At 47.4% G+C, this 288,358-nt stretch overlaps 1 protein-coding gene across 2 annotated transcripts; it reads right to left on the bottom strand.

The window, feature by feature from the left end:
- Nucleotides 1-14,830: 14,830 nt before the first annotated feature.
- Nucleotides 14,831-215,498, bottom strand: LOC147097988 (secreted frizzled-related protein 1-like). 2 transcript variants are annotated; one of them, XM_085971184.1, is made up of 3 exons: nt 214,585-215,496; nt 181,981-182,058; nt 14,831-16,801 (listed from the first exon to the last, which is right to left on the bottom strand). In XM_085971184.1, exons 1-3 carry the CDS (start codon nt 215,111-215,113, stop codon nt 16,476-16,478), a joined length of 933 nt encoding a protein of 310 aa, XP_085827310.1. In that variant the 5' UTR covers nt 215,114-215,496; the 3' UTR covers nt 14,831-16,475. The 2 variants fall into 2 exon arrangements, with proteins under 2 accessions (XP_085827310.1, XP_085827311.1); XM_085971185.1 differs by lacking the exon at nt 181,981-182,058 and having other exon boundaries at nt 214,585-215,498.
- Between the last annotated feature and the right edge of the window lie 72,860 nt (nt 215,499-288,358).

Consider the following 288,358-nt stretch of genomic DNA (forward strand, 5'->3'; position numbering starts at 1 on the left):
ACACATTGTTCTGTACTAAAGTGAAATGCGATGCTCTTCAAAACACTCCAGAAATCTTTGAAATTTAAACCCGCAATTTTTGTGTGTTTATATATGTATATGTACATACTGTAATTTGTTGAATGCTTTGAAGTGTTTTTGTCTTATTTTCTTTGGAACAAATGTCCCTATTTGTTATACAGAAAATGGGTTCGGCGAAGTGAGCGGTAACCATCGGTTACAGCAGCACAGAGCCGCGGGCACTTGTCAGGTTGTGCCTGTGATGTAACTCCCTGAGGAAGGCTTGAGAGCACTGGTGTCTGTAAGATAGTTTCTTTATTGTAAGCTGACGCAATAAAACTCACTACGCACTTGGTTCGAGTATAAAGCAACGCTTTAATCGACTTGTTTCAAAACATGGAGGTCTAGTTATCTTTCACTAGTTCCTGTTTACAAAATGTCCTGGGCAAGCTGGGCCCACGCCCTAGTATTTATACTCCTTGCACGGCGCCACCAGCTGGCCGTCCAGTGTTATTTCATGAGTCTTTCTTCATGGATCATAAGATTCATGTGAGAAGTCGCACAACACCAGGTTATAGTCCAACAGTTTTATTTGAAATCACAAGCTTTCAGAGCGCTGCTCCTTTGTCAGGTGAAGTGAAGAGAAGCATATAGACACAGCATATATAGCCAGAGAGCACTGCCAGATGATTACAGGTAATCTTTCTAACTGCCCTTTATCACACCTTGGCAAAGAGATAATCACAGCCAATATTTTGTCTTATGTATGTTTTTCATACAGACCCCAGCATCTGCAACATTTGACCCCTTGTGACCCCACCTCATTGTTCTTTGATGTAATGTTTTCCTGACTGACCTGTTTGGACACCATCCACACCTTTGATTGCTGTGATTATCTCTCTGCTGAGGTGTGATAAAGGGCAGTTAGAAAGATTACCTGTAATCATCTGGCAGTGCTCTCTGACTATATATGCTGTGTCTATATGCTTCTCTTCACTTCACCTGATGAAGGAGCAGCACTCCGAAAGCTTGTGATTTCAAATAAAACTGTTGGACTATAACCTGGTGTTGTGCGACTTCTCACATTTGTCCACCACAGTCCAACACCGACATCTCCACATCATAAGATTCATAACATAAGCGACTTGCATTTCTCCTTCATCCTACTTTTGAGGTCTTCCTGTCCTGGGCATCTTTCACGGCTGAGAGCATGGCCACGTGACCCTAGCATGGCAGACCTATCTTCTGAAGCCAGTTATTAGAAAATGCACCAAAAGCAACCAAGAAGGACTCGACTGTTTATTTTTGCCCTTTGATGTGGAGAAACGTCTGGAAGCTTCCTCTGATGACATGGCCCATTTCAGGCACCCACTTTGCAGGCGACTGTGGGTGAAAGCTCATGCCCCACTGCTAAGTGGTGGTGTGTGTTGGAGCTCCATCATGGCATTTCAAAAATGCGACTAGAAGACTAAATAATTTTGAATTTGACTGAGCTGAGTGCAAGAGGCATATAGATACACACTCTTGTAGGAATTGCCTCTAATTCCTATTTAAGAATCGAGTTTGACTCCGGCGATCAAACAAACAAGTTTTACTGCAAAACTAACGAGTTTAACAGATTGTACAGGAAAACCACGAAAACAGGTCTTTGCTGGACGGAGACTCCACGAGGACTGCTAGGGCGGTCCCGTGGATGGCGTCATGACGTCATCACGTTTCTCCCGCGCTTGGGTGGTCACGTGATTAATGGCATGACATCATCGCGTTTACCCACGCTTTGCTGCGGTCTTAAAAGGACCGCGCCCCGTACATGCAAACAGTATGTACAAACACAGAAATCACTAACAGACTGGTACACGCTTAGGTTAGAGCAAAACATTGTTAAAGGGAATTATATACAGTTGCTCAGAGTCCCTTAGTGGCTCTGCCACACCCTCACTATTTGGCTGTGCTCTTGGTGTTTCTGGTGATTATTGGTATAATAGATATTATCGGGAAAGTGCCCTGAATTGGAAGATATACCACGCCAATATCTTGTCTTATTTTCTTTGCAACAACTGTACCCATTTGTTACACAGAAAATGGGCAATTAGGAAGGCAAATGGAATGTTGGCCTTTATTGCAAGGGAGATGGAGTATAAAAGTAGGGAAGTCTTGCTACAACTGTACAGGGCGTTGGCGAGACCACACCTGGAGTACTGCGTACAGTTTTGGTCTCCTTATTTAAGGAGGGATATATTTGCATTGGAGGCAGTTCAGAGAAGGTTCACTAGGTTGATTCCGGAGATGAAAGGGTTGTCTTATGAGGAAAGGTTGAACAGGTTGGGCCTATACTCATTGGAGTTTAGAAGAATGAGAGGTGATCTTATTGAAACACATAAGATTCGGAGGGGGATTGACAGGGTGGATGCTGAGAGGATGTTTCCCCTCGTGGATGAATCTAGAACGAGGGGGCACAGTTTCAGGATAAGGGGTCGCCCATTTAAGACGGAGATGAGAAAGAATTTCTTCTCTCAGAGGGTCGTGAATCTTTGGAATTCTCTACCCCAGAGAGCTGTGGAGGCGGAGTCAGTGAATATATTCAAGACGGAGATTGACATATATTTGAGCTACAGGGGAGTCAAGGGTTATCAGGAGCGGGCAGGAAAGTGGAGTTGCGGCCAAGATCAGATCAGCCAGAATCTTATTGAATGGCGGAGCAGGCTCGAGGGGCCGAATGGCCGACTCCTGCTCCTATTTCTTATGTTCTTATGTAATATCGAGCTTTCTATCAAAACAAAAGCCTTACAAAAATTGTTAGTCACTCCTGTGATTACTGGCTTGACTCCCCAATCAAGCAATCTTGGGCCAGTGTGGCACTTACAGGGATGGGAAATCATGGGCCTACATGATTAGTGTCAGTGAGTAGAACTCTTGACTCTGAGTCAAATGTTTATGGGTTTATGTCCCACTCCAGAGACTTGCGCATATAATCCAGGCTGACACTCCCAGTGCAGTGCTGAGGGAGTGCTGCCCTGTCAGAGGTGCCGTCTTTCAGATGTGACGTTAAACCGAGGCCCCGTCTGCTCTCTCAGTTGGGCGTAAACGATCCCATGGCACTATTTCGAAGAAGAGCAGGGGAGTTATCTCCGGTGTCCTGGCCAATATTCATCCCTCAACCAACGTCAGCAGAAACAGATTATCTAGTCATTATGACACTGCAAATTGCCTGCGTCTCCTACATTACAATAGCGACTACACTTCAAACATACGTAATTGGTTGTAAAGCACTTTGGGACATCCTGAGGTTGTGAAAAACGCTATATAAATGCAAATCCTTTCTTTTTGTATTCCTTATTTCCCATTCATTTTATTTAAGGGACAGAAGCTGGGGACCCTTGGTTTCCCAACCAGTTTTCCCTGTGACCAGCACTCTGCACCAGTAGCGCCCAGTGGGAAATCAGCCCTTATATATTTTCCCATATTTTATTACTTTTTTTAAACTGTAGCTACCGACATTTTTTGCCCTCATTGTTGTATTTTGTAAATGAGCAAACCACAGTTACCACAGGGCATAAATTGTAGAATAGAACGTTTTCCAATGAGTAATTCCAACTAAAATTACCATTTTTAACAGGCCTTTTATGCCTTATAATTACTAAAATGTGAATGATCTGCTATCCAGACCCTGCACAGAACAATCTGCGGCAAAAAAAAAAATGTTTTACACGCAGATATTTCATTAAAAACAGAAAAGTCTATTTTATTTTTTTCTGGACCCCCCTACCCCAAAATTGGCAGGGTCACCACATTGGAGTCAGACTCCAAGCATCTCGGCTCGCTTATGCTGCCTTTACGTGCTCACTGTCAGTTTGAGACTGGTACAGTACGCTGTTCACAAGGCCCGGCTGGGACTCTGATTCTTCTGTACCTGGAAAACTCTTCTTCCAAGTCCAAGGAGTATAAATACTCGGGCGTGGGCCCAGCTTTCCAGGGGCATTTTGTAAGACAGGAACTAGTGAAGTACAACTAGACCTCCATGTTCTGAAACAAGTGTGCACAGCATGGAGGGAATTTTAATATGGAGGAGCGCATGGGTTTGGGAGCGGGTGAGGGGGTTGAAGCCGGTAAAATTGACAGCATATCGGGAAGCTGGCTCCAACCCGGCGTCTTTCGGGTTTCACTCCCGCCTGTTAGTCTGCGTGCGTGCAAACCCGGGGTTGGCAATTAACGTGTGTTAATCTCCTCAATTAGAGTGACATTGGCACAGATTTTTGAGTTTATTGTGTGATCCACGGGTTTCCCGGGCTTCCTAAAACTCGCCAGTGAAAGCAAGGTGAGAAGACAGCAGCTATTGAGAGGTCCATCAATCTCAGGGAGATATGGCACTGCACACTCAGGACTCACAGCTGCTTCCTTACATGCTAGTGGGAAAGGGCGTTCACAGTAGGTTTGCTGAGAGTTGACTTTCTACACTTCAGAGTTTGATCTGTCAGATCAGGATGGGTGCCGCTAATGCTGTAGATTGGGCCTCAGATGAGGGCAAAGATGATCATCAACAGGACCAAGGGCCAGCTAAAGCACCAGCAGTAGCCTGCTGGTCACAGACCTGTAGCTGCACAGGAGAGAGGTGGGCAGCAGAGAGGTGCAGCTTGCAGGAGGCCATACCCGCTGTCATAAATCTCATCATCATCAAGAAACTTCTCATGAAATAATGCTGGACGGCCAGCTGGTGGCGCTGTCCAAGGAGTATAAATACTCGGGCGTGGGCCCCAGCTTGCCAGGGACATTTTGTAAGACAAGGAACTAGTGAAGTACAACTAGACCTCCATGTTCTGAAACAAGTTGATTGAAGCCTTGCTTTATGCTCAAACCAAGTGCGTAGTGAGTTTTATTACATCACCCGCCACACAGGGTTTACAGGCAGAGGATCAGCTTCCTCGACATGTCGGAGCAGCAGTGTCTCAGGCAGCTCAGGGTGTCGCGTCAGGTGGTGGCAGACACCTGCATCCTCTGAGAAGAAGAGCTGCTGCCAGCTGGACCTGGTTGCCAAAGTCACCACCACCCTCAACTTTTTTTGCCCCTGGATCCTTCCAGGGGCTCTGCTGGAGGCACTTGCAGGATCTCCCAGTCGACGGCCCGCAAATACATCAGACAGGCGACTGAAGGCTTATTTGCCAGGGCCGCCAATTATGTCAACTTTACCTGCGATGACGTCAGTCAGAAAATATTAGTGAGGAGGACTTTGTAGGGTCGATCCAGGGACCCGGGTTCAAATCCGGCCTCGGGTGACTGTGTGGAGTTTGCACATTCTCCCCGTGTTTGCGTGGGTTTCCTCCGGGTGCTCCGGTTTCCTCCCACAGTCCAAAGATGTGCGGGTTAGGTTGATTGGCCATGATAAAAATTGGCCCTTAGTGTTAGGGGGGATTAAATACGTGGGGTTACGGGGATAGGGCTTGGGTGGGATGGCTGTCGGTGTAGGAACCGGGTGCTAGGATTTGGATGATCAGCCATGATCTCGTTGAATGGCGGAGCAGGCTCGAAGGGCCGAATGGCCTACTCCTGCTCCTATCTTCTATGTTTCTATGTTTCTAATACGATGCCTAGGACGGAGCCGAGGGGTCCGTCCGGTGTTATTGTTCTTACTCTTTGTAACAATTTGATACAACTGAGGGGCATGCTGGGCCACTTCAGCGGGCAGTCAAAAGTCAGCCACGTTGATGTGGCACTGGAGTCAGATATAGGCCAGACCAGGTAAGGACGGCAGATTTCCTTCCCTAAAGGGCACGAAGTGAACCAATCCGACAGCTTCGTAGTCACGTTTACTGATACCAGCTCTTCACTCCGGGTTCCCTAGTTTAGGAATCTCACCACGACGCTACCGCACAGTGATGATGTCAGCTGTTTCTGTAAAAAAAAATGTCTAATTGTCCATTTCCCAACTAGTGTTTGTACTCCGTGGTTGCCTTCCGGCTGCATGTTTGCTGAAAGTAAGTGCCTAAGATGATTTGGATGACCTTTCACTGCAGTGTGTAAATAATACAAGTCATTAGTAAAATTATATATTCAGCTGTATAGTGTGCACATATAATGGACGAAAAACTCTGTTGTGTATATGATTGTTCCCTCATATTTCTTAAAACAATTACAAGCATATCAGAGTAGACGAGAGTATTGCTAACGGCCCAATGAAAGCAATTTTCTCAGGAAAGCAGCCTACAAAATTGGTATGCTACAGGGAACTTACCATTTTTTTTAATGCTTACTTTAAAGAGAAAATACAATTGTGTATGATATCACATTGCGCAGTTGGAAGAATTCTCCTGTGCGTTTTATCCCCTTCTGCTTAATGCAAACCTGCTGTGCTGTCTGACACATTGAATAACCGCACGATGCTTGCAGTCAGGATTTATCTTTGAAGTGTGTCTGTTGCAGTTTTAATTTTTTTTTAAAATCCCAAATAAAAGCTTCAGCAATACATCGCCTGCTATTAATTGCTGTGCCAGCAACAATTTATATTTTCATTGCCGTACAGTTGATCAACTTTAGGGGAAAAAAAAACCTGGTTGAATGGCAGCCAATGGTTTTACAAGTCCAATGTGTTCTCTCAGAGGGCAATAGGGGCAGATTTGTGTCCACAGCTCTATGGACGTGAGTTCTTGATCTCAGCCCTGTTGTGAAAACCAAGTGCTTCTCAACAAGAACTGGAGCAGGGGGGAGTGCGGAGTCCTTCATACAGCTTCCTTTGCTGATCCTAAACCTATAAATCGCGAGATTTGGGAGTAGATTCCCGGCCTGCTACCTCGGCGAAAATTGGAGATTGGCACATGGAGCCGAAGGATAGAAGAAGAATAAAGAGGGTAGATTTTCTGCTCAGATACACCAGTTGTTCAGGCACAGAACAGTCAGAGGAATTAGATAATTCAGCAGGCCAGGCAGCATCCGTGGAGTGAGAAACAGAGTTAACGTTTCAAGTCTGGGACCATTCACCAGAACTGGAAAAAGCTGGAGATGTAACGGATAGTAAGCAGGTACAGAGACGGGGGGGCGGGCGGTTAGGAGGGGAGGGAGGAATTGAAAGAACATACTGTGCTTATGTAAGAGGCAGGAAAGATAAAATGTTGCAAATGGGAATGGCAAAACCATACAGCATGAAAAATGGGGGCAGGGATTATTATCTGAAATTGTTGAACTCGCTGTTGAGTCCAGAAGGCTGTAAAGTGCCTAATCGAAAGATGAGGTGCTGTTCCTCGAGCTTACGTTGAGCTTCATTGGAGTTTCCGGTCGCCTGTCACTTTAATTCTCCGCTTCACTCCCACTCTGACCTCTCTGTCCTTGGCCTATTACATTGTTCCAATGAAGCTCAGTGTAAGCTCGAGGAACAGCACCTCATCTTTCGATTAGGCACTTTACAGCCTTCCGGACTCAACATAAAGTTCAACAATTTCAGACAATAACCCCTGCCCCCATTTTTCATGCTGTATGACTTTGCCACTCCCATTTGCAATATTTTATCTTTCCTGCCACTTACATAAGCACAGTATATTCTTCCAATTCCTCCCTCCCCTCCGAACCGCCCGCCCCCCCTGTCTCGGCACCTGCTTACTATCTGTTACATCTCCAGCTTTTTCCAGTTCTGATGAAGGGTCCCAGACCTGAAACGTTAACTCTGTTTCTCTCTCCACGGATGCTGCCTGGCCTGCTGAGTATTTCCAGCATTTTCTGTTGTTATTTCAGATTTCCAGCATCCGCAGTATTTTGCTATTGTATTAGACAATTCAGCAGGCAGGCTTTAGGCATGGTTTGCACACAATTCATTTGGCCCGCAATTTTCCTTCCTTGGTGTACTAGAGTGCTTGTGCACATTATGTGCCATAGCCTGATTAGGGCCCCAGATAGCATATTGGTGTTTTCACCTAACTCTGCCCCCTCCATGCTCTAAAATGCAAGGTTCTCCAGGGTGGCTTCTTCCAAGGGAGTCAAGGGCTTGTGATTTTGAACCTCTTTGTCAGTTTGCATCTGTTCCCTTCTATTTATGTTATTTTGTTATTCTTGAGGTATTTTAAGTTAAAGGAGCAGTTGCAGAGTGATAGAAATGTGCCCAATCTGCAACCTATTCAGTAAATGACTGTGCATCATGTAGAATATGTTATTTGATGTGTGAAGACCTTGAAAAGTGTTCGCGTCCAAAACCTTTCAATTGTAAGTTGCAGTTTGAATGTGTGCCCCACTGTTGTGCTGCTTGCTGATGCAAGACCTTTACACTACATTACAGTTCTTCCCTAGCATCTCCAGGTTTTACATCAGCAGGCAGGTTTGACAGGCAGGTTTTTGTCATGTGTATACTTGGGCCCTCTATCTGATGCATGGTGCTGTTGGGTAGTTCTACCTTGCAAGGTTTCTTAAAGTGTCCTGCACCTGTTGCCAGGTCCAACAGGTACGGTACAGGCTTTTAGCCTGTTCTCCCAGATGTGTACAGCTGCTTTGTGGAGCGTGTGTCCTGGCATGCCATACAGGGCAAGTTTCCTCGCAACCACCGCCCATCCACTTTGCCAGCCATCAAACATTGGGTTGGATGCCACTTGCACACAGACTCAGTTTTGCACCTCTGCGTTGGGGTTTGCCTACCCTTGCTTTTGCCAACCATTTCTTTCCCGATACATCTTCTGTTGGTACAGTTGACAAATGTTCAAAAAGGATTTTCAGCCTTTGAAGAGTGGGGAATGCAGAGTAAACTGGGATCGGAGGAGTTCATAGAAACATAGAAACATAGAAGATAGGAGCAGGAGTAGGCCATTCGGCCCCTCGAGCCTGCTCCGCCATTCAATGAGATCATGGCTGATCATCCAAATTCAGTACCCTGTCCCTGCCTTCTCCCCATATCCCTTGATCCCCTTAGCCTTAAGAAATATATCTAACTCCTTCTTGAATATATTTAATGAATTGGCCTCTACTGCCTTCTGTGGTAGAGAATTCCACAGGTTCACCACTCTCTGGGTGAAGAAATTCCTCCTCATCTCTGTCCTAAATGGCTTACCCCTTATCCTTAGACTTTGACCCCTGGTTCTGGACTCCCCGGCCATCGGGAACATCCTTCCTGCATCTAGTCTGTCTAGTCCTGTTAGAATTTTATAAGTTTCAATGAGATCCCCTCTCATTCTTCTAAACTCCAGCAAGTATAAGCCCAATCGACCCAATCTCTCCTCATACGTCATTCCTGCCATCCCAGGTATCAGTCTGGTGAATCTTCGCTGCACTCCCTCCATGGCAAGAACGTCCTTCCTCAGATAAGGTGACCAAAACTGCACACAATACTCAAGGTGTGGTCTCACCAAGGCCCTGTACAACTGCAGCAAGACATCCTTGTTCCTGTACTCGAATCCTCTCGCTACGAAGGCCAACAAACCATTTGCCTTCTTAACCGCCTGCTGCACCTGCATGCTTACCTTCAGCGACTGGTGCACAAGGACACCCAGGTCTCGTTGCACTTCCCCTTCTCCCAATCTATTGCCATTCAGATAATAATCTGTTCAGGATATGAGCAGGAACGTTTGGCTGGAGGAGATCCCTGAGGTGGACCACAAGCATGTGGGGAATTGAAAACAATGATGAAGATCTTTCAATCAATTTGCTGGAGTATGGGGAGCATAATTCTCTAATGGCTCAGTGAGTCAGTCTAAGAAGTAACCAAGCCATACTGATCAAGAAGGTAACAGGTTTGATTCCCCCAGTCTCCAGCCAGGTCAATGGTAGGATTGCTACAGTTGAACTTAGCGTGCCTGGGTTAGAGAGGGGAAAATCAGCCAGGCTTCCTGCCCTGGTCACGATCCAAAGACTGCACAATGGTGCACACAGGATTGAGCTTTGCTATGATGTGCTCATAGTCAAGTAACCTGTGAACATTCGCTATCGATGCTGACATTTGGCTGTGCTCCCAGGAGGCGATTGGAGCCTATGGAACCACACCTCAGTGAAGAGTCGACATCTTTATCGGAGGAGGGAAAAGCAGAGAAAAAAAGCAAAGATTGTGATCAGAGAATGATACAGCACAGGAGGCCATTCGGCCCATCGTGCCCGTGTCGGCTCTCTATTAGAGCTATCCAACTAGTCCCACTCCCCTGCTCTTTCCCCATAGCCCTGCAATTTTTTTCCCTTCAAGTATTTACCCAATTCCCTTTTGAAAGTTACTATTGAATCTGCTTCCACCACCTTATTGGGCAGCGCATTCTAGATCACAACAACTCGTTGCGTAAAAAAATGTTTCCTCATGTCGCCTCTGCTCCTTTTGCCAATCACCTTAAATCTGTGTCCTCTGGTTACCGACCCTTCTGCCACTGGAAACCGTTTCTCCTTATTTACTCTATCAAAACTGTTCATGATTTTTAACACCTATCGAATCTCTTCTTAACGGTCCCTGCTCTAATTCTGGACGGAGATGTCCACTTTGTAATCTAGCGATAGATTGTTGTAAGAGTGGTTTCTCTGTGCCACACACATCTGTAGTCCTGGCCTATTGCAGAGTAAGAGGCTGCACTGGTTCCATCAATGAATAAATATATAAATACAGAATATTCCTTTCCTCCTCTCTCGGAGCCATTGCCTGCGGCTGGGGTACAGTTCCAAGGGCACTAGCCATTTTTCATGTGTGACTACCTAAAGGTTATTCAATCATAGGGCATCACAGACCTCATCTGAAATCCACACACACACTTTCCAGCAGCGATCCCTGGAATGGAAACCCTTCCTGACTGTACGCTCCCCAGTGAAGGGGCACTGAGAACAATTGTGATATTTTCATTACCAGCCTGGCTGGCAACAGCAAACTCAGCACAGCCTGATACGTGAACCTGTGACTCTCTTGTCCGTATGGCTCTGCAACACGCTGCTTTTACCGACTATGTCAATGAGAGACCTTTTGTATAAAGAATTGTTCAACTGGTGGATGTCTGTTGGATGGATTTTGGGCGAGTTGGAACTGGGAAATTGGCCAACTAGACCTTCTGCCCAATCCCTGCTGAAAAATACACCTCTCTATTTCAATCTGGCTCAGATTTAAGCAGAATCCTAATTAAGCAGAACTCTAATTAAGGAGGGCCTAGTTTCTTCTGCTTTTAAGGCAACCCAATCACAGTATTTAATATTTCATATTTTAAGGGGTACAAGTTGAAAGGAATCATGACGAGCCAGTCAGCAGGCACCAGACCACGCCTACCACACTTATCTGCAAAATCATATTGTGAGGATAGCAAAATACTGCGGATGCTGGAAATCCAGAATAACAGAAAATGCTGAAAAAACTCAGCAGGCCAGGCAACATCCGTGGAGAGAGAAATAGAGTTAATGTTTCAGGTCGAAACCCTTCATCAAGACTGAAGAAGCACAGGAAATGAAACAGATTAAAAGGCCAGTTTGGGGGCTGGGAGAGAACAAAAGAGAAGTGAAGAGACATTAAGAGGCATTGAAAACCAGACGAGATGGTGGTAGGACTAGTGGAGACAAAAGACGGCTCTAGATTAGGTGTGAAATGCGCTGGCAGAATGGGAGACAGCTGCCATGTGGGAGAGAGAAAAAAAGGGGGGGAAAGGGCAAAACAAAGGTGTGGATAAAAGATATTGTGAGGAACCTGCACAAGCTGAGGGGTCAGCCGAGAGCCAGTTGCAGAGCTGTGCCATCTGCTGCAAAGACACGCAAAGCCACAGTTACCAATCTCCTCAACCTTTCTACCTTGGCGTCCCTCCAGGCCAGCACAAGAATCACTTGCCGCATCAGCCACGCTCATCAGACAGGTGACTAATGTACTGGTCCTGATAGGCAGCACCTTTATCTCTTTTTCTCCCCCTCCCACCAAACAGCAACAGCAGCTGTGCAATATCACCGCGTTTCGCAAAGCGTAGGCTAGGCAGCTTTCCTTCCCTTATGAGATGGCGCACAGTATTGCATTGGCGCAGTGTATGCGTTCACATTCCGCTGAAAATAAACTTGTCTTTCGGCACTGTCATTTTTTGGCGTGATGACTTTCCTTTCAATTTAAATATTTTCAATTTCAATTTTATTTGCCATATGTAACTAGTACAATGGAATGCTTACTCCCCAATCACTCCCACAATAAGCTGTGGGAGCTCACAGAGACACGTCGCTATTCTCCAGGGCCATGTTCAGAAAAAGTCAATTCAATGGCATCCAATGGCAGTGAGAACGCGATGTCCCTCAGCCGCTCCGTCACCGCGGCCTCCTCCTCACTGTTGCCAGCTCCACGATGTGGTGGCCTGCTTCTCCCGCTGGTGGAGCACCACGAGGCAGAGCAGCTACTTGACAGAAGCCAATGGCAGGTGTAAACCCACAGCCGATACTTTTTTCCAACTCCTTTTTAGCCTGTGGGAAAGCAGCGCCGGCTGAATTAGGATGTCACATCTGCGGAATAAATCCCATATTGCGTGTACATGCGGCAAGTATGACTTGGTGTTATTGCCCACCTATGTCGGGGAGGTAGCCAGAGCCAGTTTTACCTCCCACTTTAGCGCCGCGTACTTGTGTTTCCTCTTCAGCTGTGTTGAATTGAGTGGATTAAAAATGAATATCTCCTTTCCTTCAAATGTCAGACAGAGGATTAAACGACTCTTAGCATTTTTGTTCGGTACATATGCAATTAATTATTATAGAATTACCGGAAAAACCAGTTGCTCTGAAAAATGTGGATCCACTTAATATGGACATCATTTGATGCAGCAAGGGCTTCCATGTGCATAGAGACTGGCTTTCTGCGGTAAGGCTCCAGTTGTGAAATTACAAGATTTCATCTCTGCCTTTTGCTTAACTCTTTTTAGGATTGATAAAGCATTTCTCCAACCCCTTCTGCTCTCATGTGAACAAAAAGCTAAGTTATAATTTTGGGTTACAGTCTCACAAAGAAGTTATTTTATATACTTTCTCCCCCTTCCCTTATTCTTTCTTCAGTTTTCTCTAGATGCAGGAAGGCTGTTCCCAATGGCGGGGGAGTCCAGAACCAGGGGTCACAGTCTAAGGATAAGGGGTAAGCCATTTAGGACTGAGATGAGGAGGAATTTCTTCACCCAGAGAGTGGGGAACCTGTGGAATTCTCTACCACAGAAGACAGTTGAGGCCAATTCATTAAATATATTCAAGAAGGAGTTAGATATATTTCTTAAGGCTATGGGGATCAAGGGATATGGGGTGAAAGCAGGGACAGGGTACTGAATTTGGATGATCAGCCATGATCGCATTGAATGGCAGAGCAGGCTCGAGGGGCTGAATGGCCTACTCCTGCTCCTATCTTCTATGTTTCTCCTGTTCTGTTCGACTCATGCTGAGGTATGTCTCCACCTATCACCCCAAGTGGCCGTTCTTTTTTTAAAAATTTGTTTTTATGGGATGTGGGCCTGGCTGGCAAGGCCAGCATTTATTGCCCATCCCTAATTGCCCCTTGAGAAGGTGGTGGTGAGCCACCTTCTTGAACCGCTGCAGTCCGTGTGGTGAAGGTACTCCCACAGTGCTGTTAGGGAGGGAGTTCCAGGATTTTGACCCAGTGACGATGAAGGAGCGTCCGAGATTTGTTCCTAGGCTTGTGCTGACTTAATTTGTGAGAGGCTGTTTGGCTTTGGAGGGAATCTCTTCCGCTGAAGTATGCAACATTCGCATTTTCTAAGCTGGGTGGCAATCACGGGCGGGGCCACGGGTTAATTTCTTTTCTTTTTGCCCCGGACGAGCTCAGCTACCTCAGCACAGGTGAGAGGGGTTGCTCGACCCAACTGCCTGCCTCTCTTTCGCGGCTACGTTCGAGCCCGGGTGTCCCTGGAGATGGAGCACGCGGTGTCCACCGGCACGCTCGGTGGGCTGGAGTGCATCATCACCCCCGGGTATAGAATTTTAATTTAATTTGTCAAGTTTCCTTTTCATTTGTTTTTTAATTTACAGTTTTTATTGGTTGTGCACATGCTGAACTCTAAGTCGGCGATTGCCGGCATTAAGAGTCGGCACAGGCCGAGGAACAAATCTCGGACCTTCCCTCATCTGCATTGGGCAATGAATTCGCCACTGAGCCACAGGATCAGCAGGAGTTAAGTTCGCCTTCCCTTCCAATTGGTTTCTCTTCACCTCATTAACCATCAGTGGCCAAAAAGGCCAAGTGACCTCTTTTGACATCTCCTAGTGCTGCATTACAATGAATGTTTTATTTATTCGTTACTGGGATGTGGGCGTCGCTGGCAAGGCCAGCTTTTATTGTCTATCCCTAATCACCCTTGAGAAGGTGGTGGTGAGCCACCTTCTTGAACCACTGCAGTCCGTGTGGCAAGAGAGCCCCAGGTGGGCAGAGGAAACGCTTCAAGGACACCCTCAAAGCCACCTTGAAAAAGTGCAACATCCCCACCGACACCTGGGAATCCCTGGCCCAAGACCGCACAAAGTGGAGGAGAAGCATCCGGGCAGGCGCCAAACACCTCGAGTCTCTTCGCCGGGAGCAAGCGGAAGCCAAGCGCAGGCAGCGCACGTCAGCCCAAGCACCCCACCCATCCGCCCCTTCAACCACCGTCTGCCCCACCTGTGACAGAACTGTAGGTCCTGCATTGGACTCAGCAGTCACCTGAGAACTCATTTTTAATGTGGAAGCAAGTCATCCTCGGTTCCCAGGGACTGCCTAAGAAGAGAAGTATGGACTTGGATACTGTTGGGAGATACGCCCAAGGGCAACCCAAGGTGAATCTGTCTGAACTGAGATCACCTAGCTTAATGTGCGGGGGCGGCTTGCAAGGACAAACTCTTATTTTCCTGCATCGTGGTGCCCGCAAAAAAAAAGCAACCTTTGAAAGATCAGATTTTGAAAAATGAAGCAAAGTTCAATTTTTGAACCAATTTATTTTTAAAAAGCGGGTCTAATTACAAGGAACTACAAAGGAAGCAGCTCTTTAATCTGAACAATTATCCAAACTCTTTGAAAGAAGTAAAATAAAGCCAGTTGAAAGCAACAGTTCTCCAGACACTTTGCCATGGCAGAATGATATATTCACAGTGCACTTGGATCAAAAACGCAACACGTTTACATTGTTAAGCTGTGTCTCTACGGCCTTAATTTTCATAACGTTATTTGAGTAAATGAATTGATAACAAACTAAAACAAAGATGAAAATAAATCAGTGTGATACAGAAACACCATCGTACCATTGCGTTGCAGAGTAAGTGTAAATCTGTAAGAAAAGTCATAAATGATTATAAAAGCACAAAACACAAGAAATGAAGAAGCTGCTGATGTTTAATTGTAATTTACAAGACTATTTTTCTGGTATGTAAATCATCTCGTGGCCAACACCAACAGCAATGAAGCCCTATCTTTAAAAAGCATGTAGCTTACAACCTTCCTAACTCGTGTTCTCAAATCTACAAAAAACAAAACTTAGTTCTGACTGAAGCCTCGCCTAAGTTTCTGAATTTGCCCAGCACACAAGGCTTGTTTTCCAAATTACTCGTTCATGCTGGATGAACGTTCGAGAGGTTCAAAGCTGTCAGTCCACAGAAACATAGAAGATAGGAGCAGGAGTAGGCCATTCGGCCCCTCGAGCCTGCTCCGCCATTCAATGAGATCATGGCTGATCATCCAAACTCAGTACCCTGCCCCTGCTTTCTCCCCATATCCCTTGATCCCTTTAGCCTTAAGAAATAAGCTGCAGTGCCAGAAGGAGATGTGGGGGGGGGGGGGAGTCTTTGGAAATAGTCCAATTTCTACAGCACATGAGATTTGATGAATATTTCAAGGATTTTTTTTTCCAATTTTTTTTTTTGCAATTGTGTCGAGGGAGAAAGTGATGATTAGGTGTTAATTCTAAACTGCAAGAGTGAGCATTTTCAGTTCAGCGTGTTGGCCAGACGCCCGGTGGGTTTTCTGACTACTCTTGTGCCTACTCAGAGTCCCCAAGCAGACCAGACATTTCCAGGGGGGGGCAGAAACCAAGCACACTGTAATCTTGGCTGAGTCGTCACGGTCTGGACAGGAATGCATTGCTCAATAAAATTTTCACGCCTTTTGTGGTTCTCAGGGGATCGTTCAGGAATCAGGGGGGGCGGGGGGTGGTAAAGGTTATATCAGTTTTTGTAAATATTCCAAACATCACTGCTACCTCTAAATTCCATCTGCTCACACTTTTGAAGGATCTTAGTTATGACCTCCTTTTCTGATCGGTCTGAACATTTTTGGATGCCATCAAACTAGCATAAAAGCCACCGAATTCATCCCGATACCCTCCCTTTTGAATGCGTTTCTCTCTCTCTGGCTTAATAGTCTATACTATTGGATTTATTAACAGAAAGAAATAAACAAAGAATCGTTTCCATTACACACACACAGAGTCTAAATAAAAGGGAGAAAAATCATAGTTCAAAAAAAGAGGACATCCTAATTTATAGAAAAAAAATCAGTTTTAAATTTGTTTTGAAAAGCATGTACAAGTTCAGACGTTGTTGTTTGATTTAAAGGACAAGAGGGATAATCATTTGAAGACACCCTGGAATGTTGGACACACGTGAGTCTTCATTTTCTTCACAGCTTTTTTGACCTCCTTACTCTTTTTGTCCCACCTGTGAATAACCGTCAGGAGATTCTGTTTGTTCACCTTGCGGCCCATAATGAGGAAGTTACTGTTAAGATTGTCCAGCTGGTGGCATGGGCAGTCTGCACCATTCTTAATGTACAAGGTCAACTTCTTCAGGTCCTTTTTCTTGAGTGGTCCCAGTTTCAGAGGCTTCTTCTTCTTCTGTGGTATAATTTTCCTATCTCCATTCTCCTTCTTGACTTCCTTGATCTTCATTTTTAGAGCTGGAATGAAATAGTACAATTATTAATTGGAAAGAGTCAACAAATGAGACTTTTAATAGTAATGGACAATGTATTTTTGTTAATCTCCTTCCAATAGCTCAAAACTCTATGGAGTTTATGCTCGACAAGGTGCCTCATGGCTGGTATGAACCTTGTGTATTTACAATCTTGCTTAATTATTAGAAACTTTTGGGGATTTAACTACTCTTCCAGGAGCTTTGTATTGGTGAGGTTTGCGCTCAGCTACGAACTATAATAGAGCTTCTTTGGATTCCAGGAGAAATACTTTACGTAAGCAAGAGCTTTGTAATAATCCAGCTTTGGAGGATCCACTTTGGCTGGTTTTGGAGAATAATCAGAAGTACAATGCACGGTGGCATAGTGGTTAGCACTGTTGCCTCACAGCACCAGGGACCCAGGTTCGAATCCGGCCTCGGGTGACTGTCTGTGTGGAGTTTGCACATTCTCCCCGTGTTTGCGTGGGTTGTCTCCGGGTGCTCCGGTTTCCTCCCACAGTCCAAAGATGTGCGGGTTAGGTTGATTGGCTATGATAAATTGACCCTTAGTGTTAGGGGGATTAAATACGCGGGGTTACGGGGATAGGGTGGGATATGTGTTGGTGTAGGGGTTACGGGGATCGGGTGGGATATGTGTCGGTGCAGGCTCGATGGGCCAAAATGGCCTCTATCTGCACTGTGGGGTTTCTGTGATTCTGTGAAAGCATTTTGAATGGATGGAGGCAATGGCAGGATACAACCATATTTTAGAGGTACAGAATTACATAGAATATACAGCACAGAAAGAGGCCAACTGGTCTAGGCTGGTGTTTATGCTCCACACGAGCTTCATCCCACCCTACTTCATCTAACCCTGTCAGCATATCCTTCTATTCCTTTCTCCCTCATGTACTTAGTTAGTTTCCCCATAAATGCATCTATGCTATTCGCCTCAACCACTCCCTGTGGCAGCGAGTTCCACACTCTAACCACTCTCTGGGTATAGAAATTCCTCCTGCATTCCTTATTGGATGTATTAGTGACCAAAGTTCGCTCTAAGTTGCGGGGCCGCACGGCCGCTCACCGGCTTCTCTATGGCCACGCAGAACAAAACGCAGTTTACAGGGAACATTGTTAGTGACCATCTTATAGTTATGGCCCCTAGTTTCCTCCACAAGCGGAAACATCTTCTATACGTCTAATTAAAAGATGAAGGCAAGCCACTTGGCCTCACTTATACCTTGCAGTTTGAGCACACTTCGCTGTTCTTTTAAAAAAGAATACAAGAGTTTCTCCAACATGCTTACGGTAGATCTTCACTCATGAGTTATGTGCGATCTGGTGAACTAGATGCTTGTGACAATGCACATGTTGAACAGCTGTAATCCTGCGGGTGTGAATGTGGCATTGGTAGGAGAAACCCTAAGACATTAAATCATCTTCCTCACATGAGGTTTCCATATTTTCTAACTTTGCTTCATACATCTTGCAGAATGTAAATGTTGCCAAATGTTGTTCAATGTTATTCGCTTTCCCCATTAATCTCAACAGAGAGTGAAATACCACTACTCAACTGACTTTGATTTAAAAAAATATATGACTGCTCACCAAGGATAACTTTGCTTGGGTTTCGAACATATCTAAACTAAAATTTGTTCGTAAACTTCAAAACAGATGTCAGAACTGAGGTGTCCCAGGACAATTTAGTTCTGTTGTATGCCAAGGTGAGGAGTCAGATCAACAGCCAAAGCTACAAGACTAGAGCCACAGTGTCTTAAAAATCTGAACTTTTGTACTTCTTGTCATTGGTTTTGTTGAACGTGAAAAATCATTTGTATTTCTTTGTTTTAAAATAAAATAAAGTCTTACATTTATATAGCACCTTCCACGATCTCAGGACATCCCAAAGCGCTTTACAGCCAACTAAGTACTTTTGAAGTGTAGTCACTGTAGTAAAGTAGGAAATGTGGCAGCCAATTTACACACAGCAAGCTCCCACAAACAGCAGTGTGATAATGACCAGATTATCTATTTTTAGCGATGTTGGTTGAGGGATAAATAGTGGCCAGGACACCGGGGATAACTCCCCTGCTCTTCTTCAAAAAGTGACATAGCATCTTTTGCATCTACCGGAGAGAGCAGACAGCGCCTCAGTTTAACATCTCATCTGAAAGACAGCATCATTCAGACAGTGTAGCACTCCCTCAGCACTGCACTGGGAGCGTCAGCCTAGATTTTTGTGCTCAAGTCCTATGGAATGGGACTATGAACCCACAACCATCTGACTCAAGAGGCGAGAGTGCTACCCACTGAGCCACAGCCGACACTCAGAACCTTGTCACTCGATGACCTCATGCAGCTAATTTGGTTGTACTAATTAGCGGTCACCCTAGCATAGCCAGACACAAGCTTTTCATTGGGTATCATTCTCAAGCGGCAACTGTCATAGAAACAGAAAACACGCACTTACATTGTGCTTTACCACATCCCTAGGGCATTCCAAAGTGATTTACAACCAATGGATTATTTTGAAGTCCAGTCAAATGTGAGAGCCAAGTTGCGACGTGTAAAGTCCACCAACAGCAAATGAATAAATCAGAATTCTCTTTTTGGTGGTGCTGGTTGGGGGGGAAATGTTGGCCAGGATAAAGAAAAGAAAGATTTACATTTATATAGCGCCTTTCACGACCTCAGGACATCCCAAAGCGCTTTACAGCCAACTAAGTACTTTTGGAGTGTAGTCACCGTTGTAATGTGGGAAACGCAACAGCCAATGTGCGCACAGCAAGCTCCCGCAAACAGCAATGTGATAATGACCTGATTATCTGATTTTAGTGATGTTGGTTGAGGGATAAATATTGGCCAGGATACCGGGGAGAACTCCCCTACTCTTCTTCAAAAAGCGACATAGGATCTTTTGCATCCACCTGAGAGAGCAGACAGCACCTCAGTTTAACATCTCATCTGAAAGACAGCATCATTCTGACAGTGCAGCACTCCCTCAGCACTGCACTGGGAGTGTCAGCCTAGATTTTTGTGCCAATTTGCGCACAGCAAGCTCCCACAAACAGCAATGTGATAATGGCTGGATAATCTGTTTTTTGTTACGTGGATTGAGGGATATATATTGGCCAGGACACCGGGGTTAACTCCCCCCCTCCTGCCCTTCTTCGAAATAGTGCCGCAGGATCTTTTACGTCCACCTGAGAGAGCAGACGGGGACCTCGGTTTAACGTCTCATCCGAAAGACGGATACCCGGAGACCTCTCAGTCAGCAAGAGCCCTCAACACCGAACTAAAGCACCGAATCCCTGCGAGGAGGACAGAGTGTGGCAAATTAATCGGGGTAAACTTCAAAGTCCTTTTGGCGTTTTAAATATTACTTTTGGTGGATTTTTTTGTACAAGTGAAATGCTCAGCAGTTGTTAGATCAACGGGGGGGGGGGGGGGGGGATGGGAAAATGACTTGGAAGAGCAACTAAGCCCAGAACTCTGAAGGAGCTTAATTAACATTAGTGAAAATAGTAATTAACCTGAAGGACTTCAGAGGTGTAATGTTAGCAATGTTTATACCAGGGATCTGAATTCTCAGTAACAGCTTCTTGCAACAATTAATCAAAACATAAAACAGAAATGGATACAAAATCCCCAAAAGAATACTAAAATTTGATACTAATTATTTTTAACTGTTCACCTTTTCAAACAGCCCTTCAATATGACACTGCATTCCAGTTGCAGAGAAGTTTGACATCTGAAAACCCGTGTTCCAGTATTTATTGATTCACATTTCTTTCATGTGTTCTTCAGTTAAAAAATGCCATTTGATGTGAAACGTATATGAAGTGACTACAAATGAAGGCAGAGGTACAGACACACATAAAGCTATGATGTTATTTCTCTTACTCATTCTCGCGATGTGGGCGTCAATGGCAAGGCTCGCCATTTATTGGCCATCTCTCACTGCGGCTGAGGAGATCTCATTGAATGGTGGAGCAGGCTGTATGGGTGATATGACCTACTCCTCCTCCTCCTCCTATTTCTTATGTGACGGGCCTTCTTCCTGAGCCGCTGATAACGCTTTGATTCAACTGAGTGCCTTGCTTGGTCTCCTTAGAGGTGGTGTAGGACTGGAGTCACATATAGGCCAGACTGGGTAAGGACATAAGAACAGGAACAGGAGTCGACCATTCGGCCCTTCGAGCCTGCTCCGCCATTCAATGAGATCATGGCTGATCTTCTGCCTCAACTCCATTCACCAGCCCTATCGCCATATCCCTTGATGCCCTTACTCGTCAGAAATCTATCGACTTCTGTTTTGAATATACCCAATGACTGAGCCTCCACAGCCCTCTGGGGTAGAGAATTCCAAAGATTCACCACCCTCTGTGTGAAGAAATTTCTTCTCATCTCAGTCCTGAATGGCCTACCCTTTATCCTGAGGCTGTGGCCCCTGGTTCTAGACTCCCCAGCCAAGGGAAACATTCTCCCAGCATCCATCCTATCAAGCCCTGTAATCGTTTTGTATGCTTCAATGAGATCCCCTCTCATTCTCCTGAATTCTGGACAATACAGGCCTAGTTTACTCAATCTCTTCTCATACGACAGTCCCGCCATCCCAGGAATCAATCTCGTGAACCTTCGTTGCATTCCCTCTATGGCAAGTATATCCAGACAGCAGGTTTCCTTTCCTAAAGGACATGAGCGAACCAGTTGAGTTTTTACGATGATCGATAGCTTCATGGTCACGTTTACTGATACCAGCTTTTTATTTCCAATTTAAAAAAAAATTGAATTCAAATTCTCAAACTGCCATGGTGGGATTTGAACTCACGTTCGACTGGATTATTAGACCAGGCCTCCTGATTACGCGTAACATAACTGACGTAATAAAACTCACTACGCACTTGGTTTGAGTATAAAGCAAGGCTTTAATCAACTTGTTTCAGAACATGGAGGTCTAGTTATCTTTCACTAGTTCCTGTTTACAAAATGTCCTGGCCAAGCTGGGCACATGCCAGAGTATTTATACTCCTTGGACGGCGCCACCAGCTGGCCGTCCAGTGTTATTTCATGAGTCTTTCTTCATGGATCATAAGATTCATAACAATAACCACTACATTACTTCGATAGCATAGTTTGCACGCTTCATAAATGAAATAGAGCAAAGAAAGAATCTTGATTTATATAGCACCTTTCATGACCTCAGGATATCCCAAAGCCAGTGAAGTATTTCTGAAGTGGAGTCACTGTTGTAATGAAGGGAAATGTGACACAGCCAGCTCCCAAAATAGCAATGAGATAATGACCAGATACAGGAAACTTTCTGGTATCCGGCACTGACAGGACCGAGCTGGTGCCGGTCGATCAACACTGCCGGAGAAACCAGCGCTAATGTTAAAACATACGGAGCTTCTGAGCTCCGTATCTAGCAACAAACCCTGTTGCTTAGCAACAGCTTCAAAACAGTCGGCGCAGCTTGCAAGCGTCTCTGTAGCTAAGCAACAGCTTCAACTAGACGCTTGCGGAGCCAGGAATGGAGAAAAAAAGCAACGAAAAGTAAAAAAAAGTTATCTGAACCGACTCCTGAATTTTGCCGGTGGATAGAGCATTCCGGAGATTTAACCTCCGTTTAAACGAAAGTTTCCTGTAATCTGTATTTGTGGTGTTGATTGAGGGATAAATATTGGCCAAGACACACGGAGAACTCTTCTGCTCTTCTTCAAATAGTGCCCTGGGATTTTTGTGCCCAGCTGAGAGGGCAGCCAGGGGCTTCGGTTTAACGTCTCATCCGAAAGACAGCACCTCCGACAGTGCAGCACTCCCTCGGCCTACATTATGTGCTCAAGACTCTGGAGTGGAGTTTGAACCCATGACCTTCTGACTCAGAATGCGAGTACACTGCCCACTGAGCCAAGTCTGAAAGTGGTAGTGGTGGACCTGCTCCCCAAACAGGCATGGGAATTGTTGATCTCCGGGGAAGGGGTGCATCGCGCCAATTAACAGCAAACAACGATTGCTTAAACTCACTTATTTTGGGGGCTGTTACAACCATGATGGCAAGAGGGCCTCTGTCCCAGTTGAAACTGGATGTTTAAGCTAGAAGTGAAACGACAGTATTGCAATCCCCTGGAAGGAATTTATTAACTAGATGGGCAACCTGTATGCAGATACAACACTATAGAGGCAAAACCGATTTACATATGCGTTCAGAACCTTTAGCGTTGGTATTGCTCATGCTGCGAATGGTAAAACTTCTAAAATTGTTGTAAACTAATTCTCTGTAGCCAATTTTTTTTTCATTCATTCACGGGAGTTGGTGGCGAGGCCAGCATTTATTGCCCATTCCTAATTGCCCTTGTGAGATACTGGTGAGCCATCATTTCAGAGGGCACTTAAGAGCCAACCACATGGCTGTGGGTCTGTGGAGTCGTATAGAGGCTAGACCGGGTAAGGACGGCAGATTAATTTAAATTCCCCAGCTGCCGTGGTGGGATTTGAACTCATGTCTCCGGATCATTAGTCCAGGCCTTTGAATTACTAGTCCAGTAACACTACCACTATAACAACAGAAAATGCTGGAAAAACTCAGCAGGCCTTGCAACATCTGTGGAGCGAGAAATAGAGTCAACGTTTCGGGTCAAAACCCTTCTACAGAACTGAGAGAAAAGGCAGGAAATGAAACAAAAGGCAGTTTGGGGGCTGGGAAATGGGGGAGGGGATGAAAGAAGAGACATTAAGAGATATTCAAGGCGAGACGAGATAGTAATAGGACAGGTAAAGAAACAAACAATGGCTCTAGATGAAGTGTGAAATTCGCTGGCAGAGGGAAAGACCACTATGTTACTGTACCCCAATGCTGTACCTTAAGACAATTCCCATTAATCTTCGCTTCTGCTGGTGATTTTGGGAGAATAAAACATTGTCAGCAAGCAGTTCCTTTGAAAAGAATGGGGTAGTGAACCACGACCTTTCAGCGGCAGGGAGTGAGTAGCTCGGAGCAGGAACTTCCCAGCCACAGACTTTCCGAAGAGGAATCGACAGTAAATCAATGCGTGCATTGGATTGGGGGGTGCGTCCCAAGACTGGCATAGGGGAGGCGGGCTGCTCCAAATTCAGCAGTTAAGTCTGCTGGGGCACCCAGGAAATTTCCGATTTCCTGCTAGCCAGTCCACCTCTGGGCACCAAGCTGTGTGGCCAGCTCACCAGGAAGAGGTTGGTAACATGCAAGATGGTTTTGAACAAGTTTGGTTGATGGGGCCAAGGAATGATGGATCGGATATAATGCAGAGCAATATATGGTATTACATAGAAGATAGGAGCAGGAGTAGGCCATTTGGCCCCTCGAGCCTGTTCCGCCATTTAATGAGATCATGGCTGATCCTCCAAATTTAGTACCCTGTCCCTGCTTTCTCCCCATATCCCTTGATCCCTTTAGCCTTAAGAAATACATCTAACTCCTTCTTGAATATATTTAATAAGTTGGCCTCAACTGCCTTCTGTGGTAAAGAATTCCACAGGTTCACCACTCTTTGGGTGAAGAAATTCCTCCTCATCTCAGTCCTAAATGGCTTACCCCTTATCCTTAGACTGTGACCCCTGGTTCTGGACTCCCCCGCCATCGGGAACATCCTTCCTGCATCTAGTCTGTCTAGTCCTGTTAGAATTTTATAAGTTTCAATGAGATCCCCTCTCATTCTTCTAAACTCTGGCGAATATAAGCCTAATCGACTCAATCTCTCCTCATAAGTCATTCCTGCCATCCCAGGTATCAGTCTGGTGAATCTTCACTGCACTCCCTCCATGGCAAGAACATCCTTCCTCAGATAAGGTGACCAAAACTGCACACAATACTCAAGGTGGGGGCTGCACTAGAACTATTGTACATAACAGAGAGGTGTTTCACCGCAAAGATGGAAAGGATAACATTTTGACGTCAAAAGCGACCATCCGCTAAAGGTTTCCTGGCAATACAGGCCATTGTCAGCAACGTTAATCAAGTCCTCATTTGCATCTGAATGGCATTTAATTACATATTGCAGGCCACCATTTACAAATTATTACTAAGTTCCCTTAGGAATATTGGGCACAATATTCCACCTCTTCATTCGTCAGTCCACGATTTTTGACCTATTGCTGTTTGTAGGAACTTGCTGTGCACAAATTGGTTGCCACGTTTCCTACATTACAACAGCGACTACACTTCAAAAAAAAAAAGTACTTCATTGGCTGTAAACTGCTTTGGGACGTCCGGTGGACGTGAAAGGTGCTAGATAAATGCAAGTTTGTTTTCATTAAAATTAATGAGAGAAAATCACAGAAGTGAAAAGTTCCAGCTGTTGTTTGTAATTTTGAACATCTTATCAACAGAAGCCAGCAAACATTGGCAATATAGGCGATTTTGTTAACCAGTCATTGATTTTGCACTATTCTTTTAATGCAGGTGAGTCAGCATGGCCTCTCTCTGCCTTCGCTCCCTGTAAAGGCATGGATTTAAAACAATAGCATGAAATGAATAAGAGTTTTAACAATACTGCAGTGTGTACCGTCTACAAGATACACTGCAGCAACTCGCCAAGGCTTCTTCTGCAGCACCTCCCAAACCCGCGACCTCTTCCACCTAGAAGGACAAGGGCAGCAGGCGCATGGGAACACCACCACCTCCAAGTTCCCCTCCAAGTCACACACCATCCTGACTTAGAAGTATATCGGCCGTTCCTTCATCGTCGTTGGGTCAAAATCCTGGAACTCCCTCCCTAACAGCACTGTGGGAGTACCTTCACCACACAGACTGCAGCGGTTCAAGAAGGTGGCTCAACACCACCTTCTCAAGGGCAATTAGGGATGGGCAATAAATGCTGGCCTTGCCAGCAATGCCCACATCACATAAACGAATTTAAAAAAAGGGGTTTGCCTGATTTAACACAGGAGTCCAAACGATGGTATTTTATTTTTGCAAAAAAAAAACAAGGCACGTGAACAAAGATCGCATTCTTTTCATCAAAAATAGTGACAGCAGTTTGACTGCCAATTCAAGCTCCACTTAAAAATTGGTTGAGAAAGGCTTGTCGCTCCTTACTGGCATTTGTCTCCTGCTCCAGTTGCTGTAACAGCCCATTTTGAAAACTGCCAAGCTGCCATACTGCCTGTGGAAAACCTCCAAGAACAATAGTAGAATCAGCAATGAGAAAAGTCCAATGAGCCTTTTGAAGTGGCCTTTCAGACTATTTGGGGGAAAAATTCGGTTGCTTTGCGTCTCTCCTTAGCGCCCAAACTGCCTAAGAGGGCGTTAATGGGGCACGAAGCAACTAGCGCCCGGGCGTGGCAATGTTTACGCCGCTCGCGAAATTGACCAGACATTTTGCAGCGGCGCTAAACACTACCGCCACGATCTCCTGCGCCCACAGATCGTGACGTCAATCGAGTGTGCAACGCCCCGGTAGCACCCTGGACCAGATATTGAGTGGCGCCCCCGCCTTACCGCTTGCCGCTAGTAACGACAGGTTGAGGGGAGCGTTTTGCTGTCAGAAAGGGACTGGGGGAGCGCTATTTAAAGGCGACCGCTTCCTGCCTTTTTTTGTCGGCGACATTTTTGCACCACGCATTCTGAGAGAGAGAGAGAGAGACTTCTGGAGAGATTCAACAGTGTCTGAAGGAGTTTTGGGTACTGAGCAGCACTTTGCAGGTTCATTTTGCTTTGACCTTCCTTGCATCGATTTAGAAGAGACTATGGGGGCTGCACTCTGAGCTCTTTCCCCGGGCCTCTTCATTGTTCTTTCCAACAGATTTGATATACAGGTCTCTCCAGACTGAGATTCAAGGCTGCAATGAGCAGGGCGTGGATGGAGAGCAAGATCGACCCTCCCCTTTAAGAACTGGCCGGCGCCAGTGTGTCTGTGTTGCATTGCTGACTGACATCACATGAGCTTCGCCAGCACTCTGAGGTAGCGCCTCGCTCCTCGGCGTTAGCGCCTTAAGAGAGGTGTGTAGCACATGATTTAGCGCTCCAATCACCTCCAGGGGCGATAAAAGCCAAGTTTGCAGTCGGAGGCGATAATTAGCACCAGGCGCTAAACTTTGCGCCCGGCCGTTAATTGCGCCCCAAACGGGGCGATACCGAATTTCTCCCTCTATCCACACTACTAACGTCCCATCCCTCTGCTCCGCCGCGACAGGGGCCGAATATATCTATCTCCGGTAACAATGGATTAAATTGATAAAAGAAAGACTTGCATTTATATAGCGCCTTTCACGACCACCGGACATCGCAAAGCGCTTTACAGCCAATGAAGTATTTTTTGAAGTGTGGTCACTGTTGTAATGTGGGAAACACGGCAGCCAATATGCGCACAGCAAGCTCCCACAAACAGCAATGTGATAATGACCAGATAATCTGTTTTAGTGATGTTGATTGAGGGATAAATATTGGCCAGGACACCAGGGATAACTCCCCTGCTCTTCTTCGAAATAGTGCCATGGGATCTTTTACATCCACCCGAGAGAGCAGACGGGGCCTCGGTTTAACGTCTCATCCCAAAGACGGCACCTCTGACAGCGCAGCGCTCCCTCAGCACTGCATTGGTTGTATCAGCCTAGCTTTATATGCTCAAGTCCCTGGAGTGGGATTTGAACCCACAACCTTCTGACTCAGAGGCGAGTGTGCTACCAACTGAGCCACAGCGGACACTGATGCGAGTGTTTCGAGTAAGACAACAAACTCAAATTTAAAGGGGGAATAAAAAGTCAGTGTGTGTTTTCAGCTCGATGCTTTCTTGGATAAACAAAATCTCAGGATTCAGCAGCAGCTGCTTCTATCAGCAACATCTAGATAGAAGGGCGAGCTCGAAGAATCATTATTGTGTTTTGCTGCACACTGCTTACTGTGCTGACTTGGTGCCATTGTACTCACTTCTTGACAGTACTTCATAGAAGCATTCACTGATGTATGGGTTTCATTTAAAAAAGCAACAGACTGTGATGAGTGAAAAGATTATTGAAATCAGAGAAGGGAATGGTATTTTTTTTTTAAGTTTAGCTAACTTGCTCTGTATCCCCCTACGCATTAAATACAATTTGAAGAAACAGGATGCTGTATATCATTTGCAAACATAGGTTATTATGGCCATCTCAATCTTCTGAAAAATTGTTCTTCAATTGTAAACACAATGGGGGTCATTTTGACTTTGTCCAATTGTGTAAAACGGGCGCTAGCGAATCGGCAGCCCGGGTTACATTTCTCCCCATTGAAGTCAATGGAAATAAATATCGGGAGATTTTCACACTATCGGACAAAGTCAAAATTACCCCCCAAAAACTTTATTTATTTTTCAGCTGATGCAACAAAAATGTACTAATTTCAGTAAGTTGTTTTAAAAGTGTCTTTATTGCCTCCGGTTGGATGTAGATTTGGGCCTAGATTTTCAGTGTGCCGTGAGGCGGGCTGTTAGGCGTGCGGGGGGCAAAAATCCCGAATTCGGGGGTCCCGACACCATCCCGCCCAAAACCCACCTCCACGTAAGTTTCAAAGGAGGCGGGTACCCGCCCCGCACTGGGACCCGCCGACCCAAGGTGGGAAGGGATTAGTGCCAATTAACTGCCTGTTAACAGGCAGTTTTCAGCCTAATCCCTATTTTGAGGGGCGTCGTGTGGGATTCCCGACGGCTCCAAACCACGCCAGGTTAGAGCAGGCGGGCCGTCGGGTTGAAGGACTTGGAGGGGTCGAGATGTCGGTGTACAGGTGAGTGATGGGTGCATGAGTGCAAAGGTAAGTGTGTTTGGTATGTCTAAAGTGTGTAAAGAAGTTTAAATTACCTGTACTTACCTTAACAGCCTTTCTTCCTCCAGGTGTCGGGAGTCCGTCATTCAGCACTGAAAGCAGAATGGCTGTGATCTGTCAAAAGTGACAGCCTTCAGCTTTCAGTGCCGGTGAGAGTTCTAACTGAGTCTGCGTAGAAGGACTCAGGTTAGAAGTCAGACTGTCAATGTTTGACAGCTACAAACAGCTGTGAAACACTGATATTTCATCTGTCAGCACCTCTTGACAGATGAAATTTCAGTCTGTGACGTCACCTGTTGCCGGGTGGCCCTTAATTGGCCTGCTGAGCCCGCTGGGCGGGCTCAACAAGGTCAATCAAGGGAAAACCGCGTGGATTGGCCGGACGTCGATGGAGGCGGGACTAAAACCCGAAAGTTGTAGTCCCGCCTCCTTCCCGACTGCTGAATGAAAATCCAGCCCATGGTTTTTGAAGCAACTTGTTCCAAAATCTGCTCCTTTATTTCTGGCAGATCTATTCTACAATCAGTTGCTGTACAAAAATGTAAGCACATTTTCTTTATATTTTTTAATACTATTTATTAAAGTGAAACAAATTAACAACAAGCAGTAAAACAGCTGCATCCGTGGTCTACTTATCACTAATTACCGTCCTGTCGATTTAGAAATAAGTTAAGGTGTCCCCCAGATGCTATGTCTTTACAACCCTGCCCTTTTAGTTGTTCAAGAAAGTGCTGCTTTGTTTGAAGTCATTGCTGTTGTCTTCCTAGGTCAAATAGATACAGAGGACCTTGCTGCAGGAGTTCCTCAGGGCAGCGTCCTAGGTCCAATTATCCTCAGCTGCTTCATCAATGACCTTCCCCTTATCACAAGGGCAGAGGTGGCGCTATTTGCTGATGATTGCACAGTGTTCAGCTCCATTTGCAATTTCTCAGATAATGAAGCCGTCCGTGCCCGCGTGCAGCAAAATCTGGACAACATCTGGCTTTGTGCTGATGAGGGGCAAGTAATATTCGTGCCACACAAGTGCCAGGCAATGATCATCTCCAACAAGAGAGAGAGTCCAGCCACCTCCCCATGACATTTGATGGCATTACCATCGCCTTTACCTTCTCAAGGGCAACTAGGGAAAGGCAATAAATGCTGGCCTTGCCAGCGGCACCCAAATCCTGAGAATGATTAAAAAGACGTGTTGAATTCATACTGAATACCTTTGGTCAGGATATAGTCTGCAGCCTGCCACCCTTGTGTGTTTTATTTCAGCTGTTGCTTCTCTTAATTCTAAACCAATTTGTCTTGTTGCAAATTTTGCTGACATCTCCAGACTTGCCAAATTACTTTCTCTTTGAAGATGACTGCTATTTAAGGAATAAATTGTTTACTTGACTTTTTAAAAAATATAAAAATAAACACTTGACATATTTGTTGAGTGCCTGACCCTTTGTCGCTCTGAAAGGCCGACTCGTGGAAATGTTTAGATGTCTTGTCAGTGATGCATGTCACAGTTTAAGTTTGCCATGATTGATAGCTCAGGTGGTTTCGCAATGTTATTTTTTTTTTGCCTGACTGTGTTGGACGGACTAAGTTGTATTTCTTTAGTGTGCGTACCATATGAGGCCTCCACACATATGGTACTCCATTTCATGGTACGTGTAATATGTCTCAACGCCCTTCGAAAGTCAACTGATTGATTTGCTGATCAAAATGTGTCAAATAATCAGCAGAATATTTACACTACACTAACAACAGCTTTTACCCAGTGGCTTGTAAGGTAGATGTGCAGCGTGCTGTGGCACTGAGCCATACCGAACCAGGAAGACCCCTGGTCAGTGCTGAGTTGGGCGAGCTCAACGCAGCCAGGGAGGTGGTGGCAGTGCTGCAGGAGAGAGGGGGGGGGGGGGGAAGTTGGCCAGATTTGCCCAATTCAGATTTTTCCACTGGCAAGTGTGCTTATTGATGTTAAGTGATTGGAATCAGCTCCCAAAGTTGAATAGCCCATCGGTCTAAGCTCACGTGAAGAATCGGCCACGTGGATGAGGTACCACCACATCCTCCCCCCACCCCCAGAAAACCACATCCATGACTGAGTCACTAGGAGTAAGAAAACTGGGTAAAAGCTGTTTTTAGTGTAGTGTAAATATTCTGCTGATTATTTGACACATTTTGATCAGCAAATCAATCAGTTGACCTGCGAACGGTGTTGAGACATATTACACGTACCATGAAATGGAGTACCATATGTGTGGAGACCTCATATGGTACGCACACGAAAGAAATACATCATTTTTGGCAAGCCATGGCCAAGCACCAATGCCTGATACCGTGGAGTTCCATCAGTCCTTCCACCACGCTGAGTTGCTGCCTCCAACTGCATTTCTGGTGGGGAAACACCCACAAGAGACCAGGCGCCTCCCAAGGGAAAGAGGGGCAGGCGATAATTCGGAAGGAGCGTAATCTCGAAGCTGTTGAACACACCTTGTAGCAACTGGTTGCAGATGACGGAAAGCTAAGAGAATATTGCCTGCTGTCTATCAGATAGGGATGGTGTAGGGTTTGCGGGAGGCAGAAATTAAGGATAAGTGGCCCTTTGAATCAAGATTATAACAAAGCAATGGCCATAAGGTCATGGGACTGATAAACAAACAGAAGTTGGTTTCCATCAGATAAGTGTGATAAACAAACAAGATGCACAGAGATCTCCAGCATTGAGCATTCTTGTAATTGGTACTGGCTGTTGGACAGATATCATACAGGAAACTTTTTTTTATCCGGCACCGACGGGACCGACGTGGTGCTGGTTCATCAAAAATTCCGGATCACCGAGCGCTATAGTAAAAGATAGAGAGCTGAGAGCTCCGTATAAAGCAACAAACCCTGTTGCTTAGCAACAGGTTCAGAACAATGGCCACAAGTTACAAGCGTCTCTGTAGCTTAGCAACAGCTGCAGCCACACCCTTGCACAGCAACAAATGGAGGAAGGCAAGTAATATGAAGTGTGAACCTACTCCTGAATTTTGCCGGTTAACCAAGATTTCCGGTTATTTAGGTGCCGGTAAATCGAAAGGTTCCTGTATACGTCCTGACATATTTTCTGTTTGTAACAACAAAAACAACTTGCATTTATATAGCACCTTTAACATAGTAAACATCCCAAGGCGGTTCACAGGAGCGTTATGAAACAAAATTTGACACCGAGCCACATAAGGAGATATTAGCAAAGCAAAATACTGTGGATGCTGGAAAGCTGAAATAAAAACAGAAAATGCTGGAAATACTCAGCGGGTCAGGCAGCATCTGTAAAGAGAGAAACAGAGTTAACGTTTCAGGTCGATGACCCTTCATCTGATTGGAAAAAGTTGGAGATGTAACAGGTTTTTAAGCAAGTGTAGGGGCAGGGAGAGGGGGGAGGGGAGGAAAGAACAAAAGGGAAGGTCTGTGATAGGATGGAAGGCAGGAGAGATTAAGAGACAAAAGGGATGATGGTGCGAGGCAAAAGGAGATGGTAATGGGACAAGTTAAGAAACAAAAGATGACTCTAGATGAAGTGTAAATGGCAATGGCAGAATGATCGACAGCTGCCATGTGAGAGAAAAAAAATAAGGGCAGAGGTTATAGTCTGAAATTGTTGAACTCAATGTTGAGTCCAGAAGGCTGTAACGTGCCTATTCAAAAGATGAGGTGCTGTTCCCCGAGCTTATGTTGAGCTTCACTGGAACAGTGTAAGAGGCCGAGGACAGAGAGGTCAGAGTGGGAGTGGAGTGGAGAATTAAAGTGACAGGCGACTGGAAGCTTGGGATCACCCTTACGGACAGAACGGAGGTGTTCTGCAAAGCGGTCACCCAATTTGCGTTTTGCTCTCCCCAATGTAGAGGAGACCAGGAGCCAATGTAGGTCAGCGAGCACAGGTGTGATGGGTGAATGGGACTTGATGCGAGTTAGGATACGGGCAACAGAGTTTTGTAATAAAATTTGACGTGATTTGGGAACACTGAAGCATTGGTCAGCTGTCAAATTAAGGTTACTTGCAAATCAGCCATTAGTGATGTAATTATATCAAACAAAAACAACTTGCATTTATATTATTCTTCACAGGAGCGTTATCAAACAAATTTTGACACCGAGCCACATACGGAGATATTAGGACAGGTTTTAAGGAGCGTCTTAAAAGGAGGAGAGAGGGGTAGCGAGGCAGAAACGTTTAGGGAGGGAATTCCAGGGTTTAAGGCCTAGGCAGCTGAAGGCGCGGCCGCCAATGGTGGTACAATTAAAATAGGGGATGCGCAAGAGGCCAGACTTGGAGGAGCACAGAAACCTCGGAGGTGACAGAGATAGGGAGGGGCTAGGTGTAAGATTCGAAAATTTTCAGCAAAAATCACGCAAGAAAACTGGATAAAATAAGACTGTTTATTGACCAAAGTAAGCTTGCACAGAAAAACCTTTGATAAAAGGGCATACAAAATGGCCGCCAAGCCCCGTGATCAGTTTCTGAACCAGTTTATTTCTGTTACTGCAAGCTAGACAGGCTTGTGGATTGAAGACAGTAAACCCGCGAAAGCCAGTATCTGGGAACCGAAACTCAGAGCAACAGCATACATATTCAATGGATTATAAGTACAGGATGGGGCCCGTCAAGATATGGGCGGACAATGTAAAAACACTTATACCCATTTATTGTACAAAGGAAAAACCGTTTAGCAGCCATCAAGGAAAATGTCCGGACTGATCAATATGCGAACCGAGCCGCGGTGACAATGCAAAGGACATTAACAGACATTATCGGCCAGGAAGGCCAGTTCAAGTTATCACCGGCTCCGTTACAAGACAAAGCGCCCCTGCAGAGATCTCTGCCCGCCAAAATTAATACAAAGACAGGACTATGATTTGGCGGGAGATAAGACTGTCCCAAAAGAGTATAACTATGGATTGAAAGTCCATCTAAGTTACTTCTTCACTGCTACGGCTTCTTGTTGGGCGACTTCAGGCTTCCATTTCTTCAAGAACTTTCTTCTACGAGGAACGAACGAAGGGCGGACGGTGCCCGGATCGGCGCCTCTTCCACTTCGGCAGATCGATGAAAACGTTTTCGTCTTTTTAAAGACGGACGGTTTCGGAAAAAGGACAACGTGGCCGGTGTTCAGCCAAACAAGGCTCGGCCACGACGAGAAGACGACAAGGGTGGCCCGGGTACTGGGGTCGGGAGATCATCGACGACCCAGGCCGACGGAGAAGAAACCCTCTGGAGAACCGGCGATCGATGCCACAAGATTCTCCCATGTGCATAACCTGCATCTAGGTCTACTCCACGAACAAAAATCCACGACAGGCCTAGTGGATCTCAACCTTGACGAGCGCTCATCGAGGCTGGGTCTACCCCACCGCCTCGAGGGAGGAGAGAATATCGACTGCGCCAGAAGCTTCCAATCCACGTGACGACGGGAAGCGGTGTCAAAAAGGCTGTGAACCCCTTTTCGCGATTTCGAGAGTGGTGAGCATGATCCCAAGTTCCCCAGGTCGAAACTTAGTTTAGGTATAGGGGAGGGAGTTAAGGGAAATCGTAATGTGTTTCCCCTTTTACGATGTGCCGTGTGTTCCCCATTTCCATAGAGTCAAGTTCATAAATTTGTGCATGATTGTAGTTACTTTAATCTGTGCCTATGACATGTATTTTGTAATGCTTCAAACTGTTCAAAAATAAAAGCATCCATTTCGTGCTATTCAGCCTGGTCTATTGAGTCCTCTTCTCTGCACTACTGTTCTCTGCATCTAAGTCCAAGGTCTAGAACCGTAGGGGGGGTGGGTCGAACCACTCAAGGGTAATTCTTGCACGAAGCCTGGCAGGGGGCCAGAACGGGCAAGAGAGCAGGAAAAAAAACCCTACAGAAATGGCGACCGCGGCAGGACCTTGGCAGCAGGAAAGTAGTGTGTTAGGTCAAGATCTGAATAAACGAAATGTGATGGATGAAAGAATAGCAGATTATGTTTTCGGAAAAGTCAACCTCACAAAACAATGGATATCTGATCTACTAAGGGATAGGCGCCCGCTAGACGCAGCCATCAAGTGGACAGCGGGTAGAGAGCATAAGAAATCTGTAGAAAAGGCGGTCTGGCTGAGGAAGACCACGGAGGAAGTAGTACTAGATCAGCTCACGATCAGTTATAGAAACAACAAGGGCAAGAAAACGCCTGTTGTGAAAGGAAAGGTGCATGAGGTGAGACCCGCAGCCTCTGCTAAAAAGGAATGGCGTCAGGAGGGAAATCGCCATCCCCAAGCCAATAGCAGTTGTTACGGGTGTGGGAAGGAGGGTCATTGGCGCAAGGACTGTAGGAATCCTTGGAAGGATAAGAGGGAGAGAGCGTTCGCCGCAGCCCAAGATCAAGCCCAAGCCCGAGTCGCCAGCGGCCCGAGAGTTTACCCAACACCAGCACAACCACAAGTGCAGGCCGCTGCCCCAACACCAGTCCAGAACCCAACCGTAGCCTCTGCCCCGAATAAAGGGGGTGGTGCGGTTGTGGACCCCGCTGCGATCGAGTCAGTCTTGGAGACTATGCGGTCTCTGATGACCTGGCAGGGGAAGGTAGCGGTTGCTAACAGCCCTATCGCCCCCGAGACCCCAGCCGAAACACCTAAATGACTGATGCCCACGCAGCCCGTCTACTTGTGTCCGCTCCGCTATGACGCTTGGAGAAGACCTGTGGTGGAGATGGAGGTGGAGAAACAAAGGGGTAGTTACCTGTTGGATATGGGAGCTTCGTGTATCGTGATCCACACGGACAAACCTTTTGCCTCACCTCTGTCCGCCCAGGCTCCATATTTAGTAGCGGGTTTCACAGGTAGAGAACAGGCTGGCGCGTACTCCCTCCCGCTCTCCATTCAGTTGGGAGCGCTCCACACCACATGGACGTGCATCCTATTGAAGTGGAATGAGGGGGGGAGAAAGGCATCCTCGGGGCTGATTTCTTGGTGGAACACGGGATCCTCGTGGACCTGAGAAATCACTGTCTCTGGGGAGCCGAGGGCGGTTTAGGTAAGGTAGTCGTAATCCCGGGGAAGGAAGAAAAGGGGGCCCTGTGCACTATGAAGCCGTCAGGAGGTTACGATCTCGAGCTCATGGTAACAAACGTCCCAACGGACTTGCAGGCGCGTGTGTCAGAAAATCTGACCGCGTTCACCACCCACAAGCACGACTGCGGGAGAGTCACTGGGTTCGAAGTCAGCGTAGACGGGGACCCCATGATCCGACCCCAAAAGCAGTATAATTTCCCCAAGGAGGCAGAACCCGACATGGAGACAGCAGTATCTTCATTGGTACAGCAGGGCGTGTTGAGGACGATAGCCACCCACGTGAACTCCCCATTATGGCCGGTAAAGAAACCGGACAATTCGTGGAGAGCCACGGTGGACTACAGAGTCCTCAATAGTAATATCCCAGCCTGCGCGCCCACGGTAGCAGCAGTTGCAGACTTAATAGGGAGTATTCCAGCATCGGCGACCACATTCACGGTGCTGGACATCTCGAACGGTTTTTGGTCCATTCCGCTGCGGCGGGAGGACCAGTACAAGCTTGCCTTTACTTTCAAAGGGCAACAGTACACTTGGAACTGCTTACCACAGGGTTTTCACAACAGCCCCAGCATTTTCCATCAGTGCATGGCGGGGAGTTTGAAAGAGTTCAGCCAGCCCAACCAGATAGTGCAGTATGTGGACGACTTACTCCTGTTCACAGATACAAGGGAGCAGCACGGCCCACTGTTAGCCGAATTGTTGGAACTGTTAGAAAGGAAGGGTTTCAAAGTAAACCCAAAGAAAGCCCAGATCGGCCAGCAGGAAGTTAAATTCCTGGGTCTGGCCATCCGCGCTGGGGAAAGATCCATAGATAAGGCCAGACGGGAATCTATACAAGATCTGCCGATTCCCAACACAGTAACGGGTGTAAGGTCCTTTTTGGGATTGACCGGGTACTGCAGAGATTTCATCGAGGACTATGCTGCCACAGCGGCCCCGCTACTTCGACTCTTACACAAGGGAGTCGAGTGGTCTTGGGACGAGGGGTGCCAGGCAGCATTCGAGAAGTTGAAAAGAGATCTGCAGACCGCGCCAGCCCTAGGGGCCATAGATGGGGGAGAGGAGTTCTTTCTGGAGGTAGCCGCTAGTGGGGACAGCCTGAGCGCAGTGCTGCTCCAAGAGCGGCACGGCAAGCTAAGACCAGTAGTTTATTCCTCCAGGGTGCTCACGGATGTGGAGAGGAGTTTCTCCAATTGCGAACGGCATCTCCTGGCCACGCATTGGGCTGTGAACAGATCAGTGATCTTCACAGGGACCTCTCCCATTACGCTCCTCACCCATCACACCCCCACGAAGATGCTTCTGGACGGGAGGATTAAGGATGGGACCGTAAGCAGCGCTCGGATTGCGCGCTGGACCCTCCTCCTTTCCCAGATGGATCTCAAAGTTAAAGGCCTCTGCGCGCCAAGGCTCGCAGCCAATATGGCATATCCCGGGACAGCCCATCAATGTTCCGTAGAAGGGGTATGGGAAGTTAACATAGGTTTACGGGCCGGGATACATCCCACAGGCCGCGAGATCTACGTAGACGGTTCTAGCACTGTAGCTGACGGCAAGCGACTCACAGGGTGTGGAGTTTATGACCCTGCGGCAAACATTGCCCTGGCAATTAAGCTCCCCAGCACTATGAGCGCGCAGCAGGCTGAACTGTCCGCGGTGGCGTACGTGGTTACCCACCCCGAGATTTTCCCGACCCCATACACGATTTGCTCAGACAGCATGTTCATGTGCAATTCGTGTACAGAGTACCTCGCCATCTGTTCCCGACGCGGGTACACCTCCGCGGACGGGCGGCCTTTAACAGTTAAGCCCTAGCAGCTGTGGGGGAGAAAGGAGAGGTGTTCATCCATAAGGTGAAGGCTCACTCCACTACAGAACCCCGCAGTCAGGGCAACCAGCAGGCGGATGCGCTAGCCAGGGAGGGTGCCCGCAACGGCATTCTCTGGGACCCATACGAACCCGGACCCGTGGCGGCAATCCAAGGCAGGGAGGGAATTCCCGGGAACACAGGGGTGACACCGCCCCCAGACCTAAAGACCGTCCAAACCCTGGATCCCGCCCTAAAAGCAGTCCTAAAAGCCATCACAGAGGGCAAACAGGTAGAAGGTCCGTACAGTACGGCAGCCCTCACAGTCAAAGAAGGTATGCTGTTCCGAGAGGAGCAGTGGGTTGTGCCGCAGCAGCACCGAAGGGAATTCCTGCAATTGGCCCACGAGGGTCCAGGAGCGGGACACCCCGGACCTGAGGTCACCTGGCAACGGGTGGAGCAGGCGGGATGGTGGCCGGGACTTCGGGACGATGTCCGCGAGTTCTGCGCAAGCTGTCTTGTGTGTGCTGCTAACAACCCAGACCCCCACAAAAGGAAGGTGCCCATGGGGCACATCAGGAGGGTAGAGGGACCATGGCAGTCGATTCAGGTTGACTACATAGGGCCCCTGCCCGCCGCCCAGGGAGGCTATAAGTACTGCCTTGTCCTGGTAGATGTGCTCACCAAATGGGTAGAAGCCTTCCCGTGCAGAACAGCTACGGCACTGGGTACTGCTAAGATCTTGATTCGGGAAGTGTTCTCACGGTGGGGACTCCCCCGTTTTGTAGAGTCCGACCAAGGGAGTCAGTTCACCGGTCAAGTAATGCAGAACGCCCTCAAGTCTTGGGCATTGAGGGAAAGTGGCACGTAGCATACAATCCCCAGTCATCCGGGATTGTTGAGCATATGAATCGGACCCTCAAGGAAAAGCTGAGGAAAGAGACAATGGGCTCGCCCCAGAAATGGGCGGAGGTCCTGCCTTTAGTCCTCATGGGGATCCGAGCCAGCCAGTCCAAAAGCACGGGGTATTCCCCGCACGAGTTAATGACTGGAAGGATCATGCGAACACCCACCCATGTGCTAGCCCCGGTGCTCACTGAGGGCCAGCTCCGAGAGGTGAAACGGGACAAATTCGCCCAAACCCTCTCGGAGCGCCTGAGACAGATTTATGGACAGGCGGCTGGGAACATGGGAAGACAGCACCAGGGAAATAAACTGTTGTTGGAACCTCGGAAACAACAAGAGTGGGTAGTCGGAGACCAGGTCATGGTCCGAAACTACGCCAGGGTAGGGAGTTTTGAACCACTGTACATGGGGCCATACAGCATTGTAGACAAGGCCAGCCCCATGGTTTATGCAGTGAAGACGCCCCGACGTACCAAATGGTTTCACATCAACCAGTGTAAACTGTTTAAACCGGGTACACAAGGGCCACCAAAGGGGACCAGGTCTGAGAACAAAGATCCTCAGCCTGTAACAGAGTCACAGACCACACAGGCTGGAGCAGTAGCCTGCGTGAAGGGAGAGGCCATCCCATTGGAGTGGGAGGTCTCATCTTTTGAATGGGATTTAGGCAGGGGAGAGCCCGAACAGCTCAACCTCGCTTTAGACCCAATCACGGAGGAGGAAGAGTCAGAGGGTGGCAGTCCCGCCCTCGACTCAAGCTTGGGGGAGGTAGGGAGTGGGGGCGGAGACTCGTTACCTGTAGGGACAGGTGAGGTGGAGTCAGAAGCCACAGATCCCGACCCCGGGGGGGCGGAGCCTGAGGGAGGGGAGCTGGAGCCGGCAGCTGTGGAGGAACCACAGGCTGTAACGGTAACAGTCCCAACCCCCGGTCCATCGGCCCCGGGAGCCCAACCCAAAGCAGCCCCTCGTAGGTCGGCTCGAGCGCCCCAGCCCAGAAAATTTTGGCCAGATTCTCCCCATCCTTCCCAACCACGGTTTAAAGCAGCCCCAGGAAGACATGATCCCCGTTCAGCAGCGACAGGCTGCGGGGATCAAAGCCAAAGATCAATGCAGCCCCACCGCAGGGTGTGGCACACGACAGACCTCACAGGGATTCGGAAAGCCGCCCCACGGAGGGCGGCGCTGTACATAAGTTAAGTTAGGTAATTATGGTCATAGTTTAAGGAATGTAAAGTATATGGTGTTAAGAGTACAATTTTGAGGTCTGCCCGGTATGTGTGTTTGTTAGGGAGCGGGGTCCAGGAACCCGCGCGTCCAATTAATTTAGGCCAGCACCTATCGGGAGCCCGGCTACATCATTTTGTTGGTTACAGAAACCTGGGATACGATGGAAAGGATTGTCGTCGCGTTCATGGCGATCGGGTGCGGGTGGGCCTACCGAGGCCGCACCAAGGACGTCATCATTTTCGGGTGCTCCGGGGACACGGCCCCCATCGCAACGGATGGGACGGGGGAGCGAGAGGTAGAGGAAACCGCCACCTACTTCCACCAAGGGAGATGGCCAGGTTGGCTGGGAACGAATTCTACGGAATATTCCAGCAATTTCGGTTTTGCCTACCAAGAGACTTCATTAACGTGCCCTCGAGTGAGGATCCTAGCGCCCAGAGTCAGCGTTACCGTGGGAAAGAGGATTTGTCTGGTGTGCAATGGGAACGTACCACCAAGGCGATGGTGGTGGCTACGAAAGCTGGGAAAGGACATGAGAAACTCTACGGTCGAGTAGGAGCGACTGGGTAATAATACCCATCGGACTATTACGGGAACTCACGGACAATTACGTGTGTGTTGGGACAAATGGTGGGAACCAGATGAGGGAATATATGTCTGTATGTGGGGTTCGAGACACGTCTGCCCCAAGGGCGTGTCCATCTTCTTCCAGAGGCAGTGGCAGGATGAAGGGAAGGGGATGAGATGGGATGTTAGCACTCGAGCGTGCGGAGCCCCATACTCCCCTATTCCGGTGAACGCCACTGAACTCATCACCCGCCCACGCAAGCCCCTGCCCACGCTTCCGGTAGCACTAGCCCAGAAAGGAGGGTGCCCAACCACCACCAAGGGACCCGGGAACGGTTTAGTATTGGTACCCACCGGTCAGGTGCTGTACCAAGGGGTACACTACGCGGTGGCCTCAGTGATTTTAAATCTCACTGAGGTAAGATTGCCGGAGTGGTGTCCCAAAGAAACGGAACAATTATACCAGGTCCTGTTAACCCGTATGTTTAGACAATTTTACGAATTTGACTTTGCCGACATCGACAGAGACAAATTATACACCACACCGCCAGAAGTTTTGGATCGAGTCGGGAGGCAAAGAAGGGGTACTGTAAATGACATATTCACTGCTTTTAATACCGGGACATCTGTTGTCAACGCTCTAGATAACGTGGAGCTGCAGACACAGATCAACGGTTTAAAAGCCCAGTTAAGGAACATATTGACAGACGAAAACAAGGTAGTGGGTTCTGAGTTGCATGAGGACCAGGCCATGACACTACACTTTAAGGACATAATTGCTGAGCTGGAGAAACACGCGAGAACGGTAAATGCACTCATTGAGGATCGGAATGCGTCCGATCAAGCTGCGCAAAACGAGGCCTGTGTGCTGTACGGGGCGTGGTTATTGGGCGAGGACCGCAGTAATCTTGAGGATTTAAAACAGGGTTTGGTCCCGTCCTGGGTCAGCAACAAGCACTTGCAAGCGCTCCACCCTTTTGAGAATGCATTAAGCCCGTGCCAGCTCAGGCTAGCCGCAGAAGCATACCCAGTTCCAGTGGACTGCGGACATTCGAATCACACTATTATGGGAATAGTAGTAAGAATGCCGGTGTTGGGTCCCGCAGCAAAGCCCGCCCCGGTATACAGAGTAGAGAACATTGGAGTCATTCAGGGGGGCACACACATTCGTTACGCAGTGGTCCCGCCTTACGTCATCAGATGGGAGCGTACGATGACAGGCACCGACCTCTCGGGATGTCGGAGCCGGGGAGCACACATCATCCTGTGTCCCCAGCACTTGAATGCCTTTTTGAAACCACAGTGCGGGTTCAGAACCGCTAGCGCGAAGCCGGTGAATTGCACCATGGAGGCAATGGCAGAGGACCATGTGCCCCCACAGGTAGCATATATCGGGGGTGGGACATACTGCGTCACCACTGCAGCGCCTCAGTACCGATATGGACAACACGAGTGGTGTTCGGTCGGTGATAGCAGTTTCTGTTTCAAACCCAGGGCCGAGGTTCAAGTGGCACAACAACGAATTGTTCCCATTCCTGTGCCCTCCACCGTACACATCACTATCAAAGAGAATTTCACAGACTTACAACGATTTGTCGCGCATTTTGGTTATGTCATTCCCCCTCTTCCCGAACACCTCACCAAGATTTTAAAAGCCTTTATAATTTCGCAGAAACATTTCTACACACTGGAGCAGAAGACTTTAGAGATAGGAAAAGACATATTGGACATAACCATCCCACCATGGTGGGACTTGTTCACCAACATAGAAATCCCAGCCTGGATTAGAATAGCATCCCATATCCTAGTAGGATGTCAGGTTTTAATTGTGATATTTTTGCTCTTCGTGCATTGTAAGAGAGGCAAACGCCTCCAGAGGCACGAGAACGCGGGCGAATGGAAAGAACGCTATGTGCGAATGGGGGAAGAAGACACCCCACTTTAAGCTGCTAGTAGAAGATTAAGAGTCCATCCATTTTAAGATTTTTTTTTGGTTTTTGTTTCTCTTTTGAACATCCGTGTTTTCTTTTGCGTTTGGTTTGGGTTATAAGGAATTAAGTATTGTTATGTTATTAGTCGTTATTAAGTTTTGATTAATAAAAGGTGTATGCAGATGGCGCAAAAGGGTATCAACCCCTGCCCATCTGACAGGTGAAGGTGTTATAGTTTAAGATTTGCTGTCTATGATTCCAAATGTGCATGAGGTAATTTTCATTTTCTCCGGAAATGGGAACTGCATGTGTCGTGAGGGGCATAGATAGTTAAGTGCCAGGAATGTTTGGATGTGGGGAATCAGGGAAAATTTGCTCATCAAGGATTGATACTTTAAGCAAGCTATCAGTATCACAGGGGGGCCTGTAAGATTTGAAAATTTTCAGCAAAAATCACACAAGAAAACTGGATAAAATAAGACTGTTTATTGACCAAAGTAAACTTGCACAGAAAAACCTTTGATAAAAGGGCATACAAAATGGCCGCCAGGCCCCGTGATCAGTTTCTGAACCAGTTTATTTCTGTTACTGCAAGCTAGACAGGCTTGTGGATTGAAGACAGTAAACCCGCGAAAGCCAGTATCTGGGAACCGAAACTCAGAGCAACAGCATACATATTCAATGGATTATAAGTACAGGATGGGGCCCGTCAAGATATGGGCGGACAATGTAAAAACACTTATACCCATTTATTGTACAAAGGAAAAACCATCAAGGAAAATGTCCGGACCGATCAATATGCGAACCGAGCCGCGGTGACAATGCAAAGGACATTAACAGACATTATCGGCCAGGAAGGCCAGTTAAGTTATCACCGGCTCCGTTACAAGACAAAGCGCCCCTGCAGAGATCTCTGCCCGCCAAAATTAATACAAAGACAGGACTATGACTTGGCGGGAGATAAGACTGTCCCAAAAGAGTATAACTATGGATTGAAAGTCCATCTAAGTTACTTCTTCACTGCTACGGCTTCTTGTTGGGCGACTTCAGGCTTCCATTTCTTCAAGAACTTTCTTCTACGAGGAACGAACGAAGGGCGGACGGTGCCCGGATCGGCGCCTCTTCCACTTCGGCAGATCGATGAAAACGTTTTCGTCTTTTTAAAGACGGACGGTTTCGGAAAAAGGACAACGTGGCCGGTGTTCAGCCAAACAAGGCTCGGCCACGACGAGAAGACGACAAGGGTGGCCCGGGTACTGGGGTCGGGAGATCATCGACGACCCAGGCCGACGGAGAAGAAACCCTCTGGAGAACCGGCGATCGATGCCACAAGATTCTCCCATGTGCATAACCTGCATCTAGGTCTACTCCACGAACAAAAATCCACGACAGGCCTAGTGGATCTCAACCTTGACGAGCGCTCATCGAGGCTGGGTCTACCCCACCGCCTCGAGGGAGGAGAGAATATCGACTGCGCCAGAAGCTTCCAATCCACGTGACGACGGGAAGCGGTGTCAAAAAGGCTGCGAACCCCTTTTCGCGATTTCGAGAGTGGTGAGCATGATCCCAAGTTCCCCAGGTCGAAACTTAGTTTAGGTATAGGGGAGGGAGTTAAGGGAAATCGTAATGTGTTTCCCCTTTTACGATGTGCCGTGTGTTCCCCATTTCCATAGAGTCAAGTTCATAAATTTGTGCATGATTGTAGTTACTTTAATCTGTGCCTATGACATGTATTTTGTAATGCTTCAAACTGTTCAAAAATAAAAGCATCCATTTCGTGCTATTCAGCCTGGTCTATTGAGTCCTCTTCTCTGCACTACTGTTCTCTGCATCTAAGTCCAAGGTCTAGAACCGTAGGGGGGGGGTGGGTCGAACCACTCAAGGGTAATTCTTGCACGAAGCCTGGCAGGGGGCCAGAACGGGCAAGAGAGCAGGAAAAAACCCCCTACATAGGCCATGGAGGGATTTGAAAGCAAGAATGAAAATGTTTTAATTGAGGTGCTGCTGGACCGGGAGCCAATGTAGGTCAGCGAGCACAGGGGTGACAGGTGAACGAAACTTGGTGCGAGTTAGGAAATGGGCAGCAGAGTTTTGAATGAGCTCAAGTTTATGGAGGGTGCAAGGTGGGAGGTCGGTCACGAAAGCATTGGAATAGTCAAGTCTAGGAGGTAACAAAGGCATGGATGAGGGTTTCAGCAACAGATGAGCTGAGGCAAGCGACAGTAGACAGCAGCGAGTTAAACATGCAAAATGATGTAAACATTCTCTCTAATCTTCATTCTATGTCAATACTTATATTTCTAGAGAGATGAGAACTACCAGTTTGTTTTTATTGGCAGAACATATTTTGTCTGCAGGCAAAGCAGATGCCATATTGGCCAATATTTCTATTCATTGCCACATGTGCCTAAAAAGACAATAGAGAGTGCCATGGGACAATGTTACTCTGATACAAACATCAAATTAATACACTGTTACACTTGAATCTTAAACGAATTTAAAATCTCTTTAGGAGTAAGAGCCATGTAACACAGTTACACTTTCCAACACTCCAAGGTTCAAGTCCCCACCCCAGAGACTCGAGCACAAAATCTCGGCTGACACTCCAGAGCAGTACAGAGGGAGTGCTGCACTGTCAGAGGTGCCGTCTTTCGGATGAGGTGTTAAAGCGATTCCCCATCTGCCCTCTCAGGAGCACGTTAAAGATCCCACGGCACTATTCGAAGAAGAGCAGGTGGTGTTCTCCCCAGTGTCCTGGGCCAGTATTTATCTCTCAATCAACATCACTAAAACAGATTATCTGGTCATTATCTCATTGCTGTTTGAGGGAGCTTGCTTTCTTTCAGTGCAAATAACCTAATCACACCTTTTGTTTGTGTCTTTGCTTCTCTCCCACATGGCAGCTGTCTTTCATTCTGCCAGCGCAATTTACACTTCATTTAGAGCCATCCTTTGTTTCTTAACCTGTCCCATTACAGGAAACTTTTTTTAAATCCGGCACGGACGGGACCGGCGTGGTGCCGGTTCATCAAAAATTCCGGATAACCAAAAGCTATAGTAAAAGATACGGAGCCGAAAGCTCCGTATAAAGCAACAAACCCTGTTGCTTAGCAACAGCTTCAGAACAATGGCCACAAGTTGCAAGCGTCTCTGTAGTTTAGCAACAGCTGCAGCCACAGCCTTGCACAGCAACAAATGGAGGAAGGCAAGTAATAAAAGTACACCTACCCTTGAATTTTGCCGGTTAACCGAGATTTCCGGTTATTTAGGTACCGGTAAATCGAAAGTTTCCTGTATCATCATCTTTTGCCTTGAATATCTCTGAATGTCTTTTAACCTCTCCTGCCTGCTATCCTATCACAGACCTTCCCTTTTGTTCTTTCATTCCCCTCCCCCCTTTCCCAGCCCCTACACTTGCTTAAAATCTGTTCCATTTCCTGCTTTTTTCCAGTTCTGACGAAAGGTCATCGACCGGAAACGTTAACTCTGTTTCCCTCTTCACAGATGCTGCCTGACCTGCTGAGTATCTCCAGCGTTTTCTGTCTTTATTAACCTAATCACCGTCCTGTGAGTTGAGCACTGGTAGACGGCTCCACCGGTGACTTTGCAATGCCAATAATGCAGCTCTGCATAATGAGAGCTTGCTTAAAAAGTCAGGACTTCCACTTGTATACTGCGTGCACACAGTCACGCTTCTCACTGCTAAGCACGCTCACAGTTTGAAGACTAAATATTGGACTTCCTTCACAGAGAGAGAATTTTTTTAAAAAACCAGCAGATTGAATTTTTGGCTCTGTGGAAACATTTTGCTGGTGAAATAAATTCAAAACTCTGCTCTAGTTAATGGGAGAGGCCTGCTCTCCCCTTTTGGGAAGAAGTGAACACAGGGGCAGGTTTTTAAGATGGGTTGCAGCACTGCTGATGAACGTTTTGTGCACATTGGTTCCATATTATTAACGGGCTATTTTCCTGCCTTCTCATTACATTTGCAGGTAATTTCTTGGACCAATAATTTTATATTACCACAGCACTTTAGAGACTGGGGGGTGGCGGGGATGGAGGGGGGAAATTTAACTCTCACCTGCCCAGCAAAAGCTTGGCAGGCGGAGCGGGGGGAGGGGGGTGGTGGTGTGTTATTTAAAATGGAGCGTTTAAATTACCCGCTCCATTCCCGATCTGTTGCGGTTTTAAAATGGCTGATTTTTTTTTTCTGGCGTCTGAGTCAGCCATAGGGCATCATTAGGGTCCTACCTCCATGCTTAAAGCAGGGCCCCGCTACCTCCCACCAGGTGTCCCGCTCCCCAGCCCAAAAGACCAGGCAGGAAGGCAGATTATTATCTGAACGGCAATAGATTGGGAGAAGGGGAAGTGCAACGAGACCTGGGTGTCCTTGTGCACCAGTCGCTGAAGGTAAGCATGCAGGTGCAGCAGGCGGTTAAGAAGGCAAATGGTATGTTGGCCTTCATAGCAAGAGGATTCGAGTACAGGAACAAGGATGTCTTGCTGCAGTTGTACAGGGCCTTGGTGAGGCCTTGAGTATTGTGTGCAGTTTTGGTCGCCTTATCTGAGGAAGGATGTTCTTGCCATGGAGGGAGTTCAGCGAAGATTCACCAGATTGATACCTGGGATGGCAGGAATGACGTATGAGGAGAGATTGGGTCGATTGCGCTTATACTCACTGGGGTTTAGAAGAATGAGAGGGGATCTGATTTAAAGTTATAAAATTCTAACAGGACTAGACAGACTAGATGCAGGAAGGATGTTCCCGATGGCGGGGGAGTCCAGAACCAGGGGTCACAGTCTAAGGATAAAGGGTAAGCCATTTAGGACAGAGATGAGGAGGAATTTCTTCACCCAGAGAGTGGTGAACCTGTGGAATTCTCTACCACAGAAGGCAGTTGAGGCCAGTTCATTAAATATATTCAAGAAGGAGTTAGATATATTTCTTAAGGCTAAAGGGATCAAGGGATATGGGGAGAAGGCAGGGACAGGGTACTAAGATTGGATGATCAGCCATGATCGCATTGAATGGTGGAGCAGGCTCAAGGGGCCGAATGGCCTACTCCTGCTCCTATCTTCTATGTTTCTAGGTTAGTATTGCAACCCATGGGAAGACGGCAGGGTTCACAGAGGGTCAGTTGCCGTGGTTTCCACAAGGCCGGCAGGGTTAAAATCGATCCCAAACTGAGCTCCCGTCTCCCTATTTAGATGGTCATATAAAAAAAAAAATCCCAAAGCACTTTTTCTCAGAAGAGCTGGGAGTTCTCCCGGTATCCTGACAACATTCCTCTTTCAACTAACACCATCAAAAAACAGATTAATGAGTTATTGATCTCTTTTACTGTCCATGGGACGTGGTTGTGTTTGTGGGCAATCCGACTCCATTTGCTCACAAAAGTCACTGCGCTTCAAAGTAATTAATAGGCTGTGATACTCTTTGGGTTATTCTGAGCACATGAAAGGTGCCATATAAATGCAAGTTAGCTCTTTCTTAATTGATACTGTCGTTTTTTGTTCCATTCAGTGTCTTTTTCTCCCCTGACAGCAGTTTCAGCGCAGACATTGCATGGCAGTGGTCTTCATGCTATCAATTACCAGTGCACACTAATTAAGTGGTGCCATTACCAAAGCTAATTTTGCAAAATCCTGCTCCCAGGAGGGAGCCTTGCTCACTGGGAGTCCATATCTGGAATAACTTTAATGGACAGAATATCACAGAGAGTGCACCCAGTGCATGCTTTCCCAACATACACTTTTGCTGGGCAATGGAGACTCTCTGCTGGGAGCACAATTCTTCAAAACCAGCCTTTAGGTCTTCCAAGCATATAAAAATTAGCAGCTGATTACTAGAAGATTTTACAGCCAGTATGCCTCAAAATAACTTTATGTGGGAACAACTGGGTTATTTACTTCCCAGCAATGCTGCCTTTGGAAGCACTGAAATCAGCTTAAAATCGGTAGTTTTCAATCATGCCTCCAAAGCAGCTTGTTAGACCTCCAGCTGGAGTATTGTGTCCAAATTCTGGGCACCACACTTTAGGAAGGATGTCAAGGCATTGGAGAGGGTGCAGAGGAGATTTATTAGACTGGTACCAGGGTTGCGGGACTTCAGTTACGCGGACAGACTAGAGAAGCTGGGATTGTCCTCCTTAGAGCAGAGAAGGTTAAGGGGAGATTTAGTAGAGGCGTTTAAAGTCATGAAGGGTTTTGATCGAGTAAATAAGGAGAAACTGTTTCCAGCGGCAGGAGGATCGGTAACCAAAGGACACAGATTTAAAAGATGGCAAAAGAACCAGAGAGGAGATGAGGAGAATTTTTTTTATGCAGCAAGTTGATGTGATCTGGAATGCCCTGCTTGAAAGGCTGGTGGAAGCAGGTTCAATAGTAACTTTCAAAATGGAATTGGATAAACACTTGAAGGGGAAAATATTGTAGGGCTATGGAGGAACAGCAAGGGAGTAGGACCAATTGGACAGTGCTTTCCAAGGGTCGGCACAGGCACGATGGGCCAAATGGCCTCCTTCTGTACTGTATAATTCTATGATTCTATAACCAGAGTAATATAAATGGTGTCACTAAAGGCTGGAGTCAGCATCTTTTCTGGCCATTCACTATAGCCCACCTGCACAAGATGGCAAAGCATTTTCTCATCGCTGGCCTACCCAACTTTTCATTGGCGAAATGATGTGGAGATGCCGGTGTTGGACTGGGGTGGACAAATGTAGGAAGTCACACAACATCAGGTTATAGTCCAACAGCTTTATTTGAAATCACAAGCTTTCGGAGCGCTGCTCCTTCGTCAGGTGAAGTGAAGAGAAGCATACAGGCACAGCATATATAGTCAGAGAACTGCCAGATGATTACAGGTAATCTTTCTAACAGCCCTTTATCAAACGTCGGCAGAGAGATAATCACAGCAATCAAAGGTGTGAATGCTGTCCAAACAGGTCAGTCAGGAAAACATTACATCAAAGAACAATGAGGTGGGGTCACAAGGGGTCAAATGTTGCAGATGCTGGGGTCTGTATGAAAAACAGAAAAAAACCAAAAAACTTTGCTGGAAATCACAGCAGGTCCAGCCGCATCTGTGCAGAGAGAACAAGCCAATGACGACTCGAGTCTGGATGACTCTACGTCAGGTGGGGTTACATGTAACATGACATGAACCCAAGATCCCGGTTGAGGCCGTCCTCATGAGTGCGGAACTTGGCTATCAGTTTCTGCTCGACGATTTTGTGTTGTTGTGTGTCTCGAAACGACAACGCAAAATTGTCGAGCAGAAACTGATAGCTAAGTTCCGCACTCATGAGGACGGCCTCAACTGGGATCTTGGGTTCGTGTCACGCTGCATGTAACCCCACCTGACAGAGTCATCCAGACTCGAGTCGTCATTGGCTTGTTCTCTCTGCACAGATGCGACCGGACCTGCTGTGATTTCCAGCAAAGTTTTTTGGGTTTTTTCTGTTTTTCATACAGACCCCAGCATCTGCAACATTTGACCCCTTGTAACCCCACCTCATTGTTCTTTGATGTAATGTTTTCCTGACTGACCTGTTTGGACACCATTCACACCTTTGATTGCTGTGATTATCTCTCTGCCGAGGTGTGATAAAGGGCAGTTAGAAAGATTACCTGTAATCATCTGGCAGTTTTCTCTGACTATATATGCTGTGCCTATATGCTTCTCTTCACTTCACCTGACGAAGGAGCAGCGCTCCGAAAGCTTGTGATTTCAAATAAAGTCATTGGAGAAAGGAAGAGTGACAAAATCAAGCAATCGCCATTATTTTTATGGCATGGAATCTGTCCTGCAATATAAACAGGGTGGATTCTATGGTACTGGGCGTCTAGGCTAGCACTGCACAACTGCTATTGCCATATATATAGGCAAGTGTAAATTTCAGCCGTGGCTCAGTGGGCAACGCTCTCGCCTCGGAGTTAGAAGGTTGCAGTTTCAAATCCCACTTCAAAGACGTGAACATATAATCCAGACTGACACTTTAGTACAGTACTGAGTGAATGCTGCACTGTCGGAGGTGCTGTTTTTCGGATGATCAGATTATCTGGTAATTTAATTAATTGCTGTTTGTGGGTGCTTGGCAAATTGGCTGCTATGTTTCCTACATAAAAACAATAACTGTACTTTATTGGCTGTGAAGCACTTTGGGATGTCCTGAGGTCATGAAAGGTGCTATAAATGCAAGTCTCTCTTTCTTTCTTCTACTGTGCACAGTTTTGGTCTCCTTATCCGAGGAAGGATATACTTGCCTTAGAGGCGGTGCAATGAAGGTTCATTAGGTTGACTCCTGGGATGAGAGGACTGTCCTATGAGGAGAGATTGTGTAGATTGGGCCTATACTCCCTGGAGTTTCGAAGAATGAGAGGTGATCTCATTGAAACATATAAGATTCTGAGGGGGATTGACAGGGTAGATGCTGAGAGATTGTTTACATAGAAACATAGAAGATAGGAGCAGGAGTAGGCCATTCGGCCCCTCGAGCCTGCTCCGCCATTCAATGAGATCATGGCTGATCATCCAAATTCAGTACCCTGTCCCTGCTTTCTCCCCATATCCCTTGATCCCTTTAGCCTTAAGAAATATATCTAACTCCTTCTTGAATATATTTAATGAATTGGCCTCAACTGCCTTCTGTGGTAGAGAATTCCACAGGTTCACCACTCTTTGGGTGAAGAAATTCCTCCTCATTTCTGTCCTAAATGGCTTACCCCTTATCCTTAGGCTGTGACCCCTGGTTCTGGACTCCCCGGCCATCGGGAACATCCTTCCTGCATCAAGTCTGTCTAGTCCTGTTAGAATTTTATAAGTTTCCATGAGATCCCCTCTCATTCTTCTAAACTCCAGTGAGTATAAGTGCAATCGACCCAATCTCTCCTCATACGTCATTCCTGCCATCCCAGGTATCAGTCTGGAGATTCTAGAACTAGGGGGCATAGTCTGGGGATAAGGGGTCAGCCATTTAAGACTGAGATGAGGAGGAACTACTTCACTCAGACGGTTGTGACTCTTTGGAATTCTCTGCCTCAAAGGGCTGTGGATGCTGAGTCATTGGATATAATCAAGCCTGAGAGCGATAGAGTTTTGGACTCTAGGGGAATCAAGGGATATAGGGATCGGGCGGGAAAGTGGAGTTGAGGTCGAAGGTCAGCCATGATCTTACTGAATGGCGGAACAGGCTCGAGGGGCCGAATGGCCAACTCCTGCTCCTAATTCTTATGCTCTTTCTTTTCCTTTCTAATTAAACACATCCTGTGCAGATTTGACTGATGATACATTCTAACTGCAACCTATTTAGGCAAAAGTGTTTGTTAATGACTAACTCTTAAAATGCAAGTCATTTCTGTGGTTAGACCACTTCTACAGACAATCATATAGTTCGTTCTTGTGCAACACATTTACTAGACTGCATGCAGAAGAATATAAACGCAATTATATTTGGCAGAGACTGCGAAGCTACAATTAATTCTCATTCATATTAAATGATTTTTTTCCCTGCCTACTTCTGCGGATTTTAATTGCAGCGCAGTCAGTACTTGTGGTGTCTTTGGAGACAACTGACTTGAGGGAGTTACAGAGCCCAGTAGCTCAAGGGACTGAATTAATCTCAGCAGAGCTGCAATCATTGACCAGGCTTTGTTTCAGCTTCACTGTGGCAGAGCTGGTTGCCTTGCAATGTAGACTCCTCTAGGCCAACATAGATGGCACCATCAAGCATTTGCAATTTAAGAGCAAAAGTTTTCTTTGAAAATTGACAGAACGAGAGGCTGTAAAAACAAAACACAGGCTCCCGAGAAAAAACATCAATTTAAGGGGGAAAAATTCAGTTGTTTGCGCCTCCTGTTAGCGCCTTAAGAGGGCGCCAATTGGGGCGCAAAGCAACTAGCGCCCGGGCGCGGCGATGTTTGTGCCGCTCGCGAAATTAACTAGACATTTTGCGGCGGCACTAAGCACTACCGCCACGATCTCCTGCACCGGCAGATCGTGATGTCAGTCGAGTGCGCAACGCCCCGTTAGCGCCCCGGAAATTGAGTGGCGCCCCCTGCCTTACCACCTGCCGCTAGCAACGACAGGTTGAGGGGAGCGTTATGCTGTCAGAAAGGGACTAGGGGAGCGCTATTTAAAGGTGACCGCTTCCTGCCTTTTTTTGTCGGTGACATTTTTGCACCACGCATTCTGAGAGAGAGAGAGAGAGAGACGTCTGGAGAGATTCAATGCTGTGTGAAGGAGTTTTGAGTACTGAGCAGCACTTTGTCGGTTCATTTTGATTTGCCCTTCCATGCTTCGCCAGCGCTCTGAGGTAGCGCCTCGCTCCTCAGCCTTTGCGCCTTAAGACAGGTATGAAGTGCCTGATTTAGCGCTCCAATCACCTCCAGGGGCGATAAAAGCCAAGTTTGCTGTCGGAGGCGATAATTAGCGCCAGGCGCTAAACTCTGCGCACGGCCAATAATGGCGCTCCAAATGGGGCGATACTGAATTTTTCCCCCTAACTTTTTTCTTCATGGAGTTCATAGCATGCAGAACTGTCATCACCACTCACAAATTTGTTTTCTATAAGAATATCATCAGCGCTTCATTAGCAAATCTTCTATGTTGCAGGAGTGTTTTTTGTTTATAAGCGCACATGCACAGAGAAGAGCACTGTGCTTTCTGGAGCATCATAGTGTTGCGCTGTCAGATGTTTGTACATGGACTGATATTCAACAACTCAAGAACTGTTCATGTTGATTTATCAGTTTTGTTTTTTTTTTTTAGCAGCGGTCTTCAATGCTGCAAATAATGGCCCAGAAATTCAGGTCCCAACGCGCGAGTACGCACGGGGTACTCACGCGTAGGCCCAACGAAAGTGCCGGTTTCGTGCATGCACTGCGCATGCGTGGGAAACCGGCACTTCCGTTCCCCTGAAAGAAGGGGTTCAGAGGTGGAACGCGTGCGCCGGAGAGGCAGCGCGTGCGCATCGAACTTACGTTTTTTTTGCAGGTTTCTCCGGGAGGGTAAGTCTCCAGCAGTTACACTTTTAAAAAGCAGGCGCAAGGCCTGCTTTTAACAAGGTAAGTGGTAAATTAATTTAAATTTAAACATTTTTTCCACAGCTTTATTATTTTTAAATACTTTAAAGAAAGGTAAGTTTATTTTTAGCCCTGTTAGAAATGTAATTAATTTTTTCAAAAATTTAAATTATTGTTTAAAATAGTTATTTCATGTAATTTATAGTTATTTTAAAAATGTGATGATTTTTAAAAAATTTATTTGAAGTTTCAGTGATGTTTTGGGGCTTATAGTATTTATAGGTTTGACAGCTCTTCCTGTCAAACTTATGAAGGAAGCATTTCCTGCTACCATTGGCTCTCCATGGCCCACATGATCCCAGGGGACGCATCGAACTAACTGCGCCCCTGGGATATGCAAGCACTGCGCGCTGGCAGTTGGAGGAGGCCCAGGATCGGAATCCCACGTGGGCCCACAGCTCAACAGCCGGCGCGCAAGGTAAGTGCAGGTCGGGGGCTTACACCCGCGGGAAGCCTCCAACCCGAATTTCTGGGCCAATGATATATATATATAAAACAATCAGTGTCCTCTATATCATTGATTGATAGAATCATACAGTCAACAATCCTACAACTCTTGTAACTGTAAGAATATTTAATTGTGGAGTTGTACTTCTGCAGAGATTGGGATTGGGGAGTGCTTGTTGCTGGTTGGTCCATGCTAACCATGTGATATTGTTGTGTGGTCAGCCCAGGCCAACCACCTCTGGAAAAGGTCAAGACACAGTGCAGTCAAATTGCTGTCTGCCAGTCTGCCCATTCTGCGGTCTGCCTATGCTCTACCTACTCATCGGCTCACCTGTACTTGACCCCCGCACACTCCGCCACCCAATGCTCACTCACTTGGCCTCCTGCTCTCTGCTCTTGCCTCGCTCTCCACCCTGACTCAAACCAGAGCTCCTGCTCATTCCCAGGTCTCTGATCTTGGGAAATATACTGGTATCCATTATAATCACTGTTTTAAGTATACGTTTTTCTAACCACTTGGATGGGTGAATTAACAGTGGGGCACTCTTGAGACGGCAGAAGATAAACACAATCCAAAGGCTAATTGTGTTAGTAGACTCAGGTGTTTGCACAAACAATTTTAGCTTCAGGACCTTAATTCTACAAAAACCTGAAGTTTGTTTTTTTACTTACATGTACAATGTCTAAAAAAATTATTGATTACAACTAATACAAGAATCATCGAAATTTATGGCACAGGAGGCCATTCGGCCCATCGTGTCTGCGCTGGTCGAAAGAGCTATCCAGCCTAATCCCACTTTCCAGCTCTTGGTCCGTAGCCCTGTAGGTTACGGCACTTCAAGTGCATATCCAAGTACTTTTTAAATGCGATGAGGGTTTCTGCCTCTACCATCCTTTCAGGCAGTGAGTTCCAGACCCCCACCACCCTCTGGGTGAAAAAAGTTCTCCTCAACTCCTCTCTAATCCTTCTACCAATTACTTTAAATCTATGCCCCCTGGTTATTGACCTCTCTGCTTAAAAAAAAATTGATTACAGCTAATACATCCATTTTTGACTGTAGTTCAAAAGCACATTTCAATCTAACTGACAACATCACACTCGTGGTACAAGATTGCAAGTCTATCATCCCATAATATCATTGCCTATTGGCATGTTGGAATCCTTCATTGGTTTTCAAAGATACAAAGCTTTTGCTCCTGGAACATTTTCATAAAGGGTTGTTCCACCTATATTTTTAAATACAAGATATTATAAACTTGAATTGAAAATTCAGGAGGCGGGACTACAACTTTTGGGGTTGTAGTCCCGCCTCCATCGAGTTCTAGCCAACCCACGCGATTTAGACTTGATTGACCTTGTTGAGCCCACCCAGCGGGCTCAGCAGGCCAATTAAGGGCCACCCGGCAACAGGTGACGTCACAGATTGAAATTTCATCTGTCAAGACCTTTTGACAGATGAAATATCAGTCTTTGACAGCTGTTTGAAGCTGTCAAACACTGACAATCTGTACTCCAGGTTAATTCCTTCCTCTCAGGATGATTTAGAGATCTCCCCAGGACAGAAAGCAGAGGCTGCAAATTTTGACAGCTCGCGGCCATTCTGCTTTCTGTGCCGGTGAGATGAGGGGCTCCCAGGACCTGAAGGAAGGAAGGCTGTAAAGGTAAGTAAAGGTTAGTAGAGCTTCGACCCCTCCAAGCCCTTCATCCAGACGGCCCGCCTCGCTAACTTGGCGTGGTTTGGAGCCGTCGGGAATCCCACATTTCAACAATGAAAATAGGGATTAGGCTAAAAACTGCCTGTTAACAGGCAGTTAATTGGCACTAATCCCCTTCCCGCCTCGGGGAGGTGGGTCCAAGCACGGGGCGGGCACCTGCCTCCTTTGAAACTGGCATGGAGGCGGGTTGGGGTCGGGACCTCCGATTTCAGGATTTTAACCCCCCCCACACGCCTCTAATCCCGACTCCACGGCCCAATGAAAATCCAGCCCATGGAGTCTGGACTGTAAGATATTTTTCGAGCATCATACATTCTGAATCTTCAGTTTAACCTCATTCTGTTTTGTTGGTGGGGAGGTGCACATCGATGAGGTTTTTGCAATTGTGGAAAGAAACTAAACAAAACAATATTAGAGAACGCAACTGGATGGGAATGAATTACTGGACCACAACACACTCAAGTTGATGCCAGAGTTGGGATTGGAGCTCAAGCAGTCACTTGAACCCCAATAACTACAATGTGAAACCAAAAATATGGATGCCAACCCCTTGACCCAAAGCTACATGCAATGATCTAAATAATTTTTCGAACACTCCCGATTGTGTCTGTTTCTACAAGCTATGCGATCCCTGCGCTGACATCATTGGTATTTAGTTAATTATCGACAGAAGAGGATGTCGAACCCTGTACCACTTCTGACATCCAACTTAATAAAAGAAGTTCCCTGCAGCTTACTGTGTTAATCACGTGTGTCAGTAAAATACCCAGATACAGGAAACTTTCGATTTACCGGCACCTAAATGACCGGAAATCTCGGTTAACCGGCAAAACTCAGGAGTAGGTTCAGATAGCTTTTATTACTTGCCTTCCTCCATTTGTTGCTGTGCAAGGGTGTGGCTGCAGCTGTTGCTAAGCTACAGAGACGCTTGCAACTTATGGCCATTGTTCTGAAGCCACAGGGTTTGCTGCTTTATATGGAGCTCTCAGCTCCGTATCTTTTACTGTAGCTTTTGGTTATCCGGAATTTTTGATGAACCGGCCACACGTCGGTCCCATCCGTGCCGGATGAAATTTTTTTTCCTGTAGTTTCTTTTCAATGCGGGCCTTCGACCAGGCAGATAATTTGCCAAAGGGATACTGCCATTTGTAATGTTACTTTTGGACTAGAAAATAATCAACAACAACAACAGCAACAACTTGAATTTACTGAGCGCCTTTAACATAGTAAAATGTCCCGAGGCAATTCACAGGAGCATAACTGGACTAAAATTGACCACAAGCCAAAGGAGGAGATATTCGGACAGGTGACCAAAAGCTTGGTCAAAGGGGGTGGGTTTAATGGAGGGTCTTAATGGGGGAGAGAGGCGGAGAGGTTTAGGCATTGGGGTGCACTGTATTTATTGCCACACTGAAGCCTCAAAGGCTGTTTGAATGCACACTTTATATCACTTCTGCTCATGTAAACATTTAGATTTTTGTGCAAATATTTGCTAGGCAGGAAGAAAAGAACTCTTGGCCCGCTGTCTGCAACCACTTAGGATGTCTCTTGTGCTCTGGCGTCTACATTTGATAATATAACACAGCTGTGCACCTCAACGCAACCTTCCAGTTGTCCAAGTTGCTTGAAAGATATCATCTGCGGAGGAAGAGTCTGTGTTTATATTGCAGGACTGCTGAATTGATGGGGGGGGGGCGCGGGGGGAACAAAGAAAGATTCTGAAGCGGCGCACCTTTGTGAAAAATATTTGGCAACGTTTTTGTTTGCAAGCAGGCCAGCTCGCCATACTGTGCGACTTGCGTGCGAGCTTGTGGTATTCACATTGACGCTTAACCCTGCCACAACTGCAAAGGAAAAGTAGCTTGCCGAATCGTTTTAAATGAATATATATTGCCGTTCACGATTTTGTAGTGATCTCTTATGTCCAAGTATTTCTTTCTGGAATCAGGAATTCATTACTGATATTAAACTCTTTCTGTTGCTGTTCGCAATTTTTTTGCACGAGAAATATATTACCTCTGGAGGAATGTGAACAAAGTAAAAGCAGAAGTGAGGAAGAATAATAACGTCCATCCCAATGATCCATTGAATCTCGGTGTGACAGTTCAGTAAGTTTACTGTCTCACGTTTCCTTCGTGCTCTGCCAAAACAAACCAATTCCTCGGCCTTGGGACTTGCTGTCCAACTTTCCCCATGCTTCAAAATCGGTACGTAATAGAAACAGAAAAATAGGAGCAGGAGAAGGCCATTCGGCCCTTCGAGCCTGCTCCACCATTCAATATGATTATGGCTGATCCTCTATCTCAATACCATATTCCCCTTCTCTCCCCATACCCCTTGATGCCTCTAGAAATCTGTCTATCTCCTTAAATATACAGGAAACTCTTTGGTATCCGGCACCGACGGGACCGGGATGGTGCCGGTTGATTAAAAATTCCGGATAATGGAGAGGATTATCTACCGAGGCTATTTTTAACAAACAAAAATTAAAAAATCAAGAAATTTGCAGTATACAGTAATAGGACTTCTGACAGCGCCAAGAAGCTGAGTAGTGGCAGTTTGGAGAACTACCCCCACTGACTAACTCGGCCACCGCGGGAGACTCGGACTCGGCAACATTTCCGGTTATTGAGGTGTTGTTTTCAGAGTGAGAATTTTGCTGGTTAATAGAGAATTCCGGATATTTAGGTGCCGTTTAAACGAGAGTTTCCTGTATTAGGCAGGTAGATTTTTGGATTCTAGGAGAATCAAGGGATATGGAGATCAAGGGATATGGAGATAGAAAGTGGAGTTGAGGTTGACGATCAGCCATAATCTTATTGAATGGCGGAGCAGGCTCGAGGGTCCGTACAGCCGACTCCTGCTCCTAATTCTTATGTTCTTACTTTTGATGCCAAAGCATTCAAGGAAAAAGTTGTTTAAAAAAATGCGTTGGGCAGCCCGGATGGTAGATTGGGTTTGATTAAACCCAATTCCCTGTCTGTGCTGAGTTAGCTGACCTCGGGCAGGGCGGTGGCAGGGGCCACCATAGTCCTCATTGCTCCTGGGTCGGCTAAAGGAAATCGCCTATGGTTCCTACTCCTGTCACTATCCAGCAATCCCAGCTCAAAAGGTGTGGCTATGTGAACACTGGATGAGTATCAAATTGGGCTTGACTGTGATACCTTCCCCTCCATCAGTGGAATAGACTCACACATTGGCCACTTGGACAAAGAAGCAAAAAAATACGTACAGAAAGGATTCCGTGCCTTGTGGAGAAGGGCAGAGGAAGAGGCAAAAACTGGCAGAAAAGGGAGGGACTGCAGCTTGTGCGTATTTATTCACATGCACGTTTGACAAGAGTGGGACAAGATAAAGAGACAAAACGACTGCAAATTATGGAAAACTGAACAGAAAACAGAAAATGGCAGGAACACACAGCCCAGCCCGCCAGCATCTACAAAGAGAAAAGGGAACTTAATGTTTCAGGTGGTACGATGAAGTGACGATTAAATGTTCGCTGCTATCGGGCCTGATGTATTTTCAACATTTTTCAGTTTTCAAGTTGACGAGAATGTCAGCACGGAAAGAGACTGTAGCAGTTTACAACAGGAAGGGGGCTGAATTTCTGCTGCCTCTTTCAAGCCAGCATCATGCCAAGATCTCAAGCACAGTGATGCCACAAGTCCAGTAAAATTGGTCAGTGCGGGCCAGTGTTGACACATATGACGCCACCTCTAAGAGGTGCTCCTGCTGTACTCAAGGTGCAACTTCGCCCCACCATTGGTGGCAGTGCCTTCAGCTATTCAGGACCTAAGTTCTGGAATTCCCTCCCCAAACCTCTCCGCCTCTCCTCCCTTAAGACTCTGCTTAAAACCTACCTCTCTGGCAAAGCTTTTGGTCACTTGTCCTTATGGGGCGCACTCTTGCCAGCCCTGGGGAGGTGGGTCTGCCGGGAAAATGGCAGAATCTGGGGGCGGGTGCCCATCCTGCCCCTAACCCGCCTCCGTGCTATCTTCCCAGGAGGCAGGTAGCCGACCCGCGCCGGGTCCCGTTTCCTGGAGGCGGGAAGGGGATTACAGCCACTTAACAGGCAGTTAAGAGGATTATCCCCATTTTTCCAACAGAGGCGCGGGCTTCCCGATGTCGGGAAACCCCGCCAGGGTCACCGAGGCAAGCAGTGGGTCTGCGGGGTTCGGAGGGGTGCAAAAGTGCGCTGTGAAGGTAAGTGATGGGTGCAAGTGTGGAGAGGTGAGTATGTGAGGTGAGTGTAAAGTGATAGAAAAAATTGACTTACCTTTGTTTCTTCCTGCAGGCTTCAACAGTTGGGGATGCGGAGAGTCTCGCAACTCACCGGCAGAGATGACAGATGGCTGCTGCATTCTCCGATGCAACAACCATCTAATTTCTGCTAAAGAAAGAGGTTTGATGAGCCTTGAATACAAGGACTCATCAAACAAGAGAGAATGTCAGTGATTGACAGCTTCATGTTCTCTGTATCTAGCTTCCCCTTGATTGGCCTGCTAAGCCCACTGGGCAGGCTTAACAAGGTCAATCAAGGGAAAATAGCGTGGGTTGGCCACAAGTCGATAGAGGCGGGACAATGACCTGACAAGCAGCAGTCCCGCCTCCAACGTGCCCCCATTGGCAAAATCTCCCCCAATAATGTCTCCTAGGTATCTTGGTGTTAATTTTTGCCCGATTACAGTCCTGTGAAGCACCTTGGGACATTCTACTACCTTAAAGGCGCTGTGTAAATGCCAGTTGTTATTATTTTGATAACTTTTTTTTAAAATTCTCGCAATGCAGCAAGCCGCCTTATAATTTCCACCAGTTCAGAGCTGACGAGTGTTGTTGGTTCCACTCAATTGCTGCAATCAAACCTCAGTCAGAGCCTGGGAAGTGAAACTTTGTCATGTATCCGAGTCCGACTCTGCAAAGTGCCACCGCCCTCCGTGGAGGTGTAAGTGAGAAGAGTTACCATGACTCCTCAATCACATTCGTCTGCAAGCCTTTAGTGCTGCAACAAACAGTGCAGTGGGAAAATAGCAGATCATTTTTAACATCATCAGAATGTGGTGGGAATGGGTGCAGGGTATCAAAATAATATGAATATCCCAAGTTTTATATCTTTAGCCCACCTCCCCCCCCACCCCCAATCTTTCTTCCCTTCAAGCACAGGCTCTTGCTGGGGTAAGGTTCCACATAGACTGGAAGCCCAGCAGTAACTTGCTCAAGTGACCTTTCTATTACATGGGGACAGAGACAATGAGTGTTGGCAAGCTATTCAACTCTGGGGCCAGATGAGCCTGAGCTCGTCCTCAGCCAATGTCCACACACAAGCAATTTCCAATTGGGGTCACTGGATAGCAATGAGGAGCGGGAAGAAACCCTAGCTGATATTGCCTCTTCCTAACCCAAGAGCACTGATATCAATTGTAGAGCCCCAGTTGTTGCCCTTAAATAGATCAACTAACTAAGTACAGGCAGGGAATCAAAGAGGGGTCCTTCCTTTTTTTTATTCATTCGCAGGATGTGGGTGTCGCTGGCAAGGCCAGCATGTAAAGGAAACTCTATTATCCAGCACCAACGGGACCGGCGTGGTGCCAGTTTATCAACAAGTCTGGATTACAGAGAGGTATAGTTTAAAAGGTACGAGAGCTCCGTACACAGCAACAAACCCAGGCTTCCCTGTTGCTTAGCAACATGTGCAGGAACTCCGGCCACAGACCAAGCGTCCCTGTTGCTTAGCAACAAGTGCATGAACCCCAGTTACACAGCCACAGATCCAGGAACTGCCACTAATATGAAATAAAACTTACCTGAACCTACTCCTGAATTTTGCCGGTTAACAGAGATTTAGGTGCCGGTTAAAAGAGAGCTTCCTGTATTGCCCATCCCTAATTGCCCTTGAGAAGTTGGTGGTGAGCCACCTTCTTGAATACAACTGAATGGCAGAGGGCAGTGACGAGACAACCACATTGCTGTGGGTCTGGAGTTACATATAGACCAGGCCGGGTAGAGGCAGAAGATTTCCTTCCTTAAAAGAACATTAGTGAACCAGGTGGGTTCCTGGTCCATATGGCTCAGGTCTGCACTGTGGCCAAGGCCTTTATGTGCTATGCCATGGAATGGGGGGCTTGGTGCGGGAGAGCGGTGGTCGAGGTTAGCATCAGAGCTGTAAGCTAATTTTACTTACAAGAATCTTATCCTCAAGTTCTGAGCTTGCAAATCCCTGTGACTAATTGACGAACAGTTGACACAAAAAACTTTGCGATGAAAATTCCAAATGATTGATCCAAAAAGACTCAAAAAGTTACATTCCAGAAATATTCTCATTCCGAGCAAGCAAGAAAAAAGTAAAATAGTTGACAAGAAACAAGAGTGCAAAAATGCTCCAGCTAGATCAGTAAATTGGCAGCTTTGCTTTATGTGCGACAGTTGAGCTGCTAGAGTAAAACAAATTGAGCTCAGTGTACATCTGGTCCTGTGTGAATATAAAATAGAACTTCACTTCTTCCCCTTATGCAGCATGTAGCCAAATAGAAATACTTGGTAGTATTAATGGAAACACAAGATGAAACTTAATTCTGTGGCAACACTTCAATTGGAAAGCTTAAAAACGACATCGAATTTACAGCACGGAAACAGGCCGCTCAGTCCAAGTTGATGTTTAGGCCCAACACAAGCCTCCTCCCACTATTACTTCATCTCCCCCCCAGCAACATACCCTTCTTTTCCTTTCTTCCTTATCCAGCTTCCCTTTAATTGCAGCTATGCTGTTCGCTTCAACCATTCCATGTGGTAGCGAGTTCCCTATCCTCACCACTCTTGAGTAAAGACGTTAATATTAAATACAACTAGCTTGTACATGTCTTAAATCATAATGAGAGCTGGGAACTCTTGAAATTCAGGCGACTGTTGAATGTTTTGCTTTTACAGTGTACAAGATTATCTGAACTCAACAGTATATTAAAGCTCCAGAAATCTCTTGTTACTCAACAGGATTTGGTTTGTATATACAATAAGCCTTTTCTTACAAATCTTGATGATAGTATATTTTCTTTCCTCTTCTGGTGTGAGTTCAAGCTCTATTATAGTCCAAGCCAGGAGGTTATATCGCATTCAGATAAACTCCCTGACGTCTTGGGTATCTCCTAAATAAATTTTGGGGTATTAAGCTCCTTGCCCACTAATTCGTCAGCGGTGGCTCAGTGGGCAGCACTTTCACCTCTGAGTCAGACTGATAACCTGGGATGGCAGGAATGATATATGAGGAGAGATTGGGTCAATTGGGCTTATACTCGCTGGAGTTTAGAAGAATGAGAGGGGATCTCATTGAAACATAAAATTCTAACAGGACTGGACAGACTAGATGCAGGAAGGATGTTCCCGATGGTCGGGGAGTCCAGAACCAGGGGTCACAGTCTAAGGATAAGGGGTAAGCCATTTAGGACTGAGATGCGGAGGAATTTCTTCACCCAGGGAGTGGTGAACCTGTGGAATTCTCTACCACAGAAGGCAGTTGAGGCCAATTCATTAAATATATTCAAGAAGGAGTTAGATATATTTCTTAGGGCTAAAGGGATCAAGGGATATGGGAAGACAGCAGGGACAGGGTACTGAACTTGGATGATCAGCCACGATCTCATTGAATGGCGGAGCAGGCTCGAGGGGCCGAATGGCCTACTCCTGCTCCTATCTTCTATGTTTCTATGAAGGTTGTGGGTTCAAGTCCCACTCCAGGGACTGGAGCACAATTTTCTAGGCTGACACTCCAGTGCAGTGCTGAGGGAGCGCTGCAACGTCGGAGGTGCCGTCTTTCGGATGAGACGTTAAACCGAGGCCCCGTCTGCTCTCAGGTGGATGTAAAAGATCCCATGGCACTATTTTGAAGAAGAGCAGGGGAGTTATCCCCAATGTCCTGGGCCAATATTTATCCCTCATTCAACATCACTAAAAACAGATTATCTGGTCATTATCACATTGCTGTTTGTGGGAGCTTGCTGTGCGCAAATTGGCTGCCACGTTTCCTACATTACAACAGTGACTACACTTCCAAAGTACTTCATTGGCTGTAAAGCACTCTGGGATGTCCTGAGGTCGTGAAAGGCGCTATATAAATGCAAGTCTTTCTTTCTTTCTTATATTAATTGAGGGAGTGCTGCACAGTCGGAGGTGCCGTCTATTGGATGAATCGAGGCCCTGTCTGCTCTCTCAGGTGGATGTAAAAGATCCCATGGAGTTCAGGTAACCTTGTATACTCTTCTTAAAGTATGACAGTTGCTTGGACATTGATTGTTTGAATGCTGTTGTTGAATTTTATTTTAACAATACTTGTGTGGGTGGGTGGCCCAGGAAGGATTGCCAAACAGAGTGTTTCATGAGTGGGGTTTTATTACATGGAACACACAGAACATGTTTAGATTTTTTTATGTGAAGAGCAGAACATGAATACTGTGCAATGCAATTAATGGGCTGGAACGCTCTTTTGCACTTTCTGTACTTAATATTCCGAGGAATTTTGTTGGATTCAAATGTTAACTTGAGCATTAATGGAAAAACGCAAATGAAGATTAGCCAAAACATTTGTTCACCAGTTCAGCTAAGTGCTAACGCTCTCACCTCTAAGTCAAAAGGTCATGGGCACGAGCCCCATGCCAGAATAGTTCAGTGCTATGCTAAGGGAGCGCTGCATCGATTCTCCCGGACATAATGTTAAACCAAGACCCCGCCTGCCTGTACAGGTGGACCTGAAAGATCCACGGCACTATTTGAAGCAGATAGTTCCTTTGGTGTCCTGATCAATTTCCTTCCACCAACCAACACCACCACAAACTGGCCGCTCACATCACTTGCTGTTTGTGGGACCGTGCTGTGAGCAAATTGATTGCCGCTTTCACCTACACAATGGGCTGGATTTTGCCAGCCCTGGGGAGGCGGGTCTGCCAGGAAAATGGCAGGCACCCGCCCCCCAACCCGCCTCCGTGCCATCTTGCCAGGAGGCGGGTAGCCGACCCGCGCCGGGTCCCGTCTCCTCGGAGGCGGGAAGGGATTACAACCACTTCCCATTAACAGGTAGTTAACAGGCAGATAAGAAGATTATCCCCATTTTGCCCACACAAGTGCGGGCTTCCCGAAGGCTGCGAACCCTGCCAGGGTCACCGAGGCGAGGCGGGGGTCGGAGGGGTGCAAAAGTGCGTTGTGAAGGTAAGTGATGGGTGCAAGTGTGGAGCGGTGAGTATGTGAGGTAAGTGGAAAGTGTTAGAAAAAGTGTACTTACCTTTGTTTCTTCCTGCAGGCTTCAATCGGTGGGGATGCGGAGAGTCTCGCACCTCCGCGGCAGACATGACAGATGGCCGTTGCATTCTCCAGCGCAACAACCATCTAATTTCAGCAAAAGAAAGAGGTTTGATGAGGTCTTGAATTCAAGAACTCATCAAAGAATGTCACTGTTTGACAACTTCACAGAGCTGTCAAACGATGACAATTCATTTGTCAAAGATTTTTGACAGATGAAATGTCATACGCTGACGTTCTCTGTAACCAGCTTTCCCTTAATTGGCCTGCTAAGCCCGTTGGGCGGGCTTAACAAGGTCAATCAAGGGAAAATAGCGCGGGTTGGCCAGAAGTCGATGGAGGCGGGACTGAAACCCGACAAGTGGGAGTCCCGCCTCCAAAAGCTCCCCATTGACAAAATCCAGCCCTTGGTGTCCTCATCAATTTCCTTCCACCAACCAACACCACCACAAACTGGTCACTCACATCACTTGCTGCTTGTGGGACCTTGCTGTGAGCAAATTGATTGCCGCCTTCACCTACACAATAACACTGACTAAACTTCCCAAAGTGCTTTGGGATAGCCCGAGGATGTGGAAAGTGCCATATAAATGCAAGTTCTTTCATGTTATTTTATTCCCTGTTTTACTACCCTATTGATTATTCCATAAAAGCCCAAAGCCAGGTGCGAGAACACTCAATGGCCTGCTGAACACTGACAAATGCTCACCTTCTTACTCAGTATTTCCATCAGGACCCACACTCATAATTAAGTAACTGCTTTCAGCAAAAAAAAAGTTCAAAATGTTCTGAAACTTCAATTATAAAAGAGTAAAATCGAGATTGAACATCAAATGATATAAATCTGCTCCAGCAACAAATGGATATATGCATGGGCTGTTTTCTAAGCTTAGTGCACAGACTATTAGTTTCACTAGACCACAGTACTGGGGCTGGGTTCAATGACTGGTGTCAATGACTGAATTAGTGGGGCATGGGCAAGCACTCACACACTGACCCAACCTTTGACATCTCCTCCTCTATTGAAAAGTGATTGGCCGCTCATCATCATCTCGCTCTTCCCTTGGAGAACAGTGTGAAGCAGTGGAAGGATTTACAGGCTGATTAACCGTCTGACAGGCTGCGACGTCAACGCTCCTTCCAGGGCCATAACCAGCCGATAGGGTGGTCAGTCCTATGTGGCGGGAGGGTTTCATGGGCTCCCACAACCCATACGATGAGGCGGGACCCACCCTCACCCACTGGACGCGAGGATCCCTGCTGGATGTCAACACAGAATTCGGAGCTGAAGCTGGAGCTGGAGCTCCGACTCCACTCGCCGGGACTGTCTGGAGTGGGGCTCGAACGCTGCACCTTCTGGCTTGGAGACGGGAATGCTACCACTGAGCCCAAGGCTCGCTCCTGATTGTCCGCTACCAGTCATCGCTTCCTTGGTGGCATGATGACATCAGGAACTCATGTAGCGATTCAGACACAAATACATCTCACCACACTATGATACATTTATTTGGACACAAACACTGCACCCTGGTCCCACACCCCGTGCCCCCTCCACCCCTAACCCCACTTTTTAAGGAATATATACACCCCTCTATTCTTTGAGTTGATTTTCTCTCAAAGAGCAGCTGCTTGAGATGGGCAAGTGGTCTCCTCCCAGGCCTTAACCTGAGCTGGCAGGTGTTGCACAAGAGCAGTCCAGAGAACGCTGGCCTAATGAACCTTCTTTCTGTTGAGGAAAGGCCTGCTTCCCCACTCTGCTTCCCTCAGCAATGATGCAAAGATTAGGAGCTCAGCAATGTGGCAGATTATGGAGAGGAACCCTTACCCTAAACACTCTGGCAGCACCACCATCATGTTACTTCATCTTAATCCACGACGAGGCCTTGGACAACGTGGACCACTTTCCATACCTTGGGAGCCTACTGTCAACAAGGGCAGACGTCGATGACGAAGTCCAACACTGCCTTCAGTGTGCCAGTGCAGCCTTCGGTCGCCTGAGGAAGAGAGTGTTTGAAGACCAGGACCTCAAACCCAGCACCAAGCTCATGGTCTGCAGAGCAGTAGTGATACCCGCCCTCCTGTTTGCTTCAGAGACATGGATCATGTACAGCAGGCACCTCAAAGCGCTGGAGAGGTACCACCAACACTGCCTCCGCAAGATCCTGCAAATCCATTGGCAGGATAGGCACACCAACATCAGTGTTCTTGCTCAGGCCAACATCCCCAGCACCGAAGCTTTGACCACGCTCGATCAGCTCCGATGGACGGGCCACATCGTCCACATGCCCGATATGAGACTCCCAAAACAAGCGCTCTACTCCGACATGGCAGAGCGCCCCAGGTGGGCAGAGGAAATGCTACAAGGATGCCCTCAAAGCCTCCTTGAAAAAGTGTAACATCCCCACCAACAACTGGGAATCCCTGGCACAAGACCGTACAAAGTGGAGGAGAAGCATCCGGGAAGGCGCCGAACACCTCGAGTCTCTTCGCCGGGGAGCAAGCGGAAGCCAAGCGCAAGCAGCGCACGTCAAACCAAGAACACCACCCACCCGCCCCTTCAACCACCGTCTGCCCCACCTGTGACAGACTGCAGGTCCTGCATTGGACTCATCAGTCACCTGAGAACTCATTTTTAATGTGGAAGCAAGTCATCCTCGGTTCCGAGGGACTGCCTAAGAAGGACTTAATCTTAACTTCTAGTTATATGAAATACAGAAGACGAGTAAGCAACAGTTACTTGAAGATATCTTATTGCAACATAAGTTCTACTTTGAAAGTTAAAGTTAAGATGAAGAAAAAAGTGTTGTGACATTTTGAGAAGAACATTACCAAATGGCAGAATTATGCAACTTTCAAAGTCCTGGTGTTTCCTGTGATGATGCCCAAAGAGTCATGTCATGTTTTTGTACATTCTCTTGAATTATGATTTCACAGCGCAGAGAAGGAAAAGTGTGCAAGAGGAATGAGGCAATCTTTGCTCAATGTTGCAATAGCTTTGGAGCCTTGACAAATTCTCAGGCAGCAGACAAACAGCAGTATTCATTTTGTATTTCTTAATAAATAAAATGGGATGGAAAATAATCTGCAGCAAGTTGCTCTATATCCACACCAGGGATAATATTTTTTTTTTAATAGAAAGCATGTCGTCAAACATTTAAGATGCTGAGGGGGATTGACAGGGTAGATGCGGAGAGGTTGTTTCCCCTGGCTGAAGAGTCTAGAACTAGGGGGCATAGTCTCAAGATAAGGGGAGGTATTGCTTCAGTTGTACAAGGTATTGGTGAGACCGCACCTGGAATACTGCATACAGTTTTGGTGTCCATACTTAAGAAAAGACATACTTGCTCTCGAGTCAGTACAAAGAAGGTTCACTCGGTTAATCCCGGGGATGAGGGGGTGGTCATATGAGGAGAGGTTGAGTAGATTGGGACTCTACTCATTGGAGTTCAGAAGAATGAGAGGCGATCTTATTGAAACATAAGATTGTGAAGAGGCTTGATCAGGTGGATGTGGTGAGGATGTTCCCAATGATGGGTGAAACTAGAACTAGGGGGCATAATCTTAGAATAAGGGGCTGCTCTTTCAAAACTGAGATGAGGAGAAACTTCTTCACTCAGAGGGTAGTAGGTCTGTGGAATTTGCTGCCCCAGAAAGCTGTGGAAGCTACATCATTAAATAAATTTAAAACAGAAATAGACAGTTTCTTAGAAGTAAAGGGAATTAGGGGTTACGGGGAGCGGGCAGGAAATTGGACATGAGTCTATGTTCGGAACGGTCATGGCCCTGTGGGTAACGGAGCGGGCCCAGGGGCCATGTAGCCTGGTTCTGCTCCTACTTCTTGTGTTCTAATTATGTGTTAGATTTCAGGAGATGGTTTTATTCCTGTTCCTGGCTGGGGTGGAGATCACCTTTTACAGAAGTACTGTAGAAAATATAGGGACAGTGATCTCCTGGACGAGTTTCGATCGCCTAGATGGGTCGGAGAGGAATTTCCCAGTTTTTTTTCTCCCAAATTGGCCATTGGGTTTTTTATCTGGTTTTTCGCCTCTCCCAGGAGATCACATGGGTTCGGGAGGGATGTAGAGTGATAGTAGATTTGAGGTTAGGATCAGATCAGCCATGATCTTATTGAATGGTGGAGCAGGCTCGAGGGGCCGATTGGCCTACTCCTGCTCCTATTTCTTATGTTCTTATGAGGAGGAATTTCTTCACTCAGAGGGTGGTGAATCTTTGGCATTCTCTACCCCAGAGGGCTGAGAATGCTGAGTTGTGGAGTATATTGAAGGCTGAGACAGATAGCTTTTTGGACTCTAGGGGAATCAAGGGATATGGGGATCGGGCGGGGAAGTGGAACTGAGGTCGGAGGTCAGCAATGATCTTACTGATTGGCGGAGCAGGCTCGAGGGGCCGTATGGTCTACTCCAGCCCCTAATTCTTATGTTCTTCAGAATCCTGAATGATTCCCATAAAAGGGATGGATTTAACAAGGTGACAGATGATTAGAGTTTTGTGTGTTGTAAACTGGTTTTAAATTACATTTTGTTTTTCCATCTGCGTAGTGCACTGTTGTCCTTAGTTAGCTTTAAAATGGTTTTAAAGATGTAAAACAGATTTCGGAATGCCGAAAACAAAGCACAGGCTTATAAATGTACAAACAAACACAGCTGTACAATTAACAAGTCTGGTGCCTGTAGTTAGAAAATAAAGTTTTGATTCTGCTTCATATCAATCGGAATTGTGCATTGTGGTGTCACATACATTTATTCTCAGAAACAGCCATCTGAGTTGTGCGTGTGTCTGCTTTTCATCTCGTGTCAGCGCTCAACTCCAACACGTCAGGTAAGGCTCACTTGGAAATGCGTAGAGGGCTTAATCTGCATTACATTTGAATTTAAATGAGCTAAATGCAAGCATATGGATGCCTTTTATTTGATTTGAATCTTCGTCAGTGTTGGAGGCAAAGATATTGAAATGGAATGTCAATTTATTTTTACTAATTGGCTCGATGTCATTGCACAAGCACCGTTGCCAACGCGCCATACTCTCCACTTGCCTGGATGAGTGCAGCTCCAACAGCAGTCAAGAATCTCGACACCATCCAGCACAAAGCATCCCGCTTGACTGTCACCCCATTCACCACCTTAAACATTCACTCCCTCCACCACCGGCGTACCGTGGCTGCAGTGTGTACCATCTGCAAGATGCACTCCAGCAACTCGCCAAGGCTTCTTCGGCAGCACCTCTCAAACCCGCGACCTCTTCCACCTAGAAGGACAAGGGCAGCAGGCGCATGGGAACACCACCACCTCCAAGTTCCCCTCCAAGTCACACACTATCCTGACTTGGAAATTTTGTTGCTGGGTCAAAATCCTGGAACTCTCTCCCCAACAGCACTGTGGGAGCACCTTCACCACAAGGACTGCAGCGGTTCAAGAGGGCGGCTCACCACCACCTTCTCGAGGGCAATTAGGGATGGGCAATAAATGCTGGGCTTGGCAGCGATGCCCACATCCCAGGAACAAATTTTTAAAATTGCTGCAGAAACAATCCAGTGGTATTTAGTAACATATCAAATTAGTGCCTTAGTTAATACCATCCTGAATATAATTACACCGATGCAGGAATTTTGCACCCAGGGGAGAGGAAGGATGTAAGCAGGGTCTGTGTCAGTTGGTAGCACCCGAGACCCGGAGTCAAAGTTGTGGGTTCCTACTCCCACTCCAGAGAATTGAGCACAAAATCTACAGGGCAGTACTGAGGGAGCTCTCCGCTGCACTGTCGGCGGTCTTTTGGATGAGACGTTAAACCAAATGTTTGCCCACTCAGGTAGACGTAAAAGATTCCATGCCGCTTTTTCGCAGAAGCGCCGGGGATGTTCTCCCTGTTGTCCTGGCCAATATTTATCCCTCAACCAGCACAACTAAACCAGATTAGCTGGTCATCCTTGCTGTGCGCAAATTTGCTGCCGCATTTCGTACAACGGTGACTGCACTTCAACATGCTTAATTGGCTGTGTAGCGCTCTGGGATGCCCTGAGGTCGTGGAAGGTGCTGTAAAAATGTTTTTTTTCCTTTATGGTGGACAACCCAGACACAGCTTTGAAGTAAAAGAGTAACAGTTAATCCCACGGCATGCTAACCCCTTCACTCCATGCATAAACTTATGAGTTTTGGATGACAAGGTGTGAGTCTGTGTTTGATGTTGGAGCATGAATAAAGGGTGTTGTGAGACAGCCCAAGTCATAACATCCCCATTAAAGTAGCGGACAAGGAATTTCCTCCAAGCGAGTGAGGCATTTATGGGCTAATACTCCCAGTGTAATTTCAAGGCTGAAGTGTTGCTTACAGCCACTTAAAAAAAAATTGTGCATGACAGTGTAAGCTTTAACTAATCACTGCTTTGAGGCAGAAGAGCTATGATAATACAGTGTCTCTCTTCTGAGAGTAAAATTGAGATGAGAAACTTGCCATGTGGAAAATTGCAGCCATGGAGCCACATCCTAGCACCATCCGTGGTATGAATCACTGAAGTCACCGCGCTCCGCTGAGATGCATTTTTAACAAAAAAAAATTGAATTCTAAAATTACTTCTGAAGTAATCCTAACTTGAAAGGAAAAATAAATCATTTTCCATCTCTCTTTAATTACCAAGATAGAGCAATGTAGCAAAGCTTTTTGTTTGCCTTTGGCGCTGTCAGTCAGCATAGAGAGGAGCTTGGCTGGGACAGCGCGCTGATGCTGGGACAGAACTTGTGATCTTATGCATAGCTAACCGACAGCTTCAAAGCTAATCAGATGCAAATGTTGCATTACTGTAATCTCAGTATTTAAAGAGAATTGGAGGATTAGCTTTGTGTTTTAAAAAACAATCAAGTTAAGGTAATTTTCAGGAAGTACTTTACAATTAATGGGATATCAACCCTGCTCCTAGTGTAAATTAAACGGATGTTATTGTCTCAGTGGGGGAAACGTGAGTCAGCTCCATTTCTGGGACAACATGCACTGAGGGCTTCATCTCTACACCACCACGTTGGTCATGACCGCCAGACCAACCTGTCGTAGATACTCTTTCCTGAACAACTTCTTTATCTCTATTATACAATATCCTGACTGGTGCGAACAGCCGACATTGCTCCTTGCTGTAGTCACTGAGGTACAAAAAAAAAGCATATTCCAATGTTATCTCTAGCCAGCCATCTGGAATAGCAACATGAGACAACTAAAAGAAATCTTTTTCGGTGAATATCTCTCCACTTATAACATTGAGCGTGAATATAGTTTCTTGTTCAGAAAGGATTTTGCCTATTTTCCATTTGGTATCGAATCAGAAATCTGCTTAGATTTCCACCGACTGATTTTCTTCCTGTTCAATAATTCCTTTTCTTCATTCGGAGAGCGATGTTGCCCACTTTTTTATAGCGACAGAATTCTAACTCCACTGATCATCTAATGAGCAAGGGCGCAGCCCGGACACTGAAGCACCTCAGCCAGAAGGCCCCAGGCTGAACTCTCAGTCTGTGCTACATTAGTTGATCTCAGTGGGGCGGCAGTGGAGCCTTCGTGCCTCTGATGAATAGACTCGGCTCATCTGTACGGAACACACACACACAACAACGCCGTTGGTGCTTGTGACGGAGAGAAAGAGATCATCAATATTGCACTTTTCTGGCCAATATTTATCCCTCAAACAACATAACAAAAACAGATTATCTTGGTCATTATCACGTTGCTGTTTGTGGGAGCTTGCTGTGCGCAAATTGGCTGCCGCATTTCTCACATTACAACAGTGACTGCACTTCAAAATGACTTCATTGGCTGTAAAGTGCTTTGAGACGTCCGGTGGTCGGAGAGGCGCTATATCAACGCAAGACTTGCTTTCTTTCTTTTTATCTGCCCCGGAATTTGCGGTGAGTAATAACAGCGAACGAACTACTTCAGGATGTAGCGCACGCGTGTCCCATCGCGGGAATTCCGAAGTTGCGGTCAGTTATTCACTGCTCCGACACTGACTGCGCTGTGGACCCCCCTCCCCCTCCTCCCCCCTTGCCCCTAACCCTAACCCTACAGATCCTGCAATCAGTGTAATCGGGGAAATCAGTGAGACTGATGATAACTTGAGCTTTCCTGCAGTAATATCGCTGTTAAACACCCCATTAAAAGTTGGACCTTGTTGGATTAGGTGTAACTGGGATTTTAACAGCTGATTGACTGCTAAACAACTGTTCTGGCCCTGAAAAACTAATTTTAATTTTGTGGAGTGTCAAATTTCTCCATAATGATAAAAATTGCAAATTTTAAGAATCTTTAAATAAAAATGTTTATATTTTCTAAAAGTTTGTTCATCTTTATTTCGGGTCTGCCCTTTTCCCCCATGTGAGAGCCCCAATCTTTGTTTTGCTCGCGAACATTTTTTTAAAAGTCAGAATAAAAGGAGCTTCTTCATCTCCTGGTTCCCTGCCTGCGAGAATTCTGCATTGCGATTGGCTGCTTCGACAGCTTGCCGACGTCACAGCAGCTGGCACGATGGAATTCCCACTAAACTCTGATCTCAATTGCACGTCGATAAAGACAAACTTCTCACCACAGAGATCGCGGGATCTTTGTGGGCGGCTTTCCTCGGGGCCGGTGGCGAATGCCTTTGCCTCGCCACTGACAGCAAATTACGGACCATTATGTTTACAAGATAAGACACTTGGATCATTTCTATATTGTTCAATTCGAATGTTCAATGTCCATCGGACACTGGAATATACGGATAGGTTGAGCATTGATTCCAGCAGACACACAAAGAATAGGTTCCTCCTTCTGAACTTGACTGGGGTCCAGAATGCACATCTCTGTCTTGGTCGTTGTTGTTGACGTAAATGAAATGGGTGTAAAATATTTCTATGAATTATTTCTCATTAACTGCTAACTAGGGGGTCACAGTCTCAGAATAAGGAGTCGGTCATTTAGGACTGAGATGAGGAGAAATTTCTTCACTCAGAGGGTGGTGAATCTTTGGAATTCTCTACCCCAGAGGGCTGTGGAGGCTCAGTCGTTGAGTATATTCAAGACAGAGATCGATAGATTTTTGAGCACTAAGGGAATCAAGGGATATGGGGATAGTGCAGGAAAGTGGAGTTGGGATAGAAGATCAGTCATGAACCTATTGATTGGAGCAGGCTCGAAGGGCTGAATGACCTACTTCTGCTCTTATTTCTTGGCCTAGAAATTCAGTCGCGCCACTTCTGGGGCGCTAAAGTCGGGCGGGCGCTAAAGTTAGCGCCCGCCGGAAAGTGTAGGCCACTTCGCCGAAATTCAGTAGATTTGGCCAAGGAGTTTGGGCGAGCACTGAAACTGGCGTTGCACTCCTATCTTTAGGCGCTAAGCCGGCGGTGTGGACTGATAACACCGAGGCCGGGCGCAGCGCAGGTGCGGTCATGTTTTGATTGACAGCAGACACCCTGACGCCGGCCAGCTCTTAAAGGGGGAAGGGTCGACTTTGTCTGCTGCCACGCCCTGGACAGTGGAGCCCTGCAGCTAGGCCTGAACACTGCTGGTGGACCCAAATAGCGCCTGAAGCCATGCAGAAGGCCCGTGAACGAGCGCAGCGCTTCTCAGAGCATGCTTTGAGGGTGCTGCTTAAGGCTTTTGAAAAGAGAAGAGAGATATCTTGTGCCCGGACAGTGGCAAGAAGGCTCCCAGGAGGCAGTACAGGAGAGCCTGGAGGGAAATCGCCCACAGGGTGTCATCCACCAGCGATGTCCCCAGGAGTGCGGACCAATGCCGTAAGAAGTACAACGACCTCACTCGGATGGTCAGGGTGAGTACCCTTTCCAGTGTCCTCCTCATCCTTGCATGTGCACCTCACATTATGGGCAAAGGGACCTCAAAGGCCTAATGGCCAGCCCTCCTCCCGCAGCTATGGCACTGGCATGATCATCAATAGCACTTTCTGCACTTTACACACTGGCCAAGCTATTCGACCATGGGAGGCAGTGCACACAACAACAGGGCACCACACTGGCCATGCTAATCGACCATGGGAGGCAGTGCAGACAACAACAGGGCACCACACTGGCCATGCTATTCGACCATGGGAGGCAGTGCACACAACAACAGGGCACCACACTGGCCATGCTAATCGACCATGGGAGGCAGTGCAGTCAACAACAGGGCAACACACTGTACTTAGAGGCCGTCCTTTCTCTTGCTGGCCAAGCTGGCCAAGAATATGAAGAGCCGGAATGTCACCGGGGGAGGCCGTGGCCAGTTCCAGGAGCTCAGTGACCTGGAGGAGCGCGTGGCTCGACTCATGCGTGGCCAGGTGGTTGGCCCCGTTGCTATTGGAGATGCCGACCCTGTGCTGGGCCCCAATGGTAAGGACATGACCGTTTGGACCTCTCTCGTTCCCCTTGCGCTTCAGATCTACATCCTTTGCCACTGTCCGACCAATGCGCATAATGCCACCACTCATGCCTCCCTCGCTGATGCCCTGTCCTCACTCTAAAGCTACTCTTGTGCCTTCCTGCTTTCAGCTGGTGAGGAGGAGGTCCATGAAGCTGAGAGTGCCAGTCCCTCGGAAGAGGAGGACGACGAGGACCAAGAGGAAGGCGGCACATCGGGGGAACCCTCGTCCGCGCCAGGGGATGGCAATGGAGGGGACACGTCTTGCCTGGAGGAGAGCCAGGGGGAAGTGTTGCAGGGGGGTGCAGCTCCTGGGCCCAGTGGCGTCCAGGCAGGCGGGAAGGGTCGGGCAGCACGGCTGCCTTCTCCCCAGATGGAGAGTCCGCCCTCCAGTCCGGAGACGGTCCTCGCCCAGGAGGTGCGCCTCCTTGATGAAATGTCCGCGGCCTCCGAGCGGCGCCACAACGAGTTCATGGGGGTTGTGGGACAGTTGCCTCAGGCCATTGAGTCCCTGGCTCATAGTGTGGCCGCTTTCGGGGACTCACAGGCCAGGGGTGTCGAGCAACTCGCGGCAGCACAGGCCAGGGGTGTCGACCAACTCGCGGCAGCACAGGACGCGAGTCGCGAGTTCATGAGTGGTGCCGTGCAGACACTGGCTGATCTGATGCGGGCACAGAACAGGGCAGTTCGGGCACTCACTTCTGCCACACTCGGTGTCACGGAAGCATCGACAGGGCACCCGCCGCCCTGCTGCAGCACAGCGGTCTGGCCTCCACCAGATTGCTGCGCTTGCTGCAGTGCCAGCCCGGCCGAGTGCCAATGTCTCTGGCGACCAGCGAGTGCCTGGCATCAGCCAGCTTGCCCCCATTGCTGCAGCCGCCACTGCCACTCCCCCAGCCAAGGTGCGACGAGCTGCTGCAGAGACTGATGCTGCCCAGCCACAGCTGCAGCAGTCAGCAGCCGGACCCTCCAGGGCCGGACCTCGTCTAGGCCGACCCCCAAGGGCATCTGCCGTTACGCATTGCGGCCCTCAGGAGCCTTTCCCCAGCCTTCCAGCACCCACAGGGCCCAGGTTGAGGCGGAGCAACAGGTCGGGCAGGGGCCGTAGAAGCCTGCACAAGGACTCGCCCTCTCGGCACACCAAGTAGAGGGTGTCGGCAACTGTTTTTTTTATATGGGGGTGTTTGTGTTCTGGAGGGGGGGGGCTTATTTTGGAAAGGCCGAAGATGAAGGCCAATTGGATTGACAAGTTTTGTTATTCCTCCCCAGGTTGTGGGAGTGAGATATGTTTTTCACTGTTTTTTTGGGGGTCTTGTCTGTTTTTCTGTTTCATGTGGGAAGGGCCCTGAGTTTGTTAAATAAAGCTTTTTATTTATTCAGCTTGTCCAGGTGTCATGTTTCAAGTGGTTGTTGCGTTAACCGGCTGAGGGCTTGCGGAGCGGCTGCATTCAGGTGCGTTCATTGCCACAAGCCATTCCCTGACAGGGGGCCTAGAAGTGTCGTTCAATAAGCCGCCGGCGGACGGCCCTTGGACCTTGTGGCTCCCTTCTGGGCTGGTACTCCTCCTCCTCCTCCTCCTCATGGTCCTCCTGCTCGTCCTCCTGAGGTGGTGGCCCAACGTGAGGTGGCAGTGCCTGGGTCCTGCGGATAGCCAGGTGGTGCAGCATGCAGCAAACGACGACGAACTGGGAGACTCTATCCGGCGAATACTGTAGAGATCCGCTGGATCGATCCAGGCAGCGGAACCGTTGCTTCAGGACGCCAATCGTTTGCTCTATGATGTTCCTTGTGGCTTGATGGCTTTCGTTGTATGCCTCCTCCGCAGGGGTCCTGGGCGCGCGGAGCGGGGTCATGAGCCATGTGCACAAAGGGTAGCCCTTGTCCCCAATAAGCCATCCCCTTGGTGGAGGCTGTGCCTCGAACATGTCAGCCACAGTAGTCTGGCGCAGGATAAATGCATCGTGGCTGCTTCCTGGAAAGCGGGCATTGACAGCTAGGATGCACTGCCTGTGGTCACACACCAGCTGTACATTGAGGGAATGGTAGCCCTTCCGGTTGCGGTAATCCTCGGCATTGTCGATAGGTGCCCGCATAGCCACATGCGTGCAGTCAATGGCGCCCTGCACCATGGGGAAGTCGGCGATCCTGGCAAATCCGACTGCACGCTGCTCCTGCCTCTCTAGGGTCATGGGGAAGGAGATGAATTGGTGTCTCCTTGCGAAAAGGGCATCGGTGACCTGCCGGATGCAGCGATGCACGGCGAACTGGGAGATGTTCGCTATGTCCCCAGCAGCGGCTTGGAAGGAGCCGCTTGCATAAAAGTTCAGAGCCACCATGACCTTCACTTCCACCGACAGAGACGTCCTGCACATCAGCTGTGGACGCAGATCTCTGTGAAGCAGCTGGCAGATCTCTGCAACCACCTCCCTTCTGAAGCGCAGCCTCTTAACACAATGCGCGGCAGTCATGGTGAGATAGGACACCTGCTGCCGGTATTCCCTGAGTGGGTAAGGTCTACGTTGCCGACGCCTGATGGCCCCTCTGCGTCTAGGCATGGCTGCCCCTCTCACACAGCGTCTGCGAGCCCTTCGCACATAATGCTGGAACTGAGGGTTGGAACCCCATGCAGCCCCCATAATAAACTTGCAAACAGTGAAATCACAGAGTCAAATTTCCAAGCTCTGGCCAGAAGCCAAAAATACCTCTCCTATGTTGTCCCAAATCAATAAGGTCTGTTCCTTGGTCTCTGTCCAGAAATCCAAAGCACTAAAGTCATTGCAGCAAAATGGCTGGCCTTTATAGTTCAGTGTAAGTGCCTTTTAATTAGCGCTCCCCGAGGCCCGCAGGGCCTCTGCTGCGTTCCACTTCACAGTTCTTAACAGCGCCATGCCCACATTGGGCGGGCGCCACTGAATTTCCGGTTTGGGGCGCACAAACAGCGTTGCACGACGAAATGACGTCATAAGCTGCGCGCGCAGCTGAGCGGGCGCAAACACTTTGCGCCGACGCTAAATGTCAACTGAAGTTGGGCGTTGGCGCAGACCGGCCTGCGCCCGGGCGCTAAGTACCCCTCTTATGGCGTTAACGGCTGGCGAACGCAACTGAATTTCTAGGCCCGTATGTTTATATATTCTTATTTCTATTTCTAAAGATATTCAAATAACATCAAGGAGTTCAGCCATGATCTTATTGAATGGTGGAGCAGGCTCGAAGGCCCAAATGGCCTATTCCTGCTCTTATTTCTTATGTTCTTATGTTCTTCAATAGATTTGGCTCTCCAGATAGGGCAGCTGCTTAAGGCAGTGAGTAACAGCCATACAGACTAAAAGGATCCAAGGTTTGATCACAAGTCCAAGCTGGATTAGCTGAGCTTGGCTTGCGTAGGGTGAAGAGCTCCAACTGGCTTCAAGCGCAGGGAGGGTAAAATCGCCCAGGGTTCCTGCTGCTAATCACCATCCAGCAATCCTCATGTGTGGGTGCTGCACCAGGCCAGGACCAGGCTTGTTTGTGATGGCACTGCCCCCCCATGGTCAAACAGCTCCCTGACACTAGCCACCTCATGTGAAGAATGCCACTTGGGCAAAGTATTGGAAGGCCGTGGGGCTTGTGGAATCAGACACCAACAAGGAGTCAGAGTCATGAAGTGAACGGAATAAAATTCAGTCCTCAACAGCAATGATGCCAACAAAGTAATCAGTGTGATTCAGATATTTAAATATTATTCTCTAGTTTTCTTTGTCAGCTCTCATCTGTTCATTGCAGTAGAGATAACATTTCAACACAGGAAAAGGAACAATTTAGCCAGTCAGACCAGACTGCAGTTACCTTTCAGCCATCACACTGACTCACGTCCCATCCAGCACAGGCCCCCTTCCAAACAGCCAGCTCAATGTCCCACATGCTGCTGTGTTCTTTAGCTTGGTGATCCCTTCAACCGTGGCTGACTCCAGAAGGTCGTGGGTTCAAGTCCCACTCCAGAGACTGGAGCGCAATAAACTAGGCTGACACTCCCAGTGCAGTGCTGAGGGAGTGCTGCACTGTCAGCAGTGCCATCTTTCGGATGAGATGTTAAACCGAGGCCCCGTCTGCTCTCTCAGGTGAATGTAAAAGATCCCGCGGCACTATCTTGAAGAAGAGCAGGGGAGTTATCCCTGGTGTCCTGGTCATTATCACATTGTGGTTTGTGGGAGCTTGCTGTGTGCAAATTGGCTGCTGCGTTTCCTACATTACAACAGTGACTACACTTCAAAAAGTACTTCATTGGCTGTAAAGCGCATTGGGACGTCCAGTGTTCATGAAATACACTGTAGAAATGCAAGTCTTTCTTTCTTTCTTGCAACCCCCTAGCAGCCCAACTCCCTAATTAGGAGGTGAAAATTGTGATTTTTGAAAATATGAACCAAAGTACAGGTATTACCAAAAGGAAAAAAAAAACAGGCACTCCATTAATATTTTTCAGCAGATTTTTGCCCTAGGTATTTGCCTTTTAATCCATTGTCTCACCTTCCTTGCTGTCCGTGATATAGGTGTTGGAAGGCCGCGAGAAAGATTAGGAGGGGCAATGAAGCTCCCTCCCAACAAAACGGTGAGATTATTTAAGTTGATTTTGATTCAGCTTTGTTCTTTTTCCTCACCAGTTCTGTTACTTGTTATTTTTAAAAACACTCAATTCTTTTACTCAAAGGCCATTTCAAATTGGCGTCCATATATGCTCAGAGTGAGATGCCTGAGTAATTGGGTGGGCAGAGTTGACTTATTGTACGGTCATGCCAAAAGAAAACAGGCGTCACCTTGTGGGATCATTTAAAGAACGATAATAAACTATTTCATTTTGTGCAAATGCCATTGATGGAATTAACCAAAATTTATCCCCAGCCCCAAGTCCGAACCATTACTTTCCTCACTTTTGACGGGCCCAGACTATTCAGATAAATGGGTTCGCTCCAGGCAAAGTTTTTATCAATTCCACTTTTTAGAACCACAGTCAAACTGTGCATGTTTCAACCAGTCAAGCACTGATTCTCATATGAAGAATAATCTCTCACCGCACAGTTAAAATAAAAGTAGCGTGACACATTGTCAAAACACTCTGGCCTTTGTACTCTGGGAAACAGCTAGGGCGAAAATCAGCTTTCTTACCAATGAGATATTGTTACAGCCAGAACCGATTGGTCTGTTGTAAATCAAAACAGGCCTCCAACAAAGCCCGGCTTATTTTCATTGTATTAATTAATCAGTTGCACATTGACAGCGCTGAATGAGTTGCGGTATTGTATGGTATGAGTTACAGCGTGCCTTATCTTATTTGCAAAACAAACCTGGTGCGCTAAAGCAAGACAGCGTGCAACTGTTCAGATAGCTATCCTGCCTTGACAACCAAGTTCAATGCTGAGGAATATAACTCCATGGCCCGGATTTTGCGAGGCCGATGATGACCTTTCCCACTGTCCAGGGCCCCAAGCACTCGTTCCAGGTGAAAGAGTGATTTACTTGTACTTCTTGCAATTTAGTATACTGTATTCGCTGCTCATGATGCGGTCTCCTCTACCTTGGGGGGACCAAACGCAGATTGGGCGACCGCTTTGTGGGACACCTTCGTTCAGTCCGTAAGCGTGACCCTGAGCTTCCATTCGCTTGTCACTTTAATTCTTCGTTCCACTCCCATAATGCTACCGCTCTGACTCTCCCAACGCATGCTCACAACGGGCGAGGCTCCTCTTCAGGAGCGCTCCTCACTGAATTTGCCCCAGCCATCGCCCCAAGGAAAACAGTACTGTCATTACAGAAAATAGGTTAAGGCTACACCACAGAAACAATGTGCTCGAAAGTCAGTAAATGCAGAAAAAGTGGCTGCAGGGATTCCTTTGGATCTCCATTTACAAATCTTATGATCTTAAGTGACACTGGCGAAACATACAAAAATGCAATGATGACGAGGCAGAATACACTTTGTAGTATAAGCATATCAAACTTTTCAAAGTTCATAATGCTTGAATAGAAGTCACGGTCATCATCAAGGTTCGGTTCGACAGATTGTCCGCAGGCACCCCAAAAACCACTTTCGCTGGCGCAGAACTACTGCCCAGCGAATGCCCACGAAGCCCTTGCGCCTGGTGAGAGCAGGCATAAGGCCTGCTTTTACCAGGGTTAAAATAAATGTTCACTTAAAATTTTTTAAATGATTAAAACACCCAAAAAACTTTTAAAATTAGTTCATGTAAATTTTGGGCCGGAATAAAATGTTTTCATTATTTGTTTAAAAAATTAAATTTTGATTTTAAATTGAAGGGACTTTTAATTAATTTTGTTTGTGGGAATATTTATTTTTATTAGCATTGTGTTAATTATTTATTTATTTGGGGATTTCTCATAAGCTTATGGGGTTTCCCCCTTTCTAATTGGGTGGCCTGGCCCACGTGAGCTCAGGGACGCTTCCGATCTGCCTGTGTCCCTGGGATCCGTGGGTCTTTAAGCAGGCGTACGCCCGCAGGCCTAGGACCCGAAGACTCCGAAACTCCAGAGACACCAGGGGGGAAATATTCGGTCGACCATTTTGGGGCGCGAACATTGCCTGGTGCAGATTCAAGGGGCATGGCAAAATTTTGCAGGCGGGGCGAAAACGGGGCACTGCGCACGGTGACGATGCCGTCATTGCCTGCAGAGCAGAGCGGGGTGCTACCGTTTACCGCCGGCGTCATTAGCAGCGCCGCACCTGGGTGAAAGGTCGTTTGCGCCCGGTTAGCGCCCCCCGGAGGCGCTAACGGGAGGCACTAAGGCACTAAGGATTTTTTGGGGGGGGTCGGAGGCCTACTCCGGAGGTACACCCCCGACCACAAATTGAGGGCCCACGTCATGGTATATGCTGCAGTGAGGCACTGTGCACACTGTGTCACTGCAGTGGAGGGCGTAAAGGGTTCACGAGCATAAGAGCTCTTTGAACCTTAATGAAATTTAATCAGAGGGAGCAACACCAAAATATATATGGCTTTTGGGGCACCCAGGCCTCTGAATCCCAGGCTACGATGCCCCCCAAGCTCCTTTGATCCAGAAAAGATTTTAGTGCAGCAAATGAATCAAAAAGCGAATTTAAAAAAGATTTAAGTGCAAAAGAGATCATTTATTTTTCGGAGTGATATTCCTTGGAACATGACACAGTGTGACGTAATAAAACTCACTACGCACTTGGTTCGAGTATAAAGCAAGGTTTTAATCAACTTGTTTCAGAACATGGAGGTCTAGTTGTACTTCACTAGTTCCTTGTCTTACAAAATGTCCCTGGGCCAGCTGGGCCGACGCCCGAGTATTTATACTCCTTAGACGGCGCCACCAGCTGGCCGTCCAGCGTTATTTCATAAGTAGTTTCTTGGAGATTTATAACAGTGCATGGCCGTTGCAGAGTGCCATCACTTAGTGTTTTGATTGGCACAATTCCTGGAACAGTCTCCCCCAAATATTCTGCTCCATCTTGTTGTATTGGATCCCAGGGTAAGTTTGGGCAGATGTAACTCAAATCTTGTATAAATGTGCACATTTGTAACAATAAAATTTTGCTCTTCATTCAGCCGCAGCTGTGGCTCAGTGGGGCAGCACTCCTCGCCTTTGACTCAGAAGGTTGTGGGTTCAAATCCCACTCCAGGAACTTGAGCCTAAAAATCCAGGCTGACACTCCAGTGCAGTGCTGAGGGAGTGCTGCATTGTCGGAGGTGCCGTCTTCCGGATGAGATGTTAAACCGAGGTCCCGTCTGCTCTTAGATGGACGTAAAAGATCCCATGGCACTATTTTGAAGAGGAGCAGGGGGAGTTCTCCCCGGTGTCCTGAGGCCAATATTTATCCCTCAATCAATCACTAAAACAGTTTATCTGGTCATTGTCACATTGCTGTTTGTGGGAGCTTGCTTTGTGCAAATTGGCTGCCGTGTTTCCCACATTACAACAGTGACTACACTTCATTGGCTGTAAAGGGCTTTGGGACATCCGCTGGTTGTGAAAGGCGCAATATAAATGCAAGTCTTTCTTTTCTTTTATATCGATGTTAAAATGTATTTTTGCTGTCACTGTGCTCTCCTCCACTTTTAGATTTCAGCGGTTCTTCCTTTTAATGAGCACGGAGTTTTAATACGGCTTTCGTTTATAATTGGAAGGAAGAATCATCCGACATCCTTCCAAATGGACAAAATATTGACTTGGCAGCAGTTTTTTTTTAAGAAGTGGAATATGAACCCTGGTTCCTGAAAACCGCCCCACTTTACTATGCTGATATTTATTTTTCTTTAAAATACTCTGATGCCATCGGATAATACCGAGAAGGATTAAACTTTTGATCAGTGGCAGCTTTTTTCGTTCACGGGATGTGGGCGTCGTGGGCAAGGCCGGCATTTATTGCCCATCCCTAATTGCCCCTCGAGAAGGTGGTGGTGAGCCGCCTTCTTGAACCGCTGCAGTCCTGTGGTGAAGGTCCTCCCACAGTGCTGGCTTTGTCGTAGCGGTTTGGTACAATGGAATGGCTCGCTGGGCCAGTTAAGAGTCAAACACATTGCCGTGGGTCTGGAGTCACATATAGGCCAGACCGGGTAAGGACGGCAGATTTCCTTCCCTAAAGGACATTAGTCAACCAGATGGGTTTTTGTGACAATCCGGTAGTTTCACCATTACTGATACTAGCTTTTAAAAAAAAAATTCCAGATGCTGTGGTGGGATTATGAGCTTCATGTCTCCGGATTATTAGCCCAGGCCTGCTGGATTACTAGTCCAGTAATATAATCGCTATGCTACCATACCCCTAAAGCTTGAAATGGTTGAAAGAAGCTCAACGCCAATTTGTTCGAATCTGTACATTTTTATGGCAAAATGAAGCCGGACAGCAGAGAGGATGAAAACCACGATTCTCTAAGGCTCGCTTTCCACTGCTCAATCAGTTGTGAAAGCAGCACTAATACTCTTGGGCAGGGAGGCGGGTGCATGTTCAAAGTCAAGTAATGTCATGGACACTGTAAAAAATAAAAATTGTTTCTTCTCCTACAAATTCTCATCTTCTGCAGCAGCCCTGCAGGAGGCTCAACGTGACAGGGCTCCTGGTTTGGAGAAGACTTGCAATGGAGGCAGTTCAGAGACGATTCACTAGCTTAATTCCAGAGATGAGGGGGTTGACTTATGAGGAAAGGTTGAGCAGGCTGGCCCAATACTCATTGGAATTTAGAAGAATGAGAGGTGATCTTATTGCAACATATAAGATACTGAGGGGGCTCGACAAGGTAGATGCAGAGAGGATGCTTCCCCTCGTGGGGAAATCTAGAACTCGGGGGCACAGTTTCAGAATAAAGGGTCGCCCTTTTAGAACTGAGATGAGGAGGAATTTTTTTCTCTCAGAGGATCGTAAATCTGTGGAATTCTCTGCCCCAGAGAGCCGTGGAGGCTGGGTCATTAAATACGTTTAAGGTGGAGATAGACAGATTTTTACAAGATAAGTGAGTGAAGGGTTATGGGGAGCGGGCAGGGAAGTGGCTTTGAGCCCAAGATCAGCCATGATCGTATTGAATGGCGGAGCAGGCTCGAGGGGCCAAGTGGCCTATTCCTGCTCCTATTGCTTATGTTCTTATAAGAAATCTGTAAGTTCATCATCAGGCAGTTGTTATGTTGACTGGGAAAAGAGTTTCCTTCCCAGTCTGGATGCTGATCACAGTCCTGTTAAGCAATTCAGTACCAGCTAGTACTCAAGTCCGAAAGCCCTTTTCTTTTCTTGTTAAACTTAAATTTTGGATTACAACTTCTTCATGACTCCTGAATTGGATTATTGTCTTAACTCTCTGCCAACCACCCATTATCCTATTCACACTCAATTGTTGGAACTGTTCTGCATGCAGGAAAAAGAATATAATCTCTCTTTGTGTTGCCATCTCTTCCCTATGTTTAAGTAATACAATTTCACATCTGTTTGTTATTTTACGAATAAAGCTCAGACCTAATTCCTAAGATAAAACAAAAATAGTCGAGCAAAGACCACATTCGAGCAATGCTTCACAATACCACAAAACCTTTTCCATGCAGCGCGTGTGTCAGCTCAGTGGGCAGCACTCTCTCGCCTCTGAGTCAGAAGGATTGTGGGTTCAAGTCCCACTCCAGAGACTTGAGCAGAAAAATCTAGGCTGACACTCCCAGTGCAGTGCTGAGGGAGTCTTTCGGATGAGACGATAAACTGAGGCCCCGTCTACTCTCTCAGGTGGATGTAAAAGATCCCATGGCCACTATTTCGAAGAAGAGCAGGAGAGTTATCCCCGGTGTCCTGGCCAATATTTATCCCTCAATCAACATAACAGAAACAGATGACCTGGTCATTATCACATTGCCGTTTGTGGGAGCTTGCTGTGTGCAAATTGGCTGCTGCATTTCCTACATTACTACACTGTACTTGGCTGTAAAGCGCTTTGAGACGTCTGGTGGTCGTGAAAGGCGCTATAGAAATGCAAGTCTTTCTTTAATATGACTACCGCCTGAGCTTCTTCCGTAACTAAGATTAGTCATCAGTTGGTTACTACGAGGGTTCATTAATGGCCCAGAAATTCCGTTCCCAGGCCTCCTGCGGGCGGAGGGCTGCGATCTGGAAAAATCTGCGCCTGGACCGGAGGGCTCCCGGGAGGTGCAGAGTTCCGTTGCTGGGCCTCTTCAAACTGCCGGTGCGCAGGGCCCACGTATCCTAGAGGCGCAGGCGGTTCGCAGCATCCCTGGGATCACATGGGCCATGGGGAGCCGATCAGAGAAGGGAATCTCCCTTCATACATTTGACAGGAAGACCTGTCAAATATATGAATAGAGATCACCCCCAAAACATAGTAAAACTTAAATATTTTTTTTTTAAAACATCACATTTTTAAAATGACTTTAAATTACAATAAATTAAGTATTTTAAGCAAAAACTATAGTTTTTGGAAAAAATTAAAGATTTTAATGGGGCTAAAAATAAACTTACCTTTCTTTAAAGTATTTTTAAATGATAAATCAGTGGAAATTTAAAAAAAAACTTTTTCAACTCTTATCCTGGTAAAAGCAAGCCTTACAGTTCTTGCGCCTGGCAAAAGCAGGCGTAAGTGTTTTCTGCGGGCGGAGGGTCTCCAAAAAGCGGAACTATCTGCCCGCAGAGGCCCTTCTCCTGGGCAGCTGGAGGATCGGTCAATCTTGACAGATCGGAAATGCCAGTTTCCAGTGCATGCGCAGTGCATACCAGAACCGGCATGGCCGTTGGCCCTACGGGTGAGTACAGAGCGCATACACACCCGTAGGGATCGGAATTTCTGCCCCAATGTTTCTAAGTGGCCACAGGTCATCAGGAGATGAATTGTAAGACATTGCTTTGAACTGATTGGCCAATTGGACGTTAACATAATGAAAAGGTATAAATTCATCTGGGCTGGGGCATCAAACAATGTGCATCCGTAACTTGCATAGTGACTTGGTTCAACTCCTGTGCTTAATGGAACCCCTTCCTACACTAAAAATCGATGGGCATGCTCCTCAACCTTGCTAACGAGAAGAGAACTTTACACATTTATCTGATCCTTTTGTACACACATTGGATCAGCAAAGGAAAGACAGCTTTCCTCCACAGCCTTTCTTTGCTTTTGTAGCTGGTACGATGTCTTGCTGTGATGATTAATCCATTAAATGTCAAGAACTGGCTCCAGTTCTGAACGGAGTAAATCATGGCAAGATTCCTTCTGTCTCAAAGTTGTTCAACCTTTCCTGTCTCCACGGATTACAAAGCAAGCCACATGGTAACACGAGCCCCGAGCTGGAGACATACTGTGCTCGCCATTATTTATGCACAAATTAGACAGCAACTTCTGACGCCCGCAAATGCACAGTTAAACACGAAAATCTGGAAGTCACTGTCCGAGCTGTGACGTTCCTCAAGCTTCCCGAAAATGGCATCTCGCCGTCTGGCTCCCCACTCCAATGTACTGAACACTGTTAAGTTCCTGTACTGGCGTCGTAGATGTGGACAAAACTCGCCACAAAAAGTGTTTTCAATGCTCTGGAGTCCTGAAATTGATTAAATTTGACTACATTTTTTGCATTTAACAGGCAACTGGAGGGTTTCATCACTTTGTGGGTTAGACATGGTTGGAATGAGTTTAATATACCATCCAACACAAACAAAATTCTTTGGAAAAGAAACACTTGGTAAAAGGCTGTGTGAGACACTTTAACAAGTTAGTGAGGTAACAATGAGTCTTTAACATGACAGCTGTCGATCATTCTGCCAGTGCCATTTACACTTCATCTAGAGCCATATTTTGTTTCTTAACTTGTCCCATTACCATCTCCTTTTGCCTTGCACCATCATCCTTTTTGTCTCTTAATCTCTCCTGCCTCCCATCCTATCATAGACCTTCCTTTTTGTTCTTTCCTCCCCCCCTCCTTTCCCTGCCCCTGCACTTGCTTAAAAACCTGTTCGATCGCCAGCTTTTTCCAGTTCTGACGAAGGGTCATCGACCTGAAACGTTAACTCGGTTTCTCTCGCCACAGATGCTGCCTGACCTGCTGAGTATTTCCAGCATTTTCTGTTTTTATTTCAGATTTCCAGCATCCGCCGTATTTTGCTTTTGTATTAGCCTTTAACATATGCCACTTTTATGGGTGATCATATTTTAAATTGGTTCTCATTGCCCCTGTCAAGTGGTACTATAGTATGAAGTGAACAAATGGTGAACCTTATATTGGTTGGACTTCACATGCTTTGGGCAGGATTTTCATTGGGCCGTGGAGGCGGGATTGGAGGCGTGTGGGGGGTTAAAATCCTAAAATCAGGGGTCCCATCCCACCCCCAACCCACCTCCGTGCCAGTTTCAAAGGAGGCGGGTACCCGCCCCGCACTGGGACCCGCCTCCCCGAGGCGGGAAGGGGATTAGTGCCAATTAACTGCCTGTTAACAGGTAGTTAACAGGCAGCTTTTAGCCTAATCCCTATTTTAAATGTTGAAGTGTGGGATTCCCGACGGCTCCAAACCACACCAAGTTAGAGGAGGCGGACCGTCGGGATGAACGGCTTGGAGGGGGTCGAGAAGTCCGGTGTTCAGGGAGTGATGGGTGCATGAGTGCAGAGGTAAGTGTGTTTGGTGTGTGCTGGGCGGGCTCAACAAGGTCAATCAAGTCTAAATCGCGTGGGTTGGCGAGAACTCGATGGAGGCGGGACTACAACCCCGAAAGTTGTAGTCCTGCCTCCTACCTGACTCTTCAAAGAAAATCCAGCCCTTTATTGCTGTTGTTGGACCCTATACGATTTCAACCTTATCTTCAGTCTATTGTATAGATGTTTAATGTGTCAGCCTTAGCTCATGGTTGCACTCTTGAATCTTGAGTCAGAGGGTTGGGGCTTAAGGCCCAATCCAGAGACTTGAGCGTATCATCTAGCTTGACACTTCAGTGCAGACCTGACAGAGTGCTGCACTGTCAGGGATGCCTTTTCCCTTGGGACGTTTACCACATCAAAGGCGTTACAAAAATGCAAGTTGTTGTTTAGGATGAGATATTAAACCGAGGTCCTGTATGTCCTCTCAGGGGAACATCAAAGATCCCATGGCAATATTGGACAAAAAGCAAACAAGTTCTCCTAGTATCCTGGCCAACATTTATCCCTCAACCTACCTCAATATAAAGAGATTAACTGGTCACTTATCTCGTTGCTGTTTGTGGGCAGAAATTCGTTGTTGTGTTTCCTTTTGTGGCAACAGTGACCCCACGTCAGCAGCACTTTGTTGACTGTGAATATAGGCCTCAAAGGAGTGGTGTTGAAAATTGCAGATGATACCAAAATAGGAGGTTTAAAGCACCAGAGGCAGCTGCAGAGGGATATTGGTAAGACGGGGGAATGGACTAAAAAGTGGCATGTGGAATTCTAAGTGTGAGGTAATGCATGCTGGTAAAAGAAAACGCAATAATTATACTGTGAATGGAAGTAGGCTCGGTGCTGCGGATGAGCAGAGGGATTTGAGGTACAGGTTGACAGGACATTAAAGGCAGCATCTTGGGTTGATAAGGGTGTAAAAAAAAATCCTGATGAAATTCTAGGTTTTATCTTAAGAGCTAAAAGCCACGGTAGTATTGAGTTTATATAAAACATTAATAAGACCTCAGTTAGAGTACTGTGCGCAGTATCAGGTTCTACACTATAGGAAGGACACAGGCATTGAAGAGGGTATAATGCACTAGGATGCTGCCTGTTACGAGGAGATACGAATACAAAGACTTGAAAAAAAAATTGTTAGAACAATGCAGGTTACTGGGCGATATGATAAAAATGTTTAAAATGATGAAAGAATGGGACAGGGTAGATAGAAGCAGACTGTTTCCTGTACTTGTAGGGTCAACCATCTACAAGGCACAAGTCAGGAGTGTGATGGAATACTCTCCACTTGCCTGGATGAGTGCAGCTCCAACAACACTCAAGAAGCTCGACACCATCCAGGACAAAGCAGCCCGCTTGATCAGCATCCCACCCCCCACCACCGGCGTACCGTGGCTGCAGTGTGTACCATCTACAAGATGCACTGCAGCAACTCACCAAGGATTCTTCGGCAGCACCTCCCAAACCCACGACCTCTACCACCTAGAAGGGCAAGGGCAGCAGGCGCATGGGAACACCGCCACCTCCAAGTTCCCCCCCCCCCAAGTCACACACCATCCTGACTTGGAAGCATACCGGCCGTTCCTTCATCGTCGCTGGGTCAAAATCCTGGAACTCCCTCCCTAATAGCTCCTTCACCACACGGACTGCAGCGGTTCAAGAAGGCGGCTCACCACCACCTTCTCAAGGGCGAATAGGGATGGGCAATAAATGCTGGCCTTGCCGACGAAGGCCACATTCCAGGAACGAATAGAAAAAAAGGACTAATGGCTATAGATACAAGTTTAAATGTAAGAGAGGGCAGGAGAAGCTTCTTTACACAGAGTTGTGAGGCAGTGGAGTTATTTTCCAGGGTTAGTGGTTGAGGCGGAAACTATGTCAACATTCAAGATTAGATGGGAGAGGGTGGATGGGATAAAAGGAGTTGAAGATATGGGGACAGGGTGGGCAAATATGATTAGAACAGAGATAAACACCAACGCGGAGTGGTCAGTTTCCATGTTGTAACTTGCATTTCTATTCGACTTGCTGAGATGGTAAAAGGCGACATATAAATGCAACCTCTTCCTTTTTTCAATCAATTCCATTTCTTGTTTACTCATGGTCACATAGCCTCCAGCTCTGGGAAACATCAGGAAACTGTTCCTAAAAGCATTCTGCTGTCATCTGAACGAGCGCTGCATTGTGTTTAAGGAATTCTTTAATAGATGGTGCAAAATTGTTGCTGTAATGTGGAACAGGTTGTGAATCTCAAGCAGACTGTGCCTTAACCGAGTGGACCCCCTGCTAAAATGCAATGGCAGACCCTGCACTACAGTAGATTATCACATAGGTTTGGAATGACCGTTCAGTTTCAGATGGATTTTTAAACTTACCCTATACAACTACAGCACAGAGATACGTATATTTATATCTTGAATAAATACAAAGGATAACAACCAGAATGAAAATGCTTAACTTTTTGCCTCTGTTGTTTTTAAAATGGTAAGAGAGAGGGAAACAAGTCAGCAAGCAAATGAAAAAACCAAAGGGAAAATATCGACACCTTTGTCATATTTTTGTGAGAATAAGGTTAACTCCCTGAGTCTGGCTCTGATTGTGGTCATAGGAATCACAGGAACATAGGAACAGGAGGAGCCTGTATTCACTAGAGTTTAGAAGAATGAGAGGGGATCTCATTGAAATATATAAAATTCTGACAGGACTAGACAGACTGGATGCAGGGAGGATGTTTCCCCTGGCTGGGGGGTCTAGAACGAGGGGTCAAAGTCTCAGGATACGGGGTAGGACATTTAGGACTGAGATGAGGAGAAATGTCTTCACTCAGAGGGTGGTGAATCTGTGGAATTCTCTACCACAGAAGGCAGTGGAGGCCAAGTTACTGAATATATTTAAGAAGGAGTGTCATGAATCAGTCATTCATGAAAGAAAGACTTATGAAATAATACTGAGCAGCCTACGGGTGGCGCTGTCCAGGGAGAGTATAAATACTCAGGCACGGGCCCAGCTTGTGCAGGACATTCTTAACAGGAACTAGTGAAGGACACAACTAGACCTCCATGTTGTAAAACAGTTGATTAAAGCTTTGTTTAACGCTTAGACCAAGTGCCTAGTAGTTTTCTTACGTCAGAGATAGATAGATTTCTAGATACAAAAGGCATCAAGGGGTATGGGGAGAGAGCGGGAATATGGTATTGAGATAGAGGATGAGCCATTATCATATTGAATGGTGGAGCAGGCTCGAAGGGCCGAAGGGCCTACTCCTGTTCTTATTTTTCTATGTTTCCCTCAGGCCTGCTCCGCCATTCAATGAGATCATGGCTGATCTGCGATCTAACTCCATATATGGCCATGGGTGTTCATGAAGGGAACGTTTGTACTCTGAATAAAAGTAGCTTGCTTTTTTTTCCCCAAAAAACTCATCAGTCATGGATTCAAATATGTGGTAAAATATAGATAATTATTTCACTCCAAATAAAAACAGAAAGGAAAGTACCAGGTATACGCACCTCAGGAAGGATTTATTGGCCTTGGAGGGGGTGCAGCGCAGATTCACCAGAATGATACCAGGGCTAAAAGGGTTAAATTATGAGGACAGGTTACACAGACTGGGTTTGTATTCCCCTGAGTATAGAAGATGAAGGGATGATCTGATCGAGGTGTTTATGATGATTAAAGGGGTTGATAGGGCAGATGGAACAAAACTATTTCCTCTTGTGGGGGGGAGTCCAGAACAAGGGGGCATAACCTTAAAATTAGAACCAGGCCAGTCAAGGGCGATGTCAGAAACCACTTCTTCACACAAAGGAAAGTGGAAATCTGGAACTCTCTCCCTTAAAAAGCTGTTGAGGCTGGCAGGGGGAGGGGTGGGGGGGGGTCAATTGAAAATTTCAAAACTGAGATTGATAATAACTTTTCCTAACAAAAATCTAAGGGTTACAGAACCAGGGCGGGTAGAAGGCGATAAGATACAGATCAGGCACGATCTAATTGAATGAGGTGCTGGAGGGGCTGAACGGACTGCTCCTGTTCCTATGAACAGCAGTAAAAAAAAAAAATATCCTGGAGCAGTTATAAGACTGGAACCAGTCATCTTAGAGTTCAGACGATGGTTAGAAGTTGCTTGTGTTTCGGTCCTGGAGTGTTTGATGCCTCCAATTAAAACACTGTCTGGCAATCGTTCTGTTATCCTTGAATTGGTTTTAAAAAAGAACTTTGAAGGAACCATCAACTTTCTGGAATAAAAATCATTTTTCCTATCCAGTGGCCACTGTGGCATACATACACGATGATGTTTTCAGACAACTGATGCATTTTGGCGTCACTAAGTTATCATTTAGGCTGATGGAGGGCTATATCAAGGATTTTTTTTTGGAGCGGGTAGAGACTGAGGGGGTAATTTTAACCCCCAAAGCGGGTGTGTTGGGGTTGGGAGAGATGTAAAAATGTTTTAAATCATAAACCCGACCCCAACCCACCCATGGAACAGGGGGTGGGCAGTCAGCCCGCTCACAGGAGGCGGGTTGGCCATTTATTTAAATATTATAATGAGGCTGGGAGCCTCACATTTAAGCTGTTTTACAGGTTTAACAGCAGCTCCGTCAGAATCTAGATGGAGGAAGGATGGGTTAATGCTTTGGTGTACACCATTCATTGGAGCTCCAAGAGAGCGTCCACAATCAACATCTCAATCCTTCTTCGTTACAGGTGCTGACAGATCAGCTGGAAATGTTGAGGTACCATCGTAGAAAGGTCCTTGCGTCTGTATTTAGACAAAGTGGCCCAGGATTGCAATGTCACCCTTTAAAATGAACAGGTAACTCTTAACATTATGGCTCCGATATTGACTCCAGGAGGGTTTTGGGCAGACGAGGCGAGTTGAAAACTGCTCCAGAAATGAGGCCCAGATCATTTTAACTCCCCTACTTAGAAAGTGACTCAAATGCCATAATCCATGCCCAGTGTTGGATGCAGTGATATTATGAGTGTAAAACAAGGAGGTTCGACAGACATGAAGCAGCGAAAAACATGCTGTAGCTTGGAAAAAAACCCAACCTGCTTTAGAAAGAAAGGACTTGCATTTCTATAGCGCCTTTCACGACCTCAGGACATCCCAAAGCGCTTTACAGCCAATGAAGTACTTTTTGAACTGTGGTCACTGTTGTAATGTAGGTGGCACGGCAGCCAATTTGTGCACAGCAAACTCCCACAAACAGCAATGCGATAATGACCGGATAATCTGTTTTTTTTGTGATGCTGATTTTTAGGGATAAATATTGGCCAGGACACCGGGGATAACTCCCCTGCTCTTCTTTGAAATAGTGCCACGGGATCTTTTACGTCCACCTGTGAGGGCAGACGGGGCCTCGGTTTAACGTCTCATCCGAAAGACGGCACCTCCGACAGTGCAGCGCTCCACTGGGTGTGTCAGACTAGATTTTTGTGCTCAAGTCCCTGGAGTGGGGCTCGAACCCACAACGTTCTGACTCAGAGGCGCTTTGGTTTCTCTGGTTTCCTTGCCCTCGTTGGACAGGGCACCAAAATACTAGAGAGAGGAATGTTTCAACTCCTCACTCTTTATACAAGATACTTAATTTACCCTTGTGAAATACTGAATATTCTTTGCAGTCTTTGGGCTAGAAATTCAGTTGGTTGCGCCAGCCATTAGCGCCTTAGGAGGAGTAGATGTCGAGCGCTGGGCGCTTAGCGCCCGGGCGCAGCGCGATCTGCGCCTCTCCCCAACTTCAGTAGACATTTAGCGCCGGCGCAAAGTCTTTGTGCGCTCAGCTGCGTGCGCAGATCATGACGTCATTTCCTCGTGCAACGCCCTTTGTGCGCCCCAAACCGGATCTTCAGTCGCACCGGCCCATTGTGTGCCGGGCGGCCCTAATGACTGTTGAGTGGAACGTTGCTCAGCCGATGCGGGCCACGGGGAGCGCAAATTAAAGGGCACTTCCCCTGCAACCGTGTTGCAACACTCCTTTTTGCGAGAGACGGATCTTCTGGTTTGCCTCAACAGAGGATGATGATGATGATGATGATGAGGAGGAGGGGGGGGAGGAGGGGGAGGGGAGGGGGAGGGGGAGGGGGAGGACAGCCCGTACCACATAACACACTAATGTCGGCCTTGCAAAAACACAAACACAAATGCACCCTCCCCCTTTAAGAGCTCACCAGCGCCAGAGTGTCTGCCGTCAATCAGCAGCTCGCCGCACCTGCCCTGCGCCCGACTTCCGGGGTTTCGCCCCGGCCCGCCGGCTTAGCGCCTAATGATAGTCGTGCATCGCCTGTTTTAGCACAGCAGCAACCTCTTAGGGCGATGCGACTGAATATCGGCGAAGGGGGCTCGACTTTGCGCCGGGCGCAAACTTTAGCGGCCACCCGACTTTACTGCCCCAAAAGTGGCTATACTGAATTTCTAGCCCTTTAACTTTAGATAGAATGTACAGCACAGAAGCAAGCCGTTTGGCCTAACTGGTCTATGCTGTGGAGTGTTTATATGCCACACCAGCCTCCTCCCAGTCTAATTACTTCTTTCCACCCTGCCCCCGGAAGTTCCGCCCTGGAAGGAGCCAATTGCGCCAGCACGATATTCAGTTTCAGCGCCCCAAACGGAAGCGGGGCGCTGCTCGAGGCGCCCCGCGTCCCTCTTGGGGTGCTGAAACTGAATAGCGCAGCGCAACGTGCCGCAGCGCGCTGCGGTACTGCAGGCCTTCCTCCCCTTCTTAAAGGGGAGGGGCCTGCACCAGCGCGATCAGAGATCGCGAGTGCCAGCAAAAGAGCCCGGCACCGAGGAGAGGTGCCGGGCGCTTGGGACACAGCCAGCAATGCCCGGCGGGGGGCTCAGGTGGCCGGGGACGGTGGTGCGAGGAGGTGCTAGCGGGCGGCCAGCAAAAAAAATGGCCGCCCCGCACCTCCCCTTTAATTAGCGCCACTACGGCCGCAGGTTGGCCCCCCTGAACCGGTCGCAGATTGCAACCGGCGTTACAGTGGGGGGCGCGACCCAATATCGCGATCGGGTTGTAGCGGGGCGCTGCGCACACCGATGACGTCATCATGGCGGCGCAGCGCTACAGGCTAACGCCGCCATTAGCGCCCCACTAAATTTCGTTGGGGGCATGGCCAGTGGCGCCAAAGCCACTAAGTGCCCTCTTTGGGCGCTAACTGGTGGCGCAGCCCACCGAATTTCTAGGCCTATTTTCTATAACATGTCAGCAAAACAGTGTTACAGTAAAAAAACTAGCAAACAGCAACATAAATATAGGACAAGAACAAACCGACTGCGATATAAATATAGTACATTAAAGTGCTCGAATCTGCCAGAGTTACCATGGAGCTACAGCCCTTAGAGCTATGGCTATGTCACTGTAATGAGCAACCACATAATGTTACAAGGAACATGTTTTACAGCTTCTCAAGTTTTTTTTTTACAGAAATGCACAATTTTGTACTTTTTTTTTTAGTGCTTGGCTATATTTTGTTTTGCAAGTTTGGACTTTTACTGTACCTTTTGTTCTATGCAATGACATTGTTTTAAATTGCCCTTCAAGGTGATATTGAAGCCTCGGAGTTTGGCTGTTTAGCAGTTAACAGCACCCTTCACATCCCAAGATACCTGCAGCTCTGAGGTATAATCACAGTGACGTGCGCTGCTCCTGCCAACTGGCGCACCAACCACATAATGCACGTGCCAACGAGTTGCAAGAGATGAAACTAGATCGCCGAAATTCCTTGTAATGGCTGAGGGTGCTAGAGGTGGGAAACATGTAATTCTAATGGTAAAACTGGAGCTGGGACTGCTCGACACTGAGGGGGGGGGCGGGGGGGGGGGGGATGGTAATGGTGATAGTACAAATGGTAAATAAAGAAGCAAATATCTACAAAAGACAGAAAGAGAGGAAGGAAGGAGGAAAGGCTGGAGGGAAGGAAGGAAGAAAGGAAGGAAAGCAGGAAGGCAGACAGGAAGGAAGGAAGGAAGGCAGGAATTTATTTTTGAAATGTATAATTTGCGTGGGGTATATAACGGGCAGACAATCTGCTACTGCCCGTTTTGCACTGTGCTGAGGTCGGATTTTACCACCCTGAAATGCATTTTTTTTATCGTTACACATTATATTGGATATAATTTTCATCACCAAATGGGAAAGCATGCTGCATTTTCATACAAGAAACGCTTTTCCGAAGCATTTCTCTGTTTTCTACTAAAATCTCCTTCTCCCAAGCAACAGGCTCTTCCTTCTTTCTGCGACTTTCTCAAACGGAATGGTCTCCCGTCATAGAAACACAATCCGCTTCATCTACTCCTCCCAAGTTCGAACAAAGGATTTCCTCCTTTTTGGGGGGGGGGGGGGGGCGGTGAGGCAGCGCAATAAAAAGAGTCAGCGATTTTAAAAAAAAACAATCTGACAACATGATAAATAACTGGCTATGCGATCAATAAAAATCAATGATGAAGATTGAACTGTGAGTGGATGAAAAACTCGGTTCCCTCGGTGACAGAATGCTTTGAACATGAGAAGACAAAGGACTGAAGCATTCAGGAAGCTAAAGTACAAAAGGGGAGTCAAAGTAGCAAAATACAACAACAAGTATTTATATAGCGCCTTTAACGTAGTAAAACGTCCCAAGGTGCTTCACAGGAGCGTTATAAGACAAAAAATTGACAGAGCCACATAAGAAATTTCGGCAGATGACCAAAACCTTGGTCAAAGAGGTAGGTTTTAAGGAGCGTCTTAAAGGAGGAAGGAGAGGTGGCGAGGCGGAGAGGTTTAGGGAGGGAATTCCAGAGCTTAGGGCCGAGGCAACAGAAGGCACAGCCACCAATGGTGGAGTGATTATAATCAGAGATGCTCAAGAGGACAGAATTGGACGAGCGCAGATATCTCGTGGGGGTTCTGGGGCTGGAGGAGATTACAGAGATAGGGAGGGGGCGAGGCCATAGAGGGATTTGAAAACATGGATGAGAATTTTGAAATCAAGGCTTTGCTTAACCGGGAGCCAATGTAGGTCAGCGAGCACAGGGGTGATGGGTGAACAGGACTTGGTGCGAGTTAGGACACGGGTAGCTAAGTTTTGGATGACCTCAAGTTTATGTAGGATAGAATGTGGGAGGCCAGCCAGGAGTGCGTTGGAATAGTCAAGTCTAGAGGTAACAAAGGCATGGATGAGGGTTTCAGATTATATATGGGTAAGGCACTCATTGGATAAGCTTACTGAGCCGACCCAAAGCAGCTTATTTTATGGGCTGTAAAGGACTGTTTAAAATTGTCGAGCAAAACTATTTGGAGTCATGGCATCTGTAGTGAGGAGATAGGAGTGGTGGTGAATTGGAGAATCAAGGGATATGGGGATAGTTCAGGAAAGTGGAGATGAGGTAGAAGATCAGCCATGATCTTATAGAATGGCGGAGCAGGCTCGAGGGGCCGAATGGCTCTGCTCCTCTTATGTTATGAATTGGAGCACTAACACCCAGAAAAAGAGATTGGTGAGTGAGTAAGACTAACCAAACCTTATTTTATCTTGAATAATCCTGATGATTAAGAACATAAGAACTAGGAGCAGGAGTCGGCCATTCGGCCCCTCGAGCCTGCTCCGCCATTCAATGAGATCATGGCTGATCTTCTGCCTCGACTCCATTCACCAGCCCTATCGCCATATCCCTTGATGCCCTTGCTAGTCAGAAATCTATCGACTTCTGTTTTGAATATACCCAATGACTGAGCCTCCACAGCCCGCTGGGGTAGAGAATTCCAAGGATTCGCCACTCTCTGTGTGAAGAAATTTCTTCTCATCAGTCCTGAATGGCCTACCCTTTATCCTGAGGCTGTGGCCCCTGGTTCTAGACTCCCCAGCCAAGGGAAACATTCTCCCAGCATCCATCCTATCAAGCCCTGTAATAATTTTGTATGCTTCAATGAGATCCCCTCTCATTCTTCTGAATTCAAGAGAATACAGGCCTAGTTTACTCAATCTCTTCTCATACGATAGTCCCGCCATCCCAGGAATCAATCTCGTGAACCTTTGTTGCACTTCCTCTATGGCAAGTATATCCTTCCGTGGGAAGGAGACCAAAATTGTACACAGTACTCCAGGTGTGGTCTCACCAAGGCCCTATATAATTGGAGTAAGACTTCTTTACTCCTGTACTCAAATCCTCTTGTAATGAAGGCCAGCATACCATTTGCCTTCCTAATGGCTTGCTGCTCCTGCACATTCACTTTCAGTGACTCATGTACAAGGACACCCAGGACCCTTTGAGCATCTGCATTCCCTTATCTTTCACCATTTAGGAAATACTCTGCCTTTCTGTTTTTTCTATCAAAGTGGATAACCTCACATTTATCCACATTATATTCCATCTGCCATGTTCTCGCCCACTCACTGAGCCTGTCGAGATCCCCTTGAAGCCTCTTCACATCCTCTTCATAACTGACACTGCCACCTAGCTTTGTATCATCAGCAAATTTGGAAATGTTACATTTAGTCCCCTCATCCAAATCATTGATATAGATTGTGAATAGCTGGGGCCCAAGCACCGATCCTTGCGGTACCCCACTAGTCACAGCCTGCCATCCTGAAAAAGACCCGATTAGCCCTACTCTTTGTTTTCTGTCTGTTAACCAATTCTCAATCCATGCTAGTATATTACCCCCAATTCCATGTACCCTAATTTTGTTCACCAACCTCTTGTGTGGGACCTTATCGAAGGCCTTCTGAAAATCCAGATACATCACATCTACCGGTTCCACTTTGTCTACTCCACTAGTTACATCCTCAAAGAACTCCAATAGGTTTGTCAAACAGGATTTCCCTTTCATAAATCCATGTTGACTCTGCCCAATCTTACTATTAGTTTCTAAGTGCCCAGTTATTGCATTCTTTATAATAGATTCCAGCATTTTCCCAACTACTGATGTGAGGCTAACAGGTCTGTAGTTCCCCGTTTTCTCTCTCCCTCCTTTCTTAAATAGTGGGGTTACATTTGCTATCCTCCAATCTGCAGGAACCATTCCAGAATCTATAGAATTTTGGAAGATGACAACCAATGCGTCCACTATTCCAATGGCTACCTCTTTCAAAGCCCTAGGATGTAGGTCATCTGGTCCTTGGGATTTATCGACTTAGTCCCATTAATTTTGCTAGTGCTGTGTTTTTACTAATAATAATTTCTTTAAGTTCCTCATTCTCGTCATCCCCTTGGTTTTCTCGTATTTCTGGGAGGTTTTTTGTGTCTTCCTCCGTGAAGGCAGAAACAAAGTATTTATTTAATTTCTCTGCCATTTCCTCATTCCCCATTATAAATTCTCCCATCTCTGACTGTAAAGGACCTATATTTACCTTCGTCAGTCTTTTCCTTTTCACATATCTATACAAGCTTTTACAATCCATTTTTATATTTTTCACTAGTTTGTGCTCATATTCCATTTTCCCTTTATCAATTTCTTGGTCCCCCTTTGCTGATTTCTAAAAAGATCCCAATCCTCAGGCTGACCGCTTTTTCTGGCAACATTATAAGCTTCCTCTTTTGACTTAATACTAGCTTTAATTTCTAAATATAGGTCCTGGGGCCCTGCACAGTGTTTTATTGCCTGGTTTCAGATTTTTTTAACCAATTTTTTAGGTCAAATCATCTATTTGAAAATGATTTAAAAAATGACAGAAAATTTACTTAAAACAATCACTTTCTTTGCCGCCTGCCTCCTGCTTTATTAAATTGTTAGCAATTCAGTCCCAGGAGTTTTTCTGTCACCCTCCCTGCTGTTCAATGAATACGAGCAGTCAATCCCGGAGTTAAGGGTTTCTTCTCAACTTCAGTGAGCTGAGGAGCACAAGCAATTTGCCAGCTTACAAGAAACATCAGTCTAGCTCTCTCTCTCTCTCTATCCCCAAACAATTTTGAGCACAAAATTCTAGGCTGACATTCCCAGGGCAGTGCTGAGGGAGAGCTGCACTGTCGGAGGTGCTGTCTTTCGGACGCGAGGTTAAACCGAGGCCCCGTCTGCTCTCTCAGGTGGACGTAAAAGGTCCAATGCTAATTTTTTGAAGAAGAACAGGGGAGTTATCCCTGGTGTTCTGGACAACATTTATCCCTCAGTCAACACCACTAAAAAACAGATTATCTGGTCATTATCAGATTGCTGTTTGTGGGAGCTTGCTGTGCGCAACTTGGCTGCCGCGTTTCCTACATTACAACAGTGACTACACTTCAAAAAAAGTACTTCATTGGCTGTAAAGCACTTTGGGACGTCCTGAGGTCGTGAAATGCAAGTCTTTCTACTTTCTTCTTTCTTTCCAATCTTTCACTATTCCTTTCTTCCTTTTCTGTGTTTGACCCTTTCTGTAGCTTTTCTCAACCCCTGTGTATTTTGCTTCTTTATTTTAGGAGTATTTGGCCCTCACTAAGGTTTAAATACCTGGGAGCAGAGTTTATGCATTGGGCGCAAGCGAGAAATTGCGCCCAAAATGCACTTGAAATTGCACTGGTTAGGTTACAGTTCAAGTCATTTGCACAATCACAAAGGTAAAATCTTCAGTGTTTCAACGCAATTGGGCAGCGTAATAGAACATAATCGTTTCTTTTTTTTGCTTTCCGTTAAAAAGTATTCCTTGATGTAGTTAAGAGTGGTAACCTGGTGCAGTTTAAATAAATGGGGCTATCACCAAATATAACCATTTTTAATAAGAGTGTCCAGTTCTCTGCCTGTGAGTAAGCCGATTTAAAATCACTGAAAATGACTTAAAAGAACTATACTGAATCATTTAATAGTTTCATTGATGTACACCAGGCAGTTTTTTAGTAAATTAAATATTTTTGATGAAAAATCTTTTAAAACATGCATGCTAATGCCTGAGTACTTAAGAAAATCAACACAATTTGAAGAGCCTTCCCGAACCAGCACAATTGGTGGAATCTCTTCATCGTCGCTGGGTCGAAATCCTGGAACTCCCTCCCTACCAGCACTGTGGGAGCACCTTCACCACACGGACTGCAGCGGTTCAAGAAGGCGGCTCACCACCACCTTCCAGGGCAATTAGGGTTGGGCAATAAATGCTGGCCTTGTCAGCGATGCCCACATCCCAGGAACGAATTTAAAAAAACCTCGCCATGTCAACCTGGGGGCGTGGCCAGTTTTTGTGGATGGGTTCCTTATCCAGGCAAATTGAATCTTGAACCAGCACAGAGAGATTGCGATAAACACAAACGTGGGGTGCAACTCACATACATTTAAAATTCCCCGATCTTTCGTGCTGTTTTGTCCGATTTCGCCCACATCGCGCCATTGTTACCAACGGTAGCGAGCAGAAACTCGACCCCCTCCTTTAGAACTTAAAAAAAGTCAGTTTAATTGTGACCACAGAGCCCTGAGGGGGAAGGGGCCTCTTTCACCGTAAGGCTGATGTCAACTTCGAGAAGCATCCTGGTGCGGCTCCACTGCAAACAGGGAGGTGGGCTTTCAACTTCAAACCCGCTCCGGAGCCAGGAAAGAGCAGGAAAGGCAGGGCAAGGGGGCGATTCAGACTGTCCAGCCTGCGGTGTCGAGTGGCTCTGAGGATGGTCTGTATTTGTACTCCTTGCTGTTTGCAACAGAGCTGCTCTGGGACATTCCCGATAATTGACAAACCTGGAGCGGCCAAGCATGGCAGGAGTGTGTGGATGTTGGCAATAAAACTGACATTGTTTTAAAAAAAGTCAAAAGAAATCTCAAGGAGACCTTAATACAAAAGCAAAATACTGCAGATGCTGGAAACCTGAAATAAAAACAGAAAATGCTGGAAGTACTCAGCAGGTCAGGCAGCATCTGTGCAGAAAGGAACAGAGTTAATGTTCCAGGTCGATGACCCAGGTTCTGACGAAGGGTCATCGACCCGAAACGTGAACTCTGTTTCTCTCTCTACAGATGCTGCCTGACCTGCTGAGTATTTCCAGCATTTTCTGGTTTTATTTCCGGGAGACCTTGATTTTCTTTGATATAAAAAGACAGAGTCCTTGGAACCAAAGGTTCTTCCACTGGACTTCCCTTTACTTTTAAATGTGTTCGAAATACCCTACCGGGGTGGGGCGGGGGGAGGGGGGTAGGGGACAGTCTATTTGGGGATGGGGTCTGATGGGGAGCAGCTTGGGGGGGCTGGGGGGGCATCACTCCTGCTCCTCTTGACCCACAAGCAGTGCTGTAAAGGCACTTGCCTTCTCCCCAAAGCTGGCCTCACCTCCCTTCAGCTGCCGGGTTTCCCGCAGCCTGGGAAACCCAGTTGACCACTGCGGAGCAGGTTAAATCAGAGGCTGCCAGCCTCCTTAAAACATTTAACCCTCCTCCTGGGAACGGGTTGGCTGCCCACCCCTTGTTCCGCCTCCATTTAAACCTGGAGCTGGGCAGGTTGGAGGCGGGTTGGGGTTGAGTTTCAGATTTTTTAAATTTTAACATCTGACCCGACCCCAACCCACATGTTTTTGGGTGTTAAAATTCCCCCCTCCTCCCCCTTTAAGTCTGCTGACTTATTGATTAATGGCTGAAACGCACAGGGAATTCCCTTTGGGCATTTACACAACAAGATTAGATACGATGGGCTGAATGGCCTCCTTCTATGCTGTACATTTCTATGATTCTAAGCCTGATGTGAATCCTCTGCATCAAAATGAGTGGACAGTGTCGGACGAGCGATTTCTGCTGCAAGAAAAGAGCTTTTCTTACAGTCATGGGAATATTTATACACAGGGCTCTGACTTGAAGTGACTGCAAATTTGCTTCATAATAGAATTTGCAACCTTAGCAACAAAATGGAGAGAGGTATCGAATGTAAGGAGCTAATCAAAGATAGAATCTTGGCATCGGGACTTTCTAAAAAAATAATCAAACACTTATGCCAAGAATTCTGAATAACTATAACATCTTTTTCTAATTTCCCAAACCCTGGTTTCTTTCTTCCTGACCCACAAGCCGTGACTCATGCCGGACTCTAATTCTACAGGTGTCATTCGCTCTCCAGTGCCTGGCAGCTATTCTTAACATTGAACAATGAGTCGATGTGCTATTCAGCAACTGGGGCTTCACGGCCAGGCGCGGTCATCAAGGTTCCCTTTAATTTTTGGGGGCGGGGGGGGGGGGGGGTGCGTAGCCCATTCAAGATACCGCGCGTGCACGTTTTTTCCTACTTAAAGGCCGGTGAGCCGGCTGCGCGGGAGCCGCACAGCGCGGCCGCACAGCTTAAAGGGAACATTGGCGGTCATGTCCTCAGTTGGGGTCCCGCATTTTCCAGCAAGGAGGCACTGGATAGCGATCGGGAGAAAGAGCTGATTCTTCTGCCCCCTCTCCAACCCTCTCCCCCTCTCCACCCTGGACACTGAGGCCAATTGTGACACCTCTGTTGCCACCTCAGTAGATTCAGTTATCAAACCTGGGGTAGGCATGGTCTGCAGTGCCCAGTACAACACCACATGGTGCTAACTTTAACATATTTTTTGGGGCGGGGTGGGAGGGATAAGGAGCCTATCCATGTTTAAACAGTTAGGCCTAGAAATTCACTATAGCCCCGTTTGGGGCGCCAGCCTCGCCAGGGCGCTAAAAGTAGCGCCCCGGAAGCATTCGCGGCCACCCGCCGGAAATTCAGTTGGAGCGCCCCAGAGGGAAGCGCGGCGTTACTGGAGGCGCCCCGCATCCCTCTTGGGGCGCTGCAACTGAATATCGTAGCGCAACGTGCCGCAGCGCCACACGCTGCGGCACGTCGCGCTGCGGTACTGCAGGCCTTCCTCCCCTACTTAAAGGGGAGGGGCCTTGTTCTGCGTGATCTGGGGCCCAGCTGGGCCCCCGAGGATCGCGAGTGCCGGCAAAAGAGCCCGACACCGAGGAGAAGTGCCGGGCTCTTGGAACACAGCCGGCACTCCGCGGGGGGGGTGGGGGCGGGTGTGGGATCAGGAGGCCAGGGACGGCAGCGCGGAGAGGTGCTGGCAGGCGGCCAGCAACAAAAATGGCCGCCCCGCACCTCTCCTTTAATTTGCGCCTCTACCGCCGCAGGAAGGCCCCCCTGAACCGGTCGCACATAGCGTCCGGCGGCAAATCAGGGGGCGCTTCCTAATATCGTGGCCGGGGCGTCAGCAGGGCGCTGCGCACACCGATGACGTCATCGGTAGCGGCGCAGCGCTGACGGCTAGCGCCACCATTAGCGCCCTGCTGAATTTAGCGGGAGGCGTGGCCAGTGGCTTCCGACCCACTTAGCGCCCTCTTAAGGCGCTAGCGGGCGGCACAGCCCACTGAGTTTCTAGGCCTTAGAGTTAATGATGTACTAGAGGGTGGTACGGACTTGAAAGCATTACCAAGGCTAACTGTTAGGGAGTTGAATTATCATTTGTAAAGATACAATCATCAACAAACATTAAAGTCAGCAACAGCCTACAGTAAATCAATCCCCTCACACAGTCACGCACTAAGTAATCCCTCCCACGCCCACTGCCCCAAAGACGCAACTCTTCAAGTCATTATTTTAAAGGGCAATTTTCTTCACAGCTAGCTGATTGGTTTACTTACACCAGAGAACAACTCGGCTATTTCAAAGCACTATTTTTAGTAATGAATGTACTCGTGTCAAATTGCTGTGCGTGACTTTAGCAAAGTAGTTACAACAACACACACAGGAATTTTGACCCAAATGCAACAAGCAGCAGGGAGAGGAGTTGCAGCCACACTTTGCCACTGATGCACGGGGTTGAAATCTTGCTGGCCGTGTTGTTCTGAAATTCCTCTACCCTCCATTTGATCAAAGATATTAACCCCATTTAAAATAAACCAGTGTGGCGGAGACCACATAGGGACAATAACACAATGTATAGCCAATGCTGTTATATGTACCTAAACACAATTCACTTTGTATAGCAATGTTGTGGTATGTACATGCTGGGTTGGGTTATTGGTGCAGGGTCCCTTTAAGAGCGTCGGGAACATGATGACGTCATGACGTCGGTTGTGTGATGACGTCATAGCCCCTGCACAGGGCTGAGCCTTCGGACCTCGTGGAGATTGATTAAAGTAAGACACGTTTTGTTTTTGCTTAAAGAAAAGTCTCAGCCTGTTGATTTCTGTCGACTCCAACACCAGTTAATATCTTGGTTCAGATAGCAGTTATAGGAATTTCACATACGCACACGTGTTGCCAATAACGCACAGCCCATTTTCAACCCAATTAAGTTTAATGTGACGTACAGCTCTTGCGTCTCAGAGCAAAACAGGCAGCTTGCCAAACACATTTTCAGTGTGTCCCTTTAAAACGTGACTCAAAGGCATATGTGTCAGCCAATGGCTCAGTGGGTAGCACTCTTGTCTCCGAGTCAGAAGGTTGTGGGTTCAAGTCCTCCTCCCTGAGACTTTGAGCACAAAGCTAGGCTGACACTGCAGTGCTGAGGGAGCGCTGCACTGTCAGAGGTGCCGTCTTCTGGATGAGACATTAAACCGAGACCCCGTCTGCTCCCTCAGGTGGACGTAAAAGATCCGATGGCACTATTTCGAAGAAGAGCAGGGGAGTTATTCCTGGTGTCCTGGCCAATATTTATCCTTCAATCAACATCACTAAAAAAACAGATTATGGGATTGTTATCGTTTTGCGGGACCTTGCTGTGCGCAGATTGGCTGCTGCGTTTCCTACATTACAACAGTGACTACACTTGGCTGTAAAGCGCTTTGGGATGTGCGGTGTTCACAAAAGGTGCTTTAGAAATGCAAGTCTTTCTTTTCTTTCTCTGTAAAGAACAAATAAAAAGGATGTCAAAGTTAATCATAACGCCTTGCAATAGCTTTTTTTTTTTCAGCGGGGCCGTGACAGCGAGATGTCCTACTTAAGGCACTTTTAGACTTTTTCCATCTCAGGTGGAATCTGGAATCCCCTTTCCAGCCCCTCAGAAATAAATTCTGCCCTGTAATCCGCATCACTTCAAAGCCCGCAATATAATTGTGGGACTTCCATCAGAGGTTTTGACTTTCGTTTCAGTAAAATTGGGCCACCGCTTTGCAGACTGTAGCCAACTGCTTCCCTGTGCTGCTTCATCACCAATGCATGATTGCTATCTCTCACGGTGCCTCTCCTTTTGAATCAGCAAACTGTAACACTCCAGCATGCTAGGAAAGGTCAATGAGCGGCTTCGTTCTCAGTGAGGGGCAACAGTCAGATCCACATGCAACCAGCAATCATTGACGGCATTGTTTTTTTTTTTTTTAAATTGACTTTCCAACCCTCAGAATCATCCATTTGACATCTGGCCATTATTTCCAGAAGCTTGCCACTACAGGCACTACTCGTAATCCCACCGGAGCGTCTCAGACCCTTTTCCTTTCATTGTTCCTTCGCCTTTCCAACAACTTCAGTTTAAGTGAAGCCAAGAGCTCAGATTCCGGTTGGAAAGTTTCTCCAGCAACTTAATTTCTAGATTTGGCAAACAAAAAAAATAGAACCCCCACTCCCCATGACTGACACATATTTGTCCTCAGTCCAACGCTTTTTATTTTCTTTTTCCAACTATTTCCTTCTGGCTTAATCCCTTCTTCCCTTGCCTGGTTTCTTCCTCCCCGGAAGGTGCCTCCCCTTCGCTGTGTTCTGGCTCAATGGCTTCCCTCTGCTGCCTCACCAGAGTGGTCATCGACTGCAAGGGGTATCACGGCGGTGGTCGACCCTGCCATTGCCCACTCGTCACTCACACACTCACTTTCAACAGAGGTTGCTGATTAATGATCAAGAGTGGGAACCCACCCCCATGATTTCCCCTCCCTGACCCAGGGCCCTGAAGCTAATTTAACATCCTTACATTGCCCTTTTGAGGTTAACCAGCTCATCACAGACAAACTTGGGATCTTCCAGGTCAATGCACAAAGACACTGAACCATCGCTTCTCCATCTCTGCCCCCAAATCCCCTTATTTCTCCTGATTCATTCCAGCGAGCAACCCCAAGCTCCTCTTCTCCAAAACAGACAGGCTCCTTTGACGTCTGTCCCCCTCCCTGTCCAGTTCCACCCACAATGCCAGGTGCTTAGAGCACCTCGTCTCAAAATAGCAAACCATTTGCTTTGCTCTCTGCTCAGCCGCCTCCACTGACCAAAGTCCTTCAAAGTCTACTACCCTTCCTCAACCCCTACCAAGAATATTCTGAAGCTTCCCACTGAAGTTACCCTACCAGCTTGCATTAGCTGGAGCTTCTCCACGAGACCCACTCTATTTACTCCCGCGACCCTCTCCCAACCCATCCTTTGATCACTCAACTGCGTTTCCTAGGTCCACTACTCACCGACATCTGCTCTCTTTCCTCCTCTGAAACATCTTCCCCACCTGACAACTCTCAGCTCGTGCAACAAGGGTTATTTAAAAAAAAAAAATTTTAAACAATTTGGGTGCGGAGCATAAAATAAAATTTAAATCTGCATATAATTTTTCAGTTGATTTGGAAGAGGAAAATTGTCAAAAGCAAAAAAGCAAGTGCGATATGATTCATTCCCACTAACAAAAGCAAAACGTACTCTGCCTGCGTCACATGTACAGCGTGGATCTGAAAGGATTGTAAAGCGGAATGTTTCCACAGCATAGTCGTATTGTACTATTCAGGCATTGATAAGAGCCACCATGAAAACTGGGATCTCGCACTATACAGCCAATGAATAACAGGGTGCCATTGTGAAAATACATTTACATTCAAAAACTGGCCTTTGATATACTTAGTGAAAGCCCACTGGTCTGAAAATAAAATCTATTTTGTAGTGTTGTATTTGAATTTTTTTGAGCATACTACTTAGAAACTTCCAACAGATGCCTTTGTAAATTATATTTGCCCAACTGATGTTAGGGAATTGAAAATACTCATATTTGGATCAGCACGATGAGAATGCACATTGAATTACCAATACACAATGCCATATAGCAGTTTATAGCATCTCATGAATATTTTATTATTTTTAAAAACCTTAACGCTTACATCACATCCCATACACATCTATCTTCTCTAAACTGGGAATAGCTGACTTATCAACTACAGGAAACTCTTTTTTATCCGGCACCGACAGGCCCGGCATGGTGCCGGTTGATCAATATGTCCGGATTACAGAGAGGTATACTTACCAAGGTATGAGAGCCCCGTACACGGCCACAGGTGCAGGAGCCCCGGTTACACGGCCACAGATCCAGGAGTCCCTGTTACACGGCCACAGATCCAGGAGTCCCTGTTACACGGCCACAGATCCAGGAGTCCCTGTTACACGGCCACAGATCCAGGAGTCCCTGTTACACGGCCACAGATCCAGGAGTCCCTGTTACACGGCCACAGATCCAGGAGTCCCTGTTACACGGCCACAGATCCAGGAGTCCCTGTTACACGGCCACAGATCCAGGAGTCCCTGTTACACGGCCACAGATCCAGGAGTCCCTGTTACATGGCCACAGGTCCAGGAGTCCCTGTTACACGGCCACAGATCCAGGAGTCCCTGTTACACGGCCACAGATCCAGGTGTCCCTGTTACACGGCCACAGATCCAGGAGTCCCTGTTACATGGCCACAGATCCAGGAGTCCCTGTTACATGGCCACAGGTGCAGGAACCCCAGTTACACGGCCACAGATCCAGGAACCCCGGTTACACGGCCACTAATATATAGTAAAACTTACCTGAACCTACTCCAGAATTTTGCCAGTTAAGAGAGATTTCCGGATTAGGTGCCGGTTAAAAGGGAGTTTCCTGTATTAGTTTCTTCACTTGAATGCATGAGTATTTTATTCATTTCATTCACAAAGGCATTCCCACATATGTTTATCGCTCCCACATGTAGAGTGGCTGACTTGTCAGTCATAAGTTTGTGCGTGAGCTGCCAGTGGGAGTTGGGTCAGAGCAGGTAAAGGTCGACCAATGGAAGACGGGTCATGCCGGGGCCTGCCCCCCATGCGTCATTTTATGTCAGGTCGAGACAGGCTGTCACCGGGAGTTTCGAGTGTCACCTGTTTCCATGTAACAAGACTTGTTTTGTAAAATGGACCTTGCAAAATCTTTGTTGGACCGAGTTGTTGAAGCTTTCCACGTTCCCCAGCTGGGTGAACTAAATATTTGCCCTTTTTCCTGGTCTCGTGCCAGTTGCTGAGGCTGACAAGCTGAAGGAGCTGAATTAACATGCACAGTTGATATAAAATACTGCTGATGCACCCCCACCAGGTTAATGGACTGTATCTTTGCTGTTCAGTCACCTCCCACATGCATAGTTAACATCAGTTTGATTCTCCTTCAAGCTTGTTTTCCCCTGAATTGGTCATCATCCCTCACTGATTCAAATAAAACATTCAAAATGTAAATGCTACTGATAATTTGTAAAAGAAAATGATCGCTGATCACGACAATTGCTGATGCATACATGCTGAAGTCTAACTCAGCGGGAACATATGAAACGGAAATTGTTACAAAGAAAGAAAAACTTGCATTTCTATAGCGCCTTTCACAACCACCGGATGTCTCAAAGTGCTTTACAGCCAATGAAGTACTTTTTGAAGTGTAGTCACTGTTGTAATGTGGGAAACACAGCAGCCAATTGGCACACAGCAAGCTCCCACAAACAGCAATGTGATAATGACCAGATCATCTGTTTTTTGTTAGGTTGATTGAGGGATAAATATTGGCCCCGGGTATAACTCCCCTGCTCTTCTTCAAAATAGTGCCGCAGGATATTTTCCACCCCTGGAGTAGGACTTGATCCCACATCCTTCTGACCTCGGAGGCAAGTGTGCTACCCACTGAGCCACAGCTGATACTAACACAAATCAAACATCCCTGAATGTAAGGCTCCGTCTGTGATGCACTAATCAGATTTGTGATGCTATGATTTTTTTAGTATATATATTAGCACACTCAGCTCCCTCCTCTTCCTTTCCCTCTCCAATGAGACCCTGATAATGATAGTGTAGTGCACACAGATTATCGTCTCTTTACCTGCCCTGTATATCGGACAACACATTTTTCTCGCAATCCTGGATAGGATACAAGAAGCAACTTATCTTCCGATAGACAATCCTTCTCTCACCTTAAGCTGCCAACCCCTTCTTGTCTGTAACTTTTATTGAATCTTCTCTATGTCATCAATTTGTTTTTCCAGAAGGTATTCGATAAGGTGCTACATAAAAGGTTACTGCATAAGATAAGAGTTCACGGAATTGGGGGTAATATATTAGCATGGATAGAGAATTGGCTAACTAACAGAAAGCAGCGAGTTGGGATAAATGGGTAATTTTCCGGTTGGCAAATGGTAACTAGTGGGGTACCACAGGGAGCGGTGCTGGGGCCTCAACTATTTACAATCTACATTAATGACTTGGATGAAGGGACTGAGTGTAATGTAGCCAAGTTTGCAGATGATACAAAGATGGGTGGGAAAGCAAGTTGTGCAGAGGACTCAAAGAATCTGCAAAGGGATATAGACAGGATAAGTGAGTGGGCAAACATTTGGCAGATGGAGTATAATGTGGGAAAGTGCGAGGTTATCCACTTTGGCAGGAAAAATAAAAAAGCAAATTATTTAAATGGAGAGAGATTACAAAATGCTACAGTTCAGAGGGACCTGGGGGTCCTTGTGCATGAAACACAAAAACAGTTAGCATGCAGGTACAGCAAGTAATCAAAAAGGCAAATGGAATGTTGGCCTTTATTTCAAAGGGGTTGGAGTATTAAAGCAGGGAAGTCCTGCTACAACTGTACAGGGTATTGGTGAGACCACACCTGGAGTACTGCGTACAGTTTTGGTCTCCTTATTTAAAGAAGGATATACTTGCATTGGAGGCAGTTCAGAGACGATTCACTAGGTTAATTCCAGAGATGAGGGGGTTGACTTATGAGGAAAGGTTGAGCAGGCTGGGCCTATACTCATTGGAATTTAGAAGAATGAGAGGTGATCTTCTTGAAACATAAAAGATACTGAGGGGGCTTGACAAGGTAGATGCAGAGAGGATGTTTCCCCTCATGGGGAAATCTAGAACTCGGGGGCACAGTTTTAGAATAAAGGGTCGCTCTTTTAGAACTGAGATGAGGAGGAATTTCTTCTCTCAGGAGAGGGTTGTAAATCTGTGGAATTCTCTGCCTCAGAGAGCTGTGGAGGCTGGGTCATTAAATACATTTAAGGTGGAGATAGACAGATTTTTGCAAGATAAGGGAGTGAAGGGTTATGGGGAGCGGACAGGGAAGTGGCTTTGAGCCCAAGATCAGCCATGATCTTATTGAATGGCAGAGCAGGCTCGAGGGGCCGAGTGGCCTATTCCTGCTCCTATTTCTTATGTTATGATCTTTGTTCTCCTCCTCCTAAGCTCTAACTGTGCGGTCTTACCTGCATCCTCACTGTGTTGAAAATTAAGACAATTTGCACCATCTCGTACTCCAACTAATTCTTTCCCAGGATCTCGGAACTGTAGAGCTTCTTACTTTCCTCTCTTCCATGCTTCCAATAACCTTCAAGCTTTTGCAAAACCCAAGCTTGATGTCACTCAGCCACCACCTCTTGATTTACCTCATCTTCCTTCCTGCTTTATTCAAACTTGGTAGTGTCCTACAGCATGACCCTCCACCATGCTTTCTCACTAAAACACGCAGAGCATTTTCCACCGTGATCTGTTTTGAGACTAAAATGAGCTTGTTCCATTTGGTGCAGATGAACAGACTGTTGCATTGTCCTCAACTGTGCCAAAGGTGAAGAGCCTAACTGACAGAAAGGAGGAGTTCTACTTTGCTTCCGTCTCAATGTGTGTCCCCCACCTCACTGCTCCCACCAGCTGTGGCAGAAGTTTGCAATCATCCAATTGTATACTCATCCAAGTTCAGGGAACATGGGTCTTGGAGATCCAAAGAGCAGAGAAGGCAGCAGAAGGGATAAGAGAAGACCCAATCAGTATATTGCCACCTTCTAACATCCCTCTTCGACCTCTGCCCCCAATACCACTCTGTTTTAAATGCTACGGATTGCAGTTTACTGTTTCAAAGGTTCCAGTTGCCTTGTAACATTTTATCTCATTTGGAGGGCTCTGCAGTGAAACCCTTCATTTCAGCACTCAAACTTGCACAGGGGTGATCTAACACTTTGAGCCAGCCTATGTACTAAAATTGGCATCAGTGAGGTAAGGCCTCTTTCAAAACCAGCAGCTAGGAATCTTTCATTAGACCTCAAGAAAAATGTGGAGGAGTAAAGCTACAGAAAACTCTTTTTTAATCCGGCACCGACGGGACCGGCGTGGTGCCGGTTGATCAGAAAGTCCAGATTACAGAGAGGTATACTTACCAAGGTACGAGAGCCCCGTACACGGCCACAGGTGCAGGAGTCCCAGTTACACGGCCACAGATCCAGGAACCCCGGTTACACGGCCACTAATATAGAGTAAAACTTACTTGAACCTGCTCCTGAATTTTGCCGGTTAAGAGAGATTTCTGGATATTTAGGTGCCGGTTAAAAAGAGAGTTTCCTGTATTTGGTCTATATTAGCTCATCTATTTAATAAACGCTACAGTCCCCCCATTATTGCAGTCAACTGTTTCTTAAATGATAACATGGTGTTTGCATTCACTATCCTATCCGGAAGTCCATTCGAAATGTTGATCACTCTTTGCAGGAGGAGAAACATCCCAACATTTTTCTTAAATTTCATTTCACTGTTTCGAAACAAAAGCTACATTGAAGCCATACCCTGAAATAGGTCTCTAGATTTCCCTTTTCATGCTATTTAGTATCATTTACCCTTCCTTTCTCAACCCACGCTGATTTTTTAATACATTTTAGGTAAAGAAAATCAACAAGAAAAAATAAATGTGAAAGACAGCCAATGATCGCTCTGACAACAGTTTGATCGTAGCCTCTCGCCTCTGAATCAGAAGGTTGTGGGCTCAATCCCCGCTTCAGAGACTTGAACACATAATCTAAGATGACACTCCAGTGCAGTACTGGCACTGTTTCGAAGAAGAGCAAGGGAGTTGTCCCCGGTGTTCTGGCCAACATTTCTTCTTTTTACTTCTTAGGCAGTCCCTCGGAACAGAGGATGACTTGCTTCCACATTAAAAATGAGTTCACAGGTGACTGATGAGTCCAATGCGGGACCTACAGTCTCTGTCACAGGTGGGGCAGGTGGGTGGGGTGCTTGGGTTGACGTGCGCTCCTTGCGTTGCCTGCGCTTGGCTTCCGCTTGCTCCCGGCAAAGAGAATCGAGGTGTTCGGCGCCTTCCCGGATGCTTCTCCTCTGTTTTGTGTGGTCTTGGGTCAGGGATTCCCAGGGATGTTACACTTTTTCAAGGAGGCTTTGAGGGTGTCCTTGAAGCGTTTCCTCTGCCCACCTGGGGCTCATTTGCCGTGCCGGAGCTCCGAGTAGAGCGCTTGTTTTGGGAGTATCGTATCGGGCATGCAGACGATGTGACCCATCCACCGGAGCTGATCGAGCGTGGTCAAAGCTTCGATGCTGGGGATGTTGGCCTGAGCAAGAACACCGACGTTGGTGCACCTACCCTGCCAATGGATTTGCAGGATCTTGCGGAGGCAGCATTGGTGGTACCTCTCCAGTGCTTTGAGGTGCCTGCTGTACATGGCCAACATTTATCCCTCAAACAACATCACTGAAAAAACCCCCCAGATTATCTGGATATTGAAGTTAGTAGGACCTGAACAAATTGGCTGACATGTTTCCCATATTACAACAGTGGTTACATTCCAGTGCAGTACCGAGGGGATGCTGCACTGTCGGAGGTGCCGTCTTTTGGATAAGACGTTAAACCGAGGCCCCGTCTGCTCTCAGGTGGACGTAAAAGATCCCATGGCCACTATTTCTAAAAAGAGCAGGGGAGTTATCCCCAGTGTCCTGGTCAATATTTATCCCTCAATCAACATAACAAAAATATCTGGAAATCATCGCATTGCTGTTTGTGGGAGCTTGCTGTGCGCAAATTGGCTGCCGCGTTTCCTACATTGCAACAGTGACTACACTCCAAAAAGTACTTAATTGGCTGTAAATCACTTTGGGACATCCTGAGGTCATGAAAGGCGCGATAGAAATGTAAACGGTTCTTTCTTTCTGATTCCACTGTGTGAAACAAAGTTGATATGAGGCACCATCCTTCCTCCCTCATTGAGTCAAGACTTATTTTCACTGGACTCAGTCACTTGCTTATGAAAATTCTCAAGCAGCAAAAATGAAATGTTGTTTATTTTCCATGAGAGGTAAACAGGAACACTCTGTCGGCTGATTCAGTGCATTGCATCAGGGAGTTGATTTTTCCAATGATACACTGAACTCCAAACTTATCTGCGCTACAAATCATTTCATAGGAAGTGGAGACTAATGTTGGTAGCAACATTAACAGTGAGCTACTGTGCCCATACGTTTCAATGTTCAATTAATATTAATGAATACTTTAAGACTTTAGTGTGTAAAAAAACTCACTTGCTTTGCAAGACTTCTTCATTTGATGGTTCAGTGTCCTTCTGCAGTCTAACATCTTAACCTGTGCGGTTCCTTACTGTGTCATAATTTAGTACATCAGAGTAATTGCTCCCAATAGGCTATTCTGAAGCCATGCAACAACGGTCAGGCTATTTTACTGTCTGTTCCTGCTCCGAGAGAATTTCACTCCTCATTGCTGTAAATTGATGGGCTGATATCAGGACTGCGAGCGTTCATTAAAAAGCAATATTAGGCTGACATTTTTACTGCTCTCACTATCTCCTGCTTTCTGTCTCGTTGGGCAGGGGGTGGGGGTGGGGGAGGAGGTGCGCGCCAAGAACATTTTTGCATTAGCATAAGAACTATTGTGCTTGTTCAGAGAACAGTGAAATAGAAAAACGAGGTGTTTCTCTGAGGTCTGCATTTTGCTTAAATATTGTGCTTCGGTTCTCAGTGCTGAAGAACATCAATGCGGAGACTTGTGCTGCTCAGTCAGAAGTCAGTTTTTTTTTTGCTGAAGATTGTTTGGGATGAGGGGAGGAGATTGTAATTTGGCTGTTTTCCTCTGGGGTGGTGAGCGACCCGACAGAAACTTGTTTCGCCTTAATTGGAGAGGAGGGGGAGTCATAGGGTTAGAAACACATCTCCTGTTGGGCGCTGCGTATAACCGGCAGCCCATCCGATACCGCCACCGCCCCAGACAAATTTCTAGGCCTTAATTTCCAAAGTCCTCTTCCTCCCCAATAATTTTTTAATATACTTCTGTTAGTTTAGTTACCCTTGATGTACTTCAAAACTCACACACAAAATGATTGAGGGATTTGGTTGTTTCATCTCGTGACCACTTGGAGGAGGGGTGGGGGTGGGGGTGGGGGTGAAGAAGAGAGAAGGTTCATGAAAATATGCTGCAAGGTTAGGTTTTGTTCCCAATTGCTTGCTTCTGGTGACAATTATGGTTCTTGGAGGAACCCACAAAGAAGCATAGTTGTGGTTTCGAACAAAACGATTTAAAATAGGAGGAGGATGTTTGTGGCATTTAAAGTGCAATCGTAGCACATTTTCCGTGAGCCTCTCACCTAACGACTAGGGTTCGATCATGACAAGAAATATTTGCACTAGGATTTGAAGCGGGAGGGGACAGTCCAAAACATCGCTCTCTCTGCCCCATCTGCTCTCTCAGGTGGACATATAAGATCCCATGGCGCTATTTCGAAGAAGAGCAGGGGAGTTATCCCCGGTGTCCTGGACAATATTTATCCCTCAACCAACATCACTAAAACAGATTATCCGGTCATTATCACATTGCTGTTTATGGGAGCTTGCTGTGCGCAGATTGGCTGCTGCGTTTCCCACATTACAACAGCGACTCCACTTCAAAAATACTTCATTGACTGTAAAGCGCTTTGAGACGTCCGGTGGTCGTGAAAGGCGCTATAGAAATGCAAGTCTTTCTTTTCTTTCGTTCCTTTCTAACTTGATGCTTATAGTGCTAGATTTTCATTCTCTTGTGAGATTTCCAAACCTATTTGTCCGCTAGATCTTGCATGAGGTTTAAGAAGATTTTTTTTCACCTCTGTCTACAGACTTACTACCTCATCACACGTCACTAGTGCAGGTAAATTCATCTTTCAGTGCCATCACTCTCTCTTGCCTTACTGCCTTCATGGTGGCCTGGTCCTTTGAATGAAATAATCCTGGATTAGGGCTGGGGAACATGATCTGTTTTGAGGCAGCGGTTTGGGCTGAGGGCCAGGCTTTGGTCTGTGAGTTACGGTTGAGTTTTGTCTTAAGATTGTGCTGTGGTTTATTTATTTTGGCTTAAGGAGAGTGTTTGGCCCGATATTGGGAGGGGCGGGTTTCGTAAGCGGGTGGGGGGGGTGGTGGGGGAAGAGTTTCGGTCGGAGTTTTGACTGCCCGCCCGGAAGTCAGCCTGATCGACGGGCTTGGCTCCCAGTCGGACGGGGAGCACTCCAGAGGAGGCCCGCAGGAGCAGGTAGGGACGCTGCATCGGCTAGTGGGAGCATGGAGGTGGTGGGTGGGATGGCTCCGATCCCAGGGTGGAGGGCGGTCCCAAACCCCGGGGGGGTGGGACTCCGATCCCAGGGCGGGGGGGCAATCCCAAACCCCAGGGGGTGGGGGCTCTGATCCCAGGGCGGGGGCAATCCCAAACCCCGGGGGGGGGTTGGGGTGGGGGTCCGATGCCAGGGCGGAGGGCAGTCCCAAACCCCAGGGGGCGGGGGCTCCGATCCCAGGGCAGGGGGCAATCCCAAACTCTGGGGTGGGGCTCCGATCCCAGGACGGAGGGCAGTCCCAAATCCCAGGGGGCGAGGGCTCCGATCCCAGGGCGGAGGGCAGTCCCAAACCCCAGGGGGCGGGGGCTCCGATCCCAGGGCGGAGGGCAGTCCCAAATCCCAGGGGGCGAGGGCTCCGATCCCAGGGCGGAGGGCAGTCCCAAACCCCAGGGGGCGGGGGCTCCGATCCCAGGGCGGGGGGCAGTCCCAAACCCCAGGGGGCGGGGGGGCAATCCCAAACCCCAGTGGGGGGGGTCTCCGATCCTGGGGGAGGGGGTCTGATCCCAGCATGGGTCTGATCCTGGTCCCGGACAGAGAGGTTCCATTCCCAGGGCGGGTGTCTGATCCCCGACCCCCGAAAGGGTCCGATTCCGGTGGGCTGGGGGTGGTCCGATCCCTGACCGGGGGTCTGATCGCTAACCCCGGAGAAGATCCGATCCCCAACCCTGCGGCGGACGGTCTATTGATGGTGAGGGTCTGATGGCAGGGGGGGTGGGGTGGGAGGGGCGTCCGATCCCCAACCCTGTGACAGACGGTCTATTGATGGTGAGGGTCCGATGGCGGGGGAGTCCGATCCCCAATCCTGCGGGGGGGCGGTCTATGGATGGTGAGGGTCCGATGGCGGGGGAGGTCCGATCCCCAATCCTATGGGGGGCGGTCTATGGATGGTGAGGGTCCGATGGCGGAGGTGGTGGTCCGATGGCAGAGAAGCGGGTAGCTTGGGGGGCCGGGGGGGGGGGGGGCATTCCCACAAGCAGTGCTGTAAGGGCACTTACCTTCTCCCTGAAGCTGTGTTCACCGCCTTTGAGCGTCCCAGCTGCCTGGGACACCTGGCCAGCCAAGGTTAAACCTGTGAGACAGGTTAAATATGAGGCTCCGAGCCTCGTTATAATAGTTAAATCGCTAGCCCGCCTCTGGAGAGCGGGTTGGTTGCCTGCCCCCTGTTAAACCTGGAAGAGGGCAGGTTGGAGTCGGGTTTGAAATTTAAAATTTTTTTACATCTCACCCGACCCAAACATTTTTGGGGATTAAAATTACCCCCTTTATTTCTGTATTTGAAGCATTCTCTGGATTGAGGGGAGGTCTGTTAGGATGGAGGGGGGCAGGTGGGGGGGCGATATATCTCACGAAACCAGCTTTGTAACTGATACTCTGCCTTTTATTGGGCACGCTCCATGAGGTCAAAGATTACACGACAGGGCTGAGCCGACAAAGGTTCACTAGCAGCAGAAGTGCAGGACGAGTACCCTTTCTTGACAAATTCCACTTTAACTACTGCTCGCATTCATATACTGCCACAAGGGTATTAAGGGTCATGAAGGCAGGTATATAGAGTTAAGATACAGTTCAGCCATGATCAAACTGAATGGCAGAACAGGCTCGAGGGGCTGAATGACCTACTCTTGTTCTTATGTTCCTATGGTACCACCAAAATATCGGAAAAGCACTTTACATAATTAATGAAAGAGCAGTGACTGGCGTTAAGTAGGCAAACATGTCCGCCATTCTGCACAAGTGACATCCCACGAACAGCCATGAGAAGTGTGACTGGTTGTTTAATTTTTTGGTGATGTTGACTGGGCAACGTGGACCACTTTCCATACCTCGGGAGCCTACTGTCAACAAGGGCAGACTTCGATGACGAAGTCCAACACTGCCTTCAGTGTGCCAGTGCAGCCTTCGGTCACCTGAGGAAGAGAGTGTTTCAAGGCCAGGACCTCAAACCCGGCACTAAGCTCATTGTCTACAGAGCAGTAGTGATACCTGTAGTGTATGTGCTTTAAGTCAGAACTACTTTTTACAGCTCCTGTGTACTGTAGTACCGGCAGTAACCACACCGGTATATAAGCTGTGCGCATGCCTCTGTACCCCAGTCTAGATATTACCCTCCTCCAGTAAAGACCTGTTATTTGTTTATGTACAGCATTCGTGTAATTATTTATCCACTGAACCACGGATCTCACAGTAGCGACGAGTGTTGATGCGAATCTACCTGCAACATTAAAAAAAAGTCGAGTCCAGGAACACGGGCGTCGACCACGAGCAACTGCCCAGCAGTCAGGCAGAGATCCAACTTCGCTGGGGAGGCTGTGGAGAGCCGAGCTTAGTTCCCCAGCCACAACGAGCAGTAAGAGACTGACGACAGGTCCAGAACAGACCCTTCCCGAGCAGCGGCAGCTAGAGCCGACCGACGGCAGAGAGAGAGAGCCGGGCAGAGTCGACAGGGTAAGAAAGAGGGTGAAGAGAGCAGGGCGCAGCCGGGGGTTGATCACCGAGCGGCATTGAGGAAAAATACTGCAAACCGGAGAGAGGGTAAGAAATAGCCGGGTTCTAGACTGAGCGGCGTCGACAAATATCAAAAGAACGCGCAGAGCACAGCCAGGGGTCACGGGCTGATCAGGGTCCGCGGGGCGAAGCAAGGGGAGACGCCATTGAGCCGCGGAGAAGCAGGCAGAGCGCAGGAGGCGCCATTGAGCCACGGAGAAGCAGGGAGAGCGCGGGAGGCGCCATTGAGCCGCGGAGAAGGAAGAGCGCGGGAGATGCCATTTTGCGAAGCCGCAGCGGAGAAGACGGGCGAGCGCGGGAAGGAAGGAAAGCGCGGGAGACGCCATTTTGTGCCAGCGGAGAAGAAGGGGAAGCGCGATTGGGGATAGTTAACGCACAACCAAGGATGCCGAAGAGTTGCAGTATCTCTACATTCGACAATGAAGTCGAAGATTGGGCGACATATGTGGAACGTATTGAGGTGTACTGCAGGGCGAATGAAGTGCCAGATGCTAATAAAGCACTGGTTCTGTTAAATTCCATGGGTGCAAAAACTTATGGGTTACTGCGAAATCTAATAACCCCAGAGAAGCCGGTAAACAAGAATTTTGAAAGCATATTAGAAATCCTACAGGACCACTTAAACCCCACACTGCTGCTGATAGCAGAACGATTTAAGTTCCATAAAAGGAACCAACACAAAGACGAAAGCAATGCTGAGTACCTAACGGAACTGCACAAGCTATCGAAACACTGCCAGTTTGGAGCGGGACTAGCAGACACGTTAAGGGACAAGTTTGTGTGTGGGCTACAAAGTGAGGGAACCCAGAAATGGCTTCTATCAGAAAAGGACCTTATGCTGGACAAAGCTTTCAATATGACAGTATCACACGAAGCAGCCACAAGGGGCGCTGCAGAGATACAACGGAGACCGCAAGAATATGGCACCAACGAAATGACCTATGGAACAGGGAAGTGCTATCGCTGCGGCAGAACAACACATGACCAGAAAGATTGTTGGCTCAAGGACCAAGTGTGCAGACAGTGTGGGAAAGCAGGACACATAGCAAGAGTCTGCAGGTCTGGGAAGAAAACCAACAGTAAGAAATCTCCACAGGAGAAGTACAAAAAGGTACACCAGGTGATGGACAGTGGTTCAGACGAACAGAAAAAAGTGACACAGACTCCGGAAGCAAGGAGCTGGGTTGTCTGAAACTACATAATGTAACCGAAATGGAGGATCGCCAGACTATCTGGGTTACACTCAAGATAGACGGATTCCAAGTGGAATTGGAATTGGACACAGGGTCAGCTCTAACAGTCATAAATCAAAGAGACTACAAGCGGCTATTTTCACACGTACCCTTGAAAGCTACAGAGATTGTCTTGAAGACGTATACGGAGCAAAAAGTCTACCCCAAAGGAAAAATAAGGGTGAAAGTGACATATAAAGGTCAGGAAATACCTAAAATGGATATATATGTATTGCCAAATGGAGGACCACCACTGCTAGGACGTGAATGGATCCGGAAGATACATTTAGATGGGCATTCCATACAGGCACTGAAGGTTGAGGCCAAAAAGGATGACGACGTCACACCTGGACGACTGTCAAAAATGCTAACTGACGCAAAAGAAGTGTTCCAGGAGGGACTGGGAACACTAAAAGGAATAACAGCAACAATTAAAATAGAGGATAATGCAAGCCCAAAGTTTCTGAAGGCCAGACCAGTTCCTTATGCGATCAGACCAGCGGTTGAAGCAGAGCTGGAAGGGTTGGAACATTCAGGAGTACTGTCCAAAGTGGACTGGAGCGAGTGGGCTACACCCATCGTTCCTGTAATGAAGAGGTCATTGAGTAATACGCCTGGGGAACCAAAGAAGGTCCGCATCTGTGGGGATTTTAAGGTGACAGTGAACCCAGTCCTTCACACGGTGCAATATCCGCTTCCACGAATTGAGGATATTTTCGCCTCGCTATCTGGTGGTAAACGCTTCACCAAAATTGATCTAGCCCAGGCGTACTTGCAAATGGAGGTAGAAGAAGCTTCGAAACATTACCTTACGATCAACACAACCGGCTGGTGTTTGGAGTAGCCTCGGCTCCGGCTATCTGGCAAAGGGCGATGGATCAGGTCCTGCAAGGGATTCCAGGGACCCAGTGTTATTTGGACGACATCTTGGTCACGGGTGAAAATGACGGTGATCACCTCGCTAACTTGGAGAAGGTGCTCGCCAGATTAAAGGAATATGGGCTACGAGCTAATCACAAGTGCGAGTTTTTCCAGGAACAGATCTCGTATTGCGGCCACATCATCGATAAAGAGGGGTTACATAAGTCCCCTGACAAGATTGAGGCAGTAGTCAAGGCTCCAGCACCGGAAAATGTGTCACAACTGAGGTCGTTCCTCGGGCTGGTAAACTATTACCACAAGTTCTTACCAAAATTGTCTACGGTATTACACCCGCTGAACACCCTACTGCAAACAGGGGTACCATGGAAGTGGGATGACGAACGTAGACGAGCTTTCCAGAAGTGTAAAGAATTGATCACATCAAAAGAGGTGTTGGCCCATTTCAACCCAGCACTACCAATTCGTTTGGCATGTGATGCATCACCCTACGGCATTGGAGCAGTGCTGTCGCACAAATTCCCAGACGGGTTGGAGAGGCCAGTAGCCTTTGCGTCTTGGTCACTAACCTCAGCCGAGCGCAACTACGCGCAGATTGACAGGGAGGCCCTCAGCCTAGTATGGGGAGTAAAAAAATTCAACCATTATCTGCATGGGCAGAAGTTCACCTTGCTGACTGACCACCAACCACTTGTCTCCATCTTTAATCCTAAGAAGGGCGTGCCAGTAATGACTGCACAGCGGTTACAAAGATGGTCCCTGTTTCTAGGGGCGAATCAATATGAAATAGAATATAAAGGCACGAAACAGCATGGGAACGCTGATGGGCTATCGCGCCTGCCAGTGCCTACGGTGGAGGAAGCACCAGCAGTGGACCCTATCAAGATATTTTATTCGTCGATAATTGAACGATTGCCAGTAACAAACGCGGATAGAGAGAAGGAGACCCGCAATGATCCGACGCTGTCACGGGTATATGAATTGACGGTGAGGGGATGGCCAACACATGGTGACTCACTGTTGCCAGCATTCTCATCCAGAAGAGAACAGCTGTCAGTATGCCAGGGGACAGTGATGTGTGGATCCAGAGTGGTGATTCCACCCAAGTTAAGGGAGAGAGTGCTAAAGGAGCTACATGAAGGTCATCTGGGGGGAGTGAAAATGAAAAGCCTTGCTAAGGCTTATGTGTGGTGGCCGGGAATCGATCAACAAATCGAAGACCAACTAAGAGCTGCTTAGGATGCCAGAAGGTCCAAAATGCACCACCACATGCCCCTCTACACCCATGGGAGTGGCCCTCCTCTCCATGGCAACGGATGCACATTGATTTCGCTGGTCCATTCATGGACTCCATGTTCTTAATAGCAGTGGATGCTCATTCAAAGTGGCCTGACGTGATAAAGATGTCTTCAACCACTACAGAGAAAACGATTGCAGTCCTACGGACCATATTTGCCAGAAACGGGTTGCCAGAGCAGATCTGCTCTGATAATGGAACCACAGTTTATGTCCGACGAGTTCCAAAAATTCATGAAAAGGAATGGGGTAAGGCATTACACATCCGCCCCGTATCATCCAGCCACCAATGGATTGGCTGAGAGGTTCGTACAAACCTTTAAGAAGGTGATAAAGGCCATGTGCGACGAGGAAATTCCACTACAGCATAAGATGGACAATTTCTTATTAGCCTACCGAAACGCGACACATGCAGTTACCAACCAGACCCCGGCCATGATGTTCTTTAACCGAAGGTTGAGATCTCGTCTGGACTTGCTCAGACCAAATGTGCGAAGAAATGTTGAGGACAAACAATTCCAGCACATCAACGAGAAGCCGACAAGGAGCTTCAATGTAGGGCAACCAGTCTTGGCCCGTGACTATCGAACAGAGAAGTGGCAACCCGGAACGATATGTACAAGGCAGGGCCCATTAATGTACACAGTGGATGTCGGGGAGAACATTGTGAGACGCCACGTCGATCAGATCTTAGCGTCACAGGAAGGCGTCAACCCCATGTCTCGAGTACCTGGGGATGAACCCGACATACCGGTAGCATCTACTTCAGACCCAGTAGCAGTGGAACCCGATGAACTACCCGATGAAAATGGGTCAGAATCGCCTCTGCGCCAAGAACAAGAACCTCCGGAAAGGCGCTATCCCGAAAGGGTCAGGAAGCCGCCCCAAAGACTGAATCTATAAATGGACTTTTGTTATTGAATGTACATGTAAAAATGTAATTGTTATTTGAATATTAAGGGGGTATTATTAATCTAAAAAGGGAGGAATTGTAGTGTATGTGCTTTAAGTCAGAACTACTTTTTACAGCTCCTGTATACTGTAGTACCGGCAGTAACCACACCGGTATATAAGCTGTGCGCATGCCTCTGTACCCCAGTCTAGAAATTACCCTCCTCCAGTAAAGACCTGTTATTTGTTTATGTACAGCATCCGTGTAATTATTTATCCACTGAACCACGGATCTAACAATACCCGCCCTGCTGTATGCTTCAGAGACATGGACAGCAGGCACCTGAAAGCACTGGAGAGGTACCACCAACGCCGCCTCCGCAAGATCCTGAAAATCCATTGGCAGGATAGGTGCACCAATGCCCGTGTTCTCGCTCAGGCCAACATCCCCAGCATCGAAGCTTTGACCACACTCGATCAGCTACGATGGACGGGTCACATCGTCCGCATGCCCGATACGAGACTCCCAAAACAAGCGCTCTACTCGGAGCTCTGACACGGCAAGAGAACCCCAGGTGGGCAGAGGAAACACTTCAAGGACACCCTCAAAGCCTCCTTGAAAAAGTGTAACATCCCCACCTACACCTGAAAATCCCTGACCCAAGACCGCACAAAGTGGAGGAGAAGCATCCGGGAAAGCGCCGAACACCTAGAGTCTCTTCGCCGGGAGGAAGCGGAAACCAAGCGCAAACAGCGCAAGGAGCGCACATCAACCCACGCACCCCACCCACCTGCCCCTTCAACCACCATCTGCCCCACCAGTGACAGAGACTGTAGGTCCCACATTGGACTCATCAGTCACCTGAGAACTCATTTTTAATGTGGAAGCAAGTCATCCTCGGTTCCGAGGGACTGCCTAAGAAGAGGAGAAGATGTTGACTGAGGGAGGAATATCAGTCGGGACACATGAGAACTCCTTGATGTTATTTGAATATCTTTAGAATTACAAATAAGAATATAAGAACATAAGAAATAAGAGCAGGAGGCGGCCATTCGGCCCTTCGAGCCTGCTCCAATCAATAAGTTCATGACTGATCTTCTATCCCAACTCCACTTTCCTGCACTATCCCCATATCCCATGATTCCCTTAGTGCTCAAAAATCTATCGCTCTCTGTCTTGAATATACTCAACGACTCAGCCTCCACAGCCCTCTGGGGTAGAGAATTCCAATGATTCACCACCCTCTGAGTGAAGAAATTTCTCCTCATCTCAGTCCTAACTGGCCGACCCCTTATCCTGAGTCGGTGACCCCTGGTTCTAGACTCCCCAGCCAGGGGAAACATCATCCCAGCATCTACCCTGTCAAACCCCCTCAGAATTTTATAGGTTTCAATGAGATCACCTCACATTCTTTGAAACTCTAGGGAATTTAGGCCTAGTCTGCTCAATCTGTATGTCTCAATAAAACTCTCCAAGTGAGCAAGACCTCTTTTTTTCCAAGTCAGTATCGCTTCAGAGAAGGATTAAAAGATTTTCTTCCACATGCGTTCGATCAGAAAATGAAATGACGCTGTAATTTCCAACAGTACGGTCATATATTGAATCGTTGAATCATTAGAGCTTTGAAATGCGTGGTCAGGTTTGAACTGAAGCACTGAGAAAGGAATTGCCTCTGTCACTCTGACTCAACATGTTAATAGGAACAAATGGACACTGTTGTAGCTTTTACAAGCCTTGTTCTTCAAAACTTACAATCCAACTGGATATTCAGTTGAATTATTACACCATTGTATTAAAGAGCTAACTTGCTGCAAATCTTATAAACCTTAAAATACTCATAAATATTCAGTAATGAATTACATAGAATTTCACAGCACAGAAACAAGGCACTTGACCCAACAGGACTATGCCTGTGTTTATGCTCCACAATATACAAAAGATTAAGGGGGAGAAATTCGGCATTGCCCCGTTTGAGGTGCAATTATCGGCCGGGCGCAAAGTTTAGCGCCTGGCGCTAATTATCGCCTCCGACTGCAAACTTGGCTTCAATCGCCCCTGGAGGTGATTTGAGCGCTAAATCAGGCGCTACACACCTCTCTTAAGGCGCTGATGAGCGAGGCGCTACCTCAGAGCGCTGGCGAAGCTCATGTGATGTCAGTCAGCAATGGAACAGAGACATATTGGTGCCGGCCAGTTCTTAAAGGGGAGGGTCGATCTTGCTCTCCATCCACACCCTGCTCATTGCAGCCTTGAACCTCGGCCTGGAGAGACCTGTACATCAAATCTGCTGGAAAGAACAATGGAGAGGCCCAGGGAAAGAGCTCAGAGTGCAGCCCCCACAGTCTCTTGTAAATCGATGCAAGGAAGGTCAAATCAAAATGAACCTGCAAAGTGCTGCTCAGTACCCAAAACGCCTTCACAATGCGTGGTGCAAAAATATCGCCGACAAAAAAAGGCAGGAAGCAGTCGCCTTTAAATAGTGCTCCCCCAGTCCCTTCGCGACTGCAAAACGTTCCCCTCAACCTGTTGTTGCTAGCGGCAGGCGGAAAGGCAGGGGGCGCCACTCAATATTCGGTCTGGGGTGCTACCGGGGCGTTGCACGCTCGACTGACATCACGATCTGCGGGCACAGGAGATCGTGGCGGTAGTGTTTCGCGCCGCTGCAAAATGTCTGGTCAATTTCGCGAGCGACGCAAACATCGCCGCACCCGGGCGCTAGTTGCTTCATGACCCATTAGCGGGCGCTAACGGGAGGAGCAAAGCAACTGAATTTTTCCCCCAAAATATAAAAGATATGATGATTTTTTTTTTAAACTAACTTCCCTTGAGTGCTTGCCACAGAGTTGATTTTAAGTGGAATACAATTAGTTGGCACAGTATGTAGATGGGAGCAGAAAGTTGCAAAGGAACCTTGATAGATTAAGTGAGTGGGCAAAACTGTAGCAGATGGAGTTCAATGTGGGGAAGTGTGAGGTCATCCACTCTGGACCCAAGAAAGATGGATCAGAGTATTTTCTAAATGGTGAGAAGCTAGGAACAGACAGGAGCAGAGAGATTTGGGGGTTCAAGTACAGAAATCACTAAAAGCTAGAGGACAGGTACAAAAAATAATTTTAAACACCAGTGGAATGTTGGCCATTATCTCCAAGTGGGCTGGAATACAAAACGGCGGAAGTTATGCAACATTTGTGTAAAACTCTGATTAGAACTCCGGAGCACTGTGTTCAGGAAGGATATATTGGCCTTGGAGGGGGAGCAGCACAGATTCATCAGAAATGATACCAGGGCTAAGTCAACCATGGCGCAGTGGGTAGCACTCGGAGTCAGAAGGTTGTGTCATAGAGTCATAGAGTTTTACAGCACAGAAAGAGGCCCTTCGGCCCATCGTGTCTGCGCCGCCCATCCATCCCTGTCCAGTCTAATCCCATTTTCCAGCATTTGGTCCGTAGCCTTGTATGCAATGGCATTTCAAGTGCTCATCCAAATGCTTCTTGAATGTTATGAGGGTTCCTGCCTCTACCACCCTTTCAGGCATTGAGTTCCACATTCCAACCACCCTCTGGGTGAAGAAGTTCCTCCTCAAATCCCCTCTAAATCTCCTGCCCCTTACCCTGAATCTATGCCCCCTTGTTATTGACCCCCATACTAAGGGGAAAAGTTCCTCTTTATCTACCCTATCTATGCCCCTCATCATTTTGTACACCTCAATCAGGTCCCCCCTCAGCCTTCTTTGCTCCAAGGAAAACAACCCCAGCCTGTCCAGCCTCTCTTCATAGCTGAGGCGCTCCATCCCAGGTAACATCCTGGTGAATCTTCTCTGCACCCTCTCCAAAGCAATCACATCCTTCCTATAGTGAGGCAACCAGAACTGCACACAGTACTCCAGCTGTGGCCTCACCAGCGTTTTGTACAGCTCCATCATAACCTCCCTGCTCTTATATTCTATGCCTCGGCTAATGAAGGCAAGTATCCCATATGCCTTTTTAACCACCTTATCTACCTGTTCCGCTGCCTTCAGGGATCTTTGTACATGTACACCAAGGTCCCTCTGACCCTCTGTACTTCCTAGGGTCCTACCACTGATTGTGTATTCCCTTGCCTTATTTGTCCGTCCAAAATGCATCACCTCGCACTTTTCAGGGTTAAATTCCATTTGCCACTTTTCCGCCCATCTGACCAACCCGTTTATATCGTCCTGTAGCCTGAGGCTTTCCTCCTCACAATTTACCACCCCACCAATTTTCGTGTCATCTGCGAACTTACTGATCATACCTTTTACATTCTCATCCAAATCATTTATGTAGATCACAAACAACAAGGGACCCAGCACCGATCCCTGAGGTACCCCACTGGACACAGGCTTCCAGTCACAAAAGCAACCTTCGACCATCACCCTCTGCCTCCTGCCACTCAGCCAGTTTAGGATCCAACGCGCCAAGGCACCCTGGATCCCATGGGCTCTTACCTTCTTGACCAGTCTCCTATGCGGGACTTTGTCAAAAGCTTTACTGAAGTCCATGTAAACCACATCCACAGCATTTCCCTCATCCACCCCCCTAGTCACCCCCTCGAAAAATTCAATCAGATTTGTCAGACATGATTTACCCTTGACAAAGCCATGCTGACTATCCCCGATTAATCCTTGCCTCTCCAAGTGGAGACTAATTTTGTCCCTCAGAATTTTTTCCAATAATTTCCCTACCACAGATGTTAGGCTCACTGGCCTGTAATTCCCTGGTTTATCCCTGCTACCCTTCTTGAATAATGGTACTACGTTAGCTGTTCTCCAGTCCTCTGGTACATCCCCTGTGGCCAGAGAGGTTCTGAAAATTTGTGTCAGAGCCCCTGCAATCTCCTCCTTTGCCTCCCACAGCAGCCTGGGATACATCTCGTCCGGGCCTGGGGATTTATCCACTTTTTGGCCTGCTAAAACCGCTAGCACCTCCTCCCTCTCGATGCTAATATGTTCAAGTATGTCACAGCCCCCTTGCCCGATTTCTATGTCTGCATCGTCTTTCTCCATAGTGAACACAGATGCAAAAAATTCATTTAAAACCCCGCCTACATCATCTGGCTCTACACACAGATTGCCACTTTGGTCCCTAATGGGCCCTACCCTTTCCTGGTTATCCTCTTGCCCTTAATATACTTATAAAACATCTTAGGATTTTCCTTTATTTTGCTCGCCAGTGTTATTTCATGGCCCCTCCTTGCCCTCCTAATTTCTTTTTAAAGTATGCCCCTGCATTTTTTATACTCCTCTAGGGCTTCTTCCGTCTTTAGTCTTTTGTAACTGCCAAAAGCCCCCCTTTTATTTCTAATACATTTTTGTATATCCCTTGTCATCCAAGGTTCCCTTTGCTTGTTGGTCCCACCCTTGACCTTTACAGGAACATGTTGGCGTTGTACTCTCTCTATTTCCCTTCTGAAAGTCTCCCACTGTTTTGATGCGGATTTTCCTAGAAGTAGCTGCTCCCAGTCCAATTTGGCCAGATCCTGCCTTATCATATTAAAATCGGCCTTCCCCCAATTTAGAACCCTTATTTCCGGGCCGTCTTTGTCTTTTTCCATGACCACCTTAAATCTCACCGAATTGTGGTCACTGTCGCCAAAATGCTCTCCTACTGACACTTCCACCACTTGCCCGGCTACATTCCCCAGAATTAGGTCCAGTACCGCCCCCTCTCTTGTAGGACTTTCTACATGTTGGCTCAAAAAGCTCTCCTGGATGCACTTTAAGAATTCTGCACCCTCTAAGCCTTTCACACTCTGACTATCCCAATTTATATTGGGGAAGTTGAAATCCCCCACTATTATTACCCTATTATTTTCGCACTTTTCTGAGATTTGCCTACATATCTGTTCCTCTATCGCCCCCTGACTGTTTGGGGGCCTATAGTACACTCTCAGCAAAGTGCTTGCCCCCTTTTTGTTTTTAAGTTCTACCCATATGGCCTCATTAGAGGAACCCGCTAATATATCATCCCTCCTTACAGCAGTAATTGACTCCTTAATTAATATTGCAACACCCCCTCCCCTTTTACACCCCCCTCTGTCTCGCCTGAAGATTCTATACCCCGGAATATTGAGCTGCCAGTCCTGACCCTCCCTCAACCATGTCTCCGTGATAGCAACAATATCGTACTCCCATGTGTTCAACAACAACTTCAGTTCATCCACCTTATTTGCAAGACTCCTTGCATTAAAATAAATGCCTTCCAGCCCTGCCATATTCTCTTTTGCCTTCACGTATTTGCTTTGCCTTCCCAGCTGACTTGTTTTTCCCTCTGTATTTGGCTGTAAATCACCCCCTACTATAGCTCCACTCTGTACCCCATCCCCCTGCCAAGTTAGTTTAAACCCCCCCCAGCAGTGCTGTGGGTTTGCACTCCGGGGACTTGAACACAAAATCCAGGCTGACACTCCCAGTGCAGTGCTGAGGGAGGTGCCGTCTTTCGGATGAGACGTTAAACCGAGGCCCCCGTCTGCTCTCTCAGGTGGACGTAAAAGATCCCGCGGCACTATTTCGAAGAGGAGCAGGAGAGTTGTCCCCGGTGTCCTGGGCCAATATTAATCCCTCAATCGACATCACTAAAACAGATTACAGGAAACTTTCTGGTATCCGGCACGGACGGGACCGACCTGGTGCCAGTCCATCAACAATGCCGGATAACCGAACGCTAAAGTTAAAACATACGGAGCTCAGAGCTCCGTCTAAAGCAACAAACCCTGTGCTTCAGAACAATCGGCACAACTTGCAAGCGTCTCTGTAGCTTAGCAACAGCTTCAGCTACACGCTTGCATAGCCACAAATGAGTAAAAAAAGTAACTAAAAGTGAAAAAAGTTATCTGAACCGACACCTGAATTTTGCTGGTGGATAGAGCGTTCCGGTTATTTAGTGGCCGGTTAATCGAAAGTTTCCTGTAGCTGGTCATTATCACATTGCTGTTTGTGGGAGCTTGCTGTGTGCAAATTGGCTGCCGCGTTTCCCACATTACAACAGTGACTCCACTTCAAAAGTACTTAATTGGCCGTAAAGCGCTTTGGGGCATCCCAAGATCGTGAAAGTGCTTTATAAATGCGTCTTTAAATTTTTCTTTCTAAAAGGGTTAAGTTATGAGGACAGGTTGCAAAGACTTGGGCCTAGAAATTCAGTATAGCCACGTTTGGGGCGCTACAGCCGGGCGGCCGCTAAAGTTTGCGCCCGGCGCAACTTCGCGCCACCTTCGCCGATATTCAGTGGCATCGCCCCAAGAGGTTGCTGCAGCGCTAAAACAGGCGATGCACGACTATCATTAGGCGCTAAGCCGGCGGCCCGGGGCGAAACCCCCGAGGGCGGGCGCAGCGCAGGTGCGACGAGTTGCTGATTGACGGCAGACACTCTGGCGCCGGTGAGCTCTTAAAGGGGGAGGGTGGATTTGTTTGCCTGCCACGCCCTGCACACTGCAGCCCTGAAGCAAGGCCTGACCACTGCTGCTTGATCTGTACAACGCCCAGGACTATGGAGAAGGCCAGGGAGAGAGCGCAGCGCTTCAGCGACGGTGACCTGAGGGTGCTGGTTGGCGCAGTGGAGTGCAGGCGCGATGTTCTGTTCCCTGAAGGTGGCAGGAGGCCGCTGCCCAGCGCCGATCGGAAAGCCTGGAGGGAGGTGTCAAACAGGGTGACCTCCAACAGCGTGGTTGCCAGGACTCCTGTGCAATGCCGAAAAAAGTTCAACGACCTCACTCGGGTTGTCAGGGTGAGTACCCTTTCCAGTGTCCTCCTCATCCCTGCATGTGCACCTCAGTTTATGGGCTAAGGGACCTGAAAGCCCTAATGCCCAGCCCTCATCCAGCAGCTATGGGACTGTCATGAAAATCACTTGCACATTCAGCACTTTACACACTGTAAAAGCTATTCGACCATGGGAGGCAGTACAGCCCAGATCAGGGCTTCACACTGTCAGGGCTAGTCCACCATGGGAGGCAGTGCAGACAAGATCAGGGCTTCACACTGTACTTAGAGGCCGTCCTTTCTCTTGCAGGGCAAGGTGGCGCACAACCGAAGGCAGCAGCATGAGACCGGGGGAGGCCATCCTGACCTCAAACAGCTCTCCGACCTGGACCAGCGTGTGGAGCGCATTATGTCAGGCCGGCTGATTGGCCCCGTCGCCAGTGGAGATGCCGACCCTGTTGTGGGCCCCAATGGTAAGGGCATCACCTTTTTGAGCTATCTCTTTCCACTTGCGCCTCAGAACAGCATCCTTTGCCACTGTCGGCCCAATGCAGTGCATAGCAGCACTCATGCCTCCCTCGCTGCCGCCCTGTCCTCACTCTAAAGCAACTCTTGTGCCTCCCTGCTTTCAGATGGTGAATCGCCAGGTGAGGAGGCGGGCCCTCAACCTGGCACTGTGAGTGAATCGGAGGGCGAGGAGGAGGAAGAGGAAGAGGAAGCCGGACCATCAGTGCCACCCTCAGCCGAGGCAGCCCATGGCGATGATGGGGACACGTCTTCCCTGGAGGGGAGCCGGGGGGAAGGGTCGGAGGAGAGTGAAGCTCCGGGGCCCAGCGGCCTGCAGCAACGCGGGAGGGGTGGGGAAGCTCGGCGGCCTTCTCCCCGGAGGGTGAGTTCGGCCTCCAGTCCTGCTATGGTGAGTGCAGAGAAGGTGCGGCTCCTAGAGGAAATGGCCGCCCAGGCTGAGCGCAGGCACACTGAGCTCATGGCTGCAGTGGCAAGGATGCCTGACTTCATAGAGTCACTGTCAAGGAGTGTGCAGGAATTCGGGGCAGCACAGGCCAGGAGTCTGCAGGCTTCGCGGCAGCACAGGCGGCTTCTAGCCAAGTGCTCAGTCGTGCCGTCCATTCACTGGCTGGTGTCATGCGGACACAGACCAGGGCCACAAGGGCACTAACTGCTGCCACCCTCGCTGGATCGGCCAGGCATCGCCAGGGCACTCGCCGCGCCGCAGCAGCCCAGCAGTCTGTGCTTCAGCAGTTTGCTGCGCATGCTGCAGTGCTGGCCCATGCGAGTGCCAATGTATCAGGCGACCAGGGAGTACCTGTGATCTGTCAGGTTGGCAGCATTCCTGCAGCTGACACTGCCACTCCTCCATTGCAGCTGCCACCAGCCGCTGGACAGACTGCTGCCGCCCAAGCAGAGTTGGAGCAGTCAGCAGCCAGCCCCTCCAGGGTCAGAGCTGGTCCAGGCCGACCCCCAAGGGCATCTGCCGTCTCGCCATCTGACCCTCAGCAGCCTTCCCCCAGCCTTGCTGCAGCCACTGGGGTCCCATTGAGGAGGAGCTGCAGGGCGGGCAGGGGCCAGTCACGGATGCGAAAAGCATCACCCTCGCAGGGCAAAAAGTAGAAGGTGTGGCCAAATGTTTTGTTTTACTTGTAAAGGCCGAGACTAGTGTATTTGTTTTTTTTGAAAGGCCGAGACTGTTCGATTTGTGTTTTTGGGGGGGGGGCTTCTCTCCATTAGTTTGTTATGTGGGAAGGGCACAGAGGTATCAAAGTAATAAATGTTCTTAAATCGCACTGTCCATGCTTTCTTTTGGAAGTCCTGGTTGCCCTGCTCGGCTGAGGGCTTGTGGAGCAGCTACATTCATCTTGTGCCATTGGCACAAGCCATTCCCTGAGAGGGGGCCTAGAACCGACGTGCAATAAGCCGCCGACGGGCGGCCCTTGCACTTTCTGCCTCCCTCCTGTGCTGGTCCTCCTCCTCCTCCTCCTCCTCCTCTGGTGGTCCTCCAATGTCTGGTGGCAGTGGCTGAGTCCTGCGGATAGCCAGGTTGTGCAGCATGCAGCACACGACCACGAAATGGGAGACTCGCTCCAGACAGCGGAACCGTTGCTTCAGGATGCCGATTGTTTGCTCAATGGTGTTCCTGGTTGCTTGATGGCTGTCATTGTATCCCTCTTCAGCAGGGGTGCTGGGCGCACGGAGCGGGGTCATCAGCCAGGTGCACAAAGGATAACCTTTGTCCCCGAGAAGCCATCCCCGTGGGTGAGGCTGGGCCTGGAACATGTCTGCCACAGAAGTCTGGCGCAGGATGAAGGCATCGTGGCTGCTGCCTGGAAAGCGGGCATTGACAGCTAGGATGATCTGCCTGTGGTCACACACCAACTGCACGTTGAGCGAATGGTAGCCCTTCCGGTTGCGGTAATCCTCGGCATTCTCTAGAGGTGCCCGCAAAGCCACATGTGTGCAGTCAATGGCGCCCTGCACCATGGGGAAGCCCGCTAATGCTGCAAAGCCCATTGCACGCTGTTGCTGCTTGACAACGGCCATGGAGAAGGAGATGAACTGACGTCTCCTTCTGAAAAGGGCATTGGTCACCTGGCGGATGCAGCAATGTATGGCAAACTGGGAGATGTTGGAAATGTCCCCAGCAGCGGATTGGAAGGAGCCGGTGGCATAGAAGTTGAGAGACACCGTCACCTTCACTGCCACCGACAGAGACATCCTGCTCCTCAGCTGTGGCTGCAGATCTCCGCGAAGCAGGTGGCAGATCTCAGTGACCACCGCCCTTCGGAATTGCAGCCTCCAAACACACTGCTCGTCAGACATGTTCAGATATGAGAACTGCTGGCGGTATACCCTGGGTGGGTAAGGCCTCCTTAGCCGACGCCTGTTGCCCCTTCTCCGTCTGGCCATGACTGCCACTCTCTCACGGCGTCTCTGAGCCCTTTGAATGCAATGGAGAAGGCCAACGTTTGCACCCATTGCAGCCCCCATTATATGTTTCCAATCAATGCTATGACACTGAAGTTAAAGACAAGTGCAAAGCTGTGGCCTGAAGCCACAAGTACCTGTGCGAGTGTTGAGCCAAACCAGAAAGCTCTCTACCTTTGTCTCTCTGCAAAGATCCGTCTCTCACAAAGAAGGAGTGTTGCAAAATGGCTGCCATTTGTACTGCAGGAGGAGTGCCCTTTAATTTGCGCCCCGCAGCGACTGGGAACCGTTCCCCTCTACCAGTCGCTAGGGGCACCAGGCGCACAATAGGCCGGCGCCACTGAATTTCTGGTTTGGGGCGCACAAAGGGCGTTGCACGATGAAATGACGTCAGGATCTGCGCGCGCAGCTGAGCGCGCGCAAAGGCTTTGCGCCACCGCTAAATCTTTACTGAAGTTGGGGAGAGGCGCAGATCGCGCTGCGCCCGGCCGCTAGCCGCCTAGCGCCCCACATCTCCTCCTCCTAAGGCGCTAGCGGCTGGCGCAAACAATTGAATTTCTAGGCCTTGATGTTTAAGATGATTCAAGGATTTGATAGGGTAGAAACGATTTCTCTGGTGGGGCAATCCACAAGGGGGCATAACTTTAAAATTAGAGCCAGGTCGTTCAGAGTGATGTCAGGAAGCACTTCTTCACACAAAGGGCAGTGGAAATCTGGAACTGTTACCCTCAAAGTAACTGTTGACTCTGGGGATCAATTGAAAATGTCAAAACTGAGATTGGGCGGACCAAACGCAGATTGGGCGACCGCTTTGCGGAACACCTCCATTCAGTCCAAAAGGGTAACCCCGAGCTCCCGGTCACCTGTCACTTTGATTCTCCGCTACACTCCCACTCTGATCTCTCTGCCCTCGGCCTCTTACACTGTTCCAATGAAGCTCAACGTAAGCTCAAGGAACAGCACCTCCTCTTTCGATCAGGCACTTTACAGCCTTCTGGACTCAACATTGAGTTCAACAATTTCAGACTAAAACTCCGGCCCCCATTTTTCAGGCTGTATGATTCTGCCATCCCCATTTGCAACATTTAATCTTTCCTAAATAACAGAAAATGCTGGAAATACTCAGCAGGCCAGGCAGCATCCGTTGTTATTTCAGATTTCCAGCATCCGCAGTATTTTGCTATCGTATTTAATCTTTCCTGCCTCCGACCCTAGCAGAGACTGTTCCTTCCTCCCCTCCCCTGCCTCTGCAGCTACTTAAAATCTGTTCCAGTTCTGACGAAGGGTCCCAGACCTGAAACGTTGAGGTAGATTTTCCCGAACCTGTCGGGAAGGCGGCGGGACTTCCCCTTTCGGGTTTTTGACTCGCCTACTTCGACGTCCGGCCAATACGCGCGATTTTCCCTTGATTGACCTTGTTGAGATTTCATCTGTCAAGAGTTTTTGACAGATGAAATATCAGTGTTTCACAGCTGTTCACACTGACAGTCTGAGTTCTGACATGAGTCATTCTGCACAGACTCAGTTAGAACTCTTACCGGCACTCAAAGCTGAAGGCTGTCACTTTTGACAGATCGCAGCCGTTCAGCTTTCAGTTCCGGCTGAGTGATGCGCTCCCGACGGCTACAGGAAGAAAGGCTGTGAAGGTAACTACAGGTAAGTAAAAGTTCTTTACACACTTTAGACACACCAAACACACTTACCTTTACACTCATGCACCCATCACTCACCTGAGCGCCAACATCGCGACCCCTCCAACTCCTTCAACCCGACGGCCTGCCTGCTCTAACCTGGCGTGGTTTGGAGCCGTCAGGAAACCCACACGAAACCCCTCAAAATAGGGATTAGGCTAAAAACTGCCCGATAACTACTGGTTAACAGGCAGTTAATTGGCACTAATCCCTTCCCGCCTGGTTTCGGCGGGTCCCAGTGTGGGGCGGGTACCCGCCGCCCCTGAAACTTACGTGGGGCGGGGTTTTGGGCGGGATGGTGTTGGGACCCCCAAATTCGGGGGTTTCAGCCTCCGCCCGCCTGAAACCCCGCCCAACGGCTGGGGGAAAATTGGGGCTGTTAACTCTGTTTCTCTCTCCACGGATGCTGCCTGGCCTGAGTGCTTCCAGCATTTTCTGTTGTTATTTCAGATTTCCAGCATCTGCAGTATTTTGCTATTGATAGATTTTTATTAGGCAAGGGTATTAAGGATTTGGATCAAATGGGAGTTGAGGTACAGATCCACCATTATCTAATTGAATGGTGGAACAGGCTCGAGAACTGAATGGCCTACTCCTCGTCCTACGTTCCTCGTCTTCCCATCAGAACAGTTGAAAGGGTTCAGAATATTTTGGGATGCTCCGAAGAATCAGTGGGTAAAAGCACCATCTGACGAAGCACTGGCACACTGCAGAGTTCAACCCCAGGTCTGGCTGAATAAGATGATCTCAGATGGCGCAGTCAAAGGATACCATCGCCGGCCTTCGTAGATACATAGAAACATAGAAGATAGGAGCAGGAGTAGGCCATTCGGCCCTTCGCCATTCAATGTGATCATGGCTGATCATCCAAATTCAGTACCCTGTCCCTGCTTTCTCCCCATATCCCTTTAGCCTCAAGAAATATATCCAACTCCTTCTTGAATATATTTAATGAATTGGCCTCTACTGCCTTCTGTGGTAGAGAATTCCATAGGTTCACCACTCTCTGGGTGAAGAAATTCCTCCTCATTTCTGTCCTAAATGACTTACCCTTTATCCTTAGACTGTGACCCCTGGTTCTGGACTCCCCTACCATCGGGAACATCCTTCCTGCATCTAGTCTGTCCAGTCCTGTTAGAATTTTATAAGTTTCAATGAGATCCCCTCTCATTCTTCTAAACTCCAGCGAGTATAAGCCCAATTGACCCAATCTCTCCTCATACGTCATTCCTGCCATCCCAGGTATCAGCCTGGTGAATCTTCGCTGAACTCCTTCCATGGCAAGAACATCCTTCCTCAGATAAGGCGACCAAAACTGCACACAATACTCAAGATGTGGTCTCACCAAGGCCCTGTACAACTGCAGCAAGACATCCTTGTTCCTGTACTCAAACCCTCTCGCTACGAAGGCCAACATACCATTGGCCTTCTTAACCACCTACTGCACCTGCATGCTTACCTTCAGCGACTGGTGCACAAGGACACCCAGGTCTCGTTGCACTTCCCCTTCTCCCAATCTAATGCCATTCAGGTAATAATCTGCCTTCCTGTTTTTGCCACCAAAGTGGATAACCTCACATTTATCCACGTTATATTGCATCTGCCATGCTTCTGCCCAATCACCCAACCTGTCCAAATCATCCTGGAGTTTCTCGGCATCCTCCTAACAGCACACACGCCCACCCAGCTTTGTGTCGTCTGCAAATTTGGAGATATTACATCTAGTTCCCTCGTCTAGATCATTAATATATATTGTGAATAGCTGGGGTTCCAAGGACTGATCCCTGCGGTACCCCACTAGTCACTGCCTGTCACTCAGAAAAAGACCCGTTTATTCCAACTCTTTGCTTTCTATCTGCCAAACAGTTTTCTATCCAAGTCAATACCTTGCCATCAATCCCACGTGCCTTAACTTTACACGCTAATCTCTTGTGCGGGACCTTATCAAAAGCCTTCTGAAAGTCCAAATATACCACAGCCACTGGTTCTCCCTTATCTATTTTACCAGTTACATCCTCAAAAAATTCCAGTAGATTAGTCAAGCATGATTTACCTTTAGTAAATCCATGTTGACTTTGTCTGAAATTGTCACTCTTTTCCAAGTGCTCTGCTATTACATCTTTTATAATGGACTCTAGCATTTTCCCCACTACCGATGTCAGGCTTACCGGTCTGTAATTCCCCGTTTTCTCTCTACCACCTTTTTTGAATAGTGGGGTAACATTAGCTACCCTCCAATCCATGGGTACTGTTCCAGATTCCATCGTGGTTTAGGGAAGAACGAGAAAAGCAAAATCACTCCATTCTGTCGTTCCACATTGCTATCGGTGGAAAGAAAGTGGGAGTGGAGTCGGCTATGATGCCCCTCGTGACCAAATAGCCTGGGACACTCAAGTGACAGGGTTCGCACAAGAGTAACGGTGAACTTGGCACCTGGTTTCAGGGCAAGAGGCGTTGTAACTAATTTGTTTTATGCAGCAATTAACACATTGATATTCACCTAAACACTTACGGGTTCAACGAAATGTGCCGACCTGATGTTCATGTCTTACTGCGTGACTTTGTATCAGCTGCTCGGTAGGAAAAGGTTGAAGTCTTTCAACAAGGGGTTTTCAATACCGACTGTTCCTCGGCCTAAGTCCGGCCCAAAAAACCCGCCCAGAAAAACTCCTTCCATCTTCCAAATCTCAATCGCACGCACTGTACCACACCAAACATGGGAAGGTCACCTGCTCCCAACCCTTTCCTGATGCCACTCCCGGCCCAGTACTGGGAGGCCATAAGCCTCGCTGTTCACCTTACCTGCCAGGCCAGAACAGGGCGGGGTTTGGATCAGGTGCTTGTTTTACAGCCAATGCCGTGTAAAATCGGGGGTAGGGGTAAAACGAGCGTCCAGCCCAAACATGCCCCCTGCTGGGAGGGTTAAGTTAAAATTGGGGCTTAAAATGTTAAAATGTGTAAGAGCAGATGAAGGCAACTTTAGTATGATAGCAAAATACTGCAGATGCTGGAAATCCGAAATAACAACAGAAAATGCTGGAAAACAGAATCGCTCCACGGATGTTGCCTGGCCTGCTGAGTTTTTCCAGCATTTTCTGTTGTTATGAAGGCAACTTTACTTGCATTTACACAAAATTACACTGAATGTACCGCACAGAAACAGGCCTTTCGGCCCAACTGGTCTATGCCGGTGTTTATGCTCCACACCAGCCTCCTCCCACCCCTCCTTCATCTACCCCGATCAGCATAACCTTCTATTCCCTGGGTGTCCTTGTGCACCAGTCGCTGAACGTAAGCATGCAGGTACAGCAGGTGATTAAGAAGGCAAATGGTATGTTGGCCCTTGTAGCGAGAGGGTTAGAGTACAGGAACAAGGATGTCTTGCTGCAGTTGTACAGGGCCTTGGTGAGACTACACCTTGAGTATTGTGTGCAGTTTTGGTCGCCTTATCTGAGGAAGGATGTTCTTGCCATGGAGGGAGTGCAGCGAAGATTCACCAGACTGATACCTGGGATGTATCAATATGAGGAGAGATTGGGTCAATTGGGCTTATACTCACTGGAGTTTAGAAGAATGAGAGGGGATCTCATTGAAACTTATAAAATTCTAACAGGACTAGACAGACTAGATGCAGGAAGGATGTTCCCGATGGCCGGGGAGTCCAGAACCAGGGGTCACAGTCTAAGGATAAGAGGCAAGCCATTTAGGACAGAGATGAGGAGGAATTTTCTTCACCCAGAGAGTGGTGAACCTGTGGAATTCTCTACCAAAGAAGGCAGTAGAGGCCAATTCATTAAATATATTCAAGGAGTTAGATATATTTCTTAAGGCTAAAGGGATCAAGGGATATGGGGAGAAGGCAGGGACAGGGTACTGAATTTGGATGATCAGCCATGATCTCATTGAATGGCGGAGCAGGCTCGAGGGGCCGAATGGCCTACTCCTGCTCCTATCTTCTATGTTTCTATGCTTCTATGTTTATCTAGCTTCCACTTAAATGCATCTATGCTATTCGCCTCAACTATTCCTTCTGGTAACAAATTCCAAATTCTAATCACTCTTTGGGTTAGAAGTTTCTCCTGAATTCCCAATTGCATTTATTGGTGACTGTCTTATATTGATGTCCCCTAGTTCTGGTCTCCCCCATAAGTGAAAACATCTTCTCAACGTCTACTCTATCAAACCTCTTCATAATTTTAAAGACCTTTGTCAGGTCACCCCTCAGCCTTTTCTGGAATAAATATTAAAACATAGAATTACATAGAATATACTGCACAGAAACTGCTATTCACCTCAACTACTCCTTGTGGTAGCGAGTTCCACATTCTTATCATTCTCTGGGTAAAGAGGTTTCTCCTGAATTCCCTACTGAATTCCTTAGTGAATATCTTATCGTGAACATATGTTTTGTTTTTCACCCAGTGGGCAACTATCTGGCCTCCTCTCAGTGCCCCACCCTGGAGATAAGTGTGGCTAAGTACGGGAGCTCACATGTCGAGAGTCTACCTCCCGGAACTCAGCATGTTGGGGCGCCACTGCCTGTTATGTTGATGTACAATTTGGCAAAACAACAGTTGGCAGTGTGTCACGAACCGCTGGTATATGGTGCGCGGTGAGATTGATGGTCCCGGCTCAGGCAACAGTTACAGGCGCTGTAATGAGCCTCAGCTTGGTTGAGGAAAGGTAGGGCCCCGGGGATTCCCCTCCTGACTGCTGTCCAGAGACCTCTGCAGGAGGCGTGACCGTGCTGAATTTGTCTGTCGACACGTTGAACCTGATTGTGATGCCCACAGGGATGTTAATTAGTCCTTTCTCAGTTCAAAATAAATGACCCTGAACTTCCGACCCCCACGGGTGCATACGAGGTGAGTACGTGCCCACAGGGGCCGCGCAAGTGCCGGATTTAGGCATGCGCTGAAACCCGTAAATTAAAAAAAAAAATTGTTTATGGGATCAGGGCGTTGCTGGCAAAGCCAGCATTTATTGCTCATCCTTAGTTGCCCTTGAGAAGGTGGTGGTGAGCCGCCTTCTTGAACCGCTGCAATCTGTGTGGTGAAGGTGCTCCCACAGTGCTGTTAGGGAGGGAGTTCCAGGATTTTGACCCAGCGACGATGAAGGAACGGCTGATATACTTCTAAGTCAGGATGGTGTGTGACTTGGAGGGGAACTTGGAGGTGGTGGTGTTCCCATGCACCTGCTGCCCTTGTCCTTCTAGGTGGAAGAGGTCGCGGGTTTGGGAGGTGCTGTCGAAGAAGCCTTGGCGAGTTGCTGCAGTGCATCATGTAGATGGTACACACTGCAGCCGGGGTACGTCGATGGTGGAGGGAGTGAATGTTTAAGGTGGTGGATGGGGTGCTAATCAAGCAGGCTGCTTTGTCCTGTATGGTGTCGAGCTTCTTGAGTGTTGTTGGAGCTGCACTCATCCAGGCAAGTGGAGAGTATTCCATCACACTCCTTACTTGTGCCTTGTAGATGGTGGAAAGGCTTTGGGGAGTCGGGAGGTGAGACACTCACCACAAAATACCCAGCCTCTGACCTGCTCTTGTTGCCACAGTATTTATGTGGCTGGTCTAGTTAAGTTTCTGGTTAATGGTGACCCCCAGGATGTTGATGGTGGGGGATTCAGCGATGGTAATACCTTTGAATGTCAAGGGGAGGTGGTTAGACTCTCGCTTGTTGGAGATAGTCATTGCCTGGCACTTCTGTGGTGCGAATGTTACCTGCCACTTATCAGCCCAAGCGTGAACCCTGTCCAGGTCTTGTTGCATGCGGGCATGGACTGCTTCATTATCAGTGGAGTTGTGAATGGCGCTGAACACTGTACAGTCATCAGCGAACATCCCATTTCTGACCTTATGTTGGAGGGAAGATCATTGATGAAACAGCTGAAGATGGTTGGGCCTAGGACATTGCCTTGAGGAACTCCTGCAGCGATGTCCTGGGGCTGTGATGATTGACCTTCAACCACCACAACCATCTTCCTTTGTGCTAGGTATGACTCCAGCCAGCGGAGCGTATTCCCCGATTCCCATTGACTTCAGTTTTACTAGGGCTCCTTGATGCCAGACTCTGTCAAATGCTGCCTTAACCTCACCTCTGGAATTCAGCTCCTTTGTCCATCTTTGGACCAAGGCTGTAATGAGGTCGGGAGCCGAGTGGTCTTGGCGTAACCCAAACTGGGCATCAGTGAACAGGTTATTGGTGAGTAAGTGCCGCTTGATAGCACTGTCGATGACACCTTCCATCACTTTGCTGATGATTGAGAGTAGACTGATGCAGCGGTAATTGGCCGGGTTGAATTTGTCCTGCTTTTTGTGGACAGGACATACCTGGGCAGTTTTCCACATTGTCAGATAGATGCCAGTGTTGTAGCTGTACTGGAACAGCTTTGCTAGAGGCGCGGCTAGTTCTGGAGCACAAATCTTCAGCACGACAGCCGGGATATTGTCGGGGCCCATAGCCTTCGCTGTATCCAGTGCGCTCAGCCGTTTCTTGATATCACATGGAGTGAATCGAATTGGCTGAAGACTGGCTTCTGTGATGGTGGGGACCTCGGGAGTAGGCTGATATGGATCATCCACTCGGCACTTCTGGCTGAAGTTGGTTGCAAACGCTTTAGCCTTGTCTTTTGCACTCACGTGCTGGGCTCCACCATCATTGAGGATGGGGATATTCTTGGAGCCTCCTACTCCTGTTAGTTGTTTAATGGTCCACCACCATTCATGACTGGATGTGACAGGACTGCAGAGCTTTGATCTGATCCGTTGATTGTGGGATCGCTTAGCTCTGTCTATAGCATGCTACTTCCGCTTTTTAGCATGCATGTAGTCTTGTATTGCAGCTTCCCCAGGTTGGCAGCTCATTTTTAGGTACGCCTTGTGCTGCTCCTGGCATGCTCTTCTATACTCATTGTTGAACCAGGGTTGGTCCCCTGGCTTGGTGGTAATGGTAGAGTGAGGGATATGCCGGGCCATGAGGTTACAGATTGTGGTGGAATACAATTCTGCTGCTGCTGCTGATGGCCCACAGTGCCTCATGGATGCCCAGTTTTGAGCTGCTAGGTCTGTTCTGAATCTATCCCATTTAGCACAGTGGTAGTGCCACACAACACGATGGAGGGTGTTCTCAGTGTGAAGACGGGACTTTGTCTCCACAATGACTGTGCGGTGCTCACTGCTGCCAATGCTGTCATGGACAGATGCATCTGCGACAGGTAGATTGGTGAGGATGAGGTCAAGTGAGTTTTTCCCCTCGTGTTGGTTCACTCACCACCTGTCGCAGGCCCAGACTGGCAGCCATGTCCTGCAGGACTCGGCCAGCTCGGTCAGTAGTGGTGCTACCAAGCCACTCTTGGTGATGGAATTCTCTTGACAGATCCAACGCATGCCCAAGAAAAGTTCCTCTGCGGGTGGAGAGTTGCGTTATTTGCTCAACTTCCGCCCGCTGAAAGGCCATAGAATTCTTATGCCTGGTAAAAGCCTGGCGTAAGGCCTGCTTGTAGCAGCATAAGAGTTTTAAAAAATAGAAAAATAAGATTTTATCACTCACTTATAAATTAAAAACCCTGTCCAATAAGGTAATATTAAGCCCCATTAAAACATATTTTTTTAAAAACCAAAAAGTTAAAGTTTTGTTTAACAGCATTGCCATTTTGAGTAATTTTATATATGTAATGGTTTTTCTTTATTTATTCCAGTGTGTTGTTGCAGTTTTGCAGTCATCCCCATTCATACTTTTGACAGTTCTGTACGTATGGCACGGTCAAAAGTATGAAGAGGAATTCCTTTCTTCCATTGGTTGACCTGGCCCATGTGAACCCAGGGGCGCTTGCGAACCACCTGCGCCCCTGGGATACGTGGGCCTCTGCGCATTTTGAAGAGGAAAGGCCCAGGATCACAAGCCTCGGGATCTACGGAACCAGCAGGTAGGTTCGTAGAATTTTTTTCTGATCGGAGGCGTCCGCCCGCAGGAAATTCAGGGCCAATATCTGACAAGCTAGTCATCAAAAAATCACGACCACCCTCACCTCTAATTAATGGAATCGGAGTTACATAAGTTAAATTAAACAGGAGAGGTGGTGCATTGAATAGGCATTGTGGCGTCGGGAACAGTTTGTACTGAAAAACTGATCATAACTATTATGTATGCTGCCTTGGAAACTCTGTATTGCAGCAAACAGGATGCTGCAGTGAGGTGCATAATAGAATATACTTAATGAAACAAAAATGAAGGGTTGAAATCGCGTTGCACTATTTTTTCCGCTATTTGAACCAAGGCATTAACCCATTTGAAATAAACAGGCTAACACCTCCATCAAAATAGTGGACAAAAAGAATTGCATACGAGCATATTAATGCATTGCTTATTACCGTACAGCGCAATTTCAGTCCATAAATTTTTCGTGGCTAACACAAGTGATGATACAATAATGTTGCTGCGACAATGTGTATACACTATATCAATCTGTAAACCTAGTGAAAGGTCTCGCAAGTCACTTAACCAGGATGAATTTTCATTCCAAAACTATAACCTGGAAACATACTCTGTACTTATCCTCTTCATCTAATAGATGTTGTATTTGGAGCATTCTCCATGTGCTTGCCTTCAAGGATTTTAATGTGGATCTTTATTTTCGGTGTGAGATTCAAAACTTTCCTTTTGAAACTTGTTTTAAAGCAGCATACGTATCGTAATTCTGATCGTCGTGTAAAATTATTCCCTCTGGTGAGTGGGCCAATAACTTGAGGTCATAGATTCAAATTCATTGGAAAAATATTTGTTTTATTATTCATTCGCGGGATGTGGGCATCGCTGGCAAGGCCAGCATTTATTGCCCATCCCTAATTGCCCTCGAGTGGCTTGCTAGGCCATTTCACAGGGCAGTTAAGAGTCAACCACATTGCTGTGGGTCTGGAGTCACATATCGGCCAGACCAGGTAAGGACGGCAGATTTTCTTCCACTAAAGGACATTAGTGAACCAGATGGGTTTTTACCACAATCTGGTAGTTACGTGGTCACCATTACTGATACTAGCTTATTCCAGATTTATTTCGAGGGGAGATGAGGAGAAGTTTTTTTCACTCAGAGTTGTCGGGATCTGGAACGCTCGACCTGAAAAGGTGATGGGAGCTGATTCCATAAATAATTTTAAAAAGGGAGTTGGACGGGTTCTTGAGGATGAGGAACTCGCAGGGTTAGGGGCAAAAAGCGGGGGTGTGGGACTAAGCACGTCATCTCTTTCAAAGAGCCAGCACAGGCACGACGGGCCGAATGGCCTCCTTCTGTGCTGTAAGTTTCTCTGATTCTATGAAAATGCTGATCGGATTGAACAAGGATTGAAGATGTGTGTGTGTGCCTCATTCCGTGAGTGCGCCCCTCATTTTTCTGCTGACACGATTGAGGAGCAGTGTTTGACCCTTCTCTTTTTTTGTTTGCTTATTTTTCCGTGTCAAGGATCTGGGTATGAAGTAAAAGGAAACCCTCTGTCTCTCTGCTGATTAAATCACAACTGCCCTCTATGCCGAGCGTGATGTCAATCTGCAGAAATAATTATTTCCTTCCACTTGCCGAAACAAATGTTTTTTTTTTCTCTTGACATTTTCCCCTCCAAGAATAATGAAATCCATTTTAGTGAATTAGCACCCAGACAGTTTTTTTTAGACTGGTAACACTGCATCTCATTCCTGGGGCAGAACTTCAGATTAGGCATCAAAAGTAACAGTTCCGTGCCAGCATGATCCACAACTGAACGGGTCCAATATGCACTCTAGCCTTTATTAAAGAAAAAGAACTGCATTTATATAGCGTCTTTCACGACCGCCAGACGTCCCAAGGCGCCTTACAGCCAATGAAATACTTTTTGAATTGCAGTCACTGTTGTAAGGTAGGAAACGTGGTAGCCAATATGCGCACAGCGAGATCCCACAAACAGCAATGTGATAATGACCAGATAATCTGTTTTAGTGATGTTGGTTGAGGGATAAATATTGGCCCAGGACACCGGGGATAACTCCCCTACTCTTCTTCGAAATAGTGCCATGGGATCTTTTATGTCCACCCGAGAGCAGATAGGGCCTCGGTTTAACGTCTCATCTGAAAGACGGCGCCTCCGACAGTGCAGCTCTCCCTCAGCACTCCACTGGAGTGTCAGCCTAGATTTCTGTGCTCAAGTCTCTGGAGTGGGACTTGAACCCACAACCATTCTGACTCAGAGGCAAGGGTGCTACCAACTGAGCCACTGGCTGACATTTTCTGACTACTTTGTGTGGTATAATAACCTGCTCCGAATCTTTTTTCTTTCTTGACCCTTGAACTTCTCCAGCGAAACCTTTGGCACCTTGTGGTCGGTCTTTTCTGCTGTCTTCCCCTAGTTTTCTCCCTCTTCAAGGTGTTGACTTCTGCTGAGATGCCATTCCAAGGATATTGCCTGCACTACGCTACCTCATTGAAGTGCGAGCTATTCATCCGAGCCTAGATAGTGTGCCAACGGGCTAGGAGACCAGTGAAGGCATTGCAGCGAAGCCCAATCCAGTTCTCAATGCATGTCCACACATAAAGTATTTGCATTGACATAGCACCATTCATGACCTCAGGACATCCTAAAGCGCTTTACAGCTAATTAAATATTTTTGAAGTGTAGTTGCTGTTGTAATGTAGGGAAATGCGGCAGCCAATTTGCACACAGGAAATGTCCCACAAACAGCATTGAGATAACTGAAAAGGTGGAGGTGGAGGGATTCACATTAGCCAGCACACCGAGGAGAACTCCCCTGCTCTTCTTAGAATAGTGCCGTGAGATCTTGTAAGTCCACCTGAGAGAGCAGACATCTCGATCTGAAAGACAGTGCAGCACTCCCTCAGTACTGCACTGGAGCGCCAGCCTAGATTATGTGCTCGAGGCTCTGGAATGGGGACGTGAATCCACAACCTTCTGACTCAGAGTCAAGAGTGCTACCCGCTGAGCCACAGCTGAAGCATGTGCACTTTCAGGAGACGGTGGGGAGGGGGCGCTGGGTGGTGGTCACTAGCGAGTGATCAGGGAAAGGAATGTTGGCTGATTTCCCCCTCCCCTCCCTAGACTGGGGCTGCCGTTGCCAAGTGTGTTCTTAATGTTGGCTTGACTGAGATCAGCTGAGGCAGCAAGATGCCTTTTAAAATAATAGTTCCCTAAGCTTTGTCCAAAGTGTACTCCGCAGCTGCAGTTCAGCTGCAATGGAATGAAGCTTTATCTAAAAACTGTTCCTCACGCACACATACACACCCTGAATTGATTTCTATTCTGCTGATTCTGTTACTTCACCCCTTTGGGAAATAAAATAATTTTTTTTTAAATTAAATCTCACCCTTCTGGCACTGAAATTTATGTAAAACACACTTCAAAAATAAAACATATAACTTCTGGGCTCACCCCTGTCCAGGGAACAGTTTTGGAAAAAGTATTGGCAAACAAAATAATGACTTCTTTCAAAAATTTTTAAGGTAACATATACATGCGGTATTGCACTGTATGTGTTTCTAACAGGAGAATACAGTATAAAGTATGGCTTATTGGCATTCAGGAATACATTTACAAGGTGCTAACCTCATGTTCTGTGATAAATATTTAAGATTTTAATTAACTGTTGCTCATGGCACGGGTCTCCTAGATTTCGTTTTGCAGTTTTTCTTGGGGAATTGTTGAAGGATGTCGAATAGTTAAATTTAATTCGTAGAAGAAAGAAAAATCATTCAGATTTAAATTCAGTAAGGGAGTGTGTACTGAACTGAAAGATTCGGTTAAAAATCGGCCCCTTGAAAAGCCACCACTGCCACCAGGAATGAGGGACTTGAGTTACGTGGCGAGACTAGAGAAGCTGGGATTGTCCTCCGGAGAGCGGAGAAGGTGAAGGAGAGATTTGATACGTGTTCAAAATTATGAAGGGTTTTGATAGAGGAGATAATGGGCAGCACGGTGGCATAGTGGTTAGCACTGTTGCCTCACAGCGCCAGGGACCCGGGTTCGAATCCGGCCTCGGGTGACTGTGCAAACTCCACACAGACATTCTCCCCGTGTTTGCGTGGGTTTCCTCCGGGTGCTCCTGTTTCCTCCCACAGTCCAAAGATGTGCGGGTTAGGATGATTGGCTATGATAAATTGACCCTTAGTGTTAGGGGGGATTAAATACGTGGGGTTACTGGGATATGTGTTGGTGTAGGGGTTACGGGGATCGGGTGGGATATGTGTCGGTGCAGGCTCGATGGGCCGAAATGGCCTCTATCTGCACTGTGGGGTTTCTGTGATTTCTGTGATCTGTGATGAGGAGAAGCATTGGAGGAGGAGGAGGAAAATGCCAATGAGCCCTGTTCTGCACAGACCAAGTAAAATTTGCCCCGTCTCACTGGCCCGATCTGAAAACTCCACACTGAGCTGCAAAGGCAACCTAATCGACATCTTCTTCCCCCTAAACTAAGTTACAAGTGGGGTGAAATGGCGTTGCGTGATATTAGCATATATCACCTCTTTAAAAAAAAAGCTGCTCAATGTTGACTTATTTGAAACAATTTTTTCCCCATCTGTTCCGCAAGGCAGCCATGAGTTTCACTCCAAAGAAAATATGTAGATGACCACAGGCACAGGCTCCCATCTTATCTCTGTTTTGAGAAAATCTGTTCCTGATAAAGACTGTTTAATGTACAGGATGTAGAAAATTGCATTACACTGAGTCACAGAAATAAGAGCCAGTGAATATTTTCTTGGCTAAGCAAAGTCGACTAAATGCTACTGAAGCCATCACATTCAGTGCCCTGCCATAAAATGTGCTTCCTATCCACAGATTACATCCCCTTCCCAGACATTTGCTGTGATGAACCAGTCCATGCAAAACATTGGCGTCCTGATCATCTCAAGAGCTGTACTGCAAGCCCTATATCCTATCCATCACCAAGGCCACTTATTTCCACCTGCAGTGCGGCAAATCCTTAAGAATGAAAAAGATGAAAACCCCATGGAGCTCTGGCGTACTGTGCTACTGAGAGCAAGTACAGAAGTTTACGTTTCTATCTGCCTGCTCTGTAAGTTTCTAATCTTACCTGCACCAGCGTGCTTGGGAGGTGTTGACTGCAGGCCAAGCACGTCCCGACAGCGAGAACAGATTCCCTGTTTGCTATTAACAGTCTTGCTACAGTTGGCATCCTATTAAAAGGCTCCTCAGAGAGAGCGGGAGCAGAGAAAAACGACATCATCCACTCAGTTAAGAAAACTCTGCATCCTGCAGAGAGCTCAACACCTCATTAAAATTGTACACCACCACTCTGTCATCATTTTTGCCTGTTTTCTCCTCCTCCACATTTAACATTTGCCACTCAGATTGGGGTACAGTTCCATGGGGCGCGATCTTGCCAGCCCTGGGGAGGCGGGTATGGAGGCGGGACTACCGGGAAAATGGCAGAATCTGGGGGCAGGTGCCCAACCCGCCGTCGTGCCATCTTGCCAGGTGGCGGATAACCAACCTTCGCCGGGTCCCGTCACCTTGGAGACAGGAAGGGGATTCATGTCACAGGTAGTTAACAGGCAGATAGGAGGATTATTCCCATTTTGCCCACACAACTGCGGGCTTCCCGAAGGCTGTGAACCCCGCCAGGGTCACCGAGGCGAGCAGCGGGTCTGCGGGAGTCGGAGGGGTGCAAAAGTGTGCTGTGAAGGTGAGTGATGGGTGCAAGTGTGGAGAGGCGAGTATGAGGTAAGTGGAAAGTGTTAGTAAAAGTTTACCTACCTTTGTTTCTTCCTGCAGGCTTCAAGAGTTGGGTATGCGGAGAGTCTCACCTCCGCGGCAGAGATGACAGATGGCCGCTGCATTCTCCAATGCAACAACCATCTCATTTCTGCTAAATAAAGAGGTTTGAGGAGTCTTGAATTCAAGAACTCATCAAACTACAGAGAATGCCAGTGTTTGACAGGTTCGCAGAGCTGTCAAACGATGACAATTCATCTGTCAACAATTTTTGACAGATGAAACGTCATACGTTGACGTGCTCTGTAACCCGCTTTCCCTTAATTGGCCTGCTAAGCCCGCTGGACGGGCTGAACAAGGTCAATCAAGGGAAAATAGCCTGGGTTGGTCAGAAGTTGATGGAGGCGGGACTAAAACCCGACAAGTGGGAGTCCCGCCTCCAAAACCTCCCCATTGGCAAAATCCAGCCCAGGGTGTCAGTGTCCTTCCATTGCCTCCTCCAAGTGGCCATTCTGTACATGTGTGCACAGAGAGTGAGTTCAGGCAGCCTGTTTGATCATGGGGGCGGTATCACAGTCAAGTCCCACTCTGTTGTCATTCGGTGTTTGCACGCCATCTCGACGGATAACGATCAGGAACAGGAAACTTAGCTGGATGTTCCTCTCCCCAGCCTAGTGATGCTGAATAAAATTTGTACAGCCCCCCGCAGCAGATCAGCCAGCAAGGAGGGAAGTGAAGCCATAAAAATCCAGAGATGACCAAAGTATGGACAAGGTACCCAAAACTGCATTGATGTATTCCACATGTGGCCAACCCATCATCTTATACCAATACAGCATTACATCCTGCTTTTGTATTCAAAGCTCCTTCAGATATAAAACCCTGAATCCCATCTGCCCTTTATATGGCTCTTTCTGTCAGCAATCTGTCTTTAGAGATCTATTCCACCAGATATTCCTGTTGGTTCACTGCTTAGGGTATATTTCCATTCATAGAATGATACAGCACAGAAGGAGGCCATTCGGCCCATTGTGTCTGTGCAGGCTCTTTGGTAGAGCGACCCAATTAGTCCCACTCCCCTGCTCTTACCCCATTAGCCCTGCAAAATTTCCCCCTGCAAGTATTTATCCAATTCCCTTTTAAAGGTTATTGCTGAATCTGCTTCCACCGCCCTTTCAGTTAATGTATTCCAGAGCATAACAATTTGTTGCGTAAAAAATATTCTCCTCATCTTCCCCGCTAGTTCTTTTGCAAATTATCTTAAATATGTGTCCTCCACTCCTGCCAGTTTCTCCTTATTTACTCTTATCAAAACTCGTCATGATTTTCAACACCTCCATTCTCCTTGCACTTCTCCCAAAATTTCACACGTGTCTACGCTGAGCTGCATTTGCTGCAATATGACCATGCTTCCCAACCTATGACCTCCCGCAATCTCCAGCATTCTCACTCACCGTTTCCTGCGCTGCCATAAAATATTTCGTAGCTAAAAAGACTTATTTATTCACCCTGCTCGCCCGAGTCTCCGAACCTGGTCAGTATAGGCATTCCAAACACTATCGCTGGCAGGGCACCAGTCCATGGTATGTGCAGGGGTAAAGGTCTAATAATATTTGATCAATGTTGCTGGCTTCTAATTTCAACACAGAATCCATTGGGTCCTATTATAGGCACATACATCTGGCCTCTGCTGTGCCGAGCAACATTAAACAGCAGAAATGAGTCTGATTGTCTGTTCAAATTTCTATTTACTGGAGAAAGATGGAAATTATTTTTTTTAATTCTATGCTCATCATGATGTGGGCAGTAGTGCTGGGCGTGGAACCCCTCCCATTGTCATTGACGCAAGAAAATTACTAGGCACTTGGTCTAAGCGTTAAACAAAGCTTTAATCAACTGTTTTACAACATGGAGGTCCAGTTGTGTCCTTCACTAGTTCCTGTTAAGAATGTCCTGCGCAAGCTGGGCCCGTGCCCGAGTATTTATACTCTCCCTGGACAGCGCCACCCGCAGGCCACTCAGTATTATTTCACAAGTCTTTCTTTCATGAATGACTGATTCATGTCAGTCATCGAGCATTTAACGTGAAATTGCTGGGGTTGATTGTGGTCTCCTGAATGGTGAACCAAGTTCCCCTCCAAGTCACACACCATCCTGACTTGGAAATATATCGGCCGTTCCTTCATCGTCGCTGGGTCAAAATCCTGGAACTCCCTCCCTAACAGCACTGCAGGAGTACCTTCCCCACATAGACTGCAGCGGTTCAAGGTGGCTGCTCACCACCACCTTCTCAAGGGGCACTTCGGGATGGGCAATAAATGCTGGCCTTGTCAGCGACACCCACATCCCAGGAACGAATCATAAAAAAATGGGCAGGGAACTGGAGGAGTCGGCGGGGAACCCATCCCAGTTTCCTGGGGCGGCCCTCGTTAGCGCGATTGTGGTGAGCAGCCAACATGGAACTTGCTCCCCATAGGCAAATGGGGTGGGAAAGGAATGAAAATAATCCCCCACTGTGTTTCAAAGTCTGTTGCATGCACAGTTCCAATCAACCAGTGCGACGAAGGTTCACTAGACTGATTCCTGGGATGGGGGGATTGTCCTATGAGGAGAGATTGAGTAAACTAGGCCCATCTTCCCTAGAATTTAGAAGAATGAGAGGTGATCTCATTGAAATGTATAAAATTCTTACAGGGCTTGACAGGGTAGATGCAAGGAAGATGTTTCCCCTGGCTGGGGAGTCTAGAACTAGGGGTCACAGTCTCAGAATAATGGGTCGGCCATTTAGGACTGAGATGAGGAGAAATTTCTTCACTCAGAGGGTGGTGAATCTTTGGAATTCTCTACCCCAGAGGGCCATGGATGCTCAGTCGTTGAGTATGTCAGAGATCAATAGATTTTTGGATACTAAGGGAAGCAAGGAATATGGGGATAGTGCAAGAAAGTGGAATTGAGGTAGAAGATCAGCCATGATCTTATTGAATGGCGGAGCAGGCTTGAAGGGCCGAATGGCCGACTCCTGCTCCAATTTCATACGTTCTGATGTTTTTAACCAGCAATAGGTTTGCTCGCATTATTTTAGTAACCGTGGCCCTGCTGAATAAAGGAGGACCACTGTACACAAAGCCCTTGCTGCAGTAAACATGCAACTTCTCCTTTTGAAGGACGGCTCATGCCTCATTGGGGAGTATCTGCAAACTGCATGTCTGCTTCACAATTGCATTGCTGCCTTTGCAAATTTCTTTACATTTTTATCAAAGTATAAATGATGTGATGTCTTCATTTCATCCTCTATTTATAAACAAGATAAAACGACTGGACTTGGTTACAATCCTGATTGTCGACTCAGGATGCTGGGTCCATAGGATACAAACATCACCAAACTTTCTTTTGCGCATTATATGTAGGAAAACAAAACCCATTTGTAAATAACAGGTTTACCATTTTATTACACAGAGCCCACAGAGAACATCTCGTCCCTCCATTATTGAGTGATTATTAGCAGAATAACCAATGTGTGGAATAATGGGACGTGGTACTGAAATAAACTGCACCGGTGTATAAACTGCTGTGATATATACAGCTGATTTTATCGTCAATTCCCTAGTTGCCCTTGAGAAGGTGGTGGTGAGCCGTAGCCTTGAACCGCTGCAGTCCGTGTGGTGAAGGTGCTGTTGGGGAGGGAGTTTCAGGATTGTGACCCAGCGACGATGAAGGAACGGTTGATATATTTCCAAGTCAGGATGGTGTGTGACTTGGAGGGGAACCTGGTTCACCATTCGGGAGACCACAATCAACCCCAGCAATTTCACGTTAAATGCTCGATGATGACAATGGGAGGGGTTCCATGCCCAGCACTACTGCCCTCATCATGATGAGCATAGAATTTTAAAAAATAATTTCCATCTTTCTCCTGTAAATAGAGGTTTGAACAGACAATCAGACTCATTTCTGCTGTTTAATGTTGCTCGGCACAGCAGAGGCCAGATGTATGTGCCCATAATAGGACCCAATGGATTCTGTGTTGAAATTAGAAGCCAGCAACATTGATGGAATATTATGAGACCTATACCCCTGCACATACCATGGACTGGTGCCCTGCCAGCGATAGTGATGTAATGAAACTCATTACGCACTTGGTTCGAGTATAAAGCAAGGCTTTAATCAACTTGTTTCAGAACATGGAGGTCTAGTTGTACTTCACTAGTTCCTGTCTTACAAAATGTCCCTGGAAAGCTGGGCCCACGCCCGAGTATTTATACTCCTTGGACGGCGCCACCAGCTGGCTGTCTAGTGTTATTTCATGACTAGTTTCTTTATGAGGATGAGATTTATGACAGATAGTGTTTGGAATGCCTATACTGACCAGATTCGGAGACTCAGGCGAGCAGGGTGAATAAATAAGTCTTTTTAGCTACGAAATATTTTATGGCAGCGCAGGAAACGGTGAGTGAGAATGCTGGAGATTGCAGGAGGTCATAGGTTGGGAAGCATGATCATATTGCAGCAAATGTAGACACGTGTGAAATTTTGGGAGAAGTGCAAGGAGAATGGAGGCGTTGAAAATCATAACTTTTGATAGAGTAAATAAAGAGAAACTGGCAGGAGTGGAGGACACAGATTTAAGATAATTTGCAAAAGAACTAGCGGGGAAGATGAGGAGAATATTTTTTATGCAACAAATTGTTATGCTCTGGAATACATTGGGGCAGTAATTCCTCCCCAAACGCTTGAGTACGGAAGGGGTACTCACGCGTCTGGCCGGAGGAAATGCCGGTTTTCAGCATGCACAGCGCATGCGCTGAAAACCGGCATTTCCTCTCCTCTAACCCAAGAGGTGAAGAGGCTAGCGCGTGCGCTGTAGGGGGCAGTGCGTGCGTCTTGGATTTCCTCGGTTTTGGGGGATTTGCGCATGTGTAAAGGCCTCCGGTCTTTACGCTTGTAAAAAGCACACGTAAGTATTTATTTTTACAGGTAAGTGGTGTTTTAGTGCAATTTAGAATTTTTTTTTCCCCACAGGTTTATTATTTTAAAGAATCTACAATAAGGTAAGTTTAGTTTTAGACCCTTTTTATTAAAAATTTATTTTTTTCAAAAAAAAAAAATTGTTTAAATTATTTTTTTAAACTTATTTATACTTAATTTAATGATTGGGATGTTTTTTAAATTTTTATTTAAAGTTTAAATAGTGTTTTGGGCCCCTGTAGTTTTCATGAGTTTGACAGTTCTTACTCTCAAACTCATGAATGAACCTTCCCCTCCCCTGATTGGTTGTACAGTGCTCACCTGATCCCAGCCGGCACATCGCACTAACTACGCCGCTGGATCAGGTAAGCACTGCGCGCTGACATCTGAACCGGGCCTGTGACAGGAAATGCAAGCAGGCCCGGGCTTCAGATGTCAGCGCACAGGGCGAGTGCAGATCGGGAGCTTGCACGCGCGGCAAGCCCCCGACACCAAGTTCTGGGCCATTATCTGAAAGGGCGGTGGAAGCAGATTCAGCAATAACTTTGAAAAGGGAATGGGATAAATACTTGCAGCGGAAACTTTTGCAGGGCTAATGAGGTAAGAGCAGTGGAGTGGGACTAATTGGGTCGCTCTACCAAAGAGCCTGCGCAGGCACGATGGGCCGAATGGCGGCCTCCTGTGCTGTATCATTCTACTGTGTGCAACACCTAGATTCTGACACTTTTTATTGATTCATAGGATGTGGGCATCGCTGGCAAGGCCAGCATTTATTGCCCATCCCTAATCGCCCTTGAGAAGGTGGTGGTGAGCCGCCTCCTCGAACCACTGCAGTCCGTGTGGTAGTACTGCAGCCAAACCGTGTGGTAGTACTGCGGCCAAACCGTGTGGTAGTACTGCGGCCAAACCGTGTGAGTGTGTGTGCCAGGCGCTCACATTGCTGAAAAGGTTGCTGACTGCATTCCAATTCCTGAAGTGCGGCAACGGGAGCATGGATTCGTAAAGCCTACCCTTGCTGTCTGTAGATTTTATCTGCTACGCTTGTGGATTCTTTGCAGCGTTTTCATAATAGATAGAGCCTCGCTTATTCTTTCAGCCCCACTGAGTTTGCATGTGGCTCAGGTCAGAGTGATCCCAGTCTGAATGTGATCTCTCGGGGTTTACAGTGACAGCTGCCCTCATTTACTTGGTTCAGCCAAGAGGCATTAAAATGGTGTACTCCATTTGTGTTGCAAGCTTCAGTACTAGGTTGAAAAATACAGGGATGGTTTTCACCATCCCAGTAGCCCCCACAATAAAATATGACCAATTGATGTTTATGTTCATTTTTATAAACAGCGAGAGAGAGAAATATTCATATTTCTTTCATCTGCACTTCAATACTTTTTGAATTGCTCAATTCGGAATGCATTTTCTGCAGCTCTTTGAAACTTCCACTTGATTTTTTTTAAGCAAAATTCATGGGGTGGAAGGGGAGGAGGGGGCTGAAATCCTGCGAGGGTCCAACAGGGCTCCTGCTGTACCTCTGGAGGGAATGTGACAGGACCGCCACCCCAATGGAAATGGCGGAACCCCAGCCGAATTTCAGCCCCCCCCCCCCCCCCATGGTGGAGCGGGTAAATATTTAGGCTAGCGATTTTGAAAGAGATTTTTGTTGAGCGGGACAGTCTAGGTGGAAGAAGTGGCAGCGTGGCAAACAACGCAGTATTCTTTCCGATGAATTTCAGTCTAGCCATTGTCCCCTAAAGGTATCTGAAGTAACCTGAATTAGTGTCATTCTATCCGACCTGTTAGTACACTCTATTACGTGCCACGCTGACTGATACGCCTGGGACCCTTTGAGAACTCCAGGTAGCAACATTCCTACACCAGCAGATTAATAGAAGATATTTCAAGCAATTAACTTTCTTATAATCTATTAAAAGTGGCCTGGTATTATTAAAGGTCCTGTAACAACATACCATTCGGATCAAATCATAAAAGCCAATAATAACCATTATCCTGCTTCATGTGATTTCCTTCCAACTTCACTGACATTGGAAAACTGCATATCAAACAAATAGGCGCAGAGACAGACAGGTACACCACTATAAAATGCTGATCAATAGCGCTGAATGAGTTGAAGGCACTAATCCAATCTCAGAATTCCAAGCCACTTCATAAAGCTCATTCTATATGACATCTCCTGAACTGCCTCCATAGTTAGCTTCCTGCATTTTTTTTTTTTTATTCGTTTATGGGATGTGGGCATTGCCGGCAAGGCCAGCATTTATTGCCCATTCCTAATTGCCCTCGAGAAGGTGGTGGTGAGCCGCCTCCTTGAAACGCTGCAGTCCGTGTGGTGAAGGTGCTCCCACAGTGTTGTTAGGGAGGGAGTTCCAGGATTTTGACCCAGCGACGATGAAGGAACAGCCGATATACTTCCAAGTCAGGTTGGTGTGTGACTTGGAGGGGAACTTGGAGGTGGTGGTGTTCCCATGCGCCTGCTGCCCTTGTCCTTCTAGGTGGAAGAGGTCACGGGTTTGGGAGGTGCTGCCGAAGGAGCCTTGGCGAGTTGCTGCAGTGCATCTTGTAGATGGTACACACTGCAGCCACGGTACGCCGGTGGTGGAGGGAGTGAATGTTTAAGGTGGTGGATGGGGTGCCAATCATGCAGGCTGCTTTGTCCTGGATGGTGTCAAGTTTCTTGAGCATTGTTGGTGCTGCACTCATCCAGGCAAGTGGAGAGTATTCCATCACACGCCTGACTTGTAGATGGTGGAAAGGCTTTGGGGAGTCAGGAGGTGAGACACTTGCCATAGAATACCTAGCCTCTGACATGCTCTTGCTGCCACAGTATTTATGTGGCTGGTACAGTTAAGTTTCTGGTCAATGGTGGCCCCCAGGATGTTGATGGTGGGGGATGCGGCGATGGTAATGCCGTTGAATGTCAAGGGGTGGTAGTTAGACTCTCGCTTGTTGGAGATAGTCATTGCCTGGCACTTGTGTGGCGTGAATCTCATCAGCCCAAGCCTGAACGTCGTCCAGGTCTTGTTGCATGTGGGCATGGACTGCTTCATTATCTGAGTCGTCATGAATGGCACTGAACACTGTGTAGGCATCAGCGAACATCCCCATTTCTGACCTTATGTTGGAGGGACGATCATTGATGAAACAGCTGAAGATGGTGGGACCTCGGACACTGCCCTGAGGAACTCCTGCAGCGATGTCCTGGGGCTGTGATGATTGACCTTCAAACACCACAACCATCTTCCTTTGTGCTAGGTTTGACTCCAACCAGTGGCGAGTTTTCCCCCCCGATTCCCATTTACTTCAATTTTACTAGGGCTCCTTGATGCCACACTCGGTCAAATGCTGCCTTGATGTCAAGGGCAATCACTCTCACCTCACCTCACCTCTAGAATTCAGCTCCTTTGTCCATGTTTGGACCAAGGCTGTAATGAGGTCAGGAGCCGAGTGATCTTGGCGGAATCCAAACTGGGCATCAGTGAGCAGGTTATTGGTGAGTAAGTGCTGCTTGATAGCACTGTCGATGACACCTTCTATCACTTTGCTGATGATTGAGAGTAGACTGATGGGGCGGTAATTGGCCGGATTGGATTTGTCCTGCTTTTTGTGGGCAGGACATACCTGGGCAGTTTTCCACATTATCGGATAGATGCCAGTGTACTGAAACAGCTTGGCTAGATACAACGATAGGTACCCAATATATCCTTGCACGCAAGATTTAGTTCATTCAGAAAGTACTATCTTGCAAAGTTCAGCGCTCGCAGTGTGTATGAAGGAAGCTTCTTGCCTAAAACTGGGAAGAAGTCAAGTGGGGTGAGGTTTTTCTCTGCAGACAGTGAGAGCGAATTAATGCACATGATGCTCTGGGGGACCTCTTGCACTGGGCTCAGATTGGCACTTTGGTCCCTCTTGAGTGGGGAATGATGCTGGGCAGGAGGCAAGAAAATCTGCTGCATAAATGTGAAATAAATAATACTTTCAAAATGGGAGGAAAAAGACACCTCGTGTAAATCATTTGCAGGGACACCGCAGGATAGCGAAGCACACATGGGAGCAGTCAGGGGGTTTAAAAATCACAAAGCAGCAGGCGAGCTTTACTTGCAGAGAGTCTGGAGCAGCCCTTTGATGATTACAGTGGCTGCTTTTTGTGCAACAGTAACTTAGATTCATACGGCACCTTTGACAGTGCAAAATGTCCCAAAAGCGCTTCACAATCGGGGTCAGACCTGAGCAGGAGCAAGATTAAGTGGCATTGGCCAATCTGTCATGGAGTAATATGCGCCATTTGTTGCTGCTTTTATGGTTTTGTTGGTGTTGTTGTGCCTTGATGTCATGACATTGAGTGTATTCCTCCGACGCAAACGGTTTTTTAATTAAAATACTCTCCTTGGAGCAGTGCTCACAAAAGTTGTATGACCTCAGTTCTGAGATTTGTCCTGCCCTCTCACCGGGACTCAGTCAGCACAAAAAAGCAGACGTTTGTCAAAACAGCACAGTATGAAAATATAGACAGGCTCCTTCTCACCGACAACCATGGCCAAGCTTTCGGAAGGGGTGTCTCCTCCATTTTGGGGGATCACACGTTTTGAGCTCCAAAGTGAAGGAAAACCCCAGATCCACGGACAGAATCGTTTTGTTGTACAACATCTTTTCCAATGCAAGAGACAGCCAATACAGGAATTCAAGCTGCCCCATAACTCTGCGCCCAATACTTGCATTTATATAGCGCCATTCATGCTGAAAAGTCTCAAAGCACATCGTGCAATCAACTACTGTTTGCAGTGACTGTTTTCACGTGCACAATGTGGTCTCGAATGTTGCCCCTTGGGCGGTAACGCAAAGCTAGAGGTATCGCATCAGCCGCCCGTCTTACACCCCACTCGGTATTCCGCCCCGTTGAAGTGGAACTGAATATCGGGCGGGACATGTTACGGACGCTCGATATGATAGCGATTGCGTTACTGAAGATGAATTTCTACCCCGGTGTGAAGTGGCTTTTCTTCTTTCAAAAGGCTTTCTCTGGACTTGCAAGGAAATGATCCAAAATGTTCGGCAAGCATGGGGTATCCATTGTAATGTGATTTTGAAAGTCTTGAATGCGTCTCAAAGATAAATTGTTTTCTCACCAATTCTTCGCTTCCAATTGTATCCCCCTCCCACTTCCCCTCAAGGCATTGATTCCTCGCTGGGCACGATTCCATGGGCAACACTCATGCCTCGGGTACTTCATGCAAGTGGCCATTATTTATGTGTGTGCTTTGACAGCGAGTGTTGACAGACTGTTCGACCATGTGGTACATCACAGCCAATGACCCAATGCACATGCTTCCGGCGGGAGTTGCCTTATGGCTAATAGAAGCTGGCCAATTTTCCCTTCCTATCCCAAGGACACGGAGACCAATTTCCATGGAGACTGTTGCTGCCTCCGGTGAGATCAGCGAACACAGCACTGACCAGGAATAAAGTCTGGGACTTTCTAGTGTGTCTGGCTCAGCTGCTCATGTGGCACCAAAGCGGAAGTGAGTAAACATGTTTATTTCGCCATTCTCCAATTTCCACACCTCCTGTATGAAAGTAATTTACGCGTGTTGGGGTGTGAAGTACAAGGGCCCTCCAGTACATCAGCAAAGTGTTTATCCTGCATTAGAACTCTGTGTTCCTTCTATTCTGGCCTCTTGCGCATCCCCGTTTTCCTTCGCTCCACCATTGTCGGCTGTGCCTTCAGCTGCCTGGGCCCCGTGCTCTGAAATTCCTTCCCAAACCTCTCCGCCTCGCGACCTCTCTCTCCTCTTTTAAGACGCTCCTTAAAACCTACCTCTTGACCAAGCTTTTGGTCACCTTTCCTCATATCTCCTTATGTGGCTCGGTGTCAAATTCTGTCGGATGACGCTGCTGTGAAGCGCCTTGGGACGTTTTACTACATTAAAAGGCGCTACCTAAATGCAGGTTGTTGTGGTCAGGATCCTGACATCAAGCCCCTTGCATTGTCAGTAATGGCCACTCGCTGGCGATCAGCAGCGGAGCCCCCCTGGCTGATTTCACCTTCCTCGGGCCCAGGTCCACCGTGGTCGACCGTAGCACCTCTGCCACTGACCTAGCCGAGGTTTATTCACCCCGCGCGCACCCCTGGGATCTGACCCGGGGCCTCCTTGGCCTGGGTCACTCAGAAACCACACCTCGGGGCGCCTTTACACGCTGAGCCCTCGGGGGAGCAACAAATTGACGCTTTAAGACAAAATAAAATCCAGAATTGTTGCTGTGAGTCACAGATTGAAGTTTAGGCAGTCAGTGTGGGTCGGAGGATAGTAAAAGGGGAGGAGTGAGTGCAAGTAATGCTTAAGTGTCAGGAAAAGTACCAATCACTGTTATTATCCAACCCTCACCAGCCATCCCACCACTTATTATTTCCCCCGCTTGAAGTCATATTGCACATGACATAAAAGTCACATCGAAAGGCGGTTTAGGTATAACTTGCTGCAACTAATTCTGCTTAAGCACTGGGCTTAGCAATAAGCAGGAGCCCAGGAGCAGACTCTGCATCAACAGTGCCACCTCAGGCCAGCTAACAAGACCTACAGCTATTGAACTCAGCACCTCCAACAGAGCTGAGCTGTCAAAGCGCAGTCAGGCTCTGAGCAATGGAAATCCCTTCTCCTCAGTCACACTGTGCTAGCTGTCTCGCGGTCCCCCCCGCAGGTCCAGAGATGCGAGTTCAAATCCCACCACAGCAGCTGGGAATTTAAATTCAGTTTTTATTTTAATAGGTTTTTTATGGGATGTGAACGTCACTGGCAAGGCCAGCATTTACTGCCCATCCCTAATTGCCCTTGAGAAGGTGGTGGTGAGCCGCCTTCTTGAACCGCTGCAGTCCGTGTGGTGAAGGTGCTCCCACAGTGCTGTTAGGGAGGGAGTTCCAGGATTTTGACCCAGCGACGATGAAGGATCGGCGATATACTTCCAAGTCAGGATGGTGTGCGACTTGGAGGTGGTGGCGTTCCCATGCGACTGCTGCCCTTGTCCTTCTAGGTGGAAGAGGTCACGGGTTTGGGAGGTGCTGTCGAAGAAGCCTTGGCGAGTTGCTGCAGTGCATCTTGTAGACGGTACACACTGCAGCCACGGTACGCCGGTGGTGGAGGGAGTGAATGTTTAAGGTGGTGGAGGGGGTGCCAATCAAACGGGCTGCTTTGTCCTGGATAGTGTCGAGCTTCTTAAGTGTTGTTGGAGCTGCACTCATCCAGGCAAGTGGAGAGTATTCCATCACACTCCTTACTTGTGCCTTGTAGATGGTAGAAAGGCTTTGGGGAGTCAGGAGGTGAGACACTCGCCACAGAATACCCAGCCTCTGACCTGCTCTAGTTAATTAAATAAATCTGGAATAAAAAGCTAGCGTCAGTAATGGTGACTATGAAATTACCGGATTGTCGTAAAAACCCATCTGGTTCACTAATGTCCTTTAGGGAAGGAAATCTGCCGTCCTTACCCGGTCTGGGCTATATGTGACTCCAGACCCACAGCAATGCGGTTGCCTCTTAACTGCCCCTCTGAAATGGCCCAGTGAGCCACTCGGTTGTACCAAACTGCTACAAGGAAGTTGGGAGCACCTTCATCTCATGGACTACAGCGATTCAAGAAGACGGCTCACCACCCCTCTTCTCAAGGGCAATTAGGGATGGGCAATAAATGCTGGCCTTGTCAGCGACACCCACATCCCATGAACGAATAAATAAAAAAGCCCTCCCCCGACCTCTACACGTTGAGGATTAAAGTCCCTGCATTGCCTCTCACGGACCTGGGCCTGATGGAATGAGTAGCTGATGCGACAAGGTCACGTTTGAGCTTTCACACTGTTAGCACAGCACCAGCAGCCAGTGCCAAGACCAGCTATCATCTCCCACAGAGCGTAAAGCTGCAGGGGCATGCCCTGCTGCCTCTGAATGCGTAGTTGCGGCATGCAATGCACCTCCGGATTTTAAACCAGAAATCTAGCAAAAGAAATCAAATCTTCATTGCACAAAAATTAAGGACTAAAGTACAAATGATTTTTATCTCCGAGCCGGGGGTGGATTGAGTATGTACCTTGTGACTGCTTTGCCTCTTGAGTATGAAGTCCTCCCTTCTCTTTGGTTAAATTACATCAATGGCTTAGCTGATTGAGGCGATCAGTGGGTGAACCGTACAGATCAAATCGGCCCCGGGTTTAACCCTCGGTCAGCTGCTCTTAGGTGAACTGGCAGTAGGGGGCTACTACAGTTAGTCTTAGTGCTCCCCAGCTCAGGGAGGGGGAAATCAGACAGGGTTCCTTCGCCCGTTAGCCATCTGGTGACCACTACTGGATGTGCATATACATAGTCATTAGGTGAGAGCTCAAATGTGATGGCCCCCAAGGTTGACTAGCCACTGTCTGGGCTCACATAAGAAATGGTAGGAAAAACAGAAAGGCAGAGTATTATTTAAACGGAAGGAAAAACAGAAAGGCAGAGTATTATTTAAATGACGAAAGGTCATCGACCTGAAACGTCAACTTTGTTTCTCTCTTCACAGATGCTGTCTGACCTGCTGAGTATCTCCAGCACTTGCTGGTTTTATTATTTAAATGGTGATAGATTGGGAAATGTTGATGTTCAGAGGGACCTGGGTGTCCTTGTACACCAGCCACTGAAAGCAAACATGCAGGTGCAGCAAGCAGTTACGAAGGCAAATGGTATGTTGGCCTTCATTGCAAGAGGATTTGAGTACAGGAGCAAGGATGTCTTACTAGAGTTATACAGGGCCTTGGTGAGATCACACCTGGAATAGTGTGTGCAGTTTTGGTCACCTTACCCAAGAAAGGACATACTTGCCATAGAGGGAGTGCAGTGAAGGTTCACCAGACTGATTCCTGGGATGGCAGGACTGTCGTATGAGGAGAGATTGGGTCAACTAGGCCTGTATTCACTAGAGTTTAGAAGAATGAGGGGATCTTATTGAAACGTATAAAATTCTGACAGGGCTAGACAGACTGGATGCAGAGAGGATGTTTCTCCTGGCTGGGGTGTCTAGAATGATGGGTCACAGTCTCAGGATATGGGGTAGGACATTTAGGACTGAGATGAGGAGAAATTTCTTCACTCAGAGGGTGGTGAACCTGTGGAATTCTCTACCACAGAAGGCTGTGGAGGCCAAGTCACTGAATATATTTAAGAAGGAGATAGATAGATTTCTAGACACAAAAGGCATCAAGGGGTATGGGGAGAGAGCAGGATTATGGTATTGAGATAGAGGATCAGCCATGATCACATTGAATGGCGGAACAGGCTCGAAGGGCCGACTCCTGCTCCTATTTTTCTATGTTTCTATGTTTCTAAATAGCCACTTGGGTGAGATAATGGCGTGTAGCATTGAAGCGCACTTTAACAAGAAGCCAGCACCCTCAGGAGAGAAGTGAAGGCACAGGAGGAGAACGGTGGGATAAAGGAGGAAGGACAGGGAAACAAAATCTCAGCCGTGTGGGGGATGGTCCATTGAGCTGCGAGTTGCCAGCTCCAATGGGGAGCAGTCAGACGAGTTGTGGAATCTAGGACCGTAGACCCATGTTCCAATCCTGCCTTTCACACTAATGTAATTCATGAAGTGGGGCACAGAAATAGTGAAGATAAACCCTGATTTACATTTCACCATTAAAACACACAGAAAACCACGAGGGGTGATACACTAAGATGCATTGAGTTTGCGGAGCAGGCTCGAAGAGCCGAATGGCCTACTCCTGCTCCTATTTCTTAAGGACGAAGAAATCTTGTCACCAAAATGCAAAGATGTCGCAAAAATTCATGAACAGTTTTCAAAAGCTACGTCATACAGACCATCTTTAATTCCTACACAGTGCTGAGCCAATTGATCTGAGCCAGGGCTTGCAGTGGGTTACTTTTGTGGGGGGAGGGTTATTCTGTCAGAGTTCCTTTTCCTGATCACTATCTGGTGACAACCACCGCCCCCCGCCCCACTTCAAAAAAAAAACTGCATGTGTGAACGCCAGATGAAGACCGGACTCAGCATGTGTGAAGCCGCCGTGGTTGAATTGCCCACAGCCGCTCACTGTTGACACATGAAAAATGCCCATTTGGGTGCGTTACCTGGTGTAACTTTGCTCCAGCATCAATCAGGAGAGCAGAGTGGGAGGGGCCAGGGCTGAAACCAGTGGGGAAGAGAAAGAAAAAAAACTGGTCTGCAATCAGATGGTCCCATTTCCATTTTGCTCTGCGTGCAATGCCCTGCTTACTTTAATTCAGAAAAAAAATCTTTCCCAGGCCAGGACAAGCAAAATTGATCTAACAAAGTGTACACGTACAGGCGACAACATTTTCTGGTGCTCAATTGCGGTCATTTATTTATATACGTACAGCACTGTCATCGCCGCTGCCAATTCTTGAGTTTGAACATCATGGCACAACAATGACAAGGAGCGGACTGTGCAGCAACATCTGCAGCCATTGTCACTGTCCGCACAAAAGGGATGAAAGGCTTTTCAAAAAAAGACTCTCTCTTTAATGTACAGCAAGTGGTAATTTTAGGGTAGTATAATCTAATTTCAGGATTTATACAACATATAAAGTGCTTGTGGTTTGTATGTCTTCTCAACCCCTCTATTTACTTACTATTATTGTGTGCCAAAATGGTGTTCTGTACTCATGATGTTTTAAACCGCAGAATCTTCAGTTATCAGCACATGCCTCTGTGAAGATGGTTGAAAAGTCCCACTACACTGTTCTACAAGGACTACTTAGGCTCAGAAGCAATGATAGGGAGAAAGTTGTCTGACATGAATCAGTCATTCATGAAAGAAAGACTTATAAAATAATACTGAGTGGCCTACGGGTGGCGCTGTCCAGGGAGAGTATAAATACTCGGGCACAGGCCCAGCTTGCGCAGGACATTCTTAACAGGAACTAGTGAAGGACACAACTAGACCTCCATGTTGTAAAACAGTTGATTAAAGCTTTGTTTAACGCTTAGACCAAGTGCCTAGTAGTTTTCTTATGTTCTTATTGTCTCCTGCCCTCTGTGACAAAATCATAAACATGTTTACAAAGAACACATTTATGCTCCTGTGTGTCAGCCGTAGCTCAGTGGGTTGCCAGCTCGCTTCTGAGGCAAAAGGTCGTGGGTTCAAGTCCCACTCCAGGAGAGTTGAGCACATATTGCACGTCAAAGCTTCCGGTGCCAGTACTGAGGGAGTGCTGCACTGTCGGAGGTGCTGTCTTTTGGATGAGATGTTAAACCGAGGCCCTGTTTGGCCTCAGGTGAAAGAAAGACTTGCATTTCTGTAGCACCTTTCACGACCACCGGACGTCCCAAAGCGCTCTACAGCCAATGAAGTACTTTTTGAAGTGTAGTCACTGTTGCAAAGTAGGAAACGCAACAGCCAATTTGCGCACAGCAAGCTCCCACAAACAACAATGTGATAATGACCAGACAATCTGGGTTTTTTTGTGTTATGTTGATTGAGATATAAATATTGGCTAGGACACCAGGGATAACTTCCCTGCTCTTCTTCGATATAGTGCCATGGGATCTTTTACGTGCACCTGAGAGAGCAGACGGGACCTCGGTTTAATGTCTCATCTGAAAGAAGGCACCTCCAACAGTGCAGCGCTCCCTCAGCACTGCACTGGAGTGTCAGCCTAGATTAGTCGTGCTCAAGTCTCTGGAGTGGGACTTGAACCCACAACCCTATGACTGAGGCGAGCGTGCTGCCCACTGAGCCACTGGCTGACACACAGGTAAAAGATCCTACGGCACTATTTCGAAGAAGAGCAAGGGAGTTCTCCCTGGTCTTCTGGCCAATAATTATCCTTCAACCAACACCACTAAAACACTGGTCATTATCATATTGCTGTTTGTGGGAGCATGCTGTGCGCAAATTGGTTGCTGCGTTTCCTTCATTACAAGAGTGACTGCACTTCAAATGTATTTCATTGGCTGTAACACACTTTGGGACGTCCTGAGGTTGTGAAAGGCGCTATATAAATGTAAGTCATTCTCTTTTTTTTTTAACATGTAGCGCACAGGGCCAAAATTCTATCCGCGGCAATTGGCAACAGCCACTCTTTGCTTTAAGTGAATTCTGGCTGGTAACCAAAGTTGGAGAAGTAGCGTCAGTCATGTCAGTCATGAAGACGCCAGTATAAACATATCTGGTTCCACGTCGATACGGTTTTAAAGCTGAAAAACAAATATAGCCCTTACTTATCCCCCCTCCAGAATGAAGCAGGAACAATCGGAGGGTTATTTCAGCCGAAACGAACACATTCAGATGTCAAGACATCAGTTCAATAAATACATGGAACCAGTTGCATGTTTCTCAAGCAGTCAGTCATGAGAAGGAATGGCAAGTCTTTGCAAAACCGATCCCCGGGGATGGAGTAAACAGGAGAAGGGGGGAGAAGATTAATATGTCAATGCATGCAATTCATCTATGGACAAGGTTGTATATTTTCTTCTGTCGCCAAATATTACCGAACATTTGGTTGAGGAAGAAAATGCTTTAGTTGGTTACATTTTATGTTTTGAATACTCTTTTCAGTACTGCACTTTGTGAAGCCTTAAAAATGTGACCACTTGCTAAAGAAGAACATTCATTTTCTACCATTTGAGGCAAAGCGAAATTACAAAAAAGGTTTTGATCCCCAGAATGTGTATTTGTTATTCTCGGAAGCTTGTGAACAAAATGAAAAACAACAGAACATCCTACCCTGCCCATCTTACTCCCTTTTATCTCTCCCCATGTTGGCTGTGAATTGGACAAGGAAGAACGGAAAGGTGACTAGCTACTCGACCTTTTCCAATTCTTTCTCAGAGCGAGGTCATGGAGGAACATGCAACAGTGTCCTCTTCAAGAGGGAAGACAACAAGTGAGGAGCAAGCCAACCTGCCCATTCAGATGTACCTTCGTGTGCCCAGTCATTGTACCACACTGGAAGGCTACCTGTGTGCCCATCAGTGAACAACGCAATGGGACCTAAAGAGGGGGAGATAATAACATAAAAAGAACACATGGACAGATTGTGAAATTATGGTTCACCAGGCTGATACCTGGGATGGCAGGAATGACATATGAGGAGAGATTGGGTCGATTGGGCTTGTGCTCGCTGGAGTTTAGAAGAATGAGAGGGGATCTGATTGAAACTTATAAAATTCTAACAGGACTAGACAGACTAGATGCAGGAAGGATGTTCCCGATGGCGGGGGAGTCCAGAACCAGGGGTCGTCCAGAACCAGGGGTCACAGTCGAAGGATAAGGGGTAAGCCATTTAGGACGGAGATGAGGAGGAATTTCTTCACCCAGAGAGTGGTGAACCTGTGGAATTCTCTACCACAGAAGGCAGTAGAGGCCAATTCATTAAATATATTCAAGAAGGAGTTGGATATATTTCTTAAGGCGAAAGGGATCAAGGGATATGGGGAGAAGGCAGGGACAGGGTACTGAATTTGGATGATCAGCCATGATCTCATTGAATGGCGGAGCAGGCTCGAAGGGCCGAATGGCCTACTCCTATCTTCTATGGTTACATTGCAAAAGCCCACTTGCGCATGTACTGCAGCAAGGAATGGAGGATCTGTGTGATTCATGATTTTGACCTGCGCTTCTGAATGGAGTGGGCTTGCACACATTTTCAACTGGCACAGTTGAGGCTTTGCAGCATGCTCTGTTCCTCTGAACTTTCCTTTCATATGTGTGCTAAGCTCTAAAGACGCCTCTTAGATACGGTTTCCCAGCCCTGTATTGAACTGAAGACTTTCTTGCACCATCTTCCCTGCATAGCTTCCTCAGTTTCCCAATCTTCCTCCAATCTGCCGGCTTTGAATGCATCTCTGCTTCTCGATTTACTGCCTCTTCTACACTTTTTCACCTTGGTGGTGACCTGCGCTATGGGACCTTGGCCCTTCACGGAGGTTCCTTCACAAAGTAAGACAATCGCAATCTATCTCTCGGGGGGGTCAGTGTTCCTTGAAATGCTGAGGCAGCATAAAGCAAGATGTGGAACTGCATTGTGGTAAATCCTGACCGAGACAGCATGTTTAGACTCCTGGTATGTTTGACGGAAAAAGAGTTAGACAAGTAATAAACTAGCTGACAGGAACACTCATCACAAGTGAGACTGTGGCAGGAACAAAAGTGGTTTTATTATGTTCTTGCCCAGCTTAACTGAGTGCTCCATTCAAACTACGTACAAACAGCACCTTCATTCCTACTGCACAATGTTTCATTTTCTTCTATCTGGAAGAGTACTGAATTACCAAAGTCACCAGCATTATCAGCCGACTGTTCCAAAAAATTAAGTTGCAAACTGAAATCTTGATGAAATAAAGTATTTCATTTTTTTTTTGAAAACCCGTAAAGTGTAAAAATAGTTCATTAGCAGCTGCGTGCCCTGTTGACAGGCTTAACTGGTCTCTGTCCAAATCATATTTGTGGTTATGAATATTAACCCTTGATGGTTTAAAGGTTCACTGGGTGCTAAAAGATTGACTTCTTTTGGCCGGTTTATTTATGCTTTGATCATCGCCTCCTTCTGCCTTTCGTCCCTGCTTGCCCCTACTGCACCTCATCAGCAGATTTCTGCTTCCCTCCACTCCCTCTGCTCCAGCACCGGTTCCTATTTGCTCAACCACTGCTCTCAGGGACTCCTAACTAACTTCTGCCCCCCTTGCCACCTCCCTCACTGCTTTTACAACCCTGCTCAAAACCCTTCTCTCCAACTGGGCCTTTGGTCCGCAGCTTTCCTAGTGTGCACTCCCGCTGGGTGAGGTCCAGACCGGGAAGAAAGAGGGAAAGAAAGGAAGAGGAAGGAATGAGGGAAAGAAAGGAAAGAAGACGGGAAAGAAAGGAAGGAAAGGAAAGAAAGGAAGAAATGAAGGAAGGAGGGAAAGAAAGTGTCTTGTTTTGCACACTTTGTATAAAAATAATAAATTGCAGGACAATGGAGTATTACAGTTTAACTCTTATTAAGCATTAGGTCTGTGATCTTACTCATAGCAGTACCAGTGGGGAAAAGCATGGCATTAGGACCCCTAGCCTGGGTCTTCAAAACAATAGAAGTCCTTACAGATGCCTGCAGGCCAATGGCAACTCAATATGCAAATGTTACAGAAAGGAAGGAAGGAAGGGAAAAAGGAGGGAAAGAAAAGGAAGGAAGGAGGGAAAGAAAGAAAGAAAGGGAGGGAAAGAAATGAAGAAAGGAAGAGAAAGAACTAACTTGCATTTATATAGCATCTTTCACAACCTCAGGAGGTCCAAAAACGCTTCACAGCCAATGAAGTACGTTTGAAGTGCAGTCACTGTTGTAATGTAGGAAACGAGGCAGCCAATTTGCACACAGCAAGCTCCCACAAACAGCAATGTGATAATGACCAGATAATCTGGTTTTTGTTATGTTGATTGAGGAATAAATATTGGCCAGGACACCGGGGATAACTCCCCAATCTCTTCTTCGAAATAGTGCCATGGGATCTTTTACATCCACCCGAGAGCGCGGACGGGGCCTCGGTTTAACATCTCATCCAAAAGACGATTGGAAAATTTACGCTAATGAGTCCAGAACGAGGAATTTGAACCCTTTGATTTGGGCAGGATTCAAATCCAGGTCCCAGAGGAACAGACAGGTGTGCTCATGCACTGCACTCATCCACTCCTTAATTGTTTCCCCCCAATATTCCAGGGACGTACGAGTGACATGTACCTTGTTATGGCCCTTTCTATTTCGCTGGTGCTGAGGATTGCTTTCTACTCTCAGAATTTTTCTTTTCATCCCCTCACCTCAGTGCTTTAGATCTACATTTCGTGTGAGTAAAGCTGACGGATGATTTGGGGACAAGCCAATTGCTGATTTACCAGCATTCCAATCCCTATTTCCCAAGAACGTTCCACATAGGACTGATTCAATGACTTTTATGTAAAAATTGCAAACCATTTAGTGTCTGCGCCCTCAGTGCTCATTGCTGTCAGTTGAATAATGACAGCCGTGTCTGCCTGCTGTATGAATAACCTTCTTCTCGTATTACACACATTCATTAATAGGTGTATAGTCTAAGATTTCAGTCACTTGCTGTTATGACTTGGCATAAGGATATCAAGGGATAGGGAGCAAAGGTGGAAACATGGGGTTGAGCTGCAGATCAGCCATGATCTAACTGAATGGTGGAACCAGCTCAAAGGCCTACTCCTGAACCTATGTTCTCGAGGCAAAACACAGCCAATCACTTGGCATTTTCACCCTTTTTCCTCTCACTTCTGAAGTGGCAGATTCTTGGTAGGGTAAAACCAGCAGGCCTCCAGCCTCTTGCTGGGTTATGATTCCATCGGTGCCAACCCTCCAATAACCATACTTCATGTGTGAACCCAGACAGTGATTGATGGCAGGCGATCCAACTGCGGGGGAGACCACAGCCGAGCCACCTCACTTCTTTCACCAGCTGGGATAAAGGTTGCTCCAATAGAATGGGTCTCTGCACCTCTGGCTTGAAAGGCCAAACTGCTCGCATCTCTGGAAGCACGCCACCCATCAAAAAGTGCATCAAAAGTTGCTCTTACATTTTAATCTGAATCCCTGATAAGTCAATACTCTCGATTACAAAAATTAACCCTTCTCTGCCAAAATGGCCGCTCACAATTGGACAATATTTACACAGTACAGAAATTATTTTGAAATTGCTCCCAAAATCAGCAAAAACAAATTCAACTTTAGCTCAAACTAGGAGATATGTGTAAAAGAGGATAGAGGAACATTCAACAACAACTTGTATTTATACAGCGCCTTTAATGTAGTAACATGTTCCAAGGCGCTGCACAGGAGTGTTATAAGACAAAAAATTCACTTTTATTCTGCCTGTGTTTTACACTCTCAGGTTACAGTGCACAACTCAAATTCACTAAAAGTAACTTAAAATCTGGACCGTTCTTGAAAAGGCATCGAGACATGATTGCAAAAGCTGATAGCTTCCACTTCCCTTTAGAATCTTGTCCCTGGTTGTGGGATTGTCAATGTTGACTGCTTTTTAAAATTGGTTTGCTGAATATTTTACGGGTTATTCTCTGATTGGACCTTTGTGGTTGGGGGTGGTCTCACCGACCACGAGCATGTATCGGAAATTTGGGTACACCGACCTTCACAGTTGTGTGCAGTGTTGGGCTCCACACTATAGGAAGGACGTTGAGGCAATCGAGAGGGGCCAACACAGATTCAGGAGAATGCTGCCTGGCATGAGAAAGTACCACCTGGATCGCACGCTCTGCCGCCACTCACTGTCCGCACTCACAAATGAAGAGCGGCCACTTGAATGAGGCATCAAAAAGGCGGCCGGCACCACTGGAAGTGTACAGCGAGGAGTCATCATCTTCAAGAGTGGAGGCAAGCAAGTCAACTAAAATAGCAACTGCACCAGGGTTTATTCATCTCAATTCATCACCAAAATTAAGGGGCCATCAATATAAGATAGTCATCACTAAATCCAATAGGGAATTCAGGGGAAACCTCTTCACCCAGATTGTGGATCTCGCAACCACAAGGAATAGTTGAGGTGAATAGCAGAGATGCATTTAAGAGAAAGCTAGATAAGCACATGAGGGAAAAGGAATAGAAGGATATGCTGATAGGGTTAGATGAAGAGGGGTGGGAGGAGGCTCGTGCAGAGCATAAACACGGTCATGGACCAGTTGGGTCGGATGGTCTGTTTCTGTGCTGTAGACTCGATGTAATACCTCAGCATGTGACATTGTCTCTGCAACACTGTGAAGGAACCCTTTCACTAACTCAAATGTGATTTGGTGGAATAAATCGCTTACTCATTGATCCCATGCAGTCGCTGTCAGAATGTCACCCAGGTCTGGTAGTTGTACCTGACGAAGGGTCACAGGCCTGAAACGTTAACTCTGCTTCTCTCTCTCTCCATGGGTGCTGCCTGACTACACACATATTCTAGAGCTGCATTGGCTGAAGACTGGGAAAGTCTTACTGGTTTATATCAGTCAAAAAGACACGGGACACGGAGAATGGGGTGGGGGGGGCCGGAGAAACATAGAAGATAGGAGCGGGAGTAGGCCATTCGGCCCCTCGAGCCTGCTCCACCATTCAATGAGATCATGGCTGATCATCCAAATTCAGTACCCTGTCCCTGCCTTCTCCCCATATCCCTTGATCCCTTTAGCCTTAAGAAATATATCTAACTCCTTCTTGAATATATTTAATGAATTGGCCTCAACTGCCTTCCATGGTAGAGAATGCCACAGGTTCACCACTCTCTGGGTGAAGAAATTCCTCCTCATCTCTGTCCTAAATGGCTTACCCCTTATCCTTAGACTGTGACCCCTGGTTCTGGACTCCCCCGCCATCGGGAACATCCTTCTTGCATCTAGTCTGTCTAGTCCTGTTAGAATTTTATAAGTTTCATTTAAATTGAGGGGACCTGGAGAATGGGGGTGACACGGAGAATGGGGGCCAATATGGAAGAATATATAATTGTCTTAAGAATATAAGGATGTCAGGAGCTCTTAATGGTTCATTTAACCAATGTACCATGGAGAGATACAAAGCCAGAGACAAGGAATCATCTATATCGATTCCCCAGTCTATAATGAGTTAAATAAGCACACAGGTGGGTAGTAGGCACTACAATTGGCCGCCTGTATCCCCCAACCCATCCAGTGACCCCCCCCCCCCCACGGTGAGATGAGTCAGCACTGACCTCAGCTGACACTCCCAATGGCTGAATGATCTGGTGACACTGCCTGTGCCTGAGCATGAAGATTGGCCTTTGACGGCAAGGTGGCAGAGAGCTGCCAGTTGGTGCCTGTTTCAGCTGAGTGGCAGCACAAGAGGGGGCAAAGACAAGAGAGGAGATGATGGCAGTGAACTAGAGAACCCTAGGCTATAGCCATGGGGAGTACTACTTGTTCCAAGCTAAATATAGGCTGGCGCTGACGAAAGGGTGAAGAGTGAATAATTCAAATGTTATATGAAGTGTCTGAGGTAAATAAAACATTGTGGTTTTCATGTTGAATTTTTCTGATATTCTTTTCAAAACCCAACATGTGTAGACTAACAGAAGGAGCAGTGTTCAATGTGAAACAGTTTTCTGTGGTCATGAACGCATGCGGCAGGATCGATCCAGACTAAGTCATCAAAAGTGCGGCCACTTGCTCGGGTTGGATTCCATTACTTATTTTGACTGTTGGGAAACTGTTACCACACTTCGGATCAAACCCTTTCCCAGGCCCCCGCGCTACGAACTGAAAAGGTCTCAGTGCAGACCCGGAGGAGGGCTGGCTTCTCTTTTGAAGGTTGCATTGGTTTGTCTTTCTCTGCTCCAGTCCCCTTCCTTTCCTGAAAGCACTAAGTCACTCATTGGCGTGAGCAATTCCATGGGTGATGGTCACTTGATTTGACTTGGGTGGCATCCCAGCCCAGCCAGATCCTGTTCTTGCCTGACCTGGATTTCCAGCAGAGATTAAATGAATGGGCAAAACTGTGGCAAATGGATTTCAATGTAGGCAAATGTGAGGTCATCCACTTTGGACCTAAAAAGGGATAGAACAGGGTACTTTCTAAATGGTGAACGGCTAAAAATAGTGGAGGTCCAAAGAGACTTGGGGGACCAGGTACACTGATCATTAAAATGTCATGACCAGATACAGAAAATAATCAAAAAGGCTAATGGAATGCTGGCCTTTATACCTAGAGGAAGTTATGCTGCAGCTATACAAAACCCTGGTTAGACCACACCTGGAGCACTGAGCGGTTCTGGGCACCGCACCTTAGGAAGGATATATTGGCCTTGGAGGGAGTGCAGCGTAGGTTTACCAGATGATACCCAGACTTAAGTTACGAGGAGAGATTACACAAATTAGGGTTGCATTCCCTAGAATTTAGATGGTTAAGGGATGATCTGATCAAAGTTTTCAAGATATTAAGGGGAACAGATAGGGTAGATAGAGAGAAACTATTTCCGCTGGTTGGGGATTCTAGGACTAGGGGGCCTAGTCTAAAAATTAGAGCCAGACCTTTCAGGAGTGAAATTAGGAAACACTTCTACACACAAAGGGTGGTTGAAGTTTGGAACTCGCTTCTGCAAACGGCAATTGATGCTAGATCAATTATTAATTTTAAATCAGGGATTGATAGCTTTCTGTTAACCAAAGGTATTAAGGGATATGGGCCAAAGGCGGGTATATGGAGTTAGGTCGCAGATCAGCCAGGATCTCATTGAATGGCCAACTCCTGTTCCTATGTCCTAGATCACCGGGACCCTACATAACTTCGCTTGCAGCACTCCAAGTGTGACTCACGACGTTTGAGACATTTTAACATGATAAGGGTGCTATGGTCAACTGTAGCAACTCTACCACTGCCCAGGCTGAGATTGGCTAACGGCAGAGATTAGACATCTAGGACCTTTCTGGTCTGGATGGCTTTACTACACCATGGCCTAGAAATTGGATCGTGCCACACACGGGGGCAAAATAAACCACCTAAGGGTCCAAAATAGTGGGCGGCGGTGCGCTCTCATTCCGCGCCGGTCGTGTGCCGCCCGCCATATTGAATAGGGCTCCTCCGTAGGCGTTCAAGGCAGGAAACTAACATTAGGCCTGTTACATATGTAAATCGCAGCCCAACACCCATTTCAGACCCCTTTGCGAAACGGAACCATGACTGACTGCAGCAAGCACCTTACATGCTCGGTAAGTTTCTTCAAGCGCGCAGCACCTACACCAGTGGTCCTTAAAGGGACTGCTGGAGGCTGCCACCCGCAAGGTAAGTTTGATGTTTTTTACCTACCTTATTGTGCAGCCAGGAGGTGCAGGAATGCTCCTCCCGTCTCCACATTAAATGACCCAGTTTATTGTATATCGAGTCATTTACCACACCTCTGGAGTTTTTTTTTAAAAACATAAGGCACCAAGCTCTGAAACAAGTGTAGTCAAATAATATGACAATGTGCACTTTCTCATTTGGATTTGCTGTAAATTAGATGTTGTTAGCTGATCTGGAGTCTCTGAATAACAGTCACATCAGCAGTGAGTAAGGTCTTTTGTCAGGAATGCTATGAATGTTCAGAGCAAGTTTACCAGGCCCCTTACAACACACAGTACTGCACCTTGATCTAATCAGATTTTTAGTCTGCACTTCTCATCTGTGAATCCCTCCATGGCACCTCCCTACCTGTGCAACACACTCCATTGAAAGAAGAGAGACTTGCATTTATATAGTGCCTTTTACGACTTCAGGACACCCCAAAGTGCTTTACAGCCAATGAAGCACAGTCACTGTTGCAAAGTAGGAAACACGGCAGCTAATTTGCACACAGCAAGCTCCCACAAACAGCAACGTGATATTACCAGATAATCTGTTTTTGTGATGTTGATTGAGGGATAAATATTGGCCTCAGGACACCGGGGATAACTCCCCCTGCTCTTCTTCATGGGATCTTTTATGTCCACCTCAGAGGGAAGACATCTTGGTTTAACGTCTCATCCGAAAGACGGCACCTCCGACAGTGCAGCACTCCCTCAGTACTACACTGAAGTGTCAGCCTAGACTTTTCTGCTCAAGTCTCTGGAGTGGGACTTGAACCCACAACCTTCTAGACTCAGAAGCGAGTGTGCTACCCACTGAGCCACATATGACAATAAACACATCCCTTCGCACACCCTTCAGTCCTTCAATTCTGGCCCCCTGTGCACCCTCCCCTCATTTCACCTCATCGGTGACAGAGATTTCAGTCACCTCGATCATGCTCTCTGGAACTCCGTCACCCACCCCTTAAACACGTCCTTATCTCACCATAACCCATTTTTCTGACCTTCAGTCACCTCTCCTAACCTCTCTCCCATGGCCCAGCATCCGTTCCTTTCATTATTTCTCTGTAAAGCCTTGTGGAATCTCATACATTAAAAGCACTATTTAAACCTGTGTTGTCACCACCTCGGCTCATATGATGAATAGCCACTTGAGGGGAGATACTGGAGAGTGTTAGGTGCCTGTACATCATACCTCTGTAAGGAGCCGACCTCTTTCGGAGAGAGTAGGGAAGAAAACTGACAGGAACAAGTAAACATCAGGAGTTAAGCTTCAACTAACATTCAACTAAGCAAAACTGCTGTCAAATTCAGAATGTTGCTGGTCTTTCAGCGAGTACAACTTTTTAAGACAGATGGACTCTTTCAGAGAAAACTCACGACTGCAGAGTTGCAGAGACAGCGAATATCTGAAACACATTGTGAGGATTTAATGGGCAGAGTCTGCAGAATCCTCGCCGTCAGTGAATAAAGAGAAGCAGGGCCAAAATAAATGGCAAAACGCCCGACACACTCTGCTCCCAAGCTGTTAAAGACTGAAGCTTATTAAAGTGTGATTTTAAGAGTCCGTCAAACAAGAGTGGTTTATGGTTGGACAGATGCGATTTCTGCTGCAGCATTTTAATTGAAGTTACACTTCTGATAGTTGTGAATAAACATAGTCATTCAGCTCTGTTCAATGTCCCTTTAAATGCCAAAAAGAGTATTTGGAAATCACTTGCCAGTGCATTTTTTTTTAAACATTTAAACTAAAAGTAAAGAAAGGCACCTCTATCATTCAGGCCGACATTACTTTTTGCAATATTGGCCTGAGTGACAGGTTATGCTCTTGGTTGAAGAATCTATCAAGGTAGTAGCAAAGCACAATAAAGATCTGGCAAATTACACAGATTATTGTCTCGGTGGGTCTGATTATACAACGTCGTGACATCAAGCGGTTTATAAATTTGAGCAGATTCTTTTCAGCTGAACCCCAGTAACTTTTATTGTAAGGACTGAAGAAATAGGAGCAGGAGTCGGCCATTCGGCCCCTCGAGCCTGCTCCGCCATTCAATGTGATCATGGCTGATCTTCGACCTCGACTCCACCTTCCCATCCGATCTCCATATCCCTTGATATCCAAAAATCTATCGCTCTCGGTCTTGAATATACTCAACGACTGAGCTCTCTGGGGTAGAGAATTGAAAAAGATTCACAACCCTTTGAGTGAAGAAATTTCTCCTCATCGCAGTCCTAAATGACCGACCCCTTATTCTATTGTAACTGGTCCTAACTGTTGTGTCTGTGTATAAGGCACAGACTGCAGGAGAACGGTACAACAGGTGTTTACTCAACGTGGCTCACACTGGAACTGATCTGTACAGATTACTACTCAGTGCTATATACAGGTGTGGTCACTGCCGGTACTGCAGTATACATGAGCTGTAAAAGATAGTTCCCCCCTTAAAGGTATATACATTACACTAACCACCCTCTATTTTTTATCATTTATGTTGAAATTGTTATTTCTAACTTATAAGTTGCAACAGCATGACTGAATGATAATGGGGGTTCATTTTGACGCTGGGCAATAGTGTAAAATATCGATTCCGATGGAAATGAAAATCGGGAGATGTATAACAGGCGGCTGAATCGATATCGCCCATTTCACACTATCGCCTGAAGTCAAACTTACACCCAGTGTGTGAAGTCTTATGTATAAGGTTGCAGATATTTGAAGGGTGATTTCTGAGCCATGGACAGGAATCATGAGCAGCACGCCTACAATTTCCCACCATGTGACTGGGCACCACACCTTGGGAAGGGTGTATTGGCCTTGGAGGGGGTGCAGCGCAGATATACAAGAATGATACCTGGAATCCAAGGGTTAAATTATGAGGAAAGATTACAGAAACTATGCTTCCCGAGCTTCCGTTCGCCTGTCACTTTAATTCTCCGCTGCACTCGCACTCTGACCTCTCCGTCCTCTCACACTGTTCCAACAAAGCTCAACGTAAGCTCGAGGAACATCACCTCATCTTTCAATCAGGAACTTTATAGCCTTCTGGACTTAACATTGAGTTCAACAATTTCAGACTATAACCTCGGCCTCTATATTTTTATATAATTTTTTCCCCCCTGGTTTTCTCACATGGTAGCTGTTGATGATTCTGCCATCGCCATTCACACCTCATCTAGAGTCATCTTTTGTTTCTTAACTTGTCCCATTACCATCTCCTTTTGCCTTGCACCATCATCCCTTTTGTCAGTCAATCTCTCCTGTCTTCCATCCCATCACAGACCTTCCCTTTTGTTCTTTCCTCCCCTCCTCTCTGCCCCTGCTAAAAAATCTCTCTTCTCGAATTCTAATTTTTTTTCCAGTTCTGACGAAGGGTCCTTGACCCGAAACATTGACTCTGTTTCTCTCTCCTCGATGCTGCCTGACCTGCTGAGTGTTTCCAGCATTTTCTGTTGTTATTACAGAAACTATGGTTGTATTCCCTGGAATTTAGAAGGTTAAGGGTGATTTCATTAAAGTTTTCAAGATATTCATGGTAAATGATAGGGTGTATAGCAGCAAATAAAATTTCTGCAGGATACAGTTTCCATGACAGAACCCACTATGTCCCCATTAAAAGTAGCTTAAGTACAAACTTAACATATGAAAAATTAAATAACTCACTAAAAAAAAAATCACACTTACTGATAAGCTTCTCTATCATATCTTCAAATCATTCGTACATCTTTCTCTCTCCAAATCTGCACACAAAATGAACAACATTGGCCCCACATTCCTTCCTAGTAGACAACAGGCGCATGGGAACACCACCACCTCAAAGTTCCCCTCCAAGTCACACACCATCCTGACTTGGAAACATATCCCCATTCCTTCATCATCGCCGGGTCAACATCCTGGAACTCCCTCCCTAACAGCACTGTTGGGAGTACCTTCACCACATGGACTGCAGCGGTTCAAGGCGGCGGCTCACCACCGCCTTCTCAAGGGCAATTAGTGATGGGCAATAAGTGGATCAAAGGCACCTGCGTGCTGACTGCTCCATTCTCTCTTTTATAGAAACATAGAAAAATAGGAGCAGCAGTCGGCCATTCAGCCCTTTGAGCCTGCTCCGCCATTCAATATGATCATGGCTGATCCTCTATCTCAATACCATATTCCCGCTCTCTCCCCATACCCCTTGATGCTTTTTGTTTCTGTAAATCTATCTCCTTCTTAAATATATTGTGACTTGGCCTCCACTGCCTTCTGTGGCATAGAATTCCATAGGTTCACCACCCTCCGAGTGACAAAATTTCTCCTCATCTCAGTCCTAAATGTCTTACCTCGTATCCTGAGACTGTGACCCCTTGTTCTAGACCCCCCCAGCCAGGGGATAATCCCCCTTCCTATGGCTTTCCACTGAGCCAAGGGCCTGGTCCCATTGTGAAAGCTGGCTGGAGGAAAAGACAGCAACAGCAAATATCTGAAGGAAACTGATGCAGTTGTCTAGAGCTTGCTGGAGGCAGCAGAAGCCGAGAGAGAGTAACGGAGGTGACCAGAAAGAGACAGCAACAGCGTCAGACACAAAGAAAATAACAAGGAGAGAAAATTGACAGTGCAACAGACAGGAGGGACCTTAGAACACCTGCGTCGGGGAGCTTACGGGGGAAAGTCAGTTGGTTAGCACCTGCCGTTAGTGCCTTAAGAGGGCGCTAATGGGGCGCAAAGCAACTAGCGCCCGTGCGCGGCGATGTTTGCGCCGCTCGTGAAATTAACTAGACATTTTGCGGCGGTGCCAAGCACTACCGCCACGATCTCCTGCGCCGGCAGATCGTGACGTCAGTAGAGTGCGCAACACCCCGGTAGCGCCCCGGACTGGATATTGAGTGGCGCCCCCTGCCTTACCGCCTGCCGCTAGCGACGACAGGTTGAGGGGAGCGTTTTGCAGTCAGAAGGGGACTGGGGGAGCGCTATTTATAAAGGTGACCGCTTCCTGCCTTTTTTTGTTGGTGACATTTTTGCACCACGCATTCTGAGAGAGAGAGAGAGAGAGAGAGAGAGAGAGAGAGAGAGAGACTTCTGGAGAGATTCAACGCTGCGTGAAGGGGTTTGGGTACTGAGCAGCACTTTGCAGGTTTATTTTGATTTGCCCTTCCTTGCTTCACCAGCACGCCGAGGTAGCGCCTCGCTGCTCGGCCTTTGCGCCTTAAGACAGGTGTGCAGCGCCTGATTTAGCGCTCCAATCACCTCCAGGGGCGATAAAAGCCAAGTTTGCCGTCGGAGGCAATAATTAGCGCCAGGCACTAAACTCTGCGCACGGCCGATAATGGCGCCCCAAATGGGGTGATACTGAATATTTCCCCCTATAAATCTCTTGATTCAACCATGAATCCCAGGTGCCTTCAAGACAGACACATGAGCTGCTGCAGCAGCAAATTCTTCTCCGACCCCCGAACCATCCCTCATCTAGAAAGCAACATGAATGGAACTCATCCAGCCTCAGCTTAGCAGAATCAAAGCCAACCCCTTGGTGCTCCTAGTTTCCCATGCCTGCTCTCAAAGGGAAGGACATTCGCTCAGTAATTTGCTCGGTCATCGACCTGAAACGTTAACTGTTTCTCTTTCTCCGCAGATGCTGCCTGACCTGTTTCCCAGCATTTTCTGTTTGTATGTCAGCTTAGCTCAGTTGCGAGCACTCTTGCCTCTGGGTCAGCCTGTTGCGAGCTCAAAGTCCCCCGCCTCAGGACTTGAGCGCATTATCTGGGCTGCCACTTCAATGCCGTGCTGAGGGTGTGCTGCACTGTCAGAGGCGTTAACCAAGGACCCAGTGCCTGTTCAGGTGGGTGGTAACGATCCAGTGGCACTATCTGAGGAAAAGGAGGGGGGATCTCCTGTGGTCCTGGTCACATTCTCTTCCTCAATTGCCACTCAAACTAGTCAGTCATTCATTGCTGCGTGGGGCACCTGGCTGTGTGTAAAATGGCTGCCAGATTTACCCACAAAAACTGAACGTCAAACGAATGAATTGTATGTGAAATGCTTTGGAACGCTTCTGTGAGGCGTGCTAAAGTGAAACACTGTGCGCCATGCCCTAAGATGCCTGCAGTCAATGCTCTCTAAGATCTTGCATTCAAAGAGAATTCTCAGAGGTGGAAAGGCTAAATGGCTGAAATTCCAACACACTCGCTCACGCTCCTCAACACACCTGGCCACTGGCCTGAGCAAATCCTGCAGGCATTGCTTTCAGGTTGCTAGCAACAATGCACAAGACCTATTGACACCATTAAACCCAATGTAAAAGTAGCTACACCGAGATCCTGACAGATGGAGCCCTGCTGTGGTTCTGTCGAGTGGCGTCTCCCAAAGATGGCGCAGTTTGATGCGCAGATTCTCCAGACAGGTCCATCAGGCTGCACCCAGGCAGATACAAGAGCAGATTTTTTTGTTTTTTTGTTTTTTTTTTACACCTGGCAAAAGCCCGGGAGCACATTATCAGGAAACTGGGCAGCCCCAGCCCCTGGGCTTCTGCCCACTTCAATGGAGTGCTGAAGTGGAAAATCTCCCTTTTATCGGCCAGAAACATATGTGCATTGAATCGCACGTGCTGGCAAAGTAGAGAATGCCAAAATCCACCCACCAGCCCCAACCCGCCAAAAACAAAACTGAACTCACTTTAGAGTTTTTCCCAACACGTCGCTGACACTTTGAGGATGGCTTGAAATTAAGTTGGCAGAATTAAAAAGAACGCCGACCCAGACGCTACTTACCGAATTCGCTTGCACAGAGGTGATCCAGAATAATATCTGTATTCATTTCATTGTCGCACGGTGGACACACTTCCGATGCTGCCGGAAAACAAGCAGACAAACAAAAGTCATGGTCAGTAAGGGCAAGGGGAGATGAGAAACAGCAGCAACTGTGAGTGCAGAGAGATAGTTCATGCAACAACAACCTTCACTTACATAGCGCCATAAAAGTAGGAAAACGCCCCAAGATGCTTCACAGAAGCATATTCAGACAAAAACTGACACCGAGCCAAAGAAGGTGGTTGGAATCTGGAACTCACTGCCTGAAAGGGTGGTAGAGGCAGGAATCCTCACAACATTCAAGAAGCATTTAGATGGGCACTTGAAACGCCATAGCATACAAGGCTCCGGACCAAGTGCTGGAAAATGGGATTAGAATAGACAGGGCTTGATGGCCGGCGCAGACACGATGGGCCGAAGGGCCTCTTACTGTGCTGTATAACTAGGACTATGACTCTAAGGGCCTATTAGGAGGGGTGACTAATAGCTTGGTCAAAGAGGTAGGGTTACAGATGACAAAGTAAGTTTTGAGGCACTCACGAGGTACCATAAACTGAGAGAGAAAGACAACATCAAGTCATTTGTCAGTATTATCCAAAGCTCAAGTTGTACTATTACTTGGAAAAACATTTTATCCGCGTTAGTTTCCTCACTGATCTGAGTTGCTCCCTCCCTTTCTGGAGTTCTCTGAGTGTCAGTACCTCCACCAAGTGGCCAGCTTCATGTGTGAGCCAGATGGTGCGTGTTAGCGGGCTGTTTGAGCGCAGAGGACTGGACAGTTTAGCCTGTCCTATTCTCAACCGACATGAACTTTCCAACAGGGATCGCAAGCTTATTTTCACGAGCCTAGAAGGTGCTGAGGGCAATTATAGTGACCTCCCCACAGGGTCTGCCACTCCTGAAGAAGTTCAGCTAACTTAGTGCAGACAGGGACCCGAGATCTTCCTGGTATTTATGGCTTAGGACACTTGAGTGGTACATTTACCCAACAGACCAATAGAAAGTAAAAATTACATTTATATAGCGCCTTTCACGACCTCAGGACATCTCAAAGTGCTTTGCAGGCAATTAAGTACTTTTGAGGTTCACTAGACCGATTCCTGGGATGAGGAGAGATTGAGTAGATTGGACCTATACTCTCTGGAATTTAGAAGAATGAGAGGTGATCTCACTGAAACATAAAAAGATTGAGGGGGATTGACAGGGTAGATGCTGGGAGGTTGTTTCCCCTGGCTGGAGAATCTAGAACGAGGGGGCATAGTCTCAGGATAAGGGGTCGGCCATTTAAGACTGAGATGAGGAGGAATTTCTTCACTCAGAGGGTTGTGAATCTTTGGAATTCTCCGCCCCAAAGGGCTGTGGATGCTGAGTCGTTGAGTATATTCAAGACAGAGATCGATAGATTTTTAGGACATTGAGGGAATCAAGTGATATGGGGATCCGGGGGGTGGGGGGGAGAAAGCGGACTTGATGATCAGCCGTGATCTTATTGAATGGCGGAGCAGGCTTGAGGGGCCGTATGGTCTACTCCTATTTCTTATGTACTTATGAAGTGTAGTCATGGTTGTAATGCAGGAAACGCGTCAGCCATTTTGCACACAATGGCCATATAATCCATTTTTTGTGACTTGGTTGAGGGATAAATAATGACTGGGACCCCAGGGAAAATTCTCCTGCTTTTCTTCGAATAGTGGCCATGGGATCATTTACATCCATCTGAGAGCGCAGACGGGGCCTCGGTTTAACGTTTCATGCAAAAGACGGCACCTCCGACAGTGCAGAGCTCCCTCAGCACTGCACTGGCATGTCAGACTAGATTTGGTGCTCACATCTCTGGAGTGGGACTATGAACCCACAATCCTTCTCACTTAGAGGTGAGAGAGCCATGGCTGACGCTACCGTCCCTGCTAAATAACGGACAAATAAAGTGGGCGAAGCTGAGCGCCCAACACCCACGACTGCACCAAACGACTCCGACCCGGTGGAACCGCACATCTCAACGAGCTTTGCGGGAATATTGCAAGTTGTATACACAGGTGTTTCATGCAAGGCACTTTAATGATTCCATCAGCTGGTGAGTAGTGAAAGATTGATTGTGCCGGAGTGTTGGATTGCAGCTTCCTGACAGACTCCGCTCAGAGCTATTTACATCACATGCTGATACAGCAGACCCCAGCCTCTCGCTGCGTGCTGCTGTTTGTTTTACTTGTCATGCACAATTTCCACAGTGAAGAAAGTAGAACTTTTTTTTCCCCCCCACTCTGCCCTCAGGGTGATTGTCATGCTTTTGTCAAATGATGGAAAAGGCATGCTCCTTATTTCTTGTTTTTCTTTGTGAACAGCTTCGGAAGATTTTCCCCAGAATAAGCTGGCTTTTCCGCACCCCCCACCCCCTGTACGATGAAGAAGATTTCAAATCAGAATCTTCAAAGGATCATTATGATTTCATAGAATAGTACAGCACAGAAGGAAGCCATTCGGCCCATCAAGTCTGTGCCAGCTCTGTCGAAGAGCAATCCAGTTAGTCCCACTGCCCCGCTCTTTCCCCAGATCCCTGCAATTTTTCTTCTTCAATTATTTATCCAATTCCCTTTTGAAGGTTACTATTGACTCTGTATCCACCGCCCTATCAGGCAGCGCATTCCAAATCCTAACCACTCGTTGCGTAAAAAAGTTTTCCTCGTGTCGCCTCTGGTTCTTTTGCCAATCACCTTAAATCTGTGCCCTCTGGTTATCGACCCTTTGGCCATTGGAAACAGTTTCTCTTTACTGACTCTATCTAAACCCTTCATGGTTTTAAAACACCTCTGTCAAATCTCCTCTTAGCCTTCTCTGCTCCAAGGACAACAACCTCAGATCCTCGAACTGTGATCCCTCATCCCTGGAACCATTCTAGTAAATCATTTCTGTACCTGCTCCAGAGTCTTCACGTCCTTCCTATTTCAATTGGTAACATTACGGGGTTGTTCTAAAACTCGACTGGGGCACGGAGCAGCATTGTATTTTGTTTTCCCCCCCTCAGTGTTCTTCCCCCCGCTGTCTGGAAGGCTCGGTACCGTGCAAATCCTTCAAGTAAGAAGCCAGGCAATGGGGTCGATTTCAGAGGCGTGAAACCGACGTGGTGAATCGGCCGTGATTTCAAATAGCGAATAGAATCGGGCGACGGATGTTTGATCCGCAACGCCCGTTTGGAATTCTAAACCCCAATAAGTGGCAGCTGTCTCCCATTCTGCCAGTGCATTTCACACCTAATCTAGAGCCGTCTTTTGCCTCCACTAGTCCTATCACCATCTCGTCTGGTTTTGAATACCTCTTAATGTCTCTTCACTTCTTTTTTCTCTCCCAGCCTGGCCTCTTAACCTATTTCATTCCCGGTGCTTCTTTAGTCTTGACAAAGGGTTTTCACCCGAAACGTTGACTATTTTCTCTCCACGGACGTTGCCTGGCCTGCTGAGTTTTTCCAGCATTTTCTGTTGTTATTTCGGACTTCCAGCATCCGCAGTATTTTGCTATCGTACAAGTGGTAGCAACCTATTCACCTGTGACAGGCATCAAAAATGAGCGGGGGCCTGCTCTTGCCCACATCCACAACATGTATGCACACGCAAATCTGTGCGCTTGCCGGCACAGTATCCAGCAAGGGGGGGGGGGGGTGCACCGGACAGCGGTAGGAACCTTGGCTGATTTCCACCCCTGCCCTGCCAAGGCGCTCAGAGGCCTAGCAGAGGGCAGGGATCAAACCTGGGGCGTTCTTGCGGCAGTTGTACAGGGCCTTGGTGAGTCCACACCTTGAGTATTGTGTGCAGTTTTGGTCGCCTTATCTGAGGAAGGATGCTCTTGCCATGGAGGGAGTGCAGCGAAGATTCAACAGACTGATACCTGGGATGGCAGGAATGATGTATGAGGAGAGATTGGGTCGATTGGGCTTATACTCGCTGGAGTTTAGAAGAATGAGAGGGGATCTCATCGAAACTTATAAAATTCTAACAGGACTAGACAGACTAGATGCAGGAAGGATGTTCCCGATGGTGGGGGAGTCCAGAACCAGGGGGTCACAGTCTAAGGATAAGGGGTAAGCCATTTAGGACAGAGAGGAGGAGGAATTTCTTCACCCAGAGAGTGGTGAACCTGTGGAATTCTCTACCACAGAAGGCAGTTGAGGCCAATTCATTAAATATATTCAAGAAGGAGTTGGATATATTTCTTAAGGCTAAAGGGATCAAGGGATATGGGGAGAAAGCAGGGACAGGGTACTGAATTTCGATGATCAGCCATGATCTCACTAAATGGCGGAGCAGGCTCGAGGGGCCGAATGGCCTACTCCTGCTCCTATCTTCTATGTTCTGGTCTGTAGTGAGTGGCAGCGTGCCGCGCACTGCCTTCACTCAATGAGCCAGCAGCGAGCTCTCAGTACTTGTTAATATAAATTTGTTTTTAATAAGACTGAGAAATTGATGTCAATGTGTCACCAACTGCACCTTCCCTGCGGTGAATTGAAACTGGTAATGCTCATCTATATTTATGACTAACAAGTCCTTCATTGCCCTGCTCTGTAAGCGCTGCCGTGTCTCTTTCCCAATCGTCCTCAGATCCACCCGGGGACACTTCCATGCATTTCCAATCAGCGCTTTCCACTCGAGTCCAATTCAGAGGCAGGTGCAAGCCAGCCAACGGATCGCCGCATTTGAGAAAAGAAAATCATCAGAATTAAATAATTATCAGCTTATCCAAAAAAAAAGGGTCGCAGCGACTGTAGGCTATTTAATCAAAGCCCGGATTGCTTTCACACAAGAAAATACTGGAAACAGTCACAGCATCAGCGGACGGAATAGAGGAGTTAGCATTTGGGGGGGGGGGGAAGTTTCTGCTCATTTGGGTCTCTTTCATTGCCTGGTTCGGCATTTATTTTTAAGAGGAGACAATATCCAATTGTGAGTGGGGAACTGCCGAGAAAATGCTTTGCATTGTGACCCAGGTCAGCAGATAAAGGGCTGCTGGCCTCTCCTATGGTTCTATCTTTTTTTTATTTTTTTATAAATACCTCAGGCAGGATTTCCCTCGGTGGGGTAGGGGGGTTGTTACTCCCAATCGAACGCCGTAACATCGGTATGGGGAAAACGCCAGAGAGGCGCGTAAACACCGCCAATCCTCTACCAAAATTCCGCCGGCCGATTGAGAGGAACAGTGCCCTCCCCCCACCCCCCAAGGGAAATCCTGGCAAAGGTATTTTTCCCCGATTGCGGGGACATCCTGAGGAAATTCCTGCCCAGCAAGGGAGGGGCAATGAAACACTTTTCCATTGGAGGTATAGCCAGCTCAGGCGAAGCACCGAGACCACTGTCTTCACAGTGGGCAGCACACTCTCGCCACTGAGTCAGAAGGTTGCAGGTTCAAAGTCCCACTCCAGGGACTTGAGCACATAGAACGAGGCTGACACTCCCAGTGCAATGCTGAGGGAGTGCTACATGTCGGAGGTGCCGTCTTTCAGGTGAGACGTTAAACCGAGGCACCGTCTGCTCCCATAAAAGATCCGGCGGCCATTATTTCGAAGAAGAGCAGGGGAGTTGTCCCCGGTGTCCTGGGGCCAATATTTATCCCTCAATCAACATCACTAAAACAGAATATCTGGTCATTATCATATTGCTATTTGTGGGACCTTGCTGTGCACAAATTGGCTGCCGCGTTTCTCACATTACAACAGTGACTACATTCCAAAAGTACTTCATTGGCTGTAAAGTGCTTTGGGACATCCAGTGGTTGTGAAAGGCGCTATAGAAATGCAAGTCTTTCTTTCTGCACTAACAATGTGCCTCAACCGCTTTTCCACATGCACCAGCCTGCTGTGTCTGGGAGTGCGATTCGCACAAGATCCAGACAGCCACCAGTGAGACTGTCCACCCCTTCAGCCCGGGCTGCATTTGAACCCAGCTTCCACACTCCCGCGGCCCTGACCTCGCGCTGCTACTTTGAATAAGCTCAAGTTCCGGAAGGATCAGCAATAGGTGTGGAATCTCCACTGCTGTGGCAGCCAAGGATTGCCACGCCAACACAAACTACTTTGTAGTGTATGTAACCGTTCCACCTTTAAGAGAACTATTTTAAGGGTTGCACTACTTTATCTTGGCTGCTGTATACTGTAATACCGGTGGTGACCACACCGGTATATAAGTGCTGTGTAATGATTTATTGGGCAGTTCCGCCCTGACCTTCAACCAGTAAAGACCTGTTAAAGTTTACTCTTGTGGTCTGTGTAGTAATTCGCATTATAACACACAGACTTAACAATGGCGACGAGTACGATCTTACCCTGCGGCAGAGATACATCCAAGGCAGTTTAACGGGCGTCGAGAGGAGGCATCCGCCCTCATCATTCTGCCGAGAAAAGACTCGGGTCTGCAGAGCAAAGGAAGGAGGAAGAATTCTGACACGAAGCCTTCCATCAGCAACAGGCAGTGATCGTCCCTTCTATCACGGTGGTGGGTGAGCCGATCAGCGACGAGAAGCAAGTCGGCCACGTTGACTGTGAGTAGGGGAGAAGATAAAAAAACGGAGGATACAGGCGGAGAACTCGACCACGGCCGGGGAAGAGAGCCGGACAGAAGTCGGGGCCAGAGGCGCTGAGACTGGGGCAGCGTAAGGCACGGGAGCCGCGGTGCATGTAAACGCAGCCGGTGCGAAAGACCGGGCTGCAAGTGGGCTGGGAGACGCAACAGCGTCGAGAGAGAGCTCGACCGCGACCGGTGAAAAAGGCCGGGCAGCTACCGAGGCCGCGAGGCGCAGCGACTGGGTCAGCGTAAGGCGCGGGAGAAAATTAAAAAAAACGCGGAGAACTCAGCCGCAGCCGGGGGGGGGAAAGGACCGGACTGCAGGAGGGGCTGGGAGGCACGATTTGAAAACCGCTGGGGGAGGGCGAACGCAGCAAATCGGCAATCGCCATTACAGCCAGCGGGGGAGAAAGGCAAACGTGGGAAGCCGCCATTTTCGGAGGTGGGGGAAGAAGACAAGCGCGGGAAACCGCCATTTTGTAAATAAATAAATAAAATAAATAATTCTTTTGTTTCTCAAGAAGATCGCGAGGATGCCCAAGCGTGGTAACATCAACGATTTCGATCCCGATGTTGAAGATTGGGCCACGTATGTAGAACGCATAGAGATATATTGTAAGGCAAATAAAATATCAGATGAAGATAAAGCACTAACCTTACTAAACTCAATGGGTGCGAAGACATACGGGCTATTGAAGCATCTTCTATCACCAGCTAAACCGACGGATCAGGCTTTCGCTAATATTGTTGCTGTCCTGAGAAATCATTTGAACCCCACACCACTGATGTTAGCGGAACGATTTAAATTTTATGCGAGAACGCAAATGAAAGAGGAAAGCAACGCGGAGTATTTAATTGAACTGCGCAAGCTAGCGAATTAATTACTGTCAGTTTGGGGAAAGCCTGACAGAGGCACTGAGAGACAAATTCGTGTGTGGATTGTCGAAAGAAGGAACACAAAAGCGGTTGCTTGAAGAGAATGATCTTACACTTGATAAGGCTGTCACTATTGCAGCATCGCATGAAGCCGCAGCGAGAGGCACCGTGGAAATGCAGCTGAAGGCAGCGGTACTCAGCGTAGATCAAATGGCTTCGGGTACAACGAAATGTTATCGTTGTGGGAAGACAACACACGATAAGAACCAATGCTGGTTTAAAAACCAGGAATGTAGAAAATGTGGCAAGCTTGGTCACATAGCTAAAGTATGCCGGTCAGGGAAGAAGACCAACAACAAAAAGTCACCACAGGAAAAGTGCAGAAAGGTACATAAGGTGGCTGAGAAGAGTTCGGATGAACAGAATTCGGATTCAGACTCCAACAGCAAGGAACTGGGTAGTCTAAGAATTCACAACGTGAGTAAGGAAGCTGACCGACAAACTATCTGGGTCACACTGCAGATAGCAGGAGTCCAAGTGAAGATGGAATTGGACACCGGATCGGCGTTGACGGTCATGAATAAGCAAGATTACAAAAAGTTATTCAAACATATTCCCCTACGGGATACGGAGATAGTATTACAGACATACACGGGGCAAAAAATATACCCCATCGGAAAGATAAAAGTCAAGGTGATACACAAGGGCAAAGAACACCAAGGAATGGACTTATATGTACTACCTGAGGGAGGTCCACCACTTCTGGGACGGGAGTGGATCAGGAAAATAAATATGGACTGGCACTCCCTAAACGCAATAATGGTAGATTCCGGAAAAAAAGATGTCAAACCTGAACGATTGTCCAGAATATTGGATGAGGCTAAAGAGGTGTTCCAACAGGGACTGGGAACACCAAGAGGAATTAAGGCAAAAATCAAGATTGCAGAACATGCAAACCCAAAATTTTTCAAAGCCAGACCGGTACCTTATGCGATACGACCTGCTGTGGAAGCTGAGCTGGAAGGGCTAGAACGTTCGGGAGTACTGTCTAAGGTGGACTGGAGTGAGTGGGCCACGCCCATTGTTCCCGTCATGAAGCGTTCATCGAGTAACAAGCCAGGGGAACCGGGGAAGGTCCGCATCTGTGGAGACTTCAAGATCACAGTTAATCCGGTGCTTCACACGGTGCAATATCTGCTTCCGCGGATTGAGGATATCTTTGCTTCATTGTCTGGCGGGAAACACTTCACCAAGATAGACCTGGCGCAAGCATACTTACAGATGGAAGTTGAGGAAGAGTCGCGCCAGTATCTCACAATCAACACGTACAGAGGATTGTATCGATATAATAGACTGGTTTTTGGAGTGGCTTCGGCTCCAGCAATTTGGCAGAGGGCCATGGAGCAGGTATTACAGGGAATTCCAAACACTCAATGTTACTTGGACGATATCCTGATTACGGGAGAGGACGATGAGGAACACCTTGCAAACTTGAAACTGGTGCTCACCAGGTTGAAGGAATATGGCCTTCGAGCTAATCGCCAGAAATGTGAGTTCTTTCAGAAACGGATCTCGTACTGTGGTCATGTCATTGACCAGGAGGGGCTGCACAAGTCACCTGACAAGATCGAAGCTGTTGTGAAGGCTCCCGCTCCGGAAAATGTATCCCAGTTGAGGTCGTTCCTAGGGTTGATTAACTATTACCATAAGTTTCTGCCAAATCTATCCACGGTGCTGCACCCGCTGAATGCTCTTTTGCAGAAAGAAGTACCATGGAAGTGGAGCGAGGACTGTAAGAAGGCTTTTCGCAAAAGCAAGACATTGATCACCTCAGAGGAAGTGTTGGCTCACTTCAACCCAATGCTACCTATTCGTTTAGCTTGTGATGCTTCTCCTTATGGTATTGGAGCAGTACTCTCACACAAGTTGCCAAATGGCTCGGAAAGGCCAGTCGCATTTGCATCCAGATCATTGACCTCCGCTGAGCGCAACTATGCTCAGATAGATAGGGAGGCTCTCAGCCTGGTGTGGGGAGTAAAGAAGTTTAATCATTACCTGCAGGGCCAGAAGTTTACGCTGCTGACAGACCACCAGCCGTTGGTATCCATATTCAACCCTAAAAAGGCCGTTTCCATTATGACAGCGCAAAGGCTACAGAGGTGGTCCCTTTTCCTAGGGGCACACCAATATGACATAGAATACAAGGGATCAAAACAGCATGGGAATGCTGATGGTTTATCATGCCTACCGTTGCCAACGGTAGAAGAGGCGCCTACAGTGGACCCAGTGGAGATGTTCCACTCAACCATAGTGGAATGTCTACCAGTAACAAATTCTACGATCGAAAAGGAAACAAGAAATGACCTGACTCTCTCACGAGTCTACGATTTAACGGTGAAGGGATGGCCAGCACATGGCGAACCACTGTTGCCAGCATTTTCGCAAAGAAGAGAACAGCTGTCAGTGTGCCGAGGAACTTTGATGTGTGGATCCAGAGTGGTGATTCCACCCAAACTCCAGCAAAAAGTGCTAAAGGAGCTTCACGAGGGGCATCTGGGTGGAGTGAAAATGAAGAACCTAGCCAGAGCATTCGTGTGGTGGCCAGGTATCGATGGAGACATCGAAGAAATGACCAAGAGCTGTTTAGGATGCCAGAAGGTCCAAAACACCGCACCACAAGCTCCTTTGCATCCATGGGAGTGGCCCTCATCTCCATGGCAAAGGATACATATCGACTTTGCTGGTCCATTTATGGACTCAATGTTCTTAATCGCGGTGGATGCACACTCCAAGTGGCCGGAGGTAATAAAGATGTCCTCCACCACCACGGAAAAAACCATCACAGTATTAAGGACCATATTTGCCAGGAATGGGCTGCCGGAACACATCTGTTCTGATAATGGACCGCAATTTGTGTCCGAAGAATTCAGGAAGTTCTTAAAAAACAATGGGGTTAAGCACTACACGTCCGCCCCATACCATCCCGCCACCAATGGATTAGCTGAAAGGTTTGTCCAGACCTTCAAGAAGGCCATAAAGGCCATGGGTAATGAAGACATAAATCTACAACATAAGGTAGATAACTTCTTGTTGGCATACAGGAATGCAACACATGCGGTCACAAACCAAACTCCCGCCATGATGTTTTTCAATAGAAGACTAAGATGTCGGCTGGATTTGATCAAGCCAAACATCAGAAGGGACGTAGAGAACCGGCAATTTCAAGGCATGAATGAAAGGCCAACTAGAACCTTCCAGATAGGTCAACAAGTTTTGGCCCGGGACTACCGTACCGAGAAATGGCAGCCTGGAACTATTTGCACACGACTAGGACCGCTGATGTATACCGTGGACATTGGTGAAAGCATAATAAGGCGCCATGCTGACCAGATCATAGCGTCATCCGAAAAGGGACAACCTACACCACAACTCTATACGCCAAATGATGAAGCAGAGATACCCATAGCATCTACCTCCGATCCGGTGATACTGGAACCAGATGAACCCGACACTGACATTCAAGCCGAATCGACCTTGCCAAAAGAACCTACTACACCACCGAGGCGTTATCCGGACCGAGTCAGGAAGCCTCCAGAGAGACTGAATCTGTGAACTGTTTTTACATTAAGTTGTGTATATATGTTATGTTTAATGGGAATATATACTGTTAACCTAAAAAGGGAGGATTGTAGTGTATGTAACCGTTCCACCTTTAAGAGAACTATTTTAAGGGTTGCACTACTTTATCTTGGCTGTTGTATACTGTAATACCGGTGGTGACCACACCGGTATATAAGTGCTGTGTATTGATTTATTGGGCAGTTCCGCCCTGACCTTCAACCAGTAAAGACCTGTTAAAGTTTACTCTTGTGGTCTGTGTAGTAATTCGCATTATAACACACAGACTTAACATACTTGTCTACTGGGCAGGCTCGTGAAGGACAGGATGCATTTAGGTGGAGCCTTATCACATGTCTCAGACATTCCAAGCACTTCCCGTACAATGAGCTTCTTCAAAGTACTGTGACTGTTGTTTTTGTTGTGGGCAGTTTGTACAAGGGAAATACAGGTCTCTGCCATTCTTGGTAATATCGCGCTAGAATTTCAGAAGTACAATTTTAGAATTTTTTTTACTGGCACTCCAGTGCAGTACTGAGGGAGTGCTGCACGCTCAGAGGTGCCATCTTTCGGGAGAGGCATTAAACCAAGGCACCGTCTGCCCTCACAGGTGGACATAAACAATCCCATGGCGCCATCACCTGCAACGGCTTCTCTTCCCACTCCCGCATCGTTACCTCTGGTGTCCCCCGAGGATCGATCCTTGGACCCCTCCTATTTCTCATCTACACGCTGCCCCCTGGCGACATCATCCGAAAACACAGCATCAGTTTCCACATGTATGCCGACGACACTCAGCTCTACCTCACCACCACTTCTCTCGCCCCCTCCACGGTCTCCAAGTTGATAGACAGCTTGTCCGACATCTGTGGCATAACTAAGACCACCTATTTCCACCTCCGTAACATCACCTGTCTCCGCCAGACATCCCAAAGTGCTTTACAGCCAATGAAGTTCTTTTTGAAGTGTAGTCACTGTTGTAATGTGGGAAATGCAGCAGCCAATTTGCACACAGCAAGCTCCCACAAACAGCAATGTGATAATGACCAGATAATCTGTTTCAGTGATGTTGATTGAGGGATAAATATTGGCCAGGACACCGGGGATATCTCCCCTGCTCTTCTTCGAAATAGTGCCATGGGATCTTTTACATCCAATTGAGAAAGCAGGCGGGGCCTCGGTTTAACGTCTCATCTGAAAGACTGCACCTCCGACAGTGCAGCGCTCCCTGAGTACTGCACTGCAGTGTCAGCCTAGATTTTTGTGCTCAAAGTTTTTGTGCTAAAGTGGGACTCGAACCTACAACCTTCTGACCCAGAGGCGAGAGTGCTACCCACTGAGCCATGGCTGACACATAAGGGGGGGGGAGAGGGGGCGGGGCGCGGTGCTGTGATACTGTAAGATAAACCCTCCCAGAGAGAGGCCACAAGGGTGGCTGGTGTGGGAAAAGATCTCAGTGGTGCAGGAGGGAGGCTGTTGTATGATTTGGGTTCAGTTACGTTAGGGTTGGAATCTCACTAGCCAGCATTAGTAACAATGTGTATGGATTTCACCTGTCCATTGTTTAAATAGCAGGCAAAAAAAATTCCTACAAAGGCATTAACTTGCATTTTGTTCATATCAGAGACCAAAATTTCTGCTCAGTTGTCAGGAGGACATACTATAGGAACAAGAGTAAGCTTTTTAGCTATTCAGCCTGCTAAACTTTTTGTTAGCCATGCCCTATCTTTTCTATTCTAATTCCACACCCTTTCTCCAGATGCTTTAATACCTTTACTTCCCATTAAGGACCTACATATCACCCATAGAAACACAGAAAAATAGGAGCAGGAGTAGGCCATTTGGCTCTTCGAGTCTGCTCCACCATTCAATATGATCATGGCTGATCCTCTATCTCAATACCATATTCCCCCTCTCCCCATACCCCTTGATGCCTTTTGTGTCTAGAAATCTATCTATCTCCTTCTTAAATATATTTAGTGACTTGGCCTCCACAGCCTTCTGCTGTAGAGAATTCCACAGGCTCACCCCGTTAAACACCTCAATTGATTCTGCATAGAAGGTCTTATGGAGTAAATTATTCCACTTTCGCACAAGTCCGTCTGAAAAGGAATTTCTTCTGGATGTGCTTTTACCTGCCTTAGTTCAAAGCCTAAGGCGCTGTCTCAGTGTTTCTTCATTCCCCTACCAGAGGTAAGAGTTATTCCCCATCAACCCTGTCCATTCCCTTCATTATGTTGAACTCGTTCAAATCACCCCTGAACCCTCTGAGCTCCAAAGGCTTGAACCAAGTTTACCCAGCCTTCCACCGTAGCTCAGGCACTTCTTCCCAGGATCACCTTTGTGAATCGTCACTGGATTTTCTTCGTAAAATGGGCCGTTCAAACTGAACACAGCGATTCCAATAGGGTCTGAGCAGCACTCTGCGAAATGGCAGTAGTACTTGCTTAGCTTTTGTATTTCATACCTTTATACTCCTGTAAGCGAGCTTTGAGTGACTAGTGTACCTGTTCCCCTAAATCCCATTGGTTATCTACCCCTGCTTCCTTATTGAGATTGTACTGCCATCACTCTCACCTCTGGAACAGAAGGTCGTGAGTTGAAGCCTCATTGCAGGATTTGAGCACATAATCTAGGCTGACACTTTATTGCAGTATTGAAGGAGTCTGCACTGTCAAAAGTGCCATTTATCAGATGAGACATTAACCAGAGGTCCCGTCTGCCTCTGTGGTTGTAAACTATGCCACATGGCACTTTGTAACGAAGAGTATAGGAGTTCTTCCAGAATTCTGGCCAACACCACCAAAACAGATCAACTGGCCACTTGTCTCATTGCTGTTTGTGAAAAAGACAGACAGACAGCATTCACTTCATTGACTGTAAAGCGCTTTGGGACAGCCTGAGGTCATGAAAGGCACTACAGAAATGCGTTATTCTTTCTTTTCTTATTGTTCTTCCGTTGCAAGCCCCTGTAGCTTGGGTCTCGTGCAGCTGGTGGCACTAAGACCAGTCGGCCAGGGGGCCCGTTGGTTTTCATCCAGGGCCTCCCTGACTGCTGACAGGGCAGGAAAGGCACTGCTCCGGCCAGAACATCACTTGTGCACTCTGGCCACACTTGGCTTAGCCAGCCTGCGCCTGCACAAAATGACAAGCCCCAGAGCGCGGTCTGGGTCTATAAGATGACGGGCTGCACCATCGGCTGGCAAATGTGGGGGGTATTGGCGGGTGCTGGGGGGGGTGGGGGAAAGAGGGGGCTGCCAGTAAAACCCAGGCTAAAAAGCAGTTGCTAATTGTAGTGTATGTACCTTGAAGAAGGAACTATATTCTGCAGCCCCTGTATACTGCAGTACTAGTAGTGACCACCCCTGTATATAAGCCTGTGTAGTAACTTTGTATAGTAGTTCCAGTTTTGTCTCCATTCAGTAAACACCCGTTATAACCAACCTCTGCAGTCCGTGTCTCAATTACACACGGATGTTACACTGGCGACGAACAGATCCGAACTTACCTACAGTTCTGCACCACCTCACGGGGATCCATCCCTGAAGCGAAGTTGTTAGAGGTCGAGGCCAGAAGGAAGAAATCCAAAGAGAAAAAAAACCCCTGAAGAAACAGGCGTCGACCGTGGGCAACCGCCCTCTGATTCGAAGATTTGCAGGAGAGGCTGTCGAGAGCTGGGCTTGGTTATCCAGTCTATGGTGTTCCAGCTAATCGGGCTGGTGGCAGGTAGTACACTGATCCTTCCTGGGCTGCGGCGGGCTAGAGCTCGATCGGGTGGCTTTTCAACGGGGCCGAACAGCGTTGTCGGGAAGAGGAGAGAGAGAGAGAGAGAGAGAGGGTGGAGCACACAGGGCACGGCCGGTGCTACGAAGCTGGGCAGCGTACAGACCCGAGAAGAGGGAGGAAAGTGTCCCATAGGGTCTGCTCTGACGACGGGAACAGTAATTAAAATAAAAGAAATTAGAAGCGCAGAAAGCCGCGAGGAGCTACAGTTTGCCACGGGGACCGCGGAGAGCGGCATTGGCAGCATAAACACTCAAAGGTCTTTACCAGTATAATCGACTGGTATTCAGAGTTGCATCAGCTCCGGCTATATGGCAAAGAGCGATGGAACAAGTCCTGCAAGGGATTCCGGGGACTCAGGTGTTACTTGGACGACATCCTAGTGACGGGTGAAAATAACAGTGACCACCTTGCCAACCTAGAGCAGGTGCTCACTAGACTAAGAGAACATGGGCTACGAGCCAATCGCCCCAAGTGCGAGTTTTTTAAGAAACAAATATCGTATTGTGGCCATGTGATTGATGAAGAGGGGTTACATAAGTCCCCTGACAAAATTGAAGCGGTAGTTAAGGCGCCAGCGCCTGAAAATGTGTCGCAACTGAGGTCATTCCTCAGATTGGTGAATTACTACCATAAGTTTTTGCCGAATTTGTCCACAATTCTACACCCACTGAACGCCCTGCTACAAACTGGAGTAGCATGGAAATGGAGCGATGAATGTAAGCAGGCCTTTCAGAAATGTAAAGGCCTGATCACTTCAAGAGAAGTATTGGCTCACTACAACCCATCACTGCCGATAAGACTGGCGTGTGATGCGTCTCCTTACGGCGTTGGAGCGGTACTGTCACATAAATCCCTTGATGGTTCAGAGAGGCCGATAGCTTTTGCGTCACGCTCGTTAACTGCAGCCGAGCGTAACTACGCCCAGATTGACAGAGGCCCTCAGCCTGGTGTGGGGGGTGAAGAAGTTCAATCACTACCTGCATGGACAGAAATTTACTCTACTAACTGATCATCAACCTCTTGTCTCCATTTTCAACCCTAAGAAGGGCGTCCCGATAATGACAGCACAACGGTTACAGAGGTGGTCCCTTTTCCTAGGGGCACACCAATATGACATCGAGTACAAAGGAACTAAACAGCATGGGAATGCTGATGGATTGTCACGCCTACCGTTGCCGACGGTGGAAGAAGCACCTGCAGTGGATCCTGTGGAGATATTCCACTCGACCATAGTCGAATGTCTACCTGTGACGAATGCAAACATAGAAAAGGAAACACGAAATGACCCGACACTCTCCAGGGTCTATGATTTAACGGTGAAGGGATGGCCAGCACATGGCGAACCACTGTTGCCAGCATTCTCGCCGAGAAGAGAACAGCTGTCAGTGTGCCGAGGAACCTTGATGTGTGGATCCAGAGTAGTAATTCCACCCAAATTGAAGGATACAGTGCTCAATGAGCTTCACGAGGGTCATCTGGGAGGGGTAAAAATGAAGAACTTAGCCAGAGCGTTTGTGTGGTGGCCGGGAATCAATAGAGAAATCGAAGAGATGACCAAGAGCTGTACAGGATGCCAGAAGGTCCAAAACGCCCCACCACAAGCCCCTCCACATCCATGGGAGTGGCCCTCATCTCCATGGCAAAGGGTGCACATTGATTTTGCTGGTCCATTTATGGACTCGATGTTTTTAATTGCGGTGGATGCACATTCAAAGTGGCCAGAGGTAATAAAAATGTCCTCAACCACCACAGAAAAAACTATCACAGTCTTGCGAACCATATTCGCCAGAAATGGGCTGCCTGAACAGATTTGCTCCGACAATGGACCACAGTTTGTGTCTGAAGAGTTCCAGAGGTTCTTAAAGAACAATGGTGTTAAGCATTACACATCCGCCCCATATCATCCAGCCACCAATGGATTGGCCCAGAGGTTCGTTCAAACATTCAAGAAGGCTATCAAGGCAATGTGTAATGAAGACATACCCCTACAACACAAGGTGGATAACTTCTTGTTTGCCTACCGGAATGCGACACACGCGGTTACCAACCAAACTCCAGCCATGATGTTCTTCAATCGAAGACTAAGATGCCGCTTGGATTTGGTTAAGCCAAACATCAGAAGAGATGTGGAGAACAGGCAGTTTCAGACTATGAATGAAAGGCCAACCCGGAGTTTTAAGATAGGTCAACCAGTTTTGGCCCGGGACTACCGCACAGATAAATGGCAGCCAGGAACGATCTGCACACGGCAAGGACCTCTAATGTATACCGTGGACGTTGGAGAGAGCATTGTAAGACGCCATGCTGACCAGATTCTAGAGTCACTGGAAAACGTCAAATCTACACCACGATCCTATACACCTGGTGATGAAACCGAAGTACCAATTGCATCTACCTCAGAATCGGTGATATTGGAAGCAGACGAACCAAACAACGACGTTGATCCCGAATCAACTTTGCCAGAAGAACCGGATACCCCAAAGAGGCGTTATCCGGACAGAATCAGGAAGCCTCCTCAAAGACTGAATTTATAATTGCTTAACTTCAGCTAATGTATATAGCAACTGTAATTGTAAATATGTTATTTAATTATTAATCAAATGTTATGTACTGTTTAGCTAAAAGGGGAGGAATTGTAGTGTATGTACCTTGAAGAAGGAACTATATTCTGCAGCCCCTGTATACTGCAGTACCAGTAGTGACCACCCCTGTATATAAGCCTGTGTAGTAACTTTGTATAGTAGTTCCAGTTTTGTCTCCATTCAGTAAACACCTGTTATAACCAACTTCTGCAGTCCGTGTCTCAATTACACACGGACGTTACACTGATAAATAAGCATTATCTGTGTGCATATTGAAAGCAGTGTGTGGGTAGTGCAATTAAATTGTTTTTGCACTATTTACATATCACCTGAAAACCTGTACTGTGGTACAGCCGTGCAACACACTGCTTGCTATCTACATGGCAGCCTTCAGGTGAGGAAGGCAATGTAGACGGCAAGACGCGAGTTTCCTACAGTACCACAGCGACTACACAGCAGCCACATGGGAATACCACCACCTCGCCAAGGCTTCTACAACAGCACCTCCCAAACCAGTGACCTCCCAAACCCGCGACCTCTACCACCTAGAAGGACAAGGGCAGCAGGCGCATGGGAACACCACCACCTCCATGTTCCCCTCCAAGTCACACACCATCCTGACTGTTAAATATATCAGCTGTTCCTTCATTGGTGCTTGGTTAAAATCCTGGAACACCCTACTTAACAGCACTGTGGATGTACCTTCACCACACAGACAGCAGCGGTTCAAGGCGGCGGCTCACCACCACCTTCTCAAGGGCAATTAGGGATGAGCAATAAACGCTGGCCTTGCCAGCGATGCCCAGATCCCGTGAATGAATTTTAAAAAACACTTCATTGACTGTAAAGCACCTTGGGACGTCCCGGGATCGTAAAAGGCGCTATAGAAATGCAAGACTTTCAGGGAGTTCAAAGGCCATTGCATACATAGACAAGGTAGGAAGCAAAAATATTGAATCTAGAAACTACAAGCGATTTTCCAACTTTAATCCAATTGAGGTATTCAAATGTCATCATAAGCAACAACAGTGTAGCTTGAGTGTTTTATAATCAGTATCTGAAACTACAGATCAGATTGCAGGCTTGACATCCCCTTCTTGGTATCTGCTAGACTACATACTCACATTTTAGATTGTGGGTTTGTTTCTTTGCCAGTGGTGGATTATAGTAGAGACCCCAATAGTCTATATGACTAATGCTGGGTGACATTCACACTGAAGAATTAACAGTTGCGATATCATTCCTATAAATTTATTGAAAAATCTGTGAAGGAAAGGTCTGTGTCAATTATTTGTGCATGATTTAAGTTTTGATTTAATTATTTTTAGCAGAGGGAGTTCTCCTTAAAAATAAAAACTTTGGAACCTTTTTTGCCCTTGTGATACTGGACAATGTTGGTTCTCACTCCACCATTGGCGGCCGTGCCTTCAGCTGCCTAGGCCCTAAGCTCTGAAATTCCCTCCCTAAACCTCTCTACCTCCCTTTCCTCCTTTAAGACACTTCTTAAAACCTAGCTCATCTGCCCTAATATCTCCTTATGTGGCTTGGTGTCAAATGATGTTTTATAACGCTGCTGCGAAGTGCCTTGGGTTGTTTTATTACACTAAATGCGCTGTATAAATACAAGTTGTTGTTGTTTAAATACCAACCTCATTTCCCATCCATTCACCTGCATATTCTTCTCATTACAGCAATCCATCCCTCTACTACATCTCGTTAAATGTCAGCCACATAAGTCTGCTGCATATTTCACAAGAAACAGATGGTCACCAATGGATTACGTAGACACATACTATGCCTGCAACAGGGCAAGACCACATATGTTTTCTGACGCACCCCTCCACATTGCATTTTGCTCTTCCAATGCACAGCACCATCTGCGACACATGCAAGTGAGGAAGACGGGAGGTCAGGCAGAGGAGCGAATTTTCAGGGTGAAATCCTTGCGGGTCCGAATGACTCCACCAGGCCATCCCGCTGGCTGAGCTCATGGCTTCAGGAACCGAACTCCTGTTTCAGGAACTTCGTAGGAACTGCTGTGTTGTTCTGATACCCAGCTGCATCGGTGCAAAAGGCAGAGAACAGCCTTGGGAATGTTTGCTGCTGCATTTGGGGTGTAGCAGCCATCAAAAGGGGTGTACTGCTTGCCTCCCTTTATATATCATAGAATCAGACAGCACAGAAGGTAGCTGTAAGGGCCTCAGTCCGTAAGGGTGATCCTGAGTTTCCGGTCGCCTGTCACTTTAATTCTCTGCTCCACTCCCACTCAGACCTCTCTGTCCTCGGCCTCTTACACTGCACCAGTGAAGTTCAACGTAAGCTCGAAGAACAGCACCTTATCTTTCTATTAGGCACTTTACAGCCTTCCGGACCCAACATCAAGTTCAACAATTTCTCACCATAATCTCTGCCCCTATTTTTTTTCTCTCACATGGCAGCTGTCTTTCATTCTGCCTAACTTGTCCCATTACCATCTCCTTTTGTCTCTTCATCTCTCCTGCCTTCCATCCTATCCCAGACCTTCCCTTTTGTTCTTTCCTCCCCTCCCCCCTTTTCCTGCTCCTGCACTTGCTGAAAAACCTGTTCCATCTCCAGCTTTTTCCAGTTCTGACGAAAGGTCATCGACCTGAAACGTTAACTCGGTTTCTCTCTCCACAAATGCTGCCTGACCTGCTGAGTATTTCCAGCATTTTCTGTTTTTATTACAGAAGGAAGCCATTCAGCCTATCATTCCTGTGCCAGCTCCTTGAAAGAGCTATTCAATTAGTCCCACTCCCCTGTTCTTTCCCCGTACCCTTGCATTTTTCCATTTCAACTATTTACCCAGTTCCCTTTTGAAAGTTACTATTTCACGCAGTGCATTCCAGATCACAACAACTGGCTGCGGGAAAAAACATTCTCCTCATCTCATATCAGAGTTTGGGAAGGATTGATGCTACAGTTAGACTGGCAATGGAATTAAGAGCAGTTCCTAGGAGAGCACTATTAGAGGAGTGTCAGCCTTGGCTCAATGGTAGCAAAGTCGCCTCTGAATCAGGATGTTGTGGGTTCATAATCCCACTTCAAAGAAGAACAGGGGAGTCCTCCCCAGTATCCTGGCCAATATGGACCCCTCAACCAACATCAGTAAAGCAGATGACCTGGTCAGGATCTCACTGCTGTTTGTGGGAGCTTGCTGCGTACAAATTGGTTTCCTACATTACATCAGTGACTTCACTTCAGAAGTACTTCATTGGCTGTAAAGCACTTTGGGACATCTTGAGGTTGTAAAAGGCGCTATATAAATGCAATTTTTTTTCTTATATTGGTTGCAGATATGTAGGCCTGGATATTAACAGGGTGGGTTGCGTAGATGGTGGGGGGGGGGGGGTAGAGTTTCGGATGGTATTTCCCCGCATGCTGTGGTCCACATTGATGTGCCTCAATAATCCCGAGACTCGATGTTAGCGGAACAAAACAAGGCTTTTATTAACTTAGAAGATAACACGCAGTGGAGAGAGGTATCTTCCATCTGGAGCTCTGCAGTACTGGATATGAGGCCAGACTGAGCTGGCTTACATAGAGGCCAGGTATGGGCGGAGCCCTACACACAACACATTCCATACATTCCAATATACAATACAATGGTGAGGAGAAACCTGAAACCAACCACAGTCACAGGCAATACAATGGTGAGGGGAAACCTGAAACCAACCAGTCACAGGCAGTGATGAATGGAATATTTCATCACACACATGGTGCGTCTTTTCTCCTTGACAAGTTCTCCACCCGGAGAACGCCCGGATTGACAGGCCTGTCTTCCAGTTGGGTGGGGAGCACTCCACTCTGGAGGAGGCTGCAGGAGCAGGTAGGTCTGATCCCCGACCCTGGAGGGGTTCCGATCCCAGGGGGTCCAATCACCAACTCCAGGGGGGGGTGGGCGGAGGAGGGTCTGATCCCGGGGCGGGGGCAATTCACAATCCCAGGAGGTTCTGATCCCCGACCCTGGGGGTCTTTGTATGGAGGGGTGTCTGATGGGGCGGGGTGAGCTTGGGGGGACCGTGGGAAGCACTCCTGCTCCTGCTGGCCCACAAGCAGTGCTGGAAAGGCACTTTCCTTCTCGCCGAAGCTTCCCTCGCCCCCCCTTTAGCTGCCGGGCTTCCCGAGGCCTCAGAAACCCGGCCGGCTGGCTAGATAAATCTGCAAAGCAGGTTAAATTAGAGGCTACCAGCCTCATTAAAATATTTAAACCGTCAACCCGATAGATAGATTTTTTGGACTCATGGGGAATCAAGGGTTATGAAGATTGGGCGGAAAAGTGGAGTTGAGGTCGATGATCAGCCATGATCTTATTGACAGGCTATGGGGGGCCGTATGGCCTACTCCTGCTCTTATTTTGTTTGTTTTTATGTTCTAACCCACCTCCTGGGAGCGGGTCGGCTGCCTGCCCATATCTCGTCTCCGTTAAACCCGGAAGTGGGTGGGTTGGGGGTTGGGTTTCAGATTTTAAAAATATTAACTTCTGACCCGACCCCTGCCCCACCCGTTTTTTTGGGGGTGTTAAAATTCAGCCGGTATTTTCCTGCCTTAGTGCAACTTGCAGTGTTATGCCCGCCAATGAAGATGCACTTTATTTCCCGAATTCCCAGAGCTGCTGCTGGATTAGCCGCCTCCAGTGCTGTGTCACTAAGTGTGCGGTGTTGATTCTGCAGGCACTAAAGTTTTCTAACTCGGCCTCCAGCGAGCCTGTGGGAAGCTGATCAATATAAATTGGCACGAGTGATGCGCAGTGGTCACTAGAACACCGGTCAGGTTAAAAGATTAGCAGAGCGGGCAGTGGTGGCTTCGTGCAGAGTTCGAGCAGCCTTGGGGAACAGGATGTGTGTAAAAAATACTACATTCTGCGTTTGCCACTCAAAAGCTCTTCAGTATTTGTGCACGGCCAACGTTCAGAACAATCCTCTTCCAAAGGATAATGTTGTTTACATAGAAGATAGGAGCAGGAGTAGGCCATTTGGCCCCTCGAGCCTGCTCCGCCATTTAATGAGATCATGGCTGATCATCCAAACTCAGTACTCTGTCCCTGCTTTCTCCCCATATCCCTTGATCCCATTAGCCTCAAGAAATATATCTAACTCCTTCTTGAATATATTTAATGAATTGGCCTCAACTGCCTTGTGTGGTAGAGAATTCCACAGGTTCACCACTCTCTGGGTGAAGAAATTCCTCCTCATCTCTGTCTTAAATGGCTTACCCCTTATCCTTAGACTGTGACCCCTGGTTCTGGACTCCCCGACCATCGAGAACATCCTGCATCTAGTCTGTCTAGTCCTGTTAGAATTTTATAAGCTTCAGTGAGATCCCCTCTCATTCTTCTAAACTCCAGCGAGTACAAGCCCAATCGACCCAATCTCTCTTCATACGTCATTCCTGCCATCCCAGGTATTAGTCTGGTGAATCTTCGCTGTCCTCCCTCCATGGCAAGAACATCCTTCCTCAGATAAGGCGACCAAAACTGCACACAATACTCAAGGTGTGGTCTCACCAAAGCCCTGTACAACTGCAGCAAGACATCCTTGCTACTGTACTCAAATCCTCATCCGCAGTAGCCGCTCTCTGGTGAATACAATTTTTTTTTTTTTTTTTTTTTTTTTTATAAAGAGTACATTTAAAATTTAAAACTGCACTGTCAGAAGTGATTGTGCCTGAGCAGACGGCAGAGAGCTGCTCCAGTCTGTGTCGTGATGGCTCCATGACTGATGTTTCAGCACGAGCTGTTCGAGAGACTCAGCTGGAGGGAAGATTTCACCGCAGACTGATGATGCCACCTAAAGTTCGGTTGCTTCTGTTGATGACTTCTTAAAATAATACCAGTGTGTTACAACAACTTGCATATTGATTGCACCTTTAATGTAGTCAACCCTGCAACAAGGATTTCTCTTCCCTCCCTCCAACTCAGGCGGGTTTCACGGCCCCTCTGTTTCCCCCCTCCAATCTCAATCTGTCTCTCTCTACCCCAACCACCCCCCACTTCTTCAAAAGCAAAATACTGCGGATGCTGGAAATCTGAAATAAACAGAAAATGCTGGAAATACTCAGCAGGTCAGGCAGCATCTGTGGAGAGAGAAAAACAGAGTTAACGTTTCGGGTCGATGACCCTTCGTCGTCGGAACTGGAAAAAGTTGGAGATGTAACAGGTTCCAACTTTTTCCAGTTCATGATGAAGGGTCATCGACCTGAAACGTTAACTCTCTTTTTCTCTGTCCACAGATGCCTGACCTGCTGAGTATTTCCAGCATTTTCCTTTTTTATTTCATCCCCCACTTCTTCCCTCCTCGTGCGCTATACACTTTTACGGTTGTGTTTTCTATGGGAAGGGAGCGGCGCAGTGGGATTTGTTTTGAATTGCTTTAGCGAAGAGCCACACAGCCACAATGACCTCCTTCTGTACTGTAGACCTCTATGGTTCTGTGGTTCTAGATGTTCCACCTAAATAAATACTCTCTGCCTACTTCACAATAGGAGGGCTTATCTCACTCTCTCTTGCACCCCTGGGCTCAACTTGGTAACATAGTAACATTAGGAACAGCAGGAGGTCATTCAGCCACTCGTGCTGGCTCCGTCGTTCAATGAGATCATGGCTGATCTGCATCTTAAATCCATTTTCCCGCCTTTGCTCCACATCTCTTGATATCCTTACCCAACAAAAATCTATTGATCTCAAGTCGTGAAAGCTCCAATTGTCCCCCAGCTTCCACAGCCTTTTGCCGGGGGGGGGGCGGGGGCGGAAAGAGAAAGAAAGAGAGTTCCAGATTGCTACTACCCTTTGTGTGAAAAAGTGTGACTTGAGAAAACTACTAGGCACTTGGTCAGAGTATCAAATAGGGCTTTAATCAACTGTTTCACAACATGGAGGTCTAGTTGTTCTTCACTAGTTCCTGTTTACAAAATGTCCTGAGCAAGCTGGGCCCGTGCCCGAGTATTTATACTCTCCCTGGACAGCGCCACCAGCAGGCCGCCCAGTATTATTTCATAAGTCATTTCTACATGAATGGCAAGATTCATGTCAAAGTGCTTCCTGATTTGACTCCTGAATGGTCTGGCTCCAATATCTGGTATCTGTTCATCTCTTCTCATGCGCTCTCACAATTACGCTCTCTTTCCTGACCCTCCCCAAACAGGCAGGAAAGGCTATTATAAGAATATAATGGAACCAACATTTTTAAATTTTCTAATCAGCACTTCTTTCTTATTTCTATTCTGTAGCTCCACTTGCTCCAAGCTTCCACATTTCTACAGCTGTTTTTGTTCCAAACCGCAGTGTGTCATTGAGAAATGAGACTGTTTTATATACCTCAAGGCAGGTCGCTTGACGAACAGAGCATCCACTCACTGCGCTGTGATTAAAACCAGAGCCGTAAGACTTCTGTGGCACTGCTGTAAGCCTCTGCTTGCTCCATAAAAATTGAACATAATGATCCTTCCCCCAACCCGCCCCCACCCCACCACCCAGTTTATAGGTCATTTAGAAATGAGAAAAAGGCAAGTACAGCAAATGTTTCTCTCTCAGCAGAAAATCATGGACTGAAAACGTGTTTGTGTGCGTGCGCCTGCGAATCTATGTATGTATGGACCATGCTCGATCAGCTCCGATGGACGGGCCACATCGTCCGCATGCCCGATACGAGACAGCCAAAACAAGCGCTCTACTTGGAGCTCCGACACGGCAAGAGAGCCCCAGGTGGGCAGAGGAAACACTTCAAGGACACCTTCAAAGTCTCCTTGAAAAAGTGCAACATCCCCCACCGACACCTGGGAATCCCTGGCCCAAGACCGCTCAAAGTGGAGGAGAAGCATCCGGGAAGGCGCCGGACACCTCGAGTCTCTTCGCCGGGAGCAAGCGGAAGCCAAGCGCAGGCAGTGCACGTCAACCCAAGCACCCCACCCACCCGCCCCTTCAACCACCGTCTGCCCCACCTGTGACAGGGACTGTAGGTCCCGCATTGGACTCATCAGTCACCTGAGAACTCATTTTTAATGTGGAAGCAAGTCATCCTCAGATCCGAGGGATTGCCCAAGAAGAAGAATCTATGTATGTGTACGTTTGCCCTTTCTGTGTGCGTGTGTGTCTGTCTATGTGAGTGCCTATGTACAAATCTATGTTTGCTGTACATGAGTGTTTGTATGTTTGAACATGCGTGCATCAATGTTTCCTCTCGTTTTATCTTGGGCCGTGCGATTTTTTTTCCCCTTTAACCGCCGGTGGCCGCACAGCTTAAAGAGAATATTGTTGTGTATATGTGAGTGTGTCTGTGCCTGAATGTACGCAGACATAATATTTGTGTATGTACGCATAAGTTGTGCTGTGCTGGTCAGGTAAAGCGTCTCACAAAACCACTTAATGAGGTTAGTAAGCAGAAATATTGCAATTCGTTCTCATCCCATTCGCAAATTGCATTCACCATTTGAAAAGCAAAATCTTCCAACTTTAACATTTCAAAAATGCTGAAGTACAGAAACTGTGTCTCAGGATTTAGTGACGCCCCCTGGTGGCATTTGTAACAAAGGTTTCTGCTCGTGGTTTTGCATGGGACCTGAGCAAGTCAGCAAACACCCCAGGAAGAGGACGCTGCCACTTTATTATATTTTCAGGCATAATTCATTTCTGTTAGAAAACTGTTGCAGCCGCGTTTGTTGCCCAGTGAGATCGGCGCTAGCACCGCCAGTTCCTGACACGCGTCATGGCGCAGTCAGCTGCCACCAGCAGGTGGACCAGCCGGATTGGCTCAGGTCAGGTGTCAAGTTGAACCAAAAAAAAAACAGGTCCGCAGCCTTTGTCATTCCCAATAAATTGTAGCCAACGACTGCGTTAGGAGTTCACCGGCCCTTGGGCCCGGAGCTCACTGGCCCTGGCATGGAGCTCGCTGCACTAGCAGGAAGCTCACTAACACGGAGCTCACAGCATAAAACCAACTTTTCTGCTGTAGCAACAAGACTGAAAAAAAAAGGAAACGTCAGTTGTTAACTGCTCTCCCTATTGTGAAACTGCGCCACACAGATCAGGAAAGTTGAAGGTTTGGTCCCTGGTCAGTTAGCTGATCCTAACTGGAATGGAGCTACAGTTGGTCTAGGCTATGTTGGTGTTTGTGTGTTTGTGTGTGTGTGTTTGGATATCAAGCGAGTGCATGACTGGACTGAGCTGCTCACCATAGTCAAATAGCCTGCTGACTCTCACTGTCTCACCTCACAGCCACTGGGGTGAGGTAAATAAAGCGTGCCCAGTGCCCATGGAACTAACATGATTCTACACCATCGCAAGGGGGTGTGGAGAATACAAGTACAAAAATGAACACATGCGTACACTCCACAGAAGTTTGAAGCAGAGTCTGCTCCACTGACGTGCACAACTGATGCACACAACAGCATTTAGTATTTTCTTTCGAGACGGGGGCCTGGAGTTTCCGCTCGGTTGTCCTGGTTCTTTTCGGCATAATTCGGCCGAAATCGGCGTAACCGCCGCTAAAGAGCGCAGAATTTTAAGCCCAAATTGCGTTCGGTGCAACTTGAGTTTCCGCAATCTTTTGCGCCAGTTTGCAAAAACATCGTGCTAGCAGCAAGCCCCGCCCACAAATCTAGCCATGCCCCCGGGGTGAATTAATCGCCTTTGGGAGTTTCCGCTAATTGCGCTGGTTTGTGGAGCCTTCGAGGAGGCTCCAAAAATTAAGTGATTAAGTGGGATTTTTGGGCGCGAGGACACAAATAGGAATGTTTTAAAACGTTTTGAATGCAACTTTATTTTATAATTTACTAAGAAACTGATTACTGTACCCCAATGTAACTAATAAATAGTTTGGTACATTTTTTAAAAGTATCTTTCAGTCATTTAAAATCAGGTTACTCACAGGTGGGTGGATTGACACTCTGGTTTAAATTGCTTATTTATTTTTTGATAAGCCCATTTTCAGCTGTATTAATCAAACTTCACCAAATGACCACTCTTAAATATAAAATCGAGGAATATTTTTTAAAGCAAAACTGAAAAAAAAAATGACATTTTAAAACGCTGCCCGATTGCGCTGGTTCGAGGCAGATTTTGTGCGCGGCGATATGCGAATGAGTTCGAGGGGGAACTCCGGAGAAGAAACACTTTTCAAAACGGGCCCAATTTCGGCCGCAATTTGTGCCCGTTTCGCCAATTGCGACCAAATCGGAACCTCTACCCAACTTTATTCATGTGTATAGACGTCTGTTCTGTAAAGCAAGCAGCGCTAAAGGCATGTTTAATTTACAGCTATCACTCCCATTCACACACCCAAATGCTAATCTGTAAATAATTATTCAACAGTGTTCCAAAATCTAGCCAAGATAAACATCACGCTTCAAGGCCATTAAGCAGTTCAGGCTGTCACTATTATAAGTATAAACAACATTCTTCCGACTGCGTGACTTTTTGTCCCATTGCATACTTCATCACCGCACTCTGCATTTCACGACGAGGAGACATCTCTTCTAGAGACATGCAGAGAGAACCTTTTAGTTAAATATAAGACTGACCCGAGTTCATGTGATCAAGCCTAGTCTTCCTGATTGTTTTGAGACTGGCTGCAGCCCATATGGGCCCAGAAATTCGGGTCGGAGGTTTCCCGCGGGTGCACGCCCCCAACCTGCACTTACCTAGCGCGCCGGCCGTTGTGCTGTGGGCCCACGTGGGATTCCGATCTTGGGCCTGCTCCAACTGCCAGCGCACTGTGCTTGCGTGTCCCAGGGGCGCAGTTAGTTCGAAGCGTCCCCTGGGATCACGTGGGCCATGGAGAGCCAATGGTAGCAGGGAATCTGTATTCATAGATTTGACAGGAAGACCTGTCAAATCTATGAATACAATTCAGCCCCAAAACATAACTAAAACTTCAAATAATCACATTTTTAAAATAACTATAAATTACATAAAATAACTATTTTAAACAATAATTTAAATTTTTGAAAAAATTAATTACAGTTTCTAACGGGGCTAAAAATAAACTTACCTTTCTTTAAAGTATTTAAAAATAATAAACCTGTGGAAAAAATGTTTTAATTTTACTTAATTCACCACTTACCTTGTTAAAAGCAGGCCTTGTGACTGCTTTTTGTAAGTGTAGCTGCTGGAGACTTACCCTCCCGGAGAAACCTGCAAAAAAAACACAAGTTCCAGGCGTACGCGCTGCCTCTCCGGCACACGCGTTCGACCTGTGAACCCCTTCCTTTAAGGGAACGGAAGTTCCGGTTTCCTGCGCATGCGCAGTGCATGCACGAAACAGGCACTTTCGTTGGGCCTACGCGCGAGTACCCAGCGCGTACTCACCCGTGGGAACCCGAAGTTCTGGCCCCATGTGTTGGAACCCACACCACTTGCAATTCAGTCGTCAGACTGTAACATTAAAATATAACGAGGCTGATGTAGACAACTTTGTTACGCCAATGGATCAACAAGTTTATGCAGTGAGTCACTGACCCATACAATAACAACTTGCATTTATATAGCGCTTTTAACGTAGTGAAACATCCCAAGGCGCTTCACAGGAGTGTTATCAAACAACATTTGACACATAAGGAGATACTAGAACAGGTTCCCTCCAAGTCACACACCATCCTGACTTAGAAGTATATCGGCTGATCCTTCATTGTCACTGGGTCAAAATCCTGGAATTCCCTCCCTACCAGCACTGTGGGAGTACCTTCACCACGCGGACTGCAGTGGTTCAAGGTGGCTCACCACCACCTTCTCAAGGGCAATTAGGGATGGGCAATAAATGCTGGCCTTGCCAGCGACGCCCAGATCCCATGAACGAATAAAAAGTGACCAAAAGCTTGGTCGAAGAGGTAGATTTAAGGAGCATCTTAAAGGAGGAGCGAGAGGCAGACAGGTTTACGGAGGGAATTCCAGTGCTTAGACAGCTGAAGGCACGGCCGTCAATGCTGGCATAGTCTATATACTCATTATCAAAGCTCACGTGTAAATAATGGGCATTTGGCTAGATACAAAGGTGGTGATTGGCATCCAGGGACCTGTGTCCTTGGAAGAAGCTAAAGCCTTCAGGAGAGGGAAAGGGGAGAAAATTGTTATTGAATACTAACTACTGAACAGCAATTATTCAACAGCATTTAATCAGAAGCCAAACAAAACAACCATTTATTTGGGTGTTGATTGAGGGCCTGATAAATTAGTCTAAGCTCTTTGTTGTATTAGTCAACTATTTAACAAGGCCAATGCAACAATTGCCCCTTTAAGACATATGGGAGGAAAAATTCAGTTATTTGCGCCTCCCGTTAGCGCCTTGAGGGGGACAAGTGGGGCGCAAAGCAACTAGAGGCCGGGCGCGGCGATGTTTGCGCCGCTCGCGAAATTAACTAGACATTTTGGGGCGGTGCTAAACACTACCGCCACGATCTCCTGCGCCGGCAGATTGTGACGTCATTCGATTGCGCAACGCCCCGTTAGCACCCCGGACCGGATATTGAGTGGCGCCCCCTGCCTTACCGCCTGCCGCTAGCAACGACAGGTTGAGGGGAGCATTATGCTGTCAGAAAGGGACTAGGGGAGCGCTATTTAAAGGCGACCGCTTCCTGCCTTTTTTTGTCAGTGACATTTTTGCACCACGCATTCTGAGAGAGAGAGAGAGAGAGAGAGATTCAACGCTGTGTGAAGGAGTTTTGAGTACTGAGCAGCACTTTGCAGGTTTATTTTGATTTGCCCTTCCTTGCTTCGCCAGCACTCTGAGGTAGCGCCTCGCTCCTCGGCCTTTGCGCCTTAAGACAGGTGTGAAGCGCCTGCTTCAGCGCTCCAATCACCTCCAGGGGCGATAAAAGCCGAGTTTGCTGTCGGAGGCGATAATTAGCGCCAGGCGCTAAACTTTGCGCACCGCCAATAATGGCACCCCAAACGGGGCGATACCGAATTTTTCCTCCATGGGGTTCCACACACCCTACATTTGCTGAACGTATTTCATAAGGGAAGGGGAACAAAGTAATGGTTTAAATGTTCCCACTGCCCAGCAGGGGGACTGTTTTGAAGGCCAGCAATGTACCATTGCTATTCACATTGTTAATGAAGTTTGATTAAATATTCAGGGTAATATTGGCCATTTTTCTCTTTTACCATTTCCTCCTTTCCTGACCAGGTGGTACGGATTGTCACTGGGCTATGATTTCACAGGTGCCTTTAGCCTTCTGGTACCTCACTCAAATGGCCTAGGCAATGTCTTCAGGCTGTTCAACCACGGTTTGGGGGGTGGGGGGTGGGAGTGACCGGGCATGGTCCTTACCTGAGGACTGAACATATACATTTTCCTGCAGTCAGGAGCAAGAGCTGGAGCCTTGGCTGTTTCTCTCCCTCCCCACAGATGTGCCCCCAACTATCGCTCCGACTGCAAACTGCTAGCTCAGCACAGACTGAAAAAAAATCACACCTTCGGACTTTGTTGTCTGCACGAGTTCATAAATTACGCTCGATCTAATTCCTTTTAGAATTGTTTAATGTGCGCCCATGTTTCCAAGGAAACAGCTGCAAACAGCATCCCAATAAAAAAAGGTTCAGTAATGATGCGGGTTATCCGGCAGTGTGAATATAATCCTGCTTCGAGGTGGCTGGAGAGAACAACTGACAGTTGCCTTCTACCTTAGCAGCCAGTGGCAGCACAAAGACAGAAGTAACTCCCACATAAAAATTAAAACCACGCACACATCGCAAAATACAAAACAGATTACTTGGAGAGGGTTCTACAGCATTAAAGTAATCAAAGCCTTCAGATGACGGCAATAACTTGCTCAAGCTCGTTATATGAACCCTTTGATTAGATTACTACCATGACATCACTTCCAGATACCTGTTATCTTCTTATTCAACCACTTTCGATGCCAGTTTACTAGGGGTAGGGAGGTACAATTTCACAAAACAACTGTCCCATGAAACTTTTAAGTGCAAAAGAAACAATTCATGGTTGATTTCTGCTCCAGAGTTGAAAAGTTGTGCTTGAGAACAGAGAGACAGAACCCTACTCAGCAAGAGCATTTGGAGACAACTGTAGGGGTCGAAGTTTCCCTTCCGAACTGTGAGGCTGGAAAAATCTTGCGGGGCTGATGTTTTAACAACTCTGTCCTTGCTGGACCCTGTCCCATCCAAAAGCAATGGTTTCAGCATTTCAAACCGACTTGAGGCGAGGGACAAAATGTGTCCTCTCTCACCAGCAGATTGTCCGAAGCAAAGTGCTCGAACGAAACGGGAAAAAAAATAAAATGGACATTCGGAAAAGTAAAAAGGCAAAAAAAAAATTCTGTACGCACATCACGAAAAAAAGTTAACCATTCGAGGGGCGGGACTGGTATCATTGCTTCCACCCACCCCCCCACTTCCATTCTCCCCGCCACCCCCCCACCAAAAGAGAGAAATTATTTTCTTTCTTGTCAAACTATGCGACAGACTTAAGTTTTCACTGCATCTCTTTTGCTGCCACCACTTTTAGCACGCTTTCGAAGAACCTGATTTCAAGAAAGATAAAATGGTTGCACTTATGGTCCAGTCCGTGAGGCTGGCCTCAGAGTGCTTAGTGCGCCCGTGGTATATTTCTCTGCGCCCGACTTTTAAGCAGCCTTTATCTCGTTTATTTGAAAATGGGTGAACACTCGCCCAAACACAGCGCAAAGAAGAATTCAGTACAAGCGTGTTAAGCTTTGGTACACAAACGTCACCAATGCGACAAAGCTGCCCAAGAAGACATCTTAGGGGTCATTTCCGCGCTTCCATCATTAAAGTGACACCCCCCCCCTTTTACATAGAAACATAGAAGATAGGAGTAGGCCATTCGGCCCCTCGAGCCTGCTCCGCCATTCAATGGCTGATCATCCAAATTCAGGACCCTGTCCCTGCTTTCTCCCCATATCCCTTGATCCCTTTAGCCTTAAGAAATATATCTAACTCCTTCTTGAATATATTTAATGAATTGGCCTCAACTGCCTTCTGTGGTAGAGAATTCCACAGGTTCACCACTCTCTGGGTGAAGAAATTCCTCCTCATCTCTGTCCTAAATGGCTTACCCCTTATCCTTAGACTGTGACCCCCTTCGGCAAGTAATTCAGTCATTAACAAGTTTCGAAATTCATTCCCCCCCCCCCAAACTTTAGACAGCGGAAAGACCAAATGTTACCTTGTGAGTTGGTCGATAGAGTGGCATTTGGGTTTGGGAAGACGATGCACAAGTCATTGTCGAGCGGAAACTTGTCGCACCTTAACATGTCCGGCCAGGGGAAGCCAAAGAACTCCATGACAGGTGTGCAGGCGTCCCGGACTGCCAGGCAGAGTGAGCGGCATGGGTAGATGGGTCTGTCCAGGCAGATGGGCGCGTACAGCGAGCACAGGAACAGCTGTGTGTTGGGGTGGCAGTTCTTGTTCAGCAGCGGCACCCAGCTGCTGGCCTGTTGCTGGACCTCCTCCATGGTCTCGTGGTCCAGCAGGTTGGGCAAGCTCATCTTGTGATAACCTACATTGTTGCAGAGTCTCAGGGCAAAAGGAATATCCACGCAGTGCGGTGGCTTGATGTAGAAGCGGCTGTCTGCCTGCCAACTGGATTCCTCCTCTTCCATCGCCGCACAGCAGGCAAAGAGTCCTATGCTCAGTGTGAGAAACACAGTGTAAAAGTTCCAGCAAGTCTTGCTTGAAATACCTCTCTCTCCCATTTTCCTTTCGTTTCTTTGTTGTTGCAAAGTCCTGTACTTGGGTGTCAAGGTTACTTTTCCCTGCTTTGCCCCACTACTGGACTTTAATCTTCAATCTGTGAGAAACAGCCTTAACAGAAAGCAGCAGTGATTGTTTGGTTTTGATATGTCCTCTGCTTTAGAAACAGGAGAGCCTCGAAGATATCAGTACCTGTCTCTGTTTTTTCATTATCCAGGCTAGCCAGGCTCGCGCTCTCTTTTATAATTCACCTTTCAGTCTTCGGTGCACATAATGTGTATAAGGAGTGCTGATTTATGAAGCTTACTCCACTGATGTCAGCATCTAGTTTCTAACCCCAGCTCGCAGTGCTTGGAATGTGCAGCTTTCTGTCTTCATCACAGCCTATGAGTCTCGCAGACCAACCAATCAGCCTGTGGCCGTCCCCTATTACACTCCTCTGGAAGTGTCAATTACAGCCTTTATTTACCAATCAGCTTTTTGTAGGTTAAGTGACAGGCAACCCCCCCCCCTACACTCCACCACCCCCCCACCCCCCACCACCCCAGCTCCAAGCCTTCATTTCTTCCTTCAAAAAAAAGATAATATTGGCAACTGCGGTGAAATATTTAAATGAAAAATAGGATTCTTTTTGTTTTGTTTTTGTGAATCTTTTGAGTCCCGCTAGTTGCCAGACACGTTTTAACAAACGATTCAGAAATGTGTCGCGTCGTTTCAGTAAGTTTGGTTTAACTTGTCTAAAGCCCTGGCATGTGTTTTCCCAGTGACCTACTTGTCAGCTTTAGGTCAATTTCATAAATTCAACAAAGGCAAGACAGCCCACCCCAGCACTCTCGGGTCTAATTTGAGCTCCTTTCACACAGTAATTGTTTTGCTCACCCCTCTCGGAGGGAGAAGAGGACGTAGTCTGCAATCATACTGCTGATAGAACCTCAGCAAAACTTTTCAAAGTACACACACACACACATTACTATTGAGGCTGATTTATTCCATTTTAAAAAAACAGTTCCTTTGTTTCAACTTCCCCAACTTGCTTGGCAGAAGTTGCACTTCAAGTCTTTGTCAGTTGTCTGACCAACCCCTTGGGACAAAGCTGCCGTCTTGCCCCTGGGTTTTGCTAATAAAATTGTGCTCATCGAGCTTTACAAGTAAGAAATGCCTGTGCTCAGTGTTGTGAGTGAAACGCCATTTACCTTGGCCAGATCTTAATTGGTTGCAAGAATGGTCACATTCAGGGCCCTTTTCTTCAAATCAAACCGCTGCCAGGATTCTGATGAATGTCAAGATTCTTCACCTTTGTGCGTTTCGCCCTTTTCTGTGCGTGTGTGAACGCTTTAGATTTTAGTGGCGAGAGGATGATTTGCTTTGGGGGAGCTGGATGAGTGGCTGATTCTCGGAGTGCAGGGAATTTCATTTTGCATAAGGGATAGGAGCAGGAGTCGGCCATTCGGCCCCTCGAGCCTGCTCCGCCATTCAGTAAGATCATGGCTGATCTTCTACCTCAACCCCACCTTCCCGCCCGATCCCCATAACTTGATTCCTTTAGTATCCAAAAATCTACCGGTCTTTGTCTTGAACATACTCAATGACTGAGCTCTCTGGTGTAGAGAATTGAAAAAGATTCACAACCCTTTGAGTGAAGAGATTTCTCCTCATCTCAGTCCTAAATGGCCGACCCCTTATCCTGAGACTGCGACCCCTGGTTCTAGACTCCCCAGCATGGGGAAACATCCGCCCAGCAACACTGTCATTAAAACAGTTTACCTTCAGCAGTCGTACCATAGCAACTGAGCCCCTGCTAACTCAGGTTATCAAACTGGCCTGGTCTCCACCCAATCAGGATTCACTGATTAAACAGACATTATAAATACAATTACACATAAATCCAACTCCCTCGCTGGTCCAGTATCTTAAATACTAAGTCGTAGCCCTAAGTTAAATAGTTTGGAAAGTTGGCGGTCTTGATTCCTGGCCTTTCCTGAACCGGTCGATCCCAGCTGAGGCAGTAGGGGGCAGCACAATTGGGCCACTTCAACCCACAGCTAGGAGGAGGAACATCAGACCTGACTGGCTACTGGTGACCTGCACTGGATGGTACACGTGTGGATATCACTGTGAGGTTTGTCCATTGTTGAATAGGCTGCTGACACTTACTGTCTAGGTTCACACTGTAGAATGGCCATTTGTAAATTCATTCCCGGGATGTGGGCGTTGCTGGCAAGGCCAGCATTTATTGCCCATCCCGAGTTCTCCCTTGAGACGGTGGTGGTGAGCCGCCTTCTTGGACCGCTGCAGTCCGTGTGGTGAAGGTGCTCCCACAATACTGTTAGGTGGGGAGTTCCAGGATTTTGACCCAGTGACAATGAAGGAACAACGATTTCTGTCCATTTGGATGAGTTCCCCAATTTCAGCCCAGCACTTACAAGGGCCTGAGATCAGGGCAGATGAAAAGTCAAGGAAGAGAAAAAGCCATTTGGCCCATTATAGCTTATTCGGGTTGTATCAGTCCGATAGAACCTCAATGAGCTTTGTTGGGCCAAATATTAATTCAAACATTATATTTTTGTCTCTTCTGTCCGTCAGATCATTTTAATGTTTAAACATTTATCGTTCTTGGAGTACAGAAGTTATTCCGAATATATCTGTTTTAAATTTGCTTTTTGGACAGGTTGGGTGATTGGGCAGATGCATGGCAGATGCAGTATAATGTGGATAAATGCGAGGTTATCCACTTTGGTGGCAAAAACAGGAAGGCAGATTATTATCTGAACGGCAATAGATTGGGAGAAGGGGAAGTGCAACGAGACCTTGGTGTCCTTGTGCACCAGTCGCTGAAGGTAAGCATGCAGGTGCAGCAGGCGGTTAAGAAGGCAAATGGTATGTTGGCGTTCGTATCGAGAGGGTTCAAGTACAGGAACAAGGATGTCTTGCTGCAGTTGTGCAGGGCCTTGGTGAGACCACACCTTGAGTATTGTGTGCAATTTTGGTCGCCTTATCTGAGGATGGATGTTCTTGCCATGGAGGGAGTGCAGCGAAGATTCACCAGACTGATACCTGGGATGGCAGGAATGACGTATGAGGAGAGATTGGGTCGATTGGGCTTATACTCGCTGGAGTTTAGAAGAATGAGAGGGGATCTCATTCAAACTTATAAAATTCTAACAGGACAAGACAGACTAGATGCAGGAAGGATGTTCCCGATGGCCGGGGAGTCCAGAACCAGGGGTCACAGTCTAAGGATAAGGGGTAAGCCATTTAGGACAGAGATGAGGAGGAATTTCTTCACCTATTGAGCGGTGAACCTGTGGAATTCTCTACCACAGAAGGCAGTTGTGGCCAATTCATTAAATATATTCAAGAAGGAGTTAGATATATTTCTTAGGGCTAAAGAGATCAAGGGATATGGGGAGAAGGCAGGAACAGGGAACTGAACTTGGATGATCAGCCATGATCTCATTGAATGGCAGAGCAGGTTCGAGGGACCGAATGGCCTACTCCTGCTCCTATCTTCTATGTTTCTATGTTTCTATGCTTTACACTATTTTAAATTTAAGCCCTTTGGTTCTACTTCCTTGCTTACTTTGAAATGGATATTCAGATTTATCTCACCTGTCTCATTTAATATTTAATGTACCTTGATGATCTGTTTCTCTTGTTCATAAAATTCTTATCTATTACATTCCTTTTGCCGTTTGGATGTAAATCACTCCTGGTGTTAAATGCGGGCTCTTTCTTGTTAAAAGTCCACACAGTTCTTGGTTGATGGATACAGGCTCTGGACGTTTGTGCTTCAGGTCAACCCTTGCAGCTCTGACAGACATTTACCCTGTTAGGTCACAGCAGGCGAGGGCCAAAATATTTTTCCTCTGCAAAATCTACAGCGACTGCACAGAGCTGAGATAAAGAAAAGGCAGAGCGATACATCCAAACCCTCCCCCCCTCCGATGTGAGCAAAACTTCAAGGTGACCGCCTTGAAGTTTTCAAGATTATACGGGAATAGTCTTTCAGCAACGAAAAAAATAGCCAAAATTGATGCCAAATTGTTTACTATGGCGAAGTGTTCAAATAGCAGGAAACACACGTTAAAAAGTAAGTGCGGAGGAAGACGGGAAGTCAGGCCTTGCTTTTACACCCAAAGGGCAGGAGAGTTGTCAAATAACTTAGTGAGGCCATTGGAGTGGACAGTGTGAATGAGTTCAAGAAACAATCAGATGCTTTTCTGGAGAGAGAAAGGATTGAGGACATGCTGAGGTGCTGACAAAGATCCCTATGCCTTTGTGCTGGTGCTGCCTTTCACTGTTACATCAGTTGGAGCACCTTGCTGGATCAAGCTCCAATATGAACCCTGTTTACATATAGCACATACTTCCTTTCAGCGTTACATTTACATGACTCACTTTAGCCATCAGACTTCAGATGCCACACACCTCTGATTCCGGTGAGCTACTCCACAGGCGATCAGCTGCTACATTCTCTGACGGAGTATAGGTAAGTGCCTCCCAAAACAAGCGCTCTACTCGGAGCTCCGGCATGGCAAGAGAGCCCCAGGTGGGCAGAGGAAATGCTTCAAGGACACCCTCAAAGCCTCCTTGAAAAAGTGTAACATCCCCAGCGACACCTGGGAATCCCTGGCCCAAGACTGCACAAAGTGGAGGAGAAGCATCCGGGAAGGTGCCAAACACCTCGGGCTATATTTTCATTCAGGGGACGTGATGGAGGCGGGACTACAAGTTTCGGGGTTGTTGTCCCGCCTCCATCGAGATGTGGCCAATCCACGTGATTTTAACTTGATTGACCTTGTTGAGCCCACCCAACGGGCTCAGCAGGCCAATTAAGGGCCACCTGGCAAGAGGTGACGTAACAGACTGAAATTTCATCTGTCAAGAGGTTTTGACAGATTAAATATCAGTGTTTGAAAGCTCTTTGAAGCTGTCAGACACTGACAGTTTTACTTCTAACATGAGTCCTTCTCCACAGACTCAGTTAGAAATCTCTCCTGCCATTCTGCTTTCTGTGCCGGTGAGATGAGGAACTCCTGAGACCTAAAGGAAGGAAGGCTGTAAAGGTAAGAAAAGGTAATTTAAACTTCTTTACACACTTTAGACACACCAAACACACTTACCTTTGCACTCATGCACACATCACTCACCTGAACACTGACATCTCGACCCCTCCAAGTCCTTCAACCCGACGGTCCGCCTCCTCTAACTTGGCGTGGTTTGGAGCCGTCGGGGATCCCACACTTCAACCTTAAAAATAGGGATTAGGCTAAAAACTGCCTGTTAACTACCTGTTAACAGGCAGTTAACTGGCACTAATCCCCTTCCCGCCTCGGGGAGGTGAGTTCCAGTGCGGGGTGGGTACCCGCCTCCTTTGAAACTGGCATGGAGGCGGGTTGGGGGCGGGATGGTGTCAGGAACCCCGATTTTGGGATTTTAACTCTCCCCACGCCTCCAATTCCTCCTCCACGGCCCAATGAAAATCCTGCCCCTCGAGTCTCTTTACCGGGAGCAAGCGGAAGCCAAGCGCAGGCAGCGCAAGGAGCGCAATTCAACCCAAGCACCCCACCCACCCGCCCCTTCAACCACCGTCTGCCCCACCTGTGACAGAGACTGTAGGTCCCGCATTGGACTCATCAGTCACCTGGGAACTCATTTTTAATGTGGAAACATAGAAACATAGAAGATCCGAGGGACTGCCTAAGAAGATAGGTAAGTGTAACATTAGGAGACACAAAGAAGTGGCAAGCAGTCTCTTCTGGTAAAAATGCTTACAAGTTGAAGCATAGTTGCATATTTTGCTCTATCTGTACAGTAAAGCAGTTGCAATCATCTGGTTTTGCTCGAAAAATCTCTATCCAGATACAGTGACTTGAGCACCTGTAGTGGTTGAAATGAGGACTGCAACTTGGCAACCCAATGATATTGGCCCAGTAATTCGGGTCCCAACACGTGAGTAAGCACCGTGTACTCACGTGTGGGCCCGATGGAAGTGCCGGTTTTCAGCATGCACAGCGCATGCGCGGAAAACCGGCATTTCCTTTCCTCTGAACCAAGGGGTTCAGAGGTCAAACGCGTGCGCGCAGGAGTCTGCGTGTGCGCACTGAAATTCCTTTTTTTTTTAACAGGGTTGCCCGTGCGATAAGGCCTCCAGTTTTTACGCGAGAAAAAAGCAGACGTAAGTACTTAGTTTTAAAAGGTAAGTGGTCTATCAATTAAAGTTAGAACATTTTTTCCACAGGTTTATTATTTTTAAAGACTTTACAGTAAGGTAAGTGTATTTTTAGACCTGATTTGTTAAAAAATTATTTTTTTCAAAATTTTGAATAATTGTTTAAATTAGTTTTTTTACAGATATTAATAGTTCATTTAATTAGTGGGATTTTTAAAAACTTTTATTTGAAGTTTAAGTACTGTTTTGGGCGCCCGGAGTTTTCATGAGTTTGACAGTTCTTACTATCAAACTCATGAATAAACTTTTGCAACCTCCGATTGGTTGCCCAGTGCTCACGTGATCCCAGCCGGCTCATCGAACTAACTACGCCACTGGATCACGCAAGCACAGCGCGCCGGGAGCTGAACCGGGCCACTGACAGGAAATCCACGCAGGCCCAGGCTTCAACTGTCGGCACGCTAGGTAAATGTAGGTCGGGGGCTTGCACCCGCAGGAAGCCCCCGACACGAATTTCTGGGCCATTTAATCCAAAACTCTGCTGCCCGTTTCCTAATTCGCACCAAGTCCCGTTCCCCCATCACCCCCTGTGCTCGCTTACCTACATTGCCTCCCGGTCTGGCAATGCCTCAGTTTTAAAATTCTTCTCCTTGTTTTTCAAAACCCTCCATGGCCTCACCCCTCCCTATCTCTGTAATCTCCTGCAGCCCTATAAAGCTCCAAGATCTCTGCGCTCCTCCAATTCTGGCCTCTTGCGCAACCCCGATTTTAATCGCTGCACTACTGGCGGCCGTGCCTTCAGCTGCCCAGGCCTTAAGCTCTGGGATTCCCTCCCTAAACCTCTTTGTCGCTCTACCTCTCCCTCCTCCTGAGATGCTCCTTAAACCCTACCTCTTTGAATAAGCTTTTGGTCACCTGTCCTATTATCTCCTTATGTGGCTCAGTGTCAAATTTTGTTTGATAACGCACATATCAAGCACCTTGGGACGTTTTACTATGTTAAAAGTGCTATATAATTGCAAGTTGTTGTTGTTGTATATGTTATCCTGGATCCTGAGTGCTATTTGGTCATGTGTGCTGAGCCTGATTCTGTTTGAGCCTGACATCTGCATATAGGCATTCCCAACAGGGAATTGTAAATGGAAAGCCTGGCTGATACGTAGGAATATTGGCGCAGGAGTAGGCCATTCAGCCCCTCGAACCTGTTCCGCCATTCAATGAGATCATGGCTGATCAGTATCCTAAATCCATCCACCTGCCTTGGCTCCATGGGGGAAAAATTCAGTTGGTTGCGCCAGCCGTTAGCGCCTTAAGAGGGCGCTAAGTGGGGCGCAAACCAACTAGCGCCCAGGCGCGGCACTACCCACGCCTCCCGCCAAATTCAGTGGGAGGTGAGTGGTGGTGCTAACCGGTAGCGCTGCACCGCTGGCGATGATGTCATTGGTGTGCGCAGCGCCCCGCTCACGCCCCGGCCACGATCTTTGGGAGCACCCCCTGATTTACCGCCGGACGTTATGTCCGACAGGGTCAGGGTGGCGTACCTGTGGCCGGGGAGGCGCAATTTAAAGTCGAGGTGTGGGGCGGTCATTTTTGTTGCTGGCCGCCTGCCAGCACCTGCCTGCGCTCCCGTCCCCTGCCTCCTGAACCCCCCCCCCAACCCCCGCGGAGTGCCGGCTGCACTCCAAGAGCCCGGCACTTCTCTTGGGTGCCGGGCTCTTTTGCCTGCACTTCCGATCCCCGGGGGCCCAGCTGGGCCCCAGGTCGCGCTGCACAAGGCCCCTCCCCTTTAAGAAGGGGAGGAAGGCCTGCAACACAGCAGCGCGACATGCCGCAGCGTGTGGCGCTGCAGCACATAGCGCCACAATATTCACTCGCAGCGCCCCAAGAGGGATGCGGGGCGCTTCCAGTAACGCCCCACTTCCCTCTTGGGGTGCAACCACTCAATTTCCGGCGCAGTGGCGCTACTTTTAGCGCCCCGGTGAAGTTAGCACCTCAATTGGGGCACTACTCAATTTTTAGCCCCATATCTCTTAACACCCTTGGTTAGCAAAAATCTATCTATTTCATTATTAAATAGACATTCTTATTATGAACACAGCTAGCTTTTGCTAGACACTTTTATTGAGCACATGTGGACTAGGTACAGTATCTGTAGAGGCATCCATCTTGACTGCTGCCTTGTGGGTAGCCTAGTGCCTCATGGGTAATGTAGTCTTAATATACATACAGCTGGGTAGTGTAGTCTTATATATATATACAGCTCTACACAGCTCTTTGGCTCCACCTAGTGTCCACTATAGAATTACATGTTATTGATCATTACATCCCCCTTTCTTTGAGGTTTAACAAAATCAATATCAATCAACTTTCAAGAAAACAATAAGGATAATATCAGTAACACTTTTGTTAGTGCTCTATAAACATAAACATTTTCAAAACAGACAACACATTTCAAAGTTTTACATTGTACTCAAAGATTAAGTCTATCAGGCTTTTTTACTTCACGTGTGGATCTTCTCAACACGGGTAAGTCTGATGTGTCTTCATGAGATTGTTCTGGTGGTGAATGACAAGATGCAGTTGTGGCATTGTCATCAATCTGGTCTTGAATAGTCTCTTGTGTTTTTAGGAGGGAACGGCGGTTCCTCCTGAGAATCTGTCCTTCCTCAGTTCTAACAGTGTATGACCTTGGTCCTACTTCCTCAAGAACAGTAGCTTTCCTGTTCCATGCATCTGGATCCTCAATCCTGACAACATCATCCCTTGTCAATTGTTTTAGAGTTTTGGATGACTTGTCATAGTATGATTTCTGTTTCAGCTTTAACAGTTGAAGTCTCTGTCTCAGTTCCTCACTTTGCTGTTCTTTTGCACAGCAGGGTAGCGTGGTGCACAACTTGTGACCCATTAGTAGTTCAGCAGGTGAAGAACCACACCCTAAAGGTGAGGCTCGGTAGCTCAGCAGGGTGAGATAAGGATCAGACTTGCTTTCTGTCACTTTCTTCAGCAGCTGCTTGAGAACTTGAACACCTTTCTCTGCCTTACCATTTGACTGAGCATACAAAGGAGTGGATGTGATGTGCTGAAAGTCATAATGTGCTGCAAACTGTTGCCACTCCTTACAGTTGAAGCACGGACCATTGTCGCTAACGGCATCCCTGGGAATTCCATGTCTGGCGAAGATGGATTTCACATGCATTATGACACTGCTTGCTGTGGTGCTTGAGAGCAGCGCCATCTCAGGATAGTTAGAATAGTAGTCAATCACTATTAGATAGTCTTTACCATTTAAATGAAAAAGGTCCATACCAACCTTTTGCCATGGTGCTGTTGGTATGTCAGCTACTATCATTGGTTCCTTTGCTTGTTTGTTTTGGTGTTTCTGACATGTCTCACATTTGCCTATCATGTTCTCAATGTCCTTATTTATGCCAGGCCAATAAACCGTGTCTCTTGCCCTCCTTTTGCATTTTTCAATTCCGAGGTGTCCCTCATGAATCCTTTTGAGCATGTCTTGACGTAGAGCCTGTGGAATGACTATTCTGTTCTGTTTTAGTAATAGTCCATTTGCGACACTCAATTCTGACCTTATGTGAAAATATTTTGGACAGGAACCTTTTGGCCAACCATGATGAATGTTCTCTATTACTGTTTGTAATACTGCATCTTTTACTGTTTCTTCTGCTATTTGCTTTGATTTTGTGTCTGACACGGGCAGCGCAGCAGTGACCATATTCACATGAACATCCACGTCTTCTTCAGTAGAGCTCACATGACTCATTGTGGGTGCTCGGGATAGTGCATCTGCTAACACTATGTATTTGCCTGGTGTGTAGATCAGTTCAAAGTCATATCTTTGCAGCTTCATCATGAGTCGTTGAATCCTTGGAGACATCTCATTCAGGTTTTTTTTTATGATGGCAACCAGAGGGCTGTGGTCTGTCTCAACTGTGAAGGTGGGAAGTCCATATATGTAGCCATGAAACCTTTCTAGTCCAACTACCAAGCCTAGACATTCCTTTTCAATCTGGGTGTATCGACACTCAGTATCAGTCATAGACCTGGAGGCATAGGCAACAGGCTTCCAATCTTCACCATCCTGGTACCATCTTATGTTCATTAATAAATAGACATTCTTATTATGAACACAGCTAGCTTTTGCTAGACACTTTTATTGAGCACATGTGGACTAGGTACAGTATCTGTAGAGGCGTCCATCTTGACTGCTGCCTTGTGGGTAGCCCAGTGCCTCATGGGTAATGTAGTCTTAATATACATACACAGCTCTACGGCTCCACCTAGTGTCCACTATAGAATGACATGTTATTGATCATTACACTATCCACCTCAGATTTAAAATGATTAATTGAGCTAGCATCTACTGCTTATTGTGGGAGAGAGTTCCACACTTCTACCACCCTTTGTGTGAAGAAGTGTTTCTCTCCTGACTGGAGTGGTTCTGATTTTAAGATTATGTCCCCTTGTCCTAGACTCTAAACCCTCCCTATTCTAGCACCACCATTGCTGCTCTCGCTGAGATCGAGTAGCTGAGGACACACATGGACCACAGATCAGATCTGGGACCTTCTTTGCCTTTATGCTGCCGTACCACACCACATGGCGCATTCACCCAATGGAAGCCTTTGGAGGAGCCGGTGACCCATCTTTTTAAGCAAATTTTTCTGTCAAATGTTTTGACAAATGCAAGCTATGCATTCTTCAGAGTTAACTAGAATGTCCACATTGAATTATTGTAACACAATAGAAACGATCACCGTCTCAAGTTGCTGTCACCCAGGACTTTGTGGCTGACAATCCTCCAGGCCTGGTGGCTGATCTTGGGTGATGCATCAGCACAGCTTTTTGGAGGAAGATTATGTGTTGCCTGGTGAATGATGCAGATTCGGGTTGGATGCCTGTTTTGCACCCTGCTCGATTTTACCTCCCGCCCCCCCCCGCCACCGCCATTGACTTCAGTGGAGGGTAAAATCAGATGGGGTGTAAAATGGCTGTCCCACCCGAACCCACCTCATCCCCGCCCGGTGGGATAGGCTAAAATCAGCACTCTCGTCTTTGAGTCCCTCCTCGGGCCTCTCCCCTCCCTAGCTGTGTAACCACTCCAGCCCTCCACGAACTCTCCATTTTCCTGACTGGCCTCTTGTGGTTTCCCCCACACCCCCCCCCGCACCCTTCGCCTCACCATTGTCAGCTATGCCTTCAGTCACCGAGCTCTCACTGTCTAGAATTCCCTGCCTAAACCCATCTGCCTCTTCTCGTTTGAGAGTATCCTTAAAACCCACCTCTTTGACCATCCCTTCTAACCTCCCCTTCTTTGGCTCTGTGTCTGTTTCCCTCAAAAAAAGAAAGAAAGACTTGCATTTCCATAGCGCCTTTCATGACCACCGAACGTCCCAAATGAAATACTTTTTGAAGTGCAGTCACTGTTGTAATGTAGGAAACATGGCACAGGAAGCTCCCACAAACAGCAATGTGATAATGACCAAATAATCTGTTTTTAGATTGAGGGATAAGTATTGGCTAGAACACCGGGGATGACTCCCCTGCTCTTCTTCGAAATAGTGGCCGCGGGATCTTTTACGTCCACCTGAGAGAGCAGACGGGTCCTTGGTTTAACATCTCATCCGAAAGATGCTCTCAGGCCACTGTGAAGTGCCTTGGGATGCTTTTTTTGGGGTAACAAAAGTTTATGCCAAGGTATTTTCCTTTGGAAACTGAAGGTCGTTTGAGCGTTGAGTTCCCAGGCCATGTTAGTTGAATTGGAATGTCTCCGTGACCACAAATCCTGAGGTTTTTTTCGTTATGGGGACAATCCAAAAACCGGAGAAAACCCTCTCTCCGTTGGTTTTGAACTGAACCCTCTCACCTGCACACAAGGAATATTTATTGTCAAGTGATCAGTTCCTTCAATCACAGGGATGTTGTTTATCATTTGAAGCACTAGATACATGTATACAGAATTTGGCAGGAAGAACGGTTTAATGGATTTATTTTGTAGATAGAGACTGTGGGCTAGATTTTCAGTTGCTTGCGCCAGCAGTTAGCGCCTTAAGAGAAGTGATTTTCGGGCGCTATGCGTGTAGCGCCTGGGCGCAGCGCAGTTTGCGCCCCGCCCCAAATTAAGTTGCCCGTTAGCGCCGGCGCAAAGTTTAGCGGCCGCCCGGATGCGCGCGCAGAAAATGACGTCACATCCTCGTGCAACGCCCTTTGGCCGCCCCGAATCCAAACTTCAGTCGGACCGCCCCATTGTGCGCCTGGCGTCCAGAGTGTTTGTAAAATGGAACGCAACACACCCTGGGGAGCGCAAATTAAAGGGCACTCGTACAAAAGGCACTCTGCATGTGTTGTGTGGAAGTAAGCTGTGTGTTGTTCTGAACGGTCTATTTATGTTTCCGGGCACCAATCATTATTATTCCTCCTCCTCCTCCTCCTCCTCCTCCTCCCCCTCCCCCTCCTCCTCCTCCTTTCTCCCCAGACTTTGCATTTGAAAAAAATACATGCACCCTTCCCCTTTAAGAGCTCACTGGCACCAGAGTGTCTGCCGTGCGCTGCGCCCGAGCTCGGGTGTTGCGCTCTCCACCGCCGGCTTAGCGCCTAAAGATACTAGTGGAACGCCTCTTTTAGCGCTCCACCAACCTCTTAGGGCGAAGCCACTGAATTTCCGGCAACGGGGCGCTACTTTGGGGCGGGCGATAACTTCGGGCGGGCGCTAAGCTTAGCGCCCCAAAACTGTCTATACTGAAAATCTAGCCCTGTATTCCTTATTTCAATAAAGAATTATTTAATAGAGGTGTTCAAAATTATGAAGTGGTTTGATAGAATAGATAGGGAGAAACTGTATCCACTGGCAGGAGGGTCGATAACCAGAGAACTTAACATAATTGTAAAAGAACCAGAGGGGAGAGGCAGAGAATTATGTTTATGCAGCGAGTTATTATGATCTGGAATGCACTGCCTGAAAGGGTGGTGGAAGCAGATTCATTAGTCATTTTCAAAAGGTAATTGGATAAGCCCAACTTGGCATTGATTTCCCCTACCCCAGGAAAAAAATGGGAATTGGCTATATTCTTGAAATGGAAAATCTTGCAGGGCTATGGGGAAAGAGCAGGGGAATGTGACTAATTGGATAGCTCCTTCAAAGAGCCAGCGCAGGAACGAAGGGCCGAATGGCCTCCGTCTGTGCTGTAAGGTTCTATCATTCAATTCTAGGTGGAAGCCTTGCTTGACGTCCAGGGTGTTTGACAGGAAATGAAAGCCACTTCCAATAGGAATTTCTGCTGTCGAGAACTCAGGAATTAATCATGCACGCTGGCTACTTGGCAGCAGCCAACACGACCCTGACAAACAGTGTTTGAAAATAGCTGAAGCAACATTCACAGCGAAGCTTCTGTGTCAAGATTGGCCTATTTGAACTTTATAAAATAAAATGGAATAGTTGTTGTGGAAGGGTTGATTGTTAGCATGTTGGACAGTAGTGTGCACTGAGGCTGTTCTGGACCGTCATCATAACTGCTCACTCCAGAGTTAAAGGAGATGGCAGTCATTCACCAAGAATCAGCTACGGCATATTTTTTTCATCTGTGAAGGTAAATTCCTTCTGCTTTCCTCCATAATCCCTGGTCTCCCCCTCCACTTTTGCTCATCTATGATTAACAGAATGACTCTGGGAGTAGACAAGGAAACTCCCTCTGATTGTCCTTATCTCCTTGTTGGGAATTGTTTGGCCATGGTCAACAATGAGATGGCAGAAACGGCACTCAATTCTTCTTCTTAGGCCGTCCCTCGGAACCGAGGATGACTTGCCTCCACGCTAAAAATGAGTTCTCAGGTGACTGATGAGTGCAATGCGGGACCGACAATCTCTGTCACAGGTGGGGCAGACGGTGGTTGAAGGGGCGGGCGGGTGGGGTGCTTGCGTTGACATGCGCTCCTTGCGCTGCCTGCGCTTGGCTTCTGCTTGCTCCCGGCGAAGAGTCTCGAGGTATTCAGCGCCTTCCCGGATGCTTCTCCTCCACTTTGTGCGGTCTTGGGCCAGGGATTCCCAGGTGTCAGTGGGGATGTTGCACTTTTTCAAGGAGGCAATATGCGAGATATCAAACCTACACCCTCCTGCTGTGAGGCAACACCTAGTCTTCCTCCAAAAACCTGTGCTGATCCATCACCCAGGATCAGCCACCATCGGCATATAAGAACTTATAAAATCCAGAATTATTGGTAACATAAACGAGGGTTAAGGTTACAGGGTGATGACGGAGAGGGTGAGAGTGAGGATAAGAGAGGGAAAATTAAAAAGAGAGCGAGAGAGACAAGATGAAAGAATTAAAAATAGAAACATTTCGTTAACCCTTAAGTTTAGAGAAGGCAGATTTTCCTTTAACAACATGATAAACGACTGGAGTTGATAACATGGGATGAAATTACAAAGCACTTAGAGAAGCATGAGTTAATCAGGGCCAGTCAGTACAGGTTTCTAAAAGTTGCAATTGACCAATCTTAGAGAATTCCTTGAAGAAATAACAGAGAGGATAGATAAAGGAAATGTAATGGCTGTCATTTGTAATGGTTTTCAAAAAGCATTTGATAGCGTACTACGTAAGAGACATATGACAAAGATAAGAAGGGAATGTAACCACAAGGATAGCCAAATGGTTGGAGGGCAGAAAACAAAGGTACGAGAACATTGAAGATTCTCAAACTCACGCGTGCACGAGGGATGTGGACTGAGGAATTGAGGGAGCAAAATCAAAAGTAGCTGATGACACCAAGATGGGGAGTATGCAAATTGTGACAATGACTGTATAAAGTTGCAGGACATAAAGGGGGGAAAATTCGGTTGCTTTGCACTTCCCGTTAGCACCCTAAGAGGGCGCTAACGGGGCGCAAAGCAAATAGCGCCCCGGCGCAGCGCCGCCAACACCTCCCGCGAAATTCAGCAGGAGGTTAGTGGCAGCGGTAACCAGTAGCACCCTGCGGCGCTGCGCCGCCGGCAATGACGCCATTGCCGTGCGCTGCGCCCCGCTCGCACCCTGGCCGCAATCTTCGGGAGCACCCTCTGACTTACCGCCGGACGCTATGTCCGACGGGGTCAGGGGGGCCTACCTGCGGCTGGGGAGGCGCTATTTAAAGGCGAGGTGCGGGACGGCCATTTTTGTTGCTGGCCGCCTGCCAGCACCTGCCTCCACTCCCGTCCCCGGCCTCCTTACCTGTCCCCCCCGCGGAGTGCCAGCTGCGCTCCAAGAGTCCGGCACTTCTCTTTTGCCACCACTCCCCATCCCCGGGGGCCCAGCTGGGCCCCGGGTCGCGCTGCGCAAGGCCCCTCCCCTTTAAGAAGGGGAGGAAGGCCTGCAATAAAGGGGGCGCTACTCAATTTTTAACCCAAAGAGGCTAGCAAGATGGGCAGTTGTCTTAATGCCCTGCTTTGCTCAAGCAATCTTCCTTGTGTAAAACACTAAGCCACAATTTTTTGGGGAGATGAGGGATGAGAGAAACTGATCTACTTAGTTGTTCTCCTGAGAGCAGAGAGGGTTAAAGGGAAATGTAATAGAGGTGTTCAAAATTACGAAGGGTTTTGATAGTGTACATAAGGAGAAGTTGTTTCCATTGGCAAGAGAATCAGTAACCAGAGGAGACAGATGTAAGATAATTAGCAAACGAAGCAGAGGTGAGATGAGAAGAGGTTTTATTTGTGCTGTTGTGATCTGGAATGCGCTGCCTGAAAGGGTGGTGGAAGCAGATTCAATAGTAACTTTCGAAAGGGAATTAGATGTACACTTGAAAAGGAAAGATTTGCAGGGATATAGGGAAAGAGCAGGGGGAGCGGGACTAATTGGAGAGCTCTTTCAAAGAGCCGGCACAGGCACGATGGGCCGAATGGCCTCTTCTGTGCTGTATAATTCTATGATACTAAATGCACTGTCACAGAGCAGATTTTCTATTTCAGATTCGGTGCTTCAGATGTTGCTCCATCAGATTAAATAAAGAAATACAAGTAACCCAAAAATAAAAAAGATCCAGTCTCTGGAACCCAGTGAATAGAGCTAAGCTTGAACCTTTAATCACAACTCACATCAGCACTTCCTCAAGCCAATCAGCATTATCACGCTGAAAATTAATATTGGTTATTTGGACTTGGCAGTCTCAAACAGTGCAGGTTTTGTGAAAGTAGCAGAGAGGCAGCATTGTGTGGCCCACGCCACAGGATGATGCTTCTCAGAGATCTGGTGATATAAGGAGTCTCCTTAGAAAAAGGAGGGCTGTATTTTCTTGCAAAGGGACGTGACTCAGCAGCCTCTTTTGTTTCAGGAGCGAGAAGGTTCAGCGCAGGAACTCTGTACGTCGTCGGGAACTGAATGCAAAGTCGCTTTAGCTATTTAGCGGGGGGATGGCTCCTGACATAAAGCTGCACGCAAAAGAGCTCAGGGCAAGATCCAATGGCCCGTTTGGGGAGACCAAACGCAGATTGGGTGATCGCTTTGCGGAACACCTCCGTTCAGTCGGTAAGGGTGACCCCGAGCTTCCGGTCGCCTGTCATTTTAATTCACCGCCCCATTCCCACTCAGACCTCACCGTCCTCGGGCTCTTCCATGGAAACCCAGTGTAAGCTCGAGGAACAGCACCTCATCTTCCGATTAGGCACTTTACACCCTTCCAGACTCAATATCGAGTTCAACAATTTCAGATCATAACCTCGGCCCCTATTACATTTTTATATATATTTTTTATCCACACCTTTGTTTTGTGCCCTTCCCCCTTTATTTTCTCTCCCACATGGCAGCTATCTCTCATTCTGCCAGCGCATTTCACACCTAATCTAGAGCCGTCTTTTGTCTCTTTACTAGTCCTATCACCATCTCGTCTCGTTTTGAATACCTCTTAATGTCTCTTCACTTCTCTTTTGTTCTTTCATTCCCATTTCCCAGCCCCCAAACTGGCCTTTTTAATCTGTTTCATTTCCTGTTTTCTTCTCAGTCCTGACGAAGGGTTTCGACCTGAAACGTTGACTCTATGGGCAGGATTTTCATTGGGCCGTGGAGTCGGGATTGGAGGTGTGTGGGGGGGGGGGGGTTAAAATCCCGAAATCAGGGGTCCCGACCCCATCCTGCACCCAAACCCGCCTCCATGCCAGTTTCAAAAGAGGCGGGTAGCCGCCCCGCACTGGGACCCGCCTACCCGAGGCAGAAAGGGGTTAGTGCCAATTAACTGCCTGTTAACAGGTAGTTAACAGGCAGTTTTTAGCCTAATCCCTATTTTAAAGCTTGAACTGTGGGATTCCCGATGGCTCCAAACCATGCCAAGTTAGAGGAGGCGGGCCGTCGGGTTGAAGGACTTGGAGGGGTCGAGATGTCAGTGTTCAGGTGAGTGATGTGTGCATGAGTGCAAAGGTAAGTGTGTTTGGTGTGTCTAAAGTGATTAAAGAAGTTTAAATGACCTTTTCAGCCTTCCTTCCTTTAGCTCCCGGGAGTCCCTCATCTCACCGGCACAGAAAGCAGAATGGCTGTGAACTGTCAAAAGTGACAGCCTTCATTCAGCTTACTGTGCAGGAGAGATTTCTAACTGAGTCTGTGGAGAAGGACTCAGGTTAGCAGTAAGACTGTCAGTGTTTGACAGCTTCAAACAGCTTTCAAACACTGATATTTCATCTGTCAAAACCTCTTGACAGATGAAATTTCAGTCTGTGATGTCACCTGTTGCCGGGTGGCCCTTAATTGGCCTGCTGAGCCTGCTCAACAAGGTCAATCAAGTTAAAATCGCGTGGATTGGCCGCATCTCGATGGAGGCGGGACTACAACCCCGAAAGTTGAAGTCCCGCCTCCAACCCGACTCCTGAATGAAAGTCCTGCCCTATTTCTCTCTCCACGGATGTTGCCTGGCCTGCTGAGTTTTTCCAGCATTTTCTGTTGTTATTTCCAATGGTCAAAGATGGATACAGTGAGGTGACATTATTGAATCTGGGAGAAGCAGCTTTGGCGATGTTTTCATTTGAAAACTAGCAAATAGCAGCCATTATATGGAACTCTCGTTCCTCATCAGCTTCTAATCTTTTAAATCTATGGATTTTGGGTTAAGCTGAAAGCAGATTTAAAATTTACACCCCAAATTACATTGCACACGGGCATTAATCTCCATCTTAAGTCACAAGTAAACCTTTTTTGTTGTGGGGCCCACTTCAGGAACAAGTAAATTCTCTCTTTAAAAGTTTTGTCAAGTCTGGCCCCTGAAATCTACAAAAAGGTGCACTGCTGATCTGTTTTACATCCTGCCAGCGAGATTGCGTTTTAAAGGAAAAAATCTAAAACAAATGTTGAGTTCACCGCAAGGAGTAGCCAAGCTCCCGAGGCCCGCATTAACTATCTTAAATCCTTTTTACTTCTTGTAAAGAAATTATTCCAACAAAAGGATTAATTGTCGCTTTGTGCTGCGGGGTTGTTAATGTCAGGGTGGTAAAAGCTCTTTTTGTACTAATTGATCAGGGGGCTGTCAATGGCAGCTTGTGGGGGGGGGGTGGGGGGACATAGTATCACCAACCTTGGCTTTATTCTCATCCTGGACAAAATTCTCATCCTTGTTTTCAAATCCCTCCATGGCCTCGCCCCTCCCTATCTCCAATCTCCTTCAGCCCCACGCCCCCCCCCCCCCCAAGATATCTGTGCTCCTCTAATTCTGCCCTCTTGAGCATCTCTGATTATAATCGCTCAACCTTTGGTGGCCGTGCCTTCTGTTGCCTGGGCCCTAAGCTCTGGAATTCCCTGCCTAAACCTGTCCGCTTCTCCACCTCTCTCTCCTCCTTTAAGACGCTCCTTAAAACCTACCTCTTTGACCAAGCTTTTAGTCACCTGCCCTAACTTATCCTTATGTGGATCGGTGTCAAATTTTTTGTCTTAACATACTCCTGTGCAGCGCCTTGGGACGTTTTACTACGTTAAAGGCGCTATATAAATACAAGTTGTTGTTGTTTATGCAGTTATTGAAAGCAGTCAATAGAAATTGCAGGCACATCCTCGTGGCCTGCAATCTGGAAAAGTGAAAGCGCAGGCTCATGAAATGTGCAAAGTGTGTGAGTTGGCATTTACACATATTCTTTCTATGCTGGCGCAGATTTCTTCTGCCAATTTTCTCTTCTCCTGAAGATATTGGGCAGGATTTTCATTGGGCTGTGGAGGTGGGATTGGAGCCATGTGGGGGGTTTAAAATACCGAAATCAGGGGTCCCGACTCCATCCTGCACCCAACCCGCCTCCATGTCAGTTTCAAAGGAGGCGGGTGCCCGCCCCGCGCTGGGACCCGCCTCCCCGAGGCGGGAAGGGGATTAGTGCCAATTAACTGCCTGTTAACAGGCAGTTTTTAGCCTAATCCCTATTTTCATTGTTGAAGTGTGGGCTTCCCGACGGCTCCAAACCACGGCAAGTTAGCGAACAGGCAAATAAGAAACATTAAGGCAAATGGGACCAAATCTCCTGGGATTCGAGGGCTGGACCACTAGAGCTGAGACCCATGGGATGCAGTTTGTACATGCCTAGCCCAACATCACCTTACCAGTGAACAGCAGAGGTGAGTGAGAGACTGCAGGGGATCAGCTATCCCTGATCTCCTGGGTTACGGTCCCTCTATCCCTGGTCTCCTAGGGTATGGTCCCTCTATCCCTAATCTCCTGGGTTACGGTCCCTCTATCCCTGATCTCCTGGGGTATGTTCCTCTATCCCTAATCTCCTGGGTTACGGTCCCTCCATCCCTGGTCTCCTAGGGTATGGTCCCTCTATCCCTAATCTCCTGGGTTACGGTCCCTCTATCCCTGATCTCCTGGGGTATGTTCCTCTATCCCTGATCTCCTGGGTTACGGTCCCTCTATCCCTGGTCTCCTAGGGTATGGTCCCTCTATCCCTAATCTCCTGGGTTACGGTCCCTCTATCCCTGATCTCCTGGGGTATGGTCCCTCTATCCCTAATCTCCTGGGTTACGGTCCCTCTATCCCTGGTCTCCTAGGGTATGGTCCCTCTATCCCTAATCTCCTGGGTTATGGTCCCTCTATCCCTGATCTCCTGGGGTATGGTCCCTCTATCCCTAATCTCCTGGGTTACGGTCCCTCTAGCCCTGATCACCTGGGGTACAGCCCCTCTATCCCTGACATGGGGAATGGTCCCTCTATCCCTGACATGGGGAACAGCCCCTCTATCCCTGACATGGGGAACAGCCCCTCTATCCCTGACATGGGGAACAGCCCCTCTATCCCTGACATGGGGAACAGCCCCTCTATTCCTGACATGGGGAACGGCCCCTCTATTCCTGACATGGGGAACGGTCCCTCTATCCCTGACATGGGGAACAGCCCCTCTATCCCTGACATGAGGAACGGCCCCTCTATCCCTGACATGGGGAACAGCCCCTCTATCCCTGACATGGGGAACGGCCCCTCTATCCCTGACATGGGGAACAGCCCCTCTATCCCTGACATGGGGAACGGTCCCTCTATCCCTGACATGGGGAACGGCCCGTCACTAGGATGTCGTCCAAGTAACACTGAGTCCCCGGAATCCCTTGCAGGACTTGTTCCATCGCTCTTTGCCATATCGCCGGAGCTGATGCTACTCCGAATATCAGTCGATTATACTGGTAAAGACCTTTGTGAGTGTTTATCGTGAGATACTTCCTAGAGGATTCTTCAACCTCCATCTGCAAATATGCTTGTGCTAGGTCAATTTTTGTAAAACGCTTCCCTCCAGATAGTGAGGCGAAAATAACTTCTATCCTCGGAAGAGGATATTGTACTGTGTGAAGGACTGGGTTCACCGTCACCTTGAAGTCACCACAGGTGCGAACCTTCCTTGGCTCCTCAGACTTATTGTTCAACGTTTTCTTCATGACAGGAACGATGGGTGTCGCCCACTCGCTCCAGTCTACCTTAGATAACACGCCTGCATTCTCCAGATTCTCCAGCTCTGCCTCGACGGCTGGGCGAATTGCATATGGTACCGGTCTTGCTTTGAAAAACTTGGGAATTGCATTCTCTTCTATTTTTATCGAGGCGGTTATGCCTTTAAGAGTTCCCAGTTCTTGTTGAAATACCTCTTTGGCGTTATCTAAGATTGTTGACAATCGTCCAGGAGTGACGTCGTCATCCTTTTTACCAGCCAACATCAGTGCCTGAATGGAGTGCCAGTCTAAACTTATCTTTCTGATCCATTCACGTCCCAATAACGGTGGTCCACCATCTTGCAGTATGTACAGATACAATTTCTGAGTTTCCTTCCCGTTGTATTCGACAGGCACCCTTATTTTGCCTCTGGGGTATAATTTTTGCCCCGTATACGTCTTCAAGACAGTGGATGTCTCTTTCAAGGGTATGTGTGAGAATAGCCGCTCATAGTCTCGTCGATTCATGACGGTCAGAGCTGATCCTGTATCCAATTCCATTTTGACTTGGGACCCTGCTATCGTGAGGGTGACCCAAATGGTTCGGTGATTCTCTTTTACGATTACGTTGTAAAGTTTGAGACAGCTTAGTCTCTTGTTCCCGGATTCACTATCGCTCATCTGGTCTTCGGAACTACTGTCCGTCATCTTTTGTACTTTCCTGTACTGTTCCTTAGTAGTCTTTTTGTTGTCGTTAGTCTTCTTCCCAGACCTGCAAACTCGTGCAATGTGTCCCATCTTTCCGCATTGCCTGCATATTTTGTCCTTGGACCAGCAGTCCTTCTGGTCATGGGTTGTTCTGCCACAGCGATAACATTTTTCAAATCCCCGTGTCATTTCGTGGGTGCCGTATTCCTGTGGCTTTTGCTGTATTTCCGCAGCTCCCCTTGCTGCTGCTTCGTATGATACTGCCACGCTGAAAGCCTTATCTAGCGTCAGCTCTTTCTCTGAGAGTAACCTCTTCTGGGTTCCTTCACTCAGGAGTCCACAGACAAATTTGTCCCGTAGGGTATCTGCCAGTCCTGCTCCGAACTGGCAGTGCTTTGATAGCTTGCGTAGTTCCGTAAGGTAATCAGCATTGCTCTCATCTTTATGCTGATTTCTCCTGTGGAATTTAAATCTTTCTGCTATCAGCAGCGGTGTAGGATTTAGGTGTTCCTGTAGGATATCAACAATTTCGTTAAAACTCTTCGCCTTCGGTTTGGCTGGAGTAATCAGGTTCCGCAATAGGCCGTACATTCTTGCGCCCATTAAGTTTAGTAGTACCGATGCCTTTTTCTCATCGGCTACTTCGTTTGCCTCGCAATATACCTCAACTCTTTCCACATACGTGGTCCAGTCTTCTATTGCATTATCGAAGGCAGTGATATTGCCAGTCTTCGGCATCTTGGAAATCTAAGATGGCGCCTCCCGCGCTTTGCCTTCTTCCCCGATTTACAAAATGGCGCCTCCTGCGCTTTGCCTTCTTCCCCGCTGGATTAAGATGGCGCCTCCCGCGCTTTCTGCCTTTTCCGCTGCTGCTAGCGCTGTTGCTGACGTTTTATGCCTTGATGGCGACGCCCTATGGCCTTCGCGCACTTCCCCCCGCGCTGCTGCTAACGCCGCTCTCCGCGGTTCCCATAGCAAACTGCAGCTCCTCGCGGCTTTCTGCACTTCTAATTTTTTTAATTATTTCCCCGTCGTCGGAGCAACCCTGTGGAACACTTGCCTCCCTCTTCTCGGGTCTGTACGCTGTCCGGCTTCGTAGCACCGGCCGCACCCTGTGTGCTCCACCCTCTCTCTCCCTCCTCTTCCTGACAACGCTGCTTGGCCCCGTTGAAAAGCCACCCGATCGAGCTCTAGACCGCCGCAGCCCAGGAAGGATCAGTGTACTACCTGCCACCAGCCCGATTAGCTGAAACACCATCGACAGGATAACCAAGCCCCGCTCTCGACAGCCTCTCCTGCAAATCTTCAACTCCAATGAATCAGAGGCGGATGTCCATGGTCGACGCCCGTTTCTTCTGTTCGTTTGATTTTTTTTTGTTTTTCTTATTTTTCTTTCTTCTGGCCTCGACCTCTGATAACTTCGCTTCAGGGATGGATCCCCATGAGGAGGTGCAGACTGTAGGTAAGTTCGGATCTGCTCGTCACCAGTATTATGTCCGTGTGTAATTGAGACACGGACTGCAGGAGTTGATTATAACAGGTCTTTACTGAGTGGAGACAACCTGGAACTACTATGCAAAAGTTACTACACAGGCTTATATACAGGGGAGGTCACTACTGGTACTGCAGTATACAGGGGCTGCAGAATATAGTTCCTTCTGCAAAGTACATACACTACATTCCCCATGTCAGGGATAGAGGGGCCGTTCCCCATGTCAGGGATAGAGGGGCCGTTCCCCATGTCAGGGATAGAGGGGCCGTTCCCCATGTCAGGGATAGAGGGGCCGTTCCCCATGTCAGGGATAGAGGGGCCGTTCCCCATGTCAGGGATAGAGGGGCCGTTCCCCATGTCAGGGATAGAGGGGCCGTTCCCCATGTCAGGGATAGAGGGGCCGTTCCCCATGTCAGGGATAGAGGGGCTTTTCCCCATGTCAGGGATAGAGGGGCCATTCCCCATGTCAGGGATAGAGGGGCCGTTCCCCATGTCAGGGATAGAGGGGCCGTTCCCCATGTCAGGGATAGAGGGGCCGTTCCCCATGTCAGGGATAGAGGGGCCGTTCCCCATGTCAGGGATAGAGGGGCCGTTCCCCATGTCAGGGATAGAGGGGCCGTTCCCCATGTCAGGGATAGAGGGACCGTTCCCCATGTCAGGGATTGAGGGGCCGTTCCCCATGTCAGGGATAGAGGGGCCGTTCCCCATGTCAGGGATAGAGGGGCCGTTCCCCATGTCAGGGATAGAGGGGCCGTTCCCCATGTCAGGGATAAAGGGGCCGTTCCCCATGTCAGGGATAGAGGGGCCGTTCCCTATTACGTCCGTGTGTAATTGAGACACGGACTGCAGGAGTTGATTATAACAGGTCTTTACTGAGTGGAGACAACCTGGAACTACTATGCAAAAGTTACTACACAGGCTTATATACAGGGGTGGTCAGTACTGGTACTGCAGTATACAGGGGCTGCAGAATATAGTTCCTTCTGCAAAGTACATACACTACAATTCCTCCCCTTTTAGCTAAACAGTACATAACATTCGATTAATAATTAAATAACATATTTACAATTACAGTTGCTAGATACATTAGTTGAAGTTAAGCAATTATAAGTTCAGTCTTTGAGGAGGCTTCCTGATTCTGTCTGGATAACACCTCTTTAGGGTATCAGGTTCTTCTGGCAAAGTTGATTCGGAATTAACGTCGTTGTTTGGTTCATCTGCTTCCAATGTCACCGATTCTGAGGTAGATGCAATTGGTACTTCGGTTTCATCACCAGGTGTATCGGATCGTGGTGTGGAATTGACGTTTTCCAGTGACTCTAGAATCTGGTCAGCATGGCGTCTTACAATGCTCTCTCCAACGTCCACGGTATACATTAGAGGTCCTTGCTGTGTACAGATCGTTCCTGGCTGCCATTTCTCTGTGCGGTAGTCCCGGGCCAAAAGTGGTTGACCTATCTTAAAACTCCTGGTCGGCCTTACATTCATATTCTGAAACTGCCTGTTCTCCATATCTCTTCTGATGTTTGGCTTAAACAAATCCAAGCGGCATCGTAGTCTTCGATTGAAGAACATCATGGCTGGAGTTTGGTTGGTAACCGCATGTGTCGCATTCCGGTAGGCAAACAAGAAGTTGTCCACCTTGTGTTGTAGGGGTATGTCTTCATTACACATTGCCTTGATAGCCTTCTTGAATGTTTGAACGAACCTCTCAGCCAATCCATTGGTGGCTGGATGATATGGGGCGGATGTGTAATTCTTAACACCATTGTTCTTTAAGAACCTCCGGAATCTTCAGACACAAACTGTGGTCCATTGTCGGAGCAAATCTGTTCAGGCAGCCCATTTCTGGCGAATATGGTTCGTAAGACTGTGATAGTTTTTTCTGTGGTGGTTGAGGAAATTTTTATTACCTCTGGCCACTTTGAATGTGCATCCATCGCAATTAAAAACATCAAGTCCATAAATGGACCAGCAAAATCAATGTGCACCCTTTGCCTTGGAGATGAGGGCCACTCCCAAGGATGTAGAGGGGCTTGTGGTGGGGCGTTTTGGACCTTCTGGCATCCTGTACAGCTCTTGGTCATCTCTTCGATTTCTCTATCGATTCCCGGCCACCACACAAACGCTCTGGCTAAGTTCTTCATTTTTACCCCTCCCAGATGACCCTCATGAAGCTCCTTGAGCACTCTATCCTTCAATTTGGGTGGAATTACTACTCTGGATCCACACATCAAGGTTCCTCTGCACACTGACAGCTGTTCTCTTCTCGGCGAGAATGCTGGCAGCAGTGGTTCGCCATGTGCTGGCCATTCCTTCACCGATAAATCATAGACCCAGGAGAGTGTCGGGTCATTTCGTGTTTCCTTTTGTATGTTTGCATTCGTCACAGGGAGACATTCGACTATGGTCGAGTGGAATATCTCCACCGGATCCACTGCAGGTGCTTCTTCCACCGTCGGCAACGGTAGGCATGACAATCCATCAGCATTCCCATGCTGTTTAGTTCCTTTGTACTTGATGTCATATTGGTGTGCCCCTAGGAAAAGGGACCACCTCTGTAGCCGTTGTGCTGTCATTATCGGTACGCCCTTCTGAGGGTTGAAAATGCAGACAAGAGGTTGATGATCAGTTAGTAGAGTAAATTTCTGACCGTGCAGGTAGTGATTGAACTTCTTCACCCCCGACACCAGGCTGAGGGCCTCTCTGTCAATCTGGGCGTAGTTACGCTCGGCTGAAGTTAACGAGCGTGACGCAAAAGCTATCGGCCTCTCTGAACCATCAAGGAATTTATGTGACAGTACCGCTCCAATGCCGTAGGGAGACGCATCAGACGCCAGTCTTATCGGTAGTGATGGGTTGTAGTGAGCCAATACTTCCCTTGAAGTGATGAGGTCCTTACTCTTCTGAAAGGCCCGCTTACATTCATCGCACCATTTCCAGGCTACTCCGGTTTGTAGTAGGGCGTTCAGTGGGTGCAGAATTGTGGACAAATTCGGCAAAAACTTATGGTAGTAATTCACCAATCCGAGGAATGACCTCAGTTGCGACACATTTTCAGGCGCTGGAGCCTTAACTACCGCTTCAATTTTGTCAGGGGACTTATGTAACCCCTCTTCATCAATCATGTGGGAACGGCCCCTCTATCCCTGACATGGGGAACGGTCCCTCTATCCCTGACATGGGGAAACGCCCCTCTATCCCTGACATGGGGAACGGCCCCTCTATCCCTGACATGGGGAACGGCCCCTCTATCCCTGACATGGGGAATGGCCCCTCTATCCCTGACATGGGGAAAAGCCCCTCTATCCCTGACATGGGGTACGGCCCCTCTATCCCTGACATGGGGAACGGCCCCTCTATCCCTGACATGGGGTACGGCCCCTCTATTCCTGACATGGGGAATGGCCCCTCTATCCCTGACATGGGGTACGGCCCCTCTATCTCTGACATGCGGTACATCCCCTGAGCATTTGTGGTTTGTCATTTCACCACAAAATGGAAGATATGCTGGAGCCACATCTTTAGACCTTTCTCTCCCAGGATGCCGATCTGTGCTTGTTTAAAAATTCATTCGTGGGATGTGGGCGTCACTGGCAAGGCCAGTATTATTGCCTGTCCCTAATTGCCCTGGAGAAGGTGGTGATCCAGTGGTATTGAAAGCACCGCTCCCCTGTTATGTTCATTAATAACTGGACATTTTCATTATGAACAGCTAGCTTGAGCTAGTCACTTTATTCATGCCATGTGGACATTTATACAGCATTCATCTTGACTACTGCCTTGTGGGTAGCCTAAACTTATATACATACAGCTCTGCAGCTCCACCTAGTGTACCATTCTAGAATGACATGTTACTGATCATTACATCCCCCTTTCTTTGAGGTTAAACAAAATCAATATCAATCAACTTTCAAGAAACACGATAAAGATGATATCAGTAACACTTTTGTTAGTGCTCTATAAACATAAACATGTTCACAACAGTCAACACATTTTCAAAGCTTTACTTTATACTCAAACATTAAGTCTATCAGGCTATTTTACTTCACGTGTGGATCTTCTCAACACAGGTAAGTCTGATGTGTTTTCATGAGAGCCTGTATGTGTGTTTGTGTTAGATTGTTCTGGTGGTGATTGACAAGATTCAGTTGCGGCATTGTCATCGATTTGCTCTTGGATAGTTTCTTGTGTTTTTAGGAGGGAACGGTGGTTCCTCCTGAGAATCTGTCCTTCCTCAGTTCTAACAGTGTATGACCTTGGTCCTACTTCCTCAAGAACTGTAGCTTTCCTGTTCCATGCATCTGGATCCTCAATCCTGACAACTTCATCCCTTGTCAATGGTTTTAGAGTTTTGGATGACTTGTCATAGTTTGATTTCTGTTTCAGCTTTAACAGTTGAAGTCTCTGTCTCAGTTCCTTACTCTGCTTTTCTTTTGCACAACAGGGTAGCATGGTACGCAACTTGTGACCCATTAGTAGTTCAGCAGGTGAAGAACCAGAGTCTAAAGGTAAGGTTCGGTAGCTCAGCAGGGCGAGATAAGGATCAGACTTGCTTTCTGTCGCTTTCTTCAGTAGCAGTTTGAGAACTTGAGCACCTTTTTCTGCCTTACCATTCGACTGAGCATACAAAGGACTGGATGTGATGTGCTGAAAGTCATAATGTGCTGCAAACTGTTGCCACTCCTTACAGTTGAAGCATGGACCATTGTCGCTAACGGCAATCCTGGGAATTCCATGTCTGGCGAAGATGGATTTAGCATGCATTATGACACTGCTTGCTGTGGTGCGTGAGAGCAGCACCATCTCAGGATAGTTAGAATAGTAGTCAATCACTATTAGATATTCTTTACCATTCAAATGAAAAAGGTCCATACCAACCTTTTGCCATGGTGCTGTTGGTAAGTCAGCTACTATCATTGGTTCCTTTGCTTGTTTGTTTTGGTGTTTCTGACATGTCTCACATTTGCCTATCATGTTCTCAATGTCCTTATTTATGCCAGGCCAATAAACCGTGTCTCTTGCCCTCCTTTTGCATTTTTCAATTCCGAGGTGTCCCTCATGAATCCTTTTGAGCATGTCTTGACGTAGAGCCTGTGGAATGACTATTCTGTTCTGTTTTAGTAATAGTCCACTTGCGACACTCAACTCTGACCTTATGTGAAAGTACTTTGGACAGGAACCTTTTGGCCAACCATGATGAATGTTCTCTATTACTGTTTGTAACACTGACTTTTACTGTTTCTTCTGCTATTTGCTTTGATTTTGTGTCTGACATGGGCAGCGCAGCAGTGACCATACTCACATGAACACCCACGTCTTCCTCAGTAGAGCTCACATGACTCATTGTGGGTGCTCGGGATAGTGCATCTGCTAACACTATGTATTTGCCTGGTGTGTAGATCAGTTCAAAGTCATATCTTTGCAGCTTCATCATGAGTCATTGAATCCTTGGAGACATCTCATTCAGGTTTTTTTTAATGATGGCAACCAGTGGGCAGTGGTCTGACTCAACTGTGAAAGTGGGAAGTCCATATATGTAGCCATGGAACTTTGCTAGTCCAACTACTAAGCCTAGACATTCCTTTTCAATCTGGGCGTATCGACACTCAGAATCAGTCATAGACCTGGAGGCATAGGCAACAGGCTTCCAATCTTCACCCTCTGCTTGTAGCAAGACCGTGCCTAGGCCATCTTTTGATGCATCCGTTGACACTTTGATTCTCTTTGTTGGGTCAAAGAAGGTGAGTACAGGTGTGGTTGTCAGCACTGTTTTGAGGTTCATCCACTCTTGTTCATGTCTTTCTGTCCATGCAAACTCATTTGTTTTATGTAGCAGGTCTCGCAGACAGACTGTCTTGGCTGACAAGTTAGGAATGAACTTTCCAATGAAGTTTATCATCCCCATGATGCGTAGCACTCCTTTTTTGTCAGTGGGTCAGGGCATGTTGAGTATGGCGTTTACTTTTTCCATAGCTGGCTCTATTCCTTTATCAGATAGATTATCTCCTAGGAAAGTGACTTCCTGGACGCCAAACTGACACTTGGCTTTGTTGAGCTTCAGTCCATTCCAGCATATGCTCTGTAGCACTTTAGTCAGTCTCTCATTGTGTTCTTTCAGTGTGGAGCCCCACATGATGATGCCATCAACATAGACCCAAACTCCTTCCAGACCTTCAATTATGTGTTCCATCGCTCTATGAAAGATTTCAGATGCAGATATTATCCCGAAAGGCATTCTGAGGAAACAATACCTGCCAAATGGTATGTTGAAGGTACAGTATTTGGTGCTTTCTTCATCCAGTTTTAGTTGCCAAAATCCTTATGAGGCATCGAGCTTTGTGAAGTATCTGGCACCTGACATTTCACTGGTGATTTCTTCTTGCTTGGGAATCTGGTAGTGTTCACGTTTTATGTTTGCATTTAGGTCCTTTGGATCCATGCATATTCTTAGATCATTGTCCTTTTTCTTTACACATACCATGGAGTTAACCCAGTCTGTTGGCTCTTCGACTTTCCTGATTACTCCTAATGTGGTCATTCTGTCCAGTTCTTTCTTGAGGCGGTCACGCAGGGGTGTTGGAACTCTCCATGGAGCATGTACCACTGGCTGAGCATTCTCCTTTAGCTGGATCTTGTAAGTGAATGGTAGAACTCCAAATCCTTTGAACACATCCTGGAAATTACTCACTACAGAATCCACCGAGTCATCTGGTCTGCTTATGGCACAGTTTATACGGTAGACTCTCTTGACCAGTTCTAAGTCCTCACAAGCTTTGTCACCTAGTAGTGAATCAAGTCCTTCAGTCACAACAGAAAACATGAGATGATGCACTTTTTCTTTGACTGTCACTTTAAGTCTGCATACACCTAAGCTATCTATTTTCTGTCCATTATAGTTCTTCAGTAGTACTGACTTTTTCTGTATTTTGGGCTTTTCTTTCATGTTTTTAATGTCACTCACACTGATTAAGTTTGCTTTTGCCCCAGTGTCTAGTTTCAATGTAATTAATGCTCCATTTACCTGCAGTGACATTATCCATTTGTCCTCTTTTACTGCATTAACTTTATGTTCAGCATTGTCCATTCCTGAGGGCTGCACATTTTCTGTATCCTTTTCTATATTGTCACGTGACACCATTCCTACAGAAAATGTCTCACTTAAATCAGTGTCCTCAATCACATTGACTTGGACTTGTTGCCCGTTCTTTGTTTTTACTTTTGAAAAGCATTGTTTGGCAAAGTGATTCTTTCCATGACATTTTGTGCACATTTTTCCAAATGCTGGGCATTTTCGTGACTGGTGTTTGTAACCACAGCATTTACAATTAAAAATTCCTTCCTCCGATTGCTTTTCATTTCTGTGCTGCCCATGTTTCTTTCCTTTGTAGGACACAGCACCGACAGCAGCACTATCACTTACTACAATCGCATTATTATTAATTTCACTGAAAGTCTTCACGTGCTTTTGAGCTAGCTCACTGGCTTGGCATATTTTCACAGCATTTTCCAATGTTAGTTCGGTTTCTCTCAACAGACATACCCTGACCTTTTTATCATGAATACCAAACACAATCTGGTCACGAATCAGGGATGATTTCAGTTCAGAGAAATTACACGTCTGTGCTTTCAGTTTCAGATCGGTCACAAAGCTATCAAAAGTCTCATTTTGCTGCTGTGTCCATGAATGGAACACGTACCTCTCATAGGTTTCGTTCTTTTTGGGAGAACAATGTGTATCAAATTTCTTTAGCACATCGTCCAATTTTTTTCTGTCCTCCGCTTGATCAAATACAAACATATTAAATACCTCTATTGCCTGTGGGCCTGCAACCGTGAGCAGTAATGCTATTTTCCTTGCGTCTGGGCTTCGTACCGAATCCGATGGCAGCAATGTAGAGTTCGAATCGTTGTTTGAAAGTCCGCCAATTGCAGTCGACATTCCCCATGAATTTCAAACCCTCCAGGGCTTCAAAGTCTCCATGTCGCGTTTCACAATATTCAGCAGATAATCCCACTTCTGGTACCATGTTATGTTCATTAATAACTAGACGTTTTCATTATGAACAGCTAGCTTGAGCTAGTCACTTTATTCATGCCATGTGGACTTTTATACAGCATTCATCTTGACTACTGCCTTGTGGGTAGCCTACTCTTATATACATACAGCTCTACAGCTCCACCTAGTGTACCATTCTAGAATGACATGTTACTGATCATTACACTCCCCCACCTTGTCCCCACAGGGACAGTCCCTTTATAATGAACACTGAATGCTCTCCCAATAGACCGGTGCGTAAAGACATGGTGCAATACGGTGCTCAGTCAAACAGAGCTGCAAGGTTTCAGCTTGGGTCCTTGGTCTGGGTTGAGTTGTCGATCCGAGCTGGCACGGCGATGGCACTGCCAGGCTAGCCAGCCAGAAGAATGGTCCATTAGGTAATGTGCCCGAGCGTGAGTGGTGCCCAATTAACCCCACCCTAGCAACAGTGACTCAGGAGAGGAGGGCAGAAGGTTCAAAGGAGGGCAAAGTGAATAGCAGATAGCCAAGTATTTACCTCATCGAAAAGAATCAATCCGTAACTGTTGTATTCGCTCCCCTGATCAAGGTGCCAATTTGGCACCAAATTTCTGAGGTGTTTTTTGAAATCTAGATAACACATGTTATTGGGTTTGTAGCCAAAGCACAATTAGATTTCTGTAAAACATGTTACGTGACTATCCACAATCTGCCACATCTCAGCAAATTAAAAGCAATAACAAGATGAAAACGTTCTTTTTTGGAATATCTTCCATAGCACTAAAGACCTAAAGTAACTTCCTCATATATCTGTCACTATTTTACCAGTTACATCCTCAAAAAATTCCAGTAGATTTGTCAAGCACGATTTACCTTTTGTGTACATCTTCTGACCACATGTAAATAGTGTACATCTTCTGTCCACGTGTAAATAGTGTACATCTTCTGTCCACGTGTAAATAGTGTACACCTTCTGTCCACGTGTAAATAGAAACATAGAAACATAGAAGATAGGAGCAGGAGTAGTCCATTCGGCCCCTCGAGCCTGCTCCGCCATTCAATGCGATCATGGCTGATCATCCAAATTCAGTACCCGGTCCCAGCTTTCTCCCCATACCCCTTGATCCCTTTAGCCTTAAGAAATATATCCAACTCCTTCTTGAATATATTTAATGAATTGGCCTCTACTGCCTTCTGTGGTAGAGAATTCCACAGGTTCACCACTCTCTGGGTGAAGAAATTCCTCCTTATTTCTGTCCTAAATGGCCTACCCCTTATCCTTAGACTGTGACCCCTGGTTCTGGACTCCCCGACCATCGGGAACATCCTTCCTGCATCTAGTCTGTCCAGTCATGTCAGAATTTTATAAGTTTCAATGAGATCCCCTCTCATTCTTCTAAACTCCAGCGAGTACATACCCAATCGACCCAATCTCTCCTCAAACGTCATTCCTGCCATCCCAGGTATCAGTCTGGTGAATCTTCGCTGAACTCCTTCCATGGCAAGAACATCCTTCCTCAGATAAGGTGACCAAAACTGCACACAATACTCAAGGTGCGGTCTCACCAAGGCCCTGCACAACTGCAGCAAGACATCCTTGCTCCTGTACTCAAACCCTCTCGCTACGAAGGCCAACAAACCATTTGCCTTCTTAACTGTCTGCTGCACCTGCATGCTTACCTTCAGCGACTGGTGCACAAGGACACCCAGGTCTCGTTGCACTTCCCCTTCTCCCAATCTATTGCCATTCAGATAATAATCTGCCTTCCTGTTTTTGCTACCGAAGTGGATAACCTCACATTTATCCATGTTATATTGCATTTGCCATGCTTCTGCCCAATCACCCAACCTGTCCAAATTATCCTGGAGTTTCTCGGCATTCTCCTCACAGCACACACACCCACCCAGCTTTGTGTCATCTGCAAATTTGGAGATATTACATCTAGTTCCCTTGTCTAGATCATTAATATATATTGTGAATAGCTGGGGTCCAAGGACCGATCCCTGCGGTACCCCACTAGTCAGTGCCTGCCACTCGGAGAAAGACCCGTTTATTCCAACTCTTTGCTTTCTGTCTGCCAACCAGTTCTCTATCCAAGTTAATACCTTGCCCCCAATCCCATGTGCCTTAACTTTACATGCTAATCTCTTATGCGGGACCTTATCAAATGCCTTCTGAAAGTCCAAATACACCACATCCACTGGTTCTCCCTTATCTATTTTACCAGTTACATCCTCAAAAAATTCCAGTGGATTAGTCAAGCACGATTTACCTTTTGTGTACATCTTCTGTCCATGTGTAAATAGTGTACATCTTCTGTCCACGTGTTAATAGTGTACATCGTCTGTCCACGTGTAAATAGTGTACATCTTCTGTCCAAGTCTAATAGAAACATAGAAACATAGAGATAGGAACAGGAGTAGGCCATTCGGCCCTTCGAGCCTGCTCCGCCATTCAATGAGATCATGGCTGATCTTCGTCTGAGATCATAGCTGATCTTACCAGTTCAGTACCCCGTCCCCGCCTTTTCTCCGTAACCCTTAATCCCCTTAGCCTTCAGAAATATATCCAATTCTCTCTTGAAAATATTTATTGAATTAGCCTTCACAGCCCTCTGTGGCAGGGAATTCCACAGGCTCACCACTCTTTGAGTGAAGAAATTCTTCCTCATCTCTGTTTTAAATGATTTGCCCGCTATTTTTAGACTGTGGCCCCTGGTTCTGTGCTCCCCGGCCATTGGAAACATTCTCTCTGAATTCAGCCTGTCCAGGCCTGCCATAATTTTATATGTTTCGATGAGATCCCCTCTCAATCTTCTAAACTCCAGTGAGTACAAGCCCAAACTATTTAATCTCTCTTCGTAGGTCATTCCCGCCATTCCAGGTATCAGCCTGGTGAATCGCCGTTGCACTCTTTCCATGGCAAGAACATCCTTCCGCAGATGGGGCGACCAAAACTGTACACAATACTCCAGATGCGGTCTCACCAGCACCTTGTACAGCTGTAGTAAGGTATCCCTATTCCTATACTCGAACCCCCTTGATATGAAGGCCAACATACCATTTGCCTTCTTAATCGCCTGTTGCACCTGCATGCTCTCCTTCAGCGACTGGTGCACAAGAACACCCAGGTCCCTCTGCACTTCCCCATCTCCCAATCTATTGCCATTTAGATAATAATCTACCCTCCTGTTTTTACCCCCAAAGTGGATAACCTCGCATTTATCCACATTATAGTGCATCTGCCACGTATCCGCCCATTCCCCCAACCTGTCCAAATCGCACTGTAGCCTCCTGACATCCTCATCAGAGCCCACCCCTCCTCCTAGTTTAGTGTCATCAGCGAATTTGGAAATATTGCATCCAATTCCCTGATCCAGATCATTTATATATATTGTGAACAGCTGGGGTCCCAGGACAGATCCTTGCGGCAACCCGCTGGTCACTGCCTGCCACTCCGAAAACGAGCCGTTTATTCCAACTCTGTTTTCTATCCGCCAGCCAGTTCTCTATCCACGTTAATACTTTGCCCCCAATCCCATGAGCCTTAATTTTGCATGATAATCTTTTGTGTGGAACCTTATCGAAGGCTTTCTGGAAGTCAAGGTACACCACATCCACTGGCTCTCCCCCATCTATTTTACCAGTTACTTCCTCAAAAAATTCCAGCAGATTAGTCAAACACGATTTACCCTTTGTAAATCCATGTTGACTCTGTCCGATCCTTTCCCCATTTGTCAAGTGCTCCGCTATTTTATCCTTAATAATGGACTCTAGCATTTTGCCCACAACCGATGTAAGGCTTACTGGTCTATAATTCCCTGCTTTCTCTCTACCCCCCTTTTTAAATATTGGGGTAACATTAGCTACCCTCCAATCCACGGGTACTGTTCCCGAGTCAATGGAGTTCCGGAAGATGATCCTTAGAGCATCTGCTATCTCCAGGGCCACCTCCTTAAGTACCCTAGGATGTAGTTTATCAGGCCCCGGGGATTTGTCGGCCTTCAGTCCCCTCAACTTACCCAACACCATATCCCTAGAGATACTAATTTCTGTCAGCTCCTCCCTCTCATTAGTCCCTATGTTTGCCGATATTCCTGGGAGGTTATTTGTGTCCTCCTTTGTGAATACAGAACCAAAGTATGAGTTTAATTGGTCTGCCATTTCCTTATTCTCCATTATATATTCTCCCGAATCGGACTGCAAGGGACCGACTTGGGATTTTACCAGTCTTTTCCTCCTGATATACCGATAAAAGCTTTTGCAGTCTGTCTTTATGTTTGCTGCAAGTTTACTTTCGTATTCTATTTTCCCCTTCCTGATTAATCCCTTTGTCCTCTTTTGCTGTATCCTGTACTGCCCCCAATCTTCCGGTCTGGTGCTTTTTTTTGCCAGTTGATATGCCCTTTTTTTTGATTTTATGCTGTCCCTAATTTCCCTCGTTATCCACGGTTGAGTCACCTTTTTAGGTTTATTTTTATGCCAAACCGGTATAAACATGTTCTGGAATTCTTCCATTCTATCTTTGAATGCTTGCCATTGTCTATCCACTGTCAATCCCCCCAGAAACACCACCCAATCAATCTTACCCAATTCCCGTCTCATACCCTCGTAATTCCCTTTATTTAAGTTCTGGACCTTAGTCTCTGATTCAATTTCCTCACTCTCCATCTCGACTGAGAGCTCGATCATATTATGATCGCTCTGACCCAAGGGGCCTCGTACAAGAAGATTGCTGATAAGTCCCTTCTCATTGCACAATACCCAGTCTAAAATGGCCTGATCTCGAGTCGGCTCCTCGACATATTGGTCCAGATAACCGTCCCGAAAACATTCCAGGAATTCCTCCTCCTCAGAATTTTTACTAATTTGGGTAGTCCAATCAATATGTAAATTAAAGTCACCCATGATGACAGCTGTGCTCTTATCGCACGCTTCTCTAATTTCCCTTTTTATGCCTTCCCTCACCTCCATATTACTATTTGGAGGCCTATATATCACACCCACTAACGTTTTCCTCCCCTTGCTATTTCTCATTTCTACCCATACAGATTCCGTTTCATCCGAGTTAATATCCTTCCTTTCCATTGCATTAATCCCCTCCTTTACCAGCAATGCTACCCCACCTCCCCTACCTTTTTGCCGATCCTTCCTAAATATTGTATATCCCTGGATGTTAAGTTCCCAGCCTTGCCCACCCTGCAGCCACGTTTCTGTAATCCCAATCAAATCATACTTGTTTACCTCTATTTCCACAACTAATTCATCCACCTTGTTCCTAATGCTTCTAGCATTAAGATACAAAGCCTTCAGGCTTGCTTTTTTCACACTCTCATTATGAATTAGTTTGGCCCTTTGTGTTTCTCTCCTTTGCTTATTGCTTCTCACCTTTCTACCATCTATTTCTGACTTCATATGACTTCCCTCTTTTCCACTACCTAGGTTCCCATCCCCCTGCCAAATTAGTTTAAATCCTCCCGAACCGCCCTAGAAAATATTACCCCGAGGACATCGGCTCCCTCACAGTTCAGGTGTAGACCGTCCCCTTGGTACAGGTCACTCCTCCCCAAGAACTGGTTCCAATGCCTCAAGAATTTAAATCCCTCTCCCTTGCACCACTGCTCAAGCCACGTATTTAGCTTATCTATCTTACTCTCTCTAAACTTATTAGCTCGTGGCACTGGTAGCAATCCAGAGATTACTACCTTTGAGGTCCTACTTTTCAATTTAGCTCCTAACTCCCTAAATTCAGCTTGTAGGACCTCCTCCCTCTTTTTACCTACATCGTTGGTACCTACATGTACCACGACAACTGGCTGATCCCCCTCCCCCTTCAGAATGCTCTGCACCCGCTCCGAGACATCCTTGACCCTTGCACCAGGGAGGCAACATACCATCTTGGAGTCTCGGTCTCGGCCACAGAAACTCCTATCTATCCCCCTTACAATTGAATCCCCTATCACTATAGCCCTATCCCTCTTTTTCCCGCCCTTCTGTGCAGCAGAGCCAGTCATGGTGCCCTGAACCTGGCTGCTGGTGCCTTCCCCTGATAAGTCATCTCCCCCAACAGTACCCAAAACGGTAAACCTGTTTTGGAGGGAGATGACCGCAGGTGACTCCTGCACTACCTTCCTGCCTTTACCCTGCCTTTTGGTCACCCATTTACTGTCTGAGCTAGCCTTTACCTGCGGTGTGACCAACTCACTGAAGGTGCTATCCACAACATCCTCAGCATCGCGTATGCTCCAGAGTGAGTCCATTCGCAGCTCCAGCGCCGCCATGCGGTCCGCTAGGAGCTGCAGCTGGACACACTTCCTGCACACATAGTTGTCAGGGACAGTGTCCCTGATTTCCCACATGGCACAGGAGGAGCATGACACGGGTCCGAGCTGCCCTTCCATGACTTAACCCTTACAATACCCTTTTATTTACTACGATTTAGCTTAATTATTGAATTCTACTTAGAATAAGTTTGTGAAAGTACTCACCAACCAGTCACCTACCTGTTTTCTGGTGTTGTATTTTCACTGCCGCCTCCTGTCCTGGAACCTTTTCCACCTAGGTTAGGCTCCTGAAATAAAATAAATTGAACCTACCTTTTCAACTTCCCCTAACCCCTAAAAGGTTAGAGGAGGTGGAAGGGTGGGAGACACTACACTGTAGTGTTTCGGGTTTAGCAACAGCTCCACCTATATAAGAGTTACTGGCCTCCTGCTCTCCCGACTGCACCAGCTGTGAAAGAAAAAGCCCGCGAAAGGTGAGCTTTTAAACTGCTCTGATTGGGCCTCACCTCGCAACTGCCGCCGATTTGAATCTGCCGCCGCTTTTAACTGCCGCCGGTCACTGCCCCTTCACAGGTCCGATGCTCTGATCGGGCCTCACCTCGCAACTGCCGCCGATTTGAATCTGCCGCCGCTTTTAACTGCCGCCGGTCACTGCCCCTTCACAGGTCCGATGCTCTGATCGGGCCTCACCTCGCAACTGCCGCCGATTTGAATCTGCCGCCGCTTTTAACTGCCGCCGGTCACTGCCCCTTCACAGGTCCGATGCTCTGATCGGGCCTCACCTCGCAACTGCCGCCGATTTGAATCTGCCGCCGCTTTTAACTGCCGCCGGTCACTGCCCCTTCACAGGTCCGATGCTCTGATCGGGCCTCACCTCGCAACTGCCGCCGATTTGAATCTGCCGCCGCTTTTAACTGCCGCCGGTCACTGCCCCTTCACAGGTCCGATGCTCTGATCGGGCCTCACCTCGCAACTGCCGCCGATTTGAATCTGCCGCCGCTTTTAACTGCCGCCGGTCACTGCCCCTTCACAGGTCCAATGCTCTGATCGGGCCTCACCTCGCAATCTTCTGTCCATGTGTAAATAGTGTACATCTTCTGTCCAAGTCTAATAGTGTACATCTTCTGTCCACGTGTAAATAGTGTACATCTTCTGTCCACATGTAAATAGTGAAAATTGTCCATTTGGTATACAACTCCTGTTTAATATATAAAACATATACCAAGGTTGTACCACTGTCAGTGTTGACACATGATGATAAAATGTATTATAATCCACTGAAATAAGTAAGAGAGTTTTTTAATTAAAGCATCAAAGCAGAGCCATTTTTAAACAACTTTTTAAATGTGTTATCAGTTAAAATTCAGCTCAAAATGGGCAAAATCAGACCCAGTACAAGGTGCTACATTTTTTATTTCTGTCCAGTCGCGGGTTCTGCAGCTGATAATTTGCCCCATATTTGGAAAATAGCCTTTGCCACTGAAGCACGCTGAAGCTTGACTGGATTGTCTCATTTATAATAGGTTATTAACACATTCCAGCACTTTGATTGTGTGACTATTGGTGATTAATAGGATAGGTTCTCCTGTACGTTATGGTGTAAGGTCACCGACGAGACCATTAAAATGCACAGCAGTTAAATAACAAACTGAATTGAGGGAGCATTAAAAAAAACTCCCGTTATTTTTTTCTCCTCTCCAGGCGTCGACCAGTTTATTTTAAGTAGGTTAATTCCTGCCTAAAATTGCACTCTCAGGAATGCTGTATGAGTATTATTAGCTGCAGGACCTGCAACTAGACTGATTCCTGGGATGAGGGGCTAGTCCTTTGAGGAGAGATTGAGTGGACTAGGGCTATATTCCCTAGAGTTTAGAAGAATGAGACGTGATCTCATTGAATTCTTACAGGGCTTGACAGGGTAGATGCAGGGAGGATGTTTCCCCTGGCTGGGGATTCTAGAACCAGGGGTCACAGTCTCAGAATAAGGGGGTCGGCCATTTAGGACTGAGATGAGGAGAAATTTCTTCACTCAAAAAGGGTTGTGTATCTGTGGAATTCTCTACCCCAGAGGGCTGTGCACACTCAGTCGTTGAGTATATTTAAGATGTGGAGATGCCGGTGTTGGACTGGGGTGGACAAATGTGAGAAGTCACACAACACCAGGTTATAGTCCAACAGCTTTATTTGAAATCACAAGCTTTTGGAGCACTGCTCCTTCGTCAGGTGAAGTGAAGAGATGCATATAGGCACAGCATATATAGTCAGAGAGCACTGCCAGATGATTACAGGTAATCTTTCTAACTGCCCTTTATCACACCTTGGCAGAGAGATAATCACAGCAATCAAAGGTGTGAATGGTATATTTAAGGCTGAGATAAATAGATCTTTGGATACTAAGGGATTCAAGGGATATGGGGATAGTGCAGGAAGGTGGAGTTGAGGTAGAAGATCAGCCACGATCTTATTGAATGGCGGAGCAGGCTCAAAGGGCCGAATGCTCCTATTTCTTATGTTCTTATGTTCTTATGTAGGGTTGCCAACTCTGGTTGGATATATTCCTGGAGGCTTCATCACTTGACCTCCCACTTCCAACTGTCCCGCCCCCACACTTCCACCATTGACTGACGAGTCCATCCTTGTAGCACACCGCCTTCCCACAGCTATTGGAAAGCAAACAGACTCTTCATTACCCGATTAGATGATTCTTGACTTGTCAGTCAAACAACCTTTTGTTCCCGTCTCTGATATTTTTAAGACAAATGTTTCAAAGAAAATGAAAAGAAAAAATGGATATTTTTCCAATGCCCCTATGATTTTTTCCCGGCTGGCTCGCAGGAAATCTTTAATTCACGGAGACTCCAGGGCAATCCTGGAGCGTTGAGTGCATTAAGTGTGCGTACAGGGACACTTCATCGATTGAAAAATCTATCTGTGACTCCAGACTGTGACAGGCTATTTGACCCTGCTGGACTTTACAACTGAGCCCCATCTGATGTCCGCACCTGCCTGCTTTCCAGCAGCGGTCACTGAGTAATGATGAGAAGCAGCGGCCCTGTTTAATTTTGTGCTCCATAAACCAGAGGGCCTGAGGCCGATTGTAGTACCCCTACGTGCTGTTCCAGCTGGGATCAGAGGACCTCACCTTTACCAGGAACTTGATAGCATTTTAATGAATGATGGGGATCCTTAGAGCCTTCCTTTTTAATAAGAAACAATCTTTGCTTTAGCAAGAGAGAATTTTGGTGTCAATACTGAGGGAACATTATTTAATTTGTGACGTAATAAAACTCACTACGCACTTGGTTTGAGCATAAAGCAAGGCTTTAATCAACTTGTTTCAGAACATGGAGGTCTAGTTGTACTTCACTAGCTCCTTGTCTTACAAAATGTCCCTGGAAAGCTGGGGCCCACGCCCGAGTATTTATACTCCTTGGATGGCGCCACCAGCTGGCCGTCCAGCATTATTTCATAAGTAGTTTCTTGATGATGAGATTTATAACAATTTGTATAAAGTGTATAAAGTTATGAGGGGCCTGGATCGAGTGGATAGGAAGGACCCATTTCCCCTAGCAGAGAGATCGCTAGAGTTTAGAAGAATGAGAGGGGATCTCATTGAAACTTATAAAATCCTAACAGGATTAGACAGACTAGATACAGGAAGGATGTTCCTGATGGTGGGGGAGTCCAGAACCTGGGGTCACAGTCTAAGGATAAGGGCTGAGATGAGGAGGAATTTCTTCACCCAGAGAGTGGTGAACCTGTGGAATTCTCTGCCACACAGGGCAGTTGAGGTCAATTCATTAAATATATTCAAGAAGGAGTTAGATATATTTCTTAAGGCTAAAGGGATCAAGGGATATGTGGAGAAAGCAGGGACAGGGTACTGAATTTGGATGATCAGCCATGATCTCATTGAATGGCGGAGCAGGCTCGAGGGGCTGAATGGCCTACTCCTGCTCCTATCTTCTATGTTTCTATGTTTAATAACAAGGGGGCATAGATTTAAAGTAATTGGTAGAAGGATTAGAGGGGCGTTGAGGAGACCTCTTTCACCCAGAGGGTGGTGGGGGTCTGGAACTCACTGCCTGAAAGGGTGGTAGAGGCAGAAACCCTCATCACATTTAAAAAGTACTTGGATATGCACTTGAAGTGCCGTAACCTGCAGGGCTACGGACCAAGAGCTGGAAAGTGGGATTAGGCCGGATAGCTCTTTTTCGGCCGGCACAGACACGATGGGCCGAATGGCCTCCTTCTGTGCCGTAAATTTCTATGATTCTATAACAGTAAGGTGAATGTTGCCTTATTCAGACACCACAGAGGGATACTTTTCCAATTGTGTGCTTCCAGTTTGGAGTCTCGCCTGCTGGAAATGCATTTCAGAAAATTACGCTCGTGCGACCAATACATTGACTTGAACAGGCAGACAGGACATCATGAGTTTGACATCTCATCTGAAGAATGACACTTCCAGCAATGCAACGTTCTGTCAGTACTGTACGGAAGTGTCAGACCTAGTTGGCGTGCCCAGATTCTGTGGTAGGGCTTGAATCCACAATCTGATACAGAGACAAGGGACTAAAAATTGAGTAGCGCCCCAGACGGGGCGCTAACTTCGCCGGGGCGCTAACAGTAGCGCCCCGGAAAAATTAGCGTCCCCGCGCCAGAAATTGAGTGGTTGCACCCCAAGAGGGAAGCGGGGTGCTACTGGAAGTGCCCCGCATCCCTCTTGGGACGCTGTGAGTCAATATTGCGGCGTTATGTGCCGCAGTGCCACACGCTGCGGCACGTTGTGCCGTGGTATTGCAGGCCTTCCTCCCCTTCTTAAAGGGGAGGGGCCTTATGCAGCGCGACCTGCGGCCCAGCTGGGGCCCAGCTGGGCCCGCAGGGATCGGGAGTGCAGGCAAGAGAAGTGCTGGGCTCTTGGAGCGCAGCCAGCACTCTGCGGGGGGGGCGTTTCAGGAGGTCTGGGACGGGAGCGCAGGCAGGTGCTGGCAGGCGGCCAGCAACAAAAATGGCCACCCCGCACCGTGCCTTTAAATTGCGCCTCCCCGACCGCAGGTACGCCCCCCTGATCCCGTCGGACATAGCATTCGGCGGTAAGTCAGGGGGCGCTCCCGGAGATCGTGGCCGGGGCGTGAGCAGGGCGCTGCGCACACCAATGACGTCATCACCAGCGGCGCAGCGCCGCAGGGCACTACCGGTTAGCACCACCACTAACCTCCCGCTGAATTTTGCGGGAGGCGTGGGCAGTGCCGCGCCCGGGCGGTAGTTGCGTTGCGTCCCGTTTGTGCCCTCTTAAGGCGCAACCAACTGAATTTTTCCCCCAAGAGGTATTAAACCAGCGTTGCACCCGATCCCATCAGTTTGCCGATGGGCAGGTTACATTAAAATTGCTCCCGACTAATCGGGCTGAGTTGACCCAAATTAAACATTGGGATAAAAAGGAAAGACTTGCATTTATATAGCACCTTTCATGACCTCAGGACGCCTCAAAGCACTTTACAGTCAATGAAGTACTTTTGAAGTTTAGTCACTGTTGTAATGTAGGAAATGTGGCAGCCAATTTGCGCACAGCAAGCTCTCACAAACAGCAATGCGATAATGACCAGATAATCTGTTTTTTTTTGTGATGTTGATTGAGTGACAAATATTGGCCCAGGACGCCAGGGATAACTCCCCCTGCTCTTCTTCGAAATAGTGCCATGAAATCTTTTACATCCACCTGAAAGAGCAGCCATGGCCTCAGTTTAACGTCTCATCCAAAAGACGGCACCTCCGACAGTGCAGCACTCCCTCGGCACTGCACTGGGAGTGTCAGCCAAGATCTTTGTGCTCAAGTTCTCTGGAGTGGGACTTGAACCCACGACCTTCTGACTCAGAAGCAGGAGTGCTACCCACTGAGCCACGGCTGACAGGAGAGAATTTAAAATGGCCCGTTCTAACTGTGCTTTCCTACATGAAACTTAAGGCACTGCTTTAGTCTGAATTCTGGGATCTGAGCCACCTCATGGTGTTTACACTAACTAAATCCAGCTCCATTATCCCAGTAGCACCATCACAGAATCAGTTTTGTAACACACTTAGTGTATGAAAACAAAATTGATTCATATGTAAATCTGGACAAATCCAATATCAGTTTTTGTACACTAATTCTTTTAAACCGTCAGTCACGGAATTGGCCAAGAACCATCTCAGCACTCACTCAGGAGAAACCTGGCAGGTGGGCACTTAAAATCGTCCTGACTCTTAGGGCTGGATTTTCATTCAGAAGTCGGGTTGGAGGCGGGACTACAACTTTCGAGGTTGTAGTCCCGCCTCCATCGAGATGCGGCCAATCCACGCGATTTTAACTTGATTGACCTTGTTGAGCCCGCCCAGCGGGCTCAGCAGGCCAATTAAGGGCCACCCGGCAACAGGTGACGTCACAGACTGAAATTTCATCTGTCAAGAGGTTTTGACAGATGAAATATCAGCGTTTCACAGCTGTTTGAAGCTGTCAAACACTGACAGTCTTACTTCTAACCTGAGTCCTTCTCCACAGACTCAGTTAGAAATCTCTCCTGCACAGAAAGCTGCAGGCTGTCACTTTTGACAGATTGCAGCCATTCTGCTTTCTGTGCCGGTGAGATGAGGGACTCCCCGAACCTAAAGGAAGGAAGGCTGAAAAGGTAAGAAAATGTACGTAAAACTTATTTAATCACTTTAGACACACCAAACACACTTACCTTTGCACTCATGCACACATCACTCACCTGAACACCGACATCTCGACCCCTCCAAGCCCTTCAACCCGACGGCCCGACTCCTCCAACTTGGCGTGGTTTGGAGCCGTCGGGAATCCCACAGTTCAAGCTTAAAAATAGGGATTAGGCTAAAAATTGCCTGTTAACTACCTTTGAAACTGGCATGGAGGCGGGTTTGGGGGGCGGGATGGGGTTGGGACCCCCGATTTCGGGAATCCAAACCTGACTCCACAGCACACTGAAAATCGAGCCCTTAGTGTCTGAAAGCTGCCATGATCGCACCATCTGCAATTTTAACCCGCTCTCCTGAGCAGGCAGCAAGGACAGGCGCCCAGAGCCCAACAGGGTCCTTCTTTACATATGCATTTTGTGGCCTGATGACATCATTAAGACCCGACTGTAATTTTAACTGAGTCCTGAACAGGGAATCCACCTGGAGTAAAAAAAACCTACATGTCTATCGTACATGCCTAAAATAAAAACAAGCAGTTTAATAAACCTGGCTTCAAATTAATCGAATGAAGCTCACGCCCAGTACAGAACTAAAAGGCTATTTACAAGCCCTTGACACTCATTGCAGGCCAACTGGCTCTGGTCATTCAGCAGGGGAGGAGGTAACAGAAGCTTATGCATCCAGGCTAACCAGCACATCTCCTTGTTCCTGCCTCTCTGTGAGGATGCAATAAATTGCAGGTGGCTATCGTACTCTGAGGGCATGGCACAAGGGCATTGCACAAGGGAATGGCACAAGGGAATGGCACAAGGGCATTGCACAAGGGCATTGCACAAGGGAATGGCACAAGGGCATGGCACAAGGGCATTGCACAAGGGAATGGCACAAGGGCATTGCACAAGGGAATGGCACAAGGGCATGGCACAAGGGCATTGCACAAGGGCATTGCACAAGGGAATGGGACAAGGGAATGGGACAAGGGCATTGCACAAGGGAATGGCACAAGGGAATGGCACAAGGGCATTGCACAAGGGCATGGGATAAGGGCATGGGACAAGGACATGGCTCAAGGGCATGGGACAAGGGCATTGCACAAGGGCATTGCACAAGGGCATTGCACAAGGGAATGGCACAAGGGCATTGCACAAGGGCACGGGACAAGGGAATGGGACAAGGGCATGGGACAAGGGCATTGCACAAGGGCATTGCACAAGGGCATTGCACAAGGGAATGGCACAAGGACATTGCACAAGGGAATGGCACAAGGGCATGGCACAAGGGAATGGCACAAGGGAATGGGACAAGGGCATTGCACAAGGGCATTGCACAAGGGAATGGCACAAGGGCATTGCACAAGGGAATGGCACAAGGGAATGGCACAAGGGAATGGCACAAGGACATGGCACAAGGACATGGGACAAGGGCATGGCACCAGGGAATGGCACAAGGACATGGGACAAGGGCAATGCACAAGGGCATGGCACAAGGGCATGGGAGAAGGGCATTGCACAAGGGCATGGCACAAGGGCATTGCACAAGGGCATGGGACAATGGAATGGGACAAGGGCATTGCACAAGGGCATTGCACAAGGGCATTGCACAAGGGAATGGCACAAGGGCATTGCACAAGGGAATGGCACAAGGGCATTGCACAAGGGAATGGCACAAGGGCATTGCACAAGGGCATGGGACAAGGGAATGGCACAAGGGCATGGGACAAGGGCATGGGACAAGGGAATGGCACAAGGGCATGGCACAAGGGCATGGGACAAGGGAATGGCACAAGGGCATGGCACAAGGGCATGGGACAAGGGCATGGGACAAGGGAATGGCACAAGGGAATGGCACAAGGGCATTGCACAAGGGCATGGACAAGGGAATGGCACAAGGGCATGGCACAAGGACATGGCACAAGGACATGGGACAAGGGCATGGCACCAGGGAATGGCACAAGGACATGGGACAAGGGCATGGGACAAGGGCATGGGACAAGGGAATGGCACCAGGGAATGGCACAAGGACATGGGACAAGGGCATGGGATAAGGGCATGGGACAAGGCCGTTGCACAAGGCTTTCAAAGCTGGGACTATGGCTAATTGGGAGAACCACTCCCTAACAGTTCACCCTCAGAGGAACATGGTGACTGACCCAGACTAGATGATAAGGAACAGTTCAGGACCTGGTGGTTTCCAGTGTATAAATAATAACTCTCCAATGTGTTTGTTAATAAGATTTCTGATGTGACAAATTTGTAAATAAGCAGTGCCTAACAGCACTGTGGGAATGCATTCACCAAACGGACTGCAGGGGTTCAAGAAGGCGGCTCACCACCACCTTCTCAAGGGCAACTAGTGATGGGCAATAAATGCTGACCTTGCCAGCGACACCCAGATCCCATAAACGAATAAAAAAAGACAGGGAAATAACTGCACGTGCAAAGGGTGGGAGATTTTATTGCATCTTTCTCAGTTTTTGTTTTGACAGAGTCACTGATAGACTGGAGGCTCCAGGCACTTGTTACATCCCTTGATTCAGAGAATCCAACCTGCCGTTCTCAACAATTTTTATTTGAAAGAAAAAAGACTTGTATTTCTATCGCGCCTTTCACGACCTCAGGACGTCCGAATGCACTTTACAGCCAATGAAGTACTTTTGAAGTTTTGTCTCTATTGTAATGTAGAAAACACGGTAGCCAATTTGCGCACAGCAAACTCGTGCAAACAGCACTGTGATAATGACCAAATAATCTGTTTGTTTAGTGATGTTGATTGAGGGATAAATATTGGCCCAGGACACCGGAGATAACTCCCCTGCTGTTGTTCGAAATAGCGCCATGGGATCTTTTACGTCCACCTGAGAGAGCAGACGTCTCATCCGAAAGACGGCACCTCCGGCGGTGCAGCACTGTGTGCTAAACAAACTCTGGGGGAAGATTTCCTGTATATGCAGGCAAATTCCGAACAAGCTTTTTGAAGTAGGATTTCTTGATTTCTGTACAAATAGCACAGAGCAAATCATCCCCCTTACTGAGCTCACTGCTTATGGACCAATGCACATTCACAAAGCTGTCCTATCTATTGCTCTACATGCTAAACTTTTGCTTTTTAAATATATCGGCCCAGAAATTCGTGTCGGGGGCTTCCCGCGGGTGCAAGCCCCCAACCTACACTTACCTAGCGCGCCGACAGTTGAAGCCTGGGCCTCCGTGGATTTCCTGTCTGTGGCCCGGTTCAGCTCCCGGCGCGCTGTGCTTGCGTGACCCAGCGGCGTACTTAGTGTGATGCTCCGGCTGGGATCACGTGAGCACTGGGCAACCAATCGGAGGTTGCAGAAGTTCATTCATGAGTTTGACAGTAAGAGCTGTCAAACTCATGAAAACTCCGGGTGCCCAAAACAGTACTTAAACTTCAAATACATTTTTTTTTAAATCACAGTATTTAAATGAACTATAAATAACTTTAAATAACTGTTTTAAACAATAAATTAAATTTTTGAAAAAAATAATTTTATAAAAAAGCAGGGCTAAAAATACACTTACCTTACTGTAAAGTCTTTAAAAATAATAAACCTGTGGAAAAAATATTCTAATTTTAATTATTAGACCACTTACCTTTTAAAATTAAGTCCTTACGTCTGCTTTTTTCAAGTGTAAAAAGTGAAGGCCTTCACGCACGGGCAAACCTGGAAAAAAAAAGGAAGTTCAACGCGCACGCGCAAACTCCTGCGCGCACGCGTTTGACCTCTGAACCCCTTGGTTCAGAGGATCGGAACTGCCGGTTTCCCGCGCATGCGTAGTGCATGCAAGATTCCGGCACTTCCATCGGGTCCACGCGTGAGTACTCCATCCGTACTCACGCGTTGGGACCCGAATTTCTAGGTTAATTGTGGGCTATTTCGGCCAACACTTGCATTTATATACCGCCTTATCACATCCTCAGGACATCCCGAAACACGTCACAACCAATAGATCACTTGTGAAATACAGTTACTGCTGGCAAATGAGGCAGCTGATTTGCACACTGCCAGTGAACTCAGCACTGCACATGGGACCTTCCACAGCCTGTGCAGCTCAGTGACCCAGTGGTTCAACTCACTGACCCATGAGGGGACACAAGTGTTGATTTCTTTTGACAGGTGAGGCTTCTTTTCCAATGGCTTTCTTCTCTTCCGCCCCTTTCTGGATTGTTCGCACCCCACATGTGGCTGAGAGGGCAAGTCGGGAACCCTGTCTGAAGCATCCGCACTAACAACGGTTCCTTGTAAATTGACGAGAGTAGCTGAGGGGGGGTGAAGTGATGTGGAACTCTCAACAACAACAATTTGCATTTATATAGCGCCGTTAACATAGTAAAACGTCCCAAGACTCTTCTCAGGAGTGTTATCAGACAAAATTTGGCATCAAGCCACATAAGGAGATAAGAGGGCAGAAGAGGTAGGTTTTAAGGAGCGTCTTAAAGGAGGAAAGAGAGGTGGAGAGGACTAGGGAGGGCATTCTAGAGCTTAGGGCCTAGGCAGCTGAAGGCACTACCGCCAATGGTGAAGCGATGAAAATTGGGGATGCGCGAGAATCCAGAATTGGAGAAGTGCAGATAACTCGGCGGGTTGTAGGACTGGAGGAGGTTACAGAGATAGGATGGGGTGAGGCCGTGGGGAAGCAGGAATAAATTCCTGTCCCAGCCCTCCGAGAGGGTTATGAACTTTGTGCCACCGTGCCCCCTCAAATTTCTTCACTATTGAACTGGGAGTAGGTAACCTGACTGTTCGATGAAAGTTTGTACTGGGTAATTTCTTTAAAAACCGTGTACGCTCCCATCAGCATATCCTCTGGACACAGAAGAGATAATGGCCCTGAAATTAGGTTCGGGGGCTTGCCGCGCGTGCAAGCCCCCGATGTGCACTCACCCTGCGTGCCGACATCTGAAGCCCGGGCCTGCTTGCATTTCCTGTCACTGGCCCGGTTCAGCTGTCGACGCGATGTGCTTACCTGATCCAGCGGCGTAGTTAGTGCGATGTGCCGGCTGGGATCAGGTGAGCACTGTGCAGCCAATCAGGGGAGGGGAAACTCATTCATGAGTTTGACAGTAAGAGCTGTCAAACTCATGAAAACTCCTGGCCCCAAAACACTACTTTAACCTGAAAGAAAATTTAAAAAAACATTGCACTACTTAAATGAACAATGAAGAACTCTGAAAAACTATTTTAAACAATAATTTTAAAATTTGAAAAAAAATTTTTTTTTTTAAAAATTGGGGCTAAAACTAAACTTACCTTACTGTAAATTCTTTAAAAATAACAAACCTTTGGAAAAAAAAATTCTCAATTGTACTAAAAGCCCACTTACCTGAAAAACTAAGTACTTACGTGTGGTTTTTCAATGCGTAAAGACCGGAGGCCTTTACACACGCGCAACTCTGGAAAAAAAAAAGGAATTTCACTGCACACGTGCTGCCTGTGCAGTCGCGCACGTTCTGCCTCTTAACCCCTTGGGTCAGAGGACAGGAAATGCCGGTTTTCAGCGCATTCGCTGCGCATGCTGAAAACCGGCAATTCCTCCGGGCACATGCGTGAGTACCCCGTCCGTACTCACGCGTTGTGCCCGGAATTACTGGGCCATATGCTACATTCAAATGCGATTATATAAATGCCTCAGTTCATTGTCAGTTTTATTTTTGTCTGTAAGATACTTGATGTTGTAGTATCAAGCCGTAGAATTCCTAGGACATCTTTTCTAGTCAGACTAAATGGGTCTTTTTCCGAGTGGCAGGCAGTGACTAGTGGGGTACCGCAGGGATCGGTCCTAGGACCCCAGCTATTCACAATATATATTAATGATCTAGACGAGGGAACTAGATGTAATATCTCCAGGTTTGCAGATGACACAAAGCTGGGTGGGCGTGTGTGCTGTGAGGAGGGTGCCGAAAAACTCCAGTATGATTTGGACAGGTTAGGTGATTGGGCAGATGCATGGCAGATGCAGTATAATGTGGATAAATGCGAGGTTATCCACTTTGGTGGCAAAAACAGGAAGGCAGATTATTATCTGAATGGCAATAGATTGGGAAAAGGGGAATTGCAATGAGACCTGGGTGTCCTTGTGCACCAGTCGCTGAAGGTAAGCATGCAGGTGCAGCAGGCGGTTAAGAAGGCAAATGGTATGTTGGCTTTCGTAGCGAGAGGGTTTGAGTACAGGAACAAGGATGTCTTGCTGCAGTTGTACAGGGCCTTGGTGAGACCACACCTTGAGTATTGTGTGCAGTTTTGGTCGCCTTATCTGAGGAAGGATGACCTTGCCATGGAGGGAGTGCAGCGAAGATTCACCAGACTGATACCTGGGATGGCAGGAATGACGTATGAGGAGAGATTGGGTTGATTGGGCTTATACTCACTGGAGTTTAGAAGAATGAGAGGGGATCTCATTGAAACTTATAAAATTCTAACAGGACTGGACAGACTGGATGCAGGAAGGATGTTCCTGATAGCCGGGGAGTCCAGAACCAGGGGTCACAGTCTAAGGATAAGGGGTAGGCCATTTAAGACTGAGATGAGGAGAAATTTCTTCACCCAGAGAGTGGTGAAACTGTGGAATTCTCTACCACAGAAGGCAGTTGGGGCCAATTCATTAAATATATTCAAGAAGGAGTTAGATATATTTCTTAAGGCTAAAGGGATCAAGGGATATGGGGAGAAGGCAGGGACAGGGAACTGAATTTGGATGATCAGCCATGATCTCATTGAATGGCGGAGCAGGTTCGAGGGGCCGAATGGCCTACTCCTGCTCCTATCTTCTATGTTTCTATGTTTCCAGCCAAATCCAACAGAATTCCATTTGTTTTTTTTAAGGATTTTCCTTTGCGGACCCATTTCTGAATGTGACAGTGAATTTCGGTAAACACTGCAACATCTACGCTGGGCATAGAGCCAGCTGTGATTTGGCCTCACACCTTCCAACTTTCAGGCATCCCGTGTGCAACACATACACACACACACTTTACGCAGCGAGTTGTTGTGATCTGAAATGCATTGCCTGATAACTTTCGAAAGGGAATCGGATAAATACTTGAAGGGGAAACATTTGCAGGGGTTTGGGGAAAGAGCAGGGAGTGGGACTCTCTCCAAGAGCCGGCACAGGCATGATGGGCCGAATGGCCTCCTTCTGTGCTGTATCTTTCTTTGTTTCAGCTGGTTGGTAGCACTACTCGCCTCTGGGTCAGAAGGTTGTGGGTTCTTAGTCCCACTCCAGGGACTTGAGCACATAAAGCAAGGTTGACATTCCCAGTGCAGTACTGAAGGAGTGATGCACTGTCGGAGGTGCCGTCTTTCGGATGAGACGTTAAACCAAGGTCCCGTCTGCTCTCTTGGGTGGACGTAAAAGATCCCATGGCACTATTTCGAAGAAGAGCAGGGGAGTTATCCCCGGTGGCCTGGCCAATATTTCTCCCTCAACCAACATAACAAAAACAGATCATCTGGTCATTATCACATTGCTGTTTGTGGGAGCTTGCTGTGCGCAAATTGGCTGCCGCATTTCCCACGTTACAACAGTGACTACACTCCAAAAAGTACTTAATTGGCTGTAAAGCGCTTTGAGACGTCCGGTGGCCGTGAAAGGCGCTATATAAATGCAAGTCTTTCTTTCTTTCTATGACTTGCGTCAGTGACTACACCATTCCCTGCAGTTTTCTCTTCGCTTCTGGTATTGCTGTCACATGAAAAGATCACGCTCCCAGGCTGCAAGAATGCGACCGGTTTTGTCAGATTCTCAACTCTTTTGGTGATAGAAAAACACAGAACGCACTCACCCACCCACCCACCCCCGTCCCACTCCCCCTCCCCCTCTCCCCCACTCCACCGCCACCCCCTCCCCCTCCCCCACTGGCACGTGTCCAGTGCATCTCTTTATCCGAGCAGATTCGCACCTCCTATTTGCTGAGTCACGGCGTGCTTCATTTTTTCTCTCTTTCTCGTTGCGCGGAAGATGACCTGTCGCAGCGCCCCTTGCCTGCTTTTCCCAGCTGAGCTCATGCCCACAAACGGTGGCGGGGTGTGGCGGTGGGGGGGTGGGCCGAGAGGAATCACGAAGAGAGGTTAAAAGAAAGGGGAGAAAGAAAGAAAGGATTGATTGTACACTGTTCCGAAGCTCCAACTTAGCAGTTGGTGGGTGGGGGATGCTTAGTGAGCTTCAGTCATGTCTCATTCGCCTCTGCTAAATCTAGGTTCTCAGCGAACAAGGGGGGGCGTGGGGTGGTGGGGGGGGGGTCAGACATGTCTTCTGACCTTTAACCTTTCGTTTCACTGCTTGCCATAATTGCCTAATACTGCCCTCTTGGCAAAAGACAATTAAACAATTTGTCACTTCGATTGTCTGTCAGTCAACACTGACCCTTTTCAGCAAGCCTGCGCATGTTTTTTTTAAAGACTCCTTTGCCAGGCTTGTCTAGCCACATTAGCACAGAAAATGGCACCTTTGTTATCCTCTTCATAGCAAAGTGCACCAAGCCTTCCTATTCAGTTGCCTGCTGCACTAATTAAGGAGTCTGTGAGTAGACTGCAGAATAGATTGTCTGATGATTGTTGCGAATGGGATTCGCATGACGACATGAAAAATAATTAGAATATATTCAGCTTGTTTTGTGTGTGTTCTAATTCCCGTCATCATGACCTCTTTGGCAGCTAAATGATGAGACATAGTTAGTGAAATAATCAGTACAGTACTGAGATCACAACTCCCACCGTCCCTTGAAACAGGCTGCATAGAATGATACAGCACAGGAGGCCTTTTGGCCCATCGTGCCTGTGCCGGCTCTTTGAAAGAACTATCCAATTAGTCCCACCCCGCACCCCCCCCGCCCACTCTTTCCTCATTAGCCCTGCAATTTTTTTTTCCTTTTCAAGTATTTATCCAATTCCCTTTTGAAAGTTACTATTGAATCTGCTTCCCCTGCCCTTTCAGGCAGCGCATTCCAGATCACAACAACTCGCTGCGTAAAAAAGAAATTCTCCCCCTCTGGTTCTTTTGCCTATTATCTTAAATCTGTGTCCTCTGGTTACCGACCCTCCTGCCAGTGGAAGCAGTTTCTCCTTATTTACTCTGTCAAAACCCCTCGTAGTTTTGAACACAGCAGCCAGATGTTGGGGAGTATGGGGAGAGAGCGGGAATATGGTATAGGAAACTTTCTTTTATCCGGCACGGATGGGACCGACGTGGTGCCGGTTCATCAAAAATTCCGGATAACCGAACGCTATAGTAAAAGATACAAAGCAACAAACCCTGTTGCTTAGCAACAGCTTCAGAACAATGGCCACAAGTTCCAAGCGCCTCTGTAGCTTAGCAACAGCTGCAGCTACACCCTTGCACAGCAACAAATGGAGTAAAAAAAGTAATAACATTTACCTAAACCTACTCCTGAATTTTGCCGGTTAACCGACATTTCCGGTTATTTAGGGGCCGGTTAATCGAAAGTTTCCTGTATTGAGACAGAGGACCAGCCATGATCATATTGAATGGCGGAACAGGCTCGAAGGGCCGAATGACCAACTCCTGCTCCTATTTTTCTATGTTTCTATGTTCAGACCATTTCTTATTTTTCACTTTTCTCCTCCTTTCTCACCTCCGTTCCTGCAGGTTCTGCTGTGGCCGCAGCATCACCGGCCATCCAGGCTCTAGTACCTCACGCACGTGGCCATTATTTACGTGTACCCCTGGGCACAGTGAGTGTCGCCAGGCTATTCAACCAAGGAGGCTATCACAGCTAAGCGTGATCCTATCATCACCCTATGTCCACACACATACACTCATTCGCCAGCGGGAGATCACTATCAGGAGCGATTTGCAGCATTTGCCCCTTCCCCGGGTGCTACCAATCCTCTAAATGCAGCAGATACCTTTATCTCTCCTGTGTCAGCTTGGCTCAGTTGGCAACACTCTTCTCGTCTGAGTGGCCCAGGCAGTGAGTCTGCCCATGAAGCCAGGCGATAAGCAGTTGGAACTCTGGCTCGCTTTCCTTATCCCCATGCCACGTACAAGATATCACGGTGTGTGATAAGGCTGTAATACATCGATGCATTGAGATGATGGCAACTCTCAGAATGCATGCTGCTTTAGTGCACTCTCCAGAGAATGTTGTGCATTTTTACATGGAAATGTAACACTTTCTTATCACTTGCCATATTCAATTCACTATTTTCTTGGCTTTACAGATAGGGGCATAGAGTACAAAGCACGGAAGTTATGCTAAGCTTTTGTAAATCACTGTTTCGACCTCAGCTGGAGTATTGTGTCCAATTCTGGGCACCACACTTTAGGAAGGTTGTCACGGCCTTGCAGAGGGTGCTAGCCAGTAAGGAAATATTTATCACCCCTATATATAATCAATTCACTTTAATTATGCAGACTCATGCTCCAAAGTCCCGCTCCCAAGTTCATTTTTTTTTTAACTGGCACCAAAGGTATTTCCTCTTCCTATTTTCTCTGCCACTTGTCTCTATCTCTCCCTCCCCTCCTTTCTGGGACTCCTCAGTGGGGTGCCCCCCCCCCAGTAACCTCACCCACAAGGCCATTCTTGGCGTCAGCAGACTGTTTGGCTGCAGAGTGCTTCGCTGTCACGTCTAATGCCAACCAGACACGCACGCTTGCGGCCGGCTTACTGCCTGGCCACCGTATGTGGGCACGCTGTGCAGTCTCCCTCTTCCTAACCAGGGGTGATGTCGCCAGTGTGCCCCTACTCCCCACCCCACCACCCCCCCCCCCAGCCCAGGTTGGGGGCGGAACCTGGCACCTTCTTGGTTCATACAGCTCAGCAACTCCATTTGTAATTGTGGCAGGGAACACTGCAGGTGTCTCTGTTGATATCGGTATTTAGCTTCAGCTTTTGTATTCATTTTTAAGGAGGAGTTTTATGTCCAGCAGTTTGTGTTTTCTTTCTTTCGCTGTGTATGCGTGCGGGGGAGGGGGGAAGATGATGGCTCTCTGTTACTGCCACAAAGAAGGAAAGAATTCTTTTGTTTGGCAGTATCCCTGTCATCCCACTGTTACTAAGATTCCGAAAATGTAACCTTGGTTCAACATCTGTTGTACAATCCCACCCTCCTCCGCAGGATCACAAATCACATCTTGAGTTGTGTCACAGGGACTTAACACTCACATAATCTATCGATTGCAATGTTCCGTGCCAGTGCAATTGGTTTCACCAGCTTTGGCTGCAGATCCCGAGAAGTAACAGCATCTTGTCATCGTCTGCCCTCTCAGGTAGGCGTAAAAGACCCTGCGGCACTATTTCGAAGAAGAGCAGGGGAGTTCTCCCCGGTGTCCCGGCCAATATTTATCCCTCAATCAACGTCACTAAAACAGATTATCTGGTCATTATCACATTGCTGTTTGTGGGAGCTTGCTGTGTGCAAATTGGCTGCCGGGTTTCCTACATTACAACAGTGACTCCACTTCAAAAAGTACTTCATTGGCTGTAAAGCATTTTGAGACGTCCGGTGGTTGTGAAAGGCGCTATATAAATGCAAGTCTTTCTTTTTCCTTTTCTGTTGAAGCTTACCGGTAAATCATTGTTCTCCGATTTTCTGCCCTTCTCTCCTGAAGAGCACTGATTCCTGGGGTAAAACCATTCTTTTGTTGTCTTTTTCCTGTGTGTGCATGTGTTTTTGGGAGGCTCCTATCCCTGAGACCTCCATTATAGCTCGCAAGAAGGAAGATCCGATGTTCCCCCTAATATTTTTGGGGAGTGCACGGTCCCTTTACACTGAAAAAGCCAGTCCCTGTCTGCGCAGGGCCAGCAGAGAGCTGCGTGGCCGCGTAGAGGGAACGTTGCCCCCCCTGACCTCACTCAAATGCTCCAACGTGTCAACCTGGATGTGACTGTCAACAGGCAATTCAATCATGACGAGCATCATAACCAAGCTCGACCCTGTCATTAGCCAAAGCCCACAGACATACTTTTCCGACAGGGAAATGAGAACTTCCATCTTTGATTCCACCCCCCACCATCCCCCAGCCAAGGACGCTGAGGCTAATGTTTAGTGTCCTCAGTGGTGTCCAAACTGAAGTCATCGGTTCATTCAAACATGGGACTTTGCTGCTCAGAACCAAAGTGTGCACAGCATTTACACACTCAGCAATCAAAGCAGGGATGACCAATTGTTTATCACATCCTCTCTCCCCCTGTAATTCCATTGCTTATTTTTCAAATTAGAATGCACGCAAGACTGCCACTAAGCTAATAACAGCAATTGCACTCAAGGAACTGAGTTTACTGCTACTTATCCCTTGTGCAAATATGTCTTTAAGATAATTCTCTGGATTTCCTTTCAAATTTTTGGATTAATCTCTTTAACCACAGAACTAATAAAAAGAATTATTTGTTTTGGGGTATAGCACTGAGAGAGATTGTTTCTGCAATTTGAGCGTAATAATCTTTAAAGCTTTGGACTTGGCTACAAGAAAAGTTAGACTTTGGTGTGGGAGGATTCAGCTCTGAACAGACAGGCACATAGTTTCACAGTTGAAGTGCCAATACCACATTTAAAAAAGTACAAATGAAATGATTGGATAATGATGATTATCATTGTCAGTGTATAGTGGAGAATGATAATCACATAAGGCATGTGTTTCCTCCGAATCTGATCGCAATGACTCAGTCACTGAAATGCTAAACGATTCCATCACGAGATTCTTGACTGGTGGTTTGCCATTTGGGGTGTTAAGCAATTAATTACATGAACTCGGCAGCTTGAGGACAGTTTGGTCAACCCCCAAAAGGGTATAATTCCAAGTGCTTCCTCTGCTCCGCTCATAGTTGCCAACTTAACTTGCTAAAGAGTGTGAAAGCATCCTTAAGCCGAAAGCACAAGTAGATTGTACCTGAATGAAAAGTACAGTACTGCCATTTTATTTGCTGGGGATCCCCAATATATTGTGCTGTCTGCAGATACTCACGTTTTCATTTAATTTTCCCTACGCATGGAGTTTCAGACCACGGCTGTGCGAACAGGGCGAGGCAGCATCCGGAGGAGAGATAATTCCTCGCCAGAAGGCTGAAAGTGCAAAGTCAACCATGGGCTGCTCTCTCATAGACTCGAGTGTTTGATTTAGGAGCTCCCTTAGTGGAAGCCAGGCAGCCAGTTGCATTGCCAACTTATTGGCCTAGAAATCGTACCTGGCATAGGCAGGTCCGAAGAAAGAGGCACAGCCATATACATTTTTGAAACAGCGCAACTTCCTCTTCCACCACCACAACTCTCCTTAAATTAGTTCCGTTTGGTGTGAGAGAGAATAAAGACATTTATATGGTGCATTATCAAGCCAAACTTTAAAAGCAGTTCACAAGCAGTGTTTCCCCTGGCTGGAGAGTCTAGAACTAGGGGGTCACAGTCTCAGGATGAAGGGTCGGCCATTTAGGACTGAGATGAGGAGAAATTTCTTCACTCAGGATGTTGTGAGTCGTTGGAATTCTCTACCCCAGAGGGCTGTGGATGCACCGCCCGTTAGCGCCTTAAGAGGGCGCCAATTGGGGTGCAAAGCAACTAGCGCCCGGGCGCAGCGATGTTTGTGCCACTCGTGAAATTAACTAGACATTTTGTGGCAGCGCAAAACACTTCCGCCACGATCTCCTGCGCCGGCAAATTGTGACATCATTCGAGTGCGCAACACCCCGTTAGCGCCCTGGACTGGATATTGAGTGGCGCCCCCTGCCTTACCGCCTGCCGCTAGCAACGACAGGTTGAGGGGAGTGTTATGCTATCAGAAAGGGACTGGGGGAGCACTACTTAAAGGCGACCACTTCCTGCCTTTTTTTGTCGGTGACATTTTTGCACCACGCATTCTGAGAGAGAGAGAGAGAGACTTCTGGAGAGATTCAACGCTGTGTGAAGGAATTTTGAGTACTGAGCAGCACTTTGCAGGTTTATTTTGATTTGCCCTTCCTTGCTTCGCCAGCGCTCTGAGGCAGCGCCTCACTCCTCGGCGTTTGCGCCTTAAGGCAGGTGTGAAGCACCTGATTTAGCGCTCCAATCACCTCCAGGGGCGATAAAAGCCAAGTTTGCTGTCGGAGGCGATAATTAGCGGCAGGCGCTAAACTTTGCGCACGGCCGAGAACGGGGCCCCAAACAGGGCGATACTGAATTTTTCCCCCTGGAATCTAAGGGAATAAAGGGATATTGGGATCATGTGGGAAAGTGGAGTTGAGGTGGAAGATCAGCCATGATCTTATTGAATAGCAGAACAGACTCCTGCTCCCATTTCTTATGTTCTTATATGATGAGAGGACAGGCCAATCAATGTGTTGGTTTAGGGAGGAACACACCAGGAGAACTGCTGTTCAAATTGTGACATTGTGGCAGAGCCACCAAGGGACTCTGATCTAATGTACATCATTATCTTTAACAAATTGTTAGCTACAGACTGAATCTGTATCTTTGTTCATATTATTGCATGTACATAGCGCGGTCCCTTTAAGAATGAGACCAAATGCGATGACGTCATCACGTTGGTCACGTGATCCTCCAGCGGCTGGAAAACGTGATGACGTGATGACGTCAGGCTAGGGAGCCGCCCTAGCCAGTCCTCGTGGAGCCAGCGAAGAGTATAGACCTGTTATTTAGTTCTCCTGCACTTGCATGTTAAACTCTGTTAAATAGTATTAAACATCGTTTGTTTGATAGACGGACTCGACCTCAGTCCTTTAGTTAGGAATCTAGCCATTCCTACAACATGAGATTTATAATGAACCACCAGATCTTGTAGACAAGGCTTCGGTTTGATGTTGAATCAACAGTTCCAACAATGCAACACCTTCTCAGTACTGCTCAGTGCTGTTAAGCTAGATTATGTCTCCATGCCCTGGAAAGGGACAGGCACGATGGGCCGAATGGCCTAGTTCTGTGCTGTATGATTCGATGAAATCCACAACCGCTGACTCAAGAGATGAAAGTATCGTCAGTTGCACTGTGAGCGATGTACACCAAACCTTTGAACTTGGCCTAATTTCCCAACCCATTGATGCTCCATGTGGCTAATTGCACAGAGATGTTCTCCTCCTGTTCGAATATGCAATGTTTAGTCTATGGATCTGCAAAAGATCTGTTAGATTATTTTTCCGTCAAATGGGGCCACGGTGTAATTCATTTTCATAAATGTTGCAGGCCCTTGAAATCCTTCTCAATGGAGCCATGAGCTCCAGAGAAAAAGAACATGCATTGAAGATCCCAGGTTGAAATCTTATGCTGATGAGTTGATTACAGCCAAGGCAGCCGTAGAGTTGCTACAAATGGACGAGAGAGGGAAAAAGTTAGCCAGGGTTCCTGCTTCAGCTCACTATGCTATGGCACCTGCGAGAATGCATGCACGTGTGCATGTGTGTGCATGTGTGTGTATGTTTGTGCATGTTTGCACGCGTGCGTCAGGTGTGCATAGGGTCTGACTCAGCTATGATGCATCACCCTGATGAATAGCCTGTTCACACTTGGGGGGGGTGGGGGAAGAAATTCAGTTGGTTAGCGCCTCCCGTTAGCGCCTTAGCGCACGAGCGCGGCGATTTTAGCGCCGCTTGCGAAATTGGCCAGCCGTTGTGCGATGGCGAAACATTACCGCCGTGATCTCCTGCGCCCGCAGATCGTGACGTCAGACAAGCGTGCAACGCCCCGGCAGCGCCCCAGACCGGATATTGAGTTGCGCCCCCTGCCTTAGCGCCTGTTGCTAGGAACGACAGGTAGAGGGGAACGTTTTCAAGTCGGGAAGGGGCTGGGGGAGCACTATTTAAAGGCGGGCGCTTCCTGCCTTTTCTTGTCTGCAAAAGTTTTGGTACATGCAGGTCAAGAGGGAGAGAGACGTCTGGAGAGATTTAACGCTGTCCTAAGGAATTTTGGCCCTCAGCATCGCTTTTGAGGTTCCTAAGCGCCGAGCTCTTTCCCTGGGCCTATCCATTAGTGCTTTCAACACAATTGCTTTCAAGGTCTCTCCAGGCCGAGATTCATGGCTGCAATGAGCTGTGTTGCAGCCAATGCAGTGTGGCTGGCCAGCAAGATTGACCCTCCCCTTTAAGAACTGGACAACGCAGTCTGTCTGGCTTCCATGGTAACTGACATCGCCTGAGCTTCGGTAGCGTTCTGAGGTAGCGCCTCACTCCCCGACATTTGCGCTTTAAGAGAGGTGTGTACCGCCTGATTTAGCGCTCAAATCACCACCAGGAGGGCGATAGAGGCGAATTTTGCAGTCGGAGGTGATAATTAGCGCGGGCGCTAAACTTTGCGCCCGGCCGATATTAGCGCCCCTAAATGGGCGGTGCCCAATTTTTTCCCCCTTGTTGTCCAGATTCCCACAAGAAGAATATCAGAGGGCTGTTCACGCCCGCGGCACCATACCCCAACAAACAACTGCATCTTCAGGAGGAGAGGGGGGAAATTTGGTGGGAGTGGGGTTTGGAAATGAAAATAAAATGTAAAACACTACCTGCATTATCTCATTTCAGGGATCCGATGCCATGAACATTACCTGGGCCCTTCACTGAATGACTCATTCTGTCTCCATGTAATTTAAACAGAAAAATCTTTATCTTTCTTGCAGGCAATGTTATGTGTCAGAGGCACTGAAATTATAATGAATGCAAGACATCAGGCACATTGTACCACATGACATGCAGCGGTAACATGCTGGGAAATAAACTGTCCTGTTTATAAGAACATAAACATAAGAACATAAGAAGTAGGAGCAGGAGTAGGACATAAGGCCCCTCGGGCCTGCTCCGCCATTCAATAGGATCATGGCTGATCCGAACCTAGACTCATGTCCACTTCCCTGCCCGCTCCCCGTAACCCCTAATTCCCTTATCAGCTAGGAAACTGTCTATCTCCGTTTTAAATTTATTTAATGTCGCAGCTTCCACAGCTCTCTGAGGTAGCAAATTCCATAGATTTACTACCCTCTGAGTGAAGAAGTTTCTCCTCATCTCAGTTTTGAAACGGCAGGCCCTTATTCTAAGATTATGCCCCCTAGTTCTAGTCTCACCCATCAGTGGAAACATCCTCCCGCATCCACCCGACCAAGCCCCCTCACAATCTTATATGTTTCGATAAGATCGCCTCTCATTCTTCTGAATTCCAATGAGTAGAGGCCCAACCTACTCAACCTTTCCTCATACGTCAACCCCCTCATCTCCGGAATCAACTGAGTGAACCTCTTTTGAATTGCCTCGAGAGCAAGTATATCCTTTCTTAAATATGGAAACCAATGCAATACTGCAATGGAGCTATTCAGAATTATACAACTTGCTGTACCAAAAACAACAGAAAATTGTTTTAAATGCATATTGCTGCCGTTGTTGATACCAGGAGAGGTGGTTCCACAATCCGCTGCTCCCAACGGGGAGCATTGCCCACAGGGAGCGCACTTCCGGAAGTCATGGACTGCAGGCCCTGATTTCACAACGGGTGCTCCCAGCAGGCGGTGCTGTCCGCCGGGAGCACCGGATTTGTGGAACCACCCCATCTTGTTTCAAACATGGCAGCGTTACTGTTAGATCCGTGGTTCAGTGGATAAAGAATTGCACGGATGCTGTACATAAACAAACAACAGGTCTTTACTGGAGGAGGGTCATCTCTAGACTGGAGTACAGAGGCATGCGCACAGCTTATATACCGGTGTGGTTACTGCCGGTACTACAGTATACAGGAGCTGTAAAAAGTAGTTCTGACTTAAAGCACATACACTACAATTCCTCCCTTTTTAGATTAATAATACCCCCTTAATATTCAAATAACAATTACATTTTTACATGTACATTCAATAACAAAAAGTCCATTTATAGATTCAGTCTTTGGGGCGGCTTCCTGACCCTTTCGGGATAGCGCCTTTCCGGAGGTTCTTGTTCTTGGTGCAGAGGCGATTCTGACCCCTTTTCATCGGGTAGTTCATCGGGTTCCACTGCGACTGGGTCTGAAGTAGATGCTACCGGTATGTCGGGTTCATCTCCAGGTACTCGAGACATGGGGTTGACGCCTTCCTGTGACGCTAAGATCTGATCGACGTGGCGTCTCACAATGTTCTCCCCGACATCCACTGTGTACATTAATGGCCCCTGCCTTGTATATATCATTCCGGGTTGCCACTTCTCTGTTCGATAGTCACGGGCCAAGACTGGTTGCCCTACATTGAAGCTCCTTGTCGGCTTCTCGTTGATGTGCTGGAATTGTTTGTCCTCAACATTTCTTCGCACATTTGGTCTGAGCAAATCCAGACGAGATCTCAACCTTCTGTTAAAGAACATCATGGCCGGGGTCTGGTTGGTAACTGCATGTGTCACGTTTCGGTAGGCGAATAAGAAATTGTCCATCTTATGCTGTAGTGGAATTTCCTCGTTGCACATGGCCTTTATCGCCTTCTTAAAGGTTTGTACGAACCTCTCAGCCAATCCATTGGTGGCTGGATGATACGGGGCGGATGTGTAATGCCTTACCCCATTCCTTTTCATGAATTTTTGGAACTCGTCGGACACAAACTGTGGTCCATTATCAGAGCAGATCTGCTCTGGCAAACCGTTTCTGGCAAATATGGTCCATAGGACTGCAATCGTTTTCTCTGTAGTGGTTGAAGACATCTTTATCACCTCAGGCCACTATGAATGAGCATCCACTGCTATTAAGAACATTGAGTCCATGAATGGACCAGCAAAATCAATGTGCACCCATTGCCATGCAGAGGAGGGCCACTCCCATGGGTGTAGAGGGGCATGTGGTGGTGCATTTTGGACCTTCTGGCATCCTAAGCAGCTCTTAGTTAGGTCTTCGATTTGTTGATCGATTCCCGGCCACCACACATAAGCCCTAGCAAGGCTTTTCATTTTCACTCCCCCCAGATGACCTTCATGTAGCTCCTTTAGCACTCTCTCCCTTAACTTGGATGGAATCACCACTCTGGATCCACACATCGCTGTCCCCTGGCATACTGACAGCTGTTCTCTTCTGGATGAGAATGCTGGCAACAGTGAGTCGCCATGTGTTGGCCATCCCCTCACCGTCAATTCATATACCCTTGACAGCGTCGGATCATTGCGGGTCTCCTTCTCTATATCCGCGTTTGTTACTCGCAATCGTTCAATTATCGACGAATAAAATATCTCGATAGAGTCCACTGCTGGTGCTTCCTCCACCATAGGCAGTGGCAGGCGCGATAGCCCATCAGTGTTCCCATGCTGTTTCGTGCCTTTATATTCTATTTCATATTGATTCGCCCCTAGAAACAGGGACCATCTTTGTAACCGCTGTGCAGTCATTACTGGCACGCCCTTCTTAGGATTAAAGATGGAGACAAGTGGTTGGTGGTCAGTCAGCAAGGTGAACTTCTGCCCATGCAGATAATGGTTGAATTATTTTACTCCCCATACTAGGCTGAGGGCCTCCCTGTCAATCTGGGCGTAGTTGCGCTCGGCTGAGGTTAGTGACCGAGGCGCAAAGGCCACTGGCCTCTCCAACCCGTCTGGGAATTTGTGCGACAGCACCGCTCCAATGCCGTAGGGTGATGCATCACATGCCAAACGAATTGGTAGTGCTGGGTTGAAATGGGCCAACACCTCTTTTGATGTGATCAATTCTTTACACTTCTGGAAAGCTCGTCTACGTTCGTCATCCCACTTCCATGGTACCCCTGTTTGCAGTAGGGTGTTCAGCGGGTGTAGTACCGTAGGCAAATTTGGTAAGAACTTGTGGTAATAGTTTACCAGCCCGAGGAACGACCTCAGTTGTGACACATTTTCCGGCGCTGGAGCCTTGACTACTGCCTCAATCTTGTCAGGGGACTTATGTAACCCCTCTTCATCGATGACATGGCTGCAATACAAGATCTGCTTCTGGAAAAACTCACACTTGTGGCGATTAGCTCGTAGCCCATATTCCTTTAATCTGGCGAGCACCTTCTCCAAGTTAGCGAGGTGATCACCGTCATTTTCGCCCGTGACCAAGATGTCGTCCAAATAACACTGGGTCCCTGGAATCCCTTGCCGGACCTGATCCATAGCCCTTTGCCAGATAGCCGGAGCCGAGGCTACTCCAAACACCAGCCGGTTGTATTGATAGAGACCTTTATGGGTGTTGATCGTAAGGTAATGTTTCGAAGCTTCTTCTACCTCCATTTGCAAGTACGCCTGGGCTAGATCAATTTTGGTGAAGCGTTTACCACCAGATAGCGAGGCGAAAATATCCTCAATTCGTGGAAGCGGATATTGCACCGTGTGAAGGACTGGGTTCACTGTCACCTTAAAATCCCCACAGATGCGGATCTTCTTTGGTTCCCCAGGCGTATTACTCAACGACCTCTTCATTACAGGGACGATGGGTGTAGCCCACTCGCTCCAGTCTACTTTGGACAGTACTCCTGAACATTCCAACCCTTCCAGCTCTGCTTCAACCGCTGGTCTGATCGCATAAGGCACTGGTCTGGCCTTCAGAAACTTTGGGCTTGCATTGTCCTCTATTTTAATTGCTGCTGTTATTCCTTGTAGTGTTCCTAGTCCCTCCTGGAACACTTCTTTTGCGTCAGTTAGCATTTTTGACAGTCGTCCAGGTGTGACGTCATCATCCTTTTTGGCCTCCACCTTCAGTGCCTGTATGGAATGCCAATCTAAATGTATCTTCCGGATCCACTCACGTCCTAGCAGTGGTGGTCCTCCATTTGGCAATACATATATATCCATTTTAGGTATTTCCTGACCTTTATATGTCACTTTCACCCTTATTTTTCCTTTGGGGTAGACTTTTTGCCCCGTATACATCTTCAAGACAATCTCTGTAGCTTTCAAGGGTATGTGTGAAAATAGCCGCTTGTAGTCTCTTTGATTTATGACTGTTAGAGCTGACCCTGTGTCCAATTCCATTCCCACTTGGACTCCGTCTATCTTGAGTGTAACCCAGATAGTCTGGTGATCCTCTATTTCGGTTACATTATTTAGTTTCAGACAACCCAGCTCCTTGCTTCCGGAGTCTGTATCACTTTTCCGTTCGTCTGAACCACTGTCCATCACCTGGTGTACCTTTTTGTACTTCTCCTGTGGAGATTTCTTCCTGTTGGTTTTCTTCCCAGACCTGCAGACTCTTGCTATGCGTCCTGCTTTCCCACACTGTCTGCACACTTGGTCCTTGAACCAACAATGTTTCTGGTCATGTGTTGTTCTGCCGCAGCGATAGCACTTCCCTGTTCCATAGGTCATTTCGTTGGTGCCGTATTCTTGCGGTCTCCATTGTATCTCTGCAGCGCCCCTTGCGGCTGCTTCGTGTGATACTGCCATACTGAAAGCTTTGTCCAGCGTAAGGTCCTTTTCTGATAGAAGCCGTTTCTGGGTTCCTTCACTTTGTAGCCCACACACAAACTTGTCCCTTAACGTGTCTGCTAGTCCCGCTCCAAACTGGCAGTATTTCGATAGCTTGCGCAGTTCCGTTAGGTACTCAGCATTGCTTTCATCTTTGTGTTGGTTCCTTTTATGGAACTTAAATCGTTCTGCTATCAGCAGCAGTGTGGGGTTTAAGTGGTCCTGTAGGATTTCTACTATGCTTTCAAAATTCTTGTTTACCGGCTTCTCTGGGGTTATTAGATTTCGCAGTAACCCATAAGTTTTTGCACCCATGGAATTTAACAGAACCAGTGCTTTATTAGCATCTGGCACTTCATTCGCCCTGCAGTACACCTCAATACGTTCCACATATGTCGCCCAATCTTCGACTTCATTGTCGAACGTAGAGATACTGCCACTCTTCAGCATCCTTGGTTGTGCGTTAACTATCACCAATGGCGCCTCCCGCGCTTCCCCTTCTTCTCCGCTGGCACAAAATGGCATCTCCCGCGCTTTCCTTCCTTCCCGCGCTCGCCCGTCTTCTCCGCTGTGGCTTCGCAAAATGGCATCTCCCGCGCTCTTCCTTCTTCTCCGCGGCTCAATGGCGCCTCCCGCGCTCTCCCTGCTTCTCCGCAGCTCAATGGCGCCTCCCGCACTCTCCCTGCTTCTCCGCGGCTCAATGGCATCTCCCCTTGCTTCGCCCCGCGGACCCTGATCAGCCTGTGATCCCTGGCTGTGCTCTGCGCTTTCTTCTCTTGATATTTGTCGACGCCGCTCAGTCTAGAACCCGGCTGTTTCTTACCCTCTCTCTCTCCGGTTTTGCAGTATTTTTCCACGACACCGCTCGGTGATCAACCCCCGGCTGCGCCCTGCTCTCTTCACTCTTTTTCTTACCCCGTCGACGCTGCCCGGCTCTCTCTCTCTGCCGTCGGTCGGCTCCAGCCACTGCTGCTCGGGAAGGGTCTGCTCAGGACCTGTCGTCGGTCTCTTACTGCTCGTTGTGGCTGGGGAACCAAGCCCGGCTCTCCACAGCCTCCCCAGCGAAGTTGGATCTCTGCCTGACTGCTGGGCGGTTGCTCACGGTCGACGCCCGTGTTCCTGGACTCGACTATTTTTTTGTTTTTTTTTTTGTTTAATGTTGCAGGTAGATTCGCATCAACACTCGTCGCCACTGTTAGATCCGTGGTTCAGTGGATAAATAATTACACGGATGCTGTACATAAACAAACAACAGGTCTTTACTGGAGGAGGGTCATCTCTAGACTGGAGTACAGAGGCATGCGCACAGCTTATATACCGGTGTGGTTACTGCCGGTACTACAGTATACAGGAACTGTAAAAGGTAGTTCTGACTTAAAGCACATACACTACAGTTACCGTGTCTCGTGAATCCCGCACAGAGATCACATCCGGGTAACCCCGATTTAGTCCAGGTACATTTATGACTCAGTGCATTCCAAGTACTGTCTGGTGAGAACACATGCAGTCATTGCAGTATAAAGGCTGCATTATACTCCATACAGGGTGCATATCAAACACTAAAATAAAAGTGGGTAAGATGCTGGTGTAAGGTGCATGGGCCCGATCACTGCAGTTGGGAACAATTGATGCCAGTGACCAATTCACTCTCAATCTTCTCCAGAATGCCACTGAATTGCTCCGTGACTCTTGTTCCCTCTTGTCAATTCCCGCTCGCCATTAAGCTCCTTTGTCAGATTCTCTCCCCCGTGACCAGAGCAAAATAAACACAGATCACAGCTCTGGTAAGTCGTTTATCTGGAGTGGCAAATGTCAGGCCGTGTTTTCATTTCAAGTCTCTCTTAGATCCTGGGGTTCCGCTGACATTCGGTCAAATCACTTGATCTGTTACAGCCTCTCAAAATGATTCGGTGTTTCTGTTACACCATACTTAAAGCACAGAAGTCGTACGCAAGTTTTCGAAGAATGCTGTCGTGCGATGAGTGCTTCTATTCCACAGTAGGTGAATTTGAATCGTGCAAATCTGTTAAAGGAACCAAGTCAAGCCATCATGAGTCAAACAGACAAATAACGTGCAACAGCTATGCTTGGCGAGAAGGTTTTACTCTCTCTGCATGAGCTAAGTCAATGAGTCATGGGACTTTCAAATCAGCTCTGATTTGTGCTGTGGTGAAGGGTCAAAGAAAGCTTACAAATAAAGCACGTGGTGTGATAATGTCACAGGCTTACTGAAGGCAGTGTTTAGAATAGTCCACTCCTCTCATGAATAGAATTTATTGGCCCATTTTATTCATTGCGATTTTTGCTTTTTCTTGTTTGGAGAAATGAAAATCTTCGGAAAAATAGATTGGCTGGATTTTCCCAGCCCTGAGGAGGCGGGTTTGGAGGTGGAACTGCTGGGAAAATGGGAAAAATTGGGAGCGGGTCCCAACCCCGCTCCCAACCTGCCACCGAACCATCTTCCCGGGAGACGGGTCCCCGCCTCGCGCAGGGACCCATCTCCTAGCGGCGGGAAGGGGATTAGAGCCAATTAACTGCCTGTTAACAGGTAGTTAACAGGTAGTTAAGAAGCTTTTCACCATTTTCTGCCTGCTGATGCGGGCTTCCCGAGGCGAGCTGTGTCTGCTGCAGTGTAAGTGTGCAAATGACAGCTGCAGAGGTAGTGTGATGGGTGCAATGGTGCACAGGTAAGTATGGCAGGTGAGAGAATGTAGTGAGAAATATTTTTATTCTGTTCATATGTATCTGCAGGTGACAAGATTTAATGTTTCTGTGAAGCCTCATCTGATCGGGAGAATTGACAGATGGCTTCTGCAATTTCACATGCAGTTGCCATCTGTTTTCTCCTAAGGAGAGAGTCATTGGTGAGCCTGTATGCAAGGGCTCACCTTTGGACAGTGATTGTCAGTGTTTGACAGCACCTCAATGCTGTCAAACACTGAGGGGTCGATTTTCCTGAAGCTGTCGGGAAGAAGGCGGGACTACAACTTTTGGGTTTTAGACCCGCCTACATCGACGTCTGGCCAATTCGCGCGATTTCCCCTTGATTGACCTTGTTGAGCCCACCCAGCGGGCTCAGCAGGCCAATTAAGGGCCACCCGGTGATAGGTGACGTCACAGACTGCAATTTCATCTGTCAAGAGTTCTTGACAGATGAAATATCAGTGTTTCACAGCTGTTTGAAGCTGTGAAACACTGACAGTCTGAGTTCTAACCTGAGTCCTTCTGCACAGACTCAGTTAGAACTCTCAGCAGCACTCAAAGCTGAAGGCTGTCACTTTTCACAGATCGCAGCCATTCAGCTTTAAGTGCCGGCTGAGTGATGGGCTCCCGACACCTACAGGAAGAAAGGCTGTTCAGGTAAGTACAGGTAAGTAAAAGTTCTTTACACACTTTAGACACACCAAACACACTTACCTTTGCACTCATGCACCCACCACTCACCTGAGCACCGACATCGCGACCCCTCCGACTCCTTCAACCCGACGGCCCGCCTGCTCTAACTGGCGTGGTTTGGAGCTGTCGGGAATCCCACACAAAACCCCTCAAAATAGGGATTAGGCTAAAAACTGCCTGTTAACTACCTGTTAACAGGCAGTTAATTGGCACTAATCCCTTCCCGCCTGGGGTCGGTGGGTCCCAGTGCGGGGCGGATACCCGCCGCCCCTGAAACTTGCGTGGAGTGGGGTTTTGGGCGGCATGCTGTCGGGACCCCCGAATTTGGGATTTTCCCCCCCACACACCTGAAACCCCGCCTGACGGCTCCAGGAAAATCGACCCCTGACAATTCATCTGTCAAAAAATTATGGGGCCTGTCCCTTTAAGAAAACCGGCAGATAATAATAATAATAATAATTCAACTTTATTGTCATTGTACAATGCACAAGTACATGAACAACAAAATGTGATCTTGCAAGCTCCCATGAGTCCAGTACAAATAACATTAAACGTAAATAGCACCGTCCTGGGAGAAGCAAAGCCGCTGCGTCTGTGCACGCTGCCATTCCATTTCCACCATTCCTCCTGTCTGACAATCTTCAGCCCAACGCCCGGGCCTGCTCACCAGCCACCCCTCCCGGGGCCCCTTCCGTGACCTTCTCACCAACCGCCCCTCCTCGGGGCTCCTTCCGTGACCTTCTAGCACCTGGTCTTCCCTGATGGTCACCCCCCCAGGTACTAACCAGGCCTGGCTCTGCTTAGCTTTACAAGCCTTGCCAGTGACCCTGTCCCTAGTCCCAAGAACAGGGTCATGTACTGACGTCATCTGACACCGACTTTCCCTTAATTGGCCGGCAAGCCCGCAGGGTGGACTTAACAAGGCCAATCAAGGGAAAATAGCGTCAGCTCATCAGACGTTGTTGGGGGCGGGACTGGAATCCGAAACCCAGCAGTCCCACTCCCAACGCACCTCCTCAGGTAAGATCACGGCCGATGTGTTTATACTATTGAAAACTTAAGACTGGCCAAGCATAACCAGAGGCTTGGGGTAGAAATTGGACCCATTTTCTGGGGGGGGGTACATAAAGGACCAATTTTCCAGGGCCCAAGCCTGCCCGTGGCGAGCGCCCCAATGCTGGCAGTTAAAATGGCGGCAGGCGGGAGCGTGTCGGGAACGGAGAGGGAAGTACGCTGCCCTTAATTTAACCCCTCGCCTGCCCCATTCCCATCGGACGGACAAGGTTAAAGGTATAAGTCCACGGAAGCTCAGCGTAAGCTCGAGGAACAGCACCTCATCTTCCAATTAGGCACTTTACAGCCTTCCGGACTCAATATCAAGTTCAACAATTTCAGATCATAACCTCGGCCCCTATATATTTTTATATATTTTTTATCCACACTTTTGGTTTTTTTCTCTCCCACATGGCAGCTGTCTTTCATTCTGCCAGCGCATTTCACACTTCATCTAGAGCCATCCTTTGTCTCTTTACCTGTCCTATTACCATCTCGTCTCGCCTTGAATATCTCGCAATGTCTCTTCACCCCCCCACAGACCTTCCCTTTTGTTCTTTCATCCCCTCCCCCATTTCCCAGCCCCCAAACTTGCTTCTTAATCTGTTTCATTTCCTGCTTTTTTCTCAGTCCTGACGAAGGGTCTTTGACCTGAAACGTTGACTCTATTTTTCTCTCCATGGATGTTGCCTGGCCTGCTGAGTTTTTCCAGCGTTTTCTGTTGTTATTTCGGATTTCCAGCATCCGCAGTATTTTGCTATGGTAAAGGTATAAGTCGCTGAGGCTCACTTGTGTCTGCAGTTGTGTTTAAGGTTCATTTAAAAAAAAAATAATTGCCATGATTTCATCCGAAGCTTGTAAGTTTAAAGTAAAAAGGCAAAAACTTTTGCATTTCAGCATATACTTGAGTACATAATCCAGACTAAAGCAAAATACTGCGGATGCTGGAAATCTGAAATAAAAACAGAAAATGCTGGAAATACTCAGCCGGTCAGGCAGCATCAACATTGAGTTCAACAATTTCAGATCATTTGTATTTGGACTTCCAAAAGGCATTTGACAAGGTGCCACACAACTGAGATGAGGAGAAACTTCTTCACTCAGAGGGTAGTAAATCTATGGATTTTGCTACCTCAGAGAGCTGTGGAAGCTGCGACATTAAATAAATTTAAAATGGAGATAGACAGTTTCCTAGCTGAGAAGGGAATTAGGGGTTACGGGGAGCGGGCAGGGAAGTGGACGTGAGTCTAGGTTTGGATCAGCCATGATCCTATTGAATGGCGGAGCAGGCCCATGGGGCCGTATAGCCTACTCCTGCTCCTACTTCTTATGTTCTTATGTTATGTTCATTACCACTGTTCCCATTTTTTCAGACAGCAGGTGCTGGTTATGGTTCTGCTGTTGCCATTAACAGCTCCTCTGGACTCATCTTCTGTTTCTTTACTTGTCCCAGCCCCATACCCTTTCGCCTTGCACCATCATCCCTTTTGTCGTTTAACCACTTCCACCTTATCGCAGACCTTCCCTTTGTTCTTTCCTCCCCACCCCCCTTTTCCCTGCCTCTGTACTTGCTTAAAACCTGTTACATCTCTAACTTCTTCCAGTTCTGACGAAAGGTCATCGGCATGAAACGTTAACTCTGTTTCTCTCTCTGCAGATGCTGTTGAGTATTTCCAACATTTTCTGTCTTTATTTCTAGGCTAGTTTAGTTGTGTCAGCCGTGGCTCAGTGGGATCACTCCCACTTCTGAGTCAGAAGGTTGTGGGTTCAAGGCAAGTTGGGCTTCAGGACCTAATCTTGTCTGATATGTGAGCGTCATTGTTGGAGATACCGGCTGGAAATTTCTGGGGTCCGTGCCGGCGCGATTGGAGGTGGGCCGGGTGGGAAATTTGAAATAAATTGCAGCGGGTTGGGAACCCGCCGTCATCCCGCCCCCACGCGTCTTTCCCTCGGGCGCGTTTGCCGGTGCGGCAGCGACCCAACCGGCAGAGGCGGGCGACCTAATTCAAATCATTAACAGGGTAGTTGTCAGACCCTTAAGAGCCTTTTTCAATCTACCTTTCGAATTTCCCTGGCTGCCCACGAGATTTGCACAGCTCAGGAACCATGTCTGTCAGCCTGAGGCGGGAGTTAAGTGGCCATTGCTCCAGCTGATTAGCTGACAGTATGAAATGTACTATAAAACCTCCCACCTCACAGCTGATCACTTTCCTCAGGCAGAAGCTGTTGCTGACTGCATTCGCAGCACACATTTAGCTTTCTACAGGCTGCAAGTGCGCCATCCAATCTCACCTCATTGTTACAACCTAGCACACCATTGACAGCTTGCTCCTCTGATATCTACTCGACCTGCCATGGGTGCCATTTATACTATGTCACCTTGGTCCTCAGAATTGGACCATGATGAGCCCCAACACCAACAGCACCAGGCACACCAGCAGCACCAACAACACTGCCAACCTACTCCTCAACTACCTGATGCTGCACAGGACAGAGGGCATCAGCGCAGGGCTGCACCACACCGGAGGCGATACCCCCAACACAGGGTATACAGGCAGAGGATGAGCTTCCTCAACATGACTGTGTAGCAGTGCCAAAGGAGGCTCAGGCTATCGAGCCAAGTCATCGCAGACATTTGCACAGTGCTCGAGCAAGACCTGCAGCCCAGAGGAACGGCTGGACATTCCTTACCAGTGGCTGTCAAAGTCACCAGTGCCCTCAACTTCTTCGCCTCAGGCTCCTTCCAGGGATCTGCAGCAGACATTTGCGGCATCTCGCAGTCGGCCGCCCACAGATACCATGCTTGAGCAGGTTGGGCCCATGCTCACTGGAGTTTAGAAGAATGAGAGGTGATCTTATTGAAACATAAGATTCTGAGGGGGATTGACAGGGTGGATGCTGAGAGGATGTTTCCCCTCGTGGGGGAATCTAGAACTAGGGGGCATAGTTTCAGAATAAGGGGTCGCCCATTTAAGGTGGAGATGAGGAGGAATTTCTTCTCTCAGAGGGTCGTGAATCTTTGGAATTCTCTACCACAGAGAGCTGTGGAGGCGGAGTCAGTGAATATATTCAAGGCGGAGATAGACAGATATTTGAACTACAGGGGAGTCAAGGGTTATGGGGAACAGGCAGAAAAGTGTAATTGAGGCCAAGATTAGATCAGCCATGGTCTTATTGAATGGCGGAGCAGGCTCGAGGGGCAGAATGGCTTACTCCTGCTCCTATTTCTTAAAAAATAATTTAAATACCCCTGTGGCTTCAGCAGAGG

This window comes from Somniosus microcephalus, chromosome 30 (genome assembly GCF_052327205.1).
Source record: "Somniosus microcephalus isolate GS21.2 chromosome 30, FLI_Smic_1.0, whole genome shotgun sequence".
Lineage (NCBI taxonomy): Eukaryota > Metazoa > Chordata > Chondrichthyes > Squaliformes > Somniosidae > Somniosus > Somniosus microcephalus.

Excerpts from the sequence above, each read along its gene's own strand:
- LOC147097988 (XM_085971184.1), bottom strand. The coding sequence starts at position 215,113 with ATGGGAGAGAGAGGTATTTCAAGCAAGACTTGCTGGAACTTTTACACT. Across the intron at positions 182,059-214,584 it reads TCTATCGACCAACTCACAAG|CATCGGAAGTGTGTCCACCG; the intron begins GTAACATTTGGT and ends GTTTTCCGGCAG. Across the intron at positions 16,802-181,980 it reads CCTCTGTGCAAGCGAATTCG|CTCTAAAAATGAAGATCAAG; the intron begins GTAAGTAGCGTC and ends ATTTCATTCCAG.